Source organism: Podarcis filfolensis (genome assembly GCF_964270895.1).
Source record: "Podarcis filfolensis genome assembly, chromosome: 8".
NCBI classification, from domain to species: Eukaryota; Metazoa; Chordata; class Lepidosauria; order Squamata; family Lacertidae; genus Podarcis; species Podarcis filfolensis.
Genome location: NC_139611.1, coordinates 54,805,077 through 55,088,854, shown reverse-complemented (window position 1 = coordinate 55,088,854; position 283,778 = coordinate 54,805,077). Strand labels below are relative to the sequence as shown.

At 46.0% G+C, this 283,778-nt stretch overlaps 9 protein-coding genes and 3 long non-coding RNA genes across 38 annotated transcripts; 7 read left to right on the top strand and 5 right to left on the bottom strand.

Annotated features, from left to right (window-relative positions):
- The first annotated feature begins 525 nt into the window (after nt 1-525).
- Nucleotides 526-11,936, top strand: ARL2BP (ARF like GTPase 2 binding protein). 4 transcript variants are annotated; one of them, XM_083625395.1, is made up of 7 exons: nt 526-732; nt 1,687-1,859; nt 3,676-3,737; nt 5,104-5,210; nt 6,237-6,322; nt 7,797-7,893; nt 9,296-11,936. In XM_083625395.1, exons 2-7 carry the CDS (start codon nt 1,822-1,824, stop codon nt 9,392-9,394), a joined length of 489 nt encoding a protein of 162 aa, XP_083481521.1. In that variant the 5' UTR covers nt 526-732; nt 1,687-1,821; the 3' UTR covers nt 9,395-11,936. The 4 variants fall into 4 exon arrangements, with proteins under 4 accessions (XP_083481521.1, XP_083481523.1, XP_083481520.1 ...); XM_083625397.1 differs by having other exon boundaries at nt 555-732; nt 1,713-1,859; XM_083625394.1 differs by having other exon boundaries at nt 566-732; nt 1,808-1,859.
- Nucleotides 11,937-12,995: 1,059 nt separating this feature from the next.
- Nucleotides 12,996-29,658, bottom strand: PLLP (plasmolipin). Its single transcript, XM_083625390.1, has 4 exons — nt 29,320-29,658; nt 18,557-18,730; nt 15,702-15,824; nt 12,996-14,113 (listed from the first exon to the last, which is right to left on the bottom strand). The coding sequence occupies exons 1-4, from the start codon at nt 29,455-29,457 to the stop codon at nt 13,994-13,996; spliced, it is 555 nt and encodes a 184-aa protein (XP_083481516.1). The 5' UTR covers nt 29,458-29,658; the 3' UTR covers nt 12,996-13,993.
- A 26,425-nt stretch (nt 29,659-56,083) lies between these two features.
- On the top strand, nt 56,084-71,141 carry LOC310767821 (uncharacterized protein). Its single transcript, XM_083625324.1, has 3 exons — nt 56,084-56,287; nt 68,179-68,299; nt 69,052-71,141. The coding sequence occupies exons 1-3, from the start codon at nt 56,206-56,208 to the stop codon at nt 69,911-69,913; spliced, it is 1,065 nt and encodes a 354-aa protein (XP_083481450.1). The 5' UTR covers nt 56,084-56,205; the 3' UTR covers nt 69,914-71,141.
- Nucleotides 71,142-74,079: 2,938 nt separating this feature from the next.
- On the bottom strand, nt 74,080-75,142 carry LOC310768065. Its single transcript, XR_014551180.1, has 2 exons — nt 74,974-75,142; nt 74,080-74,194 (listed from the first exon to the last, which is right to left on the bottom strand). It is a non-coding gene; the product is annotated as an uncharacterized lncRNA (long non-coding RNA).
- Nucleotides 75,143-82,253: 7,111 nt separating this feature from the next.
- Nucleotides 82,254-85,978, top strand: LOC310768184. Its single transcript, XR_014551199.1, has 3 exons — nt 82,254-82,394; nt 83,205-83,325; nt 84,662-85,978. It is a non-coding gene; the product is annotated as an uncharacterized lncRNA (long non-coding RNA).
- Nucleotides 85,979-105,598: 19,620 nt separating this feature from the next.
- ADGRG1 (adhesion G protein-coupled receptor G1) lies at nt 105,599-147,373 on the top strand. Of its 9 annotated transcripts, none has more exons than XM_083625207.1 (15): nt 105,599-106,449; nt 118,766-118,874; nt 127,413-127,610; nt 128,800-129,252; nt 130,889-131,027; nt 132,968-133,115; nt 133,651-133,794; nt 135,890-136,015; nt 137,034-137,079; nt 137,791-137,894; nt 137,995-138,113; nt 138,778-139,046; nt 140,472-140,580; nt 141,520-141,779; nt 143,460-147,373. In XM_083625207.1, exons 3-15 carry the CDS (start codon nt 127,571-127,573, stop codon nt 143,576-143,578), a joined length of 2,076 nt encoding a protein of 691 aa, XP_083481333.1. In that variant the 5' UTR covers nt 105,599-106,449; nt 118,766-118,874; nt 127,413-127,570; the 3' UTR covers nt 143,579-147,373. The 9 variants fall into 9 exon arrangements, with proteins under 9 accessions (XP_083481333.1, XP_083481336.1, XP_083481335.1 ...); XM_083625209.1 differs by having other exon boundaries at nt 105,875-106,302; XM_083625205.1 differs by having other exon boundaries at nt 106,338-106,449; nt 118,651-118,874.
- LOC310767892 lies at nt 133,802-135,223 on the top strand. The gene is made up of 2 exons (XR_014551101.1): nt 133,802-135,032; nt 135,093-135,223. It is a non-coding gene; the product is annotated as an uncharacterized lncRNA (long non-coding RNA).
- Nucleotides 147,374-148,588: 1,215 nt separating the features above from the next.
- On the bottom strand, nt 148,589-158,635 carry LOC310767807 (uromodulin-like). Its single transcript, XM_083625290.1, has 9 exons — nt 158,225-158,635; nt 155,297-155,369; nt 154,518-154,688; nt 153,203-153,408; nt 152,730-152,890; nt 151,470-151,718; nt 150,439-150,598; nt 149,067-149,202; nt 148,589-148,742 (listed from the first exon to the last, which is right to left on the bottom strand). Exons 1-9 carry the CDS (start codon nt 158,273-158,275, stop codon nt 148,651-148,653), a joined length of 1,299 nt encoding a protein of 432 aa, XP_083481416.1. The 5' UTR covers nt 158,276-158,635; the 3' UTR covers nt 148,589-148,650.
- A 3,004-nt stretch (nt 158,636-161,639) lies between these two features.
- On the top strand, nt 161,640-185,500 carry DRC7 (dynein regulatory complex subunit 7). 6 transcript variants are annotated; one of them, XR_014551051.1, is made up of 19 exons: nt 161,640-161,677; nt 164,291-164,469; nt 165,344-165,518; nt 170,100-170,225; nt 171,155-171,349; nt 173,628-173,786; nt 174,409-174,627; nt 175,844-175,972; nt 176,719-176,791; nt 177,994-178,122; nt 178,560-178,688; nt 179,911-180,137; nt 180,541-180,756; nt 182,373-182,483; nt 182,968-183,078; nt 183,918-184,112; nt 184,435-184,574; nt 184,874-185,270; nt 185,311-185,500. XR_014551051.1 is itself a non-coding variant. In XM_083625190.1 (18 exons), the coding sequence occupies exons 2-18, from the start codon at nt 164,330-164,332 to the stop codon at nt 184,965-184,967; spliced, it is 2,568 nt and encodes an 855-aa protein (XP_083481316.1). In that variant the 5' UTR covers nt 161,640-161,677; nt 164,291-164,329; the 3' UTR covers nt 184,968-185,500. The 6 variants fall into 6 exon arrangements, 3 of the variants coding, with proteins under 3 accessions (XP_083481316.1, XP_083481315.1, XP_083481317.1); XR_014551052.1 differs by having other exon boundaries at nt 161,672-161,791; XR_014551053.1 differs by lacking the exon at nt 161,640-161,677 and adding an exon at nt 161,680-161,752.
- Nucleotides 185,501-187,440: 1,940 nt separating this feature from the next.
- On the bottom strand, nt 187,441-200,315 carry LOC310767793 (cell adhesion molecule 2-like). 5 transcript variants are annotated; one of them, XR_014551057.1, is made up of 8 exons: nt 200,013-200,314; nt 196,735-197,061; nt 194,836-195,156; nt 193,114-193,416; nt 192,277-192,465; nt 191,356-191,402; nt 188,089-188,862; nt 187,441-188,054 (listed from the first exon to the last, which is right to left on the bottom strand). XR_014551057.1 is itself a non-coding variant. In XM_083625257.1 (7 exons), the coding sequence occupies exons 1-7, from the start codon at nt 200,140-200,142 to the stop codon at nt 188,719-188,721; spliced, it is 1,419 nt and encodes a 472-aa protein (XP_083481383.1). In that variant the 5' UTR covers nt 200,143-200,315; the 3' UTR covers nt 187,441-188,718. The 5 variants fall into 5 exon arrangements, 4 of the variants coding, with proteins under 4 accessions (XP_083481383.1, XP_083481382.1, XP_083481384.1 ...); XM_083625257.1 differs by having other exon boundaries at nt 187,441-188,862; nt 192,277-192,423; nt 200,013-200,315; XM_083625256.1 differs by having other exon boundaries at nt 187,441-188,862.
- A 5,813-nt stretch (nt 200,316-206,128) lies between these two features.
- On the bottom strand, nt 206,129-229,947 carry ADGRG5 (adhesion G protein-coupled receptor G5). 7 transcript variants are annotated; one of them, XM_083625234.1, is made up of 15 exons: nt 229,413-229,946; nt 229,142-229,228; nt 227,643-227,767; nt 222,095-222,233; nt 221,155-221,287; nt 220,171-220,318; nt 217,993-218,127; nt 216,550-216,666; nt 215,128-215,170; nt 214,376-214,485; nt 214,003-214,124; nt 212,526-212,794; nt 210,225-210,324; nt 208,352-208,626; nt 206,129-208,247 (listed from the first exon to the last, which is right to left on the bottom strand). In XM_083625234.1, exons 4-15 carry the CDS (start codon nt 222,153-222,155, stop codon nt 208,156-208,158), a joined length of 1,605 nt encoding a protein of 534 aa, XP_083481360.1. In that variant the 5' UTR covers nt 222,156-222,233; nt 227,643-227,767; nt 229,142-229,228; nt 229,413-229,946; the 3' UTR covers nt 206,129-208,155. The 7 variants fall into 7 exon arrangements, with proteins under 7 accessions (XP_083481360.1, XP_083481359.1, XP_083481364.1 ...); XM_083625233.1 differs by having other exon boundaries at nt 222,095-222,210; XM_083625238.1 differs by lacking the exon at nt 227,643-227,767 and having other exon boundaries at nt 229,413-229,947.
- Nucleotides 229,948-242,831: 12,884 nt separating this feature from the next.
- On the top strand, nt 242,832-281,894 carry CCDC102A (coiled-coil domain containing 102A). The gene is made up of 10 exons (XM_083625224.1): nt 242,832-243,572; nt 259,732-260,659; nt 264,513-264,739; nt 264,835-264,943; nt 266,525-266,641; nt 268,126-268,335; nt 270,058-270,228; nt 271,557-271,660; nt 279,161-280,325; nt 280,574-281,894. Exons 2-9 carry the CDS (start codon nt 260,057-260,059, stop codon nt 279,285-279,287), a joined length of 1,668 nt encoding a protein of 555 aa, XP_083481350.1. The 5' UTR covers nt 242,832-243,572; nt 259,732-260,056; the 3' UTR covers nt 279,288-280,325; nt 280,574-281,894.
- The last annotated feature ends 1,884 nt before the right edge of the window (nt 281,895-283,778 follow it).

The window sequence follows — 283,778 nt, the reverse complement described above, 5'->3', positions numbered from 1 at the left end:
CTTTACAGGCTCGGCGACTTTTAAACTCGACGCGTAGTTACCGTAAACACTGAAACTTTCGCAGGAGGCAAGATGGCCACCAACTTTAATACCGTTAAAAGAAGATTGAATAAATTAACGGAGGAGGGGGCTACTATGCACAATGGCTATGGCATGCTCTGCCTCCACTGTCAGAGGCAGCAATGCCTTCTGAATACCAGCTGCAGGAAACCACAAGAGGGTGAGAGGGTTAATATGCTCAAATCCTGCTTGGAGACGCCGCAGGCGTGGATCGGCCACTGCAAAAATGATGCTGGACTAGGTGGGTCGCCTTTAGCAAGTTCCAGGAAGGATCTTAGCTGCTGCTGCTGCCGCCGCCGCCTACTTTGCTCGGCTCAGCCAAACTGGGCACCGCCACGTGGTCGGTGAGGCTGGAAGGGAGAGAACCGCCCCCCCCGCGCGCTTCCTCTGATTGGTTCTCTCCTTTTACGTTTCTTATTGGTCGGGAGAGAAGTCCCGCCTAGGCTCCTGTGATTGGCTCAGTTCGTTCAGCCTCACAATGATTGGTCAGGTAGGTGTGCGTTACCGGAAGAGGCCGTTTCCTAGGCAGCAGCAGGAGGAGGAGGAGGAGGAATAAGAAGAAAGAAAGAAGCGACGGCGGCGTTTGCAACGAACTCTATGGGGGAGGCCGAGGCCTTCGTCCCGCTCGTCGGTCTGCGGAGTGACGAGCTGGCGCTGCCTGCAGGAGGACAGGTAGGAGCCAAGGCGGAAGGGGGTGGCTTTGACTAGGACTCCTGGGTCCCCTGTGGCCCTGAGAGGAGCCCTGCTAGGTAGGCCGGGGGTCCTGGCTCGCTCCTGGCCTTCAGAGGTAGACTGAGTCAGTATGTGGAGGCTCTATCTGCTGGCTAGGGACTTGGAACTGCTCTGCCAGGTCAGGCCAACCTTGGGTCCAGTAGGGCCCCTGCCCTCCCCGCCCCACACAATGGCAAACCAGAACCCCAGAAGCAGGTTATTTGATTGATTGTATTTATGTCCGACTTTTTTCTCCAGTAAGCTCAATGTGTCATGTGTGTAGTTCTCTTTTATGCTCCACAACAACCTTGTGAAGTAGTTTGGGGAGAAGTGAGAGAGTGGCCTCCAAGGTCACAGTGAACCCGGATTTGTCACGATTTGAACCCGACTCTCTCCCAGGTGCTGGTGCTTACAGCTTGGTCTGGGCGTGCAGCAGAATTAGGTGGTAGTAAAATGAACTGTCCCAACTACTTCTGGAGGATTACATTTTTAAAAATAATTCTCATCAACAAAAACTCCCTGCAACAGGAAAGCTAGTACAGTAGAGAGTGGACTGATCTAGATCTTTCCCCCCCTCACAGCCAAGAGAACCCAAAAGCTCCTGGACCGTATAACAGAGGCCCTTGATAATTGCAAACATGCAAGACTTCTTGTACGTCTGGCAAACCCTAGTTGTGATAAGTGGCACCCACAATGTATTTGTGAGTCTATAAATTCTGTGGATTTCTGCTGCCCGTTTCCAAATCCAAAGTCTTGGGATTCCATACCTTCAGATCCACCAATTCCAGTGCAATGGGATAAGTTGCTTTTGTTTCAGGCAAACCTATTCTGCTGCTTACTTGTATGTATAGTTCATTTGTTGCCCACTGTTTTCCAGGAAATAGAAAACAAGTCATAATCAATGGTTATTTCTAGATGTGGAGGTGGTGTAATATTTTCAGATAGGCTTGAGACCTGACATTGAAGACAGGATGACTGACAGCCAAGTATGACACCCTGAGGATTAAAGTATTTAAAGGTTTACCTTATAAAACAGGTGACAAAGCCACGATGGAAACTTTAGAAGAAGAAAACTTTGGTGTGTCCATGTAAGTATATTTCTGTTTCTGCACTTTGAAATGTTAAAGCCAATAGGAAGTTTTAACAGTTAGGAGAAGATGGTTTTTTATGGCATGTGCTTCTGTGGACTTGAGCCTAGATGATAGAATAGGCTCTCTAGTCCACAAAAGCTTATGATGCAATATTTCTGGTACTTTTTAAGGTGGGAACATTGCTTGGTGATATGTTATTTTCTAACTTTATTAATAGTTGGTTTCAGTGTTAATTTTTAAACTACAATCAAGACTGACTCATAAAGATTTTTCTTTCTCATGGATATAGATCAGTAATGGATCAATGATAGATCAATGCCTTCCAAATATTGTTACACTATAGCTTCCATCATTCCTGGCCAAATCTGTAGGGCCATAGGTTGCTCACCCCAGAAATTGATTTCCATCCTCCTTTTTAAAAGCCATCTAAGCTAGTGGTCATCATCACATCTTGAGGTGGTAAATCCCACAAGTTAATGAAGCATTGTGTGATGATTTAGTTAAGTGCTGTATATAGAAGTACTTTATTTGTCTGTTACAAATTTCCTGTCAGTTAAGTTCAGTGGATAACCCCAGCTCTTTTATGGACCCTGACTTTTAATATAATGCCTGAATCAAGCCAAAGCGATTCTGCTTTTGAATTGCAAAAATAACTGTATTCTGATCTGGAGGGATTGCTGTTATCCCTTCTGTATGTGGCTAGATGGCAGCAAGTAGCAACAGTGTCTCCTCCACCACGCTTGGGTTAGGAACAGCCTCTTCCTTGCTTCCATTAGGACAGGGATGTCCAACAGGTTGATCGCGATCTACTGGTAGATCCCCAGGAGGTTTTGGTAGATCGCAGTCGATCGCTGGGTCCCTTTGCTTAGCGTTGGTAAAATAGAATCCAGCCCCGCCCTCCATTGTTGCACGATCTGCAGAATGGAAGACAGAGTTTACTCAGTGAGGCTGTTTGTCTCCCCAGTGATCTGTTGGTGAGTGGCTGTTTCCCTTTCTCCCTAAAAATGGCCAACAGCTTAGCTTTGAACTCCCCCAAAACAGGGCTTTCCTCCTCCATAAAAAAAGTTCAACAATTGACATCACTGCCATTTTTTAATTCCGTGAGTAGATCACAGTCTCTTGTGAGTTGGCCACCCCTGCAGTAGAACATCAGCTGTTAGGCACATCACTCTTATTCCTACTTAGTGATGAGGGAGAAGAAACTGAAGGATGATGCCTTATCTAAAACCTTGCCTAGTTTCTTCATGGATAAAGTACAGGTTGAACCCAGTCCAAGTCTGAGATCAGACTTGACTGAGGCAAGGCAAGGAACTGCTTCTCATCAGGGTGACTATCCTTGGTTAAATCTTGTCTGCAATGCAGAAGAAAGTCACCATAAAATAATTCTTTGAGTAACTTGTGTTTGAATAAACAACAGCTTCTCTGAATGTAGCGGAATCTGGGGAGGAGGACTCAGTTCAGGTAGAACAAAGCATTACTGCAGTGGCTTAGAGACTTAGAGCTGTAAGCCAGGAAGTCTCTGGTATGAAATCTCACTTTGACAGCAAATGCGCTTAAGATAGCCATAGGCAAATGGTTCTTTCTCTTAGTTTGAAGTTATTCTCTGTAACGGGGGTGATAGTGTACCTCCACTTTACAGGACTGATGAAAACATTACTGAGTAATATATGTGCTGGAAGTATTTTGTATGCCATACAGGCATTGTGTGCCATAAAGGCAGTAAGCATTATTCTGTGTGCCCTGGATTGTTATGTTTATGTGTATTTCACCTTCCATAGTAACCTGAATCCAACTTGGCTGTCTCTCATTTTAGCTCTTCACCATCGGATGCTGAGTTCGATGCTGTTGTTGGCTATTTAGAAGATATAATAATGGGTATGTTTTTCTTAAGGTAGCACTGCTCAAAAGGGACTGCCAAGGTGCATCTCTTCTTATTGTTATTTGTGAACACACTGGGATATTTTAGAGGAATTGTTTTGATCTTATCTTCAGTTCTGATTCTGGGGTGGATTTTGTCAGCACTGGTTTTTATACAAATACATCATAGTCTAGACCAGACCTTCCCCAACCTGAGATACGAACTATCTAAAAAGCACTACAGTGGTACCTCGGGTTACATACGCTTCACGTTACATACGCTTCAGGTTACAGACTCCACTAACCCAGAAATAGTGCTTCAGGTTAAGAACTTTGCTTCAGGATGAGAACAGAAATTGTTCTCCAGCGGTGCGGCAGCAGCAGGAGGCCCCATTAGCTAAAGTGGTGCTTCAGGTTAAGAACAGTTTCAGGTTAAGTATGGACCTCCAGAACGAATTAAGTACTTAACCCGAGGTACCACTGTAGGTTGAGGGGAAGTCGGTCTAGATGATATTATTGTTTATGTATTTTGCAAGCCGCTTTGAGGGCTCCTGAGGTGCCAAAAGAAGAGATAGCGAACTAATAAATAAAATAGATACCCACCACTCTCTTCTTTGTGCAGTATCGGCACGTGGGAAAGTGTTCAGTGGTTGGCATTTGTGCCTGGCTGAAGGTGGAACTTGTATTCTTTTCCTTGGACATGGAAGCAGAGTTCTCATGTAAATTTTCTTCTTATTCTGCCTGCTTTTCCTTTCTTGCCTCCACCTACTGCATCAAGTTCTGAACAAGGTTCCTGCTCCTAAACAGCTGGACCCCATGATGAGAGCTCCTATTGAGGGCTGGGGATGCACCACAATGTTTTATTGTGGGTCCACACTTGTTGATAGATACTTGCCTTTCAATGAAACATTCAATAAATCGGTGGTGCCTGAGGTACTGCCCAGTAGGTGGCTTGAAACAACCAGTCAATCCCTTTCATGGAGAAGTGCTTGACAGCCGTGTTGCAATTACAGTGGCAAAATTTATGCCTGATTAATTGATTCTGGATGAAGGATTGGAACTGTGTGTATGCTGACTTCTCCAGGGAACTGATGTTGCCTCATATGTTCATTATCCAGCTCTGTTCCCTGGGTGAAACTTGCCAAAAGTCTTTTAATCAGGCTCTGCCTTGTTTGTGTCAGTGAGAGAAACTCTTCATCCTGCCAGAGGCTTAGCGAGCTAGCAAGATAGAGAAGCTACTGCATGGATTGGGCCACCGTCAGCTGCAGCTGTGCTGTCGTTGCAGCTATGAGGGTCATCATGTACTGGATCCTAAGCTGAGGACAGCACACCAATGAATGTAGTCATTGTCTTTCGACTGAATGCAACTGTGTTGTGATTTCAGATGATGACTTCCAGCTTATACAAAGGAACTTCATGGACAAATACTACCAAGAGTTTGATGATACGGAGGAAAATAAGCTCATCTACACTCCTATTTTTAATGAATATGTGAGTGCATATGTCCTGTTTTGATCGTTATCACTTGCATATGATGGTGGGCTTTGTCTTTTGAACATTTGCCACCCTGTGAAAGAAATTGGATTCTGTGTGTTTCAGCAGCAAGTGTGACCTGTGAACCATAAGAGAGAGAGCAGCCCTGCTTCAGGATGTTGAGGCTCCTTTCACACCCTCAGAGGGACCTGAGACCTCAGTGCAGGTGCTGAAGGCCAGCCTTCATCAACCTGGTGCCCCCTCACTGTTTGTTTGTTTTTAACTATAACTCCTGGCCAGCATGCATGTGAGTTGTAGTCCAAAACATCTGGAGGGCACTAAGTTGCTTAAGGGTGCTGCTGGCCATCCAGTGTGCTTCTCTGGGCTGTACCATCACTTTGTTCACTGTGCCAGGAAGGTTTTCCCGCTACAAAGTTTGCTCAGTGACTGGAGGGAAGGGGCCCAGGCTGGTTGCTGTCCCAACATGGCATCTTTTGTAACAGCTTAGCTTCTTGTGAAAGTTTTCATAATTGTTGCAGATTAAAGGGTTGTTAAGGGCACAGCTGCAAGAGCTGGTTTAAAAGCTGGCAACACTGATTGCTGCTGAGGCACATGTGGTTTCTGAAAGATCCTTATGGTAGTTTGAAAGTCTCTAGTTGGGTTCTGAAATTTGGGGGTTATATCCAGTGATGGTCAGGGTACTCCCATCATTAGTCGTGCTCATTGATTTCAGACATATAGTAATTTTGGTGGGTCTATCCAGAGTAAGGACCCATAGTGTTCTTATAACTTAAGGGTAATGAACAGAACAAATTACTTCCTCAAGGCAGAGACTCAGCTCTACATATTTTAACTGGTTGTATCCTGTTGTTACCTGTAACATCTCTCATATTTGGATCCAAAATGTGGTCCAGCCATTGACAGTCTAGTAAGCTGCACCTGATCTGTCTAGATCAAAACACCTCTTTGTGAGATGGTAAGCTACAATATTTGCTCCCTGTCATCCTCAGCTGGAAAATAATAATACAGTGCTTCTCACTTCAGATATGCTTAGTTGAAAAATACATTGAAGAAAAGCTCTTGGACAGGATCCCTGGTTTCAGCATGTCTGCCTTCACCTTGTCACTACAGTAAGTTGGATCCTTTGCTTTCCATTTCTTTTTCATCTTCATTGCATTAACTTGTTCTTAAGGCTCCTTATTGAGTAGGGTTGGGCTTTGAATTTTGGGAGCATCTTCTCTCAGATGTGAATCCACCTATTTTAAGCTCTGCTGCAGACTCCTTGCCCCAGGGTCTGCCCTTCTCTGAAATGCAGTCATGTGGTCCTCTGAGCAGGGAGCTCTCTATAATGTCAGTACATCTGTGAAATAGCATCCCCTAAGAGTGTCCACAGAATGGCGCTGTGGGTTAAACCACAGACCCTAGGACTTGCTGATTGGAAGGTCGGCGGTTCGAATCCCCGCGACGGGGTGAGCTCCCGTTGCTCGGTCCCAGTTCCTGCCAACCTAGCAGTTCGAAAGCACCTCAAAGTGCAAGTAGATAGATAGGTTCCGGAAGGAAGGTAAACGGCGTTTCCGTGTGCTGCGCTGGTTCGCCAGAAGCGGCTTAGTCATGCTGGCCACATGACCCGGAAGCTGTCTGCAGACAAGCGCCGGCTCCCGGCCTCTTGAGCGAGATGAGCGCGCAACCCCAGAGTCGGTCACGACTGGACCTGATGGTCGGGTCCCTTTACCTTTAAGAGTGTCCAACAGACCTTACCCCCTTTTTCCCATTTAGATATAATGTAAAACAGGAAGAAGACCGCTGTACATCATTCATATATGTCATGCGCTGAGGCCCAAATGTTCATGATATGCGCAAATGTAAACAATGGGCTATTAAGTCACTTCCACAAAAAGAGAAGACTGTTCTATGCTTAGCCAGTGGTGCCCATCCCAGCCTCCTTTGCAGATCAAGGCCCATGCAATCCCATGCCATTTATAGAAACCTTCTTGAAGATTTCATATTGTTGATCATTTCTGAGGGTTGCATAATGAAAACTGATGTTAAATGGATATTCTGCTGCTTAGCGAGCAGATCCATCCCTTTGTTTAGTAACAGCTTAGAGCCTGTTTGCCCAGTATTCCCTCCATCACCACCCTTGGGCACACACAGCTGAGGAAAAGCTGTAAATCAGACATCCATGAATGCAGTTGGCAGAAGTGGCTGTGATTGCAGCAACAGCATTCCCACTCCCCTTCAGATTCTGAAGCTGCAGAAATTTCTGTGGGCTGCTGTCTGTGCATTTTCAAAGGGGGGGGGACGATGACGGAAGCACCCCCTGATGCAAGACAGAATAATGATTAAGCTTAAAATCTAAGATGTGTACAACTTTGAACTACATTTTCTTTGGATAATTGCTTGGTGACAGTGTGTGAAGCACCCCTTAGTCCTATTATTTTCAGTACAAATTACTCTGTGCAAGTGGCTAATTTAAAGAGAAAATGCAACTTTTTTTGATAGGCATTTTCCTCTTTAGCTTTTGTAATTCATCTTTTCTCAATGCCTTTTAAAATCTAGAATGTCTTGCTGTTTTAATGATGAATCTAAATCCTTCAATTACAGGCAGCACAAGGATGAAATTGCAGGGGATATTTTTGACATGCTTCTCACATTTACTGACTTCCTTGCATTTAAAGAAATGTTCCTGGATTACAGAGCTGTAAGTACTTAAAAGCTCAGAAAGCGCACACTGAATGGCCAGGCAAGTTGGTTTAATTGGGAGTGACTCTTGGGCATATTGAGCAGAGAGAGATCACTTTCCCAGTTCTGCTTCCTAAGAGCCTTTTAAGTGAGGAAACGAAAAACTGATTTTGGGGCTTTCTGCATGCAAAGTAATTGGGGCTCCTTCCCAGCTTCTGCGTTCTGAGAGTGAGAAAGAGGACCTCAGTTCAGGAAGAGAGGGTTGGCCCTGGTTTTCGGTTTGACCAAACTATAGCACTCTGGATGGGGCGGAGTGGTTTTCAAATGTAACTTGGGGTGGTGGTTCTTTTTTTATCAATGGTGAAACTGAGACTAAAAGTATTATGACCAAAAAGTTGCTCATTGACAGTTTGATAAGACACCATTTTTGTTAATTTGCATAGCTATCAAGATTCATGTATTAAGTTGGTATAGGAGTTTTGGGGGTTGGGGGGGTCTCAAAATGCTTTTAGTGAACCTTAGTGGTGAAATGTGTGTCCACTGCACAAGTTTCGCTCCAGAATTTTTTTTTGGAAAATACTGGAAACCTGTGGTCCAAAACAAGTCAGTTTGAAGTAATGCATGTGAAACCCCAAAACCACTTGCATTTAACAATTCAGAACTGTTGTTATTGTGAAATCTTAAACACTGATCTTTTAATATTTAGTCTTGATAAGGAGGGTTTGAAATAGCAAAGGGGCCAGTTTCAAAAGGTTGGTTAGGGCAGAAATTGTAAGGGAAAGACCACATTCTAGGCCAGCTGCAAAAATAATTCTTACTTATTTTGGTAGTGGGGATGTTCAATGCAGATGCACAGAATCTGAAACTCAACAAGGTTGAAACTCAACATTGTGTATATTGCTCTAAGAAAAATGTGTGCATATACACATAATGTGTATATGTTTGTATGGAGATGATGTGTAAATTTTTATATATGGCTATCTGTGCCCCTGGTTGTCATGAGGGTATGCAAAGGCCAGAGGGGCAAGATGGCAAGGGGAGGGCATGGATTACTAAGGTTACTTGGCATGGCAATATAGGCTAGGTAGCATGGAGTAATAGTCAAAGGAGGTCTGGCAGCTGTACCAAGGATCAGAACTTGCCCTGGTCAGTAGAAACCCTGCCCAGTCTCCTCTGGCTTCACCCATGGCTACTGTCAGCAACCCAAAAGCTCGGGGGGGGGGATCATTGCTTATTGATGATGAAAGTTATGATTCTCAGTTTCCACAGCAGGTGCCAGATTCCATGTGGAATTTCTTGCCCACAGCCTTGCAGAAAATAAAAGCCCTGTGTTTCATTACAAAAATGCTTCCTTTTCTGGCTGAAAGCCTGCCATTTAGAAATGCCACCAAACTGAAGTATTTTTGGCATCTCCGTTCTAGGAAAAAGAAGGCCGAGGCCTGGACTTAAGCAGCGGATTCGTGGTGACACCCTTGAGCAAGTCCTCCATGTCGCCTTCTGCAAACAGTCTACGACACTAGCTCTTGCCTCCAAAAGAGAGCTGTCTCCACTTGGGGTGCCCTGAATGCAAAAGCCAGCAGAAGAGATTAGTGTGATGCTGAGGCGTGCAGCCCTTATTCCCTCTTGGCAGGCCAATTTTTCATCTTAGCTGCTCGTTTGAATTGGGCATTTCCACTTGATCAGTGACTAGTATAACTCCAGCCCTGTCTTAGCACTTGGATTTGTTGCTGTGCCAGCCAAAAGGGACTTTATGCCATGGAGGTCAGTTAGTGCCATGGTCTGTTTGAGGGCTGCCGATTTCTTGGAAGGAAAACAAGCACTTCTTCATTGGACAGCAGTGATGGAAAATGAGTGTCAAACGTGGGATGGTTCTAACTGCACAACCTTTTTTGAAGTTCACAATCACAACAAATCGGGGAAAACATGTTTAGCGTAGTTCTGAATGCCACATTTTGACTTTCGACAGTAGCACGTGTGTGTTTGATGCGAATATATATATTTAGCATGAAACTGTTATTTGTCAGTTCTCTAGTAATTGTGAATTTGTATCCTTTCCCATTCAGCAGGCTTAGTGGTGTTGCTCTTGTAAGGCCCCCACTTCAGCTGCAGAAGGAAACAGAAAACATGGGATTTCCAAAGTAACCTCTCTCCTAAGAAAAATCACACCCTGTTTCATTACTATCAGCAGTATGTGCTCTAGCACGAACAAAGCTTTCTGCAATGTCTTCATGGGGGATGGGGACTGTAAACCCAAATCCAAACTTGTATGGCTTTCAAGGAACTTTGGGAATTACAGTTCTGTGAGGTGCTGCAGTTCTTTAAAAACAAAAACAAAAGAGCTAAAGTTCCCCAGGTTCTGCAATATTAATTAGTTAAGCTGGTTTTAACTATAATGACCTCCCTCACAGCGAAGCTCAGGAAATGGTCTGAGAAGTCTAGGTCTGACTCTACCAGGTTTTTTTTTTTATCACAGCCCCCCACCCCCAAAATAAAATTACCAAGCTTCTTTCAGGAAAGCAGTGACAGTTAAATCCTCTTTTAAAGTGGAGTGAATGTGTCCCGAGTGGCTTGATTATACCTGCAAGCTTTGGGATTTCATCAGTGTTGTGTTTTACTAAGGTTAAAAAAAGAATAGCATGGATAACATTGCCTGTGCCATTATCGGTCTGCATCTTTGCCAGACACCTGGGAAGCCTCATGTGTGGTTCATGCTGATGGCTTGCTCCCTCCATCCTGGCTTAGTGATATCAGCTAGTAATATGTGCCAGTAGTGTTGGATCTGCTCTGCTTGCCCCAGCCACATCTCTGTTTCTGGCTTACCTCCACATGAATCTGTGGAACTCTTGCTGAGAAAGGTGTAGCTGCTGTTGCCATCTTGACTTGTGGAGGACTAGGCAACAGGAGCAGGGAATTCAAAACCCAAAAATTCCCATTGTTCCCACTTTCTACGTGTTGCCCGCCTTTACTCTTGGTTGGTAATTGAGTGCTCAAAGACTCGGCATGTACCTTCCATGTGCTGCTGTCACTCTGAGGCTTCTTCCAAAGTCACATAATGGAAGAAAGGCCAGGATGACTGGCTGAGCCCTGGAAATTTACTATTGGAGCCTTTCAGGCTTCAAATCCTTTTTGTCGAAGCAGGGGTAAGTGATTCTTGTAATGAGGCTGATCACAAACATCTTACATGTTTCAGTTTTGGGTGACATATGGCACAGCACAGTACTTGCTTAGCTAAATCTTGGGAGATTGAGAAGGGGGTAACGTGGTATCTTTACATCAGCAAACTTTTGCTTTCACAGTGTTTTCTTTTACATACGTTTCCCTTTCAGGGTTATGTTCTGTAATGTGTTTAGGCAATACACTGATCTGAAACTTGATTGGCAAGATCCAGAAGCAAACTCTGCATTGTAAAGGATGTTTTTTGTAACTTGTTTTGGCAGGGTCCCATGTGTGTAAACGAGGAATAATCTTGTCCCTATACTTTGAATATTGTTGGTATTTGAAATGTGCAAGAAGTGCATTTTCATACAGTCACAGCAAGGTATGTTGACAATATTAATGACAGTATTTATCTTGGTGCAGTTTGCTTTTAAAAATCCAGTCTTGGTCAGCAAATGGGTAACACGGACTGGAATGCAGGATCAGATTCAAAGTTGGAAGTTTCTTGTTTCTCTCTTGCCATTTCAAAGACATTGTCTTTCAGTGCCTAGTTTGTCAGAACTGCTTGGAGCAGAGACACAAGGAAATGAATTTTCATTTTCTAATCTCACCCAAAACCGTTGAGGTGCATGGGATTGATTTTTTGGTACAGGCTGAATGGAATTTTAGAATATGTCGTTACAGTATTGGATAGTCTAAGAAATCCTTGGAGGACTCCTCTGAAGGAAACATGTGCAATCGCTGGAGAAACACCTTTCGTCAAGAGCTTCTTTTGGCATTTCTTTCAACAGTGTGTTCACAGTTTGCCTGCCTCCTGTTGAAGTTCACTTCATACCAAGAATCAATTTGTGTGCTGTTGGCAAACTAAGACTATCGTTTTGTGTTTGATTAAACAACCAAGTAAATAATTACTCTCTCTGGGTGTGTAAATCTGGGACACTGGGAGAAGCAAGTATGCAATGCTATTTACTGGAGCAGAAATAAGGCCAATAATGTAACATTTAATTACCCTTAGCAAAATTGCACACCTGATTTTTTTTGTGTGTGTATCTGTGTGTATGTGTGTGTGTGTGTGTGTGTGTGTGTGTGTGTGTGTGTGTGTAGTTTAGATTTGAAAGTAACTGCACCTTTTGACTGTTCCCCTGGTCACTTTTCAGATAACTGCTCAGTCTTGTCTGTATGCTGTTGCTTCCGGGTGGAAGGGAGGACAGAGATTTAAGTAGCAGCTACTCTCCCATTTTTTAAATAAAACCTCCTATCTACCCAACCATAAAAACAAAGGCAGAAGGAATGGTGGTACATGTAGCTGCAGGGGAGAGCAAAGCTGTCCATGGTAGAATGCCCCTTTTTCTGCAGCTATCAAAGGTGCAGTCATCCTGTCCCTTCTTTGCTTCCAGTAGACATTGGAAATGGCTCTTGTCATTGTCTTAAAGGGTAAGGTAGAGGGAGGAGAAGCAAGAGGGCATGATCATAACTCCAGACTCATGGAACAGTTAGGGTGATGCCCTGGTGCCTACTGCAGAGCACTGAGAGCTTGCTGTGGAAGTTAAGGAAGCCCAGGTTTAGTTTTCTGGATGGGAGATTGCCTGAAAAATCCATCAAGGAAGAAAGAAAGTCTCTAATAGAAGGTGAAAAGCTAGCTGGACCTGGTGTGCTTGGAACTCTTGGTCACAAAGCCCAACTCTGCCTTTTGGAATTTCTTCTGGCCCCCACTTCATAAGGACTGGAAACTTGTTTCCTTTTTGCTTAGCCATACAATGAAAAAGTTTATGAGGCTGCTGTGCTTGCATAATGCAGTCCAGCACAGGACACCCACATGCCTTCCTGAATTGTCTAGACTATATCTGGCAACTAAATAAGTGTTTAACAAGTAAAGACAGGCAGAGCCATTCCCCGTGGACTTGTACTACTGAAGGAAGCGAATTAGGTGCCTCCCCAAGCAAATTCGGTGCTGGAAAGCCCTCATTTGACAAAGGTGAAAGATTTATTTACTTTATTTAAAACAAAACATTTTTTTAGAAATAAAATACCTGTGGTCTTGTACCAGAAGCATCCTTGCTACTATGGAACACGCTGGGTTAATAATTATACATTATTTACATAATGGCTGCAAGTGGCTGGCATAAAGGGAGGCTGCTGGGTTTGCTTTTTTAGTGGGTTTAGTTTTTGGTGAGACGTGCTGGCTTGGCCGTCCCTGGAGATGGGCATCCTCTGGGCTGCTTCACAGGAGCGTGTCCATCCCTTGATGACAGTGTGGCTCAGTGGACCATCTTCCCACTTCAGAGCACTTTGATGTCACTTTGAACCTGATGCTTGCTCAGTGTAGTCAGTTGACACATTCAGCTGCCGGTCATCAAGTGACGGCAAATACCTGTGCGCACCAGGCTTGTGGAGTGTCAAATCGCCGGCACAAATCTGACCCTGCAACTTTGAATGGTCACCACATGCAGTGGCCTTTAGCAATAAGATCACATGCAGCCAAGGTACGGAAAGGCAGGTTCCCCCTTAATTTCGACCACTTGATTTCTGTTTGTACAGGGCAGTCCCTGCAGAAGCATTGGGTCAAAAGTGGCATGAGATGCTGAGATTACTAAATGGGGCGTTACCTGTGCTGACTCACTGCAAGCCACGAGTCGTGTGTGTGTGTGAGAGAGAGAGAGAGAGAACCAGCCCTTGGGTTGTCTCTTGCTGGCTTTGCTCCATTGATTCAGCTGGCCCTTGACCAGTCTGAGGGTACTAATTAGTGCATAGTGTGGGGTGGGGTGCTTTAACCAGCTATAGATGGCGTTAAAAACACATACAGCATACTTGGCATAGGCCATGCTAAAGCTGGGACTGGGAATAGCATTCAGAGTACTAGGTCTGGAAAGGAAAAGGGCAGAGGGAAGACACCAAACACCCAAAGGCCCCAGTAGCCACTGTCACCCAGTCAAGTTGTGTTGATTAAAAATGGCCCACAGTTTTCAGGCGTGATTAGAAATGGTTGCTTGGCTGGTTGCTGTGTTACTCCCATATCCCCTCCAGGCTCGAATGCTGAGGCAGGCACTGACCCCGTAGCCAATCATCACCAGGCAAGCAAAAAACTGCAAAAGACAGGAGACGGGGGCATTAGTGTCCCAGGAGCTTAGGTGAATAAGTTGTAGGTCCATCCTGGGTCCCAAGTCATCATATGATGATTATATTGTGAATGTGCAAGCAAAGATTGCAGTGGTGGTTGTTTCTACTGAGTTTATGTAAGCCTCTGGGAGCCTTTTTGGCTGAAGAGGAATAAAACAGCTTCAGTAGGAAAATGCTGATGAACACAACATTTTCTGTGAAGATCTCCACTGCCTGCAGTAGAGACAATCTTCTGCTTAAAATCTCAATTAAAAGTAGCTTGCCTCTTCTGGCAGCTAGAGTAGCAGTTTTAAAGGGAGAGATGGGAACTGGTCTTGTGCACAAATCTGCTGGGCATTTATTGGATCATATGGACAAAGGCCAAATGCAGAAGCTGAGTTTCAGCACTGAAGCCTTTCAAAACATCCACTCTGGTGGCTGTTAATAACATAAGAAAAAGTAGCTTCCAGCCAAGGACTATGTCAATACTCAGCACAACATTCAAGAACTCCACGGCCTTGAGTTCTTAAAATAGGGAGTAAGTGAGATGCAAAGAAGGATCTACCTCTGAACTGTTGAAACCTCAGTCCTAAATGGATTTAACATGTCCATTTCAGTCTGCAGTAAAGGTAAAGGGACCCCTGACCATTAGGTCCAGTCGTGGCCGACTCTGGGGTTGCGGCGCTCATCTCGCTTTATTGGCCGAGGGAGCCGGTGTACAGCTTCCAGGTCATGTGGCCAGCATGACTAAGCCGCTTCTGGTGAACCAGAGCAGCAGTGGATTTCAGTAAAAGCATAGTACAAAATGATAACCTGGAAATTGAGGGTGGTGTGTCAGCGTGCCCTTGCCTAGCCGAAACTGGTTAACACAGCATTACACATCACCCGTCATGCTGGTGGCTGGCACTGGACTAAGGAGCTGAGTTACTCCAGGGAGGAGGACAGAACACATTATGTAGTTTCAGCTGGATTCCCAGCTACTGAATGTTACCTCATTGCTGGCACTGCAAGCTCTGGATGAGTACACAAAATGATGTACTAGCAAGCTAGCACCACATATTTACAGATGGCATTGCAGGGGGTGGGGGGCTGAGTACTGTGGGGGCAATCGGGGTCATATAACTATGTAGGTATGGTAAAAGAAAAGGGGCGCCTCAGAGTCATCAGGAGGCTCCCTTCAGATTCTGATAGGCAGGGATAGGTGAAACGGTCAGTTTTGGGTTCTCTCAGATTCTCACTTTCCCCCTCATTCAGTTCCCCACATTTTCACACCATTGTGTTCTTTTAAACAAAAAGTCCTCATGAAAACAAAACATTTTAGTGCAACTTTTCTGTAAGTTACACATTTTTCTATGCAGTTCCATGTTTTTGGCAAAGCAGTTTTTTTGTATGTTGTTTTCACCAATGTGTGCACTCTTAGGCACCCTTTACCTTAGCATATGCATATCTGGGCACTCAACTTCGCTGGATTGTGAAATTCAGCAAACCGCGTATTTCAGATGACGGCGTTTCTTCCCCCTCCCCGCCCCCCAGCAACAAGTGCAACGGGGATGCAAGTGCAAAGGGTTAACTCACCGACGCAGAGGCTCTTCTGTTGTAGTCTGGTGAGTGCGGCCAGGAGTACGGCTCAACAGAAGCAGCGCTTGTGATGAAAGCTGTTGCATACAAGACGGACGCAGCAACATTGAATACCACTAGCTGGAAGAAAAAGACAGTGTTGGAGGATATTTCATGAGGTCTAAAGGCGAAGACCTACAGAACATTGGGGAAGGGCTGCAACTCAATGAAAAGCATCTCCCTATGTTCCTAACATTCTTGACAATTCTCACAGCAGATTGTTCAATTGCAGGTGACCTGGATGCCATGACCTGCCTTATGAATACAAGCTGAATCTTGCTCTTGCCTCTCGCCCTCATGCTTCAGGTGGGGACTGACTGCATCTTTATAATGTGTGCTTTTTCCTTTTATCTTACAAAAAGAAACTCCGCACGAACATTTTAAATAAGTTGCAAAGCTGCTACAGGAACTGAAGTGTGTATGATCTCACAGGTGTTAGCCAATAAGATGCCCATTTTCTCCCCCGCACGAGGTTGTTCCGGGAGATGAAAATGGGCATGTGTTTCCAATCGCCTCTCCCACACCCAGTCTTCCTCCTAAGCAGCCAGGTGCATGAGTTTGCTGCCATGGCACTGCCCTCAGCGTTCCTCCAGGAATGAAGAGATTTTACTTGTAGCATCCTTTGCTCAAGGAGAATGCAAACAAACTAGCACACTGGTGAAAATTCTGGGATACAAATCCACAGAGATTGGATACAATAGTTTTGCTTATCCTAGTGAAAAGGATTCTGAGGATTGTTCTGATTCAGATATATAACACTAGGCGAATAATAGGGTTTATAGGGTGAAGAAGACAGATGTAATATCTATTGGGTAAAGATAGATGTAATAATTTTAGTTATGGGTTGGAAGCTGCTTTACTGTGTTCGGTTACAAACCTGGAGCTAGACCATTGGCCCATCTAGATTCTAGACCATTCATCTTTACTGTGAATGGCAGCAGCTTTCCTCAGGATCGGGTAGAGACTTTTCTCCATCACCTGCTACTTGATTCTTTTATGTGAAAATGGAAATTGAGCCTGGGTCTCCTGCATGCAATGTGTGTGTTTCACCAATGAGCTATAGCATATTCCCTGTACAGCCATCATACATTTTTTTTCAAGCTCTAGAAAAAAAATCTTCTGGTTATGCAATTTTGCAGCAGAAGTCAGATGTCATCAGTACTGAATGGCTAGCACCTGCGACCTCACGAATGCGCATTCCCCTGAACAGTTCTGTCTTTTTTAAAAAAGCAAACAAACCAACTTTCCCTTTTTTAAAAAACAAGGTAAATAATGGTTCTTTAACCATGGTAATTAAATTTAATTTTAGAAAAGACAAGCAGTCCACTTGTAGCACTGTCAGACAAGCAAGAGTAGCCTCCAATTTGCTGGTATGCACCATTCAAACTGTGAAGCTAGAAGCAGTCAACATGTTGCACCAGCCTTAATATTTATGTCTGGCTTCATCGTAGATGAAAAAAGCACATGCAATTCTCTGTAAGTGAGCTGTGTGGAGGGGACCGTTTCGTGGATCTGTTCCTGATTGATAAAGGTCACTTAGACTAGGATGTTCTGTGGCCAAAACAAGTGCACACTTCGCTGATTTGCACAGGACCAACTGCAAGAGTCGCCCATTCAGTTTTGGAATTTTGGCAACAGTTTCTGCTTAGATGGCTGTAGGAATTCTAGTCATACTGGTTATGAAAGTGTAACAATGAGAGCACTGTTCCTTTCCTGTCTCTGCCTTCTGGACTGGCAGAATGGGGAGGTGGCACTTTGCTGTTCCACAGAAGAAGAGAAGGGACTTGCTGAACTGCTGCAGAAATGGAGACTGTTAACTGTTTCCTGCAGGACTCAACTAAGCTGATGTCCCTGGTGCCAGGGGCAATCACCTGCTGCTGTTAGAATGCTGCAAATTCTGCATCACTTCCCTAAGGCCCATTTTGCATTTTTTTTTTTAAAAAAACCCCCACAATACTTCTATTTAGACACAAGGTGAAATAAACCTATCGTTTAATTCTACTAGAACAGCTGGTCCTGTGAACATCAGAACCTATCCTGAGCAAAAAGGCTTATATGCCTTACAAATGCCTTTTCTCTTTCCTGCGAAAGCTGCACGAATTACAATCAGGCATTAACAGCAGAAAAGAGGCACAAAGGCTCCTCTCTAAGTATGTGCTCCCTAAAGTTCATATGTTGGTAACCTTGAGGCTGGTTTACTGCGATGCACTCTGTGGGGAGCTGCCCTGGGCCTCGCCCGAAAGCTCCAACTGGGGCAGCATGTGGCAGCCAGACTGCTGATGGGCGCACATAGCTGCCAACATGTGACACCCTGGTTAAGACAGTTGCACTGTCTACTACTGAGCCAGGTTTTAAGCCCTTGTGTCAATTTACAAAGCCATTTTTGCCCTTTACACGGCTTTCTGCCATTTTGATCGATTGATTTCCTGGCACCTCGTGTACACATGCTTGCGCATGAGCCAAATTGCATAAACGGAGAATCGCCTATATACTGTTGCAAACTGCTTTGATTTTTTTAATGATGCGGCAGTGCATACATTAAAAAATAAATAAATTGATAAATAGGGAGGTAGCTAGGCTTCCAGAACTTAACAGGAAAGGCCAGACTTCCTGCCACCCCCCACTGCCTTCCTGGTGGTTTGATCTACAGTTCCCATCAGCCCTCAGGCAGGCACAGCTGAAAGCTGTAGTCCAAACCATCTGGAGGACAGTGCGGGGGAGAGGGCTTGGGGTGGGGTGTGCCAGAGCACCTGGGAGCTGTAGTTCAAAACAACTGAAGGGTCCCAGGCCGAAAAAGGGTATTGGGTACTCACCACAATAGGCCAAGGAATCATGTAGAGCTTCGCCTGAAGTTGGAAGAGGTACATCCCAAAAAGGATGACCGTTACCAGCCAGAAGAAGATAGCGACAAACATCACCCACCCGTAGGAAGGGTACGGTTGGTAATATGTGTCGGCAATGAGGGCCCACACCAGGCATCCCAGCACCTGCAGAACAGAAAAAAGGACATTGACAACTTCTGCTAGTGAAGGATATTTTGCGGAATTGGAGTTGGAAGGAACCCCAGGGGTCATCTAGTCCAACTATGCAATGCAGGAATCCCAGCTAAAGCTTCCATGATGGATGACCATCCAAGCTCTGCTTAAAAACCTCCAGTGAAAGTCCACCAGCTTCTGAGGGAGTCCATTCCACTGCTGGACATCTTTTCCTGTCAGAAAGTGCCTCTTTAGTCAGATCTTTAGTCAGAATCTCCTTTCTTGTCATTTGAATTCCTCAGTTCAGTTCCTACCTTCAGGAGCAGCAGAAAACAACTTGCTCCATCTTCCATGTGACAGCCCTTTAGATATTTGCAGAGAGCTATCATTTCACCTCTCCATCTCCTCCAGGCCCAACTCCCTAAACCATTCTACATAAATAAGGCTTGGTTTCCAGACTCTTGCTCATCCTAGTCATCGTCCTCTGCCCCCCTTTCAGCTTGTCAATACCCTTCTTAAACTGTGGTGCATGTCGTCTGAAAGAGGCGGTAGGTAAGCTCCAACCCCACCACACTACTTCACTCCCAAGGCAAACAGGCATTGCTGCAATATGGTACATTTCACTGTGGCACACAGTTCCACTGAATTTATTCCTAGTGACACAGATGTGCAGAATAAAGGCACCTGGCAACTTTGGCGCAAGTTCTTCATTCTCTCTCAATTGCCAATGCAATGTACTTCAGGCGCCTGCAAACCACCTCATGGTGTCTGTGTCCATGGTTACATAGGCACACTCTTGGCTTCTGCTCAGTCACTGGAAGCAATGTTATACCTCCCTAGAGGCTTGTTGCCCATTGTCTCTTTCCTGGCGCTTGGGCCTAGTGGGGCACAGCTCCTGTCTGCTCCTGCTGCCGCCTTGGCTAAGTCATCCAGCCCCTTGGCTGCTGGAGAGTAAACAAGCAAGCAATTTTCTGCCCACAACGCACTTGCAACCATAGAAAAAATTAAAAAACAAGAAGCAAAGATGTACAGTGAAAACGTTGCCATAAATAAGATTAACAAGTCGAAAATGACTGTGCAGACTCCCAGCTTGCAGGGACTGGTTGGTTTCTGCACCCCCAAAGAGAACATCGAGTTCACCAGCTGGAGGCAAGTAGCTTAGAAAGTGGAGGCATCAGGTTAAGGAAGAGAACATCTCACATCATCTCCAAAGTATTAATATCCCTCTGACAGGAGGAGGTAGAGGAGGAGGAGAATGATGCAGTTAAAGCAGCTGGCCAGGGGCTTGATTTACCGCCGGTGACTCCACAAAAGTCTTTCATTGCTGGTGGCCATGAAAGAGGCGCTATGTGGCCAAAGAGACATTGTCTCCGGCATAAACACTCTGGCTCTCTCCTGTTACTTCGGTCTGGACAATGCCTTCTCTTTCAGGCCTCTGCTTCCCTGCCTCCACAATAGCTATTAAGAAAAGAAATATATTGATGATGATGTTGCGGTTGGTACAGGAGGCAGAACGCACAGTTGAAATTCTGCTCTGGGCTTTACTAGAGGTGGCCCGTCACAAATTTGGCATGTAATTCACAGCATGTGAGGGGAAGGGGGTTCTGTTTTCGAGGAGGGAGGAGAAAGGAGATATTCCCATGGCAGCCAATTGCCTGCAGCAGCCTGACTGCGGCTGACTTCCGTCGTTAGTCCTGCTATATTAACTTTAGCAAAAAGATAAAGCTATTTTCAAATCCAGCTTGATAGTTATCAGATTGCCCATCAAGCACAGCCATGCACGATCCAGCACAAAAGGCTATTAAAAGGCTGGCACGGGCAAGGCACTCTGTAGGACCCACATCAGACTGACTGCAAACCAAAGTGTGGAGGAGAGGATGACAGGGGTGGGCTAGGGGTGGGCCAATACATCAACTTTGGTTTCTCTCAGCTTCTCCTTTTTTCAATCTGAAGTTTAGTTCTCCGTATGTCCATATCAGTTTGTAAAAAAAGAGGAAGAAGACAGGATGAAAGTCCTCATGAAAATTCATCAACAGCTTAGTGTAAATTTATCCTAATTTATTTGCAAAGCAATTTCCCATAATAAAATGTGTTTTTTATAATATTGTCATTAATACATGCATGTTTGTGCACATTAAATGGCTGGAGAAATTCAGCCATTTCAAAATTCAGAGAAGTGTACATTTCAAAGGGTGACTATTTTAGTTCACACTTTGTTTTGAAAAGTAAAAAGTAGGCAAGTCTGCCTTTAAACAACAACACAATCAACTTTCTCCCCCATCTATGGTTGGACGAAGCCCTGTTCAGCCCTGCAGGTTTGCAAACAAGTAGGAAAGTAATTGGTCTCTCACAGCCTTGCAGGCGGGGCGGTTACCAGAGGCAGTGGCAGCTGGGCTTTGAGACCCCTCAGGCATCCTCCTCTGTTGTGTGCATCATATCTACAAGCATGGTGCAGCAGCAGTAGAGGCTAATGCAATAAGAAGCTGCATCAATAGAAGTCTAGCATCCAGATCAAGGGAAGTATGTAATAGTACCACTCTATTCTGCCTTAGTCTGACCCTTGGTCAGTCCTGTGTCCATTTGTGGACTCCATGGTTTAAGAAGACTATTGACAAGCTTGGAAATGTTCAGCCTGGAGAAGAGGAGAAATGATAGCCATCTTCAAATATCTGAAGGGCTGTCCCTGGGTAGATGGTGCAAGCTTGTTTTCCACTCCTCCTGAGGGGAGGACCTGAACGGATGGATTTGAGTAACAATAAAGAAGATTCTAACTAAACATTAGGAAGAACCTTCTGACAATAAAAGCCATATGACAGTGGAACGGACTCCCTTGGAAGGTGGTGGACTCTCCATTCCCTGCAGGTTTTTAAACAGAAATTGGATGGTCAGGAATTCTTGAGCAGTGATTCCTGCATCTCAGAGGGTTTGGCTAGATTACTCAGGGGGTCCCTCATAACTATGATTCTATGAAGATTCATACCCATAATACTATCAGGGTGGTCATAGGCTTTCAATAGTTTTTTACATACGGAAAAGTTTGGGGGCAGATGTACTGCATGTCCAGTTAGTGTATGCCCCTGAAACCCTCTAACTTTTTATACTATATGTTCTGGGTTGCCTGTTTTTTGTCTCACTTTCATTGCCCTCCAGTCCAGACGGCAATAATGCAATGACATTGAGGAAGTGTCACAGAACATTTCCATTCACTGCCTCCTTCCCCACCCCCACCCCTCCTCTCTACCTACTGATCCAGCTCCCTTTGTTTCCTTCATGGATACATTCCAAAGAAGCAAAAAACAAAACAAAAAGCAAACAAATTGTGGGTAGGGCAGCTAATACCAGCCGTTTTCATTGTGCAGAGGAGAGGAGGATAGCTTGGGTGCCTGGTCAGCTGGGGAGGGCTTTGGGATATGAATATTGTTACAACTGTCACTTTGGGCAGAGATGGGTGAATCCCAGCTGTTTTCTCCCACCTTTGCCATGTCACTGTCTGCTGTTCTGTGCCATGCAGAGCTGGTCCTATCATTGAGCAGAGTGGAGCAACTGTCTCAGGTGTTCGGTTTGGTGCCACATAAAAAGGCACCCTTATTAACTATAAAAAGCACTTAACTATTAAAGCGCCCAGAAACTGCTCAGGAGAAGGGAAAATGAAATATAGCATGATAGAATTGATGTCATCGTTGGATTCCACCCCAAACACAGAAGGAACGAGTCAGACCAGTCTGTTAAGCGGCCCTAGCCAAGTCCATTAAGCATCTTTTTACATGACTAAAGAGTTGGCCCAGGACAGGTGTGTTGTCATAGAAATTACTGGCTAGTGATGCTTCCAGAAGAAGGGACCAGACTTTCCTCCCTCACCTGCTTGGAGGCAATGTCATTCTGGGGTAGAAGAAGAGTAGGCCAGTCTTTTCTAGTCTTGTCTGAAGCTGGGAAGACATGGGTGTGCGCTAGCACCTCTGAAGTCTCCCATTACTTGGGGAGTGGGGTGCATGTAAGTAACAATACGAATTAAGGACAGGGCAGGATAATGGAGCCTGCCTCTGCGGTGTGCAACCACAGCAAACCTAAGCTGAAAAACGTGTTCTTCAGCTCCTGGAGTTGTGTTTTTACCATACACATTGAACACACATGCTTAAAACAAAACAATGTGATATTGTGGAATATGATCAGAGAAATCTGAGAGACCAAATCCTCACTCAACTATGAAGGCTCACCTTCTTGAGATAGTTTGTCAGTCTTTGGTTTCTCTCTCTCTCACTCCTTAACCCCACAGAATTATTGTGAAAATAAAATGGGGATGAGAGAAACAGCCACATGCGCTCTCCTGAGTTCCTTGGAGGAAGAGGCAGCGGCAAAGGTAAACTTGAAAGAACAATAGCTGAAGCTCCCATTAGGAGATAATGCAAGGGGCATCTGAAGGGACACAAACTTACCCCAGAGCCCCACTCCTCCCCCCACATGCCTCTAAGGGCCAACCTGGGTGGTATTTTTTTGAGGAAGCATGAAGTCAGAAGAAGTATCCTCCTCTATAGGTGCAGGCTGACCTTCACCTTGCCAGATCTACCTTATTCTTCACTAGGACCCTGAGGCCCAACAGCTGGGACCAGATGCAAAATCGTTGGGCTGCCGGCTGGGGTGTGGCAGTTGGGTGCTTATTTGGAGTATTGAAGAGAAGATTGCAGGACAGTGGAAAAATACAGGCTAAGCTTCTTTTCCAAGCCACAGCTTCACCTGGGATAGAGGCTTTAACATGACAACAGGTGTTGACACCCCATCAAAGAGGAATTTTGGGTCTAGGCAGCATTAGTGCCAACTCCCTGGAACCCTGGGTGCCCGAGCACCCACCAAATTCTCCTGGGTGCCAGGCACTCAAATTTTGGTGCCAGGGCCATGCACACTGCATGGCACCCACGGCCCCAGACACCCACGATCACAGGGCCAAGTTGGCACTCCTGCTGGGCAGACAGAAGGTTGCCAGGGTAACTGGGTGGAAACTGACAGGAAAAAGAGTGTCTTAAGCAAGGTGTGTTGGGAAAAAGAAGGGAGAGGCTGGCTGAAGGCTGGCTGGGAGATGCCCAGGTTTGACTCCAGGGTTGCACTGCTGTGAGGAACAAGCCCATCTTGAAATGACCATGCTTTAAGTTCTGGATTCTCTCCATGTAAGCTGAAGATGTAAATAAACTATATTTCTTAAAGCTATGACAGTCTCTGCTGCATCATTTCTACTAATCATGGGTGAATGCCTGGAACCCTGGGAAACTTGCTATTGCTCAGCAGAGAGTGGGGGTGGCACCCAACTTTTGTAACAATAGCTTTATTCACTCTTTTTAATATGTAAAGCCAAAAGCAGATGCTTTTGGTTCACACCTGATGTAACTTATATTTTTTCCACATAAAAAGTTCAGTAAAATAATGGGATGGGGAATGGAACAGGCAGAAGATCCTTAACGAGCTACTCATGGAGCCTTATGAAACAGCACCCACAGTTTCAGCTCTTGTTAGAAACTGTTCTTCTCTGTCTGCTCAAACTCCTCGTTAGCCCAGCCTGTGCTGCTTTCTGCAGAGCACTGACCTCAGACTCTGCTGCTGCTGCTGCAGGTGGGTTGCCAAGTCAGAAAACCATCCACAAAAGTTCTTTTGTCCGTCCCCAAGCTTCTGTGGTGGTGCCACCAGGGCAGGACTTGGGGGCAGAGGTCTGGGGCCCAAGTCAGCAGATCAAGCTGGGGGCAGGGGGGCAAAATGCAGAAGGGCAGATGCTCCACTTATTTCAAGAATGTGGCACAACACACATCACCATCTAAAATACCTCCCACCCCAGTAGGATCAGGAAGTCTAGAGCATGGAATTACATAACTGTACAAATATTGCACATTTCCAGTGACTGAACTGGGCAAAGTCCAGAGGCCCAGTTTGCAAATAATATGAAGCTAAACAATGACTTTTTGAATTATGGTGCTGGAGGAGACTCTTGAGAGTCCCATGGACTGCAAGAAGATCAAACCTATCCATGCTGAAGGAAATCAGCCCTGAGTGCTCACTGGAAGGACAGATCGTGAAGCTGAGGCTCCAATACTTTGGCCACCTCATAAGAAGAGAAGACTCCCTGGAAAAGACCCTGATGTTGGGAAAGATGGAGGGCACAAGGAGAAGGGGACGACAGAGGACAAGATGGCTGGACAGTGTTCTCGAAGCTACAAACATGAATCTGACCAAACTGCGGGAGGCAGTGGAAGACAGGAGTGCCTGGTGTGCTCTGGTCCATGGGGTCATAAAGAGTCGGACATGACTAAACAACTAAACAACAATAACAAACGATGACTAAGTGTGAAGACACAGGAGTGTGGGGACTTAGCAAAAATAATGCTGCTTCATTACCCCACTCCACCCCCGCTGTTGTACCATGGTTTAGCGTTACATCCCAACCCTGGTTCACGGTTCATCTCCCCCAGCCAAACCACAAGCAACAAGCCAAGAAGAAAACTTCCCCACAGATCATGGCTTGCATGCAGAGAGACACCAAAGCACCAGCCTGGGTTTGGACACAACGCCAAGCCAAACCATGGCTCAGATCTAGTTAGCGCAGCAGGAGGAGGAAGAGCAAGGTGGATTACGAACAGCCCAGCAGGCGGTACAGGGCGTCAGCTTCCTCCTCCTCTGACTCAGTGCTGCCATTAACAAATTCAACAGGGAGGAGGCAGAGACCAAACCAGAATTAGTTGGCACCACCACTTACTAGCTCTGGCGCCACCTACTGTTGTCCTCCCACCCTTCGCCTCACCTTAGCTGCCACTGGGTTTGGCTTGGTGTTATTTCTGTAGGCTGTGATAATTACAAGAAAGGAGATTCTGAATCAACATTAGGAAGACCTTTCTGACTGTAAGAGCCATTTGACAAGGAAACTGACTCCCCCAGAAGGGGGCAGATACTCCTTCGTTGGAGGTTTTTAAGCAGAGGTTGGGTGGCCATCTGTCAGGGATTATTGCGCTGTGATTCCTGCACTGCAGGGTGTAGGATTCGGTGACCCGTGGGGTCCCTTCCAATACTACAATTCTACAATTTCATGATTTCTCTCTGCTTCTGGAGAGACCTTTACACCAGGCAACTGCCCTTTTCCACTCAAGAGGTAGATGCCGCTATGCTGAAATCAAGTGAACCTTAGGTGCACACATATAATCGCACCTTTTAGCAGCCTGGAAGAAATGAACACACTCCTATTCTGTAGTCAAATTCATAGAATTGTAGAGTTGGAAGGGAGCCAAAGGGCCATCTAGTCGAACCCCCTGCAATCCAACTCAACAGGCATGTTTTACAACTCTCCAACCCAGCTGTGGACAATAGTTAATTTATTGAGGGGAAAGGAAAGAACAACCCCTTTATCCCCCTGACGTTTGCTATGACTGCGTGGCTAAACTGTGAAAAGAGCCCATTAAGGCTGAATCTCTCTACATCCACCTTTGCCTACCTGTGCTCTCCATCCCTTTGGGGCCACAGGCCCCATCAGCCCCGGTCAGGAGAGTTGGGCTCCAAAACATCTGGATGGGTGCCAGACTGGCAAAGACTGGTCTACACACACACACACACACACACACACACACACACACACCCCAGAACTAATTTGTGAATCTCCTCTTGCAAATTTCAAGGCAATTTAAAATAATGCAAGGAAAACAACTAAAATAGGTTTTAAAGGAACACAACAACCCCCCCCCCAACCATTAAAGGTAGGTTTAAAAACAATACAAAGACTAACATCACACACACTGCAGCTGGGACAAAAATGTCTCCAGTTTGTTCCCAGAGAGCACAAATAGCAGGAACTTCTTGTATCTTAGCCAGCAGCCATGCTGCTCCTCAAAAGACAATGAGGCTAGGGGGTCCAGAGGTGGTACAGGACCACCTTAACCACAGGAGGCAGAAGAAACAATTCTTCAAGGCTTCCCTTTTGCAAAAACAGACCACACCAAAACATCCTATCCAAGTCCTTTGTTCTCAGGCCATTTTGGAGGGTGATGAATAGAGGCTTTGCCCCACCCCCATCACCTTCCAAGACATGGATGGATAGATTGTCTGTAGAAAACCCTACATGATCTGCACTGGAGGTGTGTTGTGCTGTGTGGGTGGGTGGGTGGGTGATGATTTTATTATTTATACCCCGCCCATCTGGCTGGGTTTCCTGCCTGCCTACCTGCCCCCACCACCCCAATGAACCCCTCCTTTTCTGACACATATCTGTGCCCTGTGAAGCTGGGGAAAGGGAGACAAATTCTACCCAGCAGCCTTCCCCAACCTGGTGCCCTCCAGATGCTTAGGATGGCAATTCTGACATTCTATTCATTTAGGAAATTTCTTAAATTGCTTCATACTAAAAAAAACCACCCTCAAAGGAATATACAAACAAAAGTTATATGCAATACATTCCTAACATGGGTGTAGCCAAAAGGAGGCAGGGAGGGGGAGCAGCCCTCCCTAAATCAATAAAAATAGCATAGCTAACTAACGTTCTGCCCACCCCCCACAAAAATCCTGGCTACACCCGTGAATCCTAATCAGACACGCTCTCATTGTGCTGTCCCCAGAAAAATGGTGGCCAGGATTTGGTTATTCCTCTGAGAAGACAGTTTGCAATTAAAATATGTCTTCCAAAGTGTCGTTGCCTGTTGAATATCCACCAGAAAGGAGTTCCATAACAAGGAAAAGGTACTTTGCACATTCTTAGAAACACTTCTTGCTTTACACGTCTGCTATGGCTGCAAATATTGGTCCAAAACATCAGGACAACACCAGTTAGAAAAACCTACTGTACATTTTTAGAGTGTGGGGTGGGTTGCCTCTTATGACACAAGTTTGGGGAAAAGTTTGTCCCTCTTCTGGAGTCATTCCCATTTGGGTACTCTGTGGGACAGCCAGCCAGCCAGCCACAAACTTGGGGGGGAATTGAATAAACCCTCAGCCACCTTCTATCAGAACCAGAAGTCTCCTGAAAATGTGTAGAAGTTGCCTCTCCTGCCCCGCCTCCCCCAAACCCAGCTCTGGTATTCCAAAGCAGTGTTTGACCCACCCACAGCCCCCCAAACAATAGAGTCTGTGCTAGTTTTAATGAATCTTCTGTGTGTGGTTTTAGGAGAGGCTGGAGATGGTTTATTAGTGTGCACACACACACACAGAGTGCCAATGTGCATAGCACTTTACAAAGAAGGAGATACCCTGTTCCAAGGGGCTTACAGTAAATAGTTAGAAAACAGAAGCAATGGAATCATAGAACTGCAGAGTTAGAAGGGACCGCAAGGGTCATCTAGTCCAACCCCCTGCAATGCAGGAATCACGGGTGTCCTACTCTGTTCCTCTGTAAAGGTAAGAGCTGGCTTAGAGCCACAATCTGGAAATGTTTGCACACAAACAAGAGACCTGCGTGCACAACAGCTCTGAGCGCAGGTGTCTGCAAAGTCCCTTGTGAAATCAATGACTAGCATTGGAAGAAGGGAGCCCAGAAAATGAAATCATTTGGAAAGCCAACTTCCCTAGAATTCAAAAAAGTCTGAGATAACGCAGGGATGTTATTGTTGCACAGGAGATAACTCCAGAATTCAGTTCTCCCACCTGTAGCCCAAAATTACGCAGGCGAAAAGGTATGCTGTACATACTTAGGAGCACTCGTTGCTTTCCTGGCCCAAAGTATTTTCACAGCAAGCGCCCAGACATTGATGTGGAAGCCCGTTACCCCCACTCACCCTCCAATTTTTGGCAGGTATAATTATCTGCATTGGAGCAAGAACCAGTCTTACCTCCCTGGACCACCCTGCACAGCCACCTCAAGGTGCTAGTCCCCGTTTTCAAGCCCTTTGCTGCTTGGTGCAACGCAGAAGAGGGCAAAGCAAAGCAGCAAGCAGGTGCAATTGACGCTGCTTGCCCGACTTCATTCTGCATCTCGCTATCATCCCTCCGCGGTGCCCACGATTCTTCTGCCCTGGGGTCAACCCACAAACCCCCAGTTTCTCTTCTGCCTGGAGAGAGGGCTTCATCCAGCAGTCTTTTCCAGCCCTCCTTGGAACCCCAGAATCATAGGACATGGAAGGGACCCCCCCAAGGGTCATTACTCCAACCACCAGCAATGCATCACAGCCAAGGATTCCAGCCTCTGCTTAAAAACCACCTGCTGAGGACCTTCTGCATCCCAAGCAGCTGCTCTGCCGCTGAGCTAGCGCCAATTCCCCAACCCCTTATGCTGCAGGGGGGACAAACAGACAAGCGATCTGCCTTAAGGGAAGGTCCCACCCCGTGCTCATAATAGTGCGGTGGGGTAGCTCAACTGGACTTCTGGAGAAACTCTCTTTCGACGGTAAGGGTTGTTATCCGATGATTTCCCTCCTTTCAGAAGCGGGGAGCCAGTTCTGCCGGATTTGGACGCCCCCCCCCCGCTCCCGCCAACGAGCATGGGAAAGGGAGCCTAGCCTGACGCGCCTGGCCGCTAAGGAGCCGCTAGGCTAGGACGGCACTCTGCACGCGCTCCGAGACACCCTCTTCTCGGAAGACGCCTCTCTCAGCCGCAGGACCGGGGAGGAGGGATGGGAAAAGGAAGGAGCTTGGGGCGGGGGTCGACTCACGATTTCCACGATCATCAGGACCCCGAAGAGGGAGCGGAGGAATTCGAGGTCCACCGAGGAGGAGCGCAGCAGCCCGCCGCCCTGAGCCCCGGCGGGGGTGCTGGTCCGGGTGCTGACTTTGGCCGGGAACTCGGGCATCCTGAGGCTGCGGTCGGCGCCCCCCGGAGGGGGATCGGGCCACGAGAGGGGCCGGCGGAGCGGGGAGCCGGGCTGCTGCTGCTGGGGCTGCCTCGGAGCGCTGGTCCCGGTGCCTCGAAGGCGCGTCCGCCGAGCACAAGCAGCAGGAGGCGGCGGCAGGCAGGGCAGGGCAGGGCCGCCGCCGCCGCCGAGAGCCCAAGCCCCCAGAAGGCGAGCCCAGCCGCCGCCAGGCAGCCGGCTTAACCCTTTCCCGCCCTCGGGTTGCCACCTTCCTGGAACAAGCCCTGCGCCGCAGCTTTGGAGACCGCAGCTTTCTCAGCAGGGGATGCTTTCCTTGGCATCAGGACTCGTAGAATCATTGAATTGCACAGCTGGAAGGGACCCCCAAAAGTCATCTAGTCCAACCCCCTGCAGCGCAGGAAGCACAGCTAAAGTATCCCAGGCAGACAGGAGTGTAACTTGGCCCCGCGACCGTGGGTGCCGGGGGGGCGTGGGTCCCATGCAGTGTGCATGGCCCTGGCACCAAAGTTTGTGGGTGCCCGGCCCCTTCATGCAGAATTTTGTGGGCCCCAAGAAGTTGGCCCCCATGCTGGCAGATGGCCTTCCAACCACCTCCGTTTAAACATTTCCAATGAATCGCAGAATTATTGTCTAATTGTAGAGTTGGAAGGCCCAACTCAACACAGGAGTCGCCTTTTTTTCTCTCACACCTGCAGGACCTTTGCTATGTGCCACTCCTCAAAAGTCTCCCTTCTCCTCCTGACATAGCAAAGTGGGGCCGGGAGGAAGCTGAGTCCCTAGAGATCCTTACTCAGGAGGAAACAGCTTTAACTGCGTGGGCCTTGCTCCTGGACGACAAATTATGTTAATTATTGACATAGCAAGCTGCACTGTACTGTATCCAACTGATGGTCCATCTAGGTCAGTATTGTCAACACTGACTGGCAGCAGCTGTCCAGGGCTTCAGGCAAGGGACATTTCCAGCCTTACCTGGAGATGTTGCCCAGGATCAAACCTGAGACCTTCTGCATGCAAGGCAGATGTTCTAACCACTGAACTACCTAGCCTCCTAAGGATGACTGCTCCTTCATTCTTTTTGATAATGAATTTCATCTTAGTGGAATATTCATGTATTTGTGTTGGTTTTCAATCCAGCCTACTCTGCCTGCAGAAAGGGCATGAAAGGCGCATAGAAATGCACATGCCTCACCTTTGACCCTTTCCCTGCTTCTGAAGAACTACCTGCCACATGAGCAAGGAAGGATGGAACCCTAAGCACACTTTCTGCAGAACATGTCCTGCTGAACTCAGATTTACTGAAGAAACATCTAGAGTTGGGTGTTGCTACGGTAAACTTTTCCAGCCTGGGGGCTGCATCCCACTGCTCAAGCCCTCCAGTCAAGTTCCTTTGTAAGGCAATGATCTTAGCTGGCCACTTCAGTGTCCTCATCAACATCCCAAAAGAATAAGCCAGGCTGCAAGAGCTACAACCAAGTACTGGTGCTTTCCAGGTTAATGTATGGGCCTTCCCACCCCCACCCCTAGCTGCTGGGTAAGAGAACAATAGCCAGAGGTTGTGTATGAGCTGAGCTGGAAGCAGGCTGGCAGCTGGAGACAGAGACATGCTTGCTCTGTGCTGCATCCAAAGATGAGACTAATGGAGATACAAGATCTGTTGGGGTGTTCATGCTGTGAGCCCTGCTATCTTGTGCTCAGGTTGTGTAAAGTAAAGGTAAAGGGACCCCTGACCATTAGGTCCAGTCATGACCGACTCTGGGGTTGTGGCGCTCATCTCACTTTATTGGCCGAGGGAGCCGGTTTACAGCTTCCGAGTCATGTGGCCAGCATGACTAAGCCGCTTCTAGCGAACCAGAGCAGCGCACGGAAACGCCGTTTACCTTCCCGCCTATTTATCTACTTGCACTTTGACGTGCTTTCGAACTGCTAGGTTGGCAGGAGCAGGGACTAAGCAACGGGAGCTCACCCAGTCACGGGGATTCGAGCTGCCGACCTTCTGATCGGCAAGTCCTAGGCTCTGTGGTTTAACCCACAGCATCACCCGCATCCCTATTCAGGTTGTGTATATGTGTAAATAAAACCATATAGCCTAAAGCAGGGATCAGCAAACTTTTTCAGCAGGGGGCTGGTCCACTGTCCCTCAGACCTTGTGGGGGGGGGTGGACGGACTATATTTTGGAAAAAAAATTGAACAGATTCCTATGCCCCACAAATAACCCAGAGATGCATTTTAAATAAAAGGACGCATTAATCTAAAACAATAACAAAATGATTTGGACTCCTTGACAGGTTTTGAATAAATATCCACAAATTTATTAGAGGAATATATGACAGATAAGGCAATGATATGTACAATTTTACAACATGCAGAGAATAATATGTGCAAACAAATCATAGAGGGGAGCTGAGGGAAGTCCTTTGTGGGCAGGAGAGGGAGGGATGGAGGGAGATAAAAAAGGGGGGAATGTAAGTGGTTATATTGATTGATAATTTGTTCTGTTAAAATTGTTTAATAAAAATATACTTTAAAAAAATAAAAGGACACATTCTACTCATGTAAAAACACGCTGATTCCCGGACTGTCCATGGGCCAGATTTAGAAGGCGATTGGGCCAGATCCAGCCCCTGGGCCTTTGTTTGCCTACCCATGTCCTAAAGATACCATAGCCTCTACCAACCTTTATTCTAAGGAAACCAAAGTCTGGTCAAGCAGTGGAACCTCTGGATTTTCTCAGCACTTGGAGATTGGGGTGGTGAGTGTCACAGTCTCATTGCTGAGCAACAACATGCAGAGCTCAGTGGAGTGGAAGACCAGCCAACCAGAAGAGTCTCTGAGGTGTACTTACCTGGAGGCAGAGTCAGCATCCAAAGTCAGGGTCAGGCAAACAGCAATCCATGTGGTCAGATAGTTCAGGGGTCAGAGAATCCAATGATCAAGGCTCACGAGGAGCAGGAAGGAGCACAGCAGAGCCAGGAACTATAAGCTTGGCTTCCCACATCTGCTTAAGAAGCCTGAAGCCAGCTCATTCTCATCAGTGCCTTCTCCTCTGTGTCCTTGAAGGCTGATCAGCTGCAGGTGGAGTCATTCCACCTTCTCCCCCTTCAGGCTGCTATTCAGCTGGTGAAGCTGACTCCTGGCCCATGGCAGCAAGTAACAATATCTGCCGGAGGGTAGCCACAGGGATTATTTTATTCCATCATGTGAACTGGTGTGCTTTTTGTGGTTGGACAAGGAAAATTATGTGACCTTATGTGTTTCTCTGTTTGCATTGGCTGCCCAGGAAATTAAGAGCCAAAGTTGTGGATGTCTTTTTTTCTGTGGTTATAGCTTACAAATAAAATTGTTACTACTTCTACTTTGAGACAGGTTCCCATAAATGGTGGGTGGGGTGTCGTCCTTATAGCAGAGTCTATCCCTCCCACTCATAAGGAAGCTGGCTTGTGCCAGCCCTCAAATCTCAAAGCAGACCTGGAAAGTACGCACGGACACTCTGCCCAGGGAACACAGAAACCATGGGAGTTTCATGCTGGAGACAAATAATTTTCAACAGAGCAGAAAATGGCCTGAGAAACACACCACTCTGTCCGGCATGCACAAACATTTCCTTTGTCCCAGGTTGCCTCTGATCAAACGGGTTTGGCAGGTCTCAGAAAATTATGCAACCCCCACTCCTTAAAAAGTACTACAGAGCCTTTTCTGATGATAGACTGCACTAGTCTGATGCCCTCTAGAGCAGGCATCCCCAAACTCGGCCCTCCAGATGTTTTGGGACTACAAGTCCCATCATCCCTGACCACTGGTCCTGTTAGCTAGGGATGGTGGGAGTTGTAGTCCCAAAACATCTGGAGGGCTGAGTTTGGGGTGTCTGTTCTAGAGGTTTTGGGGTACCCAGTCCCAGTCAGCTTAGCACCATGTTGGGGAAGGCTCCTGTTGACCCTTGCCTTTCCCTTTGTCGAAATATATTTAAAAAATTAAAAAATTGTCCAGTAGCACCTCAGAGACCAATTAAGTTTGTTCTTGGTATAAGCTTTTGTGTGCATGCACACTTCTTCAGATGCCTTCAGATACTTTCCCTTTGTGACAGAGTTAGGGTGTGGTCCAAGCCCCCAGCAAATGCTGTAGTGTGTGGTGTAATGGTTAGTGTGTCTGACTATGGTCTGGTAGAGACCAGGGTTCAAATCTCCCCACTTGGCCATGAAGCTCACTGGGTGACCTTGCAGGCAGTCGCTCCCTCTCTGCCTAACCTACCTCACAGGGTTGTTGTGGAGATTAAATGATGAGGGGGAGAAGAACCATTTATGTCACCTTGAGCTCCCTGGGCTATAAATACAGTACAGTAAATAAAACTAGGGGTGCAGATAATACCCAACTTGGCCATTCCTGGAATGCTGGATTTGCACCAGGCTCACAATGGTTTCAAATCCTCCCTGGGGGGCAGAGGAGATCTGTGACTAGATGATTTTATTGTTGTTATTATTATAATTTGAAAGTATTTATTATTTTATTAATTTATTAAAATACCACTCCAGCCATACATTAATTAATTAATTAAAATACTTACAACCTTAGCCCTATATTAAACTGATATTGGGGCAGGATATGAGATTACATTTGAAATTAATAAAACAAACAAATGAAAAGCAGATAAAATAGTTACTATGTGCCAGTACAGTGCAGTGGTTAGCCTAGGACCGGAGAGACCAGGGTTCAAATCCTGACTCAGCTATGGAGCTCACTGGGTGACCTTAGTCAGTCACTGCCTTTCAGTCTTATAGGGTTGTTATGAGGATATTAAACATTATTTTATTTCAACAACTAGAATAACATTAATAATAATTTATGCGGCACCATTTTCATAAGTCCCAAGGCAATTGACAAATTGACAATAAAAGCAACTAAAAATTGTGGGATGAGGATATACATGTAAATGCAATAGAAGAAGAAGAAGAAGAAGAAGAAGAAGAAGAAGAAGAAGAAGAAGAAGAAGAAGAAGAAGAAGAAGAATCTAAACGAAATTGCTGACTTTGTATAGACAGGGCAGGGACATCTTCCACCTACCAGCTGATTGGTGATGGATATTTGTCTGACTTGATCTGCCAATTCTGCTGGGTTTTAGTTTAGCCGGTAGAATATGAGACTCTTAGTCTCAGTGTTCTAGGTTCGAGTCCTACGTTGGGCAGAAGTCTCCTGCAATGCAGAGGGTTGAACTAAATGACCCTCGTTGTTCCTTCCAACTCTACAATTCCGTGCATCTATGATCAGATCCCACCAGTAGCCTTGCTGCGTTTCTTTTACTCAGTGCCTTCCACTAGGGGGCAGACTTCTGCTTCCACCCACTGTTTGCTGCAGTGTTCACAACAACCCTGTGAAATAAGTCGCAATTATTATTGGTGTTTAAAGTATTGAACAAGTTCGGATCTGCATTCCTGATGGAGGGTCTCTCTCTATACCAGACAACTTGGGATTGATGCGGGCGGTCACTACTTTCAATTCCACACCCTTTTAAAACATGGAAAGTGATGGAGGCTTTAAAAGATGCGCGCTAAGAGGAATCAGAGATTCAGGAATTCTGCATCAAGAGTTCTTTGCAAAATAATGTTGCACCCCTACATATTTCTTCGCAAAATAACATTGCACTCCTACAACTATCTGCACAAAAGTCGGAAGTGGTCAAAGACAAATAGCTCCCTTCCTGTGTTCCTGTTCCAGGAATTTTAAAGTCTCTGTGTTAGAATTCAGATCGAGGGGACGTTTACACAGGGCAGTGGTAATTCAGAGTCAAAGAGCACCTCCTATTTGGAGAACAGTTAAGCATGGCTCCACGCTGCTGAATCTCCGTTGTGATTTACTTAAGACAGACTTTGTTTGCATGGACAACGAGGTTAAATAATGTAAGTATTACAGTAGTATTAAAATGATTTTTTAAAAGGAAAAAATAAAATATTGGAGCTCTTTGTCAGAAGTGGGATTCGAACCCACGCCTCCAGGGGAGACTGCGACCTGAACGCAGCGCCTTAGACCGCTCGGCCATCCTGACAAGCTGCCTGAAACGCGTTCCCTCCCATGGAAGAGATTTCGAAAGAGGATTGGTGCGCGTACTGCTCCGCTACCCACAGGCTTGCGCAGGCGCAGTTGGACTGGCTTTCATATTGCCTCCCTGTTGCCTTTCGCTCCTGATTCTCGCTTTCCTTTGTCAAGATCAAAGGCAGGATTTATTCCTGCAGGAAGGGCGCTCTGAGTCTTAGAGTCCTCTGTTTCCCAGAGGCGGAGGGGGCTAGAGAGGGGGTAATGGGTTTCAGAATGCCGTCCCCCTTTTGTAAGCGCGGGGGGAGCGAGTCACCACCAACCCGGGCAGGCGCTGGAAAGGGGGGCAGCAGAGAGGATCGGGCCCCTGAAATGCTGCAAGTCGGTTTCTGTGCAGCCTCTGATTCCAAGCGGGCTTCCTCCTCAAGTATGCACGGTCTCTATCCCAGCTCTTAGGCATGTTGACTCCTGTTGGGAAGCTGCTTGAAAAACATCCGGTGAAGGAAAGGCCGTCACCTTCCGAGGGAGCCCGTTCCACTGTTGAACAACTGTCGGAAAGTCCTTCCTAATTTCCATAAGACGAACCCCACTGGATCAGGACAGGCCCTATCTCCTCCAGCATCCCACTCAATGCTGCATTTACGTACGTATAAGCTAAACAAGCTATAGCTTAAGGCCCCACTCTTTTGGGGGGGCCACAAAAAATGTAAAGGGGAAAAAAACTGGATGTACATTTCCAAAATATAAGATAAAAAACAAAATAAAGTCTACATACAGAAACAGTGTTTTATGTTGTGTAGGCTCCTATGATGTAAGTAAATACGTATTTTGTTATGTGCGAATGGCCTTAGGTACCTATTAGGTCTATAAATTACCATATAGCATATACTCAACACAAAAAACAGCGACAATTTGTTGTTGACAAAGGACAGCTGGACATATAAAGGGCCCCATTACCTTCAGTAGCTTAGGGCCCCATCAAACCTAAATCCGGCCCTGATCCTGCTTCTTAAGAGTCAGTGGGTTGGCTCTGGGAAGCTACCAAGGAGGGTGTGAAGGCAGCAGCCAACTTTCACCCCTCATGCTGCCCAGTGTCCAGAAGGGGCTCCATTTCATGGCTAATAGCTGTCAGTAGGTCTGCTTACCGTCAACCAATATAAAAGAGAACCTTAGTATTGAGTGCCGATGGCTGGACAGGAGCGTTTCTTCATAGGCCAGCCCTCCAGAGGTTTTGGGCTACAGTTCCCATCAGCCCCAGCCAGCTGACACAGTGGCCTGAAGACTGATTTGGTGGGTGAGGGGCGGGGTCCTGGCCTTGGCAGCCCACCAGCTGCATCCCAGGCTCATTGCCAAGCTGTGACCACTGACAGAAGAACAAAGGCCCCACTGAGCATCCCTCTCTCCCCTTGGTTCTTTCCATGACTGGACGTACACATAGGCTTAAGAGGAGGGCATCTCGTCTGGTCAAAACAGATTGGGTGAGAGTGCCCACTGGATAATGGCTCTCAGGGTGCCAAGCAGAGTTTCTCTCATCCAGCTGGCATTCAGCTGCCCAAATGCAGAAGGACTGCAGGCAAGCGTTGCCAGATGATGAGGGAGGAAGAGCAAGAGCCATCATGGCTAGTAGCCATCGATAGCCTGCTCCTCCATGAATTTGTCGAATCCTCTTTGAAAGCCATCTTTAAAGCCTGTAGTTTAACTCGGTGCTGTGTGAAGAAGGACTTTCTGATGTCTCTCCTAAGCCCGCCAACATTCAGCTCGTGGCACTCCAGATGTTGCAGGACTCATAATGCCCATCAGCCCCTGCTGGCAGGGGCAGGAGAAGCTGCAGTCCTGCAACATCCAGAGGGCCACAGGTTGCCCACCCTTTGTCAGGAGTGTGTGCAGGAGCCAGGCCCTGTGACCAGTAGGACTTTGCAGGACTGGGGCCTTCCTAAGTTTTTCCTGAAGAGGCAAGGCACGGCCTCACAGGTGAGGCCGATTGGTAATTCACAGCACCTGGTGGTAAGATACGGGAAGGGATATAATGTCTGTATTTCTCTTCGGCTGTTTGCCACAGCAACACGTTTCCTGCCTTGCTGTGTTTGGCTCCTTGATCCTTGGACCCTTGACTTTGTGACTCCTTGCTTTCTGACCCTCAGACCCTTGATTTCCTGACTCCTGGACCCCCGTTCCTGCTCCCAGCCTGCCATCTTGCCCTGATGTCCCCAGCCAGGACTTGGATCACCCGTGACACCCTTGCTGCAGGGGTAGGTTCTGCTTCACTCTAACACCAGATCTTTGAGGGTAAAAGAGCGCTCCTGGGAGCAAGCTCTAACAGACCATAGTTTTGCTGTTCCAAGATGACTGTAGCAACCCTTTCCTGCAGCCTTCACCAGATCATTTAGATTTCAATTTCTTTCAGCCCCAGCTGGAACAGCCATTGTGGTCCACATGTCTGGAGGGCACCAAGTTGACCAAAGTCTGCTGCTCTTGAAGCAGCTGAAAAAACTAACTCTTTGACCTTTGTATTTCCTCCTCCTCAAAAAAAAGGGGAAACATCTTTACTTAGAAAGAACATTTAGTGAAATATTCCATCCTTTCACTTCCTTTTCTTACTTGATCTTTTGACCTTCCTTTATTTACACCTCCCGATTCACTGAAGTGTCCATAGGAACACAAGAAGAACCTGGATCAGGCCAAAGGGGGCACATCTAGTCTCACAGTGGCCAAATGGAGGTGCCATTATGGGGAGCCCATCAATGGGACCCAAGTGCAGCAGCAAGTTTCCCCACTTGTTAGTCCCAGCATGCTGCCTCTGACAGTAGAAGCAGAACATGGCCATCTCAGCCAGACCATTTTTAAAGCCATTCAAGGTGGTGGCTGTCAATCTTGTGGAAGTGAGTTCCACAGTTCAGCTATGCCCTGAGTTAAGTGCAGTGTTTTCTTTTGGCTGCCCTTCTGAATCTTCCAGCATTCAACTTCATTGAGGCACCCAACCTCTAGTATTATATGAAAGAAAAACATATCCCTATGCAATTTTCCCACACCATGATTTTATATCTTTCTATCATGTCACCTCCTTGCCTTTTCTCTAAACTAAGAAGTCCCAGATGTTGTAATCTTTTTTTCACAGGGGACTTTATCTAATCCCTTGATTATTCTGGTTGCCCTTTTCTGACCCTTTCCCAGCTTCATAGTATCTCACCCAGGCAACCACTTCCTGCATCAGAAGCTGTGATCAGGTGCAGCCAACCCGATAAACTGCTGTTTGGCCTTATTCTGAAAGCACTTGCTTCTCTGCTCTGGTGTGGATGTGCAGATTGTGCTGACTTTGGGGACACGAGAAACAAGCACTATCAGTTTGATGTATCAGTCGGCTGTCCTAACTGTTTGTCACACCCCACAGTGCTCAAGGAATGGGATGATATAACTTGACCCCCCCCCCCACACACACTTTTTTTTTTTAGTTTAAAAGTTATAAGTGCAAAACATTTCAAGTGCTGCTCTTTGTGTCCTGGGAGAATGTGCAGGAAGGGCCCAAAGTGGAATGTGAGTGGGCAAGACACACAGAGATATATTGGTTATGGTCCTGATTGGCAGAGACTGGCCCTGTTGAAACTGGTAGCCAGACTCTGAGGCTGAGACCCTGACAGCTTACAGGCAAATCCTTTGAACACAGCAGCTGACCTTTTCATTTGCCCCCGCAAATGAGAGGAAGCCCTACCTGAAAAAGCATCAAGGTGAGTAAAGCTGATGTGCAAGGAGAGGGTAATTATTAATTATCAAATTAAAACATCTCCAATGAATAATTCATATTATTATTGTTATTATTATTAGCCTTTAATGCCACCTTTTTCTCCAAAGAGTTCAAGGAAGTGTACATGCCCCCCCCAATTTAATCCCCACAATAAATTCAATTCATTGGCCTTGTGCAACAAACCTGCTTGTCCATTCAAACTGGACTTTTAGCAATAAGGAAAGTGGGGGGGGGGAATGCAGTGAACAGTGTGGAGTAACAATTGTTTGATGTGGGGTTGTCCAGTCTCCCTATAAACAAATCAGAATGGACGCTTAATACGTAGCCAGTGTCATCTAGGCTCCCTGCAAAGAAATCTGGATGGATGTTCATTGAACAGGTCTTTTGTCTCTCAATGAACCTGCACCTAACACTGAGAATCTTCTCTTCTTCTTTGGTGATCACTCGTAGCCGAGTAAGATTGTCTTCCATAAACACACTATTAACAATGATTCCGTAAGTGACTGTGGAGGCCAGTTCTGGATCCACATGTCCTTCCACAGTGGGGGCATTGGTTTTTGGGCGGGAGTTGGTCATGGTGAGGGTTTGCCAAGCATGCATTCCTCTTAGCACGTTTCTCCCTTTCGTCCTGAGTTCGAGCGTCTTCAAAGACCATGGCACCTTTGGTAAAGGCTGTTCTCCAATTGGAGTGCTCACAGGCAAGTGTTTCTTAATTGTTGGAGTTTAAACTACATTTTTTAAGGTTTGCCTTGAGACAGTCTTTAAACCTCTTTTGTTGGCCACCAGCATTACGCTTTCCATTTTTAAGTTGCTTTGGAAGACAATAATCAGGCATCCAAACAACATGACCAGTCCAACGAAGTTGATGTTGAAGAATCATTGCTTCGACACTGGTGATCTTTGTTTCTTCCAGTACATTGGTGTTAATTAGTTCGCCTGTCTTCCCAAGTGATGTGTCAAATTTTTCGGAGACATCGACTGAGAATATAGGAATGACCACAGGGGGGCAGTAGTTAAGCTCAACAGGAACTAGATACTGATTTTCTGCTCCTCCTTCACATAAAGGGCCCTGCTCATTACCACCTATGATATTTTATTTTGCCCTTTGAGGAACTGTAGCAGCAGCAAACCAAGCGTTCGTGCTGCCATTTTTTCCCTAGGCTTGGCAGCTTTTGAAGCAGTCCTGCAGCTGTGAGTTTATGTCTTTTGTTTTTTTTTTTAAAAAAATAATATTTATTTATTATATTAAAATTAATTAAAATACAAAAAAGAGAGAAAAGAAAAGCACAAAAACAATACAATACAATATTTGGGCCACACCCATTGCTGCCATGCCCCACCCTGGGAGGTTGGCTAACCCTCATTGTGCCCCTTGGGTAAAAGAGGGTTAAACACTCCTGGCGGCCAGGGGACCCCAGAAATGGACTGAGCACCGTGCAGCTCAGTGGGCAACTGGGTAAGATCTGGCCTACATACTTCTCCTTCTACATACTTCACCACTCCTTCTACATACTTCACCATTATTGAAAAGTATGAAGAGTTAATTTTTAAAATAAAAACTGAACATTCAAGGAGGGAGTGGGAGTATATTTGGCAGGCACCATCACATGGAAGCAGCCCATCTTGACTTGCTGATCTTGACCAAAGTCACAGGAGCAGGGGAGGTTATGTGCATGTTTGTGTGTACATTTGGCCAGTTGAAAAACCAGCTTCTGCCAGCTTCTTCCATGTATGCATTTAGGGATTGGGGAGCAATTTGATCCAGTTTGCAATTAAAGGCCAACATACCAAATTTGAACTTTCTAAAGCAATATGCGAACTGAAACATACTAATCCCTCACATTTCAAACTTCTCTCCATTTTGCAATGCAGTTCTCCAGCCAACTGATGTACAAAAATGCATATACAGTACTAGGAGAAAGCACAAAAATGCACATAATAGTGAAAATAACAAAAAGAAAATGCATTATATTAGAAGGAAGTGCTTTGCAGAAACGTGTGTATTAGGCAAAAGAGCATATAAACAAGTATAGTCGGAGGAATTCACACAAAAATGCTGATGAATTTTCATAAGGACTTTTTTTAAAAAATGTAAACTGGTGTAGAAATGTGAAGAGCAGAGAGAGAAAAACAAACCAGGCAGATTCACCAATCTAGCAGGGAGCAAGATGGGAAGCTGGCAGGAACTGGACTGTGTGCCAAGAATTTCCAGTTTCCCCTGCAAATGTTTTGTCATAGTTGTGAGGTGCAGCCAAGCCATTATTTTTCCCCTGGGATTTTCCCACTGAAGGCTATTCTTTGACATTTTAGTGAAAAAGGAAATTTGTGAGCTAGACAAAACTCCAAGCTGGATGTTGCTGGTTTTTCATCCCAAAAAAAGCCATCCCATCTGTGCCTGGAGAAAGGCCGTAGAAAACCACACTCCCCACAGAAAGCAGCATCTACGAAATGTTTCTGTGTGTCAGGTTCCTGTTAAAAGCGCAAAAACAAGGACAATTAAAAGGGAGAGAGAGTCTTTGATTTCAGACCCACAAGGCACAATCCTCAATGATAGGTTTCTACGGGGAAAGGAAGGCTATTGATTGATCAATTGAATTTATAGCCTGCTCTTCCTTCCCATGAAACCCAGGATGGCAAACAGAATCATGGTTCAAAAACAAAGAAAACATATTCTAAAAGATGTCAAAACATTCCAAAAACAATTACAATGAGACCTTTCTAAAAGCTGTTTACAGCTAAAAACATTCTTTCATCGAATGGCCTCAGGGTTGCTAGGAACAATATTCTTCAGCCACCAAATACACCTAGGTGGCTTTCTAATTTCTCATGAAAGTGCTTTCTATGTTCTCGTGAAAGCTAAGAATGATGAAGATGGGCACATCTTGCTAGGGAGAGCATTCCACAACTGGGGAACCAACACTTAAAAGGCCCTGTCCCTTGTCAGTGTCAACCAGGAGGTTGTGGACTCTCCTTCATTGGAGGTTTTTAAGCAGAGGTTGAATCTGTCATGGATGCTTTAGTTGATATTCTTGCATGGCAGGGGGTTGGACTGGATGACCCTTGAAATCCTTTCCAACTCCACAGTTCTATGATTCTGTGATTCAGCACCTGCATGACCCCAGACCATGACACCTCTGCTTGTGGGAGGTGGCCCAAAGTGCCAAATAAAAAAGATGCTGCAGTCATTGCAGTTCTTCAGCTGCAGCCTGGCGTGGTGCACTCTAGGGAAAGCATTACTACTTGATTTGGCAGATGGCATCTCAACTGCCCTAAGGAGCCACTAAACTCTTGTGCTTCAGCCTTGAGTCCCTACAACTCCCATCACCCCTGACCATTGGTGGTTGGAGTCCAAGAGGATGTGGGGACACAAGGTTGAGGAACTGTGCACGAAAGTTAGGAAAGTTTATTTCTGGTTATGCAGTGGACATAGTATCAGGTTTTCAGCAGTATTTCTATGTTTGACTTTTCAAACCCCCTAGCTTTGTGGAATTAGCATTCTGCTAAGACTACCACAAATGTGCCATTCTACTTCCAAACACGAAATACACAGATTATCTGTGCAGGTCCAAACACCTCTGAGATGCAGGAGCCAAAAGTGGCTGTCCCTGCAAGCCACCGCCCCACAACGTCACCTCTCTTGTTTGTGGTTTCTTCTGTTTCAGGTGAAATGTTTATCAGGGCGTTATGCAACCCATTCCCTTCTCATTCTTCTCTCTAGGCACTTTTCTTCTACCATTTGAGGAGGCAATTACGTAACTTCTCTCGACAAGACACTTCATGCCCAGTATAATCTGAGCACTGGGTTTATGGGGGATCAGCCAGGAGGAGGAAACTCAGCAAATGGCATTTTCCAAGAACAGGCAGACAACTGGCAGGTAGTGCTGTTCAGAGCCCTGTTGCATCAGACCATAGGCCCATCTACGTCGCTGCAATGTTTGTGGCCCGTTCATCCTGATTAGTCCATGGGGAGATTAGCTGGCTTGGGTACTTCTTGAGCATTCATTCCAGTTGGTTTGCAGGGAAGTGTCAGACAACCTTGTGCCAAGTAAATATTATTCCACACTTTCCCATCCATTTGCCTATTATTTTTCTTAATCACAAAGAGTTCGATTTTGAGGGTTGGGCAAGCGGGTTGTTGAGCAAGAACTCCCAATCTGCTTTAATTGCGCAAACTGGATTTGCCAGTATGTGACTGAATCTCATCCCAAAATAGCAAGAGCATGGAAGCACCCCTAAGTCCAGCATCATCTTGTCTACAGGGACCAACCGATGGGGAACTCACAGACAAGAGGAGGATGTAATAGCATTCTCTTGCACTTTCACTGCACAATCCCATGCAAGCTGACTTAGAATCATGGAATCATATAGAGTTGGAAGGGGCCACAAGGGTCATCTTGTCTAATCCCCGCAGTGCAAGAATCTTCTTGGTGCAATTCTCACAGTGTTCAAGTGGACTTCCCCCCTGTGGTTAGCGGGTTTAGGATTGCTGCAAAGGCTGAGGTTAGGGTGTTTTTTTCTGTCTTCTTTAGAGTGTTTGTGTAAATTAATTCTTAATTGGAATTCTGCTGTGTTTAACCACACATAGACTTTATGCACCTCTTAGGTTTTTGATCTCTGCGTGAGTCACTTTGGGACGGCACAGGGGCGGAGGAAGGGGGTTCAGTGGGGGTGGCAAAATGCCAGGGTGTCATTGAGTGGGGTGACAAAATGCCGAGTGGCGCTCATCGCAGGGCCTGCAGCATGTCCAAGCCAAGTGTCTGCCCCCAATGGTCCGCCCGCCACCTCCCCCTCAGCTGTAGGACGGCTGAGTGGGAGGACGTAGGCAGACTCATCAGAGGCCCCACAGAGCGTCCTGCCCTGGCTGGCGCCGTCCCTGGGCGCAGGGCACGTGCACTGCCCCAGGCGCCCGATTGGCTTGCTCCACCGCTGGATGGCCAGGGCCGTCCCAAGACATTTTGCTGCCTGAGGCTGAGCACTAAAAGACACACTAACCCACCCCCCTGCCTCAAGGCACACAGCGCCGAAGGCTGCTCAAGCAGAAAACCCCACAAGTGCCTCTCCTTGTTCCCCGACAGTAAAGCTACAACAATAAGAAATTAAATAATGTAACCATTTTTTGGTGTTTCATGAGGACATCCAAAATCAGTCACTCAATGTGGCCACCTCAATCTGCTTGAGAGTACAGCTGGCCTGGGGTTATAAGTGTGTGTGTTTGTGTGTAGTCACACACACACAGACACACACACACACACACACACACACACACACACACAGAGTGGTACCTCGGGTTAAGAACTTAATTCATTCTGGAGGTCCATTCTTAACCTGAAGCACCACTTCAGCTAATGGGGGCTCCTGCTACCGCCGTGCCGCCAGAGCACGATTTCTGTTCTCATACGGAAGCAAAGTTCTTAACTCAAGGTACTATTTCTGGGTTAGCGGAGTCTGTAACCTGAAGTGTCTGTAACCTGAAGCGTCTGTAACCCGAGGTACCACTGTATATGGAACAAGCAGAGGACATGCTTGGATTCAGTCCCTTTTCTGCTCCCCTTCTTATCATGCCAACCTCTTACACAGGGCCTGAGGTAGGCATTTGAATGGTCTAAGTATCTCAGGTGAGCCCTGCTGGGTCAGATGAGAGATCCACTCAATTCAGTTTCCCATTCCCATCCATGGCCCACCAGATGCTTCTGGTTTAAGCAAACCGTGCTTTTTTTAATTGTCTGGGCTGGCAGCCAACAGAGGATTGGCCATGGTTTAAATCGTTTTTGTTATTGAAAGAGCTAATGATCAACCCATGAGCAAGTCAGGGAGAGATGAAGGAAGTGCAGAAGGGTGTTTTCTCTCTCCTGATTCTGTAGAATTCCAGAGACTTTGCATGTGCAAGACGTCTTGGGCAATGTGTTCTGAACTTAGAACAAGCATCGTAGAAGAAATCAGCAAAATAACTAAACAGGTACTAGAAGTCATCCCAGAACTTGACCTACTGAACATCTTCCAAGATAACAATGGCCACTCACACTATAAAGAACTTATAACCCACCCACTCTCAGCAGCCAGAAACATCATAGCCAGACACTGGAGGGACCTGTCAGGAGTAAATATGGACCACTGGTATCAAGTAGTATGGGAAACAACCTTACTAGAAAAGCTAACCAATAGACTGAAACTGACACCGGGACAAACAGAAGAGGATGCCTTGACTATGGTGTGGCTCCCCTTCATCACATACACAGCCCAACAAGACAACAACACAAACCCACTAGTAGCATACAATTCAATATGGCTAACTTAACCCAACAACCCCCCACCGCATCCACAAACAAACCCCACTGGAGCCAACCAAAGACAATCAACCACATCCTAGGCCACCCCAACCTGTCTCCCCACTAAGGAAACATTACAAGCAAATAGAGAACCTAACCAAGTGATGCTGACACAAAAACCCCACACATACACTAAGTAGAACACAAGCTTTACCACCACACCCACTCTCTCCTGTCTCCCCCCCTTTTGTTTCCAACTCTATACTCAATTATCAGTGCTTTTTTTCTTTAAAAAAATGTTTAGGGGTACTCTCATTTTCCTACTCATATTGAAATACTGCCCCTCAATGAGGCCAAACAAAATGTTTAGGGGTATGCGCACCCCTGCGTACCCCCCAGAAAAAAGCACTGCTGCATATAACACCAATGTCTCACAACAAATGTAACTGATCCGTAGAAAACACAACCTGAAGAAAGAGACAATGCATGTGTTTTTGTAAACGAGGAAAATCTTTAATGCAAATTATTTAAAAAAACAAAACAAAACAAAATGCCTGGGGCAGTGGGGCAGTTGTTAACTTGGAAGCAGCTAAAAATGTATTTCTTTTTACTTTTCTCTTCCCTGCCCTCCCGCAGGAGTTTTTAAGCTTAGAGGTTATAATAAGCATCCTATGCCTTGCTTGACCCTTTGAACTCCCTTTGTAATAAAATATAGGTGATATTGATCTGTGGCTATCCATCTGCACTATGCATTTAAAGCAGTGTAGTGCTACTTTAAACAGTCAGGGCTTCCACCAAGGAATCCTGGAGTCTGTAGTTTGTTAAGAGCTGTTGGAAAACCCCTATTTCTCCACTCAAAGCTGTAATTCTCAGTGTGGTGCAACAGTCAACCCCTGTTCTTACTAGGGAGCTCTGAGAACTGTAGCTCTGTGAGAGGAATAAGGGCAGGCATAGGCAAACTCGGCCTTCCAGATGTTTTGGGACTACAACTCCCATCATCCCTAGCTAACAGGACCAGTGGTCAGGGATGATGGGAACTGTAGTCTCAAAATATCTGGAGGGCCGAGTTTGCCTATGCCTGAATAAGGGTCTCCTAACAACTCTCAGCCCCCTTAACTAACTTCAGTTCCCAGAATCCTTTGGGGAAACCATGACTATTTAAAGTGAAATGATACTGCATTAGATGTAGAGTGTTTAGAGTGCCTAAGCCAGTAAGTCATACTCAGAGTAGACAAGTCTGGTTCAGCCATCTCACAGAAGTGCAAGGTTGCTTGCCCCATCTGAGGACCAGAACTGTTTGTCACACTAAGTTGTGCCCATCCCTTTTCCTTATAATCGGGCTGCAGGGGGTATGTCACTATTGGATCAATGTCCTTGCTTGTGTCGCAATGATCAGAGCACAAAACCAGGCATAGGCAAACTTTGGCCCTCCAGATGTTTTGGCCTACAACTCCCATGATCCCTAACTAACAGGACCAGTGGTCAGGGATGATGGGAATTGTAGTCCAAAACATCTGGAGGGCTGAAGTTTGCTTATGCCTGCACTAAACCTTTGGGTAGAAGCCACCAACCGAGTTTGAGCCAGGACAGGCACAGCGGTTGTTGCTTGTGACCGTTGCCTTGTTTGTCTCGATGGCTGAGCCGCCCCCGCTTACAGGAAGCTCAGGTGTCAAGGGTTTCTGGCTGAACAGGTGACACACCTAGCAGACTCCAGGAAAGAGAAAGCTGACCTTTTTGATGTTTTTGCCAGTGTGGTTATGACTCAGCCAGCCACACTGTGCAACAGGATGTTAAAATGTATAGTAAAAGTGGTGGGTGGCATAGAGAACTCATAATACTGTACTTTGACAAGCTCAAGTCACTGTCGTCCCCATCAATGTTTCTGTTTATTTGAAAAGCTTGCACCTATCTTTGGACATAAAACAGCTCACGTTGTGAAGTTTAAACATGAAATTAAAGTAAAAACCACATACACCTAGAATGAGAACCATACAAGGCAGAAATGGAGAACCTGTGGCCCTCCAGAGAGGCTGTTGGACTACAACTCCCATCATCCCTGGGCTGTTCTGGTTGGGACTGATGTGAGATGGAGTCCAACAACATCTGGAGGGCACCATATAGACAAAGTCTATTTATATACCCCCTTTCAACTGCTTAGATTTCATGGGAGTTTAAGATAGATTACAAACATAATATTGTACAACAAAACTACTTTTACTCGTTGGCACCATTACACATGTATTGGTCAAAAGAATAATTTTTAAGGGACTTTTTGAAGGGTGTGGCTAGAGGGGAGTCGTGAATTTACCATGTTCCCCAGCCACAGACTTCCTCTGAATCTGGAGACCCCATATCCCCTACATATCCCCATCAGCCCCAGCCACCATGGAGGGCACCAGAAAGGCTGCCTCAAACTCCACTAGTAATCCAGGCCCATCCCCTTGCTTGGTTTTAATCTCTGATCAGCTGCCACGGTGAGAGGAGCCAGGGAGCTAGGATGGGCTTACCCACGTTTTGAGGAATTTCTCCTCCAAGAAGTCTGTCGTCTGGCTCTTATTTGGGATTCTCAGTGCTGAGCTAAGCTTCACTTCCCCCTTGCCGCTTCTTTGAACTGTGAAGCGGCGTGTTCCAATGAAAATGTGTGGTCTGGTGTTTTCTGAATTGTGTGGCTGACCTTTATTTTTTTCATCTGTCCCCTGTAATTTATAATTTTTCCACTAAATGGCCATGATGAAGGCTTTCTCACTTTTAATGTCTACCATTTCTTTTAGCTCTGCCCTTGTATGGCTGATATGAAGACTTTTGATGACTCCGGAAAGGTCCCTGGCCCAATCCCCAGAGCTCTAGGAAGGGCTGGGAAACCCTGGTCAGTTGCTGCCAGCCAGTGCAGACAATATTGAGCTAGAAGAATCCATGGTTGGTATAAGTAAAGCTACCTTTGTATATGGGGTAGGTGGGTGTCAGTGTCTCCCTGCTTGCTCTGCTCGCCAGTCCTCCCACTACTACTTCTTCTTCTTCTTCTTCTTCTTCTTCTTCTTCTTCTTCTTCTTCTTCTTCTTCTTCTATTATTATTATTTATTAAATTTGTATACCACCCTTCACCTGAAGATCTCAGGGTGGTTTACAGCATAAAAATACAAGATAAAAACACAAAACACAAAATACTTAACCCCATTCCCCCACCTCCTCCCACAGACACATTTAAAGTAGCACATAGTGCTAGTTTGGATACAAAGCCATGTCTCCTCAGAAATAAATATTATTGCATTCAGTGTGACTTATTCCCAGGTGAGTGGGTTTAGGAGTGCAGGTTTAACTACCTGCCTTGCAAATATATTAAGATAGAAATTCAAACAAACATACATGCTACCAGTGCATGGAAATGGATGGGGACAGGGAGAAGAGGCAATACTTTGTCAGTAAGAGGAAAGTGAACAAGGGAAATGAACTCCTAAATATTAGGCAACAGCTGCATTTAACATTTTAAGGTAGAAAATTGTAACAGTGTTGGATGAAAGGTTTTCAATCTCTTCAGTAATCTTTTATCACTCTAGGATGAAACATGCTGTAAGAAGCAGTAGAATTGGCAGTAATGAAACTGTGAGGGTCTAAATCACTACTGCTAAACGTTGTTTTAAATCAATGTTTTAGACTCCCTGCCAATTAACTAAGAGTGGTATATGTTCTGCACCTTATTTAGTCTGAATACTGCAAGCTTCTGAAACAGTACAAATACTTAAGCGAGGTACTACTGAATTATGATTCTGACCATGACACAGAAATGGTATGGTTCACTGGAAGCTATGACAACTGCCACAAGAAGACTTTCTGAAAGTCTTTCCCACTTAGACCTTCCTTGTTACGCCTCCCCCTTTCCTCTTCCCCTTTTGTTCTTCCTTTAGTCCTGTCTCCCATCATTAAAAAGGTAAAGGGACCATTGACCATTAGGTCCAGTCATGACCGACTCTGGGGTTGCGGTGCTCATCTCGCTTTACTGGCCAAGGGAGCTTCCGGGTTATGTGGCCAGCATGACTAAGCCGCTTCTGGCGAACCAGAGCAGCGCACGGAAACGCCATTTACCTTTCCACCATAGTGGTACCTATTTATCTACTTGCACTTTGACGTGCTTTCGAACTGCTAGGTGGGCAGGAGCAGGGACCGAGCAATGGGAGCTCACCCCATCGCAGAGATTCAAACCACCAACCTTCTGATAGGCAAGTCCTAGGCTCTGTGGTTTAACCCACAGCGCCACCTGCGTCCCTTTGTTTCCCATCATTAAGGGATACGTTATCTGTGATTGCAGGGAGTTGGACTAAATGGCCACTTGGGTCCCTTCCAACTGTACAATTCTATGATTCGACGATTTACTGCAGATGCAACCTGCCTCCAGGACCCCCCTCCCTCCCAATCAGCTGCAGTTGTGCAACCTGAATTTTCTGCTATGAATTCCACTCAAAAGAAGTGAGAGTCTGGAAGTGTCAGGCATCTTGATCTCCTATAGCTTATAGTGTATTGGAGAAAGGCATGGTTAGTTTGCTGGACCCCGAAACCAGAGTACTCCTGCTTTATTCCTGCATTTAGGGCCCTCTCCCGCTCTTGGGGATTTTCTGGATAATCCGCAACACTCTATCATTACATATTACAGCACATTCAGTACATGGGGCATTAGTCATAGCCATTCAGAAATTTGGATTGAGGCCATTATCTATTGTGTTCAGCAGAGCCATGACTTAATGCCCCAAAATGCCTCTTGAATGGGTTGGATCTGTTTGCTTTTCAGAGAACAGAGGGATCAGTCAGGGGAGTGGTACTAGTCCTTCTGGGAAGAAAGCCGGCTGGGAGGAATATGAATGAACTTGAATGCCACTCAGTGGTAAAGCACAAGATTGGAATGCAGAATGTCCCAGGTTCAATCCCTGGCATTTCCAGCTAGAGCTGGGAAAGACCCTTGTCCAAAAGCCAGAGAGCTCCGGCCAGCCAGATGGACCAGTGGCCTGACTCACCAGAAGGCATCTTCCTGAGCTCCTAAGTTTGCTTATTAGATGCTAGAAAGCATTTCTCCATGTGTGTTTTCAGGACCCATCTAATTCCCGTGACTGTCATTTGTTTTAACTGTTTTTAATTTGAAATTGTTGTAACCTGTCCTGGGACTTAATATAATAATAGGGTGGAATCCAACATCATAATAATACAGTTGTTCCATCAGCACAGATATTTCTCCTTGCTAGACAGAACAATCTCTCCCCTGCCCTCTGTGCTGTCCTGGGGGTTCCACCCCCAGAGCCAATTGAGGGGTGCACAGCGCATGCAGGAAGAGGAGAAAGTGGGAAAGGCCCCTTGCTCTAGAAGGCTAGCACAATTATTTAGCTGAGTCTGGCCCAAGAGGATGATGATGATTTCCCAGTCACTTGCCGTCTATGTGAGATGCTGTTATCTTCAATTTAGCTTGACAAAACAGAACCCACAAACTTTTATACTCCGACTTCCACGTTGGTCTAGGCTTCATTTACTTTGTGTTACTGTAATGGCTGATGAAGGATCAGGTCCTAGATTTTGAGTCCAATTTAATTATGCTGAGATTACACCCATTGAAATCAATTTAAATTAGTGATCATTAGCTTATTTCGCCTTGACTTAAATGGGTTTACTCTACAAATGAGTAGGGTTGCAATGTTAACCCCACTTACATAAAAGTAAGCTCCATGAAAACCAATAGGATGTATTTCTAACTTGATGTGGTTAGGATTGAGCTGTGAGTCTGGATCCAACCTATCCGGTATTTCTGAAATAGAGGTTGCCAACACAGTGCCTTCCAGATAATTTGGACTACAACTCCCACTACCCCCAGCCAGCATGGCCACTGGTCAAGGATGATGGGAGTTGTAATGCAAAAACATCCAGTGGATTGACTATTCCTGCTCCAAAGAGTTACTTAAATCCTCAATAACTGCCATGGATTATTAAAAGGGATTTGTGAAGGGATGTGAGGATATGTTGATGAAGATATATGGGGATTTTATAGCACAGAAGATTTAGAAGATTAAGGCTGGATTCATCCTAAATTCCTTATTGGTTCAGATCTTATGTGTTGACCGTTGTTCTGAGATGGTTTAAACTATGGGAGATTCTAACTAAGTCTTAGTAAGACCTTTCTGATGGTAAGAGCTGTTTGACTGTGGAACCAGTGGCGTAGCGTGGGGGGTGCAGGGGGGGCCGGCCGCACCGGGTGCAACATCTGGGGGTTAGGGTTAGGGGGCGCAAATCCACGGGTTAGGGGGTGCAAATTACTTGCCTTGCCCCGGGTGCTGACAACCCATGCTACGCCACTGTGTGGAACAGACTCCCTCGGAAGGTGGTAGACTCTCCTTCACTGGAGGTTTTTAAGCAGAGGTTGTGAGGCCAACTGTCAAGGATTCTCCAGCTATGATTCCTGCATTGAGAGGGGTTGCACTGATGACTCTTGGGGTCCCTTCGAACTCTATGATTCTTTGATGGGGCATGGACACAGACATGAGCAGCACTGACTCCATAATAAACTGCCATTTGACAATGGTTAAGACCTGTCAAACCTGTCCCAATATAATTCTTCAAAGGCTAACCCATGTCTACTATAGCACCTCAATTCCTCTGCCTAATAGTTTTATCAGACCAGAGAATTGGAAGGAAATTCCACGCAGCATCTGGTTTGTGTGAGGCTTTTAATAGTCATTTGTAGGAAATGGCATTCAATGCCTTGTGGGTGTGTTTACCTCTTCCCTTCCCTATATAAACAAAGCTAGGGAATGAATATTCAAAAACATATCCCACCAAAGAAGGCCACCTCTGCCACAGAATTTCCAACAATTCTGCTATAAATCGGGTCCAAAGTATGAGGAAGTTGGGGCTGAATTCTTGCTGGGCCTTTAGTGCCTGGAGCCTTTGCATATAACTCCATGGCTCAGCTCTGGAATGTGTGTGAAGCAAGGACCAATGAGGGGATTCTGCAGGAAGTAGAGAGAGAATTCTCCACTTCCCCCACCAAATGCACTGAGTCATCATAAGCACCGAAAGTTGTCTGATCTCAGGGATTATGGTGAATGAAGGTGGGGAGGAGGTGGAACAGGAAATGGGTGCAGCTTGGAGTGCTACCAACTTGGAGAAGGAGGAGGAGGCAACCACCGTTGGAGGCAGCAATGCTTCTGAATAACAGTTGCTGGGAATCTCTTGTGCTTGAGCAGTGGCGTAGCGTGGGGGGTGCAGGGGGGGCCGGTTGCACCGGGCGCAACATCTGGGGGTTAGGGTTAGGGGGCGCAAATCCACGGGTTAGGGGGCGCAAATCCACGGGTTAGGGGGCGCAAATTACTTGCCTTGCCCCGGGTGCTGACAACCCACGCTACGCCACTGTGCTTGAGTCCTGCTTATAGGCTTCTCTTTGGAGCATCTGTTTGGCCATTGCTCAGTTGGTTAGATAACATCAAGGTTGCAGGTTCGATCCCCATATGGGGCAGCTGCATATTCCTGCATTGCAGGGGGTTGGACTAGATTATCCTAGGGGTCTCTTTCAACTATGATTCTAAGATGCTGGACTAGATGGGACATTGGCCTGATCCAACAGGCTCTTCTTGCGATCTTCTTTCTTCTGAGGCAGACAGTTAGGATAAGAACGTCTACTGGCAGCGAGTTCCACAGGACATGGCCTTGCTACATGAAAGGCTTGGCCAGCGAACCTCAGGGGCATGTGATTCTTGTGAAGATTTTAAAAAGCAGGGGGAGACCTTTCTATGCATGCCACCCTGAGCAGCTTGGAGGAAAATGTGGACCAGAAATGTATTAAATAAATAAATCTCTAAAGGGGGAGGAGCTCAAAACAGCACATTGAGGACTGAGCATGCTCGGTGAGTACAGAATGCTGACATGTGGGAGGAAGACACAGAGGCTGTGTACACACTGTGCATTTAAAGCACACTCAAAGCACATTCTTCTGCCCAAAGAATTCTGGGTATTGTAATTTGTGAACTCTAACTCTGGGTACTACAGTACCCAGAATTCTTTGAGGGAAAGAATGTGCTTCAAATGTGCTTTAAAGGCATAGTGTGGAGGCAGACTTTGGTCTTTCAAATTTCAGCAAGAATAGAAGAACAATTGGGGACAAAAGGAAAATTCAAGTGTTCACTTCAGAAATATCAGTATACCCCAAAAATCAAACCAAAAGAAAACAAGGATGTATTACAAAGACAACAGGTTCCGTCACACAGTATAATACTTCAGTATTTCTATGTTCATGTTGAATTAATTTCTTTTAGTATTCCAAGCTTTGAGAGATGCTGCCAGCAGCTGCTGTTGCAAATCAGTACATAACAACATGCCCCCAAAGTGCATGGAAGGCATTTGGTGTCTCTATACCTTGTAAGGTTCTCAAGGGAGGTTGGCAATATTTCAAAAGTTTTTGTACCAAAGAGAAAGTTCCAGGTCCTGTAGAGCTTTCTGTTTCTGTACAATTGACAGTCTCACAGCAGTTCATAAATATGTTGGAAGGTCCTAGGGCTTAAGATTCACGTTTGTATCCACATCAGAAATATGCAAAGGAGAAAGCGTCTCAAAGCGCTAAAATTCTGAAAAGCTTTTTCCATACAAAAAGTTGCAATCACATACTGTCAGCCCTTGAAGTGTTTAAAGCTAAACCCCAGCACAGTTATTATATGGGGCTCAGATTTGGACGGGCCCTCACCTTAGATCTACAGAAGCTGTTCAATCTAAGTTCCTAAGGCAATTTTTTTCCTGTTCCATCCTGTGTTCCAAATGCTTCATTGCACTTGGAAGCTAATATCCCCTCTGTTGAATGACAGATTTGGTGTAGGACATTTTATTATTGGCTTTGGCTAAATTTAAACCCCATCAGTCTACTACTCTTAGTATCACAAGATTGTCATGAGAGCGCTTGGACTAAAATTGTCATCCAAAAGCTTTACTTTCCTGGTTTATCACCACAACAGTTATTAACACTGGGCTTCAGTAAAGCAAATAATTTAATTAGACAGCACCTATATGATATCAAGCGACAGAATAATCTGGCCACAATAAAGAAATCTTGTCCATGGTATTATTATTTTCCACCTCGTCATTTTGATACGTTGGCACCCTATTTGCAAAATTTAACAATTCCTAAATACAGATGTGCTTTCACGTACGCAAGATTAAATATACTGCCTTCAGCTGTACTTGAGGGTCGATTTCAAAAAATTCTGCTGGGAAAATGGTTATGTCCATGTGGAGATGGCAGTATTGAGTCAGTGGCTCATGTGCTTCTAGCTTGCACTCTTTATAAAGGTATGAGGTTATTTCCCCTCTACTAATGTCCATATCGGGTTGCTCAACCATTGCTACTGTGTCCTTTCTTCTACAAGATCAAGATGACCAGGTGACAGCAAAAACTGCAATTTTTTTAGCAGGGACCAGTAGAATAAGATCTATTATTTGATTATGGATGTAAACCTCCAGAATGTATTTTGTATAGTTAAGTTTTTACCTCTACCTTCCATACACTGTATTTTATTTTATTGCTATGGCTAGTGGCTGATGCAAATAAAGGTTTTTTTCTGATTCTGATCTATGTTCACATCTTCAAACACCTCGCTTCAAACACCCAACACTTCAAACACACATGTTGAGAATTTCTTGAAACACAGTAGACCAAAACTCCTTTCAGGTGGAGATCCCCACCCTGGGTGCTGGTATGTAAAAGGTAAAAGGCAAAGGAGCTATGAAGGGTTAAGTCCGGTCAAAGGTGACTATGGGGTTACAGCACTCATCTCGCTTTCAGGCTAAGGGAGCCGGCGTTTGTCCACAGACAACTTTCCAAGTCATGTGGCCAAGCATGACTAAACTGCTTCTGGCGCAATGGGACACCATGACGGAAACCAGAGCACATGGAAATGCTGTTTGCCTTCCTGCCGCAGTGGTACCTATTTATCTACTTGCACTGGCATGCTTTCAAACTGCTAGGTTGGCAGGAGCTGCGACAGAGTAACGGGAGCTCACAGATTCGAACTGCCAACCTTTTGATCAACAAGCCGAAGAGGCTCAGTGGTTTAGACCACAGCGCTACGACTTGAAGCCATGCATGGTAATTAAATCCAGGTCTGTGCCACCTGTGGTAGATCTTATATAAACGAAAATTGACTCTGTTGGTTTACTGCAATGGAGCCCCCAGCCACGAGAGAGGGCATGATTGGCTGAAACACTAAACAGGAGCACTTAACAAAGCAACATCATATTAGGGGACGGGTCCCGTTTGTCTCAAAGCATTGCTGTTTCTGGATCCTTATGAACACACGTACCTACATTTAGATTTTGATGGATCTATCTGGTTCTATTCCAAACCCTTTCTAGCTAGCAAGGTTTCTGTCGCGCGCGCCCCTAACTTGGACACGTCTTTGCAAAAAGTACCGGGGCAAACCCCGAAGAGGTGGCGGGGGGCCAAGCAGGGAGCGTGACTGCCGTTGCTGCCACCAACCCAATCAACCATCCCCGAGAGAATCGCCTGGATTTTCCCAGAGGTCGGACTTGGGCTGCCAAGGGAGGCGTGCCGCCCTCGGGAAGGGAGGGGAGGGGGAGGGAAAGGAGGAAGAAGGCGCAGAATCAGGGAATGGCGCTGCTGCTGCTGGTTCTGCGAGGTGCCCATCGGGCTTAGGAGCGCCCGCCTCAGCCGCCGGGGCAGGAGCATGCGGGACCCTCTGCTGGTGGCGCTGGGCTGGGTGGTGGCGGCAGCGGCCATCGTCTCGACGTGGCACGTCCAGGCGGCAGGTGAGACCCCAACGGGGAGAGAGCGAGAGAAACAGAGTCCCCAGCAACCTGGGCAGGGCGTCCCATGGAACACATGGGGGTTTCCTCTCGAGGAAGTGGGCAAGAGGGTGGCTTTTTCACTGCTCACACGGGATCCGTTTTATCTGTTGGTTATTCAGTTCATGAAATGTGTATTCCGCTTGATCGTAAGGAAAAGCCTCCAGCGGTTTACCAAAACACGTTTTAGATCGGCTGCTTTTAATCGATTGGCTGGTTGTTTGGTGCTGAGTTTACTTTTCTTCTTATTCAATGGACCCGTTGCTTTGTTTTGTAAAATAAAACTGTAAAAGCCGCCCTAATAGTTGGGTAGAACAGGGCAGTGATTGGAGGGGGGCATTTGGTGATTTGCTCTTTTACCTGGCTTTGAGTGACTGCGCACTCTGTTGCTTGTGTGGGTGTGTTATGTATTAATCTTCTGTCCAGCACATTGAGGGGCCAAAAAGTGATATACAAATAAACCGTTGTTGTTGTTGTTATGCCCCCAAAGTGATATCTATTTTATTGCATAAAATTTATACGCTGCTTGATTGTAAAAGAAACAAAGAAAGCTCAAAATAGTTTTCAAAAAAAGATAGAATAATTAAATTATCAATAAGAAAAATTAACAACAGTGATTTAAGACTTTTGAAAAGTCAATATAACAGTAGACTAAAGACAGATTAAACTCGCAGAAACTCAACTTTCTAAACATCTGGGTAGGCTCACCTAAAGTCGAATGTTTTTAGAATGTTTTCAAAACAAGAATGATATAAGAATACATGATAACAATGAATAATAATAATAATAATAATAATAATAATAATAATAATAATATAACAGTGATGAGGGGCTCCAGCCTGTGTTGAGAACCACTGGCAGCTCTTGCCAACCTGCTGCCTTCCAGGTGTTTGGGCGCTGCTGATGGGAGTTGTAGGGCAACATGGGGAAGGGTCACTACCACCCAACCCAGCCCCCAGCATTGCTCCTCTCTCTTTAACAGTGGTCCACTGCTGAAGTTTTCACACCACCTCTTCTTATTTCCCTATCAGGAAAATCACCACCTGCTGAATTTCTGTTGAATTTGCTTTTTAAGGCACAGGAGCAATGGCAATTAAAAAGGTGGCAGTCCTGAGTTACCTTTAAGGTGCTTGGGACCATGGTAACTGAATCACCAGCAGATCAATTTATTAATTTTTAGAAAGGGCCATACACGTGTGAGTCACCCCACTGCTTTTGTACTTGCCAGCCATCAAGGCGAAGGGTGCCTGAGTGTGTTTTGTTTCTGTTTCCCTTTCTCTAACTGCGCAGGCAACATGGCACCTTTTCTCTCTTGTATTTCCAAACGGGCCGGGGAAAAGAAGATGCAGCGGGCTCAGCTATGTTCACCCCACTCCATTCAAGCGCAAGGGTTTGAGACTTTTTAGTTTAGAGAAAAGGCAAGCAATGGGCAACATGATAGAAGTTTATAACATGGCACTTTGAAGGTGCACAGAGAAAAGTTTCCCCCCCTCTCTCGTAACGCTCAAATTGGTGGATGTACAATGAAGGTGAATGTTGGGAGATTCAGGATAAACAAAAGAAATTCCTTCTTCAACCAGAGCATATTTAAGCTATGGAGACAATGATGGCTACCAATTTGGATGGCTTTAAAAGAGGATTGGACAAATTCATGGAGGGCAAGGCTATTAATGGCTACTAGACATGATGGTTAAGCTCTACCCCAGAGGCTTCATGCTTCTGAACATTAGCTCCTGGGAATCTCAGGTGAGCAGAGTGCTGTTGCGCTCATGTCCAGTTTGCAGGCTTCCAACAAGGATCTGATTGGTCACTGTGCGGAGAGGTGGGTCATTGGCCTCATCCAGCAAACTTGTCTGATGCTCTTATGTTCTTATGTCAAGGTGATGGGTGGGATGCTAGATTTTGTAAATTAAAAAGGGGGGGGGACATTGTTAGCTCACATTAAAAATAAGAAAAATCCATTAATCCCAATGATATCCAGATGAGACTAATGGTTATAAAGGTATATGCTCAGATGTAGAAAGGGCAATGCAGTCTCCAAACCATTGAGTAATGGATGGTGGGTGTTTTTCCTTTTGGTCTGTTTGGGACTTGCCAGATCCCCTTTCGTTGTTCATCCATTAGCCCCCACCTCAGAGGGACATAATTTAAAAGTGTGTGAACGTCTCCAAACACCAAGCATTTTGATTTTAGCATAGGAAGAGGTGCTTGGGTGAGGGGTGCTGAACTCTCTCTCACACCTTTGCACCCTTTGTTCCATCGCCTCAGGTGCTTTTCTCGCAGCCACCTCTGATTCTGGAAATGGGCTGGACTGAGGAGAAAAGTGCCTGAGCTGATGTAGCAAGAGGAGCCCTGGTGGGGGAAGGGGAGAGGGCTCAGCTTCCCTTATCCTGTATTGTAGGGGTAAGAGCAGCTTTTGCCAGCCTGTTGCTTTACAGGTGTTTTGTATTACACTTCCCAGGAGCTGCAGCCAGTGCAGCTATGGTACCGTTAACTCCAGCATCCAAGAGCCCAGCTGACTGAGGCTGATGGGAATTGTAGTTAGGAATGGGAGAGGATTTTGGTTTGCTCCAGAATTGGAAGCAAACCTCTCTGGTCTTCATCCGATGGCTCACATTGGATCACATGTCTAGATTGGATTGCATGTATGTGAACCTCTCAGGTTGTGGTTTGTTTGTGCTAACATTCTGGTTTTAGTTTCATTTCTATACAAGGTGGTTTGGGGGCTTTCTAGCTCTTTTTGCCTTTCTGTTCAAAAATCATTTCTAGCTGCTTGAAAGATACAGTATCTGTATTGGAGTTTTAAAAAAGATGTTATTAAGGTGTTTTTATTGCTTTATTGTTGTTTGTCACTCTGGGCTCCTTTGGGAGGAAGGGCAGTATAGAAATTGAATAAATAAAAAACAAATTAAAATTAAGTGTGTGTATGTGAAAATTGCTTTAAATATCCACATGGTTATAAGATGGAACAGACTTGCTGGTCCACTTGTGTTCAAGGGACACAAACCAGATTAAGGCTGCATTCACAACATACATTTCAACTGCAATGATACCACTTTAACCAGTCATGGCTTCCGCCAAAAAAATTATGGGAGTTGTAGTTTGTTAAGGATGCTAAGAGTTTATAGGAGACCACTATTCCCCTCACAGAGCTACCATTCCCAGAGTTTCCTGTGAAGAGGGACTGATTATTAAACCACTCTGATGAAATTATAACAGGGCAGATAATCTATCAGAGACCCTGATTCCCCGGACCATTTGGTAGGATGGGTCCTTTTTGAAGTGGGGTTGGTCTAGAAGACCCTTGGGGTCCCTTCCAACTCTATGATTCTAAGTGTAGCTACATGGTGAGGCTTCCCCCTGAGGGCAGCTGTTCACATCTAGCACTCTTGAGACTTGATTCAATGGCTTTTAAGATGCCACCAGAACTCACCCACTGTGCTTTGTGGTAGGCTAGCCAAAACCACAGGATGAAGAATGGTGCCTCCAGAATGTCACCATTCTGCACAACAAACCCACTTTCTTAAAATGAAATAAAAAGCCCCCCCCCCAACTTTTAGTGCTTAGGAAAGTGACAGGAGAGTAACAGGGAACTGTACTGAAAAGTGTGGGGTGAACTAAAGATAAATGGGAAGACATGTCAGCACCACCACCCCACGCCAATTGGAATGAATGCTCATTGTCCTATAACTGCCCCATAATAATATTTGTTAACAAACGCTCAATACATAGTCTAGCCTCCGTGTAAGCTTTGTGCAAGCAGATCAGGATGCTGAATAGCAAAGAGTCCTCAGTGTGATTTAATTTAAAGTGTCTGCTATGCTACCATTTGTCTGCATGAACTGGGATGAAGGGCCTTCCACTTTCTAGTGCATATCTTAAAAGTATTTGTGTGCATGTTTGACCATATGTGTATTTGCAGAAACATGGATTGTTCAGGGACATTGTGAATAGGGATTGGACCTCGGACTGGTTAATCAGCCTATTTGTTTGCTGCTGTGTGTGACTGTGTGAAGCAGACGCAAATGAGTGAAAGATGCTTTCATCAAAAACACTTGAGTCCGCCAGCAAACGACGCCAGCTGTCAGGTCTTGGTTACTCTGTGCATATTGAGCGAGGCATCTCTTGCAAAAAACAAACAAACAAACAAAACAAAAAAAACACTTAGCAAAATTAAAAGTTTTGAAATATGGGTTTGGTCTCTGTTCCCCACCCTGCATCAAAATATAACTTTTAGTAGTGAGAAACAATTGGCAGCCTTTATCGATGAGTTCTTCCGGCCATCGCGGCCACTGCAGGATGCTACTTCTCACAGAGAACAGCAGGGATTTGTCTTGGGCTGGGGAGGATTAAGAACAGGCAATTAATCTGAACCAGCTTTGCTCAACCATCCACATTCCTGCCTGTCATGCCTCATCTGGAGGAGTCCACAATCAGAGGCCAGTGTGGAGCTCCCACTACTTAGTGAAGCCCAGGACCCAACGAGATCTGTGGACAAGGACAAGTTAGAACTCCGGGACAAGGGTGCTAGGTGGGCATCCCGTGGAGACCTCCCCTTTGACAACAACTAATGGGATTCGGCTGGGTGTGGTTCCAGCAAGCTCCAGCTGAAAAGCCCCAGTATCAGGTGGGAAGAGCTGCTTTTTGCCTTGTACCTGGCCCTCTACTTGCATGGAATGAGACCTTGGACTGCCCCTTGATTTGCATCTTTCCTGAGCCCTTGCTTGAACCACTGTTTACTTGGGACTGGACCTCGGACTGGCCTTGGGTGTTGCTGGTGTCTGCATCCATGGCAGCTCTGTTTATATGGATGTTCCTCTGCAGCTCAGGACCCAGCTAGGGCAGGACACTCCCCTCCCTCTTTATTCAGCTGTAGCCAAGGGTCAGGCAAGGCAGAGAAAGGGGGTGTCCCTCTTACGCCCATTACAGTGAATCCAATTTCTCCTCTGTTGTTCTTTGGAATGCAGAGGCACCCCTTGAGGTCAGATCCCCAGGCCCTTTCAAATTCTGTTGCAATTCAAGGAGGGGAGGTAAGCTGAGCCCTTTCCCCCTCCCCCCTACTTTCCTCCTCACTTCCATCAGGCTCGCTGCTCAACTCCTGTTCTCCTCCTAACTGGCTAAAGATGCTGGCTGAGTTTATTTTAGGTGTTCTCAGGAAACCCAGCTGGCGCCTTAGTTGGGAAGGGACTTGTCCAGGGATAAACACATCTTTCCAGGGCCCAGATAAGATAATATTTGTCCCTGCTGGCACTTCAGCCAATTATGTTGGTTCTTTTTTTTCCCTTTGCTGCTTGTAAAACATGATAATTTTCTGGATAAAAATATAGTTTAAAAAACTCAACTTTTTTCAAATGTGTGTGTTGGGGGGAGGGTTTCCTAGGATATTGTTATTCAAACAGATTTTTTTATTTAAATACTTACAAAACACAATTTTCAAGTGTATCAAGGTGGCTTACGAAACATACAAAATGTAATAAAATTGCCTGTAAAACGTAATTTAAAACATCAGTAGATGCCAGGGCTGTCAGACAGGCAGGACCACCCACAAAATGTCAAAATGAAGACTCCCTGTGTTCACTCAAGCCAGCTGCTTCTACCACCTATCAGCTTGCCATCTCCTCAGACCTGTCCTCAGTGTCCCACCACCAATGTCATTGGTCTAAGTCTTCTTCCTCCGTGTCATCCCTGGGGATTTTTGGGCTGGCGTCTCCCACTGCTCTTCATCAACCAGCCAGTCTCTGACAGTAGATTGGTTAGAAAGGGAAGCTCATATTGCAAAGGCTTGCCTAAAGAGTAGAAAAGAAGACCGAAAGAAGGCAGGGATTATTGCTGCCAAAGACAGTTCCACAGAGCAGGGCCTTCCACACTAAATACTCAGTGCCTTCTAATGGCCAACCAAACTTCAAGGCATGGAGATCCATCCAAAGTGCCCCATCAGATGATCTCAGTGATTGAGGGGACACACAAGGGAACAGACAGTTTTTCAGGTGTTTCAGGCCCAGGGCTTTGTGGATTAACACAAGAACCTTCGAACTGTTGCCTGCAGTCTGCTCCTGCGAGCAGCCTGGCCACTGTAGGAATCAAGTCTTGAGGCTGCCAGTGCATGGACCACTGTATGGTCAGGCTGTGTGGTCCAGGAATGGTTTCAGTTGGCATACCATGCATACCATCTAGAGCTGGTAAAAAAAAGCACTCTTGGGCATTTTTGGGGCATCCCTCTGTTTTGATATGGTTTGGGCAGTTTGAGTATGGAAATTGAGTTCATCATATTTATGTACATATTGTCGCTGACATTGCCTGTCATTTAAGTCCTTAAATGCACCTAGTGGGTCCAATTGTCCAAGAGGATTGGTGGATAAATCCATGGCGGATAAAGCGCTATCACTGGCTACTAGGCATGATGGCTCTGCTCTGCCTCCGTGGTCAGAGGCATCAATGCTTTTGAATACCAGTTGCTGGAAGCCACAGGAGTGGCACATGCTCTTGTGTTTGGGGTTGTGGGTTTCCCACAGGCATCTGGTTGGCCACTGTGAGAACAGGATGTGGGCCACCGGCCGGATCCAGCAGAGCTCTGTCTATATTCTCTTGAGTTGGCGTGCTAATTTTTAAAAGGGGGGGGGGGAACCTTAGTTTCGCTTTTTCACTGTGCTTTCACCCATTTAGATTGTGATCTCCTCCGAGAGCTGTTGTTTAACCGCTTCTGTGAGCATTATATAAATAACAATAAATTATCCATTCCATATGGGCTGGATATCACACAGTCGTCCTTGAATGGGGCCCTAAACAACTGTTGTGCAAAAGCCAAATCTAGCTGGGATCACTGATTGCTGAGTAAATCCCTTGAAGGCAGAGGCCAGATTCCACAAGGGTGAATCTGCAGAATATTCATGCCTCCAGCTATTCAAAATCCCACTCCAGGCACTTTGTGTTGTGGGGAAATTAGCATCCTACACCCAGTTTGCATTTAGGTTAAAGCAGTATCTCCCAAGATCAAGGTGGGGCAATCTTGGCTGTTCTTGCCTATCTCCCCTTGTGCAATTCTCCAGAGCCATAGGTAGGTATTTCCCAAGTAGCTGAAGCTCTTTTTGAGAGGTGTATGTTCCAGATTAATAGATAACCCAGAAGCTCAGTCCTACCTGGCCAGTCCAGGAGCTACAGCCAAAGACCTTGATAAAGCACCCCACTCTCCAGACGGCAAACAGTCCTGCCCTTCCTTTCAACCTCTGCCTTACGACAATACCTGCACTGTTCCAGATGAACATGTTCAGCTTATTGCAGTTATTATTTCATAATCTGTGAATCACTTTGTGTAGCTCTGTCCCAAGGTGATTTGCAGGCACATTCTTAAAAACAGCTAAGAGAATATTGTAAGCAGTAGGAAAACAGCCGAGTATATATTTAAAAACAGCACAGAACGAACACCTAAGGCAGATTCCTCTTCATCCAGCTGGAGAAGCCTGTCGAAACAAAAAATATTTTCAGTTTTTTCTGGGGAATACAGATATCAGTTGCCTGTTGTATCTCAACAGGAATGCTGCCCCCTCCAGAGGACATCATAACCTAGGGTGCATGAATCCACTCTCCTAGTCACAGAGGGATGCGATTCCTCCAACCAACCCCATTTTATGTGGAAAAGACCCTGATGTTGGGAAAGATTGAGGGCACAAGGAGAAGGGGACGACAGAGGACGAGATGGTTGGACAGTGTTCTCAAAGTTAGCAGCATGAGTTTGACCAAACTGCGGAAGGCAGTGGAAGACAGGAGTGCCTGGCGTGCTCTGGTCCATGGGGTCACAAAGAGTTGAACACGACTAAACGACTGAACAACAACAACAACAACAACAACAATACTAATTCTTGAAATGGATTAGGGGTGGCTGTTCTTGCCTCAGAATTCCATTGAAATCTTACCTTTTATCTCCCTGTGTGTGCCAACCTGTTGACACTTCCTCTGCAGCCATAAGCTGCCTTGCTCTCTGTAAAATGGGTGAAAGCAGTTTCACCAAAGGTATGTCCTAGGCAACAATAGGGCCTTGGAGATGTGATTGCAAAGTTACCATAGTTTATTCCTTTGTCAAGCTTGTTTGACCTCAGTGCTCTTTGAGGACCGGTCCCTGAACATTTTACCATGAAACATTTGTTGGGGGTAATGAAAACACCCTAATGACAAAATCTGATGCATTTCAGGGACATTTTATGCCTCAGGTGGTGTTTTGTTTGTTTCCAGAAGGAAAACTGAAAGTGATAGATAGCTAAAATGTGGGGACTTGTATGGGTGACAATTTGTGACAATGTCCTAGAATAACTTCCTGGTAGGTTTGTTTCTATGTGAATTGCACAATGATAAGGGTGCTGAGGGGACACTTCAGCACCCACAAAATTGGATGAAGGTTAAGAAGAGGCTGGAGGGGGGCTACATTCTGCATTATAGACACTGCCTTGAGACACTGTGGTACTCCAGCACCACCCTGAGTGTCTCCCATCCCCACTGCCAGAGACAGTGGAGAAGCAGTGGCAGCAGCAGTAGCGGCAGCAGCAGCAGCGGCAGCACCTCAGAGTCCTCTGCCACTGCTGCTTCTTGTTTCTGCAGCAGCGGGCAGCATAGTGTGGCAGTAGGCACAGGGGCAGGATTTGCTATCTCAAGATTCCACCTCCACCTGAGACAGCTGCCTCAGTTTGCCTAATCATAAGGCTGGCTCTGTCTCTAAGCTCCCTTCCAGCTCTTTATGTGATGCAATAAATCATCTACAAATCTGCAGAATCATTTCCTCCCAGTCTGCCCTGAGAGAGGAAAAGGTTGAATTGAACACTATGATGAGGTTACCAGATTTTTTCAATGAATCTGGGGACACTTTAAATAAATAAATAAATAAATAAATAAATAAATAAATAAATGAAGTAAGTAAGTAAGTTTGGGACATTGATGCTGCAGCAATGGCGGTGGCAGAGGGGCCATCAACCGCCTTGACGTCAACCGCCACATTTCCCCTTTCTTCCCCAGCTTCTATCTCCTTTCTCCTGGAGCCTGGGCAGCCCCTGAGTTTTTGGTTCTTTGGTGGTGGGGAAGCGGTGCGCGATGGGTCAGGCATGGAAGACGGAGAAGGAGGGCCGAGAGCGGCGGCAGCACGAAGCCTTCCTTCCCATCGGAGCAGCCCCAATCCCACTCCTACTTGTGTGCAAGCAGGAGGGGGCAGGGATCTCTCAGGCAGCATGATGCCTTCCTTCCCATCTGAGCAGCCCCAATCCCATTCCTACTTGCGTGCAAGCAGGAGGGGGCGGGGATCCCTCAGCTGGGAAGGGAGGTTTCCCCTTGCCTAACTGAGAGATCCCTGCCCCCTCCTGCTTGCATGCAAGCTCTGATAGGCAGCATGAAGCCTCCCTTCACAGCTGAGAGATCCCCGCCCCGCTCCTGCTTGCATGCAAGAAGGAGTTGGGAGGCTGCTCCCATAGGCAGCATGAAGCCTCCCTTCACAGCTTAGTTGCTGGGGTCAGGGAAGGTGGAGGCAGCCCGGAAGCTGCATCTTCAAGCCCCTGCACCACCATCATATGGGGACTTCTTAGCAGCTCCTGTTGCCAGCCAGAGCCAACTGCTCCAGGCTGCTGAGACTGCCGCCCCTGCGTATCCCAGGGACATTAGATGAAATCTGGGGACATTCCAGGGATGCAATTTGTCTGGGGACTTATTCACAAATCCAGGGACTGTCTCTGGGAAACGGGGATGTCTGGTAACCCTACACTATGAGGGCACTTTGAAACTCCTTCCCCCATTATGAGAACACGATGCCTGCTCTACTCTCACAGAGAGTCTGTGAACAGGGCAGACCTCAGCCAGGTGCCTCTAAATATCACAGAAATAGCAAGCACAGTTTCCTGCTTCTGCTCCATAGGGGCACAAGAGTCCCCTGCTAGGTTAGCTGCTGATGTGTATCTCGGAAGTCACGACCATTTCTTTTGTTAGCCTGACATTTGGGTTGGCTCAGTGGTGTTAACAGGCACAGCTACTCGGTTTCAAAAATAAAATAATGAGATTGCTCATCAAAGAGTAAAGAGTTGGGCAATCACAGTCTATGCCGGCAAATCTTTCTCACATGATCCTTTTTCCTAATGCAACCAGAATTCAAGGCACATTTTCTGCAACAAGAATTCAAGAGAGTTGCGCAACCTGCAGCTGTTTTGAATATGGAAACGATTTTATATAATCGTTCTCTGGTTTGAAATTGGAAATGTGTCATAGCAAAGTATAGTCTGGCCATCTGAAGCCTTGGGCTTGTGTGCTTCCTAAACTTTATTTATCGTTCTGACAATTTGTATAACACTTAACAACAGTTGCCTCTAAGCAGTGTACAAGAGACTCAATGCAATGAAACTAAAAATGAGCTAAAAGGTTAAAATTAACTGTAAAAATGTTCTCTTGCCATCCACACTGATTTCCTCCTTCACTTTCTAGTTTGATCAGGCCATAGTTTACTACTACAGCTGAATTAAGCATGCTAGAACTTTAAGCAATAGACCACATAGATGTGTGAGCATCCTGCCCTGAAAGCAGTGGAGCCTTTGAAAACATTCATTCATTCATTTCATTTATAAATCCCATGACAGCCAGTGTTGCATAGTGGTTAGAGTGTCTGACCAGGACCTGGGAGGCCAGGGTTTAGCCATGAAATCCACTGGGTGACCAGTTGCTGCATCTGAGCCTAACCTACCTCACAGGGTTGTTGTAAGAATAAAATGAGGAGGGGGGAGCCAGGTACACCACCTTGAGTTATTTGCAGGAAAGGGGGGGTATAAATATAATATATAAAGCATTCAAAAGCAATTTAACAATGAAAGCATCAACAATAAAAATGTACATAAAAACACTTCCATTACTGATTCAGAGTGGGATAAAATCTCTATTGAAAAGGCTTGTTGTAAAGGGAAGATCTTCAATAGGGGTTAGAACGACAATAGAGACGGCAAGTGGCTGATATGTAATGGGAGTCTGTTCCAAAGCGTAAAGGCCTGATTCTGACACCATGCAGAATGGACCTCTTGATGAGCTGCTGTTGGTTATGGTCTCTGATATGAGTGCAGTGATTTGTTAGGTAAATGCACAGCAAGATGATATTTTAGGTATCCTGGTCCCAAGCTGTATAGATTACCAGTGCCAGCATCTCAGATATAGCCCAGTGGCTGCTTGGTAGCAATTCAAATCAGTGAAGATGTTTGCAAAAGCTCAGAAGGTGCTCACTGCTGCCTCCCCCTGTTCCCCAAAGACCAAGTGATTTATCTGGGACAAGGCAAGGCCATGGAGAGAGGGGTGCATGCCAGGTCCCAGCTCTGTCATTTCCTGCCTTGCCACAGCTGGGCTTAATGGCAATAACTACACATACTTGGGACTCTGAATCAGACTCAAAGTTTGGCATGGTACTAGTCGGGAGAGTGTTGTTGCAATCAGATCCTGATTTTGGGCTTCCCATACGTTTTATCTGGCCGCTGTGACAACAGGATGCTGGACTAGGTTGACCTGCTTTGACTTGATCCAGCAGGGCTTTTCCTATGTTCTATTTTGTATTTGTTTATTTTCTCTTCTATTTAATATCAGGCATTTTATTAGGCTAGCTTATTTGCATACAGTGTTCTTTAGTTTATGCTGTTAAATTAGGTTTGCTCATTTGTATTGTTTTGCACAACGTTGTGTGGACTGATGCCTTTTTTCTATTTATTGACATGGTGACTTACAATCCATTCTAATGTCTTTGAACAGTAATGCTTATTGTTCGTTTGATATGTTGTGAGCCTTTTGGGGCACAGTTTTCTGGGAAAGTGGCATACAAATAAACACGCAGTGATCGATGTGCTGTTTTCTTGCTGCAGGACAACCGGAAGTAGGAAAAGGCTGTGCAAACGAATGCGGGCAACACTTATCCAGACCGATTCACCAGACCAAACTGCAAAATTATACGAAAATGACATGTGGGATGAAGACTTCGGTAATGTAAGTGCCTTGTGCCGTTAATGCTATGCCAGTTATTATACAATCCAGTTTTCTTCTCATCAGAAGAGATGGAAGTTAAATGCAGTTGTCACAGGAGACGTGTGTCTTCCAGTTTTCTTTCTACCTATCCAAAGCTCTTTAAGGAGGTCATAAATGATTAAACCGATTTCAGGAACAAAAAAGGGTGGGAACAGGCTTAAAATACATTGATGTTGTTATTATGGCTAAAAGCAATGGCTGTAGTGATGCTGTCTTTTGTGTGACCCTTCCCTCCCTGACTTCTATAGGGTGAGTGTGTAAATTCATTTATCACTATGACTATATTATATATAGTACTATCAATTTGCATGGTGCCCCAGACATTAGCAATGAGAAGACAGGGCTCCACTTCATACAGTATATAATATAAAACACGACACAAGCTGAGACCACAGAGGGAAGAGAGGGAAGGAGAGGGAACAGTAAAGCAGGGAGGACGGTGGCTTCTTAGGGTGCAGAGGTGACAGGGTGCCAAGCTTCACTGCAACTCTTTGGTTTATTTCTGCTACTCTGCAGCACAATGTTGATGAATATTTGCAAGGCCTTTTTTTTGTTAAATGGAAATGGATGTGGAAAGATATTTAAGAATATCTTAACTAAGCAGTGCTAAAGGATGTGCTTAAATCTGTCCCGTTGAAGATCACTGAGTTTTAAAGCTGCTTAACTGAGCTGGATTGTGTCCCTTTTAACTGCTGTTTCCCTTCTCTGTCCAGACTGATCACTAAGAAGAATCTGAAATTCTGTGCAAGACCAGAGGAAGTCTGGGTACAGGAGGCTATGAGGCAGCTGGATGCAATGAACGCTCCTACAGAAGTGACAGCTGGGTTTGACAAACAAGTGGGCGATACTGTCTCCATATCAGTTCACCCTGCGGGTCCACCTGACACCGCTGTCACATTTAGCACAGCTACTTACACTCCCAAACCAGCAGTGATGGTGACTGGAACGACCCTTCATCCCCAAACCCTTGCAAGTGGCACTATGGTTTTCCAAACCTCTGTTGGATCAAAGAGATATGAGGGAAGTCTCACAACTGTTGGGAAAGGCCTGGAAGAGTTTCCTGGATCAACTCATGATTTGGTGGCATCTCCATCCAGCTCCCCCATAAGCAATTTTATTATTGCAGATTCCACGGCAAAAGGCACGAAGCCGACCACAGCATCTGCCACTCCCCCAGCTTCCTCCGAACAACTGACTCCAGTTCTGAGCAGCTCCAGCACAGGTTCCGGAAGGCAGTCAACTGTGGGGCTCCCAACTGCTGAAGCAAACATACACACTTCTACCAAATCAGCAGGTACTTTGTCAACGTCAGGCTTTCACCAGGAGAACAAAACCGGGAAAAGCAGAGCACAGCCAACCACAAGCACTCCCGAGGGTGCCTTCTCTCCCAGTGCTTTGGCTGGACCCCGAAGTCACATCATCTTTTGGGCTTCCATGGGGACTTTTGTGTGTCTCACCATTGTAGTTGTGTGGGCATGCACTAGGCCCAGAACACCACCTAAGGAACTGGTCCAAGGCTTGCTCTTCACTTCCTCTGACTCTCAGTCTGACACCTTGGCCATGGAAGTTCTTTAACTTGCCTGTGACTTTGTCTAAGAATGCTTCTTTCACGCCAGGGTTTTAAGCAAGGCCATTGAATAAAAGAGGGGGAGCAAGTCAGCCCCATCCTGCATGTTCAGTCACAAGATGCAGTGCACACACATCAGATGAATGGCAATGCCCATAAACTGGGGGGGGGGGAGAGGCTGGCCCCCTCAAATATGTTATTAGTTGACTTCTACGTTCTAAGGCAAGGCAGATGGTGTGAGCTTCCCCCACAAGAGTGGGACCTGTGACATTAGCTGCTCTAGGGAAGCAGGATGTACCAAACACATTGTCCAAGGGTATTGAGAGGGGCCTTATCCTGCAGGAATATGAACTCAGGCCACTTCAAAGTGGGAGGCAGACCTTCTCACCAAATCCCTCTGCTAGGGGAACAGAGAGCGGCTCCTTCCTGAGCCATTCAAGCCAAGCTGGTTGGAAGCAGAGCTGGAGCAGTGCCAAGGCAACTGTATATTGACCTGAGACCAAGGTCAAAGGCTCACCGGGGACATATAATCAACCATCCTTGGATAGGACTCCTCCTAAAGTTGTTTGCTTGATCTTCCTTTATTTGTCAAAGTAGGCAAGTGTTGAATCTGTTGGTGTCTCCGTACTCCACCAAGATTCAAATCTCACGAGGTCGCTAAGATCCTGTAGACCAGGGCCATATTCTGCCAAGGGCCACATTCCCTTCAGGGTAATCTGATGGGGGCCACATGTCAGTGGGGGGGGGGGAGAGCCTCTCACCTCCCTCCCTCTCTCCCTGCCCACTGGGCTGCAGGCAGAAGGGTAGATCGCTCTTGTCAGAGGTCTGAACTGCTTGCTTGTGGTGGTCTTCCCCTCCCTCCTTCCATTTTGCCTTCCTCCTCCCCCTGCTCTGTCTTTCCTTCCAGGCTTTTGCCGCCCTCAAGCAGGAAATTAGGCAGGGGGCTCCAAGTAACCTGCTGGCTACAGGCTCTCCACTTCTGCAACCTGCAGCTGCTCGAATCTGTGGCCAAGTACTTAGCACATAGGAATTACCATTTCAAGTATGGGAGAGAAGTGGGAAAGCATTATGTATGTTGAAATTTGCACTAAACGCTCAAGACCAAAAACCAGGTCATTTAGCCAAGCTCAAGGTGTACAGTAGTTTTTTATCCTTATCCATAGAATGGGTATTTTCTGGGTTTGCTATATGGTGTTTTGTATTTTCTTTAAGTAAATAAATAAAACTCTAATCCCATGTAATGTGTCGTCTTTCACAAATGCGAGGCGGAATAAAAAAAGAGGGTCGTCCAAGTGAACCAAAGTACCTTGTTATGGAACCACTAACAGATTACAGATGTAGGGCCATCACTTTGCTTTATTTCCACCCTGCCTTTCAATTTTATAAATGCTTAAAGTGGTTTAAAATTGAACAAGGAATGGTACTGACAAAACCAAAACAATAGTTTAAGCAGGAAGGAAAAAAGTCAAAGTATCAAAATCAGGCAGTAGCAAGTCTCAGAGTTTTTTGTTTGTTTTTGTTTTAACAATTTTTATTGGTTTCTAAACAAATTCAGATACAAGAACCATTAACCACTTATCCAGCAGTGCATCTAATGGTGTTTGTTTTAGCTAGACTGGTGACTGGGAGTGGCCGCCAAGACCATATAACACTGGTCCTGAAAGACCTACATTGGCTCCTGGTACATTTCTGAGCACAATTCAAAGTGTTGATGCTGACCTTTAAAGCCCAAATGGCCTCGGCCCAGTATACCTGAAAGAACATCTCCACTCCTATCGTTCAACCCGGACACTGAGGTAAACCTCTGAGGGCCTTCTGGATGTTCCCTCACAGCAAGAAGTGAGGTTACAGGGAACCAGACAGAGGGCCTTCTTGGTAGTGGCACCCACCCTGTGGAACGCCCTCCTATCAGATGTCAAGGAAATAAACAAATAAACAACAATCTGACTTTTAGAAGACATTTGAAGGCAGCCCTATATCGGGAATTTTTTTGTGTCATTTTTTTTACAATTTTTTATGTGCTATAAGCCACCCAAAGTGGCTGGGGAAACCCAGCCATATGTGCTGGGTATAAATAATAAAATTGTTGTTGCTGTTGTTTTTGTTCTTGTTCATTGACTTTAGACATAAACTTACAAAAAGAATGTTCAAACATATTATTTAACGTAACCTCTGCTCTGAGAATATTGGCATGACAAGGTCTTGGTTTTGGTAATTAACATGCTTAAAGAAATGGGCCCACGTTTCTTGAAAGCGATCTCTATTCTGAAATATAAATGGATGGCAAAGGCAGGCTCAGAGTTAAGAGGTTAAAAGGTCTGGATAAATTAAGAAGACCGGAATGAAAAAGTACACACTTGTTAAAGGAATTGCTGGTCTGGTTTGCACATAACACTAAACCATGGTTTTCTAAACAGTGTCAATGGGGTGCTTTTATGAAAAAGTGTACTCACTCCCATAGGAGGCAGTGGTGGCCATCAACTTAGATGGCTTTAAAAGAGGATTTGACAATTTTATGAAGGATAAGGCTATCAAACGGCTCCTAGCTATGATGGCTATGCCCTTCCTCCATGTTCAGAGGCAGCAATACCAGTGGCTGCAAACCTCAGAAGGGGAGAGTGCTCTTGAGCTAAGGCCCTGCTTGTGGACTCCTCATAGGTTTGTCACTGTGAGAAAAGGATGCTGGACTAGATGGGCCATTGGCCTGATCCAGCAAGCTCTTCTTATGCTTAATAGACCAGCCTCCTAGTTACCAAAGGTAGCTCCAAGGACAGCAAATGACTTGGACATAGCTGTCAAGCGTCCCTTATTTGGAGGGACAGTCCCTTATCCCAGTGCCGTGTCCCGCTGCTGTGCCTTATTGATGGATGTCCCTTAAATATCCCGGGTTTCAAAGGAAGCAGCTCCTCTCCTTCCCTCCCTGCCGGCCTGGGAAGAGGGAGGCTCCAACTGTGTTGCTTGGCTGCCCGGCCCGCCCTCCTCTGGCCTCCTCTCACCAGCCTCGGCCCCCGGGAACCCCTCGCCGCCAGGACTGGTGGGAGCTTCGGGCCCTTCCGCCACCATCCTCCTCGCAGCCGCCAAACTGGGCATCTGTGCCTGGGGCCTCCCTCTGCCCGTCACCGCCGCTCCCGCTCCCGCTAGGCCGTACTGCGGCTGTGCCGTCGAAGGACCCGAATGAGATGGGCAGCCTGGCATGGTCTATGAATTGATGAGGAGCCTTGAGAGGAGAGCGAGGGCAACCATAGAGAAAGCAGTTCAGAGAGAGGAGGAAGAGGAGGAGGCGGAGGCCCGGGCAGGTGTTCCAAGGGCTATAAAGGAAGGACCACAAGCGCTTCTCCCATAGATTTGTAGTGGTAGACTAGCATAGATGGTCTGATCTGCGGGTTTACTTCGGGCGCTATTTTCCCCCCTCCCGCCCCACCTGATGGAATTGAGAGCTGCAGATGGAGCACGAGAGAAAAGATACAGAACTGTAGCAGCATCTTCGTAGCTTGGACTTCGTTTTGCACGAAAAGTGGTTGCTGCTTGTAGTTATTTAATTGCAGTGTTTCATCAGCTGGTGTCTTGCGCAGCAACCTCTGGAAACGAAGGGCTAAAAACCGGCGCTGCTCTCCAAAACTATCTGGTCCCTTTTAACTGGTTGACTAAAATCCCTTATTTTGGCTGCTGGTACCTTATTTTCAAATCTGTAAGTTGACAGCAAATGACTTGGGCATGTGGAACTTCAGGCATCTATATCTGGCCCTTGAGACTGCCAAGACCACACCCCCTCTGTAGGCCACACCCCTTTTTGACACTGCCACGCCCCTCTTTTTGCCTGGCTGGACTGTTTGCTTGATGATGGTTTGTGCTTCCCTGGGTGAAGAGGGGTGTGTGAATATATGTAGAAACTAACCTGCGGTATAAAGGTAAGGAGCCATCAAGCTAAGGTACCACTGCCATGTGGTTCCTGGAAGGAAGTCCAGAGAGGAATGTGGAGTTCGGGCTGGAAGAGGTTTTCCAGCCCTAAATTAAGGACTGGGTGAGATGAAAGCTTGGAGGCAAGATTAGGACAGGAGGGAGTTTCCTCCACATCAGCTGCTGAGTAGATTAGATGGGAGCACTGAGTCCCACAGGAAGGAATTTGGTGGGGGGAATTTGCAGGGATTATAAAATGCATTATGAATATCATTCATTTCGTGTTTTACTTTCTTTATCGAGCCCTTGTCCTTAGAGTCTGCACCCTGTTTACAATTGCACAAATGCTGGAGTTCTTCCACTTGATAGCGACTTCCTCTGTAACGTTGATTCTTATCAGCAAAACCAAAAGAAAGTATGACATGTTTCATACAATCGAAAACAATTGCAAACCCTTCCGCTTCAGTGATTTATTCTGCTTCTAACTACTCCTTTTATGGCAAAGTGGGAGCTGCACTTGTGGACCTCCTAGTCAGGCGTTCTCCCAGCCCAAAGCACAGGCCTGATGGAGAAACTCTTCCAGTCTCATGAGATACAGAGGCGCACAAGATGGAACAATGCTGTCACTTCACATAAGGCAGCAACGTATGGACAGACTACCCAGGAACCTTTGCAACATTGCAGAATGTCCCTTGCTTGTGCAAAGCTGTGGAGTCTGACTTCAGGGTTGAGAGCACCCCTAATTAGGGTGGAGGCAAATGCACACCCTCCAACACACTGAATCTCAAAACCAGGATGCGTGTCATCGTGGCTGTGCTCCCATGCAGGTCACGTGACCCATATGAGATCACAGAGCCCAAAATATGCACTGGAGGTGGGGCTCTCACATGAGAGCACAGCATGCAAAAATGTGCATTTTGGGGTACCACACAAGATTGTGGCTCTGGAAAAAGTGCTTTTTTGGGGGGGGGGGAGATTGCAGCACGAGATCGCAGCCCAAAATTGCCACCATGCTCTCACATGAACAAATGGGATGTCCCGGTTTTACCAGGGCACTCACAGGGTATGCAAACATGGCCCTCCAAGCTTCTCTGCTTGGCTCTTGAGATTCCCTCAAAGGACACTCCCACTCCCCAGGCCACACCTCCTCTCCCCAAACCATATCCCTCACCAACCCTGCTCTGTACTCTCTTCCATTGCTTTTGCCTGTGTCCTTGGAACCAGGCCCATGCAGAGCTTGTCTGAGGCCTGGGGGTCAAGTCTTGTTCTTGGCATGACAGTGTAACTTCAGCCAGCCACTGGCAGGGGCCCCCGGTCAGCTTAGCCCTCTGAGGCCTGGAGCAAGTGTACCCAGCTCCCCCCTCCTGGCTTGGAACTGTGATCATGTCACAGAGGATGAAGAGGGTGGGTGGAGGAGGAGAATCCTCTGACTTCTGCTTGGCTGGAATGTACCCTATTGTGCAACAAATAAGAGCCACCCACACCTATTGTTCTGCCCACTTTCCCCCCTGCACTTTAGAACGGAATGCAGCCGGAACCCTCAGCCTGAAAAAGGTTCCCCCATACCCCTACTGTAGGACCACAAGCTGTTTGGGACTCATCCAGCTCACCCAAACTCTCTGTTCCTCACCCCACACAATTTTCTCTGTATTTTCACTTCCTTTTCCATCCTCCTTTCCTTCCGATTGTGTCATCCAGTTTCATTCAGGACTTCCTCCACCTACAGCCCATACTGTCCTTAAATAGACCATATTTTTCCGTGTATAACACGCCTCCGTGTATAAAACACCCCCTATTTGGGGGGATGCAAAATTAAGAAAATGGGGGGAGATTGCCCTCAGTTGTTCAGCTTTTGGGGGGAGGATTGCCAAGACTTGTTGAGCTTTTTTGGGGGGGCAGGGATTGATGAAAATCGCTCAACCACACACGTCGCGAAGCCACCAATCGTGTCCCCCCGCGCCAATCATCCACCCTAGTGCCGCAGCGACAGCCAATCAACAACAGCCCTTGCCGCAGCCACTAATAACATGCCAAATAGCCGATGACAATCTTCACATCGCGGCAGCAACCAATCCCATGTCCCCCTATGCAGTATCCATGTATAAGATGACCTCCAATTTTTAGCATAATTTCTTAATAAATAAACCTCGCCGTATACACAAAAAAGTACGGTATATCATGCATACCAAGAAAAGAAAAAAACATCCATGATAAAATGATTTTGTACCATCTGTACCTAGAAAACATTAATCCAAAGCCAGAATATTTTCAACACAGCATCTGAATCTATAGACATTTGCCCATAATGGATACATCTCTATCTCAGTGCCTATCCCAATTATTTGCAGAGGATGAGGATTGTAAGTTTGGGAAGGGGTGGAGGAGAATATTTCTTCCCTGATCAGAGTTTTGGGATAGCAGAGAACCCTCAGCTGATCTCTGCCATGGAAATAAGGCTCTTAGTGGCTACCAGCCATGATGGCTAATTCCTCCCTCCAACCACTGGAGGAGGGTGCATTTGAATACAGGCGTCCCCGTCACTTGTGTGCAATTGACTTGCATGCGACCACATGTATGCACGGCGCCAGAAAATAATTAAATAATCCAATTCAAACCTGGAAATGATGGGAGAGAGCTGGAGAGTCCTTGTGGCTTGCGAGGAGACCCTTCCTAGAGCCCAAAGACGATATCACTGAGGGCTGAAGAAGCTCTGAAGAGACTGGAGATGCAGTGGGGCTTTGTTTATGCTGCTCAGCCTCCCCGCCTAACAGCTGGTGTGTGGGGCAGCACAGCAGTAGCAGCCACCATTTTCCCACATGTCCTCCAGAATCCTGCCGGCCCCAGAGCTTCAATTCTAGTTGCGGGTCCTTTTCAGATCCGGTGTTTTTTTGTCTGGATTGAAGACAGAGGAAAGTCTCAGGTTCAGTCTCTGGCATCTCCAGAGAGGGCTGGGAATGTACCGTTTGAAATTTTGGAGTGTCTCCATGGGTCAATGTACAATATTGAGCTAGATGGACCAGCAGTTGGACTCAGTATAACAAAGAGGAAATATGCCCCAGTCCAACAGACAAAAAAACTCCTGCAAACATGTTAGGATCTGAACATCAGAATTTGACAAAATAGAATACTGTACCATGCAATAAAAAATAACAATAATAATTTTATTTTTTATACCCTGCCCCTCTGGATGGATTTCCCCAGCCACTCTGGGCGGCTTACAGCATACTGTATTTTTCGCTCTACAAGACACAGCAGACCATAAGATGCACCAGACCATAAGACGCACCTAGTTTTTGGAGGAGGAAAACAAGAAAAAAAATATTCTGAATCTCAGAAGCGAGAACAACAAGAGGGATCGCTGCTCAGCGAAAGCAGTGATCCCTCTTGCTGTTCTGGCTTCTGGGATAGCTGCGCAGCCTGCATTCGCTCCATAAGACGCACACACATTTCCCCTTACTTTTTAGGAGGGAAAAAGTGAGTCTTATAGAGCAAAAAATACGGTATATAAAACATAGCAAAATATCAAACATTAAAAACTTCCCGATACAGGGCTGCCTTCAGATGTCTTCTGAAAGTGATGTAGTTCTTTATCTCCTTGACATGTGAAAGGAGGGTTTTCCACAGGGAGGGTGCAACAGTTATGTAAAACAACTTTGTATCATGAATATGAACCAAGTATGGAGAATATTGAACTGGTGCATTCTTTGTATATGTTACACATTGTACAGATTGCTTATAATAGATCACTGAAGGAGACCCATGGACAAAAAACATTGGGTTTAGTTATAGTTAGGTTGATTGTGTCAATTAAAATTTGTTTGCAGGGTTGGTGTTTTTACATAGGCAGCTTCCTATGTTGAGAATCATAGTCCATAACCTCTGGAGGGCCCTGCCTTGACCTCTGCTGCATAAGTGCATCCTCCTGTCTGTGGCAACAGACAGGCAGGAGTTGCTCCTCCTTCTCCAAAATAGGCTAGACATTCGCACCTGAAAAAGTGAGATTTGACTCTCTCCACTTCTCCTCAAAGGCCTCCATCTCCCCCTGCTGTTTCCTGCTGGGAACTACATCTCCAGGTTCGCTGGAGCGCACAAGGTCTACCCTCTACATGCTCAGTAGTAGAGATGTGGGTAGGGGATTCAGTTCACATTTAAAGCCAGATCTATCACATTCAGACTTTCCAAAACAATGAGAACCGAAACACAGACATCCTTTGAAATCCATCCTTACCTGAATTTTACAATGCAATTCTCCAGCCAAGCAGTGTTTACAAAATGCATAGCCATGGGGAAAGCATGCATAAAAGTGAATATATAAGTGAAAATAACATTCAGGAATGCAATATATTAGGAGACATTGCTTGCACAAATTTGCACATCAGTCAAAACTGCATGCGAAAATCTGTTAGGTAAATTTGTACTAAAATGCTAAAGAATTTTCGGGAGTTTTTAAACACACCTACAAATTGCTGCGAAAGTGTGGAGAGCTGAACTTAAAGTTGGAAAAATGAGAAACCGAGAGAACCAAAATGGATGGATCCTTCTATCCCTGTTCAGGAGAACTAGTCCTGATGGCATCAGCTCACCAAGGTCTGAGGGAAGAGATCTGGTTTTTGGCTGTTTGGTTTTTAAACTGGGTATGGGGATGCCTGGGACTGCCTGCATGTGAAAGCATGGCTTTGACCCCTGTGATGACAGGAGCAAATGAACATTTCTGAACTCATGTTTTCCACGGTAACATTGAATTGGGGGGGGAGAGAGAGTATTCTCTTTAAAAAAAAAATTATTAAATTTCCATTTAACAAACCAATCATATCACATTAATTCCAAATTATACCAATACACAATAAATTCCAAATATTTAGCCAAATTTTAAATTTTTGTTGGGGGTACCCATGCTTCGAGTTCAGACAGGGTCCAATCATCTCATATTTCTGCTGCTTTGATGTTCACAAGTCCCATCTTCCCATCTCTTTGTTGTTATCCTTTTTATTCTTAATAACCTCCGAGTATTTCCTTTTTTTTTTTAATAATATTTTTATTCAAGAATTTTTTCCATATAAACACAACATACATAAACATACAAAGACAAAAACAGAACAAAAAACATGTATCATTTCATATCCTAATTTCTTATACCTTTCTTCCCCGACTTCCTCATGCCTCCCTTTTCTGTATTCCAAATTCTTATCGATTGTTCAGCAAATCTTCCCTTATTTTAATTTAAATTTAGACTAGTCTTCCTTATTCTCCTTGTCTTAACCATAGCTAATAGTAACCATTTACTTTCCAGTCCAGCATCATTCTAACTTTCATTAATTTTGTAATATTTCTTTAAATAATCTTTAAATTTTTTCCATTCTTCTTGTGCTGCTTCTCTTCCCTGGTTTCGGATTCTGCTCGTCATTTCTGCCAAACCCATGTAGTCTATCACCTTCATCTGCCATTCTTCCAGTGTGGGTAGCTCTTGCGTCTTCCAGTACTTCGCAATGAGTATTCTAGCTGCTGTTGTAGCATACATAAAGAAAGTTATATCCGTCTTTAACACCCCTTGGCCGACAATACCCAAGAGAAAGGCCTCTGGTTTCTTGGGGAAAGTATATTTAAATACCTTTTTAAGTTCATTATAGATCATTTCCCAGAATGCCTTAATCTTCGGGCAAGTCCACCAAAGATGAAAAAATGTACCTTCAGTTTCTTTACATTTCCAACATTTATTATCAGGCAAATGGTAAATCTTTGCAAGCTTGACTGGGGTTATGTACCACCTATATATCATTTTCATAATATTTTCTCTTAAGGCATTACATGCCGTAAATTTCATCCCGGTGGTCCACAACTTTTCCCAATCAGCAAACAAAATGTTATGACCAATGTCCTGAGCCCATTTAATCATGGCTGATTTAACCGTTTCATCTTGTGTATTCCATTTCAGCAGCAAATTGTACATTTTTGACAAATTCTTAGTACTGGGTTCTAACAGTTCTGTCTCCAATTTTGATTTTTCCACCTGGAAGCAACCTCCGAGTATTTCCACAGGCAAGTTGAATCAAACATTATTTATGTTTCTGTGTGAACTTTGTAATGCTCTCCCATAATTCATCCACGCTGATCCAAAAGTCCTGTTCCAGCGGCCGGCACCATTTTCGACAATTCCGATGAAATACAGTCTACGTGTCTGCTCCTTACTTTTCCCAGACCAGTTGCACCATAAATCAGCCTTTCCAGGGGAATTTTTAACCATTCAAATCTATAATCCACACATGAAAGCAAAACGATGGCTTGCCTGGGGGGAGAGAGAGTATTCTCATTGTGCAAGAAGATAGGCAGGTGGGAAGGAGTGTTTAGCTCTTTATTCTCATTCTTCCCTGCAAATGGACTCTAGCCTAGTGGATACAGTATCTGCTTTACATGCAAAAGGTCCCTGGTTCAATCCCTGACATCTCCAGGTAGGGTGGGAATGGCCCTGTTATAAAATCCTGGAAAGCGGTTGCTGTTCAGTGTAGGCAATACTGAGCTACAGGGACCAGTGGTCTGACTCTGTACAAGACAGCTTCCTATCCAGCCTTGTCATTTCTGCCCCAACCTCCGGTCAGGTTTCTATCTGGTCCCTGGATCTGGTCAGGAAACTAGTAAAGAAGGGCCGGGGCAGGGCATGAAGATGTGTGGAGGAAGGTGGAGGGTGTAGGAAAGAGGGCATATACTTAAAGAGTATACTGAAAAAGCAAAAGGAGACCCAGTGGCTCAAAAACCTGACAGCTTATAACTTATTCACTAACATGGTGTTCCTAAAGGTAAAGGTAAAGGGACCCCTGACCATTAGGTCCAGTCGTGACCGACTCTGGGGTTGCAGCGCTCATCTCGCTTTATTGGCTGAGGGAGCCGGTGTACAGCTTCTGGGTCATATGGCCAACATGACTAAGCCGCTTCTGGTGAACCAGAGCAGCGCACGGAAACACCGTTTACCTTCCCGCCAGAGCAGTACCTATTTATCTACTTGCACTTTGACGTGCTTTCGAACTGCTAGGTTGGCAGGACCGAGCAATGGGAGCTCACCCCGTTGCAGGGATTCGAACCACCGACCTTCTGATCGACAAGTCCTAGGCTCTGTGGTTTAACCCACAGTGCCACTGACTCGTAAATAAGCCGTGAGGATGGTCTGCTTCCTGACGAACAGTAAGTCACAGTTTGGATCCCCAATGGCTGCATATGACAGCTCGGTTTTTAAAGACTTTCTCACATGTGTTCATGTTTCAGTGAACAAACAGACTTCTCTTGAAATAAGCATCTAAGTAGGGGCCGTTTGCTGCTTCCATCATTACTGCTGCAAAATTCAGTCAGTTAAATATTTGTGCCCCATTCGCAAATATTTCATTGCATCATTTGTGTGTTCATGTCTTGCTTGTGGGCTTCCAATAGGCATCTGGTTGGCCACTCTGAAAACTGGATTCTGGGCTAGATGGGCCTTTGGTTTGATCCAGCCTTGTCTACTGTCTTTCGCCAGTTAAGTCATGGTGCTTTTTGCACCTAAATTCAAAAAGAAAAGCATACAGTAGCTCTTAGATTCCTTAAAATGCACTCCAAAAACCTCTATTATAACTGAAATATGTAAACATGAGCAAATCCGTCAATCAGGTGAAAGCCAATCATTGGACAACCAGAATTACTACATGGTAGCAATACTGGTGGATTGTTGTTTTGTTCTTTAACCAGAAAGGGGGGGAACTCCCCCATTGCTTTTAAATGTATGCAGTGCTACTGCAGTGTAGGATAGTGTAGATTATGCAGCATTATCTAGCAATTCATAATAATCCAGGAGTTCCGGCAGCGATGGTTGTTATGGATACAGGGGCATTATGAAGCATGTCCCTATTTTCATCTATGAAATGTTATTAAAAGGTATGGTATATCTGCTTAGCCTGCTACATATGACACCAGCCTCTTGTTTAGGGAATCATAGGAAGCTGCCCTGTACAGAGTTAGACCATTAGTCTATCCAGTTCAGTACTGCCTGCATGGACTCGCAGTGGCTCTCCAGGATTTCAGATAGCAGTCCTATCTGGGGATTGAACATGGGACTCTCTGTGTGAAAAGCAGATGCTCTGTGGCTGAGCTATGGCCTTTCCCCTGCAGTTCCCCCAACCTGCCTTCTCTGACCTGGTCCACCACACTGAGTAGCAAACAAAATTCCAGATCCCCCTCTTCTGAAGTAAAGATGTGCCGGTCTGGTTTCACTTCTGCAAACTGAAGCTTTAGTCGCGCGTCGCAAATGCTTGGATTTGAGCTGTGGGCGCCTTTTCTCTCGAAAGGAGAAGTAAGACCCACCTCTCTTGGAATTATGCTTGACATTTTACGAGTTTCTCTGGAAAGATATGTGGGTGGAAATACACGGGTAGAATCCTAGGGAAATCCACACTGGGGATGGAAGTGTATATATTCACACAGCTTCGTCCCCAAGGACACACTCTCCAGCTTCTAGAAAGACAGTAGGACAGAAGAAAGCTCCAGACCTTGAGAAGAAGCCAACCATGGGCAGTCTGAAGACCACATTCCTGATCGCCCTCATCCTGACTCTCTCTTATCAATACACAGAAGGTGAGCACGTGGCACTTTCCTCTTATTATGTATATGTGTGTGCTTGCTATAATATTTAAGAACTATAAAGCCCCAGAGTCTTTTGCACTGGGGAAACCCAGCAGATCGCAGGCTGAGGTCCTGGCATCTCCAGTTAAAGAATCTCAGCTATCAGATTCTTGGCAAGCTGGTGTTGAATGGTGGCTTAGTGCTCATACATTGGTGTGCATGAGTGCTAGAGAAGGAGAAGGGACCTCTGTCTCATAGAGCTGCAGTGAGCAAGAGAGTAGACCATGCCCCAGCTAGGGTCAAACACGCAGGTGGTGTTTGCCAGCTGATTAGAGGCAGGAGGGATCAGTGCATTGCTAGCAGCACTCAATGGAAAGATGGAGCTTTTCACAGCATGGAGGTGAACATGGTCACCTGCCGTCAAGTGTCCATGAAGCATCTGTTAAATTTTAGCACAGTGACAGGGACTGCAAAGCCAGCAACCCCAAGTGTAACTGAATCAGCGTTCCTCCTAACTGCTTCCTCTCCAACGTGCTGTGTGTATAGAAAATGCCTTTAGGAGGTTTGCTTTGGTACCTCACAGCACACCTGTTTCATCTTGCACTTCCTGGCTAACATTCCAGTATCAAAGTGACTCTGCTACCAGACAGCTATCCTCTGTCCTTAGGAGGAAAGCACCTCTGAATATGCAAAGGAGAATTGCTGAGTAGACATGCATGAGATCAGGCTACGTGCCTCAATGACAGTAAATATGAGTGTTGTGTTATAATAATGGTCAAAATAATGTCCCTCTCTTCTCTCCTTTTCCCCCACCACCTTCAGCACTGCGTCCTCGGATTCCGTCAGACTGTTGTGAGGGATATAGGATGGGAGGACAAATTCCCCGCAACAGAGTGCAGTATTACTACAGGACTCCCAGTGATTGCCGCTTGGATGCTGTTGTGTGAGTACAGAATGCCACTCCTCAATTATGTGTTCTCCTAACATTCAAATAAGGACACCTAGGTGGCCTTGACTGGGGTGAGGGTGTCAGAAAAATCATTTCTCATTCCATTAAATGGCATTTCATGAAGTTTCTCAAATTTGTCTTGAGCTGCAGTCGGAGCATTTGTTGAACCATTTGTGATGAGACAGGCAAGTGGAGGTTTTGGGGGAAATAACAAGTAAAAAGAAGCCTCTGAGAGTTCCAGAGGTTCCTCTGAGCTGCTTTTCTAGGACTTGATGGGAAGAGTTGGACCCAGGGAAGGGATGGACAAATCTGTCAATTTCAGAGAGAGAGAGAGAGATCAACAAGGGTTTGGGGGCAGGGGAGAAGGTAAGAGTTGGAGAGGAAGAACAGCCAAAACACAGAGAAAAGGAGGATAAGCATTGCTGCCCCTGCAACAGATAAAAGTGGGGCCACCTGCCTCCATATGTGCCCCTCTGTCAACTATTGCAAGGATGAGGAACCTCAACCCAAGCTTCAAGTGCAACCCTCCAGGCCTCTTTCTCCAGCCCTCAGGACATTTCCTAGACCAAGGCCCTCTCCAGCCCCATTTTGCATCTTCTTTGCATCTGGAATGAACCTGCCGTTGAACAGGGACCATGCTTCTTGATTGCCTGCATAGAGGATGTGACCATGTGTGGAAATCTCTGGCTGTGGAGAAAGAGCCTTCTCAGTGGTGGGGTTGGTGGCTTCCCCCAGGAAAGTGCCTGTTTTTGTGTCATTTCAATGCTGGCAAATACCTTTAGGGGTGTTTCTTTTAAAAAGATTTCCCAGGCTTTAAAATCATTTGCTTCAGTTTCTTTTTCAGTACTGCTCTTTTAGGTTCTGCTGCTGTTAGTATCATGCTGGCCTGCTTTAATTGTGTCCTCCAGCTATGCCACTGTGTTTCCACCTGCCCTGTCCTGTCACTGTGCCCCCTGATCTGGCCCGCTGCTTCAGGTGTTGTGGAAGATACTATCCCATTTGTGTTCAAATAGGATTCAACTGTAATGAAAAAACACAGTTTGTTCTGTTATGTAAATTGATGTTGCTTTGTTCTGTTGTTTATATATGTCATTTTGTTATTATATAAAAATGACAAAAAATACATGGATTAAACAGCGGCCAGTCAGTGGGGAACAGGTGACATTTTGCGCACTTCAGGAAGTGAAATCACATCTAGGGCTGGCCCTGTGGATTCCTGCACTTCCAACAGCTAGTAGATCTTCCACAGAAGAGGAAGGGAAATATGATTACAGGAGGCATACGCCAAGAGATCGTTTCTAAACCAAGTTATTTTGCCTTTTCTCTACAGGTTTGTTACCAAGATCGGTAGGCGTGTCTGTGCTAATCCCAGGATGTCATGGGTGAAAAAATTAATGTCACAGCTGAGAGAAATTAAACCATAATTTTGGAGAACTAAAGGAAGAACCTTCACTGAACAGGAAGGAAGACAAAGAGCCGCTATCCTCCTTTCCAGTTTCTCTGCTTCCTTCTGCTTTTTTGCCACTCACAAGCAAACATCTATAAGCATTTAAACAGCACCGGAAACAGTGTAGCTGTGGCCACTTATGCACTGTCAGAAATGCAACGTCAAAGAAGAGGATACCAATTTGCATAATGAATATGTAAGATATAACTGTTATAGTTTAACTAGAAATACAACGCATCTCACCATTGTGGGGCAGGCTGTGATCTAGGTGGTAATTGGGGATGGGCAACTACAAGGCCTCTGCTCCTTTCTTTTTTAAAGGTTCTTTTAGAGTCTTCTGAGGAAGGGTAGTATATAAATGTAATAAATAATAATAATAATCTTTAACTGGAATAGGTTTAAGGAGATGTATCTCCTCCGACAACCCTTCAAATATAGAAGGGTCCATCAGATTACGTATATAGGCTAGTTAATGCTGTATGTTTTCTGATTTCCTCCCAAAAATCCGGGAATTGTAGTTTGTGGCCTACTAAGAAATGCCTCACTCTTTATTCAGTGACATTTCCCAGAATTGCTTGGGCTGGAAACCACAATCATTAGACCATGGTCAACACTGCTTTAAAACTGAATTGTGGACACAGACATGGTCATGGAAGGAGCAGAATAACGGCAGAGTCTTTGAGGGTCCCTTCTCCACCGTTTGCACTGTGGCCTTTCTGAATTCATTCATAAAATTAGCTAACACCAGATTATGTATGAAACCATCAATAGCAACTGGCAAGCAAGCTGTATTTATGACTGTCATATATACTCAATGCCGCTGCCATCGCTGGGCTATTGATGCCTCCTTGCTTCCTTGGCCCTTCCTGGCTTCCTCCCTCCCCCCCATTTCTTCCCTGCAAGAACCTGAACTGTCCAAAGCAGCTCTCAAAGGGGGTCTTTCCCCTCCTCCTCCTCCTCCTTCTGCTGCTGCTACAGAAATTAAGCTGAAGACTTCTTGGAGCAGGACCTTTTCCATGCTTGGCAAAGTCCCTCCTGAAGGAAGCCTGGCAACAGCCTCAGTCAAGAAGACCTTTTGTTCTGTTAGGCTGCAATTCTTCCTGCTGACTGACATTAGCTTAAACTTTCCTATGTTTATGGAAGTTTTAAAGAAGAAAGATGGAATATAAGCTTAAAATAATAAAGATTTTTTTCAATTTATTCGATTCATTCATTCATTCATTCATTCATTTACTCACTAACAGCATTTGTAGGCTGCCACTTAACAAAAAGTTCTCTGGGTGGCCTTCAGTAAATGGCATTCACAATCCTTGGTGTCATCCCTTCGAGCTTGCCCAATTCTGGTCTTCTTTTTTTTAAGCACATAAGGCACCTACAAAATTTTAAGTGCCCAGAGTCTTCTGAACACTTACTTTGGTGTCACGTCCATAGATAAAGGTAAAGGTGAAGGGACCCCTGACCATTAGGTCCAGTCTTGAACGACTCTGGGGTTGCGGCGCTCATCTCGCTTTATTGGCTGAGGGAGCCGGCGTACAGCTTCCGGGTCATGTGGCCAGCATGACTAAGCTGCTTCTGGCAAACCAGAGCAGCGCACGGAAACGCCATTTACCTTCCCGCCGGAGCGGTACCTATTTATCTACTTGCACTCTGACGTGTTTTCAAACTGCTAGGTGGGCAGGAGCAGGGACCGAGCAACAGGAGCTCACCCCATCGCAGGCATTCGAACCGCCAACCTTCTGATTGGCAAGTCCTAGGCTCTGTGGTTTAACCCACAGCGCCACCCACGTCCCATAGATAATGCATGGCTTACTTACTTCACAGGCATAGGAAAAAAGCCCTGTTGGTTCAGATCAGAGGCTCGGCTAGTCCAGCATCCTGTTCTCACAGTAACCAACCTCACACATCTTGGGAAATCCACATGCAAGACAAAAGCGCTTTCCCCAATAGAATTCTTTAGAAACTGGTATTCAGAGGCATGTTGTCCCCAATAAGGGAGACAGAACATAGGTATTGTGGCTAGCGGCTGTTGATAGCCCTCCCCTCCATGAATTTATTTAATCCCTTTTAAAATCCATCCAAGTTGGTAGCCATCACTGCCTCCTGTGGAAGTGAGTTCCATAGTTTAACCATGGGGCGTATGAAGAAATCCTTCCCTTTTTTCTCTTCTAAATCTCTCAGCATTCAGCTTCACTGGATGGCCCTGAGTTCTAGTGCTATAGGAGAGGGAGAGAAACTTCTCTCGGTCCGTTTTCTCCACACCATACATAATTGTATAGATCTCTAAGATGTCCTCCTCACTCACCTTATTTTTTAAACCAAAAAGCCCCAAATGTGGTAACCCTTCTTCATGGGGAAGGGGTGTGCCCTAGCCCTTTGATAATTTGGGGGTTTTGAACCTTTTCTAGTAATGCAATGTTCTCTCTGCTGTCTGAGCATCATTTTCCTCTCTCTTCTCCCTCACTCCAACTTGCAGTGAACCTGAGAGTTTGCTAAGCTTCCCTTCATGCCACCCAAATCCAAACTGTAAATGCCACTAAACTTCTTTGAGTTGCATCCCTTCTATAAATTGTATGGCTGGATCTGTAATTTGACAAAGTAAGGGGAGGGGGGCATCTCTTCCAAGGGAATGAAAGGAAGTGGTGATCAGTTGGATGACCGTGGTCATGACTACCAAGCCTAGGAGGGAACTTGGCGGAGACATGTACAAATGCTATCCATTAGATGGCACCAAACGTCAGGCTACAAAGCACAACTTGAGGGAAATATGCTAGCAATAATCTTGCATGTTTGTTTCCCTGTTGAGATATTGGGTGCAATCGGATGGTGATTCAACCCATATTCTCCTGGTTTTTCATGGTGATTTCAGATGATGCTGTCGTTTCCTGGTTTGGGGCCTCATGGAGCAAATTGCTTTTGTCTTTAGCACTAATTTAGTTCTTAGGTTCCACCTGCCACTAACCCTTGGGTCTGGTTTGGAAGCTCCAACTGGGGCCAGACTGCTGAGGGGGCATCTGGCTGACAACACAACACCATTGTTAAAAGAGCTGCTTCACTGGCTGTCCATCTACTACCGAGACAGGTTTATGGTCCTTGCATTGCTTTCCAAAGCCCTGAACAACTTAGGCCCAGGGTACCTCCTTCAAGGACCACCTGAACCCTTATATCCCAGCTTGATCACTGAGGTCATTTGCAGGAATGTCATTGGTCGTTTCCTGAGTTGGCGAGGCTCATGTGACAACAAGAAGAAACCAAGCCTTTAGTCAATGGTGGAGGAAGCTGCTTGGGTGCCTGGGGCTAAGATCCATAGGGATGGGGCAAGGGCGGGGTGCACCATGGGGCCTCCAGAGTCTGCCTGCCTCCTCCCACTCAGCCGCCCTACAGCTGGGGAGGGAGGCAGCGGGTAGACCGTTTGGGCAGCGTGGAGCCTGCGTGCGCCCATGTCACCGCGTCTCTCCCAGGACACGCTGCAGGCCCCGCAGTGAGTACCACCCGGCATTTTGTCACACCCCCCCCTTGGTGGTGATACCCGGGATGGACCGCACCCACCGCACATCCTTCCTCCATCCCTGCCTTTAGTGTCATTGGCTCAGTCCTACGGAACTCTCTGCCAACAGAGATTCAGCCGGCGCCTTCTGTGTCAACTTGTAAATGCCTGCTGAAAACATTTCTATTTCATCAATCTTATGCAGGCAATTAAGACCACGTGCATCCTTCCTCAGTGGTTAACTTTCTGTTTTTAACTTTATTATGGTTTGTATGGTTTTAATCAGTGCTTTTTTTCTAAAAAAAAATGTTTAGGGGTACTCTCATTTTGACTCAAGAAACCACCATTTTATAGTTCAAATCAGGAAAAATAAATACAGTAAATGGACAAAAGTAAAAAGATTCACAAAATGTTTAGGGGTATGCGTACCCCTGCCTAACCCCCAGAAAAAAGCACTGGTTTTAATGTACTGTTTTATGTTTTTATTGCTGCAAACCTCTTTGATATCTATTCATAGATTTTTATTGATATAGCAGTATACAAATACCTGATCTGTGACATTTGTGATGGGTGCTGCCTCCTGACATTCCAGATTTCCAGATTATGCGGATTCCTCCTCCTCAACCTCCATTCTGATTCTAGGATCATTTCTCCTCCCTTCATTAAAAATGTACATTTCCTTCAGCTTTTAATTTCATGCCTGGAAAGGAAATGTCAGGTTACTCCAAGGCTGACAGGACACATGCAGCCCTATCTGCCACACAAGGCATGCACACAACCTCTCCTTGGGACTCCTCTGCTCTTGAGATGAGGGAAAGGACTAAGATCATCTTACCCATTTATGAAAGCTTGTGTTTTTTTTTGTGCACAGAAGTTTCTGAGGAGGTGGGAAAGACTCCGGCCCAGGGCTGCAATTCTAACTGCATTCATGCACAGGCCAGGCTGCCAGCATGAAGGGAGGAGTGGTGTAGTCAAGAGGGGGATGAGAAAACAGGAATTGTCAAGCCACGCCCATCTCTGCAATTGCCTTGAAGCACAATTCTTATGGGACATTGCAATGGAAAATCATGCATGTTGTGAATACATCGTTGGAACCTGCTAACAAGAGAGCCCAAAAACCTTCTGCAAAAAGGTTTGTGTCTGAAAACACACTTTCTGGAATCATCACTGTTCGTTGCAGGATATTCAGTAAAAGCAACGAGCATTGCTATGACGGGCTTTTCCAAGGAAGTTTCTGAAAAGGCTGTAAATGCGCTACCAAAGGTACACTAAGATTTTGAAGTCAAATTAAACTGCACTTTGTTGTATTCAGGGCTTAATTATGCACTGTGGCAGGTACACTGTAAACTTAGGTGCCAGCCGATTGGAGCTCCTGTTATGGTTCATTTATCTGGAGGTCCTCAGGGTAAAAGTGTGTCTCTGGGAATGATTCTTCCTGTATGAAGCTCCCTCAAACTTAAGGTATGTCATGACATCCCTGCTGAAGGTTCCATCTTACATGAATGTTAGATTAGCTTCCACAAGAAACAGGGCCTTTGCTGTTGCTGCCCGATCAGTCTACAAATGCCCTCTTTCAGCATACCTTCCATAGTTGGTTTGTTAAAAAGCTCATTCTCTGCTGCTTGGTTAGTTTCAGCACCATCTGATTTTTAGAAGAAGAAGAAGAAGAAGAAGAAGAAGAAGAAGAAGAAGAAGAAGTAGAAGTAGAAGTAGAAGTAGAAGTAGAAGTAGTAGAAGTAGAAGAAGAGGAGGAGGAGGAGGAGCAGAGGATGTGTACATCTCTTTGAAATGTGCTGAAAATCTTGTATATAAATCTTTAAAATGAATGAAATGCATTAAATACTGCTCCCCTCACCTTTTGGAAGTCCCTGCAGCTCAAAGCACTGTAGCTGTTCCCTCACCACAAAATAGAGGCAGAGTTGATATTCCGAGCTGGACAGAAATGCAGTGTAATGTGTGTGGCCTGCCAGAGTGAAGGACAAATTATTTTGAAAGGAAAGTATTTTCAGGAAGTTGTGCACAGGGTTCTGGGAAGTAAGAGTTGCTAAGGCTCTGGAACTTTCCTGCACTCTGATGTAGCTTTCCTTTTCCTGATGAACTTGCTCCAGCTCTGTCAAACCTTTGAATAACAGAACCACATGTCACTTCTGGAAAGATGGGATCCCAATGCACTCTTTGCTGAATACTATGAAAGTGGAGGCAAGGGGGCAGCCTGGCTGATTCCTGCCTCCCCGGTTAGAGTCATTTCTTGTGCATTCACATGATTTGTGCCCATGATGAGATTGGGGCGCTGGTCACATGTGATCCTGTTTGCCTCTGCAAAACGTTGCTCCATTTCTGGTCAGGGCATACCTCTTTCTACTGAAATCCTATAACTTTTCACACCACAGACATTCAGTTTTTTTGCTGTTTTCCTGCTTTTGTTGCACTGTAGCCACTCCAGACAGCAATAATGTGGCAGCATTGGAGAACAAATAATAAAGTAGAACAGAACAAAGCTACCACTGATACACTAGGATTGTGTTAAGAACATGTTGCAGAATATACCTGCAATAAGTACTTCAGTATGGAGGTGCTCAAAGCAGCATGAGGAGCTGCTTCTCCCTTGAGAAAGCTTGCTCTTGCATCTATGCTTTTTAGGAAATTCAGCTTTGGAACCGCATGTCTCCAGAAATAATATGCATCTCCATCCTAGGAGTGAGAAATGATGGCCTTTCTGAACTGGAGAAAATAGGGAGAAAACAGTGAAGTCTCTGTTTAGACAATCTGCAGCGGGATCTTCTTCTGATCTATAGCGAAGGTCACAACATGCTAAATATGAATGGAATAATCTATATTCTGCAAGAGATGAATTCAAATTGGCATATTTGCAGCAGACATAATTGCAGCAGAGCTATTAGGAGAGAGGCTGGGTATAAATTTGGCTTACTGCTTATAGTAAAAAAAAAAAAAGAGGATTTTTATTCCCTTGATTAATGATGAACGTAATATGGCATACAGTAAGATAAAGGGAACCCTGACCATTAGGTCCAGTCGTGGCCGACTCTGAGGTTGCGGTGCTCATCTCGCTTTATTGGCCGAGGGAGCCGGTGTACAGCTTCCTGGTCATGTGGCCAGCATGACTAAGCTGCTTCTGGTGAACCAGAGCAGTGCACGGAAACGCCATTTACCTTCCCGCCAAAGCGGTACCTATTTATCTACTTGCACTTTGACGTGCTTTCGAACTGCTAGGTTGGCAGGAGCAGGGACAGAGCAACGGGAGCTCACCCCGTTGCAGGGATTCGAACTGCCGACCTTCTGATCGGCAAGTCCTAGGCTCTGTGGTTTAACCCACAGTGCCACCCACATCCCCATATGGTATACAGTATACAACACCAAAAGAAATAAAATTAGAATGTTAAATGATACAGGAAGCCTAAGGATCCTATCAGGTGTGAATTTGAAAAAAAAAATCTTGAAGCTGGTTCTCCTGCTCCTCGGAAACCCTTCTAAAACCACTGTAGTTAAGCCCACTATAGAAGAATTGCTGGTAAAATTATTGGATCTGGCTGAGATGGAAAAAGTTAACATGTTTAATTAGAGAAATGTCATTACTGGCATTTGTTAAGGATGTGACATTTCATATGAACTGGTAATGAAAATGAACTGGTAATGTCAGGATTTGAGTATTGAAAGAATACTGGTTTATAGAAGATGGAATGGTTGGATTTTAAGTTGTTATAACAGAAGCCACCAAAGCCACTGCCTGCTGCTTCTGGCTTTTCAGGCAAATGAAGTGTTTTGAGTCTGCTGGTAGCACTCTAGCAAAGGAAGTGGATTGAACAGGTGGCATTGCTCTATGCAAAGAGACGGTTCCTCTGAACTCTCCACTAGAGCAGTTATTTTTTTCTCTGGAAATTGCTCCGCTTGTTTCCTCGAAGCCCTGGAGTGAATCAAAAGACACTCAACAACCCCAGGCAGAGTTAGGAGTTCAGTTCTTAAGGGGAGGAATTGGATGGGCACCAGGGTTGGGCAAATCTGTCAAGTTCGCTTAAAAAAAAATTCCTCATAGGAATTCTTCAGCATTTTAGTGCAAATTTCTTCCAATAAATGTATTGTTATTATTTATTTATTGAATTTCTATACTGCCCTTCACCCAAGAAGCATGGGGAAATTTACAATATACAAACACAAAAATACATAGCATAGCATAAAGGGCTGCCATAAACCTGGATTTTCCCAGACATTATTGGGATCTCAAAGGCGAAACTGACATCCAGGAAGAATTTCTGAAAGGCGGCGCTTTGTCCTGAATCTTAGGCAAGTCAATAGAAAACCAAAGGTTTTTTTGCATTTTTGTAAGAGAAAGCTCAACAACTTTCAGGGTGTCCTGGTTTTTACTTTTTGAAATATTGCAACACTAGTATAGTAACAAACAAAATCAATACCCACCCCAATAGTTTAAAAGGCCATACTGTAGATTAATTGGCCAAAGGCCTGGGGGAAGAGAAATGCTTTTGCATGGTGCATAAAAATTTGAAATGAAGGCACTGGGTGAGCCTCCCTGGGGAGAGCATTCCACAAGCAGGGAGCCACCACAAAAAAGGCCTGTCCTCATGTTGCTGCCCTCCGCACCTCCCATGGAAAAGGCAAATGAAGAAGGGCCTCAGATGATGATTGCAGGATCAGCTCATAAAGAATTGTGGTCCTGAGCCATTTGATATACACATTTTTGCAGGCAGTTTTGACTAATCTACACATTTTTGCAAGCGACTTCTCTCAATATAATTAAATGTCATGTGCTACTTTTATTTTTATGCACATGTACCCACTAATATGCATTTTCATAAACACCGTTCAGTTTGAGAACTTCACTGCAAGATTCAGATAAGTGTGAATTTTGACGGATGACGACATTTGGATCTTGCACTGTTTTGGAAAGTGTGAATTTGATTGATTTGACCTTCAGTGTGAACTGAATCAAATTTCTCCCCCCATCCCTAGCCTCACATACCTGAAAGACTGTGTACTCTCATATAGACCAAACTGGGAGGTAGAGAGCCTCTGCTGCCCCCAGAGGCTGGAGGGGTGGTTATCCATAGCAGAGACTTCTAACTGGTGGCCCCCAAGCTCTACAACTCTCTCCCTTTGGATGTGAGTCTGAAGCTTACATTGTACACATTTCAGTGGCACACCAGCATGTGCCTTTCCACCCATGCATTTGGGGACTGGTGAATGTGAGTTTGTTCTTTTGTGTATCTAAGGCTGCATTGTTTTGTTTGAATAGAGATTTTTTTTTAATATTAAATTTTTATTGATTTTCAACCAGAATACAATTATGTACATTTGTTATACGAATAGATCTCATATACAACCTTTAGCTCTGCTGAGCTTCAGACTTCCTTGTTTGAATAGAGATTTATGCTTTTAAATTTTGGATACAATTGTATTCTTATTCTTACTGCACACTCTTGTGTAGGGCAGGTAACAAGCCACATTCTGCAGTGGAGAGTGTGGTAGCGATGGTGAATTACTGTTTACATATCTGAGCTCTCTAGGACACCTGATTCTGGATGCAATGCTGAAATCCGTCACCTGAGAGGCAGCAACCCTTCCCATTTCAAAAGGCTAAGAACATAAAACACTTGTATTTACCTTCCTCAGACAGCTATAGCCTTAGTTCCCTTTTCTTCTAGACTGACTTCTCCACAAACCTGTTTCTGACCACCATTATGCTCTTCCTCAGCCTCATTGCCTGTCGTTTCAAAATATTTAACTTCCCAGTTTCTTTCAGACAAGCTGAGTCTCTTTACATTTCCCAGCACCCCTTCCCTGGGGGGGGGTCCCCTGACCCTTCTCAGGGCTCATCCCTAATGTTGCTTAATGTGGGTGGTGAGCTTCCTGCACCTCCACTGACTCTCTGTTGTCCATATGAAGTCCTCCTCCAAATCACCACACTCCCATGCTTCTAGTTCCTTTTCCAAGCATCCCTGGTATTAGGCAATCCAGATCGAGGGAGGGACAAGTGTGGGAAGGCAGTCATTTGGAGGAGAACACCATATTGTTTTGTGCCACCCCGATTTCCAAGCAATGAGAGACTCCTGGGGTTCCAGGCACTGGCCCCGATTCAGGTTTCTTGGAATGAAGGTCAGCCGAGACTGTGCTGCCTTTAGGATAGACGGTTTTATTCACACATATATACAACCTGAGCATAAGATGGAGGGGCTCACAGCATTAATAACCCAGCAGATCTTGCTACCCCATCAGTCATAGCTTTAGATCCAGCACAGATGAGGCATGGCTCTATGTCTCCAGCTTCTAGCCTGCTTCCAGCTCACACACCACACTGGCTATTGTTCTCCTACCTAGCAGTTAGGTGATGGGGTTGAGGAAAGGCCCATCCAATAGCCTAGTGGACACCATCACTTAGCTGTAGCTCTTGCACCCTAATTTGTTCTTTTGCAGTTGCTTCTTTTAAGGAAATGCAACCTTTCCCCACCCCTGCAGAGCAAGCCCATCAGATTGATTTAGGGCAAAATAATGTAGGCTACCTCACTGCCCCAGACTCTACAGCTTTTGGAGCATTTTCTTTTGCCTTCTGGTGCAAACTCAACCTTCACCCTCACTTCCTTGCTTTCCTTCCCTCATAATTTCTACAGACTCTCTCTCTCTCTCTCTCTCTCTCTCTCTCTCTCTCTCTCTCTCTCTCTGTGTGTGTGTGTGTAATGGGGGTGTCCCTGGCAGCCCCCTCCCTCCCACAGGCCAGCCTGTGCCCCTCCCTTCCAAGTCAAAGTGCATTGTCCCCAAGGCCAGTCAAGTTATTTCGGCCAGAATAACCTTTCCCTCCCATGGCTTCTTTGGGCAGGATATAAATTCAATTATTAGCCTTGCACTCAAAGGTCCATTCCCAGTTTTCATTTTAACAGCCTGATATAGCTGGGGAAAGGCATTTCACTGCAGCTATGAAACAACTGGGAGTCAGAAACTCTTGCTGATCTTGCTGATCTACTGCAAATTGGTCCACTTACTGCTCACCCCTCAAGCATGGTGAAGCTTAAGGCTGTCTGCAAACCCTCCATCCATTTACTTGGGGTGTAAAAGCTGCATTGGACAAAGTGAGACTTACTTCCCAGTCCACATATGTAAAACTGGGCTGTAGGATTGGCAGCCCCCCACCCTTGGCTGTGTAGGTTAGCAAACAGCAGATCTGCAAGGCGGAATGAGGAAGACAAGTTCAGATGTGGTGCTGGTGTAAACAGAACCATCAAAGTCAGATGGGTCTGCAGGCTACACCATGCTTTGTTTTGGCCCACAGAGATTTCAAGCCTGAATAGGGGAGCTTTTCTCAGCTGGAAGGCTGGACAGCAACCTCATGCCAGCTCATGGTTGCTAGGAACCAGAGACAAAGGAAGGGGACACAAGGCATCTTTGTTGGTTCCCCTATTCTTGAGGCATCCGGGTAGACCCACAGAGCTTGCTCAGAACTGAATGCAGAGCAGCAACACGTCAGACAGAGATTTCCAGAAAAACCTCAGAGCCTAATGCAAAAACACACAAATACCGCTGACAGGCAAAAAAAAGGGAAAATGTCTATTTTTGATGCAGAACAGGCTCACGCTTTTAAGAACAGGTTTTGCTTATTGAGTTTTCAGACATAACAACATACAAGCAGAAGAAACGGTAAGGAAACAAAGAATAGCAACTATTTGGGGAATAGCAACAATATTGCAGTCGGGATAAAACAGAGCAAAATGTTTGGTACACTTTTGCAGACATTGTAATGAAAGAGTCCGTGAAGGGACGTTTCACTTCCAAAATGTCCCTTGATGGACTTTGTTTCATTACTATGTCTGCAAATGTGTACCAATATCATATCAAGTGCACCAATATCAACATATCAGTAAGGCAGCCTCACAGTACACAGAGACCTGTGTCGTTGGGGGCTTCTGCCACACTCTGTTTTTATTAATAAAGGATATAATCAGAAACCTTACAATGTTTGGATCTAGGTTTGATTCTGCTATCCCTGCATGGATTTTTCCTAATTTCCCCAGGTGGCGTAATTTATTTTGAGATGTCCAGATGAGTCAACTTCCCCCCTGCTTTGTGCCTGTGGTCTGCCAGGGAGCAGCTGTTGATGCCAGGAGACAGGCAAAGAACATTCCACCTGCTAGCATTTGCTGCCTGAGTAACAGTGAATCTAAGGAGCCCAATGCACTTGTGGCTGTGGTGTTGCTGCTGACACAAGGTGCTGGATGGGTGTATCATAACATGCGTGGCTAACATATACAAGAATACTTAAGGTAGATTTCTCTTGAGATACCACTTCCTACCCTGCCTTTGCCAAGACTCCAGTTATGTTCAGGTGGGGGGAGACATCAGCTGGGATGGAGTCACAGGGAGGAATCCCTTCACCTGCCTGTGGATTCTATCCTGCACAATAGTGGCTGGTGCCTGCTGGGACTGGCAGAACAGAAGACAGGGTGCCAGGGAGAGCTACTTGCTGACCACAGGGTTGGCCCAGGATGCTTTGCTACATGAGGGAAACCCCTGCTGCTACCTTGCGTTCTCTGCCTCCTCCTGGAGGCAGCCTGGCAAAGCCCTAGCTTGCTGAAGACAGTGAAAGGGAGAAAAGGAGGCAGGCAGCTGTCTTTGTTTGCAGTATCTGATGCTGAATAATTGCTGAAGCTAAGCCAGAGATGAGAGTCTCACTAGGCTATGGTTCAAATTCTTTCATTTATAGCTGTTTGAGTTGCCATCTCTATGGTTCTCAGGGTCTTTTCAGTGATGACCCCAAAATTATGAAATGCTTGGGGAAATGGCAGGTGTCTTGTTTTAAAATATTTTTGGTGTTTTCTGCTGAATCCTAACCATGTCTGCTCAGAAGTACGCCCTATTAAACTCAATGGTTATTTCTGCTGAATATACTCATCAGACCTGGGTTCTATTTCTGCCTTGTTTCTGCCTTCCAATGTGTGTCTCACGTGACCGGACGGTGCTAGCCATGATCCTTGTGACATCAATGTGGTTCTGAGGTTGTTAGAGCTATGGTTTCGGTTCTGCTGCTATGGTTTTGGCAATGTCTATTCAGGGAGATGCTTTGTAGCTCTGCTTGAATGTTGGTCTCTATGCTCTGTCTACTATGACAAGAACATGGAAGTATAAGAATAGCTGGCAGGATCAGGCCAATGGCCCATCTAGTCCAGCATTCTGGTCTCACAGTACCTGTGGGAAACCAGCAAGCAGGACCTGAGCAGAAGAGCAATCTCGTCTTCTGCAGCTTCCAGCAACTGTGAAGGCAGAGCACAGCTATCATGCTTAGTAACAGGTTAATGAGTTGACAATGAATGCACATATCCAAGTTGGTTTCCACAAACAACAGGTGTTTCTGAACTAGACTGGATTAGAATCCAGATGGGGACAAATAAGGCTGTTATTCCATGAAATGAAATGAAAATCTGGCCTAGCCTTCCCCCACCAACCTAGCTTTGTGCGCACGTGAAGCATTAAATTATGCAAGGCCCCACCTGCACTCTGAAGTACCCAGATCTAGTACTGGATCCAACTAGCCCCACTGAAATTAATGAACCTAACCAAGGCCACATGCACACCACACATATAAAACACTACAATACTACTTTAAACAGTTGTGCTTCCCAAAGAATTATGGGAGCTACAGTTTGTGAAGGGTGCTGAGACTTGTGAGGAGACCTCTATTGCCCTCACTGAGCTACCATTCTCAGAGTGGTTCAACAATTAAGCCCTCTTCTTCCCAGGGAACTCTTGGAATTGTGTCTCTGTGAGGGGAATAGGGACAACTCATAGCACCCTTAACAAACTATACTTCCCAATATTTTCTGGGGGAAGTCATGTCTGTTTAAAGTGGTCTCATGGCGCTTTAAAGGTATGGTGTGAATGGGGCCTTGGTAATGCTCATTAATTTCAATGGGGCTACTCTAAGTAGGACTAGCATTGGATACAACCCATTGCTTTTGACCTTGAAGGGGAATTAAGCCTGCAAGTCAAGCCAGACATGGCAGTTTCCAGGGTAAGGTCTGAAGGACCATGTCTGGTCAACATCTGTAAGTGCATCTGCTTATGCCATTGATAGCCTTCTGCTCCAGGAGTAAGCTGAAATAAATCCCTTTTAAAGCCGTAAGTGAGAGCTGGACCATAAAGAAGGCTGATGCCGAAGAATGGATGCTTTTAAATTATGGTGCTGGAGGAGACTCTTGAGAGTCCCATGGACTGCAAGAAGATCCAACCTATCCATTCTGAAGGAAATCAGCCCTGAGTGCTCACTGGAAGGACAGATCGTGAAGCTGAGGCTCCAGTACTTTGGCCACCTCATGAGAAGAGAAGACTCCCTGGAAAAGACCCTGATGTTGGGAAAGATGGAGGGCACAAGGAGAAGGGGATGACAGAGGATGAGATGGTTGAACAGTGTTCTCGAAGCTACCAGCATGAGTTTGACCAAACTGCGGGAGGCAGTGGAAGACAGGAGTGCCTGGCGTGCTCTGGTCCATGGGGTCACGAAGAGTCAGACACGACTAAACGATTAAACATCAACAAGTTGGTGGCCATCACTATAGCTTATGGTAGCGTATTACAGGGTTTAATAAGCATAGGTAGCAAAGCCACTGTGGGGTCAACATACTGCTCAGTACATTTCCAATACAGTAACTGCAGAGTTTTGACAAATGTGCAAATTCATGCAAGCAGTTTTCATGTGCAACTTACATCAGTGTATGCACTTGAACCTAACATATACTTTCTCTTTTTGTACACATCATTTGGTTGGAGAACAGCATTGCAAAATTCAGGGAAGTGCAGATTTCTAAGGAGAGCTGCATTTAGTTCAACAAGTGCAAATCAGGTAGTTTCACATCCACCGTCCCTGCATAGCACCCACAGACATAAGTTACTCAACTGACAACTCTTTTGTCTTCAAACCAGATCTTCCCGTTATTTCCTCATTAAGAGTGACAGATGCTCATGGGAGAAAGTCCGTACTTCAATGGTGCAATGATTTGGTATCTTGTTCTCTTTCTCTTTCTCTCCTCCTTCCTCCCCTCTCATCCTTTCCCATGGAAAAAGAAGAACCAAAGACAGAAGTTTGCACTCATTCAAGCTCAGGTCTTTGTGGGGGAAATGTGATGCATTTGGCAGCACGCTTTAAAACAGTTTTTGGAAAGAATGCCTCCTGCACTGGGAAGGGGGGAAAAATAAGCTGCCCCATATTAAACAAGCTGTACCTGCACTGTATGCAGATAGTGAGGGGAGAGCAAAACCTGAGATGAGAATGGTGGACAGCAACCCTGTAATGTAGGCCAGGCTTATGTCCGCCACACTGTAGGGGGGCTGGAGATGTAAGATAATGGCTTATGACAGGGCTCAGCAAACTTTTTCAGCAGGGGGCTGGTCCACTGTCCCTCAGACCCTGTGGGGGGCCAGACTATTTTTTGGGGGGGGGGAATGAACAAATTCCTATGCCCCACAAATAACCCAGAGATGCATTTTATATAAAAGGACACATTCTATTAATGTAAAAACATGCTGATTCCCGGACTGTCCACAGGCCAGATTTAGAAGGCGATTGGGCCAGATCCAGCCCCCGGGCCTTAGTTTGCCTACCCATGGCTTATGACAACCTTGCAGTGCAGTTCCCTGATATTATCCCATATATTGTGGGGGTGACAGGCGGAGGAGGGAGAGCTAGAGCTGAGGGAGAGTGACTCATAATGACAACCACATAATGTGCTGTAGTACAGACCACCATTAACAACCCCCATATTGCAGGTGGCAGGTGTGAAGCATCTTACACATGAGTCCATCTAGCTCAGGATTGTCTACACTGACTGGCAGCAGCTCTCCAGGGTTTCAAGCCAGGGTCTCCCCAAGGCTTACCTGGAGATGCCACAGGGGCCATCAGCATGTATAGCAGCTGCTTGGTGGGATGGGGCAGACAATGAGAGACAGCGGCTTGTGGTGGTGGCTAGGGTTGGTGGCAAAATTCAAATCGGTTTGCTTTTAAAGGCAAACATACTGAAACACAACCACAGCAACAGCCCTCCTCCAAACAACACCTCAGCCCAAGAGTGTGTTCAGCAGCCTCAACTTTTGTAGTTGGAGTCAGTCACCTCCCAAACCAGGTGGGGAAAGACCTGCAAGGCAGGGAACACGTCTTCCAGGACTCGCAGCCAAGATTCTCTTGCAGGTCAAGGTTGCCCACTGAGGGTGCCTCATTCGAGCAATGTCAGAGACAGCAGTGGCAATGACGCAGCTATTTGGCTCCTCCTTCCTCTGGTCCCTGGCACAGTTGCTCCCCTTGATCTCTCTCCATGTGGACTTGACCCTCAAGCATCGTAATCAGAAGCACAAAGGTCCAATTGTACCCAGAGTGGACATGAAAAGCCATCATGTTGCATTCGTCAGTCTGTTTCCACATTAGGCCATCTGTTCAAAGGAAGATGCATTATCCACAGTCAAGCTCCATTTCTGGGTGGGGATGTGTGTGTTCTTTCGGTCATGTTCCTTCAGCTACTGTGTTCTCCAAATCTGGCCTCAATAAATCTCAGCAGGGACTGGTTCTTTTTTCCCGTGGGAACAGAAGCATTAAGTTGGCACTAAGCAAGCAGCACTGCCAGACCTCAGCTCGAGGCGGGCAGGTGTGGGGGACTCCCTGGTCCTGAATGGGGTAACTGTGCCCCTGAAGGACCAGGTGCACAGTCTGGCAGTCATTTTGGACTCACAGGTGTCCATGGAGACACAGATCAATTCTGTGTCCAGGGCAGCTGTTTATCAACTCCATCTGGTACACAGGTCTCAACCCTACCTGCCCGCAGACTGTCTCGCCGGAGTTGTGCATGCTCTAGTTATCTCTTGCTTGGACTACTGCAATGCACTCTATGTGGGGCTACCGTTGAAGGTGACCCGGAAACTACAACTAATCCAGAATGCGGCAGCTAGACTGGTGACTGGGAGCGGCTGCCGAGACCACATAACACCGGTCTTGAAAGACCTACATTGGCTCCCAGTATGTTTCCGAGCACAATTCAAAGTGTTGGTGCTGACCTTTAAAGCCCTAAATGGCCTCGGTCCAGTATACCTGAAGGAGTGTCTCCACCCCCATTTGTTCTGCCCGGACACTGAGGTCCAGTGCCAAGGGCCTTCTGGCAGTTCCCTTGCAGTGAGAAGCCAAGTTACAGGGAACCAGGCAGAGGGCCTTCTCGATAGTGGCACCCGCCCTGTGGAACGCCCTCCCACCAGATGTCAAAGAGAAAAACAACTTCCAGACTTTTAAAGACATCTGAAGGCAGCCCTGTTTAGGGAAGCTTTTAATGTTTAATAGACTATTGTATTTTAATATACTGTTGGAAGCCGCCCAGAGTGGCTGGGGAAACCCAGCCAGATGGGCGGGGTATAAATAATACATAATTATGATGATGATGATTGGGGGGACTTATTCTGTATTTTGTGTTTTTATACTGTAAACAGACCCATGATCTTCAGATGAAGGGACGTAAATAAATTTTAACAACAACAGATGGGATGAAGTCTCCTTAGTGCTAGAACCCCACACTTTTACTTGTGTTCTTCTGTAAAACGGCATGTGTACTGATGTGGCTATTTCAAAATGCTATGCAGCGTCCTGGATTGTTTTTGCCCCATTGAAATGCATCTTTTTAGTGCTGATAACGCCTCTGGTTTGCTTTAATGGAGGGCTAGAGAAGTGTTTGTGTGTGTGTGTGTGTGTGTGTGTGTGTGTGTGTGTGTTGTAGAAGCTAGCCTGCTGCAAAAAAGTAAAAAGGCACATTTATTGCTCCACCCATTTTTGCCTCTGGCACTGCCACCCACTGGCATGTGGCCCTGGGAGGTTGCACTGGACTGGGAATCTGGCCTTCAGGCTGAAAAAGGTCCCCAGGCCCTGCTTTAGAAATGAAAAGGTGAGGTTTTTGGTGTAGAGTTCACATTTGGTGCTTGGCTCCTTGGAGAACCACCTGCTCTGCTGCTGGTGGGAAAACTCACAGCAACCTCCAAAGACTGTTGAGGCAAACTGTGTGGCTTCAGGCAACAGGCACTTGCAGGTGTGATATCAAAGGCTGTTCAGTAGACCAGTGTGAGCAACTCAAACAGGCATCCTGCAAAACAGCTGCACTGAGCAGTGAAGGCCCCAGGCCCCCAACTGTAAAACAATGGATCTCTACACATGCGTTTTGGGAAGCAAGTCCCATTGAGTTTAACGGGTCTTATTCACAGTGATCCGTGAAGCTGAGGCTCCAATACTTTGTCTACCTCATGAGAAGAGAAGACTCCCTGGAAAAGACCCTGATGTTGGGAAAGATTGAGGGCACAAGAAGAAGGGGATGACAAAGGACGATATGGTTGGACAGTGTTCTCAAAGCTACCAGCATGAGTCTGACCAAACTGCGGGAGGCAGTGGAAGACAGGAGTGCCTGGCGTGCTCTGGTCCATGGGGTCACGAAGAGTTGGACACGACTAAACAACTAAACAACAACAACATTCACAGATGACTTGGTATAGGATTGTAACCTCAGCATATTTTACTGCATTTGCCTGCATTCATCTTTGGCAGCAAGAGCTGAAATTTGTAGTGCTAACCTGGTGCCCTCCAGAAGGTTTGGACTGTCCCAGAGTCCCAGACTGTCCCAGAGATGGTTTGGGCTGTAGCAGAGTCACTTGTTAGAAGGATTAAGAATATGAGAAGTCCCTCTGTATTAGCTACTGTAAAAATCTGGTGTGAAATTGAAAGCAGGATATATGTGGGTCTATTGCTTTTAACTTCCCCATTTTATAATGAATTTCTAAATCTGGAATCAACAATAATGGCAAATTTCCAGCAACAGCAAAATACTGGTTTAGAAAGCATAAAAATGATTCCACAGGGTCAAGTCATGGGGAGAAGGAAGCTTTCACTTTTCCAATATTTTCAAAATAGAGGTACAACCTCCTCTCTTACACAAAAATATGGGGAGGTCAGGAAAGTGAACAAATAGTTAAACTGTGATATCTGAGAAAATGGGTGTGAGATTTGGAACAAAGAATAACCAGGAAACAATGGACTTAGATTTGGGACAAGTTCTATTCTAATATAATCTCAGCAGACCTAAATGGTAACTACTTTATAACCATTTATCAATAGTAGTTAATGCCCTATAAACTGAATTGGATAAATGTTGGAAATGTGGTTTAAATAAAGCAGAGAACATACATATCTTTTGGAGTTGTTCTCCAATAGAGATATTCTAGAAACCCATTCAGGCTTGGATATGTTAGGATATCATATACCCCTGGAAACTAAAATATTTCTGCTTGGTTATCTAAAAGTCGTTACTCTGGAAAATGATCAATAAATAGTGTTCAACCTTATAACTACTGCTAATATTATAATAGCTAAAATGGGTAGAGCATATCTCCTACTACATCTGAATGGACTGAGAAAATTTAGTTCACAATAACTATGATTAAACTAATTTATTATAAAATATACATATAAGCTAGCCTAACAGGTTTATGGCCTGCAAGACAGAGCCTGCAACAGGCCTGCAAGACAGAGCTGTTCCACCAGGCCTTTGGTCAGGGCGCAGCCTGACTCCCTCCTTTGGCAATCTTTACAAAACTTTAGTTTATGCTTGCCATCAATTTTGATTTTAATTAATTTTTATAACGTTGCACTGTTTTAGTGTTGTTAGCCACCCTGAGCCCGGCTTCGGCTGGGGAGGGCGGGATATAAATAAAATTTATTATTATTATTATTATTATTATTATTATTGAAAAACAGGTATTTTTGTAGTATTTTGGAACAAGAAGATCAATGACAATGTCCAAAGTTATACTGCTTTCAACAGCTGTAACAGTATTTCTTTATGCTCTTTATCTTTCATTTATTTTGTTTATTATAGGGACACGGGTGGCATTGTGGTCTAAACTACTGAGCCTAGGGCTTGCTGATCGGAAGGTCGGCGGTTTGAATCCCTGCGATGGGGTGAGCTCCCATTGCTCGGTCCCAGCTCCTGCCCACCTAGCAGTTCAAAAGAACGTCAAAGTGCAAGTAGATAAATAGGTACCACTCCGCCGGGAAGGTAAACGGCATTTCTGTGTGCTGCTCTGGTTCACCAGAAGCGGCTTAGTCATGCTGCCCACATGACCCGGAAGCTGTACGCCGGCTCCCTCGGCCAATAAAGCGAGATGAGCGCCGCAACCCCAGAGTCATCTGTGACTGGACCTAACAGTCAGGGGTCCCTTCACCTTTACTATTTTGTTTATTAATACGATAAAACATATTAAAAAGAAAAATGGGGGTGGGGAGAAGATGGGAAGCATCCTGCTGAAACAGGCCAATGGCCCATCTAGTCCAGCATCCTATTCTCATAGTGGCCAGCCAGATTTCTATGGGAAGCCTGCAAGCAGGACACATGGACCACACAGAGAGAAATCTCCTACTCACAATCCCTCAACAGCTGGTATTCAAAGGCACACCGCCTCCAATATTTGCCTTCCATAAATTTGTCTAATTCCCTTTTAAAGTTGTCCAGTTTGTTGGTTACCGCTACATCTGGGTAACTGTTTGAAGATGTACTTAGTTGTGTCTGTCTTGATTCTCTCACCATTCAGCTTCTTTGGGGTTTATCCCTTGACTGATCTAAAAACCCCCTCAAACATTGCCACCTTATATTGGTAATTATTGAGTCCTCACAACCACAGGACAAAACCAAAACATTCTCACCTTAATCTATTCAGAACAATTTCATCAATTAAGGAGGTGTCTCCAGTCATATAAGCAGCAGGTTGGTGTGTGTGTGTGTGTGTGTGTGTGTGTGTATATATATATATATATATATATATATATATACATATATATATATGCATATACTCAATGTATTGATGTTTTTAATACGAGTACTTGTGAAATCATTTTAGAAAAGGAATCTTCTCTCAGATAATTTTTATGTTGCTAGTTGGGCATCACATGTACTTGAGAAACCATGTTCCCTCCCCTATCAGAAATGTAGGGGTTTTCCCCCCACATACAGTTTTATTCATATTAAAACAAGTCATTAGTTGTTGTTTTTTTAAAAAATTCCCTCACACAATTCATTAAATATGTGTGTACTCTGAAAGTGGGTCATTCCCCTGCTTTGCTTAACCCCTTCTCCCTCTGTCTTGTCTTTCTTCACTGTAGAAATTAAAATTGTAAACTCTTTGGGGCAGGGACCTGCCAGTTTGGGGTGAGGTTGTTTATGAAACTTTGCAAAGTGCTTTGTTCACTGATGGAGCAAGGAATGCATTCAACGTACCAGCCAGCCAAGGATGTTCTCTTGGGCAGATCTTGCAGAAAGAAACCCCTTGACTGAACCTCATCCCTGTTGTGCGACGGGGAGGGAAATGCACTCTGCACATGCTTTGGGAGCATGGATCTATTCTCATTTAATGCACAGGGCCGTTGTCAGTCTGCACTGAACATGCCTTGCGTTGGCTGAGCATCGACCATGAATTTATTCCCATTAGATGCGTCGGAGGGCGGAGAACGCAGCGCACCCTGCACTGGTTCCAAAGCAATTCACATTTATTCTTACATTTAAGGAGTCGGAGGGCTGACAGAGCCAGCATCCTGGGGTCATTTTAGATCCTGTAATCTTACGGGGAAAGGGATTGGGGCCTCTTCCCTTCCTCCGGCACTTGAGGGCCTCCTCTCTCTATCTCCTTTCGCGAAGCTCCCAAACCCTGCTGGCCCCACTGCACTCTGCACATGCTCGGCATTCGGCGCTCTCCTTTCGCAAGTCTGAAAAAGCCCGATCAGTGACGAGCGAACACGTGCGGGGATCGAGTGCCCCCGGAGGGGGAAACAGCCACCCAGACGCCGCCGCTGCCACCTCCGCGGCCGCCGACGAGTCATCCTTTCCCCAGCAGCGAGGGACCTTGTTCCACTCCCTGCAGACGAGAAGAAGCGCGTAGAGGAAAGTCCAGCCCCGGGACGCGCGGAGCAGGAGCAGCAGCAGCAGCAGCAGCAGCCCTAGCGCAAGGAGACGCGCCAGAGCAGGTGGGCCGCGGCTGCTGGAGACGCCTCTTTCTCTCTCCGAAGGGGCGGGCAGGCGGGCGGCTTCCCCACGCCGAAGAGCGCCGCGCCCAGAGTCTCCTCCGCCTCCTCCGTGCACCCTTTGCGAGGCGCGTCGCAGGCGGGCAGCAGGTGAGCCGGGTGAAGGAGGCGCGCGCTTGACGTCGGGGACGGGCTGTGTGCGCGCTTGCTCGCTGGGGTTCTGCGCTCGCCTTCTGTCAGGCTTAGGATCGGGCTGCCCGGTGCGTCTGTTTCAGTGGGGTAAGTGCGCGCGAGCCCCTGTTTACAGGACGCTAATTGCGTGCATTGCAGTTAATTATTCTCAAACTCCCCCCCCTCTTTAAATGGAAATGGCAATGGCGGAGCAAACCGAGCAGGGGAGGGGGGGTTGGCGTGCTTGGTTCGCCCCCACCCCACGCCACCGCTGTGCTTTGCAGCCCAAGGGAAGCCTTCAAATCCCGGTGGAAACGGAGAAAGGGGGGTGGGTGGCATGTTGAATTTCTCTCCAGGTCACACCCACCTTGCACTTGCCCGTGCTTGCATAAGAAAAGCCGTTCAGTTTAATTGCACGCGGCCGTGTAATGATTAAGCCGTGCCCAGTCTGTTTTGATCCCAGAGCACCTTTCGCCAGGCGAAACCTGGGGAATTGTTCTCTAGGAGGCTGCGCTATGCTTTGAGCAGCCTGATCCTGTGCTTATTGTCTTGGGTTCCGTCGGGTTTGATCCCCAAGTCAGCGTGGATTAGGATGGCAGCCTCGCCACTGCGACCGTAAAGTCGCTGGGATTTGGGTTCATTTCTGGCTTACCTCCGATTAAGGGTGGCAGGCATCTTGGAATGCCGTGGGCAGGATCCAACCAAAGTAGGGCTTTGAAAGCCTCTTTTGGGAGTTGAAGAGGTGTGAGTGTTTTAAACGTTGAAGTCCTAGGCATGCTTTAGTTCATAGAATTATATAGAGTTGGAAAGGGACCCCCAAAGGACATCTAGTCCAACCCGCTGCAATGCAGGAATCACAGCTCAAGAAGCCCTGACAGATGGCCAGCCAACCTTGGAAAATGTCCAGTGGAGGAGAGTTCACCTTTTGAGGGAGTCTGTTTTGCTGTCAAACAGCTCTTACCACCAGACAGTTCTTCCCATTGTTGGGAGTCTGCCACACAGAATACTCTGGGGATTATTGCAGAGTGAAAATGCATAGGATTATGGTGCATTTCTCGCCCTTCAAAAAGAAATGTCGTTTCAAAATGTTTAAATACTTGGGGTGGACCCTGTCCTTATCAGTATTCACCAGCCAGACAACGAATGCAAACTGGTTTCCATAGCTACACTAGGGAAGGACCAATCACCTTGTGATGTGGTGGTCAGAATAGGAACTCATTCATGCCTCAGCCTAAAGACTGTAAGTAGCCTCATGGCCAATTTCATTGTGAAATCTGTAGTCTATTTTTATATTTTAGTGGGTATGTTAGGGACTTTCTTTTCTTCGTTTTATACAGTTGCGGCATCTCCTGTTTTGTACCGTTCTAATCCTTTGTAAACTGCTTTGGGTCTTTTTAACAACAGCAGCAGCAGCAAATTAATCGGGATTCAAACAAATAGTAATAACTTAAGACAGCCCTCAAGGTGGAGCAGGGTGAAATTCTAAATAGATAAGTAAAATAAATGGGGGTGGGAACCTAAATAGGATTATTCAGTCCTATGGAGGTAGTTGCTTCAATTTCAGCTCAGAACTGCTCTTTGTTTGGGTGTGTGAGAAGCCAGTAATGGCATTATGAAGCAGGGAGACGAAAGGACCCCCCCCACACACAGACACCCCTCAATGTACACACTTGCTCTCCTCAGTTGATTAATGCAAAATTCATGTGTGTGAGTCCCCCCCCCCACTCCAATTTTCAATTCTTAATCACTAGCACGGCATACAATCCCCACTGGGCTCATAACCTGCATTGTGCAGCTGAGGTCCGGGCGTTCTCCGCCAAAGCGCCGGCAATTGTTCATACGGTGCCGGGAAGTGAGCTAAAGAGAGATATTTGACTGTTTTACTTTAGCACTGGGGAAAGTGACTGATGATATGCGTAATAAAGGGAGACTAAATGGGGGGGGTGCGGCAGGGGGGGTGGAGAGGTAGGAAGACCCTGAATCCAGATCAGAGACCCTGGGTAACCAATTGCTACAATTACAGGTAGGTAGCCATGTTGGTCTGCCGTAGTCAAAAATAAAAAAAATCCTTCCAGTAGCACCTTGGAGACCAATTAAGTTTGTTATTGGTATGAGCTTTCGTGTGCATGCACACGAAAGCTCATACCGATAGCAAACATAGTTGGTCTCTAAGACGCTACTGGAAGGAATTGCTACAGTATATGCCTCCCAAAGGACACCCCCCCCCCATCTGGTGGTCTATCCAACATGTAACATTTGCCGTGCTGGGCTGTGTTTGCTCCTTACATTCAAAATATGTACCGTATTTTTCGCTCTATAAGACACACTTTTTCCCTCCTAAAAAGTAAGAGGAAATGTGTGTGCGTCTTATGGAGCGAATGCAGGCTTTGCAGCTATCCCAGAAGCCAGAACAGCAAGAGAGATTGCTGTGCAACGATCCCACTTGTTGTTCTAGCTTCGCCGCGCAAAGCCTCTTCAGGGCAGCAGGGAGCCTTCATCCCACTGCCCTGAAGAGGCTTCGCGCGGCTATCCCAGAAGCCAGAACAGTGAGAGGGATCAATCCCTCTTGCTGTTCTGGCTTCTGGGATTCAGAATATTTTTCTTCTTGTTTTCCTCCTCCAAAAAGTAGGTGCGTCTTATGGTCTGCTGCTTCTTATAGAGCGAAAAATACGGTATCTTGGGAACTGTAGTTTACCCTTCACACAGTTGCAGTTCCCAGTGCCCTTAGCAAACTGCAGCTTCCAAGATTCTTTGGGAGAAATCATGTGCTTTAAATGTATGTTGTGCGTGCAGCCTTAGATATATAGTACAGTAATTTGCAAAATCAGAATTGCAGAGTTGGGAGGGATCCCAAACTTCATCTAGTCCAACCCTCTGCAGTGCTAGAATCATAGTCAAGGAATCTCTGACAGATGGCCACCCAGCGTCTGCTTAAAAACCTCCAATTCCAACCAGCTGTCTTGGCAAGAGGGCCACATCTCAAGTCCAGAGTCTGAGACCATGCTATTCTGGTTAGCTGGTGCAGTGTAGTGTATTGGTTAGGGTCTTTGACTGCTGCATCCACACACTTAGGGCTGCGTACACACCATACATTTAAAACCCATTACTTCCCACAAACAATCCCAGGAACTGTAGTTCACCTCTCACAGAGCTACACTTCATAGCACCCATAGCAAACTACATTTCCCAAGATTCTTTGGGGGGGATTAAATGTGCTTTAAGTGTTTGCACACAGCCTTAGATACAGGTTATGCTCCATGATCAGAGTGTGGTGAATGTTGACATTTGTGTCTTGTGAATGCTGGCAGTCCTAGATGAACTCTATAAGTTCTGCAGACAGAGAGGTGGTTCCTTGCTGCTCGATCATAACAGTGACTTTAAGCTGACAATATTTAGGTCACCTGAGTATCTATGAGTTTTCAAACATTTACAAAGACTGTTTTGTGGCTGTCAGCTTTCACCACCATGTGTGAGAGAGACAAGTACACACGCACGAAGTGTGGTGCATTCTAAGGGCTGGATTAGATGTGATGAGAGCAGACCCCTGAATCAGAATTTGCTTAATTCTTTTTGAAGGGGATGGGGGCTTGCAAAGCACAGCTTGGTTGAACACAGGGGCAGATGAACTCCTTGCCTGCATCACCCCCTCCCTCCAAAAAATCTGGTTTCCACCTGGTTGAGCTCCATAATTGAAAATAATGTTTAGGTGGAGAAAAGTTATTCCAGCTCAACTTTCTCCTCCCCCTTTCATCCACTGGTGCTGTGCTTAAAGTCCCTCTTTCCCTTCTAATTTTATAGGTATTTGTCATAACCGACCTGGGTCATGCTCCCAGCACCTTTAGTTATGCCCTCTTTCATACATTACATTTGGCAAACTATGTTTCCCCAAATGGGTACCTGCCGCTTGATACTTGAGCTCATTTGGCATCCTCCGTGATGTCTATTGCACATGTGATGTGGACCTCAGTTATGGCACTGTTAAAATGCGCAATTCTGTGCACCAACTAGGGGCTGTGCCCCTGCTCCCTTCCCTCATCAACTCCTCTACCCCCACTTGCCAGCCCCCCCTAACCTTTGCTCCCCCTTCCCTCTCCCTTCCACTGTAACCCATTGACCTTCCTCATCTCACCTCATGCTGCTGCTGCCGCCACTACCACCATGGATTTCAAGGCAGCTGCCTGATGCAGGAGTGAGAAAGCCACCAAATCAGGTGCCTCTGAGCATTAACAGAGTGCAGGAAGGAACGGCTTGAAAGGCACGAAGGATAGATAGACGCCTTCTTCCTCTTAGACCTTCTGCGATGTGGTGGCAGGAAGTCCAGGTGAGCTGCAGAGAAGCCCCCTCCCCACTCCTTTTAGATCTTTTCCTGTGAGAAAGTGGGACAGCCCAGGTGAGCTGTGCAGAGCCCCACCCCTTTAAACCTTCTCCCGTGAGGAAGATGCAAGCGGCCCAGGTGAGCTGCGGAGGAAGAGGTAGGGTCAGCTCCTCAGTAGCCATCCTGATCATATAAAGGTAAAGGACCCCTGACAGTTAAGTCCAGTTGCGAACGACTCTGGAGTTGCGGTGCTCATCTCGCTCTATAGGCTGAGGGAGCCGGCGTTTGTCCGCAGACAGTTTTTCTGGGTCATGTGGCCAGCATGACTAAGCCGCTTCTGGTGAAACGCCATTTACCTTCCCACCGGAGTGGTACCTATTTATCTACTTGCACTTTGTCGTGCTTTCGAACTGCTAGGTAGGCAGGAGCTGGGACCAAGCAATGGGAGCTCACCCCATTGCAGGGATTCGAACCGCCGACCTTCTGATCGGCAAGCCCTAGGCTCAGTGGTTTAGACCACAGTGCTACCCACATCCTTATCCTGATCATAGGAGAGGGCTAAAATGATGGTGTCAGTGATCTGGCCACTGCCTTCCAACAATGGCCCAGCAACTCTTTGAAGGTTGTCATCATGCTGCAATTCACAGTGCCACCTATCTGTGGCCAAGCAAACTGCAGCATGATGACACTCTTACATTTTTTATTATATAGTAAGAGAAGATAGTCAACTGCCAAGCTTTATAGGAAGGAGAGAAGCTTTTAGCCTTTCTGAGTTGGTCAAGCTGGGCCTGGATTGTACCACTTCAGGCTGCAGGTGGGGCAGGTACATGATGACGTGCACCTCGGTACAAAAAGCATTCACTTCATGTAGAAAATTGGCACCTTCTCTCTGCCATCTTATTCCCTTTTGTGCAGGGAGGCGGGAGGGAGGGAGGGAGGGAGGAGGAGCATTCCTAGAGTTGGCCACCTCACTGAAAACTGGAACATAGCTTGACTGCATCACTGAGAGCTATAATTTATGAAACGTGGGCCAGTGTGTCCCTCTTGTTGCAGAAGGATGAGATCCTCCAGCGGGAGACCTGACTGTTTGATGTTGGGCCTTTCCTGTTCCTGTCATGAGGAGTTTCAGTACCTTCCCTAACTTTGTGCCCTCTAGATGGCACTGGGTCATGCTGGCTGGGGCTTCTAGGAGTTGTAGTCCAAAACAACTGGGAAATACAGCTGGCAACTGGCAGCACATGAACTCAGTTTGGCCCCTTGAGAGATGTTTCATTGATGTGCATCTTCAAACACAGCGGGTGGAGGAAGAGGTGGTCAGGAGTGGACAAGAAGAGGGACTTTTTGCCCCATCTTCCTTAACCCAAGTCAGTTTCCGTGCTGACTTGTACTTCAGGGTTTCCCTTCGTCACTGTGACCAGTGGGTTGAGTGGCTGACCTTTGCCTTTTCCAAGCAGCAGACGTTGACCATACCGGGTGCCAACCACATTGTCTGTGTGACACAAGGCATGATGTCAGCCTCATCCTCCCACACAGTGTTATGTTCCGCTCCTCAGGAATGTCTCTCGAAGTTCTTGTTTGACAAGTCCAGCACTTGGCTCAGGAGAAGCTCCTACACAAGTGTGCCCTGAAGTGGCTGACGTGGAGTGGGAAATGGAGCAGGGTCCATCAGCCTCCCCTTTCATTGCCTTTAGATAGGACGAGAAATGTGGTCTGTGTTCCTTTGGAAGAAGAATAGTCCCATTCGCTCCCAGAAATTGGACATTGAAGTTGGTCTCCTGTTGGTTGGTTCTTGTTGGTTCTTGTGTCTCTCCCCTGCAGTTTTAACCCTCTGTTTGTAGTTATTGCCTCTGCTTTTGGCAAGAGCCTGCTTTACTTTTTTTGTTCATTTTGCTATTCTCAGACAGCGTGCTAGCAAGAGCATTCTTTACGCAGCTGAGATGTGGCTTCCTACTAATGCAAGATGGTTCAATGCACTTTGTTTCCGACTCCTAGATGCTTTCACGAGAGTGACGTGTTGGGCTTGGTGACACGGCATTTCTGTGATGTTTTTCTGTGACGCTAACAGAAAGTGTCACTTTGTTTCCTAGCAGAGCAATTTGTCACCCCAAACAAGGAGTCCATTCACCTCAGCCCTGGGATAATGATTCATTGGCAAGGCAAAAGGTTGCCAAAATATTAAAGGATTAGCATAATAATTTCCCAGCAGCGTGTTGGACAAGATTTGCTAGTCCATTGTGAGAACCAAATTTAATTAATAGATCATATCCACCCAAATTCCCCACACCCAGAAGAGGCTGCCAACTGCACCCCCTGTATGGTTTGTTGTTCTGGCTTTGCCTCCTCCCATTCAGCACTCACCAGGTGCCAAGTATGACTTGGAGCATTCAGTAACGGCCACAAAGAGGCAACAGAATTCGTCCTAGGAGGCTGCCTCCTGTATCTCTGAGAACTGCTGTTCCGATCTTACTCCAGTTGAAGGAGATACTTCTTTTGAGTTGCAAATAAACACCGGTCCTTGGCTCCTCTGAAAGCAGACAGCCATTATATTTTAAAAGTTAGAACTTTTTGGGTGTCTGAGTGAAGCCTGCCTGCAACTGCAATTAAATAGCAGAAGTGCACTCTCTGCTATTTAAAAGTTTGGCAAAGACTAGGTCACGGCTTGATCAGCCTGGGATGGGAGCCAGTACCATATCTGAGATGTGCGGTATCCACTGTGTGGTATTACTGATCTAAGTGGCTTCTTTCAGCATGGACCGGCCCTCCCCCAGCTGTTACCTTCCAGATGTTTTGGACTACAACTCCCATGATGGGGGCTGATGGGAGTTGTAGTCCAAAACATTTGGAAGGTATCTGCTTGGAGAAGTCTGCTGTTACTGGTAGAAATAATTTCAGCAAAAATTAGCACTTATTAGTATCTAATGAATTGTGTTGCCCCTCCTGTGAGCCTTCATTGTGGGCTGAATATTATAATTATGTCAGTTGTCTGTGGCAAATAAATAAATAACCATAATCAGATATAATCAGATGCAGCAGAAAGGCCCTGCTGGATAAGGGCAAAGGGACCCCATGATGTCCAGCATCCTGTTCTCACAGCGTGGACAACCAGACACTCCAAAGGGGAAGCCTGTGAGCAGGACCTGAGGGCAACAGCTTGTGAAGCCCAGCCACTGGCATTCATAAGCAGTGGAGGGAGAACATTGCCATGGCAGCCAGTAGCTGCTGGTTGCCTTATCTCCCATGAAGTGAACTGGCACCCTAGAATTCCTGCATTGCAGGGGGTTGGACTGGATGACCCTTTGGGTCCCTTCCAACTCTACAATTCTATGATTACATGATGTGCAAGTAACCCCGCTTCTGTCTTGGTGCCTGGGAGGAAGAAAAGGGCAGTGCTCAGTTGGAGGTTGCGCCAATAAGTTCCTTTCTCCCAGCTCCAGTGGAGCCCTTCTGTCTGTCATGTCTGCAGTTTCATTCTTCCTCTCTCTTCTTTGTGAGAAAAGGGGGGGGGGTGCTTGCAGAGAGAGGAGCTAAGGAGCGGACCACAGTGACAGGCCTCCTGTTCATTTGCAGTTACTCTGAAGAGGGGATTTTCCTCTGGGCGTTCAGTCGAGGTGAGGGAAGCAGTTCCTGCTGGGATTCCCTTTTCTGCTCTCTCCCCCCCCCCCCACTGCCGCCACCGCCACTTTTCCTTTGTATCTGGTCTCCCAAGAGGGCATCCTGCCTGAGGCACTTGAGCACTTCCTTGCTGCTGCTTCCCTTCCAAAGGCTGTCAGAGAGGGCAAGTTGAAAGGAGTCCAAGAGCTGCACATGCAGCCTTCCTCACCTCCCAGGAGCAGTGACTGCTGGTCAAGCCAGCTGGGGAATAGGGGAGGCTGTGTGGTTGTTTTCTAAAATAGCTCTTCATCTAGAACCCAAACATCGAAAAACCACTTGATCTAAAAACAAACACAGCTGCAACTTCGACACGAGAGGAAGGCACAGTCTCATATCCGTTTAGCACAGGGCTGAATGTGGCCCTCCAGGAATCTCTGTCTGGCCCTTGGGATTCTCTGTAGGCCAGACTTTGCTTTGCACCCTCCTTGAGTGCTTTTGCAGCCATAAAGGTGTCCCTTTAGGTTTTGTCTGCATTCAGGTAGTCTCCTCACATCTCTCTCCCTGCCTCCCCCCAGCTCCCCGATTTATTATGCACACACTAGCACAGGCAGGCCCCACAGCTCTTGCACAGAACAGGCTGTGGCTGCAAAATGTTACATATTTGGTTGTGATCCAGGTTTTCAGAGAGCGCTTTGAAGGGAGAGGAGGGGGCGGGGAGGTCGGGATGCAGCAAGGCTGCGAACAGCCATCGGGTGGGAGGGTCGCAAGAAGCCTCTTCTCCACCCAGTCCTGCTAAACTGTGTGGGGATTTAAACCCAGGTCTCCCAGGTCCTAGTCTGACACTCTAACCACTACACCACCACTAGCCTTCTGTTCCATTTCAATTTTCTGTGAATCTCATGGGTGGGGGGATCCCATTCTCTTCCACATGCCCGGGAGGTAAACCTGGATGCACGTCTTTTGGGGCTGCGTTTTTGGGCAAGTCATGTAACGCGCGAGAGCATGGCGCCCTGAAACAGGTATCTTTCAGGGCCCTGCTCTTGTGGGAGCCAAAACAGGACATCCCAGGAGCCAACTGGAAGCCAGGGTGGCTTCTGTAATTTCTAGGATGTTTTGTTTAAAATGGGCCAGTTGAGGGATATGAGATCCTCAGGTCCAAATGCCACCTTCCAGGCCTCTCTGTCAGAATTCCACCCAGAATTCTACACACCTCACCAGCCCTACTTCACTGCCTCCCACCTAGTCTTTGCCTGGCTGGAATATGTCCCTGAATTCTGACGATGCTTATTGCTTGGCCTGGAAGGAGGAGAGGAAGAGTTCTCTCTGTGTGTGTCTGGGTGTGTGTAGAAACTAACTACTACACAAGGGTAGAATTAACAATAATTGCTCCAACCGCTTCTGTGTCTGCCTCCACCTGCCTCTGGCATGTGGCCCTCAGAATGTTGCCCAGAAGGGAGTGTGGCTCTCTGGCTGAGAAAGGATTCCCAGTCCTTGGCTTTATCTCTTGCCCTCTCTCCTAAAAGGATGCCTGGAGCATTCCCCAGGTGGGTTTTTCCACAGGGAATAGCCACTCAGGATGCAATTGCCAGCTTCCCAGCTGCCCCTCAGAACAGCTGTCATGTGGCAAGAGCCTATGACTGTGGTCACGCAGCAAGATGAGCAACATTTGGCAGGGAGGGTGGCCCAAGTCCTGCTTGCCTTGTGGGCAAACCAGTTGTGGCCACTCCTTGGTGCAAATTGCACACAGGTGTCTTCAAAAGTTCACAGACTTCTATTATAACGCTGTGCTTGCGAATTGGTTTATCCTGAAGGAGGAGTGAAGGCTGAAACAGGCGGAAAATCAAGTGAATGGCAAAAGGTAGGGACTCCCCCCCCCCCCCGCCTTTTCTTCAGAAGCAGAATTTCACACTGAATATGGTATGGATTGCAAGGCGTGCTGTGGGGTCCTGAGACCCGTGGCTTTCATTTACAGCAGAAGAACTGCTGGAGAAGTTAGGAAGAACAGGCAGAGCATTCATGCCAAATTCCATTAATTCTTTGTGCTTTTGTGACTGCCCTGCAGCTGAAGAAGAACGATGGAGAGCCAAAAGTATGGTGGGCAGCCTCACTTTTTATCTTGCAACACAGAATCTCCCATTTAAATTGAACCTCTGAATTTTTCGTTAGGAGAGAACCTGCCCTGCCCTCGTTCTTCTTACAGCAGGATTTTGTCAGAATGGAATGTTATTTGGCTAGGGAGGGGAGTTACCGTATTTTTCACCCTATAGGATGCACTTTTCCCCCTCCAAAAATGAAGGGGAAATCTGGGTGCGTCCTATGGTGCGAATGCAGGCTTTCGCTGAAGCTTGGAGAGCAGGAGGGGTCGGTGTGCACCGACCCCTCTCGCTCTCCAGGCTTCAGGAAGACATCCACAGCCTAGGCAGCTCTGCAGGAGTTCCCGCAGGGCTGTCTAGGCTGTGGATAGCAGCCTGCTTCCTGGAGCGCCAGGCGCGCTGAAAGCAGAGCGCACGGCACTTCGGGAACACATCCGCAGCCTAGGCAGCCCTGCGGGAGTTCCCACAGGGCTCCCCACACTGCGGATAGCAGCCTGCCGCCCGCGCAAGGGGCGCCCTGAAGCAGAGCGCCCCGTCCACTGGGCAGACATCTGCAGCGTGTTGGAGCCCTGCGGGAGTTCCCCACAGGGCTCCCCACGCTGCGGATAGCAGCCTGCCTCCCGGAGCACCCCGCGCGCCGGACAGACATTGGCCAGCCCCACAAGCTCGGGGGACAGCAAGGAGGCGCAATGCCGCCATCCCGCTGTTCCTCGACCTGGTTCGGTTTCCCCGACCTGGTTTTTGGGGGGAAATAAAGGGAAAAAATTTCCCCTTTATTCCCCCCCCCCAAAAACTAGGTGCATCCTATGGGACGGAGCGTCCTATGGGACGAAAAATACGGTAAGTTGTCTTCAAGCTGGGTACGGGTGTGCGGGAGGTTCCTTGACATACGTTTTCTTTTATAAAGGGAGTTTCAAGGTGGGTAAGGGAGGAAATGCAGTTGGAAACGGGATGGTGGGAATTGCAGTCCAGAATATCTGGCGGGCAGCAGGGTGGGGAAGGCTGCATTCATGGGCTCCTCCTTCAGCAATGGGCACTTCACTTTATTTCATTTGTTGGATTTGTCTTCTGCTGTTCAACCTCAAGGCAGTATATAATATAAAGGCACAAAATAGTACCAAAAAAAATCCACAAAGCCAGCAATCTCAAACAAATACCAGAAAGCAAAATACTGAATTATCAAATTGCTCTCTGTTAGGTGAAGGAGAGCAAGGGGAATCTGATAGGGACAGGGTTGTCATGCTTCAGCACTAAGATATGAGGAGAAGCTGCATTTGCCCCAAATTCCTGAGGGTTCTGGGTACTGGCATGTCTGCGGAAGCTGATCCCCTCTGGTTTTGTAACAGAGGATTGCTGGGTTGATCCTCTTGTAATGGATGTCATTGATCCTACAGATTTGCCCGTTCCTGGTGCCTGTCCAGCTCCTCCATGTAACTCTGCCTGGGATCACACAACAGAGAGCAATTTGATAGTTTGATGCCCCATGCAAGCAGACAGTTCCTCTGACCACCTCTCCACTGGGACAGTTCAATTTTCTCTGGAAATTGCAGCACTTATAGCCCCAAACCCTAGAAGCGAATCAAAAGAGAATTATGGGGAGGAATGAGTGGGGGACCAGGGATGGGCAAACTTGTCCATTTTGGTTCTCTCCATTTCCTAATATTAAGCCCAGTTCTCCACATTTCTGCAGCAGTTTGCTTGTTTTTTTAAATCATGAAAATTCACACCCTTTTTGTGCTAATTTATCCTAATAAACACATATTTGTAAGCAGTCTTTCCCTTATATAATGCATTTTTGTATGCTATTTTCACTGATATGTGTGTTTTCATGCACACCTCCCCTAACGCTTGCATTGCAATATTAGTAGACATTTGAATTTCCAAGGATAGTTGCATTTCCGTTCAAATTAGGTGGTTCCTAGTTTAAATGCAAGCACGGTCAGATTCCTCCTCCCACCCTCATGGGCATCCTGGCCGGCCCCTGGGGCTTCCTGGGGCTTTACCTGCTGTTTCCAGAGTATTACATCACGGGAGGACAGCTCATAGGGACAGGAAGGTGGGGGAGGCAGGGTGCCATTTACAGCGGCATTCCCCTTGCTTATCTAATTCCCTGGGGAGCACTCAGTTCTCTCTCTGACTAAGCAGAGACTTCTTTTTATAATGTCCTATTGTTCTCTTTAGCACAGCCCGTTGAAGTAAGGGGCTGGCTGGTGTGCCTTCTAAATATACCCCAAGGCCTGCTTGGAACAGCCTGCTTAGGGGGGAGATAAGGCTGTTTGTTCTGCGTCCGTTCCAGGATGTGTGGCTGCAGAAAATAAAGAAATGGCCAAGGAGGAAGCCAAGCCTGACCTTCTGAGATAAGACTGCTCCCGCCACAAGTGTGTGCCCGCGCTTCTGCTGCCAGGGTGCATTTTGACACACACTGGTCTGGATGCTGTTTGGTTTCTAAGAACAGGAAAGCTTCTAGAAACCACAGCTAACCGGCTGGCACAAGATACAATGTCCTCCTATGCCAGACCAGAAGGAGCCTGTTCCAAGAGCTTGGGTATACACAATTTTCATATACAGTGGTACCTCTGGTTACGTACTTGATTTGTTCTGGAGGTCTGCTCTTAACCTGAAACTGTTCTTAACCTGAAGCACCACTTTAGCTAATGGGGCTCCTGCTGCCACTGCGCCGCTGGAGCACGATTTCTGTTCTCATCCTGAAGCAAAGTTCTTAACCCGAGGTACTATTTCTGGGTTAGCGGAGTCTGTAACCTGAAGTGTGTGTAACCCGAGGTACCACTGTACATGCAGAACACTTGGAACCGAACCCCTGTGTAAGATGTGGCCATATTATGCTTCCTCCTGCTGTCCTACCAGGAGCAGTGAGCATGTTTTGACTCTCTTTCTGTGGCTTTGTCCCATGGATGCAGGAGGTTAACCCCTTCCCTGCCTTGGTGACTCACAAGGATGGAGCCTTCCTCTCCCTGCCTATCTCAGGCCAGAGTTCTCTTCCACACACACACCCTGCCCCTTTGGGCTGTTTCTTGTGGTTCTCCCCCATTGCGCCTTGCCCACAGACTCCCTCCTGAGCATGGTTGGCCCAGGACACTTGGCTACCTGAAGGGGAGCCGTGAGGAAGACCACCCACTCAGCTCAGGCTGGTGCTTTGAATGGCCTTGCTTGGTTCCTCCCCTTGTTTCCTGCTGCATCTCAGGACCAGCTGTCTTGGAACCCTGGCTTGGTTTTTGCACCCATCATGGATACACATTGCCTCCCACAGCCCTCCCCAACTTGATGCCATTCAGATACTGTTGGACTATGGATCCAATCAGTGCTGGCTGTGGCTGGTGGGAGTTGTAGTCCACAACTTCTGGAGGGCATCAGGTTTGGGAAGGCAGGCATACTTCAGCAGGGCAACTATAAAAGAAAGAAAAAAGTTGTTACAGGAATGATAGACCCTGCATGAAATTATTACACTTGAAAAGAGTCTAATTGAGTTTGGCTGGCAGGCAGTGCCCTGATTGCAGAGATCGACTCAAGTCCTCTTTTATCACGACTAAACTGCAAGGACTAGTTTGTGCAGAAAAGTCCTCTTATCTGCCGAACTCTTGCCTCTTCTCCCCACCCACCTCTTTTCTCTCTTCATTTGACATTCGAATTTATGCTTTTCTTCTGGGTGAGGAGGAGCTGTTTGTTCCAGTTTCAACAGGAGTTGCTGGCTTGGGCCTTATTTGGAAGGCCAGGGATGCAGAAGGGATTAACACTGAGTCTTTGCACCATGAGCTCAGCTAGGTAGGTGCAAGCAGAGCAAATGCAAGGCTGGTTGGAGACAGGCAGAGGCAGAGGGTGGGGGAGAAGAGAAGCTTGTCCAAGGCCTTAGCCAGAACTTCGGTTAACCGCACTAATGAGCATCATCCACCCCAACCTGCTTCTCTTTTTCACCATGTTGAAGGAGAAGTAAAACTGGGTACTCCGCGCACCACCTGAACTCCTGTAGGATGCACAGCCCAAGAGATTATTTTCCAGCTCTTCTGGGGCTTGAGCTTTTGGGTGTCTCCCCAGATTCTTAACCATTTTCTCTCATTGCTCATACATTCCACCTTCCATTGAAGTAGACCCTCAGTTGTTCTTCTGGAGAGGACTATCCCGACTTCTTAAACATATCGTGGGATGGGCAACCGGTGGCCTTCCTGGTGTTGCTGGACTCCCAGCAGCCTGCATGACCAGTGATCAGGGATGACAGGAGTTGGTAGACTTTCTGGAGGGCCTCAGGATCCTCATCTCTGCTGAACTTGGTGCAGGGCCAGCATCACTACTGCCGGTGTTGTGGTCATGTGGCTTGCTCTCAGCCACCGATTTTACATTGCTGGTGTGTAAATAGGAGCAGAAGAAGCTGCTTCCTCCAGAGTTGTACAGAGCATTGGCCTGTCTGCAAGAGAGGGGTGCTTTGTTCCACAGAGCTGTGGCTTTCTTCTTCTGAATGCTGAGTAATGCAGTCCTGCATGCTGACTCCTGTAGAGAGTCACTGCTACATTGGCAGAAGCACTCAAGCTGCTGATGCCGTTTCTTGCATGAAGCTCTTCCTTCCCATGGAGATTCACTAGAGTTCAGGGGTGCCAACTTGAATGAAATATTGCGGGGGCCCGGGTAAGCCCCGCCCTGCATAATCGATCACATGATCCCATTTGAATGGGAATGCCCATCAACTTTGTGGGGGCCCAGCACCCTCAGATATTTTATTGCGGGGGCCAAAGTCCCCATGGCCCCTGGTGGTTGACTCCTGTGCTAGAGTTCAAACCTTACTCTCTTCAGGAAGCTCTGAGAGAAGACCTTCTCTTTAGTCCTAGCTAGGAATAGTTGCCCCACTTGAATGTAAGAAATCTGATTTATGCTTAGTCAGTCTTTTGGTCCATCTGACTCAATGTTGTCTACACCAGGGGTGGGAAACCTGTGGTTCTCCAAGCATTCTGGGGCTCCCAACTCCCACCTGCCCCAGCCAGCATAGCCAATGGTTAGCGACGATGGGGGTTGTGGTCCAGGAGCATCAGGAGAACCATAGGTTTCCCATCCCCGGTCCAGAAGAACATTGTGCTTTGGCCTGTTTCTTCAGCCGTGCTCCCTTGGTTTCTGTCTCAGGTCACTTACAGAAAAGAGGCCTGAGATAGCTGTCAAGGGGTACATGCCAAAATTCTTTGTCCAGAGTTTGCAATTCCAGGCTTAACTTAGAACATGAAGTTGCTAAACATTCTCCTCTGGAGTCGCCCAATCGCCTGCTGATAACAAGATCTCTTCTCCTGAGATAGGAGAAGAGAATCACTTGCAAGGAGAGCGGCAGTGGGGCAGGCATCCGGCCCTCCTCATGTGCTTGCAGTGTTGGCAAACATCCTGCAACTGTGAGGGATCACTTAAGTGGCCTTCTTGTATGTGCATTTTGAGCAATTATGGGGGGGGACACACACACATGTAGTAATGTATGTAGCAATTATGCATGGTTGTTTTAAATCATCACTCAGTGCTTAATGCCACAGATGTGCCTACAGCGTCTCCTGGATTAAATTGTCGCAGTTTTGGTTAATTCTTTTTTATTTTTATTTTTATTATTTTGTTACGCTCAGTTAATTAGTTAACTAATTAAACAGAATTTGTGTACAACTGAATGGTGAAAAACCTCTAAGCAGTTTACATAAAATGAAATATACATTAAAATTATCAATAAAAGTTAATGGCAAGTTAATCTCCCCCCAAGAAATATCAGTGGTGATGATGATGATATAATATAATTTTATTATTTATACCCGCCACTCTGGGCAACTTACAGCATATCTAAAAACATAATAAAAACATCAAGCCTTAAAAATTTCCCTGAAGGGCTGCCTTCAGATGTCTTCTAAAAGTCAGATAGTTTTTTCTTTCTTTGACATCTGATGAGAGGGCATTCCACAAGGAGGGTGCCACTACCAAGAAGGCTCTCCACCTGGTTCTCTGTAACTTCACTTCTCACAGTGAGGGAACTAGCAGAAGACCCTTGGAGGAGAACCTCAGTGTCTGGGCTGAATGATGGGGGTGGAGATGCTCCTTCAGGCATACTAGGCCGAGGCCGTTTAGGGCTTTAAAGGTCAACACCAAATAAAATCAGAAGTTTAAAAATATTCATTATAAAATAAAATAATACATGAAAATAGATGCCAACTTTACATATCTCTAGGTGGGCTTGCCTAAACCAAAATAGTTTTTAGTAGGGGTGAAAGCTGCACAGCCTTTTCCACCCCATTTGTCGCCTGCAAAAGTCTCATTTGTTTGCCCCCACTTTAGTACTGATGGGGAAACCCCAGCTTCTTTTTGATGTGGTTTTCACTTGTTGAAATCTGTGTCTTGAGATCATTACATTGCTGGAAAGCCCTGAGAAGGGACTCCTGTTCTTCCTCAGCACCCTTCTTCCTTCCAGCCTTTGGGTTTTGTGATCCATCATGGGGCATTTAGCATGTGCCCCAAATTCAAATGGCAAGCGAGCCCATGTGATTTAGACAGCCGTGGGAAAGAAGTGGGGGAAATGGGGAAACCAGCCTTGTGACTGAAGCGTTATCGCCTGCAACCCGGTTGTGGGCACCTTTTTGACAGGGCAGCGCTTGCAAGTGAGAAGAAGGATTTCCAAACAACAGCATGAAGAGAGGGCATGTGAGTTCTGACAGTTAAGAGAGGGGTTTCCAAACAGCAGCAAGAAGTGAGGGCGCCTGACTTCCTGCTTGTGGAATCCTATGAACTTGAATGGATCCCCACTTGTTAAAATAAGTCGTTCCTGTTGGCTAATCTTTCCATATATAATTTTGTCAACGTATGCTCAGTATCTTTATTTCTTATTTATGGCACAGTGTTTCTAGAGTGAAACATAATCGAAATAGCAGGGTCTCTGCCACACAGGTGCTACTGTCTGAATTTTTGAGTGAGGAACAGGCTATGGAAGGGAGGTCAACAGACTCTGAGGTCATCAGTGGAAGAACACAGTTGCATAAGTGGATAGAAATCAAAGATGAACCCAAAAACCTCTAAAGAGGGGCGAAGGGAAGCAGACAGTTGGGTCCAAGCTGGTGATCCACACAAGTTTGCTATTTATGGCTCCGTGAGGAATTGAGGGGCCTGTGCTTACAAACTGATGCTTAAGCAGACATCAGGATAGACAGGATGCAGTACTGAGCGGGGCAGGGAAGAGACTGTGAAATCCCACTACAGTCAAACCTTGGTTGTTGAACATAATCTGTTCCAGAAGCCTATTCAGCTTCCAAAATGTTCAACAACCAAGGTGCGGCTTCCAATTGGTTGCAGGAGCTTCCTGCACTCAAGCAGAAGCTGCATCGTACATTTGGTTTCCGAAAAATGTTCAAAAACCAGAGCATTTACTGTACTTCCGGGTTATCAGTGTTCGGGAGCTGAAATGTTCCAAAACAGAGGTGTTCAGGAGCTGAAGTCTGGCTGTATTTGGGGTTGTTAGGTTCTTAATGTCTTAAGTAGAGAGGAAAGTGCTGTTGACTCTTTAGAAAGCAACGTGCACACCTTATAACTGGCAAGTTGAGGAAACTTCTATTTTGGTCTTGATCAGAGAAAGTGAAGAGCCCAACCAAGAAGCTGGCAAGTGATATGGGTTTGCATTAACCATGGTTTCCATTGGTGCACGTGTGACATGAGATTAATCTTGCAAAGGGAGCAGGGTTCACTTCAGGGACAGGATGTGGGAGGGAGGGAGCGCACATCTCCAAGACTGACTCCCAGTTTGCTGATGCGCTTGGCAAGGTGCCAGCATTGCACCTCCACTGGTCCAGCAAATGAACTACATCTGGGTGGGAACAGTGCTCCAGGATGATTAGAAGATATACAATGAGCTTCTGATATGTTGCATGAGTGAACAGTTAAAAGACCAACTTTTGTTTAGCAAAAAAAGTGATGGTGCATTCTGAGTCACTAATGTCTAAAGTTTCTCTGACATGCTTTCATATCAAATGATTTGCATTCACTGATGGCAGCAGAGGCTTGGGAAATTCCTTCTGCCAACATTGCAGCAGCAAGAAAATTTCCCACACCCACAAACACTCTATTTTTATGTGCCAATCAAAGTGAGAATGTCTTCTGAAATTTATGAAAAATGTGAAGTTTCATTCTGATACTGGGGTAGGGAAAGCAAGCAATAGGCTGCATTCATTACTAACATCTAGCCAATTTCTATACAGGCTCTATCACCTTGTGAAACAATGTTATGTATGATCTGCTTTTAGTTTTGCCCACAAACACCATTTTGAAGGTAGCTGTATTGAACAATGCCCCTGTTTCTCATCAAGTCAGTATTGCAAGGAGTTTATTATTCTGACGAAGTTATCTTGCCCTTAATGAATGAGAAAGCAATCCAGCCAGATTGCTTTATGATGTGCAGGGGGTTGGACATAATGGCCCTTGGGGGACGTTTTCAACTCCATAATTCTATGATTCCCTACCAGGGATCTCAAGAAACCAAAGCTGTTGCAGTCCAGCAGACACAGATATTGCAGAGAGGGATTCTTGCGGCTCCATCCTCCATCTCTAAAGCATCCTTCTTCTGAATATCTGTCAAGAAATTCTGAAAGCTCTTCTCCCAGTTGTTGACAATTACATGCAGAATAATCCTTATGGAATGGTTTCATCAACTCCTTAGTGAGCATATTTGCACATGATGTACTTCTTGATGCATGAATGCAGTGTGAGATGATCACACATCGGAGATGAGTGGTGAATAAATAGAAAGAATTGATTGGATCCAAACTCCTGCACCAATTTAAATTCCCATGCTAGCACCAAGGGGGCCAAAGACTGGGTGAAAAGGAAGGTTAGAGAACAGAGGACATCACACACCTCATGCAAACATTCGTCCACACTGTTCCAAACCTGTGCTGAAAGTCTAGTATTGACCAAGTCTAGTACTACTGAATGCAGTTGTTTGTTTATTTCAGGGAATGTGTGTTTTCCCCGAGTGTCAAATTGAAACATCACGTTTCCCATCAAACTGGGCACACATTTTTGCTTTAGTTATCTGCTGTGACATAATCTGTAAACCTTGGGATGGCTCAACCGTTGGTTACATAACATTTCCCAGACCTGCACATCCCCTTTGGTTGATTCCCACAGGAAACTGGAAGCTTGCCAGCAAGGAGCTGAATCTTAATCTCAGATGGGGGTGGATTTGGTTTGGATTTGCATTTTAATGTGAATCTACCTCATTTGCACTTCCTGAAACAATTCAGAAACCAAAACACTGCAATGTTTCATATTTGCACTTCTTTGAATTTTGTGGCGCAGGCCTCCAGCCAAAAGTGTGTACGAGAATGCATGTATTGATGCATTATATTAGGCAAAACTGTATATAAAAATCAATTTTAGGAGAAATGTGCTGTAAGATGCTGACAAACTTTTGTGAAGACTTACTTTTTATAACAACAACAACAACATATTTATTCCCCACCCATCTGGTTGGGTTTCCCCAGCCACTCTGGGCGGCTCCCAGTAGAATATTAAAAACATGATAAATACATCAAACATTAAAAACTTCCCTAAACAGAGCTGCCTTCAGATGTTTTCTAAAAGTCAGGTAGTTGTTTATTTCATTGACATCTGTTGGGAGGGCGTTCCACAGGGTGGGTGCCATTACCGAAAAGGCCCTCTGCCTGGTTTCCTGTAACGTCACTTTTCACAGAAGGCCCTCGGTGCTGGACCTCAGTGTCCGGGCTGAACGATGGGGGTGGCGACATTTCTTCAGGTATATCGGGCCAAGGCTGTTTAGGGCTTTAAAAAGCACAAACTGCTGCAGAAATGTAGAGAGCTGAATTTGAGGTTGGAAACATAAGCAACTGCACGAAAGCTGGTTTGACAGATCTGTCCACCTTAACTCTCAGCATGTTAACCACTGCTGTATATTTGCACCCCAGGAAGCCGTACAGTCTTTGATCACACCTGTCTGCAATTCAAACGGGGGCGGGGCGGAGATTGTGGGGCCAGAATGGGAGGGGGAGGCAGCCCCAAAGTACAGTGTACAAATCTCGTTCCCATTGCACTGATGTTGTCATTCCATGCACATTCTGTATGGCTGACTCAGACTGGAACCAGACAGATTTCTATTTATTTGTAAAAGCTGCCTACAGCTTCTGTAAACTTACTGCTGGTGTCTGGTGGGGCTAATGGAAGGATGCCCTTTGACAGTGGGTGGGGAGCTGAAACATGGGCTCCTGGTTCCAAGTTATTCCAAGACTGGGCATGGTTGACATGTTATGAAAGAAGCTGAAGTGTGTTTTTGGAAGGGAAAAACTCACCTCTTGGATGCATCCCTCAGTCTGAGGTTCTCAGCATGAGAAGGACTGCCCTGATGGAGCAGAGTTGAGGAGCCTCCAGCCATATGAACTGAAGGGAGCCCCTGGGACTGTATGGGACTGTGCCAGAATTTCCAACCTGGTGATTTCCAGATGTTTTGAACTACAGCTCCCAGTAACCCCCACCCAGCACAGCTGTGCTAGCTGAGGCTGATGGGAGTTGTAGTCCAAAACATCTGGAGGGAACTGGGTTGGGGAAGGCTAAACTATACTGACAGCATAATTCTTTATATGCCTCCTCAGAAGCAAAGTTGTGTTGAAGTTCAGTGAGAGGAAAGTTGGTGTACCTGAGGAAAAGCCCTGTGGAACTCAGTGGATCCCATTTCTGTGGTGACATGTTTAGGATTTCAGGGTCAATTCATAAAATTAACCCTCTGCATGCATTAAACACGCATCTATATTATAGTGCCACACACCCCTGCTTCCATGGAAAGGTTAAGCACCCAGTGTCGGTGGGGATTGAAAGCACTTAACTGCAGATTGTGCCAATGAAGCTACCAAGAGCATCATTTTAAAAGGGTGTAGGTAATTCCAGAACCCATAACTCTTTACAATGTTCCCTTCCCTTTGCAGACTCGGGGCAATGAGTTTTTAACTTCCACGATTGCTGGCACTTCCAGCTGGGCTGAGGAAGACAAGAGTGTTCATGGGGCCGCATGGAGAAGCTTGAGGGGAGCCCTCTGTCGTTGTAAGACCTTGACTGTGAAATAATCTCTTCAGAATCGCTCAGAATGCTGTTCTTCTTGTTGCCTCTCCTCTTCCAGTCCCAAGGTAATATGCACGTCTTGTTACCACTATTCATGGAACAATCAGGCCTCACCCCCCTGTCTTCACAGTAAAATGGTTCCCTGCATTTACCACCTTGTGCCAGGGTTCCTCCTGGGATTCTGAGGCTTCTTCCAATGCTGCTATTTTGGAGGTGGGGGGTTCAATCGCATCCCAGCAAATTCAGGTTGTGTCAGTTAAAAATAGATATGGGACTCTGGTGCAACAAACTTGCTCCCTCCACCAAATCAGGTGTGGATTTTTGTGATCAGGAAATGCACTGGAAAGTGCTTAATGCAACATCATACAACCTCTGCTTTAATAAAAAATCAGAAGGAATGCTGAAAAAAATATCTGACATTTTCTAACCTCCCCACAAACTTGGTGCAAAGAAATAAGGATGAAGGCTCGATAAACAGGTCATCCAGAAGTATCCTAAATTGCTAATGCAGAAAGTCCTCTCCAGAGTGCTGCTGGTTGATGTAACTGTGTAGCTGAGGGCTCATCCAGACTTCTTTTTCCTGCTGTGTTTCTAGGCACAGTTCTGTGCTTTAAAGTGCCATGTCCAAGTGTCCCCCACCCCACCCCTGGCGCTTTCCCCATAAAAACCCACTCTTTACTGATGAATCTGAGCAAACAGAATTCCACAGAAAACCCGAATTGCCGTTTGTTCCAATTCAGCGTCAAAGAGTGGCTTTTGTGGAGCAACAACAAAACACTTGGACTTGGGGCTTTAAATCATGGACCTATACCTAGAAAGTGCTGGGGAGAAGCTAACTGTGGATGAGCCCTAAGAATCCCTTGTAGGGCTGGTCGATATCTGGCTTTCAGCATCGTCATATGTCACTGGCTAAACATCACAATATACCGATATATCATGATGTCTGGAATAAAGATGTAGACACATTGACTGGCCTCACAGTCTTTCCCACATTGTAATTTTTGCATAGCATACACACACATCATGATTCATGATAAGCTACCAGGTCAAAAATTATGAAACTGATATCATGATACGGACTTCAAACTGGTTTTGGATGATATATCGATATATTGTCCAGCCCTAATCCCTTCCACATTCCTATATAACCTAAGACTTCTGTTTTAATAATACAGTCAGTGCAAATACTTCTGGGTGTTTCTCTCATGTCCTGATACAATGCCTTGTGTTGTTTTGGGGGTGTCTGTGATGCAGGTATTTGTGGGATCACCAGCGATGAAGGAGACTTCCAGTTTTGTGCAACCAGGAATCAAACAAAGAAAAGCAATATCAGCTATGAAATCCAGAGCGACGGCATCAGCATTATAAACAGTGCAGAGAAACTGATCCTAAGGGCACCTTTCACTCCAGAAATTCAGTGTGGACATTTTACAGGATCCAAGAAGTGTCCTCTGCCACAACAATTGGGGCCTTATCGCATCTGTTTGCACTGGTTTCGGCATGACAGTCTTTTGAAGATCACCTATGGGAAGTCCCAAACGAATTTCAGCCTGACTAGCCAGGCATATACCTTGTACTGTCCCATTACAACTGAAAATTCTTCTCAATATGGCCCAAATGTGCTTTATAGGGTCTCCTATGCCTTTAATAGGGGTGTCCACAACACATCGCTTCCGGACATGTCTGCATATCATTTCTACTTCACAGGTAAGCTTGCTTCTTTTTAGAAGATGTAATTGTGGAACCCAAAGGTCCAGCAGGCCCAGGCCCATTCTTGCATGGCAGTACCCCCTCCCCAGAAAACCAACTTTGCAGCCCAGAGCACAGTGGGCCACAAGCTGGTGTGCAGCTGAAAATTTCTTGGTGTCTCCAGACTGTCAATATTTTCTGGGAGGGATTCCAAGTATTGGAACTTCGGGTTTGCACAGTTAAAGTGGATTATCCCTAGTGTAACAAGCCACTTAAAAAAACAACAACAATTTTTTTGTTGTTTGGAAAGTAATTCATTGAAAAGTGAGGAATGAAGGGGTGATTAACTGGGAAACTTCTAAACAGCCTTACAAGCAAATTGGGATGAATTCAGGATGAATGCTCATTGTCGTATAACTGCATCATGAACAAATAATAATAATAATAATAATAATAATAATAATAATAATAAATTTATTATTTGTACCCCGCCCATCTGGCTGGGTTTCCCCAGCCACTCTGGGCAGCTTCCACAAAGACCAAAAATACACTAATATGTCATACATTAAAAACTTCCCTGAACAGGGCTGCCTTAAGATGTCTTCTGAAGGTCAGGTAGTTGTTTATCTCTTTGACATCTGATGGGAGGGAGAATGCTCAGTGAAGACCAGATATAGTCTCACTGTCACATAAGCTTTGTATAATCAAATTGGGGTGAATGCTGAATAAACCAGCCATCTAGAGGAACCCACCAATAAGGAATCTGGGTTATATAGCCATATTTCATAGAGCCACCTGTTCACCAATTCCTCGCTTTGCCAAAGCCTTGGCTATAAGCTAGCCCATCCATGTCTGGAGAGCAGGAGGGCATGGAGACCTGAAAGATCTTGTATGGGGAATCATAGGTGGAAGTACTCATTTCCCCTAATTCAAATTCCTCCCCCCCTCCCTCTATCATCTCATGGTCCAGCGGCTTCTCCTCTGGGTATACCAGGCCTGTGCGTGGAACAAACGCTGAGGGCAGGTGGTGGGCTGTTGTATGCACCTAGAGGGGGGAGAGAGGAGGAAAGAGGTGGGGGTGCATGTGCAGGGACGTGCATCGAGCAGTCCTATGGCAGGAAGTGGAAGGGGAAGAAGGCAAACCAAATACGACAAAATGATGAGTTTGTTAACCAAGGAGAAGTGGCGGCGGAGGTTTGTCTTAAGACACACAATGATCAAAGCTGTCTAATGAGCTACTATAACCAGGGCTATATGCACTGCAAAAAGAAAATCAGCATGCCCTTTCCTCAAAGAAAATAACCATTCCCAATTATCCAGAGAAATCCAGCTAAAGTATGGATAATTTATTTTGTGGACAGAGAGCTGTGCAGGACATTGAGGCCCTACCTCCCTTGACCACTGGAAACCTTCCTGGACCCCTTTGCCAGCTCCTGAGAGTTTGTGAGGCTCAGGTTATGTTTCTAGACATACGTTTACATATGAAAGCTGGGACCTTATTTTTTAAAAACTAAACCTGAGTTTATCTGGATGCAGAATCTGTGCCTTTTCTGCTGCTTTCACAGTGTGAGTAAGGAGTCCTGTAGCCTGGAATGTAGTCCCTAATGAGGCTGTTCCTTTTTTGCTTCCTTTTTTGTGTTTGATTATGGGAAAGGTGATCAAGGAAAGACGCCTGTTCGAGTATGCGATATGGAAGGAAAAGTTAGGAGCGTAGAAGAAAAGCTGAAGACTCTGGAAAAAGGTGGGAAGCTTGGCAAGAGTGGCAGGAACGGCCTTCGGCCAAACCCATTTAAGTAAGTATTCATGAGCCAGTCAACATTCTCTGCTGGTGAACTATTTATTTAATAAATCTGTATGCCATCCTTTGTCAAAAAGCTCCAGGGCAGTTTACAGTGTCACAGCATAATAAACAACGTAACATACATACACCACACAATAGCCATAAATTACAAAATAATATAAAACAACAGTGTCAGATTATTCGCAATGTCAGCCCAGCAATAAACTTCACAGCTCAGTCCCTGGGAAATGCAACAATCTAGAAACCTGTTATCATCTACTCCTGTCAGGTGCAGCTATAAAAAAATTCTGTGTGACTCTGTGAATCCCCGCTACGGCTTCTCTGTGGCAAAGTGGGGGTGGTGGGGGAACAATGTGTACAAGCCACAGGAAGTGTACGTGTGTGTCTGTGTCACTCTTCCCACACTTGAGGAGGGTTTGTATTGTCTGCATTTTTAAGCAAGCAGACCCTGATTCACACAGAGCAAAATGCCATTCTCCTTAGCTTTTGCACGTCTCCAAATGTTGTGATACCAATGCTCATTTCTGAAAATTCACAAAATGTGTATTTTTAGGTTAAAATGCCTACACAAATACACATGTAGAAAAATGCAGTTCCAATACTTTCAAAAAATAATGTATTTTTTCAAAAAATAATAAATATTGGATTGATGCACAAATGGGGACTAACACACCAAACTCTGAACTAAGGCAACCAAAACAGACCTGGACAGGAAATAACCATCTGTCACTCCTGTTGCTCACTGTGGCTTCCTCCCCATGTCCAACATAGAAGATGTACACCTGGGAATTCCAGGTGCAGGGAAAGGCTAAGCAATCTCCACCTGCTGCTCCTCTTCAGGAATGGTCCCTCTTCTCCTTATGCCCAGCTGCTTTGCAGGGAGAATTGGTGAAGACTGGATTCCAATTTGTGTGTTTGCCACCGAATGCAGAGATCCACTTTGAGTGAATCCCATTCCCCAGCTCAGCACACTTTCCCAGCAGGTCACTGTAGCTGTGTCCCACCCTCCCCATGATCTTCATCAGATGCCCCTCACCCGCTGTTTACACTGGAAGCACAGCTTTACCTTGGAGCTTTTCATCTGATACGCATAGCAAGTGCAAGGCCCCAGACTGTGATTTGTGCAGTATGGAAAAGGGTTACTGCCCCCTACTCCCTGATAGGGTCTGATCTGGCATGGGCTCCCTGCACCTGCAGGCTCAGTGAGCAACAGGTGTGATGTAGCAATAATACAACGAGACCTCAAAGTAGCACCTGCAAATATTGGAAATGTGCCAGCATTGCTTAGGCAGTCTGCTCTCTACTGCTGCATCATCTTGTTCAATATTGCTTATGTTTATGTTCACCTTCACTAATCTGGCGCTGTCCAAATGTTTGGGACTACAGCCCTCATCATCCCCGACCAGCTTGGTGATGGCTGGGTTTCATGTATGGGTTTTTCACCTATCTAAAGGAGCCAAAGACTGAACCTGGGGACCTTCTGCATACGCAGATCCTGACTATGTCCAGATACTCTGAATATTGTGGCTTGCCAACTATGAAACATATCAGTGACTCAATACAGTTCCATGCCGCCAATCGGGTACAGTCAATTCTGAAACAGTGTCGCATGCCATTATGCAAATGTCGAAACCACAACTTACCAGCTTTCATTCAGTGACACCAGTCACTGAATATTAGCTGAATATTAATCAAAATGCAAACATTCAGAAAAATAGCCTGTGATTATTTGACATCAGCCTTTGACAAGGCTTTTCGGGAGCAAATTTGTTTTCAACTCTGAAAATAAAAGTCCACAATACCAAACAGACTTGAAGGCTAATAAATGACCAAGTTGTATCAGCTATTTTCCTTGGCACATATAGTTACCCAGGAAGTAGCTGTGTGGACCCTGGTATCTCCAGCCATACTCAGTTAACCTTTTCCCGACAGGTTGCTCCAGCGTTTGGAGTCAGAGTTGGGAGAAGCAGAATTCCAAGGGAAGAACAAGACTTTTGGGAAGGGAGCACTGCTACATGCAAGTGTCTGGAATTTCCAGTCCTTGAGTCATCAGAATATAACTTTTGGACCCAAGCTGGAGGTGAGTAAAGGGAGAAAGGGCCATTTTAAATTACCTGCTGTACAAATTATTGCTCCATCCTTACCTCCCCATTGCAAGAAGTTTCCTTCTCTGTAGGGGAGAAATTCAGTTCAGTTTGCAGTTAACACCAAACTTACCTCATTCACATTTTCTGACGCAGCATGAAAACCGAAATGCAGCCATCCTTCACAGCCCACACTTTTCTGATTGTTGCCAAGTAATGTGTACAAAAGTGCATATACCAGGGCAAAGTGTTCATAAAAATGTCTATCTTAGTGAAAATAGCACATGCCAACATATTGCAGAAATTGCTTTGCAATAAGTTCACATTAAGCAAAAATGCATACAAATGTGTACATCAGGATAAATTAGCACTAAAATTCTGATTAGTTTTCATTATTATTTTTTAAAATTGCAAATTGGAAGGTGGAGAACAGAACTTAAAGCTGGGAAAATGAGAAGCTGAGAGAAACCCAAATGGAACTGGACCACCCCCTTTTCCTCTTCTACAAAGCATTTTATTTTCTTTTTGCAGGAGGACAAAGAGGCTCATGGCTTTGAAGTGATGCTGCCTAAAGCGGCCCTGGACAAAGTCATCCTTGCAAAACCCAAACTCGGGCGCAGGCCTGCTACACCGAGGGCAGTGCTGCTGGTGGTTTCAAGCTCCACCCTTTTTCAGGTAAGGATGTGCAGAGAGGCTGCGGGTACGTTCTCCAAGGAAACTCACCTATCAGGCACAGAGATGCGAAGCTCCTTCAGGGATGAGTTTCTGCAGCAAGAGCACCAGATGCTTCAGCACCATTTGGCAAAACAATCCCTGCCCAACTTATTGAGGTCTTTCGTGAACTAGATGGTGGCATCTTTAAACTATAGGGTTTCTTTTTGGGGTGGAGGGAATCCGTCTGTGTGATGCCCTGAATGCCTTCCAATTCTTTGGTTTCTGTGAGGGTAGACAGTATGGGAACAAGTCTGCCAAACCAGCCCCTTTCTCTAGGGAACTGTAAGACAATGGCCGTAGCTGACTGCTTAAGCACCATAATTAGCATAACCAATGAAGTTGCCTTGTGCCAAAGGGCAAATGGGTGGGCCTTTCCCCTCAGCTTCCTGGTACTTAGAAACCAGGATAGTTGTGTGAGAGCTGAGCAGCAAGAAAGCAGGCTGAGGAGATGGACACAGACCCGTGCTTGATTTGTGCTTGAATCCAAGGCAGTAATGAAGGGAGAAGCAAATTCTGTTAGGGTGTAAATACCCTTCCATCTTAGGCTCAGGTTGTATATATGTGTAAATAAACCATATATCCAGTGCTTTTTTTCAGAGGGTACTCAAGGGTACACAGTACCTGCACCTCTCTTTTTGTTGTTAAAAAGTGTGGCACTTACTGTAACAACTTCATGGCGAGTACCGGCACCTATTTTTCTAGGGAAAAAGCACTTCATATATCCTAAAGGCACCACAAATCTCAACCAACCCTCATTCAAAGGAAACCAAACTCCAGGAGTTTCTCACTGCTCAGAGATGGGGGTGGTGTGGAACACGATGAAATTTCATCCCCTTCTTGTTCTGTTATATCTCATCCTGGTCCTCCAGATTACTTTTGCAAATTATCTGCTGGTGCGACAAGGAAAGCAGTTGCTGCTTTGAGATTCTGCATGATGCCCATGCTTATCTATGTGGGCTTTCATTCTGCTTGGTTGGTTGTAAGTCACTTTGGGTTGTCTTGGGCTTGATAAAATTACTAACAAATTTAATAAAAAATAACAAATAATAATAATAATATGTTGAGAGGGAGCATATGCTGGAGTACTTTTAAGTGGCTGTTTATGTACTTGTGGCCAGGGAGAGGCAGAGAGTGATTTTTTTTCACCAGGTATTATAGTATTCACTGTATAATTCCCCTAGGGATAAGGTGGTGTGTGTGTGTGTGTGTATGTGTACACACACAGTATACACATATATACACGCACACACATTCTCCAGACAATTTCTCTTTTTTGAACAGTAGGCTGAAAATCTGTTGCCTAATGGCTGATAGGGCTAAATATGTTGCATATAAGGTTTCTGTGACCTGATTTGCGTAACATAGTAAGCCAGTCTATGGCTTAGCAAGACCACACAAACCTGTGAACAAACAAGTTCACAGCTACTTTGTTGCTTTCTAGTCTTTTTTTACTGTTGCACTGCGCTGAACTAATAGCATGTTGTCCAATTTGGGATTCTCCTCACTAGCCAGGAACTGTAGCCAGAAACATGTCCTGCTTGCCTTGAAGTCTCTAGGCCCCATCCCCGGCTGATTTCACTTGGGTCCAATTTGTATGCTCCTGGATGAAATATGGAGCACAGGAAGCTCCAGACTACAAGGGAACAGACTGGTCCTGCCAATAAAGCATCACTTAACTGAAAACTGAGCAAATTAGCTTCCTCCTTTAGGGCATCAACTGAAACGTCTTCCAAGCCAGGGATAAATTCCACACTTGCTGAAACATCAGCTGCATTCCGACAAGCTCAGGTCATGGCATGAAGTTCTTGGGTTCTGCTGCTGTTGGGAGAAAGAGACTCAAATTCTGTATGTGATGGTGGTGACTGTGTACAGGCAGGATCTGGTCCACATGGAGGGAAGGTTGGGCAGAACCAGGTTTCATGAAGCAATACTGCCCCAAGAGGACAGACATGCAGGTGGACTTTGGAATATCTTGGTATGCACAGACTACACAAATGGGCTGTAAAAATGAGGTGACTTGGGTGGTCTCAAATGCTTTGATTTTTATTTCCTACAGGACCAAAGTTCTTCTGACCAGATCCTGGGTGGGAAAGTGATTGGCCTCTCCATCTGGAACACATCAGTCCATGGCCTGCTCAGAGAGGAGCGGGTGGCACTCACTTTCTGGCACAACAGTCTTCCGGTAGGCCCTGAAAACCTTCATTCCCCTCAGAAGATCACGGCATCTGCTGGTGTCCCTTCTGATGTGGCTAAATTCTCCCTAAAGCTGAGCTGTTTTCCAGTATGAATTTACAACTCAAGTTTTAGCATTGCATGTGGAACCTTCTGAAAATCTTGGCCTGGTCACTTTTTCAAAGAGAGAAACACCACCAAGTGACAACTCCCTGTGCTGAAATTATTCTATGAATGCTTGTTCTTGGAACCGAACCCCTATTTCCAATCTCCTCTCTACAGTCAGGATTCTGTGCCCACTAAGCATCCCGAGTCCTCACAGAGCTATTTTTACTCCTCACCCTAAATATTTCTTGCACTCTTGCAAAAACTGTGCTTCTTGCAATGTAGGGAGTTGGACTAGATTGGTCCCTTCCAACTCTTTGATTCTGTAAAAACCTTCTGCACTTCTGTAACCTGCCAATTCCTCCCTCCTGTGCAGATTTTGCCATGTGCTTCCATAAGGTTGCGCACGGAACTGAGGTTGCTATCACTAGGAACATAGGGGGCTGCCTTATACTGAGTTAGATCATTGATCTATTTAGCTCAGTGTTTCCTACACTGACTGGCAGCAGCTGTCTATGTTTTCAGGCAGGAGTCTCTCCCAACCCTACCTGGAGATGATGATAATGATGATGATGATGATATTATATTATTTCTACCCTGCCCATCTGGCTGGGTTTCCCCAGCCGCTCTGGGCAGCTCCCAACAATAAAAACACGATAAAATATCAAACATTAAAAACTTCCCATGGGGGACTGAAACTAAGACTTTCTGCACGCAAAGCAGATGCTCTTACTGCCTGTTTCCCCCATGTATATTGCTCCTGTCTTTCTATCTCTGTTTCACTGGGTGGAAGTATATTTAAGAGAATGTGTAGTTGTGAGGAAGCTGTAGGGGCATCTCACTGAACAGCCATGCTTTCCTGTTTTTGGCTTTTAAATTAAATCACCTGTGTTAAATTCACCCTCTGGTATTTGTTCTTTCAGTCGAACGTGACTCCCCAGTGTGTGTTCTGGGACACTGGCTCTGAAGGTAAGTTCCTACAGTAGCTGGGGTGGGTGAGATGTTTGGAAGGAATTCCCCTGAGCCCTCCTTCCACATTCCCTGTATTTGGTTGCTCCTTGAGAGCATGCGAAACCAGGTGTGCAAAACACACCCTCCCCCTGCAGTAGCCCACGTTAAGAATGGACTATTTGCACCAGAGTTTCCCAAATTTCTGAGAGCTGAAGCAGACTTTTCTCTTGTTAAAATTGGAGGGGCCCTTTTTCCACCTGAAATGATGTACGTTGGCAGCATGTATGAATTATCACTGTCTGGAGTTTCTGCATGAGTCACAGTTCTGGACATACCTCTTGGTTGGAAACAGGTTGGGACAAAAGCAGTTCAAGTTTCAGAGGCCTGCCTGAATAAAAAAAACTTCTTGGGAGACATCTAGGAGCAGGCAGGGACGATTCCTAAGAAGCCTCGGCTGTCACGAGTTCCACAGGATAGGGGTCCTGCCCACAAAACCCTCGGTCCCTAGTAAAGGCCGACTGAATCTTACAGGTGCAGAGAACTTTCTGTCTGGATTAGTAGAACCCAACAGACCTCTCCCACACTGTACATGTTGTAGAACCATAGAACTGTAGAGTTGTCAACGACCCAAAGGGTCCTCTAGCTCAACCCCTTGCAATGTATGGCCTTGCTCACTTCCTTTACATGGGGACACCCACCTGCAGTGAGGCTTCTCCTTTCCACCCCTAGCTGGCCACCCAGGCAAGTGGAATTCATCTGGCTGTGAAGCAGAACGAGGAGCGGACCGAATCATCTGCCGCTGTGACCATCTCACCTTTTTTGCTGTGCTAATGGTGAGTACTGGTGGCTCCCATGCCAGGTAGACCTGTGCAAAGATTTTCCTACCCCACCCCCATTCTCTGCCCCTTTTAAGCCATCTCCTTCCACCTTCAGGTGTCCTCCCCAGAAATCGACCGCAGCCACCAGGTCTACCTGACCTTGATCACTTACATTGGGTGTATTGTTTCGGCCGTGGCATCGTTCTTCACCATCTTCTTCTTCCTCTGCACAAAGTAAGGCAGATAAATTTTTTTGCTCCAAATAGGGCAGAAGTCCTGGGGGATTGGGGAGACAGCCCAGGAGGAAGATCTGCTGGATCCTAGAAGGAGATCCAAAAGGGAATCATGGACTGGGGGGGGCAAGAATAATCAACAGAGGATGAAGGAGAGATGCAGTGAAGGTGAAAAGTCAGAACAGGCTTCCACAACATGGTGCCCTCCAGATGTTTTGCACTGCAACTCCCAACAGCCCCATAGTTCAAGGAACCATGGCTTTGTGTTATGTGCGAGCCAGGCCATTGTCTCACTAGTGAGCTCGGTTGTGTTTTTTACTACATTGATCTCAAGCCACCAAAATAGAAGAATGGAAGAGGTGTATCCCTGGAAAAGGCGAGTAGGTCTTTCCTTGGGAATACCTAGCTTATGGCAGTCTTATTCTGGCCACCAGCTGCTGCATCTGTGGAGGGGAACACCATGGAGAAAAGCCTATGGACTGCTGGAGCCAGGTGTGCATATGACAGACATGTGTGGCTTGTATTGAGAAAGAGTAAGGCATTGATTATCAAAACATTGATTGAAGCCATATCCTGGGAGATTTAGTGTATGGTTTGACTGAAGCTTGGGGTGGGGATCCCACACACAATTGGGAAAGAAATATCACACTCTCTTTTGTCCCCAGGAGAAAGCAAGGGGACAACATTGTCTACGTTCACATGAACCTCCTCTGGGCCATCTTCCTCCTCGACATGAGCTTCCTCATCGCAGTGCCTCTGGCCCCTACCGGTGGTGACGTAGCTTGCAAATCTGGCGCCATGTTTCTGCATTTCGGGCTGCTGGCCTGCCTGACCTGGATGGGTATCGAGGGCTACAGCCTGTACCTCCTTGTGATCAGAGTCTTCAATTCCAACATCAAGCACATGCTCCTTAAGCTCTGCCTGGTGGGCTGGGGTGAGTGGCCGGGGGTCGCTGGGAGTGGTGCAGGTCTCTTGTGGACATAGCCAAAGAAGTTTGTGACTAGATCCATTAGGAAGCTGGGCTGCAAGAGAAGAAGACCGATAAGCAGAAAGAAAGCATCTGATGCAGTAGAGTGGCTCAGAGTGTGGCCAGATTGCTGGGAAGCCCCCAGTTCAAATCTGGCCTCTATCACAAAAGGAAGCTACTTTATGCCAAGTCAAACAGCTGGTCCATTTGGCTCAGCATTGTCTCTGCTGACTGGGTGTGGGTCTCCAGGGGCTGGTATTCAGCTGAGTCCTACTCAGAGTAAACCCACTGAAATTAATGAGCTGAAGGTAATGCTGGCCATTAACTTCAGTGGGTCTATTCTGAGCAGGACTAATGTTAAATGCCACTCAGGGTCTTCCCTATCTCTACCTGGGGATGCCTTTCGGTATTGAACCTGGGACCTGATCCAGCCATTGGCCTAATCCAGCAGGACTCTTCTTAGGTCAATTGACAGGAAGTAGCTCTTTTTTTTTTTTTTTTTACATAGGGGAATATTCAGAAGTGGTATCCTCTCCCTCTGCTTTGAACTGGAAACTTTTATCTATGGTAAAAAATAAATAAATTCAGGTATAGTGCCTGAAGTTGGGGTGGGAGTGACCTCATAGAGCAGGGATGGGGAGCCATTTTCAACCCCAGGGAGCCCTTCCAGGGAACCTCCCAGGGAACCCATGTCAGTGGCAGTGGGGGCAAAAGTGGGCAGAGCCAGAAATGTGCATTTTGCCTTTCTGCAATCTGCTGGCTTCCACGCACAGCCCTCCCTTTCCTCCATTCAGTCTAGCAGAGTTGAAGGACACATCCCTGCCAGGCCAAGCCACTGTGGAAGGGTGTGGCTTGGGGAGAGTCCTGAGGGCCAGTTAAGAGAGGCTTCAAGGGCAACATTTGGCCCCCGAGAAGACTGAGGCTTCCCATACCTCTCCTCAAGCTTGGGGAGCAGCTGCTGCCGCTTTTCCTTGCTCCACCCCAAGATACATTTCTGAGTTGTGGGACATGGGAGGGCATTCTGTCTTTCCAACTCTGTTCCTGTTGACCACTCACAAAAAGAACATTTGGCCCCCTTCAGAACCCCTTGGGTCCAACAGAAGGGCAGAATCCACCCTCATTTTGGATCCACTCACTTTCCTGTCTGCTGTTCAGAGTGATTTCATTCTGCTGCTTGTGGTTGTGTTCCTTTTTTTGCTTTTTTACTGGTTTGAAATTTTTATCTAGCATAGTTCACTTTTGCCTGCTTTGGAGATTTTTGTACGTGACTTGCAAATACTTAGAAGTAAAATGCATGTGTGCATGGGGAGGCAGGGGGGTGGATGCAGGTGCCAAGGACCACCCAGGGAAGTGGGGTATAAACATTAATGCATATTGTCCTCTGCCTTGCAGGTCTTCCCCTATTCATTGTTCTGCTGATCTACGTGATCAACCAGTCGCATTATGGACATTTCCTCATTAAAGTATATGAATCCTCTGGGGAATATACCAATACAACAATGTAAGTGGCTTTTTTGTGGGGGGTGCAAGTCCTTTCACAACCAAGTTGATTCAGGTAGCTGCATTCACAGTTTAGCCATAACATAGAAGTATAGAAGCCTTTTCCTGGTAGTGGGCAGGGCAGAGACAGGAGTGGGTTCTCTCTCTCTCTCTCTCTCTCTCTCTCTCTCTCTCTCTCTGCCACCCTATTTCTCCACATTTCCAACCCCTGCGTGCTCTGCTCCTGATGGTTCCTCTGCAGACACGATGTACATTCAGTCCATTTAAATTTAGTGCCGCTTGGGCCCAGGGTGGGATCCACCTATCAGATGTGGCCTGTGGAGGGTTGGCCACCATTTGATCTGGCCCCAGGTGGTTTTCCTACTCCTGCCGTCCATGTTCCTGCTCCACACAGGTTTCACACCAGCAAGGTTCCAGCAAGCACTAGGCAGCTTTGTCCCTAAGGGGTGTCAGGTAGTTGGGCTGCCTGCAGCTTTCTTCCTGGTGGCAGCACTAGGTGGGTGGGCGGGCGGAGAGGGTGTAAAATGGGCTTTCTTCTGCCTTGAGATGTTCAATTAACTTTGAAAGTCCCACAATGGATTGACAAAAGGATATCCTTTTGTTGTGTCCCTCACCCAAACGGATGTGCTACAGTCTGTCCCCAAAATTTTCTGACAAACACACCTCACTCAAATTTTTGATTAGCCACCTTCCAAAATGCAAGCATGGGTGCCCCTATTTCAGTCATTTCTGATCTCAGAAGAAGGGGAAAAGAACATTCTAAAGTTCCTAAGCTTGTTTCTCTGGACTTGATTCTTCTGGTCGGCCACTGTGAGGTCAGGATGTTGGAGTACATGGGCCATTGGCCTGATCCAACAGGGATCTTTATATGTCCTTATGAACATGCTTTGGGACACTGTGCCACATCCCTCATGCCTGCTCCCTCCCTCTTCTTTTCCAGCTGCTGGATCACCAAAAAAGAGATCAACAACTTCCTGAATCTGGGCTTTCTCAGCCTGGTGCTCTTCTTCAACACCATCATGCTGGGCGCGATGGTGCAAGCGATCCTCAAGCTGCGATGTCAGTGGGGATATGCCGTGATGCTCCTGGGGCTCAGCTGTGTGCTGGGAATCCCTTGGGGGCTGGCCTTCTTCTCCTTCGCCTCTGGGACCTTCACGCTGGTGTCTGTGTACCTTTTCACCATCATCAACTCACTCCAAGGTCAGTGGGTGGCAGCTGTTTCCTCCCTTCACTTATTTGGGTTGTCATTTTGTCACTGTTTCTTCTCTCCACTGGAATTTGGTCTATTAGGGTGAACAGGCCACTGCCCCACCAACCTTAGTCTCTACCTGGCTGCCGCCTTCATTTCAACCAGTCCAAGGGGTGGCTCTCCTTGTCGTTCGCTCTAGCGCCACCTACTGTTGACCCCCTCGCCTATTGCCCTATACCAGTCCCAAAGGGGAACCAGCCGCCCTCAGTGCCGGATTTACATAAAAGCTAAACAAGCTATAGCTTAGGGCCCCACTCTCTTGGCCCCCCCCAAAAAAATTTCACAATATACTACTTCTTAATTGTATTTCAGTTCAACAATTACTTTGAAAAAATACATATTTTGTTATGTGCAAATGGCTTTAGATACCTATGAGGTCCATAAATTACCATATGGCATACATTCACCACAAAAAACAGCGACAATTTGTTGTTGACAAAGGACAGCTGGACATATAAAGGGCCCCATTACCTTCAGTAGCTTAGGGCCTCATCAAACCTAAATCCAGCCCTGGCTGCCATTGAAATCACCTTCTTCGGCTTGCAGTTTATTTATTACCAGGGCAGCATCTTCAGAATCAGCCCAAGGGCCAAACTACATGTGACATTAGTCAATAGGGCTGTGGGTTTTGTTTTGGTTTTTTGACATGGGGCAGGGAGACAGATCCTAATATGGAGGCTTAGGGTTTTTAGCCCTTTTCCTCCCTTGCTACAGTACTGATGCAGATTGGGGCCTTCACGCTTGCAGTTTGCACTGCAAAAAAGAAAAAAAGCCCCCCTCATTTCAGTGGGATCTTGTTTGACCACAAAATTGCAGGGGGTGTGTGGGTGGGTGGGTGTGTACAATCCAAAGCAACTCCACCAAAAGAAGCAGAGGGCTTCTTAAAGTCCCCTCTACCCTCCATGTTAGGGTTCACATTAGTAGGAGCAGAGGAAGCTGCCTCATTCTGAGCCCTAGAGCATTGCTCCAACTAGCACAGCATCCTCAGCACTGACTGGCAGAGGCTGTCCAGGTTTTCAGGCAGGGACTTATTCTCAGCCCTACCTGACGATGCCATCAGCGATTGAACCTGGGACATTTTGCATGCAAAGCGGCCCTTTAGCCCACCTCTGCTCCACACTGACTGGCAGTGGCTCTTGGGGGCTCTCCAACACAGAGTCTTTCTCAGCCCTACCTGGACCTTGCACCTGGGACCTTTTGCCCTCTGGTGGCTGGTCCATTGTGGTGCATGGGGGTCCCTTGGAAGGTGGTGGACGATCCTTCCTTTGAGGTTTTTAAGCAGAGGTTGGGTGTTGTGAAGTTGTGATTCCTGCATTGCAGGGGGTTGGGCTAGATGACCCTTGGGATCCCTCCGAACTTTATCATTCTATGTTTCTAACCTTAGTGTTCCCCTAACTTGTCTGCACTCTTGTAACCAGTTGTCTCCACTCCTTGCTGGCCTCCCTGCCTCTCACGCAGCAGTCTCTAGGAACATCACCCACTGCTGCTTTTGCATGCAGAGTGTGGGCTCTGTTGCTGAGCTGTGTTCTTCCCTGACACTGCCACAGGGGAGGTGCACACAGGAGGACAAGTCTTGCCACACTCTCCAACTCCTCCTTTCATGTTTCCCTCTCCTCCTTCTCTCCCCACAGGGTTCCTCATCTTCCTTTGGTACTTGGCAAAAACCCTCCAGTCCCGCAGGTCTTCCTCCTACTTCTACAGCACAAATTCCAGCAGCATCAAGCTACAGCCAAGCAGCACCAGCATATGACCCAGTGAGGGGTCACATTCTGCTTGGATGTCCTGCCTTGCCTCCTGTGGAACCGAAGGCCTCTTCCCTACCTGCTTCGGAAATCCAGCCTTTCGGGAATCACTTTGTCCTTGCACTGCTCATAGCTGAGTGGTTGGCGGACAGGCTATTTTAAAACCTGGAACCCTCCATGCCTGTCTCTCCCCTATTTATCAGGGGTATCCTCACCTCTAACCTCCGTCTCCGTGGAAAGCGTTCATACCTGTTGAGCACATGCAAGGGAACTGTTGCAAAGAGGAAACCACATCCACAAATGGTTTAAATGCAGTATTTCTTTCTGTATATATTTATGTAATTTTTTTAAAGGGGAACTCTTTTTGTGACTCCTTTTCCTAACAAAAAAGGACCGCTCTCCTGCTCTGCCATCGGTTATGAGGCATGTCGGGGTATGTGATGGCAAAAAAAAATTGGATAGGTATTGAGAGCATGGATAAAAAAACACCCTGCAGAAATACAACGGAAACAAGTTAGAAATTATTCTGTTGCACGCCACCCCACTCTCCGAGCAGTGCTAGGTTCCAGGCACTTAACCCAGGATCCGTGTTTCCTTTACAATGGGCCACAGCGGAGACTGTGGTGTCTTTGTGATATATGGTTTATTTACACACATCTATACAATTTGAGCCCATGATGGAAGTGCTCACAGCATTAACATCCCAAAAGGATCTTGGATTCAAAAAGACAACAAACATTGCTCTCTGCCCCTCTTCTAGTTTACATCACAGCCCCCAAACTCTACTCCAGACTCTGGCATCTGTCCGTCTCACTATCTGCAAGTTGAAGAAGGAGCCCTGCCTGTTTGTTGTCTCGCACAGAGCTTCAGTCTCTTAATCTGGAAGCCTAATCTAGAAAATAGCCTGGCATATATTTTAACACATGCTGGATCCAGGCGTTAGAGGGGTCTGGTACCTCCGAACTCATAACAATACTATAATTTGCAGGGAAAGCGTTGTTTCAAAGGATTTTATTTTTAACTCTCACTAACAAAGCAGAAGTGGCCAAGCTCACTGCCAGACTTGCAAATAGGATCAAAGGCGTGGAAAACTGGAAGGAGTGAAAACCACCACTTTGGAAAAACAAATGCAAGAAGGCCACAGGACTCCTGAGTGGGCTGACTCTCTTTGGATTTTCCTGAGCATAGAGAAAGTCTAGAGTTATGGAGGAGAAAGTGTGGGACAAAAGGAGCTGAAGGAGAATGTTGCATGGACAAGGCGGAATTAAATGGATCAGAAGGGGTGCAAAATCCACATTCTGCCAAGGTGTGGACAGACCCCGAACAGTCCTTTCTCTGTGTTTATAAGAACAACTGCCCTGTGGTGTATCCAACCATACAGGCATTTTCATCCTGAAACAATAGCTGCAATAGCTCTTTCTCTCTCTCTTTTTTAAACTATAGTGTGGAAAGCTGATAAAACTCTTTTTGTAATTCAAAATGCATTTGTTAGAAATCCTTTGCGGCAGATGCTTTGCTTGACTTCACCTGGATCAAGTAACTCTTTCAAGGGTGGGGTCCCTCCGATGCATTCCTCCCTGGGGGCTGCTCTTTGAAAACACCAGCTGCTGCAGAACTAGCCCAACAACACGCCCCCCCCCTCCGCCGTTCCCTTACTGGCTGTGCCCCACCCAGAGCAAGTCCCAGCAGCACTCTCTCACCAGCTTGCAGGCTTCCTGTTCCCTTCTGGGCACAATTCAGAGAACAATAAAGCCATTTTCTTCGGGATCAGAGAGTACTGACCAAAAATAATCACCGTTCCGTGCCATTTGGCAGGATAAAGGAGGAGAGGTGGGGAAAGCAGGCATCAACTTACGTCACAGGACTCCAGAATGATCACACTTGTTTTTAGTACCAACATCACACAATATATTGGGGGGGCACCCTTCATTTGTGCTTTCTCCCAGCCTTCCCCAACCAGGTGCCCTCCAGTTGTTTTGAACTACAACTCCCATCAGCCCCAACGAGGGGCTGATGGGAGTTGTAGTCCAGAACAGCTGGAAGGCACCAGATTGGAGAAGGCTGCGTTTACCAGAATATAATGTAGTAGCCCAATAGGCTTTTCTATAAAAGTAGGCCATACATTTTGACAGCTTCATTGGGAGAGAACAGCTTCTCAACTAAGTCCCAGTACGTTTCTGAGCACAATTCAAAGTGTTGGTGCTGACCTTTAAAGCCCTAAATGGTCTCGGCCCAGTATACCTGAAGAAATGTCTCCATCCCCATCATTCTGAGGTCTTCCTCCGAGGGTCTTCTGCTGGCTCCCTCTCTGCAAGATGTGAGGTTACAGGGAACCAGGCAGAGGGCCTTCTCGGCAGATGTCAAGGAAAGAAACTACTATCTGACTTTTAGAAAACATCTGAAAGCAGCCCTGTTTAGGGAGGTTTTTAGTGTTTGATCTTTTATCGTGTTTTTGATATTCTGTTGGGAGCCGCCCAGAGTGGCTGGGGAAACCCAGTCAGATGGTGGGGGGTATAAATAATAAATTATTATTATTATTACTAAGAAAATAGAATTGAATGTATTGGTAAGGGAGACTCCAGCATGAAACAGTTGACCATTATTTATATGCTGTTGGAAAATTAGACTTGTAGTGGCAAAGCAGTCTCTACAACCAAATTTATGCCACAAAAATGTAAGCACACAGCAAACCCAATAGGCGTCTTAGGGCAAGACTCATACAGCTGCCCTGCTGGACAGTTTTGTTTTCTTTTTTAACATACAAAAATTATATTTATTGACCCATTTATAACTAGGGGCTGTGCCCCAGCTGGCACCACCTGCCAGCCCCCAGCCATTTCCCTCACAGATTGACCCACTAGATCTTCCCACCCCATTTCTGGAGCTACTTTTCTATTCTGCGCCCCCATGCACTAGCCTCACCCCCCCTTTTGTGAAACTGCACCTTGCACACAAACTACCCCATGGTAAGTTGTATCTCCCTCCCCCCTTAGAATAATAGAATTGTAAGTTGGAAGGAAACCAGAGGGTCATCTAGTCCAACTCCCTGCAATGCACAAATCCTGCCCATAGCTGTCCCTGGGTGGGCTCCAACCATCAACCTTCTGGTTAACAGTGACCCATTGCACCAGCAACCAAGCATCCTTTTCACCTTCTGCCCAGTTTTGAAGGCACCACCTCTCCTGTTCTTTTGTCCATGCTTTCATCTTCAACCCCATTTCCATGCCTCCTACTCCTTTTTAGCCCTCTTCGAGCCCTCAATTCCCATTACTTTTCTCAACTCTTCCTTGCACACAGACCCTCCCCCCTCATTCCCATGCTTCTTTTTCTCCAATTCCACAGCCCCTTTTTTCACGCTCACCAATTCTCCCATGCTGATACATGCTACTGTATCTTTAAGACAAATAGACTCTTAAGAGCAAGCTTATTAGTGTGTTCAATTACAGAAGGTTAAGTTCAGTTAGATGACTGGTGTACACCTATGGATGCTTGGTTGTTAAAAAAAGAAAAGTATTAACAACTGTTTTGATTGTTTATGGATTTTTTTTTCACACAAAAAACTAACAAGTTGGTAAGACACTGGGTATCTGAAAGGGACCATTAGGGCCAGCAAACCATACAGGTCCATACAGTTTCATAAGGGTTATTCAAAGTGTGTACAATGAACGACTCCTAAATAAGCAGGACCAGCCTGTTGTACGACAGTGCAGAAGGCAAGAGGAGCTATTGCCCCTGTTAGCACCTTGTATGAGAGGCTGCCGAGACTCAATAAAGCTATCCACCTGGACGATTCCTTGACAAAAGTCTACTTTGTTGTGTCAGTTTCTCTGAAAGAACCAAAGACCATAATCACTAACCACTTAGTGTGAAAAGCGAGTTGTGTTTCCCGTGGTGTAAAAGAAAGAGTAGAAGTGATATGTGGGTTAATTGTGGCAGGTCTTATGGTAAAATAGATAATGTAGCTAATTGAGGAGAACGTGGAAAATCCTGGTCCAAAATGATGGTACAACTGGACATAGCCATCAGCACATACTGTATGGTAGACAGCCCCAAGCAAACAGCACGCCCAGCAGCAGTCTTTGGATTGGGAAGGCTCCCTGTGTCCTAGTTTAAGAAGCATCAAGTGCCACCCTTGGCCCTCTTTCAGCACAGATTCCAGCAGGGGATGAGCTCAAGCTCAATTCTCAGGCTGCCATGTTGCTCCAGGAGTCACATCTGTGCTCTAACCTTGCGTTGCTGCAGCACTGCACATGCATAGCAAATGATGGGGAGAAACTAGGCAACCTGATGGCTCCCCACACCACCTGTATTTGCCCCGCTCCCCTTTCAGACATTAATGGAGCAACGTGCCAGGATCAAAGGACAGGCTCCCATGCTGCTGTTACAGCGCATAAGCCAGGCTGCAACGTCCAAAGGTTGGGTGTGTTTGTGAGATCTGCTTTCACTTGCATTACAATACTGCAGGGCCTATGCAGCCCTTACTTGTTGGATTACGACACCCAGCAGCCCCAGCCAGCATCACCGATGGTCAGGAAGGCTGATAGTCATGGTCCCAACAACATATGGGGACGCAGGTTGATGCTAATTGGATGGAGGGTAGCATATACATGGATCAAATAAATACGATGGTAAAATCACAAAATACCTGGTAGTGGCTTATCTACATAATGAACTGGTCAAAAGATGATGCTGATTGATTTAAACCATGCTGTCTCATTTAACCTTAAGCTAGGAATGTCTCATTACCTTTCACCGCAAGCCTGTTGGAGCAACCTCTCTTGCTATGTTAAGCTAGAAGGCATCTGGGTCCCTGGAGCTCCCTTCTTGGCCCTGCAGCCTCCTGCCACCCAGGAGATAGTCACACAGTAGCATCTCAACCCAAAGAAGTTCCTTCACTGCTTGCTTTGTGTGTGAAATGGGGCAGCAGAGCTGAGAACAAAACAGTTCCATCATACATCGTATCTCTCACTTCTAAACTGACTCCCAGAGTAAAGCAAGCTAGTGAGTGAGACACCACATCTATCTGCAATTGTATTTATTTGGAATTCTGCTGCTGCCGCCATTTGTTTTTACAACTTGCTCATTTCTTCATGGCTTTTGCAACAGCAATCAAAATGATGACGACAGCAATACTTGCTGAAACCACTGCACCAGGGATCCACAGCTGCATTCCTGAGGAGAGGAAAGAGAAAGTCAGGCAGGTTAGTGTAACTGAGAATGGGGGCTGTGGCAAGAGAGAATGACCAAGACTGGCTGGGGATAATGGGAGATGGAGTCCAGCAGGGGCCTAAGGCTGAACACCAGTGGCCCAGATCAACCTTCCCCAAACTGGTGGTGCCTTCCAGATGTTTCAGACTACAACTCCCATCACCCCTGACCATTGACTGTGCCAGCTAGGACTGAGTGGAACTGTGGTCCAAAGTATCTGGAGGGCACCAGGTTGGGAAAGGCTGGTCTGGGCCGTTCATGACCTGATCCAGGAAAATAGGTACATACTCCAGATGAGCTGTTGGTCCTCAGCATCCCGCACTTCCAAGTGTGATGAGGCCAGGAAACGGATGGGACCATAGGAGATGATCTTCTGGTAGTCATCAGCCAGCTCCCTCTTGCTTCTTTGCTTGCTGGGACATTGCTGCAGTCAAGATCAAGAGGGAAAAGGCATGAGTCTTACTCCACTGCTGAATGTGTACAAAGATGCATCATCTTATATAACACAGAATTATAGCTACATAATGAGCCATTTCTGCAAGCCCATCAACCTGTTGTTTTCAATTTAAATAAATTAAAATGGATCTCCTCTTCCCTCCCAAGAGCCACAAGGAAGGATACAATACATAAGCATCTTATTTGACCTTTTGCAACAAGTTTCAACAAGTTTCACAATATTTTGCTAAATTATATTAAAAAATTTTTATCTACTTTAGCATACACCTCTGCTGCATCAGTGGCACATCCTTGTAGCTGTTTGGTCACTACTGTACTGGGCACCAACAGCAGCTTCATAGCTTACAGATTTATTTTAAATTTCCAGTCACTGGTAAGCAAATCTCTCACCTCTAGCAGCCTCACCCTTGCCAGTGGGTTTGCTTCTACCCACTAAGCAAGCAGCAGCCTCATGGCTAAGTGCATTTCAGAATTTCCAACCACTCTGTCTCACCTTTGCACCAGCAACCCCACCCTGACAATGGTTTGCTATACTTCTATATACAGCTGCAGCAGCAACCACCAGCTAGTATATATTTTTTACAATACCTCATCTTTAAGAGTTGCACCCTTATATGCATATATTTTTTGCTATACTTCTGGGCATTAGCTGCAGCCTAGTGGACAAATGTTTGTTTTTAATTCCCCAACGACTAGATCTCTCAAATTTAGTATGCCACCAGCAATTATTCCTTTAATATCAAAATTGTGTAGTCAGACCACAACCCCTGCAATACAGGATTATTACTCGCTTGCTGTACTTTTATATACCGAGCATAGCAGCAGCCTAGCAGATTACACAGTTCTATTTTTAAATTACAGTGTCTCAAGTTTAGTACACCAGTAGCAATACCCTTATTCCAGTTTACAATCCTTTGTTTTGCTCTTCTACATTTCTTTGGTGTGATTGTACACACAAAAACACACATACCCATCATTATAAAAGAGAGGCACTCATTATAAAACGATTTCACTGGTGGCGGGGGGGGGGGAGCCTTCCATTGACTAAGGAATATATTTTTCAGCACAAGGATGGGGAAGGTCAATGGGATCCTGCTAGCATCTGAGGATACATGCAAGCCCAGGAGCACCACAGTGGTGACCTACACCCTACAGAGATGCAGAAGAGTGCCCAATATCCTAAAGACACAGAGAGAGAGGTTACCTTGGCGCAGGGCTCTTTGTTCTCCGGTACACAAAGGCGCACTTGGCAGTGCAGGAACACCTCCTGGAAGTTTTTGAACTGGAACATCTGAAAGCTAAACTTTGCCACAGTGCTGTTACCAACGGCATTGAGGAAAGTCAGCGTCTTGTCGTGCGGGCACCTGGAAGAGACCAAGCACAAGCTTAAATGCCCAGGCTCCCAACTTAACCCAGGCTGTAAGCATTCAGTCCTGGAACACAATTTTTTTAAAAAAGTGCATTTGATAATGTGCAAGTGCCTTTCACCCCACTGGTAACCACAGGCAGTTTTAGGAGCATCGTTGGTCATACCCTGCATTGGCAAGGCTCATTTGACAACGGTGAGAAACTGAGCCTCCAGTGTCATCGGCTCTGTCCAGTGGAACTCTCTGCCAATGGAGATTCAATAGGCGCTTTCTGTGCCAGCTTTTATTTTTATTTTTTATAAATGATTTTTATTGGTTTTACATATAATCACATTACATAACATCGTATCCTCTTGTTTTATCTCTTTGGATCGACTGAGCCTAACAACTTCCCTCCCTCCATCTGATGGTTTACAAAATTAAACTTTACATCTTTACATTTTGCTTTAATTCCTATCCTTGTTGTATCATTACCTAAAATATTATATTACTCATCCTGAATAGGTAGCAATTTCACCTTACAAATCCTCAGATAATTCTGTGCCAGCTTTTGAATGGCTGCCGGAAACATTTTCCCCCCACCAGGCCTATGCAGGCAGTTAAGAATACATCTTTACCCAATAGTTAACTGATGCCTGCTTTTAATTTTTTTTATTGTATGGTTTTATGTTTTCATTGCTGTAAACCATTTTGATATTCTTGTTTATGATATAGTGGTATGAAAATATATTTTTTATAAATAAATAATGGGGGGGGGAGTTTACTTGTAAAGCCCGCAACTCACTTGCAGAGGCTTTGCAACCCACAGGTTGGGGAAAGCGGATATACAGGATCAAACCCCTCAACAAATGCCATGCCAGACTCTCACCCCTTCATGATCAGGAAGTGCTTTGTGCTGTCCAGTGGGTCACCTGTCGGAGTGCCCCAGCAGTCCTCCATGCCGAGGAAGAAGTACTTCGCCTGATCCTGCCCTTCTATTTTCACGAGGATGTAGAGCATGTCTGTTACGAGGAACGTCAGTTGTGACTTCTTGGGATAGGCACGCACATAGCTGGCATTTTCATACAGCTGCATGTTGACTCTGAAGTCCCCTTCCTTGACCGTAAACTGGACAATCCTAGGAAAAGAGGCAGCCACACACAAACCCCGCCAGAGTCAGTCAGGGATTCACATGGACAAACCTAACCCACCTGCCCATGTTTATCCGCTCTCCCACAATCACCACCTTTCCCCACCCAATTCTGGAGTCCCAGGACAAGATACAAGGAAGTTAAATAAGTATATCTAATAGCAAACTCAGGTGATGAATGCCGGAAGAAGCGAAGACAAAATGAGAAGAGGGAGATTCCAGCATGCCTAGGGAGAACCCATTTTCAGAAGTACCAAATCAGACTATTGGTCCATCTAACTGGCCCACTTCCAGACCGGATTATCACAATAATCTCCATGTGGGACTGCCCTTGAAGACTGCTTGGAAACTTCAACTAGTCCAAAATTCAGAGGCCAGATTACAACTGGGGTTCCATTTAGATCTCATATAATCTGGTACACTGGCTTGCAGGCCAAATTCAACATCAGTTTAAAGCCCTAAACAACTCATGTCCCAAATACCTGAAAGACCCCCTCCTTCCCTATAGACCCCCTCAGGCATTAAGATCCAATTCAGTTCCAGCAGGATTTAAAATACCATCATGAAAATTCAAAGCATTTTAGTATGATTTTCTAATATACACATATGGAATTGTGTCTCATATACACATTGTTTTCGAAAACATTTTCTCATTATGTATTTTTGTTTCATATTTTCACCTTCCATTTCTACGCGCACTTTACCCTAGTGCATGCATTTTTGTACACATTACTCGGCTGGAGAACTGCATTGCAAAATTCGGAGAAGTGTGAATTTTGGGGGACAGCTGTGCTTTGGTTTGCGTCTTGCTTCAGGAAGTGAAAATTAGATGGGTTTGCCTTTAAACTGAACCAAAGTTCTCCCCCACCCCCCTTGGCCAGCCCTGCAGCACATGCCACAATGGAGCAAGGATGGGGGAACAGGCCAAATGCTGTGGCCATCAGAGGAAAGCCCCTGGCCAGAGTCATCACAACAACAACTACAACAACAACCACCTACTTGTCCACAGGCCTGAGTCCGTAGCCCAGACCAACCACCTGCTTGGAGGCATAGATGCAGGAGAAGTGCAAGCGGATCTGGACGCTCCTGGTGATGATACTCTGGTCGTTGTCACTGCCAGACTCAATCACATTGGCATAGGACACATGAGTCTCATTGATCTGAAAATGGACCAGAAACTGGATTAGGGGGTTCAAAACCACATGTGGATAAAGAGGGCAACAATATAAAATCTGGCCACAGTACTTCATGCACTGGTTACTTCAAGATTGAATTTCTGTAATGTAATGGATGGGAGGAGGAAGAGGGAAAAGAACATGAAGAAGAAAAGAAGGAGGAGGAAGGCTATCAATGGCAGTGAGCATGTCTATATATTTTTTGTGAAATTGCTCCAGATTTGTATATGAAATAAAAATAAGTAGTTGCACACTTGTGTGGATCTTCTTCTTTACGAACTGCTCCAGAGCACTTACATTAGTGGTGGAGCCACAGGTGGTGTGGTTCTCCCCAGTCAGCTTTGCACCAAAGTAACTGACTCCGTCTTGCCATTGCTCGGACACCAGGCAGGTACGGCTACTCAGGTGGAGAGAGGCCAGGGGGATCCTCAGCATTTCAAATGCTTCCTTCCTCACCAGCATCCTCATGAACTCTTCCATGCATTCCAGTTTCACCACCATTTCTGGGGGAGAAAATCCATCAATTAGAGCAAGTGGGGAACCTCCCTACCTCTGAGCAGTGCATGCAGTGGTGGATGGGTGCTTGTGGGTGCATGCCAGTGGGCGTGACCCGTGCTGGCAATAGGAGGGGCCATTAAGACCCCATCCACACTATACATTTAAACCAGTATAATACCACTTTAATCCTAATGGCTTCCCCCAGAGAATCATGGGAACTGTAGTTGTTCGGAGCTAAAATTCTCAGAGTGGTTTAACGGTAAATCCCTTTTTGCAGGGAACTATGGGAATTGTACCTCTCTGAGGGGAATATGGTGTCTCCTAACAACTCTCAGCACCCTAAACAAACAACAATTCCCAGAATTCTTTGGGTGAAAGTGGTTCAAAGTGATATGAAACCATGGTGTGCTTTAATTTTATAGTGCAGATGGGGCCTAAAACACACACACACACACACACACACACACACACACACACACACACAATTTTCTGTTTTATCAGGTTGCTAGGGTGGGAGGTTAAGCACTCCACTCCTTCACAGACAATTCCAATGCAGCCCAAATTGCTGTCCTGTTGCTGCAGGGAACTATCTAGAGTAGCAGGGCTCTATATGTGCACATCTGTGGGCTGAAAATGTTTGGGTGCGTGAAAGAGTGTGGACAGAGCCCTGTCCTATTGCAGCTCTGGCCCCGCCCACTACTGGCATGTGGCCCCACAGAAGTCTGGTCTTAAGCGACCGTGGCCCTCAGGCTGAAAAAGGTTCACCACCTCTGCTTCAGAAATACCCCAGAATCCTTCGTAATGTAAAATATGATTTGGCAGATCCTTCAGGGGTTTTTTTTGGCAAAGTGCTGTGAAAGGAAGGAACTTTGAAAGCCTGCCTCAGAAGGCAGTGGACTCTCCTTCACTGGAAGCTTTTAAACAGAGGTTGGGTGGCCATCTGTCAGGGATTCTCTAGTTGCAATTCCTGCGCTGCAGGGGGTTGGACTAGATTGCCCTTGGAACCCCTTCCAACTCTACCATTCTATAATTGGGACCAACCACACCCAGGGATGCAAGGGGGACGGGGAGAGAAAGACATACACTTCCCCACAGCACAGCAGACCTGTGTTACCTTTACAGCGCAAGCCAGTGAACCCTGGCTTACAAGAGCAGCTGGCATTGTTCCCAGCTGCAGTGCAGTCTCCCTGGTTCCAGCATGGGTTTGGGAAGCAAGGCTCTCCCAGATTCCTCCGAGGACGTGAGGCAGCTTCTCCTCTTGCACTGGGAAGCTCCGTCAGATGACCTACAGCAGAGGAAAGCCGTCATTCTGTTGGCCAGTGGAGGGGTGGGAGGTCAGGTACCCTACTTTACGGAGGACAGTCCTCAATTGGATGGGCTGCCCAGTCCCAAGTCTGGTCCTGAATGGGGTAACTGTGCCCCTGAAGGAGCAGGTGCACAGCCTGGGAGTAATTTTGGACTCATAGCTGTCCGTGGAGGTGCAGGTCAATTCTGTGTTCTGGTACACAGGCTGACAGGGCCATCTTAAGCATATTCGGTGCCGTGGTTCAAAGATCCCTCTGGTGCCCCCCCCCTTTCCCAGAGTTGTCGACCTTTCCCCAAGCCTCTGTGGGGATCACTCTCCTCCCACGGAGGCTTGGGAAGGAAGCTGCATGCCTGCCAGCCATATAGTTGGTGGGGCGCAGCTTCCATCCTAAACCTCTACGGGGATCGCTCACCTCCAGCGGAGGCTTGGGAGGCAAGCTGCATGCCCACCAGCCATATGGTTGATGGGGTACATTTGGCAAACTGTAAACTCAGTTTTCAATGACACTTCTATGGCCATCTTATCTATTGCCCTGATGACGTTCCATCAGCCTCTTTGTTTTCCAGGAAGGCCATCAGGAAACTTACTGTGATAAGTTGTCTCAGTAGCAGGCAGGAGGAGTACCAGAACTAGGAGCAACAAGCACTTCATGGCCACTTTCTGTGGGGCAAAGAGAGAGAGAGAAACCTTGGAGTCATAGGCGATATTGCGAATATGTCAACCCAGTGTGCAGTGACCTTGGGGTGGGGGAGCAAATCCCATGCTAGAAATCATTAGAAAAAATGAATTGAAAATAAAACTGCCAGTATCATACTGCCCTTATGCAAATATATGGTGCAACTGCATTTGGAATATTTTGTGCGGTTCTGGACGTCTCGCCTCAAAATGGATATTGTGTAGTTGTGAAAGGTTTAGAAGGCAGCCCTGTTTAGGGAAGTTTTTAATGTTTGAAGTTTTATTCTGTTTTTAGTGTTCTGTTGGGAGCCGCCCAGAGTCAGGGGCATAGCAAGGGGGGTGCAGTAGAGTGTCCCACTGAGGGGGGTGACAAAATGGTGGGCAGCACTCACCGCGGGGCCTGCAGCACACCCAAGCCACATGTCTCTCCGAGGAGAGGTGGCTTGGGCGCCCACAGGCTCCGCACTGCCCCAAACGGTCCACCCGCCACCTCACCCTCAGCGGTAGGGCGGCTGAGTGGGAAGAGGCAGGCAGACTCCTTGGAAGCCCAGCGGTGCCCTCGTGGGCAGCTGGCCCAGTCCCTGGGTGCAGGTCAAGCGCGCCACCCCAGGCGCCTGATCGGCTTGCTCCGCCACTGCCCAGAGTGGCTAGGGAAACCCAGCCAGATGGGTGGGCTTTAAATAATAAAATTATTATTATTATTATTAAGAAAAGGGCAAACCAAATGGAGCAACTCCCCTATGAAGACAGGCTGCAACATATGGGACTTAGTTTAGAGTAAAGGTGAGGAAGAGGCAACATGATAGAAGGGTATAAAATTATGCATAGCATTGAGAAAGTGGACAGAGAAATATTTATCTCCCTCTCTTATAGCACTGGAACTCAGGCACACCGATGAACCTGAATGTTGAAAGATTCAGGACAGATAAAAGAAAGGACTTGTTCATGCAGTGCAGAGTTAAACCCTGGAATGCTACACCTTGATGGGGCTTGTTGCATTTTTAAGGTTGGCTGTTATCATGCTGAACAGGTGTGAGCAGAAGGATTAAAAAAAACATTGGCTAATTTTAAAGTCAGCCAATGACCAGGGAAGATGATTGCAGTCCAACGAGGTCTGGGGTACTGAAGTTGAAGATGGAAGGGCTGTTCAGTGTGGTAGAAAGTCTGGTTCAAAAATAAGGAATCCTAAGGAGGAAAGTATGGATGGAGGGGGGGGTCTTGAAATAGCCAACCAGCTGTGAGCATCAGGACCCGAGCAGGTACTCAGGTCAAGAGTCTTCCCCTCTATGGTTAGATATATGCATTTCTATTTAAAATATAGTAAATATTTCTAAATTTGAAAACATTATGGAATTCTATGTCCCCTTTTGTCCCCATTCTGATGACACCTCTCTTGGTTTGGCAATGTGTGCATGCCCCCCCCCAAAAAATCTACCCACCAGCAAACTGCAGCAGCTTGTTGTAGCAATTGTGATGTGCAGTGCTAGGTGCTGTATGATTTCAATGGCACTTTATCTATGCTTCTATTTCTCGTACATTGCATTTTATTGCATTCAGTATAATTTATAACACAATATATAAGGAATAAAGGAGACACATTAAAATACTATTAAAAAATGAATATGCTATGGATGTGCCATCTTCCATCTTCAACCACAAATCCAAAGACACCATGCAGATAACCTGAATGAAGCTAGGGGAAGACAGTTTGGGAACCACCGGGAAATATTAAGAGGTCGGGAGTGGGAAGCAATGGAGGAGCTCTCCAGTACTGAGGGGCTGTAGAGTTGGAGAAAGTTCCACACAGGTACCAGAATATTTCTTTTTTAGATCAGGAAACCAAAATAGCATTGAGGGATAGATGGGAGGATGTCTTAATGGTAGCAAGAAAGAATTGTAGTAAATAATACAATAGGGTTATCCACAGAACTGGTTCTGCAATTATTATTTTTAAAAATAAATGATTAACCAAGCAGTTAAACTTCCACAGTCTCCTTCATATTATAAAGGGGGAAACAGACTGTTTTGCCTAGCAGTGAATGGAACCTTTACCCAATTGTTTGCAAAATTAGCAACTTCAGAGAACTTGAGGTTCTAGCTTAGATATGATTGCCAGCTTTTTTTTGCAGGTCAGATACCTATGCCTTTAAGAGCTGCATCTCACAGGCAGATGTTGGGTGGATCTAACTTTCTCAACTAAAATGTGTTTCAGGCACCTGTTAAGGCATAGGATCCCTGACTGGGGGGGTGGAAAATTGCAAGCAGACATGGGAACAATTATATTCAACATTTAGAATGTCAGTTTCCAAAATTGTATCACCCTGGCATACTTTGGGGGGAAACAAATAGCTATCAGTATCACCATTTAAACACCAGCATCTCAAAGACAATTACCAAGCCTTTTAACTGCTCATTGCTTGGGAATACATATTAGGGTTGTCATATGTCCAGAATTTCCCAGACATAGCTGGAATAAGGCAGTCAGAAGCAGTGTCCAGGTGGAAACCACTGAAACGTCTGGGAAAATCTGGACGTATGGCAACCCATGTCAGAAGTCAACAACTTTGTCCCCCCCCCAAAAAAAAAACACTCAACAAACTCACATTTTGAAATACAGCAACTCTCATATATATTTATATAACATTGCCTTCTAACACTGCAACTTGAGAGAGAAGAAAAGAGAATTGGGACTTTTTTCCAAAGGGAGCACTTGAACACAGAGATAGGATACTGCCAAAACTAGTTAGAGCTCTGTGCATTCAGCCTAAAATGACAAAACAATGATAATACAACACATCCCTTTCCAAAGCTTTTAAGGGTACAAGCCATTGCACACTTACTTGGAAGTAGGCCCCTTTGGCTAGAGACGGATAAAGGAGACCAAGCTGCATCCACAACTTCGCTGCTCAGTCTCTTACTCGCTTCAGCCAGCTTCTTGCAACCTCGCAGCTCCTCCTCAGCTGCCACACAGACCTCCCTTACACCCACCCAGCTCCTTATATTATCTCTCAGCAGCTGACCCTCTTCCTATCCCACCAAGGCTTCCCTAGGGATTGTTTTTGTGCCATTTCGAGGTCTTCTCATTGCAGCTGTCAACAGAAAGTTTCATCTTCCTGCTTTTAATTTCAGGTCTCCATCAACCGTCACCCAAGGTCCAAAACAACTGTCCGGTTTTGCTCTTTATGTTATTTAATTATTTTCTGCTACTCATTTTGAGAATTATTGGTATCCTTCATCTCCTCAACTATGCTTTGAAAAAAGTGCTTTCTTTGTGGGGGAGGGTGTTCCAGATGTTCCTCATAACGATCATTGAATGGAAACGTTGCAGGTGTTTAACTACATCTCTGCTTTTATATCTAAAGGGCAGAAGCAGACACAGATAAGATTTCTGCATGAGTTTTCCTCCCCAAAGCAGTCAGAGAAATCTCACGCTTGTACTGAACTGGGGGAAGAGGCAAGAGAAAGGTCCCTCATGAAACTGACTCCAAGAGCAGCAGTTGCCCATTATCTTTATTAAGACCAACTGGAAATCTCAAAACAGTTAGTTACCTTTCATTCTGCACACCTGTGGTCCCCAGTAAATGGTATTCAGTAGCAGATGAGGCTGATGGAAGTTCCACAGGGCTGTGGTTCAGTAGTAGAGCACATGGCCACTGGGAGGAGTGCAGAAAGAAGATTTGTGTAGGAAAGGGGCGTAGGAAGGGGGCGGACAGCCCCAGGTGTCATCCCAGAGGGGGGTGACAAAATGCCCCCTAGGTGGATCCCTGCTGTGCCAATCGCCCCCCTGGTGGATCACCACCACGCCGATAGGCCCCCTGGGTGGATCGCTGCAGTGCCCCCATGCCCAGATCGCCCCGCCCCTGCTGCTCCGGGTGCCGGAACAGCAAGCTACACCCCTGTGTGTATCTGTAGCCTTCATCTGCCCCAGCTGCAGCAAAACATCTCTCTCCTGCAACTGTCCAACTGCTTGACCTCACCCGCAAAGGCACACTCCTCCATTGTCTCCCAGGACAGATAGATGCCAACCATTCCATGTTTTGCATGTAGCAAGACCCAGGTTCAACCCCTGATTCCCTGGCACCTCCAGACAGACATGGGAACATCTCCTGCCTGGTATCCTGGTATTCAGTGCTAGTCCTACTACTCAGAGTAGTTCCATTGAGATCAATGGACATGACTAATTTGGGTTCATTACTTTCAGTGGGTCTACTTTGCATAGGACTTAGTTGAATACCAGCCACACTCTTCAGCTTCATTGTGGCTTCTGTTTTCTAATTGGATGGAAGCTGGTTTGAGGGGAAGCAAATAAAACAGGAGTGTTTCTCAAGAAGCTGGAGGATACCAGTGGACTGTGGCTAACGTCACTAGTACTCGGCTTCAAACACCAGAGGTGGGAGCTAGGGATGGGGAAGAAGTTCGGCTCACATTTAAAGCCTAATTTATCAAATTCACACTTTCCAAAATAATGAGAAACCGAAACACAGCAAAATTCACACTTATCTAAATTTTGTTATGTTCTCCAACCAAATAGTATTTACAAAAATGCATAAGATATACATAAAAGGAATATATTAATGAAAACACAAAAATGCACATTATTAGGAGGAATTGCTTGCCAACCAAATATGTTTAATAGGAGAAATTTGCACTAAAATGCTGAAGAGGTTTCACAAGAAAGCTAGAATAAGTGGTAATGTGTGCACAGTCCAGCTTGCAACAGTACTGCAACTGGCTTCTGCATGTGCCTTGAGAGAAGGTGCCATCTTGTCTTGCACCTCAGGCAGCAAAATATATTGAGCTGGCCCTGCTCCATCTTGACTCTTAATGATAATTACGGTAACACCACTTGAAATAATGGCTGCAGCCTTCCATTGAAAAGCACCCAGGTACAGATTATGTGACCGGCAGAAATTCAATTTATAAGGTATCAGGATCAAGAGTGTTACAGTTTTGTAGGAGCAAGGAGTGTTTAGAGCTGCTGGTTTGAATTGATCATGTTTGTATCTGTGAAATGAACTTGTAACTTTTCTTCAGGAAACAATAAAAGTTATTAACCAGGAAAAAAAATGAAAATCAAACCAATATCACTTCTCCCCATGAGTGCGTCTCTCTGTTTTGGGCATGCTGTATTTAGTCATTTATTTAACAAAATTTGCTTGATGGAAAGAAAACCTCAAAGCTGTTTACAGAAATATGAAAGAAAACATTATCTTTTTAAATATATATATAGAGAGAGAGAGAGAGAGAGTTTTACAAAACATATTTAAATTCAAACAAAACAGCCACCTCATCATTTAGGATTCCCTGAATCCTTTGACTCCCCTCCATCCTGCCATGGTTACCATTATCAATCTCTCTCCCCCCCCCCTCAACTGCTTCCCTTATTTTCTCTTTTTTAAAAAAAGAAAAATAATCCATTTTTACCATAGTTTTTCATACATTACAAGCATCACTCAAATCCTGCCAAAGTTTTTAGTTGTTTACAGTGTTCTCTTAAATACATTATAATTTTTCCCCATATCTTCTTAAAATTCTTCTCTTCCTGATTTCTGATTTTCCCAGTCAATTTCGTCATTTCGGCATAGTCCATCATCTTCATCAGCCATTTGTCTCTGGTCGGAACTTTGTCTTCTTTCCATTTCTGGGCCAGTAGTATCCGTGCTGCTGTCGTCACGTACATTATCAATAAAAACAGGTATTTAAAATATGGGAAAATTGATGAAAAACAACAGTAGCTAAAAAGAGATTAAACACATGTTATATTCTGTATGTCTGGATAGGCTGGCCTAAAGAAAAATGTTTTAAGTAGGTGCTGAAAGGGATAAGCTGAAGATGCCTGCCTGCAGGGAGTTCCTATAGCTGGAATTGTGGGATGACCTGGCCGGGGAAGGGGGCTTCAATGTAACCAAAAAGCCCCACTACCTGACTTTCCCCAGTTGTAGCTTAATCTTAAAAATAAAAACTTAACAAAGGGAACCATCAGAAAAGCCATCAGGCCCCCCAATAAATTAATTACGCACTGGGGAAGCTGCACCAGCTGGGTTTCTGCCTGTTAGATTTTGCATTCTTCCAGAACTGAAAAACATGGTTCCCACCGGAAGCTAAATTGTTGGGGTGACATTGCCCGTCGCAAATGTGCTGTTTCTTTGCAAACTTGGGAAGAGAAGACAACTCAGAGCACGTTTCTGGACGAGGAAATGGACACAGACGACTACAACTCCCAGAAACCTCAGCTTCCAAGGAGGTGGTTGCCATGGAGACAGAAATCAACAGACCCAGGAGAACCTGGCGAGGTGAGTAAGTGGGAAGGGCGCCCGGTCTGTGCGGCTGCTGCGTGTGCAGCTTCAGAAAGGGAAGAGAAAGAAAGTGTGCGCACAAAAGCTCATCTACACAAACAGGACGTCTTGGTAGATATTCTATCCCTGGCTTAGCTCCCCAAAGAGGCCGGGGTGTGTGTGCGTGGAGGGGGGGAATGTTAGCTTGAATTCTGTGCGTAATGCGCACTTTAAACCTCCTCTCCTGGGCTCCCCTTCAACTGCTTTGCCAGTGTCATTTACATTTGGCAGCCAGGGCAAAGCACCAAAGCAGTGGAGCAGATCGTTTAATGGCTGTTCAGTGGATAGAACAGATAACTGACTTGAAATGAAACCACTTCCGATCTTAACCACCTGGCCAGCAGTATTTCGTTGGGCCAAGATTGTGCCATTGTTTCTAACTCAGCTGCCCAGAGCCCCTGGGCTTACCCTGGAAAGATAAATCATCTGAAATAAAAATGAGGTGAAATAAAGTTAAATGGGGCAGGTTTCAAAATGCTGAGTGTTCAGTTGGGATCTAGGTTTGTATGATGGAGAGGAGGTTCAAGCAGGACGCAGTCATGAAATCAGAAAGCATTATGTGACATTGCGGATGAACTGCCTCTGTGTGCATGTGAGAGAGAGAGAAAGAGCGCACTACACTACCACTTCTTGGTCAGATGATGGTTGTGTGTGCACAAAGCATTTTCCTTTGCCTGTTACATACTTTTTATATTTCCTGCAGTATTTAAACTCTTTTTGTTTGTTTAAATTCACTCTAATTTCTATTAAATTGTCAAACTTTTATATAATCAATGTTCATCAAGCAAATATCTTGCTGTTGGTTAACTTCTATTTTGTCAAGACCATGTTAATCAAGTAAATAAATTCTGCAGCCATTAAAAAAAACACCACATTGCCAGTTCTTTGGCTCAGCTCTGAGCAAGACTAGATGTCCTCCACCTACCCACACAAAGCATTTCTGGGGGCAATCCAGACGGCCTTCTGTCTTGGTAGGGCTTGGTTGAAGTAACGAACACTGACATGTCCTTGCATTTATCTGTATGCATAATTCTCATTCTTTCCCCCAAAACAAGTGGAAGTAAAGGGGATGTACAAGGTCCTATTGTCATCTGGTTATCTCTGCCGAGCACAAAAACAAAATCAGAGAGCAGTTTGCCTTGTCAGCCCTTCTTTCTCTTCTGCTCATTACCCATTTTGTTTACATTCTTGGAATTGCCTCTCTAATAAGAATAATTTTGGGGGGGAGAATGGTGACAGGGGCAGGGGGATCAGCATTCACATAGTTCCAGGGCTGAAAAAGTGTCTTTTCAACTCAGTTTCTAATTTAGGGCTGAGGAATTTCCATTTCACAATCTGTCCAGGGATGTTTGGGGAAGGATATGGGGAACATCCCCCTTCTCCCCGATTGTAGGCCATGCATGATGGAGCCTCTCTGATCCTGGCCAGCTCATCACTGCAATTCATGATGGTTTGAAACAATTGAATGGACCAAGGTAAAGCAGAAACTCCATTGACCTCTGCTGACAATCTTCTCATGTTGCACTGTAAGGATGTATGAAAGCAACCACAGCAGATGTCCATAACAAATGCACTCTCTCTGTGTCTGTGCATGCTCACACAGTTCACAGTGCAATCATATGAAGTCTATTCAGAAGCAAGTCCCATTAATTTCAATTGGGTTCATTCCTAGGTAAGCAGGTATAGGATTCCAGCAGATGTCACCAACCTTTTGGAGCACATTTGTGGACCAAAGAAACTGCTGTGGACCTCACACACACAAACACACCCTGTAATCTCTTCTATTGGCTACATCAGAATGCTTCTTTCCAGCCCAGTTTGAGCAGGAGTGTGTGCCAGAGGACCCAAAGAAGGCCTCTGTGGGAGTATGTGTGCCACAGCTCACTGGCGGAGGAACAGGGTTGCGGGGGGAGCGCACTGCCCCCGGCGGCACGATCTTGGTGGGGCGCCACACCCCCAAGATGCGCACCATGCCCCTGTGGGCGGCGCACCATTTACCCAGGACGCATGCCACGCCCCTGCGGGCAGCATGCCACACCCCAGGACTCGCACCAGCCATGCCCCTGCCTGCTCTCCACCCCACCCCCACCGGAGCTCGAAGCTCCACCACTGCCACAGCTGCCACGTTGATGACCCCTGGTGCAGAACATGCTGAGCTAGATGAACCCATGACATAGCCCTGGGTAAAGAGAGCATTCATCAGGCCATGCCAGCATGAAGCTCTGATGTCCTTCAGTGGGTCTTACACAGGACAAGTCTAATGGGCTGCACTCATTGGATGGAATCCAAATGAAGTTGGACTTGTCCAGACAAGTCAGCAAGACTTATCTAAGGCTAAGTTAAGCCCTGTGGATTTCACTGCAGTGTTAACCCCATTGATCCTCAATTCAATAGGATTGACTTCTGACTAGACATGGTTAGGCTTGGACTCTAAAGCAGCACTAAGAACCTCTCGATCCAGCGTGTTGGCCTGCAGACATTTTGTATTAAGTGGCAGATAAATAGAAATAATATCGGTAATAATGCAAGAGGTAAATTATTTTTAAATACTTCCCTTCATTACTGCCCTAGGTCTTCTAAACGCCGACGTATGCAGCCTCTAGGAGCAGGATGGAGAGCAGTGAGGGGAGCTACGTCTCATCAGGAGAAGAGGAGGAGGAAGAGCTCTCCTCCTTCCAGCTCAGCGATGAACTGCAGGATCTAGAGAAGCAGCTGTCCCACATCCAAGTCCACATTCCTGAAGTTGTATTGTAAGGCGGGTCTTAAAGTCCATCTCTTGTGTGAACATGGAAACACCAGCTTCATCCACACCTTCCTGGCTTAGTCTTTGCTACAGAAACCCCAGCCCAAAGCAAAAGATTTTGCATTCTTCTAAAACAGATGGGGAGCCTGTGGTCCTCCAAATGTTGATGGACTCCAACTTCCATCATACCCAGGCATTTGGCTGGGGCTGATGGGAGTTGTAGTCCAGCAACATCTGGAGGGCACCAGGTTGGGTAGGACTGGAATATGTAGACAGTAACTGAGCTAGATGGTTCAGTGGCCATCTGTCAGGGATTCTTTAGCTATGGTTCCTGCATTTCGGGGTTGGACTAGATGACCCTTGGGGTTCCTTCCAACTCTGCAGTTCTATGATTCTATGAACTCCAATGATGCCTCTTGCTTGCCTGATGAAAGGATGGAGAGGGGTGTTCCAGTGTGTGTGAAACTACACTACAGTGGTACCTCGGGTTACATACGCTTCAGGTTACATACGCTTCAGGTTACAAACTCTGCTAACCCAGAAATAGTGCTTCAGGTTAAGAACTTTGCTTCAGGATGAGAACAGAAAGCAGGAGGCCCCATTAGCTAAAGTGGTGCTTAACCATTCTTAACATCAAGTACCACTTTAGCTAACGGGGCCTCCTGCTGCCACCACACCGCCAGCGCACAATTTCTGTTCTCATCGTGAGGTAAAGTTCTTAACCCGAGATACAATTCTGGGTTAGCGGAGTCTGTAACCCTAAGTGTTTGTATCCCGAGGTGTTTGTAACCCAAGGTACCACTGTATTGAACACTGCAAGGGTGCTGCTAACCCATTGCTCTACAAATGGCCCATTTATCCACTTGTTCTTTTGCATACAGTGAATTTGACTGGAGTTCCGTTGACACCAGCAACCTACCTGAGTCCTACAAGACAAACTCTCCCAAGGAGCAAATGCTGTTGCAGGTGGCTGACAATTTTCACCGACAGTATGCGCATCTCTGCCCAGACCGCGAGCCTCTCTTCCTCCACCCTATAAACGAATGCCGTGTGGAAGTAAGTGGAAGGGCTGGGATTGGTCCAAGAGTTTTACTCAGCTTACAATTACAATTGCATGGACAGAGATTTGCATGAGGTAAGGCTCACCATGCCTTAGCTAGCAAGCTCTTTTCAGAACCAGGCTCAGACTCTACAATATATGGAGAGAAAATAAAGGAGGCCCTATGGGCATGTGCAGTGCCCTTCACTTACCACATACTTCACTGGGTGGCCTTCCAGATCTGGGACAAGGTTACTTTGCATTGTTTCTGCGTACATCCTCCCTGTGTAGAAAATAAAACTCTGTTTACTTGACTTCCGGGGTGGCGCCACCGGCAATGGCGGACTCCCTCTGAACTGGAGGGAATAGCTCCGCGGGAAACGGGTCTTCTCCGCTACGGCGAAGCGGGGACCCTTTCAAAAATCACAGGCGGATGAAGCCTGTGACCATGGGACTCGGCGGGCACCTTTAGCGCCCCCCCAACTCGCTAAGGAACCCACTAACGGGCTCCGAAGTGAAGAGGGGGAAGTGGCGCGGTGCTGAGAGTCAACGGCTATTTCCGTGGAGCGAAGCCGCACAGCCGTTGCCGGAGAGCGCTGCCTCTTTCCTGGGACAATTTGGACTTTAAAACAAGCACCCGTGAGTACTTAGATTTTGAACAATTGGACATCAAATAAGGACTAGCGAGCAGAAAAGAATTGGATCTTAAATACCTATTTTAATTTGGTACGGAACGGGAAGGTCTAAACAGGAAGTCAGCCTTCCGTTCTTTTGTAAACAGAATAAAGCAAAGACGACATAAACTAGAGCTAAGAAAATCGTCTTTAAAGGACTGGATTTCATCATCTCTAATTGTGGAACCCCCCTTTGACAGCAGGAGAAGGGGGAGGATCATTTTTAGACTGTTTAAAGTGAGTTTAAAGTAAAGTAACTTTCCTCCGTCCTGATACTGGAGCGGGGGTGTCAGGACCGACGTTTGAAGTTCATTGACCAGAAATAAGTGTTTTTGACAGATAGCGAAAAGAAGAGAAACATAGTGATTCCATTGTTCCTCTTCGCATTTGAAAGGAATAAATATTGACAAAGTATCTTAAAAAGGGAAACTCTGTTGCAAGAACAAATAGAAGTTTTCCCCCTAGAGGGAGACTGTGAAACTGTAACCAACTCCAGGGAGCCGGCAGCTGTTATAGATTACAATCGTGGGAACAGGCATTTGACCTTGCAGGACAATGTATTCAGAAACCTTGTTGTGTGTCTTTTATAAAACAAATGCCCTACTGGAACAATTACATGAAAAGGTGAATTGGATGGCGACCTCGACTAGAAATTTGGAACAGGCAGTGGGAAACTTTGAACAGGCAGTGGGGAAATATGTGGAGCCCACTCAGGAATTAAATCAGGAGTGTGTTTTGACAGAACAGACCCAACAGGAATATGAGTTTTCGGACTTGACAAATGAACTTGGAAAAAGCCAGATTTGGAAAGAAAAAGTTTGGTTTGGCTTGGAAATGGGGGGCTGGATTGATCCCCCTATGCTGAGATGTCTGGACTTTTCAAATATGGCAATGGGCCATGAGATGTTTGGGATTGTGGGGGCTCTTAATCTTGGAGGGTTTTTGAAACATGCTGTTAAATACTATATGGAATCTAGTGTTGAATATGGAAAAGGGGCTGATCTGTCGAGAAGGGCTAAAAATATTGTCAAGCTGGAGCTATCACGAGCAGGAGACAAGGGAAAATACAGCTACAAATATGAAGAAGAGCTGCGGAAGGGACATGGAAGAGACTTGAGGGCCTCGGATACAAGGTTGCCAGGTTAATGAGCTAGATCGACGTAATAATAAGGACTGACAAAACCCGGAACCAGGAGGAAGGGACGTTGGATGAAGATTGGACTTGTTTGTATTTCTTTTCTCTACCATTTGAACTGTTTTATAAAATTGATGAACATTAGAAAAACGTTGGAATGAAATTACTTGGCTTTAGCAAAAATGTTTAAAGAATTATGAAAGAATGTTATGGTTATGAGAAGCTGGTAAGGACAAGATTTAAGTTTTAAGCTTTAAGATTTATCTTATTATAGAAAGATAAGACTAAAACAGTTTAGGGTAATGTAATGACAGAATATTATGAAATATGGAAAGGATTTGCTGGGATAATTAACAACTAGGATACAAAGAAAGGGAGGAGGAGGAGGTCTAAGAAAGAAGGTAATGACAGTTGAGGATTTGGAAATAATGAATTTGTTTTTAAATGTTTTTAAGTGTTTGTGATGTATTTTTGTATTTTTTTGTATTTTTTTTTGTTTGAATCTGTATTTATATGGTGGGAGGGGTTTGTCTTTTTTCCTTTTTAATTTGTTAATTATTTTTATTTTGCATTTTTCTTTGTCTCTATTTTATTTTGTAACATTTTGAAAATTCCAATAAATATCATTTAAAAAAAAGAAAAGAAAAGAAAACTCTGTTTAGACAGTTTGAGTTCTCAGAAGGAGTCCTAGGAAATGTAGTGTAGTGAGTTTCCCAAGCACCCGCCTTCACCAATTACAGTACTCCAGGAAGAATGACTCATAAGCCAGTTTAATACTGTAATGGAAATATGCACATATTCGTGCTATACCAGGCAAATTTGCACCCTAGGCAAGGCTAACTACTTGCACACAGGCTCAAAGATTGCTCACTTCAATTTTCAGAAACGTATGTCTTGTATAAAAAATGAAAAGGACATAACTTGAAACTGCTAAATTTATTTTAAATTGCAAGAATAAGTAATACAACAATCTTTGATTGTCTTTCTCAAATACAAAAGAAAATGTAGCACGCAAATCATTTTGAATAATCCTGTATACTGTGGTGTTAAAATTTAAAGCTCTTAAAAGTCTCAGTTTCAGGCACATCAAAATCTCACTTTATGTGCCTTTTCCTATGCAAATTTTGTCACCAATTCCTTCAGGTCGAGGGCTGATACTTGGGCATGTTCATTTGATATATAGGTGACTCCTCACTTCTGTGGGGGCTACATTCTGAGCCCCCCCCACACACATAAGCGAAATCGTATAAAGTGGGGAGCACCCTCTATACACCCTTTAAACGCCCTCTTCCACTCTCTCTTCAATCCATACCAAAAATACTGTGTCCAAAAATATCCACAACTAGAATTGAAGCCCTGGAGCTGGCTAAATGCTGGAGGACATACAGGTAAGCTGCTACTACTGCTGTGCTACCCCCCACACCAGCTGTTAGGCAGGGAGGCTGGGCAGCATAAACAAAGCCCTGCTGCATCTCTTTGGGGCTTCCTCTGCCCCCAGTGGCATCCTCTTCAGGCTCCGCGGAGGGTCTCCTTGCAAGCCACAAGGACTCTCCAGCTCTCTCCTACCATTTCCAGGTTTGAATTGAAGTATTTCATTGTTTTCCGGCGCTGCGCATATATGCAGTCGCGTGCGAGTCAATTGCACGTAAGTGGGGGAACATCAGTAGCTGCTAAGTCAACTAGTCCCTTTTGCAGCCTTGTTGAGCGTATGTAAGTTTTTCATAAATTTCAGCTTTGAGAAATTGTGTTCACCACTCGCCACTGACAGTGGAAATGTGAGAAGGATCCTTACAGAAACAGAAAATAAAGGCACATTATCCAGGAGTTTTTGTACTTGTAGCGGCATAGACTTTGGAAGTCTTTGAGCTACTGCTATAAGTTCACACCATCAATATGTTTTGTTTCCACTGTGCATCAGTGATTTTTCCAATTTCTTGCAGGCCTTTAGTACATCTTCAGTAGATGTTTTGTTGATAGTGTATATATCATACAGGAAGCCAAACAGGGAATTGTGTTGTAGCAGTTGGAATCTCTCTTCAACAGATTGTATAGCCATGATCTAAGATAGCATAGTAGAAACCTACTTCGGATTTCTACTTTGAATTTCAGCCATAGCTCAGAATAATGAATACATTTTCTAAATTAAATTAAGATGTGATAGTAAGATTTAAAATTAAATGAATTTTCACTTTTTATGTGGGGGTGTGTGTGTGTGTGTGTGTGAGAGAGAGAGAGAGAGAGAGAGAGAGAATAAAGTTCTGTGCAATACATAGTGCAACAGTTGCACTAGCAGAAACTTGTTGTGCATAATCTGCATATCATTTGCACAAACGGCGCAAATCCCAAACAGCAGTTGTTGAGTATATGTTTGCTTTGCCAGAGGGTCATTCGGAAATTATTGATCCAAATGGGGAATTCCTCAAATTAGTCTCCCCCCCCCTTTTTTTTTTTTTTTTTGCTTTTAAATGATTGATTTATGTATTTATTATTTAAAGGGCTTAATTGTTTTGCAGAGTGTGTTGTTTGTCATACCAACCACAAATGAAGAGAATATATTTTACTGAAATCAACATGCTTAGGTCTAGAATATAGAAACATTTTTTAAGTGAAAGCTATGATTTTCACATGTGCAAAAGCAGCCACGCAGCTGTGCTTCCAGGGCCATAAGTAGCCCTCCGCGGGGAGCGGGGTTTGAATGTATTGCTCTCTGCTGAAGCCCAGACTCCTTCCTTGTGATCAACTTTTCTCCTTCCCTGATACATCCACAAACCGGTGCTATTTTCTTGCAGAAATTTGTGAGCACCACTGTGCGCCCAACTCTGCTTCCTTACTCAGAGTTGTACAACTGGGATGGCTGTGCCCGCTTTGTGGCAGACTATCTCACCATGGAGCCCCTTCCGTCTCCTATCGCACCGGTAAGAAACTGGGCCTTTTTGCATTGTTTTCTTCGCTCAGATTCTTTAAGGCAATGTTAGCCAACAACACTAGGGGGTGTGGGTTCCGCCGGGGCATTGCTCAAGGTCAGAGCAATGCAAAGGACAATTCTGGGTGCTGGTTTTGACTTGGGATCAAGTGAGACAGGATGCTAAGCATATCATTAACAACCACACCTGCTTCTTCTGGAAAATTAATAGCAGGTATGGGGTGGGTGGGTGATTTTCACCAAGGCTGCAAAAAGAAGGAATGTTTAATCCTTTCCTCCAATGCTACAACCCTTTGCCAGCTTATATGAGCCCCAGGTAGCAGGAGGAATGGAAGAATCTGTCAGTTTCTCTCTGTTTCTCATTTCATTTTCTCATGAAAATTCACCAGCATTTTAGCATGAATTTATCCCCATGAACACATTTCATATGCAGTTTTGCCTCACATGCTCACTTTTGCAAAGCAACATCTCCTGATAGAATGGGTTTCTGTATGTTATTTTCATGAATCAATGCATTGTTATACGTACTTTCCCCCTCGTATATTGCATTTTTTGGTAGTCACTGTAGGATTGGCAAGCTGCATTCAAAAATTTGAAGAAGAGAGTTTCAAATGATATCTATGTTTCGGTTCTCACTTTGTTTCAGAAAGTGTGAATTTGACAAATTCAGCTTTAAATGTGAACCAAAAGACACCCCCCATTCCTGTTCAGTATAAGGCAGCTTCAACAACAACAACAACAACAACAACAATTTGTTGCTTGCAACCTGCCCATCTGACTGGGATGCCCCTGCTACTCTGGGCAGCTTCCAACAGAATATAGAAGAGCACATAATGTCCCTAAACCTTTCCATGACTATTTGGGCTGCAAGAATAATGCAGGGGGCTATTCCATTGAAAACATGGTCTTTTGTCTACACAGCCCAGTTACCTGTACTCCCCAACTACAATCCTGCGCTACCAGCGGGGGAACTGCTTTGACTTCAGCATCCTGCTGTGCTCTCTGCTGATTGGCGCAGGTTATGATGCCTACTGTGTCAATGGCTACGCCACCCGGGAAATATGCATGATGGATGAGTCCAGGGAGGTGTGCCCACTCTTGAAAAAACCAGAAGAGGTGAGAGCTGTGGGTGTTTTCAGAGCCAAGCAGTGTGTGAGGGGCTTTAATTAGGACCAGGGGGTGGGATTTGAAGGGCAAAACATCAGTTGACTCCTTGGCCCTGGCTCAAGAAAGCTTTGGTAACTCTGTTCTGCTGATACTCTCCCAGCAGATGGCAACAGGAGCCGCTAGGAGGCAGCAGAGGCATAATTTTAATGGGCATCAGAAAGATTTTCTCTCTCTCTCTCTCTCTTGTATATGTTGATTACTTCTCTATATTTCTTTTTCAAATTTATAAATTTTATTTAATCATCCATATACATCCCTGTATTTCAACTGCATATTCTTAGGCATATCTAAGATATCATACCACATTTATATGCTTATATAGAAACATGTAATTTGCACGTGGTCTTTAATATATACCGTGCATAAATACTACATGCTACTTACACATTTCATCGGTACGTTTGCTATACTATGAAATGCCTAAGATCCTATTTGAAAAGGTATAAAGGCTGAATATTGTGCATTATATAATAATATGTAAAGACTACATGCATGCATGTTATGTATTAACTGTGGCATAATTAAGAAAGATCAATAAATAAACAAATGAATAGTGTATCAATGTTCATGTAAGAGCACACAAAATCATACTCATCTTATAATAACGTTAAGTCAACCCCAATCCCACAAAGGTTAGACTCATTTTTTTATATTAGTGTCTTGCCAAATGCAAGGGGGTTCTTTTAATGAGATTCAGAAATAATACAAACAAAAGTGAGTGAGAAGATTAAAGATTTTATTCTAAACAGTAAGCAAGATATACATTACCGAGCAAGCAGTTTGATCTGCCACTGGGAAGCCCTCAAGAAGTGGTGAGGTAACCCCCAGGTAACCTCAGGTTGCACGAACCTGCAATCGATCAATCCATGCATGAGCTTCTCAGAACTATGCCCCAAAACCATCCAATTTATTGATAGCTAACTTGTTAGCCTACATGCATTGCCCGACTAGCTAGCGCAGATTATTAATTGGCTATCCTCCTCTTCCAATACCACACATTCCTCCAAACAATGTCTAACAGAATGTACCCTGCATTATCACTGGCCTAAGAAGGTCAGAATGTACCCTGCGTTATCACTTCCTTCCAACAAATTAAAGGCTGCTCTCAGCCATCAAAGAACAGAACCAAGAGATAAAGAGGGGAAGTAAACAGAGGCAGGAAGAAATGACCATGTCAGATCACTAAGTTCCTCGAAATACAAATATCTCCCGGAAAAGATTGCCCCTACAATCGGTCCAATGACTGGAGCAATTCTGGGAGCTTCTGCGGGCGAGGACCCTTCTACTTGTGGAGTGGAAGGGGTTTCATTTCTCCAGAGGTGGGTTGGCCACCCCTTCCCCCAACGTTTTAGTCCCATAGGTTCCTACATCAGCTGATGAGAAGCAATTTTCATCTTGGGATTCTAAGCATCTGCTTGCTTGCTTGCTTGCTTCTTCTGCTTCCCTTTTAAACATACCTCTGCCTTTCCTCCAAAGAACTCATGGCAGCTTACATGGTCCTTCCTTCCCATTGGCCTCCCAGCAGCCCTGCAAGGTAGGTGAGGCTGAACAATTCTGGCAGGGTTGCCCAGGTGAGCAAAGATTTAAACCCAGATCTCTCCAGACTAAGTCGAACAATCCCTTTCCAGTACACCACATTGGCTTATACAGCAAGATCTTTGCTCATAGTATGGCAAGTCCCATTTCTATCCACCCCTACCTCTGGCTTATACGTGAACTGTAATAAGCCCACACTCTTCACACTGCCAGAGGCTGCCAAATAAACACACACAACCTTGCCCAACTGCATACAGGCACCCTCTGCTTAATGGCAGTTCATTTAATCTGAAGGTAGACAGAATGTGATTGTAATATTCTGGCAGATGAAAGGCAGTGTGTGTGTGTGTGTGAATGAATGAATGAATGAATGATGTAGCAGCTCAGTGGAGGCTGCTGTGATTGGGATGGGTAGGAGGGAAGGCAGAGAGTCTAACAGTAGGTCGTGCCAGAGCCAATGATAGACAGAGACAACTAATTCTGGTCTTGTCCCCATCCTCCTCCCTGCTGAGTTCTATAAGGGCAACACAGACTGAGGAGGAGGAAGTGCTTTCATCAGAACTCAATGTAAAAAGAAGGCAAGGAGTGTGGGGCTGGCCAGGAGGAGGGTCAGCACGGAGGGTTGGCACCCTACTTAACTGAAAGGACTTGCCTCCACTGGAACAGCTTCCTTTTTGATTTATGACTACAGGTCGCAGTAGAGGCTACAAAACAGAAGCCCAAGAAGTACGCCATCAAGCCCCCCCGGGATTTAAGCAGCAAATTTGAGCTGCGCCAGGAAGCCAAGCAGGAGGCAATTGTGCAGGCTGCTCTGGAGAAGAAGCGGAAGGAGGAAGAGGAAAAGAGACTGGTGAGCAAGGCTTGCAGAATTCTGTCTTGCTACAGGCACACAGCCTGGATGCGGAGAAGGACACCCACCCCCTGGGAAGAATCCTGGGAGCTGAAATATTGTTCCCCCCAAACGTTTTTTTAATTTTTGCAAAAATCACTCTTCACACACACGCACACACACACACACATTTGTGCATTCATTAGGATTGCCCTTCACTTGATCTTACTCAAAATTGCCTTCAGTGACATAATCCTCATTTAGCGACAGCATGGTTTGTCTGAGCATCTGATCTCAGCCCAGCTAACTAACCATGGTTAGTTTTCTGACAACCAACCATGATGTGAAGCCATGGTTTTTTTTGCCAACTTACAAACCATGGCTAAGTTTACCCAACAGCCCAACAGCCTTGTTCAGCTGTGATGATTTGTTTGGCCACCTCAAACATTCATCAGACTGTGGTGGCACAAAGCAAGAGCAGCTACAAAACAAACCAGGTTTGGGGGAAACAATGGTTTGTTTTTTCATCTCTTGAACAAACCATGATTAAAGTAAACCATGGCTCAGTGATGGGCACAAAGGGGAAGAACAATTGCTTTTAGTTGTATTATAGTCATTGCTCTTCTTTGTTTCTGTGTGACAGGAAGCTGAGAAGCCCCCGCCAGACAATCTGTATGGTCTCCGGGTCCATGCCTGGGTTCTGGTTCTTTCAGGCAAGCGTGAAGTGCCAGAGAGTTTCTTTATCGACCCTTTTACAGGGAAAAGCTACAGTACCACAGACGATTACTTCCTTGGTATTGAGAGTGTCTGGAACCACCGGAATTACTGGGTCAATATGCAGGACTGTTGGAATGCCTGTAGGGTAAGCCAACGGAATGACTGGCTGGGTCTGAGTGTGAAACAATTAATTGCCTTCTGGCTAGAGGGGAAATGTTTCTCTTCACCAGATCTAGCCTGAATGATACCCTCTAGTTGTTGTTAGACTACAACTCCCATCAGGCTCAGCTCACATGAGTGATGGCCAAGGATGATGGGAGCTGTAGTTCAATAGCATCTAGATTTGTAGTGGTTGGCTATATAAGCTTGGCGCCATTGACAAATGGGAGCTATCAAGCAGTCTAGGAGTGTTGAGAAGTGGGATGGGGAACCCTGCAGGCCCTCCAGATGTTGTTGCACTCCAACTCCCAATAGCCACAGCCAGCAGACCAATGGTTGGAGATGATGGGATGCGTAATTCATGGAGCCCTCCTTGGATCCATCACAAGGCACATGCCTCTCCAAATTAGTCCTGCCTTCGGCACATTCTTCCCACTCTAAATCAGGGATGGCCAAAGCGTGGGCTGTGAACATCGCCAAATGCAATTCGACCATGACACACGGGTGGCTGCCCTTTCTTTCCACCCTGGCAAAACAGAAGGGGTGTTCACACATTACATTCAACGATTGTACAATCCATTGAGCTGCACCCCCCTGCAGTGATTCGTTCAACAATTGTTCAGTCTGTGTAACTGTGAGCATGATAGTGGAGCTGCCCAAATCAGAATCTGTCCATGCATAAAAGGTAAAGGGTAAAGGGACCCCTGACCATTAGGTCCAGTCATGGCCAACTCTGGGGTTGTGGCGCTCATCTCGCTTTATTGGCCAAGGGAGCCGGTGTACAGCTTCTGGGTCATGTGGCCAGCATGACTAAGCTGCTTCTGGCGAACCAGAGCAGTGCACGGAAACACCGTTTACCTTCCCACCAGAGCGGTACCTATTTATCTACTTGCACTTTGACGTGCTTTTGAACTGCTAGGTTGGCAGGAGCAGGGACCGAGCAATGGGAGCTCACCCCGTCACAGGGATTCGAACTGCCAACCTTCTGATTGGCAAGTCCTAGGCTAGAGACAGCTTATTATACCTGTCTTTGGTGCAATGTGTGAAGGAGCCTCCAGGGAAGCAAAAGGAAAAAGGTGGAAAAGAGCATATGGAGGATAGGGTGGGGGCACAGAGGCAGGGTCTCCAAATGATCTGGACTCGGAGCATCCCTTGCAAAGTTCCTGAGATCCGATTTCTTTGGCAACTGATTGTTTTTCCAGGATCTCCAGTTTGACCTCGGGGACCCCGTGCGGTGGGAATTCATGTTGCTCGGCACCGACAAGCCCCTCCTGTCACTGCCAGAAATGGAGGAGGAAGAGGACCTTGCGGAGGACGAGGTGGATGACATGGTGAGTCATCCCGCCTTCTTCCTTGCTTGCCCCCTCAGTGCCAGATGATTCTGTGCTGTGCACTAGCTCTTCCTGAGGATGGGCTCATGCCGTCCAGCAGCCTTCCCCAACCTGGTGCCTACCATATGTTTTGGACTACAAAGACCATCAGCTTCAGTTAGCAGGATTGTGCTGACTAGGGCTAATGGGAGCTGTAGTCTATTAACATGATGTCACCTATTTACATAGGATCAGAAGTCACTTGAGCAGCAAAAGATCCTAAGAATGCCCTCAACCCCCCAATCCTTTCTCCTACCTCAGAGCAGGCTTGGTGAGTTTGTTGTCCCCATGACATGCACTCAACTTATCATTGAACTTTCATCGTCCCAGTTTCCAAGAGCTGACACTCCTGGCCTGACCAGAAGTAAATGGGGTGGCAGGTTGGACCTGAAGTGATGTTACATAGCTGTGGTTGATCCCAGGAAATGTTCTTGCCTTCCTTGCTGGACCAGACAGCAGGTGGGTGGCAAAGGGGAAAGAAGAGAACCTGAAAGAGCGTTTGGTGTTCAGCAGCAGAGGATCAAATAGAGCAATGCAGGAGATCAGGAAGAGGCTGGTTGACTCAGTGGCAAGTCAAGACAGTGATTCCTTGCCATATCAGATATAGAAAGTAGATGGGGTTTGCCCAGATGAATATGGGGGCAGGTGTTTTGGGCAGAGCAGGATTCAGCCTCCTAATAGCTTCTTCTCCTGGGTCTTCTTGATAGATGAAGGAAGAGGAAGCAAAGGGCTTTGACATGCCTGCATCTTGGGTGGAGCAGATCCAGATATCTCCAAGAGGTATTCTTCTCCCCACCATCACCGCCTTGACTGTGTTGTGAGTGGCCAAAGTGTAGATCACTGATGCAGCTCCTTGGTGCTTCAGGGATTGCTTCTGGAGAATTTAAGAGTGAGGCCATTCAAAACTGTATTGTCCTCTTCCTCCTCCCTATTCTTCCTGGGGCTGAGAGAGCTTGGGAGAAGACAAAGGTCAATGTCAATAAAGACTTTCCTTGGATGCTTTTAAACAGAGGTTGGATGGCCACCTGTCAGGGATTTTTTAGTTGTGATTCCTTCATTGCAAGGGGTTAGACAGATCTTGGGGTTCCTTCCAGCTCTATGATTCTGTAGGTCGTGCTGGCCTCAGTGACCAATTGGGAGATCATGGGTTGGGGAAGGTTGATCAGTTGGGGATCAGGAAGCAACAAAGGATGAAAGGACTATAGAAGGCTCAGACCAGGCAGAGTACAGCAGGTACTTCAGGCAGCAGATGAAGGGGCCGAGGAGGAGGAGCAAAACACTGGAGGATGGAGCTGGGTATATCCATGGCCTGACACCCCTCCCCCCTCAAAGACAGCTGCTTACACTGTAATCAGGTGCAGCTGCCTGTCCATTTGGCTTCTGTACATGGAATGGGAGGGCCGCCATCTTTGCTTCAGGCAGCAGAATGTCGTGGGCTGAGAGGAGCCACAGCAATGTCTAGGCTGGTCTCTGGTGAGCATGTGAAGATGTGAAATCCAAGCAAGTTGATCAGCTGACCGTTGAGGCCTGAGTTAGCACCTTGCATGGAACATTAGAATTATAGAATTGTAGAGTTTGAAGGGACCCCAAGGGGCCCTGTAATGCAGGCAGAACTAAAAGACTTCAGAACTTTAACACCAGCTCTTGGACCACCTAATGTAACACTACAGATAACGTATTCCAGCGAGAAGTTTAAATGGGGATTTGTTTATTTATTTAGAGCATTTGTGCCTTGCTTTTCAGTCCAAAAAGGCTCCCAGAGTGGTTTACAGGCCATCAGTTAAAACTAAACAGTCCCTGCCCCTTCAGGCTTACAGTCTAAATGACATCCAAAGAGAAAGTGAGGGGGGGGGGAGAGACAAGCTCAGGTGCCAGTTCTTAAATGACTGGTTCTTATAATGACTGGTTTGCAGAGCATTTTGTCCCATTGAAATGCATGCTCCATGGCCAATGGTCATCTTTGTTCATCTTCTTGCTCCTAGAATTCGAGACACGTTGTCCCCAAGGCAAGAAGGTGATTCAGTACAAGAACGCCAAGCTGGAGAAATGGGCGCCGTATCTGAATAGCAACGGACTGGTCACCCGCCTCACCCTCTTTGAAGATCCAGACCGTGAGCCAGCTCTCTGGGGTTCTGGACAGGGGTCTCTCCCAAGCCCACCTAGAAACGCGGCCAGCGATTGCACCTGCTGGGGGACATCTGCATGCAAAGCAGATGCTCTACCCACTGAGCCACCATCTTGGCATTGCCGAAAGTTGCCTGAGTTTATGGGGCTGATAGGAATTGCAGCCCAACACCACCTGGAGGGCATCATGCTGGGGAAAGCTGGTTTTCACAACGCAATCATTTACACCAATCTTTCATTAGGTTCTCATTTACTGTAGTCAAGGTCTGATTGCTCCCAACACCCTTCTAGCATAGTCCACAAATGAGTGGAGGGGTTCATTTATTATTGCACTTATATCCTGCCTTTCTCAAGCAGCAAAACATCCAGGGCCACCCCATGTGTAAGCCACCATTGCCATGGATTTTTCTCTTCTCCTCCTAAGGCACCAAAGTGCTGGAAGTGAAGGAATGGTACAAGAACCGGGAAGACGTGTTGGATACAAGAGAGCTGAATAAGAAAACGGAAGTGACGAAGGAGTTCTTCATGCCTGGGCATGTGCAAGGCCTCAAAGGTGTGTGTTTTTGTATTGTAATTTTATGTTGTGAACTGCCCTGAGATCTACGGGTATAGGGCGCCATACAAATTTGAATGATAACAATAACAATGGTAGCCAAGCCTTTTCTCAATGTCCTGGTTCAGGGACTGAAGTTTGGGGCTGTTTCTCCAGCAGCATCTCATTCCTGAGTCTCGGCTTCCTTGGTTCTCTACCAGGCCCTGATCCAGGCAGGCACTTTCACAACCTTCTCCATCCTCTGAGTAGACTCACACATGGCTGGCAAGGCTCTTCACCAGCAGATCCAAAGAGTCTGCCTAGGGTCGCAGCTTCTCTGCTTGTGTGGCTTTACAATTCATGGATTGCATTACAATTCATGGAGGAGAAGGCTACCAATTGCTACTGGCAACAATTGCTATGCTCTGCTCCACAGCTGGAGACAGCAATGCTGCTGAATACCAGTTGCTGAGAATCACAGGAGTGATTTATTTATACCCCGCCCATCTGGCAGCTTCCAACAAAAGATTAAAATACAATAGCGCTTCAGATATTAAAAGCTTCCCTAAACAGGGCTGCCTTCATATGTCTTCTAAAAGTCTGGTAGTTGTTTTTTTCCTTTGACATCTGGTGGGAGGGTGTTCCACAGGGCAGGGACCACTACTGAGAAGGCCCTCCATCCCCAGATGTGTTTTGCTGGTGCCTTCTCTCTGCTATCCTTTAGGCTGTAGGAGAAAATCACCCCATCCTTTAATCAGATCATCTGTTGCTTCTCCATTGGGCTCTTAATTGCAGGTTTTATTATGCATAGAATTGTAGAGTTGGTAGGGAACCCAAGGACCATCTTGTCCAATCACCAACAATGCAGGAATCACAGCTCAAGAATCCCTGACAGATGGCCATCCAACCTCTATTTAGAATTCTCCAATGAAGGAAGAGTCCACCATCTTCCAAGGTTCCACTGTGGAATGGCTTATATTGTCCGAAAATTCTTACTAATGTTTAATCGGGATCTCCTTTCTTTTAACTTAAGTTCATTGGTTTGGGACCTCTCCTCTAGAGCTGGAGCAGGAGAAGACAAGCTTGCTCCATCTTCCATCCGACAGTCCTATGAATGTGGCCCTCATATCACCTCTCACCTTGTATTTTGCAGGATATAAATGTAACACATCAAATAAATAAAAATAACACACCTTCTTTACCTGGCAATTCACCCTACTGGGCTTCTGTTTGGGGTTCCTAGCGCACGACTACTTGACGATGGACCCCGAGACAGATCGCACCATGGAGTTTTATAGCGAGACGCGGGTGGACGGCCTTCAGAAACGGGTTGAAACTCCCAATGAAATGGAGGAGTATTTTGAAGGACGGTCGGATTTCCTGTATTACCGGCACGCTGAGTTTGGCAAAAGAATAAAGAAACCAGGCAACGCTGCGGCCATCACTGAAAGCAATGCCCGACCTATACTGGTAAGTGGAGCACGGGGGCTCCGAGTACAGCTGGGGTAGCACAGTGCCCCCGAGAAACAGAGCTGCAGATTAGGAAGCCCTTGATTGGCTCTGGTGCCACCTACTGTTGGCCTCCTTGCCTTCTTCCCTAACAGTCCCAGTGGGCACCAGCCACCACTACACAAAGGTTAGCCCTCCCATCTCTTTGCCATTGCTCCCAGCATCCACTGACTCACTCTGTCTAATGCTAGAGCCAGCTCAGTGTGTGGCATAACATTGGCAACTGCTGCTGTGCCAAAAACTTGAATCTCCTCCTCTCCCTTGCTCTCTCTCCCTCCACCCACCCACTCCCTCCTGTTAACTTGGTGGCTAGGAGTTTTATTCCGGCTGACACCCCCTTTTTCTCTCCACACGCTCTTCCCAGAAAATCACCGAGAGGTTCCACAGGAACCCACAAAAACCAGCTGACGAAGATGTGGCAGAGCGCATCTTTTCGATAGTGGAGGAGAAGATCTTTTTGACCTACCACTGCAAGGAGAACTACATCACCCCCTCGAAGAGGGACTTCAACAAGCGGGCAGATGTGGACAGCATGGGGAATAAGATCATCATGACCCCTGAGATGTGCATCAGCTACCAGGTAAAAAATAGATGGAGAGATCTGCATGTTTCAGAGAGCAACTGGAGGAGCAGCTGAGATGGGGCAGAGAACTTAATGGGTCGTGGCTGGCAAGGAAGCCACTGGCAACAAACCTCAAGGCCTGGTCTTGTTTCTGTCATAGATTTAACTTCAGTGTGTGCATTTGGGGACATGCATTTTAACAGATTTCTTTTTTTAAAAAAAATGGCAGCTAATTAGCTGGGTAAGAGCCACGTGGACTACTACTCACCATACCTAACAGCAGGGCTGGCTTTGGTCCTCACATAGATTCTTCCTCCCCGTCCCTTAATGCACTGTGATTCCCTCCCTCTTTCCTCCTACGAGGCAATCCATGGTTTGTCGTTGCATCCAAACAAGGGAAACAATGGTTTGTGATCATTATTATGATTACTTTGATTTCTTACCCCTTGTTCACCAGAAGACCCCAGGGCAGGTTTCAGCCATTTAAAATGCAATATTAACAACAGTTCAAAACAAGTGACAGTCACAGAAACAGAGTGAGTCCTGAAAATAGGTTGCCCTGAACATCAGGATTGGAAATCATGGTTGGGTCGTGGTTTGCAGCTGATAGTTTGTCAGCTTGGGACGTGTGTGTGGCAATCTCAGGTTTCTCTCAAAACAGGAAGCAGAGGAAGAGAGAAGAAATCAGCGTGGGAGGGGAGGTGTGAGCTTGAAGCTCCTGGCAAGTTTATGCTCTTAGTGCCCAGCTGTGGTTTGGTGGTGTATCTCAGTGGTGTATCTCAGCTGAACTCGTGTGCTGTAGCAGATTGCCTGTTGAATGGCTGCCGGCTGGGCTATGAAATCCCAGGTGGGTTATGAAGCCCTACAAGTGAGCTTGGGCCAGCCAACCATTTCTCAGCCCATCCTGCCTTACAGGGTTGTTGTGGGGAGAAAATGAAGGTGACCCTCCATCCCCCACAGCTACTGCAGCTTCTTGAAGGAAGGGCACTGTGGAAAACTAAGTAGTAATAGGAGTATATTTTAATGCTGCCGCTGGCTGACCTTTTTTGTATGGTTATCGATGACTAACATTTAGGTTAACTTTAAGCTCGTTAGCATCCTGTTCTTACAGTGGCGAACCAGACGCCCCAAAGGGAAGCCTGCAAAGAGCTCCTGAGTGCAACAGCACCCTCTTGTGAGTCTCACAACTGGTATTCTGAGGCATACTGCCTCCAACAGTGGAGGGACAAGTCACCAGGAAATTGTCTGATCCTCTTTCAAAACCAGTGAAGCTGCCTTTTTGAGGATCCTGGACATATGTGCGAGTTGATGTGCAATGCCAGAATCATATGCCTTCAATGCCTCTAAGAGTGACCCTACACTGTTTTGAGGTGGGGGGGAGGTTTACAGTCAAGTGGTCTATACATTTTATGAAAGAAATAACTCTGAAATTAGCTGCGATTCCTGCATTGTGGGGGCAGGGGGCCAGATGTTGCATTGGGTCTCTTCCAGCACTGTGGTTCTGTGATTCTGTGTGCCATCTACACCTCTGAGAGTGACCCTCCCTTAAACCCAAGATGTCTTATGTGTTTTGGAAGGGCTGGCCATTCCTTCCCCTCCTCCTCCCCCTTCCTCACAGGCTCCTTTGCGTTTAGGCAGGGTCCACGGAGAAGGAAAAGAAGCTGTTCCACCTGTATGAAATGATGATGCATCTGATAGAGGACGAGAAGAAATCCCGGCACCTGGTGTGGGAGTCAGAGATGGAGGTAATGGGAAAGGAGTGGAAGGCGGGTCATAGCTTAATAGTGGCCAAAGGCTTTGTCTACAAGCAAAATAGCTTGCAGAGCAGATTTGGGAAAGAGCCCTGCCTGGGGCCCTGCAAAGCTGCTGCTAGTTTGAGGAGGCAGAGTTGGGTTTTTAATACATTGCATTCATTGCTCTGCTCACCACTGGCATATGGCCCTCAAAAGATTGCCTAGAAGGAAATGTGGCCCTCAGGATGAAAAAGACTCTCCCCACCTCTATTCCAAAATATAACGTGTGCCATTAACTATCACATTCGCTAAACACAAAACCACCTACTCTCCTTTTTCAGATGTGGTGGATCTTTTGTCTTGTTTTGTTTTGTTTTTAAGTTTTCCAAGTCTTTCTAAGCTCCAGCGATCTCTCATGCGCAGAGTGTGCTATATGCACTGGCCGAAGGGGTGTGTTGGAAACAAGGTTATTGCTAACATTTCTATCCCATCAAAGGTCCTGGATATTCTGAGGATTCGAGAGGAAGAAGAAGCAGCCAGCAAGTTGACCGTGTCTATTTATGATACCGAGAGGAATGAGAAGAGCAAGGAACAGCGAGAGGCAATGGTAGGTGATGAGGGTCATCTTTAAACTCAGGAACATTTATTTATTCATGCATTCTTTACATTTATATCCCACCTTCCCTACAAGGAGCTCAAGGTGGTGTACAAAGTTCTCCCCATTTTATTCTCACAACAATCCCGTGAGGTAGGTTAGGCTGAGAGGCAGTGACTGGCTCAAGGTCGCCCAATGAGCTTCATGGCCAAGAGAGGGTTTGAACTCTGGTCTCCCAGGTCCTGGTCCGGCATTCTAAACCACTGCATTCCCTCTTCCCAGGGAACCCTCCCTCTGCTAGTGGTGGGTGGGGCCAGAGGCCAAAGTGGGTGGAGCAATGGATGCCGCTGTGCTAGGCTCATTCCGGCCATACAAAAGTAAAAGGTTTCTGCACACACAAACCCCTCCATCCAGACAAGCAATTCTGACAGTTCCAGCTGGCCAAAGCACTCAAGGTAGTTGTGAAGCAGGGCTGGGGCGGTGGGCTTGGGGAGCATCCAAGGGCCAGAAAGAGAGCTCTGAATGCTTGAATTATGCCCCCAGGCCCCTGGCATGGAACATACAAAAGGCCCCACTGAACCAGGTCCTGTTCTCAGGGTAGCTGTGAGAATCAAACTCATAAGAAAATAAAAGAGCTTCCTGGGTCAGGCCAGTGGGCCATCTACTCCAGCATCCTGTTCTCACAGTGGGAAACCAGCAAGCAGGATTCAAGCACAGGAGCCCTCTCCCCGTCCTGCGGTTTCCAGCAACTGGTGTTCAGAAGCATTGCTGCCTCCAACTGTGGAGACAGAGCCCAGCCGTGGCAGCAAGTGTAGTAGCCACGGGCTCTCCCTTTTTATCCCCTCCTCCAGGAGCGCCAGCTGCAAGAGGAGCGCCAGCGGCAAGTGGAGCAGGATCTGGACTACCTGGCGCCTTTCCTGATCCAGATTGGTGGCATCGAGAAGATGACCAAGTGGCTGGCTTTGCGCCTGAAGGAGGACTGCCTCAGTGATTTCAAGCACCGTCTCGTTGACAAGGCCAACCTCATCCAAGCGCGTTTTGAGAAGGTGCCTCCTCTTTCCTCTACCCTCTGGCTTTCTAGGGAGGAGGGCCAAAGCATGATGGGCGTTTTCTGCCTCTTTGGGGCAGAGAAATTCAACTCGGTTCACTTTTAAAGGCGAAGGTACGTAATCCACAATTTCCAAAACAACTGAACCAGCACAGCTTGTTATGGACCACACCTCAGTTTTTGGTCCAAATGGATTGACAGCCAGCTCCTTCTCCTCCAGACCTAAGCTGCCCAGTGCCTGGCCCTTGCTAAGCCCTGGCACAATGCCCCTCCTTTCCCTCTCTCCACAATTTATTCCCTGCCTCTCTCTCCCTGCGCAGGAAACCCAGGAGCTCCAGAAGAAGCAGCAATGGTACCAGCAGAACCAGCTCAACATGACCCTAGAGGATGAGGATGCCTACCTGACCTACTGCTCAGATGCCATGTTCCGCATACGCATCCTGGAACTCCGCCTCAGCAGGTATAGCAAGCAGATCTTTATAGACGAGTTGTATGAACCTGCCCAATGGTTAAGGTCTGCCTCAGAGTCCCTGCAGGTGTGCCTGCCTGCTAGCTCTATGCTGCTGGCAGGCACAAGGATCGGGGGCTTTTCTGTGGTGGCTCCCAGGCCTGTAGAACTCCCTCCCTGAAGATGGGTTCAGGGCTCTGATGCTGCAGGCTTTAAATCAGGCACAGCATCCCAAAGAGCATAAATGTCTGCAATGTAGAGGATATGCCTCTATTTTCCTTACCTTCTTCTTCTTCTTCCTCCCATCTCAGGCACAAAGAGAGAGCTCCGCTAAAATACATAGCGTTGGAAGAGAAACTATGCAAAGACCCTCGCCTGTCTGAGCATCTCAGATTTTATATGTGACTTTGCTCCAAATTTGCACAACCGTAGCTGGGAATGACCGCTTGATACCTCTTGACAGCTTCCTTGATCTGCCAGTGCAAAGTATAATGACCAAAGATGACTTTTGTTCTATATTGTTTACCATTGGCCTTCCTCTTCTTCCTCCTCTCATTCTCTCACTCTCACTCTCTCCCTTTCTCCCTCCCTCCCTCCCTCCCTCCCTCCCTCCCCAGAAAACACTGGGAGCATCCAGACATGCAAATACCCAGTGAACTGTTTTCTTTTTCTTTGGGTGGAACTACAGCTAGCAATCCTCCGTTTGGAGTGGGCAGCAGCACTCACCTGACAAATCAGCCAGTGACAGGTCAGGTGAGCACAGCTGCCCCTCCACACCAATCACCGCTGACCACAGCTTACAGGCCCATGTCTGTCGCAAAAGCCCACTAGCGGCAGTCTGGCTCTTCTTACATCTGTATTCATGTGAAGTGTCTTTAGGCCCCTTCATGCCTGTTTCATTTGCCAAATGTGCTCCCAGTAAATGTTTTCCTCTGGCACCTTTTGTTCTGCATCATAGAATTGTAGAGTTGGAAGGGGACGCTGAGGGCCATCTAGTCCAGCCTCCTGCAATGCAGGAATCTAAAAGACCATATGGTACTATTGTTTGAAGGTTTCACAACTCTTTGCTGAACCCCTAGTTGAGGGCTCAGGGTGCTGGTTTCAGCTCCGCTTTGCAACCCTCAGGACCCATCTACGTATTGCAGTCCAGAAGACCTCATAGTGGTGAGCAGAAACTTCAGAGCAACAGGAATCTCCTCTCTGCCCTCCACATGCCTCCAACGCACACAGAAGAGATAAGTGAGAAAGTGGTCAGGGCCAATGACAAGAAGGCAATGCATGGGCATATTTGTGTTGTGTCTAGGGCAGTTGTAGGAAGCTTGAGCAGCCTTGGGACCAGGTCAAGGAGGAGCAGAGTGGAGAGGGGTGGGGAAATTTCTTTGTCCACCTGCCAGTAAAAATAACCTCTCAGAAGCTCCTATTTGCATTTCAAGAGAAGCCTCAGTTACCAGCACTGGAGAGGCTTCCCTCCAAATGCAAATAGCAGCTTGTGAGAGGCAATTTTTACTGGCAGGGGGGCAGGGAGTTAAATTTTCCCATCTCACTCTCCACAGCTGCTCTATAACTAACAACAGTCATGCATAGTAATTGCATACAAGCAATTAACATCACAGCAACTTCGACCCTGAGTCTGCCTCTCGGCTGCAAATTATCATGCCCTTCTACTTGTCTGTATCATCGAACCAAATTGAAAGGTCCTTGGGTTGATGGCATTATGGGGACATTGCGGTAGATGAAGAGTACAGGCTTAAACCAGACAGAATAAAATCAGTCAGACCTGATCAGCCAGACAGTGCAAAGGATGTGTGGCTCTGTGGCTTGATCAGGCTAGGAGATAGGCACACACAGAAGCTTCTAGGGCTGCATGTGTCATTCCTCTCCTCTTGTTGGAACAGCCAGGGCTGCACCAGGTTCACAGACCTTGAAAGAGAGCACTCAGCTGTGCAAGAGGGCTTCCTCCACTTTCCCTTTCTCACCCCCTCCCTTGTTTCCTGCCAAGAAGTCGATGGGTGAAGCATCTGTGCACACAACCTCAGCTACTCCAAATGAACCTGGATAGGTGGGGATCATGGGGTGCAGATTATCTATATGGGGGGCGGGGATTCCAAAAGAAGGCAAAAGGGATCTCCTGGACTGGATGGTGCAATTGGGTGTAATTTCAGACTATGGACTTGGTGGGGTTTTTTTCTTTTGGGGGGGGATCTTAATAGGGTGCTACTTCACATGTGTTGAGTGAGCCTTGCTACATTTGAAGACCCTGCTTCTCATTCTGCTCTGCAGGCCTTGGATGTCTGCCTCAAAACTCTGCCCTGAAGGCACCATGGTCTGGGGGAGGGGGGGCAGGCAGGGTGTTGTCAAATATTTGAATACTCCCCTCTGGAAAATACTATACAGTGGTACCTCAGGTTACATATGCTTCAGGTTACATACTCTTCAGGTTACAGACTCCGCTAACCCAGAAATAGTACCTCGGGTTAAGAACTTTACTTCAGGATGAGAACAGAAATTGTGCGGCGGCGCAGCAGCAGCGGGAGGCCCCATTAGCTAAAGCGGTGCTTCAGATTAAGAACAGTTTCAGGTTAAGAACGGACCTCTGGAATGAACTAAGTAATTAGCCCGAGGTACCACTGTATGTACATTAAAAGACTGGATGACACTGATGCATACCCTGGCCTTGACACACCATGTGTGAGGAAGGGTCGCTGTTGGTTTTCTAACATGAGGAAGCAATGAAACATGGTTTTCCCCAACTGCAGTCTTCAGTGTTTACAGTCCTATGAATTCTGGGTAATGTACAGTTACTGTGGCATGAATCTGCACAATATATTATGACAGCAGAAGGGCTTCTTCTGAACCAAGGTAAAACACGTACATGCTCGGCATTAATAAAACTTCAGCATTTAAACACTTTCTTTGCAAATGAAGAGGACAGGGAGAGAACCGGATCAAGTGGAGGCCACACAACTTGTATCCCAGCAGAGAAGCCATTGTGCCCCTTCTGAACCAAAGGAAAACATTTTTCAGTTTAGTTAGGTGCTAACTATCTGTAAAACAGCAATGCTTAAGTGTCCACAATATCTTTGCAAGGGAGGGAGATGGGGAGCACACCAGAACTTGGCCATGCCCATGACGTCTAGGTGGCAACACCCCATGTCTTTGTAGCCCTACTAGATCCAATAAGCGCCAGCTGCAACTGGCTGTACCACACAGTTGTCCATTGTCTGAATGTGTACTTCAATGCATGGCTCTGGCAAATGACAGAGAGCTGGTAGAATCATCCAAGTGTTGAATTAGAAGGCACCCCAAGGGCCATCGAGTCCAACCCTGGGCAATGCAAGAAATCATTGCTCCTCATTTGACATGACCCACAAATCCAAGCCTCTTCTAGCTGATTGCTCTCTGTCCTTGGGGATGGAAGCTCTTGAGAGCAAGAGGGGAAATATTATATATGGAGAATTTCAGCTGAGATCTCCAGTTGCTTGACAAAGGCTCCTGTCACACACATTCATAACAGCATTGCAGCCACTTCTCTGCAACCAGATCAGATGCACGGTCTCTTACACACACCCAGTTGTTACATTTGCTTGTGGCAGTTGCGGGAGTATGACCCACACAATTGCCCCCCTCCCACATGGTAAATGTATTCACAAATCCACACTGCAGCCATGTGGGGAAGTGGCTTCTCAGCAGCCGCAGGTGGGAATGAAGGAAAGCCAGCAGCTCTTGGAAGCAAGTGCATTCATTCCAAATGTTGGCTGTGGAGGACACCCAGCCAAGGGACCTCGCCCTAGTCAGTCACCCTCTTTGCAGCAGCAGCCACCACATGCTTCCTACACCTGCTCCTTTGGAAGGAGGGAGATGGCTGAGATGGCAAGGGTCAGTGATGGCGAGGGCCAATGATGGCTTCAGCAGCATCCCAAGAGGCGGACATCAGGACCATAGATTCAGGCTGCCCAGCAAAAGATGAGGAAGAAAGGGGGATGAGGGCGTCAGCAAATCTTCCAGAATGTGGGTCTTCAAGGCAACAGCTCCGTTTTTTCTGAAGGGATCAGGAACAGTGTCATAGAGAATGGGGGTCCAAGGGCTTTTGAAAGGTGGCTCATGCTTTGCTCCCATCCTGTTTCATTTCCTCTAGTGCAAGTGGCTGGTTTGGAGGCTAGATCTGGCTGTTTCCAGCTCGCTGTTTCGGTTTTGTTCGCACTTCCGCATAGATCACCCCAGCATCTGGTTCCACTTCCTTTTTGTTGAAACGAAGGCTGGCATAGGTCAACTCCTTCTGCCGGCTGGTTAAAGGAAGATGCTGTTAAGAGAAAGAGAGAGAACCGGGAACAGAAAGTTTGTTTCATTCTGTCTGTGGTGGTCTTGAAAGCATATTGTTTGCAGGTGGCAAAAGAAGCTGCAGAAATAAATATATACATCGGGAACTTTGGAGCAGGCAAGAGGGGAAATGGATACAGTAAGCAAACTTTTGACAACCTGGTGCCCTCTGGATGTTGTTGGACTGCAACATCTGGAAGGTACCAGGTTGGCAAAGGCTGCAAGAGATGCGATCCAACCCTTCCTCAAAGAAAGAGAAAGAGACAATTGCACCATCCTGGGGAGGCAGCACCACAACAGGTGTATCACCGTTTTACTCCCCCTCTAATAGTGAACTCGTGTGATAAGAAGAAGAAGAAGAGTTTGGATTTGATATCCCGCTTTATCACTATACGAAGGAGTCTCAAAACGGCTAACATTCTCCTTTCCCTTCCTCCCCCACAACACTCTGTGAGGTGAGTGCGGCTGAGAGACTTCAGAGAAGTGTGACTAGCCCAAGGTCACCCAGCAGCTGCATGTGGAGGAGCGGAGACGTGAACCCGGTTCCCCAAGTGCAAACAGAACTAGAATCAAAACCAGGCCACTAAGAAACAAGAGGGGAGGGGAAAGGTATCAATCAGCATGTTTGGGGAAAACCCAAGGTTTGCAGAAATACATTTCGGGGTAATGTATCAACATCCTAAGGGAGATATAGCTATAGCTATAGCTATAGCTATAGCTATAGCTATAGCTATAGATATAGATATAGATATAGATATAGATATAGATATAGATATAGATATAGATTTAAAAGACTTAACACAAATCACAGTCCAGTGATGACTAACCACAGTGGGTTTTGGGGTTTTTTTAAAAAAATAAGTTGCCAGTACTCATATCTTGATTAAAGTGTCATGGGTGACAACTTAAAATGGCTGCCCTGGGCAGGAAAAAAGTGACGGTACTCCATAGCAGTGAATAATGTCACCCCCAAAAAAACCACTGACTAAAAATATTCAATAGCTACAGAACACTGAATCTTAAATGAGAGAGAAAAATGAAAGTTGGGGGAATAGAATGGTGAGGTTGAGGACAGCATGAATGGGCTGATGAGCTCTCTGGTGGAAGAAGGAGACCCAATGGGCAGCCAGATGCCTTTGGGAAAACTGAAAGCAGGATTTGAGCAGTTTCCCCTCCAGCCGTTTCCAGCAACTGGTACTCAGACGTTATTACCTCCAGCTCTATAGGCAGCATAGGTGCCAACTCCCTGGGGCCCTGGGTGCCTGAGCACCCACAAAATTCCCCATGAAGGGCCCGGGCACCCACAAATTTCAGTACCAGGGCCTGTCATGCTGCATGTCACCCATGGCCCCAGGCACCCACGGTTGCAGGGCCAAGTTGGCACTCCTGGTAGGCAGAGCAGTTATCATGGCTAGTAGTCATTGATAGCCATCTTTGTGGGAAATTAGTAGCCAAATCTAACAATGCATATTCTTGCTAGTTAGCATGTGAAGGGGTTAAGACCACAGAGCTGTACTGCTGATAGGCAGACCCAGGCCATAAAAACGTAATTGGTAGAGAGGGCTCAGTGTGATGTCATTTCCCTGCCTCTCTTGAGTAGGAAGAAGCATAGAGTATTTCCTGTTCCTTTCTCTCCCTCCTTTTCTCTTTGACCAGCAATGGAAGCAGATGGATATCCAATTGCTCCGGTTGAGGCACATGCATGAGGCTGCTTTTACTGTAAATTCAGTATTTTGCCTGAATTTGTTTTACTGCTGTTGCTGCTGAGTACAAATGTGTGACTATGAGTGAGTAAATCATATTTTAAACTTACTTCTCAGTCTGTTTTCTGATTCTTTGTTAAGTGGGGTAAGAAAGGGGTGCCAGCTTATTTTGTGGTTGAATTTAAATAAAAGAAGGCTTCACAGCCTAATTCCTATGCCTCATTTTTTCTTCTTCTGCGGATGGGGCTACATTTTAAACAAAGCAGTAAGCTGATCTCTTTGTATGTCCAACCCACCCATGTGAGCACCTAAATTGCAATTATTATGTTTTCTCCTACCTATTTAAACTATCCAGAGTTCCAGAGTTTAGCTGTCTCCCAGTTGGGAAGTGATAGGATGGTAGGGAAACGCAGGAGTAAATAAAGATGAGCAGGGGTGAAACAGACTTGTCTGGGGGTGGGATAAACCAATTCTATTCCAACCAAACTCTAGAGTGGATAGCAACATGTGGAAGAGAGCCTATGATACCTCTTAGGGATGTTAGGCTGCCCTGCACAAGAAAGTGACGCCTAGTGCTCCCCACTGTGAACAGAAGGCCATTTGAGCAGACAAGATGACACTCAGGGTGGACCAGAGTGAACATCCCAATGCACCAGATACCTCGAAGCAGATGCGGGGAGAAGCCTAGAGTGGCCCAGGCAAAGCCTATCACAGCCTGGGAATTTATAGGAGCAGGATGTGTGTGTTCATTAGGTAACAATAATCCCTCTTACCGTTCTTGCTTCTTTGGTTGCAGCAGCTTCTGTCTGTGTTGTGCTTTCTGGAATGGAATGATGAAGAGAAATTCGAAAGTGGTTATGCTTGAATAATCATTAAAGAATCCCAAGAGTGAATGAGTCAAGAACACATGTGATTGATGACACATTCCACAGAAATTCCTTTTTAACCATCCTGGGTGGAGATGGGCACTAATTTGCATTTCTGAGACTTTCTGGGGGGACGCAGGGGGACGCATACCCCTAAACATTTTGTGAATCTAAGTTTGGGTACTGTCCTTCATCATAAGATCTCAGGGCAGTTCACTCAATGAAGGACTCTATCTGTGGAACATTGTAACTCATGGTCGTTTATTTTTTCCTCCTCCCAAGCTATCCCTTTTTTGTGTTGTGTCTTTTAGAATGTAGGTCTAAAGGCTGGGGCAGTCTTATTTCTGATCTTTGTAAGCTGGTCTGGGAGGCTAGTTTTGGCTGAAGAGCAGGTTGGAAATGTTCTAGGTATATAAATGAATAACAAAATGCACATACTTCAAATCTTTAAAAGTGGGAGACTCATATAAATAATTTTTACCTCATATAAATAATTTTAAATATTGTTTTCTCTAATATATGCATTTCTATGTACTCTAGCACATGCATTTTGGGGCACGTTACTTGGTTGGGTGACAACATTGCACATTTCAGAGAAGCATGAATTTGGAAGGATGGTTGTATTTCAAATCAGAGATTGTTTCCAAAAATGTGAATTCGGAAAGTTTGCATCAAATCAAATGAACTGAATTGCAGTTCTTTCCTATCACAGTTTGCAACACCTCCCTGGCATGCCCAGGGAAGCATTTGCAAATGCACATTGTGTGAGCTAATCCGTTTACCTCCCATATGACCTCTCCAAGGTGCTGTCAGGGGAGAGAGCCTTACCTTTAGCCCTCTTCTTGTATCTCCATGTTAAGACACTGAGCAGCAACAAGAGGAGGATTCCTGCTGCAGCTCCGGCTCCAGCTCCAATTCCGGCTCCAATTCCAGCTCCAGGAATTCCACTGTCAGTTTCTAGCTGCTTGTCACGTTCTGGTTGAGAAGGAATAAGAAAAGAAAGACCCCCTTGGTGGTCTGTGGAATGAAGCAGGCAGGCAAGATTCTGCTGCTCCACAGGGCTCCATTTGAGGGTATGGCTGACACCCCAAACTTTTGTTCATGCCCAGGTTCCAATTTCAAGAAAATTAGCATGGATATAGGACCAATGGGTAGTGGATCACCAAATTGTTTTGAAAACTGGTCATTAAGTTGTTTTGTATTTTATGGCTTTGCTAGCCACTTTGAGACTTGTGGGAAATGATGGAGGTTTTATACCTAGAAAGTGGAAGTGGGAGCAGTGGAGACACATTCATTGTCCTTCAGTCTTTCAAAACATCCATCAGCTCATCAGCGATAACAGAGCTGTGTCCCCGGGAACAGCTATTTATTTGTTATGTATCTAACTGAAAACAGAACTTGCAACCTGCTGAGAAATGTTCTCCGCTCCCTCACAACAGTGGGGACTTTGAACAAGAAAGGGGAGGGCAGAGGATGGAACAATTGGAAGCTCTTAACGTCTGGTTTGGGTCAAAAGTGACCCAGAATTTCTATCTTTCTACAACTGGAAAATTTTCTTTTCATTTTCTTTTATAACCCTGTACATTTCCCACCTATCAGTTCCAAACACCTTTGCATCTCATTCCCTGTAGAAAGGAAATCAGAAAAAAAAATGATTCTGTTTACCAGAGATTGTCACCATGGTCCCATTTCCACGGCCATTACTACCGACAGCACATCGGTACATTCCAGAGTCATTCCTTTGGACATTGGACAGAATGAGAGAAGCCGGGCCTGTGGTCGCGCTCAGAGTCTTGCCTGCACCTGTCACCTCCTCCTCATGTCCATCAGTGCCATTTTTATACCAGGTGACACTGTACGGGAGGACTCGCACATTCTTGGCAACTGCAATGCTACAATTTATAATGAGTGTTTGCCCTTCCATTCCTTGGATGAAAGCAGGTGACTGGATAACTGACAGATTAGCAGCTGTGGAAAGAGCAGAAAAAGCATTTGACAACTTCAGTGTGCAACCTTCAAATTGCCAGACGAGATAAAGTCTGCATCTGTGAGACTGGGCAAATAATGCCAGATTTTGTGACTTTGAGTTAAATACGCAGCCATGGAACTTGTGCATGGAACGATTGACTTCTTTGAAGTTTGCATTCTTGGCTTTTCTCTGGATCTTCGTTAGGCTGAGCACTGAGGGTGCCAAATGGCTTTAGGAGTGGCTGTGAATGCAGCCTTCAGGGTGGGCCAGGGAACAGCCCTCCAGTTTAGGACTACAATTTCCATCGTCCCCAGCTAGCATGGCTGCATAGCATTGGAGCTGATGGGAGTACAGTTGCGCAGGATGGGGTTCCCAAGAGTTGTAGTCCAAAAAATAATGGAGGTCAGCAGGTAGACAAATGGAGAATGGACCTGTTGGGGTGCTATTGCTGAAATCTGAAGCTACATGAGGCAGACAGAGAGAGATTCAGATCTGTTTCATCACAACTGAATGCAAACCACATTTGCACTTCCCCCAAATATATACAAACCAAAATGCAGCTACATGTTGAAATTCACACGTCCCCAAATTTGGCAAAGCAATGCTCTATCCATATAGTGTCTACAAAAATGTGAACATTAAGCGGGAAGTGTATACAAAGATGCATATATGTGTGAAAATAGCATACAAAAACTCATTAAATTGGCACTAACATGCTGACAATTTTCGTGAGGACTTTAAAAAAAAAAGTAAACTGGTGTGGAGATGTGGTGAACTGAATTTAGACTGAAAAAATGAGACACCGAAAGAAACTGAAACTGACGGATCCTCCTGCCTTTAGCACAGAGCAGAAGATTTGATGGCCTGTGGTGGGCCAAGGAAGATCCAGCCTGTGCCTGATGACTGAGAAGTGTCAGCCTGCCAAACATAGGGTGGAGCTAAAAGCAAACACTCTATGGTCCACATGCTGCATTTAAAGCACACGGGTGTCCACCGCCGCCCCCAGAACCTTGGGAAGTGTAGTTTGTTAAGGGTGCTGGGAATTGTAGTTGTGCAAGGGGTGAACTACAATTTCCATTATTATTTGGGGGAAGTCATGTGCTTTAAATGCATAGTGTGCCGCGACCTATATGCTTCCCCCTTAAATCTGGACATTTACCCTGTGATTTTAATTTTTTCCCAGGAGACCATGTGAAAGGGATTGAATGACTGAAAAATTTTGTCAGCTTCTGACACCTCAGGCTGTAAAAGGTTTCCTACCTCTGCATTATGGAGCAGAAATACAGACTTGGGTCTTGGAGTATTATCCAAGGACCTCTGAGAAGCTTCAAATGGAGTGTTACTATCCTCTGGGGTGCATTCCTATAACCTTCTCTGCTCATTGCTTAATAACCAGATAGAAAGTTCCCAGCACTTACTCGTGATGACAACACGAGATCCAATTCCTGATGATTTTGATTGATTTCTTGGTTCTCTCCCAACGTTACAGGTGTACAACCCTGAATCGCTCACAGTAGCATTTGTGAGGGTGAGAGAAGCAAATCCTGCTCTCAGGTTCTGAGTGATCCTGTACGAGCCGGTCTTGTTAGCCTGCTCAACCGCAAGCCCATCTTTGTCCCAACTGACATACATGCTGCTGTTCCTGCCGACTGTCCTGAAGCGACACTCGATGGTGACATCCACCCCTTCCACTTCATGGATGGTTCCAGAAGTCTGGTTCACATCAAAGTCAGTAATTTCTGCGGGAAAGAGATGTCATAATCTGCACCCCTACTGAAAGCATTGGACACTGAAAAGGTAGCTAGAGTGGAAGAAGAGGGATTGACGCATTCAGAAAAAGCACCTCGGACAGCCTAGGACTGGACTGCTTTGAGGAAGAGATGGATATCTATGTGTGCGTGTGTTTTTTAATAAAAAAAAGATAAAACAACTATGGACAGTCAGAGAATCATCTCTGAATACTCCAAAGAACTTTGCCAAAGTATATATGCTAAAATCATCACAATCTTAACAAGCACAACATAATAACCTCCATTGCTTGGATTATTGCCCACAATTAAAAAGATATATAGTATCAGCAGCAGTCCTAGTCTGCAGAGTTTATATACAAAGGCAGGAGGGGAAAATAAAAATAAAATACGTGCTTCATGAATGCCAAACTGTGCTGTAGACCATAGGCACTGTTCTGCTATATGTATCATTGTTTGTATGATCCATAAAGTTGCCTCAGATTGCATAAAAGTTATCATAGTTCCTCTAAGCTCTTGCTGTCTTCAATTTCCATGTCAGTTTTTCCAATAATGCTACCTGCCAGATTGCACTATACCGCTGGTCCATGGTCAATAATTGCAATGATTTCCATGCCCTGGCAATGGCCGTTCTTGCTGTGGTTAACAGAGGAGTTATGAGTTCTTTGTTCCAAATTCAAATTTATGGCGTAACCTGACAGGTTAAGCAGAGCCTGTCCTGGGGTCATGGGTACCATCTGACGTGATCAAAGATATCTCTATAAAAACATTTCCCCAGAACTTTTCAATTTTTGGACTTGCCCACCACATGTGTCAGTATGTCCTTATAGCGGGACACCCTCTCCAGCATATGGGAGGACTGTTCAGGTTTATAAAGGCTAGTCAGCTAGGTGTTAAGTACCAACCATGTATGGTTTTAATGGATCTTTCTCTGGTTGTTGCTAATATAGATTTAGGTGTCTATGTTTTTGTGTGCTCTGCAACATAAGAGAGGCAATGGGAGAAAAGAGGCCTCTGCATCAGCTCTGCTGAAAACTGGCAACTTTTGACTGCTTTTCTCATTTTAAATAATCACAGTAAACAAGTTTATGGACCACAGTGCAGCACAAAATGATCAAAGCAGTGAGCACAGCAAAAACAAGATAAAACACAGGCATACGAGCTCGAAGAAAAATAAAATGAATTGATGAGAATGGGTATCAGATGAGTGGAAGTGTGGCAAGGCTGTGGCTCTGACCTTACCCCACACTTTGTGTCAGAAGACTTTTTACTCACATGGCGCCCCCTCAAATGTAATGTGTGAAGGACGCTTTCATTTTGCACATTTCAGAAGAAAAATGGACCCCATAGATCAGTTACTGGAATATCCATGGTGCTCCCATTAGACTAGAGAGACACTGATTTTTATCTAAACTATTGTCTTACTTTGGAAAGCTAATGTGGGTTTTCTGAAAAGTGTTGAGCAGCCTCAAATCCCCACAAACATTCTCCAATCCACAAACTATACAAGTGTTAAAGGACTGAAGCTACCCTGTTAAAACAGATTTTGGAAAGAATTCAAGTATTTACCTATGATGGTCACCTTTGTCCCATTATTGAGAGGTTGAAAAGTCTCATCGATGACAACGTTACACAGATAAGTTCCAGTATCCTTCAAATCCACAGATTTCAAAGTGAAATTGCTTAATTTGTCTTCTTGATGTGTAACTATGTGAATTAGGTTTGAGTTAAGCAATTCCACCTGTTCATTGCCTTTAACTTTATACCATTTAATAGACCATTTGTTGCTGGTTCCATTGAACTTGCACTGCATATTGAGTGTTGATCCTTCCTTCACAGTCACAGTGGCAGGTGTTTGAGTCACTGAAGAATGTGGAGTAGCATTCATAATAGACCCTAAAATGGCAAGGAGAAAAACGGTGTAACAATATGAAAGATTAACCTAAAAGCACAATATCTGTCATTGAGCCACAAACTTCCCAATGCAATTGCATCCTGAAAATTGCATGCATGCAACTGCAAAGTGCATGTATGCATTCTGCATATTTGCAAGGAACACAAGTCTGTCTCTCTCCTGAGACATGTTCTCCTCTGCTTTGATCTTCTTGCAATAGCACATGGTTGGGCTAAATTTAAAATTTAAAATTGCAAACAGTTAAAACAAAATACCATCACAGGAATAGGGCAGTTCCTGAAATACACCTTCCAACTCTATGAGCCTATGAAGACTGGAAATGGGTTGCTGAGGGGAAAGTCCTTAAAATAATGGAAAGCGGCAAGATAAGGTTGGAGAGAAATGAGAGGTCCCTACTTTCCACATTAGGTGTCACTAATGAAATTTGTGATTATTCCTTTCCTCCTCATTTGAGCAAGATTTGTATTTTTAAGGGGAGTTTTCTTGCCTTTTATAGCCCCCTTGGTTAGGCTCATTAGCCACACTGGCATGTTCTTGGACACTAGATACATTTCAGCTATTACTAGTTATTTCATTTCAGTTATTACTAGATACATTTCAGCTCAGCTTCTATAATTCTAGTTTTAAATAACCTCCCTCTCAACTCCAACTCCCTCTCAACTCCCTTCTAATGACTTCCTTGAAATTTGTTGAGATTTTTCAGCATTTACTCTTGTGAAACAAACATGACCTTGCTGAACTTCCTGAGGAACCGGCCACATGCAGAATTGGTTAACATGAAGAGAACTGTGGCCACTGGTCCTGAAAGGTCAAAACGACTTACAACTTTCACAGGATCCTGGACACCACTTCAAGATTAGGTACATTTTTTGTGTGGGTTTCCCCCTCCCCCCCACTGGGGAGATACCACAGAGGGGAGAGTTTGGTTTATTGTATCTGGCTTGTGACAAAGAGCTTGTTACAGGCACACATGACAGGAGTGAAGAAGAATGGACAAAGGGCAGGCTGATCAACTTTCAACATAAAACAGGACAGGGGATTAGGTACAAAGTTGAACCTGATTAAGAAGAATGGGCAGAATTAAGAAGAATGGGGTGGGCAGAATGTCCTTGGCCAATCACTGTCTGGTTTGCAGTACAATGGAAATGATTCCCATCCAGTCATTTGCTGAGCATTCAGCTCTATGGATGAACACAGTGTGTGGAGCCAGATATACTGGCCTCAGTCCAGTATATCTGAAGGAGAGTCTCCACCCCCATCGTTCTACCCGGATGCTGAGGTCCAGCACCGAGGGCCTTCTGGTGGTTCCCTCACTGCGAGAAGCCAAGTTACAGGGAACCAGGCAGAGGGCCTTCTCAGTAGTGGCGCCCTCCCTGTGGAACGCCCTCCCACCAGATGTCAAAGAGAACAACTACCAGACTTTTAGAAGACATCTGAAGGCGCCCTTTTTAGGGAAGCTTTTAATGTTTGATGTATTACGTTATTTTAATATTTTTTTGGAAACTGCCCAGAGTGGCTGGGGAAGCCCAGCCAGATGGGCGGAGTATAAATAATAAATTAGTATTATTATTATTATCAAAAAATCTGTTATTACTATGCATATGACTGTTTCCCCCCCTATTTTCTTATTCTATTATCTATTTATGTAAAATATTTATTAACCCCGCCCCCTCCCCCAGCTCCCTTCACTAAAAACTCCAGGTCAGTGAACAAAAGTGTCAGAGGCACCAACTTGCGCCGAAGATTCTCCTTCTCCTTCATTTTGTGGGCTTGCTTAACAGCCTAGGCCACATTGTCCCGGGCAGCTGGAGCTCTGGAAAGCCCTCCCCCAGAGGCTGCACAGGACAATTCTCCCTTCATGGGCTGGTTTCTGCTATGCCAAGAAGGCACTCTTTCCAATTGCTTATGGACTCCTCTAGAATCATTCCAAAATGTTGCCCACACATTCCATGTGGGAAAGAAGTCTCGGAAAAAGAAACTTGCCCATACGCAATAAAAGCTATCTTGCGTACTTTTGTACTGCTGTTTCTACTACTAATATCACAAATGGCAGTAAGTTTTTGACCTGCTAGAGCAGCCTTTCCCAACCTTGGGTCTCCAAGAGTTGTTGGACTACAACTCCCATCATCCATAGCTAGCAGGGGAAGCAGTCAGGGATGATGAGAGCAGTAGTCCAACAACTTCTGGGAACCCAAGGATGGGAAAGGCTGAGCTAGAGACTCTCGTGGCCTACACCTTATCTGTCTACCTACCTGTCTATTTTATTCCATTTCCTCCAAGGACCTCAAGGTGGCATAGCCAGTTCTCCCTCATTTTATCCTCACAAACATGTTAGGCTGACAGGCAGCGACAGACCTAAGGTGAGTCCTGGTGGGCTTCATGACCAAGTGGTGATTAAAACTCTGGTCTCCCAGGTTCTAGCCCGACATTTTAATCACTACACCACCCTGACTCCAATCTATCAAGCTAGCTATCTAAGAAGTCTTGTACCTGGCATTGCCAGCAACACAGGAGTCACTGTAGCACCATTTTTTCATGAGTCACCAAGGCAATGTGAATATCCACTCTGCAAGCCAGGTGGCAGAGAATGGGGAGGTGGTCTGAACCCAGCCTGTCCCCTTTCAGGTTGTAGGGACAGGAATCATATTTCTGCCTCTGGAAAAGTTAGCAGGTCTGAGAGGGAATATTCAGCATCGTTCTCTGCTTCTAGCTTGCTACAGACAGGGATTTACATGAATATATATTTACATGGAGGTAGCATCCACCACTATGGTCCCCACCCCCACCCCCCATTACGATATGAAGAAAGCACAGCCCAGAATTCTACAACCTCAGTCTACTGCATCTTATTCTGCATAATCTGCCAATAGGCTGTTAGAGGACCCGGGTTTTCTGAAAGCAGGACAAAACATCTCTTGGAAAGGAAACTCACCCACATGCAGGAAAAGCAAAAACAGCAAGCATGGCAGCCACATTTTGCCCTGTTGGAGACTCCTCTTCTTGCAATCTATCTTTTCAAGCGGAGACCAACTGCTAACTCCACAATGCCAGGAATCCACCATGTGTAGTTGGCCGGTGGTGATTTCCTCTCAGTCAGACCCACCCTGTAGGGAAAGAGAGGCTGCTGGATTGCTGAATAACCAGGTCTTTTTTTCCTCTTTCTGCTCTACCACTCCCACCCTCTGAACATAGTTCCTCTTTATTCTCTCTCTCTTTCGCTTTCTCTGTCTCCATTCCATCCATTTCGCAAACTGGTATCTGTTCCCTTTTACATTTGCCATTTGTTCAGCTTCAGGGACAAGATAACTACACAGAGGAGGCATGTTTAATAATAATAATACCTTTATTGTCAATGTACAACCTGTGTACAACTTCCTTAGGGATGTTTTTAATGTTTGATGTTTTATCGTGTTTTTACTATTCTGTTGGGAGCCTTCCAGAGTGGCTGGGGAAACCAAGCCAGATGGGCAGGGTATAAATACTTTGTTGTTGTTGTTACTGGGTTGATATATTTCAGGGACACTCCCTGAAATAACCTCATGGTGGAGGAGATGGGGGCATTATCTTCCATACTTCGTAGTTTCATGCAGATTTTTGCTGATGCTTTTGAAAATCAAACCAGATGTGCACCATTGCCTCAGGTTTGATTGACACAAAACAATCTATTTGCAGGCCTCCAACAGATCTTGGATTGGCCACAGTGAGAACAGGATACTAGAGTCGATTTGCTCCCTTTGGCCTGATCCAGCAGAGATGCTCTTATGTTCTTACAAGTCTGAGGAAAGTCAATGAGAAGATTAGGGGAAAGAGAGAGGGAGATGACTCTCCAAAAGCAAGAGGCAATAAAAGTTGACTGTTCCTGACAGCATAAATAAAGCAGACAAGAAATCAAGGGTTCATCCAGATTTCCTTTTGTGTCACGTTCCTAGGCACAGATCTGCATTTTAAAGCTCTGTGTCTGAGCTAAAAAGTTGTAACATCACTTGGGAACTCAAAAAATATTTTTATTAAATTAATATAATTCATTATTGCTTGTTAAATAAAATTTGTGTAAAATTGCATAGAAATAATTAAAAATGATTGCCAAGTACTTGCAGTTATATTATATATTAACATTCTACACACACACACACACACACAGTGCTTTTTTCTATTAAAAATGTTTAGGGATACTCTCATTTTCCTACTCATATTGAAATACTGCCCCTCGGTGAGGCCAAACTTAGATTCAGAAAATGTTTAGGGGTATGCGTACCCCTGCATCCCCCCAGGAAAAAGCTATCTATCTATCATCTATCTATCTAATACTTTAAATTACCTGACACTTTTAGAAGGCAAAATTAAAATTCTTCGGTTTTCTGAGAGTAATTTATTTGCTTCTTAATTAAAAAAAAAAAGACTTACCAAGGTAAATGTTTTCCAGTCACAAAAAATAATAGCAGTTTTGAATTCCTCACACCCAAAAACATATTCTTAAGACTCCTCATTGAAGAAATTTGCAAAAATTAAGTTTCATCCTCTAAAATGACACACCCTAGTGGATGAGCGCTAAAGGAAGTCAAGTCGGATACACAAGTAAGCAGAGATAAGAAAAAAATTCAGCTCAAATTAGACACAGGAGTTGAAGTCCTCTCTACATATTCTTATATCCTCTTTTTTGATGTCGCATTTGTGACAAAGCATAAGTGGCTACAGTTATATTGTTTCAAGCACTGTTTAAATGTTTCTGTGAGTAGTGGGGGGGGGACATAAAAAGCAGGGGAAATGGAAAGGAGGATCTGGAAAGAGCAGGGAGTGGTTCTTTGTCTCCCTTCATGTCCAGGGGAGGCTTTTCTCTCAGTCTCCAAAATCATTTCAACTATGATATTAAGTTTTACAGCACAGAGAGCAGCACAGATACATCCGCCACTCTGCAAAGCAAATCTGTAGAGAAAAGCTCATTTCTAAACCAAGTTCCCTTATATCTTAGTAGAAAGGTAAAGGGACCCCTGACCATTAGGTCCAGTCGTGACCGACTCTGGGGTTGCGGCGCTCATCTCACTTTACTGGCCGAGGGAGCTGGCGTACAGCTTCCAGGTCATGTGGCCAGCATGACTAAGCCGCTTCTGGTGAACCAGAGCAACACACGGAAATGCCATTTCCCTTCCTGCCAGAGCGGTGCCTATTTATCTACTTGCACTTTGACGTGCTTTCGAACTGCTAGGTTGACAGGAGCAGGGACCGAGCAACAGGAGCTCACCCTGTCGCAGGGATTCGAACCGCTGACCTTCTGATCGGCAAGTCCTAGGCTCTGTGGTTTAACCCACAGCGCCACCCGCATCCCTCTGTATCTTAGTATAGGACTCCTTTAAATAAATTTCCCTTGCATACTGAGGAAATGGGTGGAGTGTGGGTTGTGCTGGAGACCCCACAGGATTCTCAGATTCAAGTCTGCCATAAATGGTGGTAGTTCATGAGTTCCTGGGGAAACCCAGCCAGGTGGTGATGATGATGATGATGATGATGATGATGATGATGATATCTCTTCTGGGGTTCTCTCACCAAAGAGTACTTGCCCCAAACTAGAAGCTTGGCATCCAGGTATTTTCCTTTTTTATATCTATTTTTATTCCTGCACCAACAGGAAGTTCTCCTTAGAAGGGAACTGAATTGCAATTCTCCCCCATCCCTGTTCACAATGCCCTCTCACTTGGCATACCTAGAGAAGTGTTTGCCAATCCATATTGAGTGAACTAATCCATTTACCTGCCACATGAACTCTCCAAAGTACTTGGCTTAGTTTTGTCAAGGGAGAGAGAGTTTTACCTTGGGCTATCTTCTTAATCTCCACACTAAGACACTGAGCAGCAACAAGAGGACAAGGATTCCTGATCTGGCTCCATTTCCAGCTCTAGGACATCCACTGTCAGTTTGTGGCTGCTTGTCATGTTCTGGCTGAGAAGTGAGAGGACATGCGACTTCCGGGGTGGCGCCTTCAGCAATGGCTGCCTCCCTCTGAACTGGAGGGACCAGCACCGTGCAAAACGGGTCGGATCCGCTGCGGCGAAGCGGGGACCCACTCAAAAATCACAGGCGGATGAAGCCTGTGACCATGGGACTCGGCGGGAACCATTAGCGCCCCCCCCAACTCACTAAGGAACCCACCAACGGGCTCCGAAGTGAAGAGGGGGAAGCGGCGCGGTGCTGAGAGTCATCAGCTATTTCCATGGAGCGAAGCCACATTGCTGTTGCCGGAGAGCGCTGCCTTTTCGTGGAACAATTGGGACTTTAAAACAACAACCCGTGAGTAGTACGGAAATTGGATCCTTTAAATATTTTTAAATTCGGCACTGATCGGGGAAGGTAAAACCAGGAAGTCTGCCTCCCCTTTCTGTAAATATTTTGAAGCAAAGAACCTCCAACTAAGGTCGTGGAGAACTCTACTTTTTATAAACGATTTTAATTCTACTGATTGAAATTACAAGGAAACTTACTTGGAAGCAGGGGGACCTGCGGGAGAAGAACTAAATTTAAAAACCGATGTGCCACCCCCCCTGGACCCGGGAGTGGTCCGTGAGAGCCGGTTGAGGAGTAATTGAATAATTTGACAGCTGTCAAGTTAGCTGTCAAGATACAAAAAGAGGTTTTTGTCTCTGCTGCTTATATTGGCTACAATGTAAGTATTGGTTACATTTTTATGTTTTAAAAGAAGGAAGGACTGCTACAATTTAACGTATGGAACTTTTGGTTTTGTGCTGAAAGGAGTAAAAAGAAATTTAAATCCCCCTAGAGGGAGTTTTGGGACATTGCAAGAATGGCCGTGGGTAAAGAAATACAGTCTGAATTGAACAAGATTTTCTTTCTCTTGGGAAAGTTGCAAGATCAAATAGATGTTTTGACTACGAATGTTATAACCTTGGGCATAAGAGCCAGTTCTAACAATGAACCTGATAAGAACTTGGTACAGGATTTTCACTTAACTGAACAAACAGAGGAAACCGAGAAGGAGAATAATGCTGCCATTGAAGAGAAAAAAGGGGGTGACCCAACCCTGCAGATGCAAAAGGTGAGCGGTAACCTGAGGCCTGACACGATGGTAATAAGAAGAAACAAACCTCTGAAGATGGAAGCCTGGCCTGAATTGGAGAATGAAAAATGGAGAGATCTCCTTACCTGGAGATCATATGACACTTGGATTATAAATTTGATTCTGTTGGAAGTTGGAGCTATAGGGACATTTGGAATTTTAAGGAGAATGAAACAAGATGTGGAATACCTTACAGGACTTACTTTCAAGTATGTAGGCCTGGCTGGAAGAAACTTGGACGCTGCAGGGCGGGAGTCCCATCGAGATTTGGCTTTGAATATAAAAGACTATCAAAGAGACTGGCAGAGGGGTCAGGAGAGAGACTTAAGAGCCTCGGATATAAGGTCACCGGGTTGATGGTTTTATTTTGAGATTTGTTGGGACTGAAACCGGGAAGGGGGGTGGGTGGAATGAAAAATGGGAAGGGTACATGATATAAGTTGCTTTTCTGTTCAATTTTTTTTTTTTTTTTGGTCTTATTTCTAGGAGAACTGGAAATTTGTGGAAGGGAACCTTCTTTCGACCTTAGGGAAATGTTTTAAGAATAAGCACTGTTATATAGGTTTGGATGAGAATTAAGCTTGGATAAAGTTAAAAAGCGGGTTATATAAAGAAAAATATGGTAAAACTAAGGTCTTGGTGATAAGGACTTGATGAATCAACAATTTGAACTGGAACATAAGGATTTGTTGAATTAAAAAGAAGCAGGTTAAAATTTATTGATAAGGATTTGTTGAATTAACAATTTGAATTGGAATACAAAAAAGGGAGGTAGGAGGAGGTCTGGGAAATAAGTTAATGGAAAATAAGTTATGGAAAGTTTATGTGTTTTTAATTATTGTTATTTTTGTATTATTGTTATTTTTCTTTTTTTCTTTTTGATTTTTTCTTATTGTATTAATATTGAAAACTTTAATAAATATCTTATAAAAAAAAGAGAGAGAAGTGAGAGGACATGCAAGACAAAACCAAAGAGGAATTATATTTACCCACTTAGTGGTCTGTGGAATGAGGCAGGCAAGTAAGATTCTGCTACTGGACAGGGCTTCATCTGAAGGTACAGCTGAGATCCCAGACTTTTGCTCAGGCCAGACTTCCACTTTCAGGAAAATTAGCATGGATTTAAGACCAGTGGGCAGTGGATTGTCAAATTGCTTTGGTAACTGATCTTTAAGTTGCTTTGTATTTTATGGCTGTGCTAGCTGCTTTGAGACATCTTCTTGTGAAAAATGATGAATAAATGTAAATTATAACAATGATAACAACACAGAGAGAGCAACCTTCTGGGACTTCCTTTTCAGAGGAAGAGTCATTATACTTCCACGGTGGTTGGGGAGCTGACAGGAACACAGCTGTGCTGGCTGGGGGCTGGGGGGGTGGAGTTGAAGTCCAAAACATTTGGCGGGCACCAAGCTGGAGAAAGCTGCTGTAGTGAATGCCTGGCACAATGAAATCACACTCAGCTTCTCTCTGCCCACTGCAAATAACAGCCTGGAAGGTGGAGTGATAAAGTGTTCAGTGGGTCTGAGTTCCAGGGAGTGGAATGGATGTGTAGTCCAAGCATGGCAGCCACATTTTGCCCTGCTGGAGACTTGACTTCTTCTTTCTGATGGGAGCCCCAGCTGCTAACTCCACAATTCCAGGAATCCACCATGTGTAGTTGGCAGGTGGTGGTTTCCTCTCAGTCAGAAGTGAGTTGCCCAACCCACCCTCCCTGTGGGGGACAGAGAGAGTGGTGGATCACTGAATAACCAGGTCTTTCCCCCTCTTTCTACCTGACCACTCCCATCCTCTGAACATACTGTAGATCCTCTTTTTATTCTTCCTTCCTTCCTTCCTTCCTTCCTTCCTTCCTTCCTTTCTTTCTTTCTTTCTTTCTTTCTTTCTCCATTCCATCCATTTTGCAAACTGGAATTTGTTCCCTTTTACATTTTGCTATGTGTTAAGCATTGGTAATATTGTGGAAATCAGAACACAAAATAATCATTTGAAACATATGCCAGCGGCATCACTTTATTTTTCTGAAATGCATATCAGGAGAGTCACCTTGAACATCTGTGCCATTGGTGCTATGAACATTGTACAAAGTGCAAAACATTTATACAATAGTTGGCACACAATGAGCATGAGAGTTACTTCCTCAAATATACTGGAAGATTACAAAAATTGTAAGAAGATTTCAAGAAGTTGCTAAAATAGGTTTGTTCTTTTAAATTAGCTTACATAGCAATTGTTTTGCTTTACTGGAAGTTTGAAGTGAGAACATTTTTGCTGATATCACTAATAGAGCAGACAAGGAACGAAAGGAAGTCAAGTCGGATATAAAAGTAAGCAGAGATAAGAAAACTGCCCAGCTCACAGTAGGCACAGAAGTTGAAGTCTACACATTATCTGCAGTGCAGCCTTCAGCTAGATGGTTTACTTTTTGGCAATCGTGGCAAATCTTTCCTATAGGAACATAGGAATCTGCCTTATACAGAGTCAGACCAGGCTCTCCAGGCTGCAAATGAGGATGTCCTTCATTCAGATCTCACCTTTGCTGTGAACTCCCAAGGTGGCCTCAGGCTTGCCACCCTCTCCAGTCCTATATAAGGATGCTGCCTGTCTGCAAATCCTACATACAGGTAGGACAAAGAGAGAGAAGCATGCTACAAGTTGGAGGGTGGAAGTCTGATGTGGTGAGTGCAATATGGGATTCAGCAAACAAACACTGTTTTTTCTGTGTTGACCATTTTTCAGTAGCACCCCATACCAGGTTGCGGAGTATCAGCCTTCAAAATCTCGTCTTTCTGCCATTTGACATTTCCTGCCAGCACACTGGAGCATGTATTCAACAATGTCAACACTAACGTCATTGGGTAAGAAATTTACAGGAATGAGCTCTGAGGATAGGAAAAGCTTCAGTGACTCTGATGCATCTTGCCTGTGCAATGGCCCAGACTCATGAGACAACCCCAACACTCTGCAAATAAGTTTGTGTTGCTGGAAAAGATGACATTTGTGCATAGGTTCATTGCAGTTCAGAGAGGGGTGAAGAGGAAAAAGGTCATGAAGCAGAGATGGTGTGCCTGCAGATTGGTGTCTTATAACAGCTGTATGCAATGACCATCCTTTTACTTTCACAGTGTGGATGGGGATGGATTTGTACCTGACCCTCTGCTGCTTCATCCACTAAACCAGAGATGTGTCATTTCTGCCCCATGGGCTCAAGCCACCCAGAGGAATGCCTGTTTGCTTGCCTGGTCTTGAGACTCCACCTGTTTGCCATGCTAAAGACTGTGCCCACCCCGTCCTTCAAAAACTTGGGGCAGGGGCCATGTCACTTGTTGGATCAACACCTTAAGCATGTGCATAGCCATATTTCTAATCCTTTTGCATACCTACTGTACCTTTCAACTGTTGCCTTGATTTTGTACCACCCTGATTTAAGTTTCTTTGGTGGAAACCAAGCTTTGAGTCTGAATTCTTCAGCTGACAGTGAGGGCCAAGACAAGATTCCCCTGCAGCTATGTAGGATTTAGATCAGGGATTGAGAAACTGTGACCCTCCAGGTATTTATCGATTGATTATGTATTTATCTCACCTTTCCTGCAAGAAGTTCAAGGTCGTGCACTTACTTCTCCTCCCCATTTTCTTCTCACAACAACCCTGTGAGGTAGGCTAAGCCCACGGTCACCCAGTGAGCTTCATGACTGAGTGAAGATTTGAACCCCGGTTCTCCCAGGTCCTTGTCCAGCACACTGACCACTACACCACTCTGGCTCTCTGTTTCTGGGCTACAAGTTCCATCATCCTTGACATTGGCCATGCTGGCTGAGGCTTATGGGAGTTGGAGTCCAACAACATCTAGAGGGCAACAGATTCCCAATCCCTGATTTAGACCACATGCATATACTTGCCTTCCTTCCTCCTCCTATGAAGATTCCCTTTTGGAAGACAACACCCACTAAATTTCCAGAATTTGGGCATCCTTTTGTTCCAAGGCTTCGCCAGTCATGCGATGCTGCAGTCACTGAGATGAACGAGATAAACGAGAGCCCGTTGAGATGTTGTCCTGCGAATGGGACCTCAAGGTGCAGTACCAGAGGCAGATGAAAAGCCCTGTGAGCAAAGAGAGCAGCTTCAGTAGGCTTGGAGGGGCTGCAAATTGGAAAGTGTTAAGGGAGAGAAGCATTGGCTCCCAGCAACATGCTGAGCTCACAAACCTTGAAGTGAGTTGAGGACAGTGAACAGGAAGATCTGTGGGACCGAGAGCACCCCGAAGGAGAAGAAAACCGACGCCCAGGTGGCACCCAGGAGGCATGTCAGCCCAAGAACTGTCACCATGTCCTTACAGGAATGCTCTTTCCGCTGCCGAGGACTGGCTCGGAGCTGCCTGAGCCTCCAAACCACCAAGGTCAAGACAACCATATTGAAGACTATGGTGCCACTGCAGTAAATCAGGTTGAAGTAATGCACTGTGGGAGAAGTGATCCAGCACCTGCAGGAGGAGAGAACTCAGTGAGACACTTCCAGATTCTCTTTCTTCTTTTCATATGGGTGGGGGGGGAGAGAATACAAGAGGAGATTAGCTCCAACGCTTCCCACAGCCCTCACAGGAGGAGGCCACAGTGCAGAAGCTCCTGTGTTCAAACCCCAGTATCTCCAGGTAGGGCTGAGAAGAAGCAGATTTAGGGGAGTGCAGCCGTTTCAGTCACAACTGGGCACAGAGCCTCAGGGGCACCATAAGGGATGCCGCAACAATGTTGTAGAATGGAAGATGGGGGGAGGCTCCATATTTTCAGTAGTTAGCTGGCTATCATGGCTCTCCTAGTTCGAATTAGGATCTTTATTCAGCGCACACAAGGAACAAACACACACATGCTCAAGGACAGGTATCCTCTTCTCTCTCTTGCTCACTCTCTCTCTCTACACACACACACACACACACACACAAACAAAACAAAACAAAACACTATTGCTTAACTTACTATTAGTATGGGTTCTCTGGCAAAATTGCCAGGCCCACATTGAAAATGGTTAGGGATTTTTCCACTCTTTAGATCAAGGTATGTGCATGTTGCTGTGCAATCTGCTGCCTGCTTAAATTGCAATTTTGCCATCACAAGCAGCACTTATGTATTCTGTCACTTTCATTCATTCTTTCTTTATTCCTTTGTTTGTAAGACCTTCTTGTGGGCATAGAGTCAACAGCAGACACATATTCATAAAAGGATGGACGTCATAACTCCAGCAAAAGACCCCAAAGCTCTTGGGGGGTGATTACCCCCCAAGTGCTTGGGCACCCAAGTGGGTTCAGACACATATTGCAACAACAGCACAACTGTGGTAGGTGCTGAGAGAGGCTCTAAAGTGCAGATGAGCTCCAGCCCTCCTCCTGAACCTGGAGTTTTGGAGGGGGGCAGAGCAGCAGGGGAGGGACACCACAGAGGCACTGGAAGTGAAACTAAGCCTAAGTGCCCATAACTGCATTTCCCCACTAGATATGTGGCTGGGACTGATAGCAGCCTAAACATCTGGAAACCCCCAAGTAGGATAAGACTGCTAAAAGTGAATTCCATCACTTTTGCTTCTCCCTTCCCTCTCCTCATCACTTCCTCTCAGATTGTAAGCTTTGTGAGGCAGAAACCTGATGTTACTAAATAAAGCATGGGTAGGCAAACTAGGGCCCAGGGGCTGGATCCGGCCCAATCGCCTTCTAAATCCAGCCCGGGGACGGTCAGGGAATCAGCGTGTTTTCACATGAGTGGAATGTGCCCTTTTATTTAAAATGCACCTCTGCGTTATTTGTGGGGCCTGCCTGGTGTTTTTACATGAGAAGAATATGTGCTTTTATTTAAAATGCATCTCTGGGTTATTTGTGGGGCATAGGAATTCGTTCATATATTTTTTTTCAAAATACAGTCTGCCCCCCCCACAAGGTCTGAGGGACAGTGGACCAGCCCCCTGCAGAAAAAGTTTGCTGACCCCTTTAATAAAGAGTCCCACTCACTGATGGCACTACATAAATCAACAATACCCACATGATGAAATAATTTGCTACCAAGACCATTGGTCTGCCCCCCCCCCGAAACTCACATGGTACTGTTGCGGTGAGCAGAGCTGGTTTTGATACCATAATGGCCATAAATTTGGCTGTTGCTCAGGAAGATGATCACCACTGCTAAGCCAGGGAACCCTGTTGGATCCAAGAATGCACAGTGGTAAAGGCACAAAGAAGATTCACGAGCATTGCGGTCCTAAGCACAACCACACATACAAGATAAAAGGTACACTCATTGCATGTTCTACAGAGCTCAAACCTATCCAGATCACCTGCCACACAGCCTACGTCCAGAATAAATAATGTCATTTCAATGTCTGAAGCCACAAAAGATGCTCAAGGCCAATGTAAGTTAAATCAGCCTAAAGTTACACCAGATCCAAACTCTGCTCAGCAGCAGGGCTAATGCTGGGTGGAGGAAACAAGCCTTGAAAATAGTGTTTGGGTTACACCACCCTTTCTGCTGGTTTAACTTACATGGGGTTGCCAGGTCATGTGGCCAAGATGAATGGGCTTAGGATCCAGCCTAAGTCTCCCACCCCCCTGGTCAGGCCCCTGCTACACCCACAGAACGCTTATGCCGGCTCAGTCAATCAAATATTTATTATGGTCATAGACCTGCATAAGTAGGGTGGGATACAGTCATTTAGAATCTGTCAAATGTCAAATCTGTAAAACTGAGATCCAGCTCCGAGGGCCTTCTGGCAGTTCCCTCACTGTGAGAACTGAGGTTACAGGGAACCAGACAGAGGGCCTTCTCGGTAGTGGTGCCCACGCTGTGGAACGCCCTCCCTTCAGATGTGAATAAAAGAAGCAGCTATCTTCTCTTTAAAAGACATTTGAAGGCAGCCCTGTTTAGGGACGTTTTTAATATTTAATGCTGTATTGTTTTTAACACTCAATTGGAAGCCGCCCAGAGTGTCTGGGGAGGCTCAGTCGGATGGGCGGGGTATAAATAATAAATTATTATTATTATTATTATTATTATTGTTGTTGTTGTTGTTGTTGTTGTTGTTGTTGTTGTTGTTGTTGTTGAAAGCTAAAAAGTATTAAAACAGAAGGTATATGTAAAAGGCGATAAGAATCTAAAAGAAACTAAAATAATCTAAAAGAAGGGTTAGGAGCATTAAACAGATGTGGAAGAACATGAAAGGTTAGTATATAAAAGACTACAGCTATCAATTTAGAGAGCACTTTGATGTGAGTGTTCACTAAATCTAGTCTGTGGCTCAGGTCATCATCTGATGAATTTTGAAGACTGCTGTGGAGAATCTGGCAACATTGTACGTTGTAGCAGGGTTGGAAATTGTTCCGGCTTAAGATCTGCTAGGCTCAGCTCAGCCAGCTGGGTGCCAGCTAAGTCAGGATGGAGCAGTGGCGTAGCGTGGGTTGTCAGCACCCGGGGCAAGGCAAGTAATTTGCGCCCCCTAACCCGTGGATTTGCGCCCCCTAACCCTAACCCCCAGATGTTGCGCCCGGTGCAGCCGGCCCCCCCTGCACCCCCCACGCTACGCCACTGGGATGGAGGAGTTATATGCCAGAGTATCTCTGGATAAACCAAGAATGACGGAGTTAACTCAGCCAACCTGATCCAGACTTTCCAGACTAATACACAGTTATCCCTCAGTTTTCGCACTTCTCTGAATTTTATTAGGCAGTTCTTGGCTCAAACAATACACCAAAATCCATACTTGAGGTTAAAATGTGGTTGTTGTTTTCTCTCTTTTTAAGTGTGTTTTAGGATAAAAGGCATTCAAAAAGTGTATTCTAAGGTAAAATGCTGAATCTTCCTTGTAGGTGTGGCATAGATTTCCATCCTCAAGCTGCCACCTTAAACAAGAAAGGGGCTGCCTAGTGCAGGCCTAGACACTTCAGTCAAATGCAAAGCAGAAGGTCATGCCCACATTTTACCTTCAGGGAAGCACAGGGAAGAAATTCATAGGTTCTCATTTTTCTGTAAACCTACCTAATTCACACTTCCTGAAGCAATGCACAAGCTGAAACACAGCAAGACTTTGAAATTTGCACTTCTTTGAATTTTGTGATCCAGTTCTCCAACCAAAGTAGGCAAATACAAGTGTGTATATCAGGCTTCCTCAACCTCAGCCCTCCAGATGTTTTTGTCCTACAACTCCCATGATCCCTAGCTAGCAGGACCAGTGGTTAGGGATGATGTGAATTGTAGTCTCAAAACATCTGGAGGGTTGAGGAAGCCTGGTGTATATTATGGGGGAAGTCTGCACACATTGCTGTTTTAATGTTTCGTTTGCTATTGTAAGCATACCAGAGATGGTTATTAAAAAGATATAATGGGGGGAAATCATATTGATCCTCACCCCAGCCAACTGAACACAGTTTAAGGAGGTAGCGCATGATGTATGAGTTGTAGACTCGGATCACGAGCAGGTAGAGGTGGAAGCCTTCGATGGCCATCCAGGTCAGGCAGCAGAGCAGAGAGTAATGGAGGAAAGCGGCTGCGGCTGTGCACAACCATGAAGAGCTGGCTGATGCTGGGAAACTGCTGCCCAGAAAAGAAACATTGAGAAGGAAGAGGGCTCCCAGAAGGTTCATGTGGATCTTTGTTGTGGAATCATGCTGGATTTTCCTGCAAAAGGTATTAAAATGGAGAGTTTTGCTGACTCAGTAAAAGACAGGGCAGACACTGTGCTGGTATACTCTTTCTAGTACTTAATGGGATCTCAAGGCTGTGGAAGTGGCTTTAGGCATGAGATCTTTGCATCCTTTACAGCAGAATGCGATGTGTATCTCCTGAGGAGCAAATCCCATTGAGTTCAATGAGACCTACTCTCGGGTACGTGTGCATATGATTGCAGTCTTACAATTGTAAGGATTTCAGTTTTTTAAAAAAGGTCAAGTTACTAGATCTCATGGGGTGAGTTAAATACAGAAAGGGGAATCTGCAGACCAGGTATTGATCAAGGAAGGAAGGGTGGGATATAAATGTAATAAACAAAAATTTTAAAAAGAGAGTGTTTGCATGTATATGAGGGGAACCATCTACACAAATCTAGAGTGGAGTCCCTAAGATGGTTGGATGGCGCCTTGTATGTCTCCTTCCAGCAACTCCTGCAACCAAGCTGGTGCCAAATGTATTGCTCTGCTTTCCTTTGGACTGCATCAGTGAAGCCAACAGGGGGGTCTTGTCATCTGGGCATCCCAGGACCTCCATACACATTGCCTAGGCTTGTGCCCCAGGGAGAACACTTCAGTGCTGCTAACTCAGCAGTTTGACTTCACCCCCAGAGGCGCACTCCACTGACTCTGGAGACAGACCGATGCCAACAACAAATTATGTGTACAATGTTATGCAGATACTTTCAATGGAGCAACAGCTACTCCTAGTGGCAAGCAGAGGCTGGGAGAATATTTTCAAAGAGAAATCACGTTTCCATAAATTTGCTTACAGAATCATTTAATGAAGAGATGCTGAAGTTTTCAAAACAGCTAGGAAATCCCACACTACCAAAACCGGCATGGAAGAACCCCAAACAACTATCATTTTATTCTTCATAGTCTGGGGCTGGAAGCAGGCAATAGTTTTTCAGAGGCTTGAAGGAGCGACCATTACTCATGGTCTGCACAGTCATCCCCTCTTGCGTCAGGTCAGACAGGTGCTGCAGGTATTTGCAATGTTTCAAAAACCTGCACTACATATTTGACAGAAGCGTTTATACCACAGGAACCAAAATGCACTCCTAAACCACTATCAGATCTTATTTTAAAAAAATATTGCCTGCCTTTAATGCAGGAAGCAAGTTTCTTAGGTATTGACTGAAGGAGCACTGTACTTACCGGGATAAAATGTAGAAAAAGATAGTGAGCAGGCATGCAAAAGCAGAGATACTGCAGCCTATTTTGGTGATATAGGTCAGAGGAGCCAGCAGAGATTCATTCAGAGTGGTTGGGGAGATTTGCTAAATGAGCAGAGAAGGAAGAGGATGCAAAGACGAAAACAGAAGGAATTCAGATGAAATGAATATGTATTCTCCCCAACAGGCTAGTTTTCTAAGTGCAAGAGACATTTTTTCATGGAGGAAAGTTCAGTCCTAGGAGCCTGTCTCTGCTCCCCCACCAACCCCACATCAGCTGCCTGAAGTGTTGCAGCCCAGAGAGAGGATGTGGACCCTGAGAGAGGACCTGGGCCACAAGGGAGCCCCGCACTTACCACAAGGACAGCAAAGTAGGTGAGGTGGTTGCACTGGCACAGAACCATGCCCTCCCAGCTGATGTTAGTTGTGCAGCCTTCCTGGCTCCAGTTCCCCATGCTGCCCTCTTCTGCCAAAGGGGAGATACCCAACCACACTCAGAAAGCAGCAGGAACAAGGGCCAAACTAGTCAAGGGGCCACTGACACAACAAGCAATTGCATGCATACTTTTTTTTTAAAGCAGGCAGCAAAGGAGGGGCACATGTGTGTAGGATCCATAGAAGGACCCTAGCAGAAAGGAGAGGAGGGCTTTGTCCCCTACTGTGGTCCTAATTCAGAGGTCAGGCACCCCATGCCTGCTATTTGCATTGGGGAAAGAGGGCGTTTCCACTGGCTCAAATGAGAGGTTTCCTTCCAAAACAATTGGGGGGGGGGTTAAATCCAAATCAGGGTCAGTGCAAGGGGCAAAGGATTAAAGTGCCCCACCTTCATCTCCCCACGTTGTTGTTTTTTAAAAAAAAAACCATTCACACATTGGCTAATTGTGTGAACGGAGTCTCCTCTAATTTGGTCCTCAATAAGGCAGATGCCTCTAGTCCTGTGAACTGTTACATTCAGGATTCTCACAGCAACAGTATCACAGCTTATTTTTTAAAAAATACTTGCATTTGTTCCTTTCCCTTGCTTGTATGCTGCTTTTGTTAGTTTGTAAACCACTGGCGTGGAAATAGGAAGGGAAGAGGATGAATAAGAGGCAAATTCTGGCCTTACCTGTTCCTTCCAGCCAAAAAACACAGGCCACACTGGCATTGGCCTAGAATGAAACAGAGACAAGTTGATGAAAACGCTTTCCTACCTCTAGGGCAGAATTCCTTCAGTGCAACAGAAGAGTGCTTGTCAGGCAGGTGGTGATGCCCGGCAACACAATCCCTGCCCTTCTCAGTCAGACAGTGCTAATGATGATGATGATCATTGCCCCCACTTCACAGCTAAAATATAGGGATGCACAACCATGGCCTGTGCTTTGCACAGCAACCGACTTAAGTTTCCTCCTGTGTCCCTCGTGTCCTGCATTGGAATGTAAAAAGGGAGAAACCAGAAGCATGTGCCTCCCTCTGCAGTAGGGCTTCCTCTGCAAAACTGCCCCTCCTCAAAAAATATAAGGACTAGAGAATTTACAGAAATACAACACTAATGGTGAAGCGCAACTGGAGATCATGGCTTGATCATCCAGGTAAATGAACACTGGAACATAAGGAGCCTGCTGGATCAGGCCAGTAGCCCATCTAGTCCAGCACCCTGTTCTTATAGTGATGAACCAGGTGCCTAGAAGAAGTCCACAAGCAGGACCTGAGAACAAGAGCAGTTTCCAGCCTCTGGAATCCAGAGTCAGCTGCCTCTGACTGTGGGCGCAGAATATAGCTACATCTCCCTGAATTAGCCTGTCTTGTATGGTGGAACAATATAGCTTTGGGGATCAGGCATGTTATGCTGTGCACAGGGCTTTGCAGCCCCCCCCCCCCAGTTGTTGGTGCCTTCAAATCCCCCTTTTAGGCCAGCCACATCTTTAGCTGCCCCACATTTGATGTCAGGTACAGGGTAAGTGGGCATGGCAGGGTCAAAACAGCCTCACAGGCCAAGTGGGGAAGCCTGGCTGAAGGTTCCCCTCTGCTTTGCTGCAGTGTTGGAGCTGCAGCCTCACTGCCCTCCCAACTGCTTTTTGCAGAATAGCTTTGCTTTATTCTCTCAGTAACTTGTAAGAGGAAGGCAGGGGCAGCTAATAGAGTGTCTCCCATGCACTGTTGGCCTAAAATTCTCATCATACCTGCCGATTGGCTATTGGGACTGATGGGAGGCGGAGTCTGACAAATGTGATTCCTGCATTGCAGGGAGTTGTCGTTGCTGTTGTTGTTAATTTATTTATAACCCACCTTTTCCCCTGACAGGGATTCAAGGCAGCTCACAGATAAATAAGAATAGCAAAAAAAAATACCCCACCCTTTTTATCATTAAAAAAAAAACATTGATAGAATTAAAAACACCATATGTGTTTTATTAAAAACATACACATACAATAAACACAGCATAGCGCCAGCTGGACTGTGATTCCAAAACCTGGAGGGCACCACACTGACTAGTCCAGCACAGGATAAACGCTTACTGGGTGACAGCTGTGGCCACAGCACAACTCACCAGTGTGCGGTTGTGCCAAAACCTGATCTCCACTGGTTGACTGAGTTGAGTAACACTGATATTCCCAAAGGTGGCCCCTAAGATGTCATCATTCAGCAAGGAGTGGTTCTTTCTGTCCTACAAGATAAAAAGCAAAAAAGACTTGGCATGGGATCACTGGGGAGGGAGTCTTTAAGCAACCCTCCTCACAATTCCCCCCCTGTTCAGCCAGTAGAGCTGATCAGCAGCAGAGCAGTCCATTCCATTGGGAACAACTGCTTTAAGTTACTCCAGGCACCTCAAGGTGGTTGCTGCCAACAGACCTGGCTTTCCCCACCCCTGTCCTTTACAGATGGAAAAGATGAAAAGGGAGGAAAGCCGCTGGGAATCTGTGTCAGGGAGACAACAAAGGAAGTGTGAGGAAATCAATGCAGTGGTGAACAGGGGGGCTCATTTGTGATGGCTGCCATGGTATTCAAGTAAACCTAGGCTTTGTACATACGCTCATGAGGCCACCCATTCTGCCCTCTTCCAGGTCCAAAAGGACCCACATATTGGTGGTTGGGTGTCAATTGGAGGTGCATAAAACAGTCACTGTCTGTAAACCTTTAAAGCACATTCTTTTCCCTCAGAGAATTCTGGGCACTGCAGTTTGTTAGAAGGGTTAACTACAGTGCCCAGAATTCTCTGAGGGAAGAGAATGTGCTTTGAATATGCTGTGAAGGTACAATGAATACGCCACCTTAGTCACAGCAAGGCATGGCGACAGTAGTTGCACCCAAGTTTCTGAGGGAAGGGGGCTTTTGAGAAGAGATGTAAAGGATTAAAAAAGAGAGAGAGTTGACATTGTGTAAGAGCCAGCAAGGGAGAAAGGATGGAGTCAACAGGGAAGCCCTCCCCAAGACACTCGGGACCACAGCTGTGTTGACGGGTGCTGATAGGATTTGTAGGGCGCCAGAGAATACAGTGACAGAGCAGGTGATCTTCAGATGCCGAGGGTAGACAAGGAGAGGTCAGAGGCAAGGCTATGTAAGATAAGAGAGTCATTAAAATGAGCCAGAAAGAGTCACATGAATTGGCTTACCTTTCCTCCACTCTTTGTAGGCACCGTCTGAGCTGAAAAGTTCCATGTTTCAGCAGAGTTTTATTGCCCCAGAGTTTCCCCCATGAAAATCCACTCTTTAAAGCTCAATCAGGTCTCACAAGCTTTAAAGAGTGGGTTTTTGAGGGGAAAGCTGGGGGTGAAACAAAAAACAAGAAAACCCTGCTCAGACACAGAGTTTTTAAGCATGAACCTGTGCCTGGAAAGAGCAAGGCAAACAGTAAGTGTGGATGTCCGCAGTGTAGCACAAATTAGGCTGGCTTTCCTATGACCCTTTTCGGAGTGTACATGGCCACTGTCTGGGCCCAGTCTCCACCTCCGTCACCCCATTAACCAAACCTCAAGTTCCAATGAGTGCCTACCTGGAAGAAGCAAGAGGTTTTCAGGTAAATACAGGTGAGCCGCATCTCCTTTGAAGCTGTGCCCTGAGCTCTCTTCGCTAGCTCAGCGGGGAAATGCATGGCATGTCGGGTTTGGTTCTTCGCCGAGGTATTGCGCTGCTCAGGGCGAAATAGACATGTACACATTGGAAGGCGTTGTTTTTCATTCAAAAGCATTTATATGCCACCCTCCATTTAAAAGATAATAATAATGTCAAAACAGTTTGCAATAAATAGTAAGAACAATAAAAACAGAAATTTGTAACTACAGGAACTGGGGCTTGTTAGAACTAGCATGGAAGACCAAGGAATGCCTGGGCAAATAAGTGTTCAATAACTGGTAGAAACCCATCACAACTGATAGAATCATAAAATTGCAGAGTTGGAAGGCGCCCTGAGGGTCATCTAGGGTCATCTAACCCCCCACAATGCAGGAATCACAGCTAAAGAATTCCTGACATATGGCCATCCAACCTCTGTTTAAAAACTTCCAATGCAGGAGAGTCGACTGCCTCCCAAGGAATATCTATGGATAAAATAAAATTTAAAAAGCAGCCATCTATTTTTCTTGTTGCATGTTGCTGTGAGGATCATGTAATGAGGCCCCTTTCCATTAATTAATTAATTGCAAACTGAGGCTACTTGTCCACATTCTTGAACCTGATCTGCAGGACACAACTACCCAGGACTGCATTCTGGGGGCCAGGTTAATGAAAAAGTGACAGAGCAGTCATACTGGAGGGTCATCATCCAATGAGCAAGGAACGTACATGAAGGGAAGCTGTGAAATAATAGGAACACATCACCGGGTTCTCATTTCACTTCCAAAAGGAGCATTTGAAGAAAAGCCCAGAGCAAATCACTTGCTCAAATATTCTTAAAAGCAATCTGTTTGGAGGCTGTCAAAGCCAGACAATGTTCTCCGCGGTTGGGAATGGCATCCAACTGAAAGCAAACGGGGCCACCTTTGACCTTTCGCTGAAGTTCTTCTCTGCATGGTTTTGTGAACATATTCGCATTCCCAGCATACCAAGAGCCATGCAGAAAGGAAGCCAGCCAGGACAATGGAAAATAATGTAGGAGAATATTAATAGAGCAGAATCATAGAAATGTAGAGTTCGAAGGAAGGAAGGAGCAGTGGTGTAGCAAGGGGGGCACAGGGGTGGTTGCTCCAGGCACAAAATTGTTAAGGGGTGCAAAATTTCAACCCCCGGGAGCGGCCTCAATACAGCTGTGCGCTTCCATCACTAGGCTCTGTTAAAACAGCTTCTCCATGCAAACCAGGAAGTGACCTTTCCAGACAACGGAATGTCTCTTCTTTTCTTATCTATATGGCTGTGATCTCTTGGGTCATGCGGACGCCGTTTGGCAGTTGAATGCACATGAGTACTCTGTCCATTTCCCTCCAAGGAAGGAGAGTCCACCACCTTCCGATGCATTTTTTAAAAAATTGCATTTACATCCCACATTTTTCTCCCACCCACTGTCCCCACCCCTGCACAGCCTTGGCGGCTGGCAACCCATGCTACACCACTGGGAGTGAGTAGAGGAGGAGGCCACTGCTGTCCATGAGTGTGCTGCCAGATTCGAGGAGCAGGAAGTGGTACGCACTGAGCAGCAGTGTTGAGCACCCAGCAGCGGTAGCAAGGAGCAGGAGGTGGGGGACTGTGCAGGGGCTTTTGCCTCTAGCAGCAAAATGTCCTGGGCTAGTCCTGACACCACCTCTTTCCTTAAAATCAGTCATTTGAACACAAATATAGGTGGTTCCAGCAATGGGAGCCCATCCACACCTGCCCAGAGACATTGGAGACATATACCAAGATCGCAATCGCCACTTCCTTCTTCCTTCTCCGCCTGGGGGATGTGCAGGGAGGGAAAGACAGGGACAACCTAACCAAGGGGAGGATTTTCAAGCATGTATCACATAACCACACCTAACACTGTGGGAAGCAGGATTACACACTGAGGGTGAGCATGCTTGAGTCTGGATTGAGGAAAAACTGTGTCTTTGCGCTACAGGTGGGTTAGTGGGTTCACAGTCCCGGTCAAAACTTGGTGCATTTTCAAAGCATGTCTACCACTCTGTGTGTCTCTGCTGGGTATTCATTCTAGGTAGCAAGAATCAGCAGCAGGGTGTGAAGATAGCGGGAAAATACTAACCATTAAGCTGTCGCTGCTGATATTCAGTCCTCTGAAATCGCTAAGATTTATCCTGAATATTAATGTTTGAATATTGTCATGCACAACAGTGAGATTCTCTGTCAGCAGACTGGTTTGCAGCAGGGTCTTCTCCAAATTTTCTTTGGCTCTGAAAGTGGAGAATTGTTGAGAGAAAGCGTGTAAATGCTTAAGGGTTGCACTTGGAAACACAGAGCTGCCAAGGGCCTCAATGGATGCTGGCACAGATTGGGAGGATTATTTACATACTTATCTCATAACATTCCTCTCACACCTTTCCTCAAAAGAGTTTAAGGTGCTGGTCATGTTTTACCTCCTCCTCAGAGTTGTTTAACCCCCAACCCCATTTCTTCTCAGGGCACTTTGGAAATTGTAGCTGTCTGAGAGGAATAGAGATGGCCTAATATGGGACGCAGGTTTCGCTGTGGGTTAAACCACAGAGCCTAGGACTTGCCGATCAGAAGGTCGGCGGCTTGAATCCCTGTGACGGGGTGAGCTCCCATTCGTCGGTCCCTGCTCCTACCAACCTAGAAGTTCGAAAGCACGTCAAAGTGCAAGTAGATAAATAGGTACCGCTCCAGCAGGAAGGTAAACGGCATTTCCGTGCACTGCTCTGGTTTTTCAGAAGCAGCTTAGTCATGCTGGCCACATGACCCGGAAGCTGTACGCCGACTCCCTCGGCCAATAAAGCAAGATGAGTGCCGCAACCCCCGAGTCGGCCACGACTGGACCTAATGGTCAGGGGTCCCTTTACCTTTAACATTCTCAGCATTCTTAACAAACTACAATACCCAGGATTCTCTGGGGGGAGTCATGACTGTGGTACAATACTGCTTTTAATGTATCATGCAGATGGGGCCTGAGCTGTGTCTGGGTGGAGTTAGGACTTTCCCACTGCGGAATCTAATGTTCAGGTACAGCATTTGCTGAGGGAAAGAAACATCTGTATCTGAGATTGGAACTTACCTCCTCAGCTCCTTCCTTTCAGAGACACATCCTTCTTTCTGGTGCCTCTCAAATATTCTCATGGCTTTCTCCACATCACTCTTCGCGCCAAGATCCAAGGGTAGCCTGGTTGCTTTCCCGCTGGGTGCTGCCCCTTAGCAACAGTGAGGGAAAGACAGGCCGTCAGTGTAGAGGAAACAGCACGTACTCCCACCATGAACATCACCTCCACATCACCTCCAGCAACAACACAAATGAGTCCTACACCATGCACAGGGAGAAGGGACACATAAGTGTGGACCTTGGAAAATTTAGGATTCCATAAGGACATAAGAAGAACCTGCTGGATCAGGCCAATGCCCCACTTAGTCCAGCATCCTGTTCTCACAGTGGCCAACCAGATGCCTGTGGAAAACCTGTAAGCAGGATCTGAGCACAAGCGCCCTCTCTCCTCCTGTGGTTTCCAGAAACTGCTATTCAGAGGCAGAGCATAGCCATCATGGCTAGTAGCCATTGATAGGCTTCTCCATTAATTTGTCTCATCCTCTTTTAAAGCCAGCCAAATTTGTGGCCATCCCTGCATCCTCTGGGAGTGAGTTTAACTGTGCACTATGTGAAGGACTTCCTTTTCTGTGTCCTTTTTCAACAATCAGTTTCATTGGATGTCCACAGGTTGAAGTGTGATGAGAGAGGGAGGAAAAACTTCCCACTCTCCCCTTTCTCTATGCATCATCTTATACACTCCTATCATGTTGCCTCTTACTCCCCTTTTCTCTGAACTTAAAAGTCCCCAAAGCTATAACCTTTCCTCATGGGAGAACCACGAGGAAAATACAGAAGGATGTTAATTTGATGGCTATGCCATATGGAAAAAATGAAGTGTGGCACCCCTGGCGCACAACTCCCTCTTAGGAAATCAGGACTGCCCACCTCCTCGCCCCTAATAAGACATCTTTCCTACCTGGTATCTGGTCCATAAAAGCTGCACATGCAAAGAGAAAAAGGCAAAATCCTGTGCCCATCTCTGTATTGCCGGAAATGTAGCGCAGGTCCCCAAACACCACAAATGGCTGGGAGCTGTTTACAATGTGAAGAAGAAACTGAAATGAGGTAGAGTAAGGTTACAGGCACATTTGTGTATTTGGGAGCTGCAAGACAAGAAGAAGAAGAAACCCCCTTTCCAGACGCATCTGGGCTGCATTAAAACAAATAACATTTTGTTGATGCACCCAGCAAAAAGCCACTTTGACTCCTGCTGCTGGAGCTACCTGCTATGTCTGAACTTGCTCTCAGCCATGAACCAGTAGCGTTCTTTGCTCCCACAACTGATCCAAGGAACCTCATGGGGGAGCAGAAATACCACCCTTCAAATATATGGCGAAAAAATTAAAAACTGGGTCTGCAAATGCATGTTTGGGCTACCAGTGGACCCCGCATCTGAAAAGTTTAAAGGCTGCTGCTGGAGTTAAAAAGCGACCTTCAACAAATTCGCTTGCCATGGCGAGGATGGTGCCGTCACCTAGTAAGAGGGGAAAGTGGCCAACCTGCCTCCTGACTCTGAAGCCACAGAGGAGAGAAGGATCATTCAAGCAGCTCTGAAGCTGGAAGGAAGGATGGGGGCTGTTTGGCAGCTGCATGGCAAATATGGAAAGCCCTAGCCACACATGGCTAAACTGGAAACCTTCCTCTCTACTGGTCTTGCCTCTTCAGAGTGCTGGACACTTCCTGCCTGAGAGCATCCTGTGCACCTTAGGGGGATGGTGCCCAACATAGCCCACTCCTAGTCTCCCAGGTCTTTGCCTCAGGAAAAGCTGGGTGACTGTTACGAAAAAGGAGCAATGCTGCTGAGTGCTCCAGGTGGCTGGAAAGCCAAACAGGATGTTGATGTTATGAGACTGTACCGTGGGAACCAGGGACAGTCTATTATGTGCACTGAGCACCGGATGTTAGCTCAGAGTGTCACATGACCCTGTACTGGAAGTACATGGGTGGAGTAATTCTCTCTCTGGCTGCTGATGTGAGAGGGTGCAGACATGATTTCTCTGCACTACTGGAAAGACAGAAATAAAGACATGTAGATATATTTCTGTCTGTCTCTTTCCCCTCCCTGGGAGAGGAGGGGGAGGAATGGTGTGTTCTTCTTTCACGTTGGGAAGAATCGCCGATTGGAGACCTCCCTTGATCCTGCCGGGAGTCGCAGACAGGAGGTCACAAGGATTCAAGCCGGGCACCTGGAGGGTGGCCAAATTCCTCTGACAAGGCTTGATATCAACATATGGTAGCAGAAGCTGCTGGTTATCTGATCCATGGGAATCAGCATGAGAGGTGAGAGGTTGATGGATCGTGTGCCATCCTCTGCACCAAGGAAAGAAGATAACGTCTGCATTGCAGCCAGAAGCTGAACAGACGGAAGGACACCAAGAGGGGGTGTTTTCAAAGCAACGGAGCCCCAAAAAGGTATGCTGAATATCGGGCTAAAAGTGTGAATGCAGATTGATTTATTCTCTGGTTCACGAGAGCTGCGTTTGGCAAAACAGCTCTGAGAGTAAAGGCTTGCATACCACAGATTTTTGTGGTGAGATAACGAAGAGGTATGCACAGTTGCTAAGCAACGACAGTCAGGGCAGTGGAAAACTACTGACACCTGGGGCTGGCTCAGTCAGAGCCGGGAAAGCGAAAGTTGTTTTGACTTTGAGACAGCTTGGAGATTGCCTGCCTGAGAGAGAGGCAGAAAAACAGCTCAGAAAGGAGCTTTTGGGATTTTACTAGCTCGAGGGTGAAGAGCTGAGACTTGGATTCAAAATGGATCCCAAGAAGGGGGGAGCCTTGCCTTACCCGCCTCCCCTGACTAATGACAATTATTCATCTTGGTCTGTAAAGATGAAGGCCCTGCTGCAGAATCAGAGGATTTTTGGGGTGATTGAGAACCCCATCCCTCAAGCACCAACCCGAGGTTGGGAATCACAGAATGTGAAGGCCAGGACGGCTATAATTCTGTGTGTCTCGGATGATCAACTTGTGCATATTCAGGATTTGGAATATGCGCGTGAGATTTGGGAAACGCTGCGTAGAACACACCAGAGAGATGCTGGCTCTTCAGCGTTGTTGTATTTTGAGAAGCTGACCAATCTGAGGCTTGCGCCTGATGGAGATGTTCAAGCGCACCTGACGGAAATGAAATATCTGCGCCAACAGATGGTGGAACGCAATTTCCGTCTGCAGGAGGAAGTGTTTTGCTTCATGATGATCAACAGCCTAAATCGGACTTACAAAACCGTTGCCAGTCAGCTTGGTTCCCTCCCCGCGAACGATTTGACCGCGGAGAGGGTGACTGCCGTTGTTTTGAATGAACACGACAGGCTTGCTGCACTGGAGGTGAAGGACAGGGGGAGGGAAGAACGGAGTTCTAATTCCCCCACTGATGTTGCTACTGGAGAGGATGCTGTAGCTTTGAACGTTGTCCGATGCTACAATTGTGGACAGGCTGGGCATCTTCAGCGGAACTGTAAGAAGCCACGCCAGCCGAAAGGAGCGAAGGGCCGCTCAGCAAAGCCTGAGGCAGCAGGCAAAGGTCATACCACGTCTTCGGTGAAACCTGGAAAGGCTTTGATAGCGAAAGGAACCACGCCAGGTGTTGGGAACTCATTTGTTATTGACACTGGAGCCACCGTCCATATGTCCCCACACAGAGGACTCTTTTCGACGTTTAAGAAGCAAAGCTTCGCTGTGGAACAAGCCAACGGTCAGAAGCTGGAAGCGACCGGGATTGGAACTGTGTATCTTAAGAGTCTGAACCTGACTATACACAATGTTTACTTGGTTCCTGAATTGAAGTTCAATCTGCTGAGTGTTTCGCAGATTGCAAAGAAAGGACTGAAACTGTCCTATGATGATAAGAGCTGCAAGATCTTCAAAGATGGAGAGTTATATCTTTCTGCCAGACAGAAAGGTGGACTGTATTTGTTGGACTTTGACCAAAGTGATTACATGGAATGTAATTCTGAGTCTAACATGATTTCTCCTGCAGGTGTGACCAAAACAAGCGCCAAGAAGGTGGCCAGGGTCGACAGAGCGTTTCAGCGGGTGTATGCTGATGTGATTGGTCCTCTAGAACCATCTAGAGGCAATGCAAGATTTTATCTTGTGTGTGTGGATCATTTCTCTAACTTTGTCTGGGTTTATGTGTTGAGAAAACCACAGGAAGCCTTGGAAAGGTTTCAGGAGTTTTGTGACAAAGTTAAAGATATGCATGATGCTAACATTGATTGTCTTTTGACAGACAAGGAGCAGATTTTTCTTTTACAGGATTTCCAGAGGTTCCTGCAGAAGAAGGGGATCAGACACAAGATTGCTGTTTCAGCGGAAGCGTGGAACAGGGGTGTCTGTGTACGGATGAACAAAGAATTGCAAAAGGGAATGAATGCGCAATTGCTTAGTTCACATCTGCCACATGAGTTCTGGGCGGAGTCACTCATGTCGTATTGTCATGCGTGGGTGAGAAAGGTTTCGAAAGAGTTGGGAAGTTCTCCTTTTGAGAAACTGTTCCAGAGAAAACCTTCTGTTGCCCATTTCAAGGTTTTTGGGTCTCATGTGAGGACAGAAGCTCCAGGTGGAGTAAAGAATGCCAGAGGCATTTTTGTGGGATATGAAAAGGGTCTCTACAGAGTAATTTTGTCTGAATCTGGTCAGGTGATTCTCACAAAATTTCTAGAGAGTGCTCCTGAAAAGGAGAGAGTAATAGTACACACATTTCCCACAGAGGACGATTCAGATGATGATGATGATTTCACAGAGTACAGTGGTACTGAGAGCGACAGTGATAGCTCAGAGAGCTCTGTTGTCACAGTCATTGAGAGGAAATCTCACACAATGGATAGACCTTCACAGGTGAAGGTTGAACCACTGTTTACTGTTGGAACTGGTTCTCCTAAGAGTCCTGAGACAGAATCAGTGAGCAGAGAGGATCAGCACCTCATACGCAGGTCTGAGAGAGTCACAAAGGGTGAACCACCCAAAAGGTACTCAGAAGAGTATGCTAATTTAGCTGTTGCATGTGTTGCTGTTGTACACAACCGAGGACAGGTTGGAGCTGTGTCTAAGTCAGAGACAAAGACACAACAGAGAGTTGCTAGCCAAGGTAATGCAGATGCACTCATTCCTTGGAAGCCAGACAACCAGAGAGGTACACTGGGGAAACCAGTGGCGGGTAGTTCCAAGGGTGGAACTGAAACAACAGGGGAGTGTTATGTGTATAACAACTGTTTGTTTTCTTCTCTGGATCACGCTTTCCTTGCCGCAACACGCATTGATTCTTTTGGGGGAGGTTGTTACGAAAAAGGAGCAATGCTGCTGAGTGCTCCAGGTGGCTGGAAAGCCAAACAGGATGTTGATGTTATGAGACTGTACCGTGGGAACCAGGGACAGTCTATTATGTGCACTGAGCACCGGATGTTAGCTCAGAGTGTCACATGACCCTGTACTGGAAGTACATGGGTGGAGTAATTCTCTCTCTGGCTGCTGATGTGAGAGGGTGCAGACATGATTTCTCTGCACTACTGGAAAGACAGAAATAAAGATATATTTCTGTCTGTCTCTTTCCCCTCCCTGGGAGAGGAGGGGGAGGAATGGTGTGTTCTTCTTTCACGTTGGGAAGAATCGCCGATTGGAGACCTCCCTTGATCCTGCCGGGAGTCGCAGACAGGAGGTCACAAGGATTCAAGCCGGGCACCTGGAGGGTGGCCAAATTCCTCTGACAAGGCTTGATATCAACAGTGACTTGGCAACCTGGATGTTGGTGACTTTATTTTTTGGCTTGGCCAACAAGGCCAGCCAGAAACTGTAGGCCTTGGGTGAAAAGGATCTTGGAAGAGTCACTGTCCGTCAAATTAAACCATTCAGAGGAAACCCAAATTGCAAGGGACCTGAAAAAAGGCATTTGAAGCCGGTTTGGGCAGGATAAAGAAAACAAAAGAAGAAAGCTTATAAATGTGTGAAAACCAAATTGGGGCCTTCGGATATAGCAGCCTATAAGCCTAATACTTAAACAATCAAGCACATATTGTGCCTGGGCATGCAGTTATGCTAAGGGGGTGGGAGGTAAGCAATCTACACAATGGAATTTTTGTGTCCCTGTGTGGGCAGTGGTGTGCCTATGTTCTAGCATCAAGGTGCCCACAAACATGACATGAGGAAGTCAACAGTAGCGTGGTGCAGGGACTCGGGCTAGGAAGGGACATTGTGGCATTTGATAAGTTCCAGAACTTGCTTTTATCCACAGTAGATCAAATTGTGACACACATTCTCAGCTCAGAACTGCAAATCTAAGCAAATAAGAGATGCAATCTAGTAAAAAAAACCACATTTTTTTTGTTAACTGATACAGATTTTGTCATATGCTTAACCTCAACTGTGACGCTGTACGAAAGCGAGCTTTCCTCATTAATAACTGCATTTCACAGAAAAAAGACTTGAAATTCAATTGTTAAAAAAAGAAAAGAATTATGACTCACTTTTTCCTTTATTTCTTTTGTGTGTGTGTGCCTTATTTTGCCTTAATGTACCTTCAGTTTTCTGTGGCTGCATTTATTATGGCTAGGGGCCTCAAAAGCCAGAAGTGGTCCAGACCTCCAAAAACCTGGGATGCAAAGAAAGTAGAATTGTGGAGGCCTATGTGGAAAGGTTGGAGGAGTTGGTTATGCTTAGCCTGGTGAAGCGGCAATTAAGAGGCAAAATGAGAGCCATCTTCACACATCTGAAGGGTTCTTGCCAACATGATGAAGCAAATTTGTTGCTCCAAAGAATAATAAGACCAGAACCAAGTAGAAAAGAGGAGATTGAGAGGTGATATGATTGCCATCTTCAACTATCTGAAGGGATGTCACATGGAAGATGGAGCAAACTTCTTTTCTCCTGCTCCAGAGGGGAGGGCCTGAACCAATGGATTCAAATGACAAGAAAGGAGATTCTGACTAAACACCAGGAAGAGTTTTCTGATAGTAAGAGCCATTCAACAGTGGAGTGGATTACCTCAGAAGGTGGTCGGCTCTCCTTCATTGGAGGTTTCTAAGTAGAGGTTGGATGGCCATCTGTCAGGGATGCTTAAGATGGATTACTGCATCCCAGGGGTTAGACTAGATGACCCTGAGGATCCATCCCAACTCTACAATTCTATGATTCTATGGAACAAATTACAAGAAAGAGTATTTGGGCTAAACATTAGGAAGAATTTCCTGATGGTATAAGATGTTCAAGAGTGGGAAATAATGCCTCCAGATGTTAGGGATTTTTAAAGGAGAAGCTGGATAGCCACCTATAACATTTGGAATCCCTTTCAACTCTGTGAATCAAAGATGCATGCGCACACACTCAACCTCAGGGGGTTAACTCCAGACCGGGAACAAGGCTGAAACCTGAAATATTCCCGTACATGCCAGGACACTCAAACACAACTTCTAAAAGAGAACCTGAACATATTTCCCGAAAGCAAAAATAGGAAAATGGATTTACTAGGGACCAGTATTAGTACAGCAGGGGTTTCCAACTATTTTGGACCAGGGGGCACTTCTTAAATTTTGAGAGAGTTCGGGGGGGGGGGGCACACCAGTCACAAAATGACTGCCATGGGAGGATGACATAATGCAAAATCAGAGAGAATACAGTCATGGTGAAGTTTTTCCCATGATTGTATTTTCACACGATAATTCTGCCTAGAAAATAAGACAGAAGCAGGAAAAGTGCATTAAAGGGGATGGCGAAACAGCAGAACCAAACATTTAATTTATCAATCACAGCTCTGACTTCACTTGTTTGCTACAAACAGAGGGGGGAGTAGGCTGGCCTGTTCATTTCACAGAAATGACTTAAAATGGTACCTGCACATTTTGTTTCATAACTTTCTTTCTAAGGGGGCCGGGGACTTGCTTAAAAAAGAAAGAAAGTGCAGTGCCTAGGGTGTAGAAAGACACTCGGAGAATATGATGGCCTGATTTGGCCATGATAAAGCACTTACGTCCAACAGAGTCCTCAAGGAGAGTTAGGTCCCACCACGATGATTTTAATTTGTTTCTTTTGCGTGGCGTTCTTCTCCCATGTCAGCCTCACCGTAAGGTGCATTAGCATGTCATTAAAAAAAAAAACCATTTCCTGGCCTATACAGATGGCTTCCTGAAGCAGGAAAAGGAAATTCTACATCAAACACTTGATCAAAATACACATCACTGTGCAAAAAGACTCAAATCTATCAGAGCTGAAAATGGGTGTGGAGGGCAAATGTTGACAACTCACCCACACTCTGCGGAGTGTGCTGCTGCTTTCAATTGTTCAGACCACTGGAAAATGCATGTGGCTTGTTTCCTCTGCTAGCTTGTAAGCAAGTGAAGGCGGAGGCCTCGGATGTGATTTAGCAGCAGCAAATTTTGGACAAGCCACTCCCCTTGGGCTATAACTTCATCAGCTCCAGGACCTTGCAGAGAGATGTGATCTGAGGTCCATTCCCAGAATGCAAACCACAGACAAGCAAAGGCTGCTAAAGGGGGAAGGAAGGGGATGGAGATGACCGAGATATCCGTGAAAGGACTGCAGAGCTAAGGAGAAGTTCAGTTGAGGAAGTTGAGGAAATGCAGCAAACAGGCAGAGCAAAGAACGCATCTGAAAGCAGCACCTGCATAGGGAGATCTTTGTCAAACAGAAAATAAAGGCTTTTTCTCTCTCCCTGATCTGTAATGGCTATATCACCTCTCAAGAGGAATGCAATGGGATGTTTCTGATATTAGGGAACAGATTAACTGGTTTTAATATTGCATGTGTACATTGTTGCTTAACTAGAGATGAGGGTGGGGAGAATCTGCCAAACTCAGATTTGCCTGATTCAGTCTGGGCACAACATGACTCTGAATTGGATCCGGAGCCCACCTCTTTGAGGTGCCCACAGTCTAAAGCAGCTAGGAATTACACTTGGAATTACAATGGAGCAAGTCCCCTTGGGAATGACAGAAGCTGATTATGTTCTGTCACTCTCAGCAAGAATTGTTTGAGGAGGAAACATGGAAAAAGGTAAAAATGTTAGCTCCAGGGGGCTGGCTAAGCTATTTTTGCAGCTTTTGAAAAAGCAACTGTGCTTTAGAGTGCAATGAGTGCATAGAGCGCAGTGACACTCTATGGTTTACAGTTTCTGATTCTTTGTTTTCTTTTTGTTATGTTTGCATTTTTCTTTTTAAACAATTAATAAAATATGTAATACATATATATTAAAAGGCAATTCTAAATAAACCATATATCACGAAGACACTGCAGGTTTCACTGTCCCTAATTCTGAGGAAACTAAACCCTGGGTAAGCGCCTGGGACCCCTGGAATTTCACACAGCTCAGAGATTGGGGTGATGTGCAACAACACTAGTCATATATCGGATCCCCTCTTAAAATCTCATTTCTGAGGTCTGGCAAGAATGATCTCCCCATTTTACTTTGCTAGCCAGCAGCCAACATTCCATGGCTACTGAGCATGCTTGGGCTTCTCTGGGCAGCTTTCTGGAGGTGTGGGGAAAGTGTTGCTTCCTAGGTTTTTAATTTTTTGTACTTCTGCCAAACCTAGAATCCCCCAAAGCATGTTGACAGCTCCCTCTTGTTTCTCAGTGGCCCAATTTTGGCTACAATCCCTGTCAGTACTCACTACCCAAGTTTGCTATTGGAAGAGATGATGCTAGACTTCCGGAGGCGGCGCGACCGGTAATGGCTGCCTTCTCCGAGTAAGGAGAAGGGAGCTCCGCTGTAAACGGGTCGTCCGCTACGGCGAAGCGGAGACCCATTCAGGAAAACCACAGGTGGCAGAAGCCTGTGGTCTCGGGACCCGGCGGGCGCCAGAAGCAGCCCCCAAAACGCTGAAGGGACCCCGTAAGGGGCTCCGGATCGCGGAGGGGGTAGCGGCGCTGTGGGTCGTTGCGCAAACAGCGAAGTGAAGCCGCGTTGCTGTTGCCGGTCAGCGCTGTCCTTTCTTCCTGCAACTTTTCTGAACTTTGGAAACTACAACCCGTGAGTAAATTTGGACATTGAAAACTTTCTGAAACTTTTGTCAACTTTCTGAAACTTTTTGAGAACTTTATGAAACTTTTAAAACTTTTTTAAAAAAAGTTGAAATCTGGCTGAAAACGGAGTGAGGATAAGCAGGAAGCCCATCTCCCGCTATACTGAACTTTAAGCAAAGAGCAGGAGGAGTGGAGACAAAAAGTTATGCGTTAACTAAATGCTGGCACCCTGTTAAAGCAGTTTTCTGAGTGAAAGACTTTGAGCTATTGACTTTTGCTGGTTATATTCGGGGTGCATTGATATCCTTCTTCTGTGGCACCAGTGGATTATAAAATAAATAAGAATCTCTGGTGCTGGAGCTGCCTGGATGAGCACCAGTTTGCAACTTTGGATACATTGAATTCAGGTTTTGAAACATTCTGAGTTGGAACTGGATACTTTGAAACTGTTGCAGTCAAGGCACTGTAAGAAACACTGTTTCGCTTTAAGTTTTACTCTGCTAAAAATAATACATTGTGGAGGCGATGGACATGGATTTAAATTTATAAGTTTAACTTGGATTTGATCTTTTCCCTGAAGACGTATTAAGCTCCCTCTAGAGGATTTTGGACTTACAGCAGTGACTTTGTTTTACTTTCCCTTTCCCGGCCTCTGTTTGACTATTGTATCTGGGACTCTGCTTTCTCATGGGAACAACTTGGATTGACCTTGGATTACAGATAACTTTGGAATGAGTGGCGCAAGGAGAAGAGGAAGGACTAAACAAACAACTCTAACTTTATCTGCAGCCTCACAGCGTAGATCTTCTGTGCCGGCCTTGCCTTCCACTTTGCCTCCAGACATAGAGGCGGCCTCCCTAATACAGGCAGGGGAGGGTGAGACAGAGGAGCTGCACCTGGGAGATATGGCTTCAGGGACAAGTAGCTCTGTCTTGGAGAAAATTTTGGAGAAACTGGAGGCTCTGGACAAGAAGGCTGATTTGCATACAGCTAAAATTGAACAGAACACAGAAAGCTTGAATAAGCTGACTGGACAAGTTGCACAGAATGCCCAGTCTATTGGAGAATTAAAGGAGGCTGTAGGTGAAAATCGTAAACTGGCTGAAGATACTAGTCAAAGATTGGAAGAACTTGAGAAAGAAGTAAGACCACTCAGCAAACAAGTTGGAGAACATCAGATTTACTTTTTGATGACAGAACTGCGAAACAGGGAGACCAACTTGAGGATACGGTCAATACCAGAGGTGGAAGAAGATAATTTTATTGAATTTCTAACTAAGGAATTTGCCAAGTTTTGGAAGTTAGAGGAAAAAGACTTTAAAATTGTATCTGCTTTCAGGCTTGGCAGAGTCAGAAGGACAGAGAAGCCCAGAGATTGTTTGATAACACTGAGATCAAAGGAGGAAAGGGACAAGATTTTGGGCCTGCACTACGAAAAGTCACTAGACATTTTGGGCAAGAGAATTGAAATCTACAAGGACATTCCTAAGCAGTTGCTGGACCTTAGATCTAACTACACGGAATTGGCAAGACTGTTGAGAAGCAACGCAATTATCTTCAGGTGGGAGTTTCCACAAGGATTATCCTTTACCTACAGAGGGAGAAAGATCAAAATCAAAACAGTGGAAGATAGAGACAAGTTTTTGGGAGCACACGGAGAAGACCTCCACAAAGGACTTGGATTGCCAGCGCCAGAACTTCCAGAGGAGCCCGCCCCCTCGGATCCTCAAGGACCGGAGAACAAGGTACCACCCCAGAAAGAATAACCAGACCTATCCAGGATGTCTCTGCAGCTTTTGAGCTGGAACATAAATGGCTGTAACAGTCCCGAAAAAAGGTCTAAAATTTTTCATATTTTAAAAAAGGAACAATTGGACATTATATGCTTACAAGAAACACATGTGATTAGGCTCCATAGAAAGGTGTTAATAAATAAAAGGCTTGGTCAAGAATTTATATCATCGGATACAGTTAAAAAGAGAGGTGTAGTGATCTATGCAAAAGAGAGCCTTTCACCAAAATTTCTCTTTAAAGATGAAAGTGGAAGAATCCTCGCAATAGAAGTACAGTATCAAGGAGAAAAAATTTTGATATTAGGAATTTATGCTCCAAATGAAGGAAAATCGGATTTTTATAAGAAGTTGCACGAGACCATGCTGGATTATCTGGATTACAACAACGTCATCATGATGGGGGACATGAACGGGGTCGTATCAACAAATATGGATAAGTCACAGAACCAGAACATTACTAAAGAGGGAAGACTACCTAAGACCTTTTTTGAAATGACTGACAATATGGACTGGGTTGACATCTGGAGAGTTAGAAACCCCCTGGGAAGAGAAGGAACATTCTTTTCTGAAGCTCAACTGACTTGGACACGAATCGACCAAATATGGATAACTAGAAGTCTGGCACCTAAGGTGAGGAAGGTGGAAATCTGCCCCAAAACATGCTCCGACCATAACGCCTTGAGAATGGATATGACATTGATCCCAATCGGCTCCTTTAGATGGAAGATGAATGATGGCCTGTTTAGAGACCAAAGAATTGTAAAGAAGGCCCAAAAAACCTTAAAGGATTATTTTGAGATTAATTTGAACACTACGGTGGAAAAAAGAACTATCTGGGATGCAAGTAAAGCTGTGATGAGAGGGTTCTTGATTCAACAGAATTCCTTAAAGAAAAGACTGCAAAATGAAAAGAAAGATAAAATTCTGGAAAGTATCAAAGAGTTGGAGAAGAAGTTAAGATCTAACCCGAAGTCCCAACCGATTCTGAGAGAAATTAAACTTTATCAGGCGCAATATTCCAAGCTGATAAATCAGGAAATAGAATGGAAGATTAAAACAATGAAACAAAAAACTTTTGAATCGGCAAATAAATGTGGGAAACTGCTAGCTTGGCAGTTGAAAAGGAGACAAAGATTAAATACAGTAACAAACTTAGAGGTTGAAGGAAGGAACATTCAGAACCCGGGAGAGATTAGAAAGTGCTTCCAGAGGTATTTTAAAAAGTTATATACTCAAGGGCCACAAGATGAAATAGAGATTACACAATTTTTGGAGAGAAATGGATTAGCAAAGCTGTCAGAAGAAAATAGAACAATTTTAAATGGCAAAATAACACGACAAGAGATTGAACAGGCCATCCTGAGTCTGAAACAGGGCAAATCACCAGGGCCAGATGGACTGACCTCTAACTACTATAAGACATTGAAGGATTATTTGATACAACCTTTGTTGGAGGTCAGTAATGAAATAATGGAGGGGAAGAAGGCGCCTGAATCGTGGAAAGAAGCATTTATCACATTGATTCCAAAGTCAGAAACTGAAAAGACACAACTCAAGAATTACCGTCCCATCTCCCTTTTAAATGTGGATTACAAAATATTTGCAGATGTTTTGGCACGAAGATTTAAGAAAGTTTTAAGTGAGATAATCCATAAAGACCAGGCAGGCTTTCTCCCGGGCAGACATATGTTTACTAACACAAGGAACATCATAGACATATTGGAACTTTTACAAACAAACATAAACACTAAAGCAGTTTTAATTTTTATAGACGCGGAGAAAGCCTTTGACAACATATCTTGGAAATTTATGAAGGGGAATTTAAAAGAAATGGGAGTGGGACGGGGGTTTGAGAACGGGATTGAGGCAATATATTCAGAACAAAAGGCTAAACTGATAGTTAACAATGTGGTTACAGAAGAGTTTAAAATTGAAAAAGGTACACGACAAGGCTGCCCGATTTCCCCATTACTGTTTATTTCGGTTCTGGAAGTGCTCCTGAATATGATTAGGGGGGACCGGTTGGTGGAAGGGATTCAGGTCGGAGCGAAACAATATAAACTTAAAGCTTTTGCAGATGACCTAGTTTTGACATTACAGGAGCCGGAGTCTAGTTTGAAAAGAGTTCTACAACTGATTCAAAACTTCGGTCGAGTGGCAGGATTTAAGTTAAATAAGCAAAAAACTAAAGTTTTGGGGAAAAACATGACAGATATTGAGTTGGAACAGCTTCAGAAAGAGACAGAACTAAATGTGGTTAAAAAAGTTAAATACCTAGGGGTAAACATAACAGCAAAAAATCTGAGTTTATTTAAAGATAATTATGAAAAATGTTGGTCAGAGATTAAGAGAGACTTGGATAGTTGGTCAAGACTAAAACTTTCTTTGTTAGGCCGAATAGCTGCCATCAAGATGAATGTATTGCCAAAAATGTTATTTTTGTTTCAGACACTGCAGATTGTAGACAAGACAGAGTGTTTCCGGAAGTGGCAGAAAGATATTTCTAAATTTGTCTGGCAGGGCAAAAAGCCCAGAATCAAATTTAAAATATTAACAGATGCGAAAGAAAGAGGGGGCTTTGCCCTGCCAGATTTAAAGTTGTATTATGAAGCTGCAGCTTTCTGCTGGTTGAAAGATTGGTTACTTCTTGAAGATACGGATGTCTTGGATTTGGAAGGTTTTAATAATGCGTTTGGATGGCATGCATATTTATGGTATGATAAAGCTAAGATAAATAAGGCCTTCAAGAACCATATTGTCAGAAAATCAGTTTTTAATGTCTGGACAAAATATAAAGACTTACTGGAGAATAAAACTCCGAGGTGGCTGTCACCCCTGGAGGCTAAGGCTCGGAAAAGAGCCAATATGGAGGCCAACTGGCCAAAATATTGGGAGATAATAGAAAAGGATGGTGACAACTGGAAATTGCAGAGTTTAGAAAAGATGAGAGACAAAGTGCGAGACTGGTTACACTATGCTCAGATTAAAGAAGTGTTTAAAAATGACAAAAAGTTAGGATTCCAAGTGGAAAAGTCAAAGTTAGAAACTGAACTGTTAGAACCTAAGACTAAGGTACTTTCAAGAATGTATAACTTGCTGCTGAAATGGAACACACATGACGAAATGGTAAAATCAACAATGATAAAATGGGCGCAGGATATTGGGTATAATATTATGTTTGAAGATTGGGAAAGGTTGTGGACCTCTGGGCTGAACTTCACTGCATGTAATGCGTTGAAGGAAAATGTGATGAAAATGATGTATAGATGGTACATGACCCCTGTTAAACTGGCTAAAATATACCATTCGTCTGATAGCAAATGTTGGAAATGTAAGGAAAATGAAGGAACATTTTTTCACCTCTGGTGGACCTGCCCTAGAGTGAAGGCCTTTTGGGAGAAGATATATAATGAATTAAAAAAGGTGTTTAAATACACCTTTACTAAGAAACCAGAGGCCTTTCTCCTGGGTATTGTCGGCCAGAGCGTGTTAAAAAAGGACAGAACATTCTTTTTGTACGCAACAACAGCAGCAAGAATATTAATTGCCAAGAATTGGAAAACTCAGGAGCTACCCACTGTGGAAGAATGGCAGATGCAACTGATGGACTATATGCAATTAGCCGAGATGACCGGCAGAATTCGAGACCAGGGAGAAGAAAGGATGGAAGAAGACTGGAGGAAATTTAAGATTTATTTACAAAAATATTGTAATTTGGCTGAGTGTTGAATTGGATGCCAGTGCAGACAATTGTCTACCATTAAATTAGATTTAAGGCTGAATTATATGTCAAACCAAATTAAGATTATTAATTAAGATGAGTTAAATGATAATTTGTTTGAAATTAATTTAATAATGATGTAAGTGTATGCGGGAGGTGTGGGGGAGTCCCATGTAACAATTGAGAGATGTTAAATGGACAATGATAAGTTGTGCTTATCTAATATATGCTTTATTTGAAAACTTCAATAAATATATTATAAAAAAAAAAATGGAAGAGATGATGCTACTAGGTCCCAGAGGATGAGGCCACTGCCTTGCTGAACTTAAGTGTGTCTAGCTCTGCTCAGTGCCTGGATAGGATGCTAGGTTCCATGAAGTAACAAAACTTGGATATAAGTGTAAGAAAAAGCTTTGCATAGAGGTATGAAGTTAACAGAAGCCCAATCAATGTTACTGAATGCGTGGAGACCACACTTCTTCCTACATGTGCAGGACCCAGGCAAGATTATGAGCCAGCAAAGCACTCCATAGAGATCCGGCATTCAGTATTACAGATCCAGGTGTGACACATGAGAAATCCAAATTGAATGACTGAGGAGATGGAGGATTATAAGTCAGGGGTGGGGAGCCTCTGGACCCAGGACTCCCTATTTGGTTCATAGGGCCGTTCTGGCCATGCCACACACAACCCACCCACCCCAAAAATCAGCTGATTGTAGGATCTTCAAAAACTTTGTTCAAAGTGCAGGTCAAAATAGTGCTTTGAACAGGGCTTCTGAAGACCCCTAAAGCAAAAAAAAATCTCCATGGTTATTATGATGCCAGGTGATTGTTGCCAGGTCATTAATTCTGCCCATACGTCACACTTGGCCTGTGAAGGGGGGGTGAGATGACCATAAGTTGTTTTTTAGAATTGTTGTGAATGTTTTAAAGTGTTTTAAAGGTATTTTACGTAGTTCAGAACCACATTGTGGTATTGTAACCCGCTGTAGGATTAAAACAACGAAGGGCTGGCTTATTTATATATTTCCTTAGTTTTCATAAATGATAAATCGGAGAACCTGCCTGGGAACGGAGATGACACAGAAGGGGGGGGCTGAGGAAAGAGAAAATGGCCTATTGTGGCTCTTTTTTGGTTCTTTTGAAAACCACTATCATCTGAGAAACCCAAGTCACACGTTGTGAAATATTGCCTGCATCCAGGGAAGCAAAGGATGCCTCTTCCATTGTGCAAAGAGTTACTGCACGTCCAATAAACACGGCTTGGAGGCAGAGGCATAAAGGAACATCTGCCAGCAGCTGGAGAGCTCCTCCCAACTCGGCCCACAGACATATCTTCACTTCTCTGAGCCTTTCCTTGAAAAGAATAGCAGGAATATCACACAAGGCAACCAGGAGGTATTGTTCACTTCTGAATTTTGAGTTGTTACACTGACCTCAGCTCCTGCTGCCCTGCCAGGCCATGGGGGAGAGAGCAGGGCTTGGAGGCAGAACAAGATGGTCCCAGATTTAGTCACTGGAAGCATCTCCCATAAGGAGGAGGAGTTGGCAGGCAGGTGATGGGAAAGACCTGACCCTGGAGGGTTGCTGCTGCTGATCACAAAAGACAATATTGGACTACATGAAGAATACTAGTCATCCTCTTCTGCATCCCCTGATCAGCCAAGCCTGCCATACCTTGCCACCACAAAACACCATTCCTGTGGAAGAAAAAGTGAGGAAAGGAGGCATTCCTGCACACACATGCCTGGCACTTGGTGCAGAGGCCAAACCTGCTCTGGGGTTGTTCCAGATCATTGGGCTCTCTGGGATGCTGCTCTAGGACCTGAGCTCTGTGGGTTTTCCACTGGACAACCAAGCTGAGGAAGGCTGCCTCTGTGCTGGCTTCATACTGTTCAGCAGCACTACCTCATAAGTTGCTGGAGCGTTATCCTGGTTTACAACTAGTGGAGGCCCATTGGGTGGAAGGCAGGGAGACTAACACTAGGGTGGAATTTACACACATATAAAAGCCATGCTGAAAATGCTTTTTTTAAAAATGCATTGAATTTTCCATAAGGCTCCCCATCACCATCTAAGTGTCACATTGTATATTGCACTTAAAACACACTGAAAACATTTTATTTGCAGCTGTATAGCTGAGTCCCTGGGTGGAACTAGAACCAATGCCTGACAGAGCTAACTAAAGTGGCATTCAAACACCCGTTCCCTATGCACACACTGCATTTCCAGTGCTATTTTGTAATCTGTGTTCACATAATGGTATTCAAGATGCATTTGTAGCTGTACTTTGCTATAAAATACTACAGATCAATACACACACTGGAGTCTTTAAGCAGTTCCTAACTGATCTCTAGCTAAGGTTTGAAAGCTTTATATAAGGTAAATACATTCCCACCAATGCCAAACCTCCCCGCAAACCAATCAGAATCAGTGCTCCAGAAGTAGCTGTTGTTGTCTAACTGGCCACAAGCCTTATGCAACCAGGACAAATGTTCAATAAGTGACTGAAAACCACTGCCAAAAGTAGGAGAAACTTAAGAAATGAATATCACCCCCCAAAAAAGAGCAAGACATGGAGTGGTTTTGCCAGCAGTTTTTGCACAGAGTTCTATGACATAGCTGTCAACTTTTCCCTTTTCTTGCGAGGAATCCTATTTGGAATAAGGGAATTTCCCTTAAAAAAAGGAAAACGTTGACAGCTATGTTCTGTGAGTTCTGTGTGTCACAGGAAGAGGAGCCAGCCTTTATAAGAAAAAGAAAACTTGCCTACTGGCCTGCAGTGAATTATTGATAGGGCAAAGTCACACTCGTCTATGAAGGAGGAATGAAATGCAACCTCCGCAAGGCCACATGTGTAATGTGGTCCAAAGTTTAGCAAGCACATGAAGCTGATGGTCTCTTATGCTCAGTTGAGCTCATGTTTGCCAACTCTGAAACCAAAGAAGGAGGTCCTTCAATAAAACATGCAAAATAAGCCACAAACCAACAAATAACAGATTAGTAATGAAAGGGGTACCTTTACCTTTTTAATGAAATACATATATATAAGGCACAATCAGAGAATACACAACTATGTCTCACTGGAATAAATTTTATAGTAAGGGAGGAAAGCATCTGCCACTGGAATAAAAAACTGTACAGCTGAACAAGTTTGTTTATTTCTATTCTGCGCAAGTCTGATTTTGCTAGTCAGGGGGTGGGACAAAAGGCCCATAAGTGTAGAGCAGCCTTCCCCAACTTGGTGTCCTCCAGGTGGTTTGGACTACATCCCCTGTGCTGGCCAAGGCTGACTGGTGTTGCAGTCCAAAAGAAATGGAATTGGGAAAGGCTAGAGTGGACAATGTGAACTACGTAAACTGGTAGTTCTGACTTGGCTTCCTAGGTCCCTATAATAGAAATGCAGAAATGACACAACTAATTTGAGTATTGTCTTGCAGATTGTGAAGCAGTGAGAGCAGCCAGAGGAACAGTCAGCAGGGACTGGGCGAGACACCCAAAATAGTTATCTGTTGATACAATTGCCTCTCCGTTCTGCATACTGGACCAGCATTACTGAAACATGCTGAGAGAATCAGCTATGCTTCCTATGAACTGAATCTCAGAGGTTGGGACTTCATGTTCAATGTACATGTGCTCAACCCCAAAGTTGAGGCTTTCCTCCTTTTGCTCACGGGTGGTGCTGTGGGTTAAACCACAGAGCGTAGGACTTGCCAATCAGAAGGTCGGCAGTTCGAATCCCCGTGACGGGGTGAGCTCCTGTTGCTCAGTCCCTGCTCCTGCCAACCTAGCAGTTCGAAAGAACATCGAAGTGCAAGTAGATAAATAGGTACCGCTCCAGCGGGAAGGTAAACGGCGTTTCCGTGCGCTGCTCTGGTTCGCCAGAAGCGGCTTAGTCATGCTGGCCACATGACCCGGAAGCTGTACGCCGGCTCCCTTGGCCAATAAAGTGAGATGAGCACTGCAACCCCAGAGTTGGCCATGACTGGACCTAATGGTCAGGGGTCCAGCAAAACAGCAAAACAGAGACACTATTAAAATGGGGGGGGGGGAGCAGCCAGCCCCCACCTGCCTGCCTTGGTACTTACAACCAGTCCAGGGGTTTTCAGCCCTTGGCTTTCAGCTTCCTCCTCAGTCTCAGTGTTGCCTTTGTAAAACTCAGCAGGGAAAAGGGGATAAAGCAAAATTAGTGGGCTCTGCCTGTCACTGACCCAGGCTCCCTCATCTGTTGGTCTCCCTGCTTTCCACCCCACCAGCCCGAATGGGCACCAGCCATCACTGCTTGGAAGTAGACAGCTGGGCAGGTAGTTTTTCCTCGGAAAAGTCATATGGGTTTTCTCTTAGTCCAACCCACTGCTCAGCACAGGAACCTTACAATTACAGCACTGGGACAAGTGGCCGTCCAATTTCTGCTCAAATGTTTCCAGTGAAGGGCAGCCCATCACTTCCCAAAACACACAGGCATAGGACTGTTCCACTTTCAACCAACCCTCACGGTTGGGACGTTTCTCCTCAAGTTTAACTGCAACCTGCTTTCCCTGGCCATTTCCACCCATTGGTGCTCTCCAGAGAAGCAGCCCGCTCCATTGTTTGCGTGAGAAAAGCCCTCCAGATATTTAAAGGCTGCTACCATGTCTCCCTCTTAATCCCCTCTCCTCCCGGCTAAACATACTCGGCTCTTTCAACTGTTCCATATAGGAGTTTTGTTTCCATAATGGCATTCCAGAAAAATGCTATAACTGCAGCGTACACACACAATCCCTAGAACGCTGCCAAATACAGTTCATAAATCTTCTCTTGTTAATGACAAAAGCATTGCTCTCTTGGAATGATGTTGCCTGGCCAAGCAGCTGCTAGACATATATATATATATATATATATATATATATATATATATATATAGTGTGTGTGTGTGTGTGTGTGTGTGTTTCACACACACACACATATATGAATGAGAAATAGAGAGTGCTACATTGTGTATTATTGGCACGATCCAGCAAAACTGGGGCAGCCTAGCTGTGAGGGTGCAAACCACACCTAGGGTCCCATGGACAAGAGCCCCCTGGACCCGCCCCTTCTTGTAACCATGATGGCTATGCTCTGCCTTCACATTTGGAGGCAGCAATGCTTCTGAATCCCAATTGCTGCAAAGCCCAGGAGGCAAGAATCCTCTTGTGCTTGGGTCCTGCTTGAGGTTTCCCACAGGCACCTGGTCGCTCACTGCGATGCTGGTTGGATGTTGAACAAACTAGAGGAGCCACTGGCCTGACCCACCAGGCTCCTCTGATGTTCTCTTCCCCCATTGCGACCTGTCTTGCCCAAAGACCCTCCAAAACCTAGAGCAGAAACTGAAAACATAGCTATGCAGATGGTTAAACCACGTCCCACTGGTATCAGTAGTGGCTGGACATTACCCAAATAAATATTTGTTTTTACATTTATATCCTGGGACCTGTAGCTTACCCTTACAGAGATAGTGCTATCACAAGAGATAGCACCCTTAGCAAAGTTCCCAGGATTACGGTATTTGGGGGAAGCCATGTGTTTTAACTGTATGATGTGCACACAGCTGTTGCTGCAATGCAATGCAATACATTTACCCAAAGCCATCCCCTTTTGAAGTCAATGGTGCTTACTCCTGAGTAGGCATGCCTGAGATTGCTTTCAGCTTGGTTTAAGCATCTGGTGTGCCACAAGTCCCTGCAGCTTGGTCCCACACACAGGTTACCCAGAAGTGACTCCTCTTCCACACCATCAGGGCTTCCTCTTAAGTGATGGTGGCAGAAGTAGGAGCCATGCAGCCCAATTCCATCCATGCTTGGGAATAGCATTCCAAGGTGCACAAGCTTTAGATCACTCTTTTTACCTCCTCTGATTTTGTTATCTAAGTATCTTTTGCCCTCCTCACATAGTGAGATGGTCACTATGGACATAGCAAATATTTTTGTTGGGGGGGGGCAGAACCGATGTGATTGGTCAGTTAGTTAAGTACTTCTATTGTTTTACTTGATTGGGGAGGCAACTGCCCCCCCCCCACGCCCATGGTCATACATGTAAGAAGTCTTTAATTCGAACAGCATTTGGACAGGAAGATGTGCAAAGGAAGAAACAGAATGAAACACACGCTATGCAAATATATTTTGAAGTGTATTTAATTTCCCACCAAACTTTCTTTTAAAAAAACCAGTTTAACATATAACAGGTCCACAATTGTTTGGTTAATTTCCATAGTCAACGTCCTTCTACTTTTTTTCTATTATTTTGCACGTTTCAGTTGACAGTCCTCTCATATTCCGGTAATACCAAGGAAATTTCTTGTTAGAAGTTGTTTTTTTAAAACATTTTCTTTTACACGAACTCCCCCGAGCATGGCCTTCATCACGTCCCAGATAGTTTGGTGTTATAAACTGGTTGCTAAGATATCCGAAATGAGAAGACTACCCCCAAGAGGCTGGCAATCTTGTCGGCACTTTGAAAAATCTCCAGACCTGAGGAGCACCCATTCTACAATACTGTAAATACCCGCCAGCGAAGCACCAGTGAAGTAAAAAGAAAAGAAAAGAAACGGTTGCCAACGACCTATCTGCAGTCAGTCCCTCCCCTTACCCCCCAAAATTAATCTGGAAGCCCCCTCGTTTATTTAAACATAAGAACTCGACCCTGCCGCAGCGTCATGTGCGAAGGCGCCCCTTCCCTCGCCTTCTACCTGCTCCTGGCTCAGCCTTCCCAGACAACGCCAAGCCCCCCCTCCGTCTCCCCCCGTGTTTCCTTCAACTCCGAAGGGGAGGAGACTAAAAAGTTCTCCCTCTCCTCCAGCCGCGACGGCAACGGCAATCCGAGCCACGGCAGCAAGGCGGTCGGAAAGCGCGAGCCCCAGCCGAGGCGCCATCGGGGGCCGCCGAGGTGAGGGACAAGTCGGGGATCGGAATGGGGCGCCTGAAAGCGGGGCGGGGAGGACAGGCACCCCCACTTTCCTCGTCCTGGCGGGAAGGGAGGCGGGGAGGGAAGGCGCGGTCATCCTCCATATGCATCCTCGGCAAGTCTCGACGCTGCGCTCGCGGGTGGGCTCTTGAGGAGGGGTCGCTTCTCTCCCTCCCCCCAGAAAAAGTAGCCCCCCGGTCTTTCTCTGCCCTGTGCCTGCAGCGGGGCGGGGGGGGAGGGAGTCCGGGAAGAGCCGCCCGCGCGCTTGGAGAGGTTTCCAAGGCGCAGCGCTTGGGGAGGGCGAGGAAGCGCCGTCGCCTGTCCGGGCCGGCCCAGCTATGCGGGGAGGGGGGCGTTTGGAATGCCGGGAGGGCTGGCGGCGCTTCTCAATGGGGAGAAGCGCCCTAGGTGGTCACTCTCCTCGGCCAATGGTCGGGCGGGAGGACGGCGCCGGCCAATGAGAGGTTGGCGCCTGGGAACGAATGTAGCCAAAGAAGGCGCTCTCGGCCAATGGGAGAGCCGACGGGCAAGGCCGGGGGAGTGTGAATGGGTGAGTGGCAGCGGCGCTTGCAGCCTTGTCCCTGCAGCTGAGCCGAAGATAGGGGCTCGTGGGGTTTGTTGTGTAATCGGCCCACAGCCCTGGAGAAGGACTTTTCTTTTTGGAAAGTTCAAGTCGGAGGGAAAGAGGTGACTCATGTGTGGCTTTGGTGGGGAGGCTGAAGCAGATGCTGAAGTCCCGGTATTTTTGCAGCTCTGGTTCCAAATGCTTGAGAGTGTTAGACAGACGTGGGAGCTGATGTTTTGTATGCCTGAAGGTCCCAGGTTCACTGCGAGAGACTTCAGTGTTTGGAGCTGCTGCCAGTTTGTTTATATTTATATATACCACTATATCACCAAAATGTATCAAAGTGGTTTACAACAGTAAAAGTAAGATAAAACCATATAATAAAAGCACGAAAAGTTGAAAACAACAAAGCTAGAAGCTAAGATCAGTAGACGATTGTGGGGGATGTACTCTTAATTGCCTACATAGACCTGGCAGGATAAAAAAGTTTTCAGCAAGTGTTTAAAAGTTGGCACAGAAGATGTCTGCTGAATCTCCCTTGGCAGAGAGTTCCACAGGACAGGGTTTGGTTTCTTCTTGTTGTCAAACGAGCCTCACCAACTCTGAGAAGGACCAGAAATGCTCCTGCAGGTGATCTCAGTGGTCAAGCTGGGATATAAGGGTTTAGGCAGTCCATGAGTGTCAACAGTATTGAGCTGAATGAACTAATGGTCTGACTTGGTGGAAATGTGTTGGTGGACCAGATGCATCTGTGGTCACAGATTTTAGCTGAGTGGTAGAGCATCTGGTTTGCGTTCAGAAGGCCCCAGATTCAATTCCCAGCATCTCCATGAAACCCATGTTCGATATCCTGGAAAGCAGCTGCCATTCAGGGTAGACAAGGCTGAGCTGGTTGGGCCAATGATCTGATGTGGTATAAGGCAGCTTCCTATGTTCCTAAATTCAGGTTGTACAGTCAGCATCGGTTGGGAGGCCTTATGCAACAGAGTCACCTCCCCAAAAGTTTGGACTTTATGTGATAAGAAATGTGACATGAAGATGCACTGGACGGTGAACATAAGAATAGCCAATGACCCTTCTAGTCCAGCATCCTGTTCTCACAGTGGCCAAACAGATACCTGTAGGAAAGTGTGGGATGACCCCGATGCAACATCATTTAGCCTCCCCACAAAAATATGTGGATGCAAACTCAATAAGCAGCTTGTCATTTATTCAACTCTTGACATTCTATTTTTATTGCCATTTTTCTGCCCATTTCAAGACTCCGGTGCAGCATTTTCATGCATACTTTGTCCCCATCACATAAGACAATAAATTTGTGTGCAGGTGGTTTGTGACAGGCACTTCCTAAGCCCAGCACCTCAGACAATCACATTCAAATTTATTAATAAGGCAACTCAAATGCAAAACAAAAACACATGAGCATAAATTATACAGGACAAAAAACCCTGACCTATACAATAGATAAGGCATACATAAAAAAAAAGAATCCCTTGGGGCACCTGCCACTAGATCAGCCTCAGGATGAGGACTCCTGTGAATGTTATTTATAGCTGTGCCAGAGAAGAAATTGCAGGAGGTGCTGGTCTTTGTTCCTCTGTGCTACAAGCTGTGCCTCTCTGAATTCCTTCTGGAACATTGTGCTGTATTTATTTGGGAATACTTGTATGCAGTTCTGTGGTCCAAGGGCTCCCAAAATGCTCTACATAAAATGTTGCAATAACAGTTGGTCCATAAAAAACGCAATGAAAGATAAAAACAGCAAGAACATAAAAAGAGCCTATTGCACCAGCCTGTTGCCAATGGCCCATCTAGTCCAGCATCCTGTTCTCACACTGACCAACCAGGTGCCCCAGGGGCACACCCACAACCAGGACCTGAGAAGAACAGCAGCATCTAGCATCCCTCCCTGGTATCACAGACCTCCGATATAGCAGGACTCAAGAGCATCATCACAGCAGCCATGTCCAGCAGCAGGTTCCTGCCTCCTTGATTCCTGTTTGTTGCGGTACATACATTGGGTTTAGGCAATTAGGCTGCCTTGACAGCAGTGGGCTGACCATCCTCCATGCCTTGTACTTATCCAATTAAGACTCTCCAGCACCCTCCCATTAAGGTTTCCTGCAGGACTTTTCCAGCTTGGCAGAGCTGTTGGCTGCTCCACTCTGGTTGCAAATCCTTCAGGAGCTTGAGTTAATTTCAGCTCTTGGAAGCAAGAGGCACACTGCAGAGGGGAGCCTATGAAATGCACAGAAGCCCCCGCAGAAGTATTTGAAGAACCCATGCATTCAGAGGTCAGTCACACTCTGCCACAGATGCCCTATGGCTATGGCTATGGCTGCTGAGCATGGCTTGGGTTCTTCCACTGGCAGTGGGAACAGGGAGACCCACAAATCCTGCCTCAGTTTCTCGACTAGTAACTAGAAGCTGCATTTTGTGACCTTTATAAACTATGCAGATTTGTTTTCTGATTTCTCCCACCTGCATTGTTGCTAGTCAGGGGGTGAGAAAGAGCCCTGCAAAGCATATACAGGGATTCCTCTGGCTGCTTGGCTTTTCCTTGGCATTGACCACAAACTTTCAGGCAGCTGTAAGGCCTAGAAGCTTTCCTTGAAAACAAAACAGAATCTGCTTAGGAAAAGGAATTCTATAGTTAATGCCTTTTTAAAATAGCTATTCTGTTCTTCACCGACCTTCCCTACAGAGACCCCCTTGGGTGTTAAGATCAACAGAGAGACCTTCATGATATTTCTGCTGCCTCAGACTATTGGCAGATGAAGACCAGGAAAGGGCATTATCTGGCTGCCCCTAAGCTGTGAAATTCCATCCTCACAGAGGTATGGCTGGTACCTTATAGTTTCCATCACATGCTGAAGGAGAAATTGGGACTCTTTACTCTGGCCTTTGGCATCTGAAATATACAGTATAGAAATATTAGGACCCTTTGGCATCTGAAATATATATAAATATTAGGAACCATCCTATTATTCTTATTGTACATTGTTTAAATTAACTGATTTTAATATTGTTGTAACCTACCCTGGGACTGGGACGCGGGTGGCACTGTGGGTTAAACCACAGAGCCTAGGACTTGCCAATCAGAAGGTCGGCGGTTCGAATCCCCGCGACGGGGTGAGCTCCCGTTGCTCAGTCCCTGCTCCTGCCAACCTAACAGTTCGAAAGCACGTCAAAGTGCAAGTAGATAAATATGTCCGGTGGGAAGGTAAATGGCGTTTCTGTGTGCTGCTCTGGTTCGCCAGAAGAAGCTTAGTCATGCTGGCCACATGACCCGGAAGCTGTACACTGGCTCCCTCGGCCAATAAAGTGAGATGAGCACCGCAACCCCAAAGTCAGTCACGACTGGACCTAATGGTCAGGGGTCCCTTTACCTTTCACCCTGGGACTATATGGAGAAAGAGAAGTAAGATATCAAATAAATGAATAACCTGATGCCCTCCAGATGCCTTGGACTACAGCTCTCATCAGCCCCAGATGTGTTGGCTGGGCTTGATGGGAGTTGTAGTCCAAAGCATCTGGAGGGCACCAGGCTGGCGTAAGGCATATATGATGCCCTGATAATAGGGTGGCCAGGAACTATATTATGAGAGGACTGGCCAACTCTTATCTTTGATAACTATATTAAAAAAATGATATTTCAGTAGCTGCATATTTTCTGAGTCCTGAGCAGAGCAGAGTGGGGGCAGGGGGAGACCTTGCTACTGTTGTTCCTTAGCTTTTAAGAACATAAGAAGATCCTGCTGGATCAGGCCAATGGCCCATCTAGTCCAGCATCCTGTTCTCACAGCAGCCAACCAGATACCCCAGTGGGAAACCTGCAAAGCAGACCTAAATGCTAAAGCACTCTCCCCTCTGCAGTTTCCAGCAACTGACATTCAGAAGTGTTAACTGCCTCTGATCGTGAAGCCAGAGCATAGCCATCATGGTTAGTAGCCAATTCTAACACCGCCACCACCCCAGTCCTTGTGTGTTAAACACAACCAGTTTCAACCTTTGTGTGTTAGTCTCTTGTCTGCCTGTTGCGATATTGCAAAGGCTAGAGAATCTTCAGGAGTTTCCACCATCTCTGCTACCCCACTATCTTGCTTGCATCTTGGACAAAGGAATAAGCAAAAGGGGCTGCCAAGCCTGGGCTGGTTGAGGGGGAGGGGGGTAGCTGTGGAAAAGGACTCCTTCCTCGTAGGAAAAGATGCTTTGTTCGCACAGCTGGTTTAGCCATTATGCGCTTGGGCACCAGCCAAACCAGGGTCCCTCTTGCGCTGCAGTTGTCTGCCACATGGTGCCTCCCTTCTTTCCTTCCTGCATTTGTCTCTTGATCCCATGGCAGAGAAGCATCCCACCCTGTATCTCTTGGGGAAAGGTAGTGGCATTGAGGTCATCTGCTAGATTTGATTTCCAGTATGGATCTTGTTCTTCTGCTATTGTCGGCAGTGATACTGAGCCTTCCTTATGGCCCATTTACTTTTTGCTGGGCAGGAAAATAATCAGCAGCTAGGTGTGCAAAGTCTCATCTATTCAAAATCCACGTGCGCATCGGAATGCAGAACCAAGTGCTGTTATCTATCAGTATTGCTCGTTCAATAGCAGACCTGCATCTTTGGCTATGCACAGCAATCAGAAATCAGAGAGTGACATAGAAAGCTGCCTTATACTGGGTCAGATCATTTGACAATGTAGTTCAGTATTGTCTACACTGACCAGCAGCAGCTCTTCAGGGAGTCTTTCTCAACTGTCCTTCAATATTGCAGGAATTGAAATTGGGACTTAATGCATGCAAGGCAGATACTCCACCACTAAGCTACAGCCCTTGCCTTAAAAATAAAGTAAGATTCCAATCATAGAATCATAGAGTTGTGGATTTGGAACTTGGATCCCTGAGGATAATCTCGTACAACCTCCTGCAATGCTGTCCCATAGGGGGATTGAACCTGCAACCGTGGTGTCATCAGCACCGTCTTTATGGTTCTAAACAGTGGGCTGATTTAAATAGGAGCCAAGGAAGTTGCCTTATACCAAGCCAGACCAATGATCTATCCCACTCTGTATTGCATACACTGACTGGCAGCACCAATGGGTTTTTCCCAGCCCTACCTGAAGATGCCTGGAATTGAACCTACGACTTCTGCAGGCCAAGCAGATGCTCTGCTACTGAGCGATGGCCCAACACATCAACTGGGAATACATCAATGGGCCTTGCATGTCTGGAATCTTGCAGCACTGCAGAAATGCATAGAAACCCCAAAACACTTCCCTCTCGCGTTCCCTTTGGACGGGAGCAGCTGGCATTGTGGAGTTTGGTGGAGGCAGTCTAGGGCTCGGTGGAAAGCGAGCAGACATCCCGCCCCTGAAACTGAGTAGACCCCTGCCGTCCTCCTCCTCCCTCCTGCAATGTCTGCTTGGTGTCTGGCTGCTAGCACTGGGGTCCTTTTATGTGGGCAAAGCTCTCTGCAGATGGGCATGTCTGCAAACAATTAGGACGAGCTGTGGGCGGCGCAATTTCTGTGGCTCTGGTGGATCCTTTCCAAAAGGCAAAAACACACACACACACACACACACACACACCCAAATGGAGCAGAAACACTAATATGTAGAGGTGAGGAGATTTGGGGCATATTTTTTGCTGCCTCAGGCAAAATACCCCCCCCCCCCGATGATGATGATGATTATACCCCGCCAATCTGGCTGAGTTTCCCCAGCCACTCTGGGCGGCTTACAGAACATACAAAAACATAGTAAACCTTGTCTTGTAGCATATTGAGTGATCAAGAGTGGTTAAGGATCTGATTTTCCTGCCTCTTTCTTCCTCCTCTTTGAACTGGTGATGATCAAGAGGCTCTGGCTTGTGTCCCCTAAAATGCAGAGGATATTGCTATGTTAATAGTAGTCCTTATCCTTTTCAGACCCATGTCCCACCTGTTTCCCAGACATGCCTTTCAGGATCCACATCTTAATATATATCTTTTTGACATTTATTTTTCTGATAGTGATTCCTGCCTTGCAAGGGGTTGGAGCAGATATTCCTTCGGGTCCCTTCCAACTCTGCAGGTCTATGATTCTACAGTAAAGATGCTGTTACAACCCACTTACGTTAGGCAGCAACTGAGTGGTGCAGGACAGGGGAACATTTTGCCCATGAGGGCCACGTGCGGTGATAGGTGGGCAGTCTGGGGCCACATGCCAGTGGGCATCATCCAAGCCAGTGATGGGCAGCGTGGGCTGGGCTGCTGGTGAGAGAAGGGGTGGAGGGCCACCCCATCAATGCATCTGGGGCACGGAACAGCTTTGCCTTCTCTTTGGAACTTCACCTTTTTTCCTAAATTGAAAAGCCCCAAATATTGTGGAGTTAAAAATAACTGTAATGCAAGGCACACCTGCTGGAATTCCAGCTTCCAGACAGCAAATAACAGCACAGAAGTCTTGCCTTCTTCTCCAACTGACCATCCTAGTCAAGGGGGTGCAGCCCCTGGTTATATTGGACTTACATTTCCATACTAAACATTACCCCCTGATCCTGGCTCCGTTTCTTCAACGTCTTGTTCCTTTTAGAGCAACTGCCATCCCTGCCACTCAGAACCAAATACTTCCTCCCTTCTGCTGTTTCCTTTTCCTCCTAGAAAGTCCTAAAAGGATTGAGCAGCTCAGCCCCTCCCAGGTGATGCATTTCCAGAGCAGACTTACCAATATGTCAGCATCTCCTGTCCTGTTTGATTTATTTAACCAGCTTAAACCATCATGCCTTTAGGCAGGCGGTGAGTTGGTGCTTAACAAGGAAGGCAACCGGCACAAGCTGGGTGTGCCTGGATTTGCAAAGCCCCTCTTGAGACATCCTCAGCTCACCTCTCCCTGCCCTGAGCTTCCCCTCTCTTTAAAAGGGCAGGAGGGGGAAGCAATGTCTGCTCTCCAAACCCGTGGGATAAGGGGGTGCTATCCTGGCTAAAATGTGACCGTGAACTCCCATAATCCTTCTTGCTTGTCTGGATGGAGGGTAGAGGTGTGTGTGTATGTAAAAATTAGACAACTGTTGGGGGGGGGTTACATTTATAGCTCTGCCCACTTCTACCTCTGGCCCTGCCCACCATTGGCACATAGCTCTAGGAACCGCCACCCCCAGGTCCAGAAATATTATTGAAAAGCATTGAACTCAAGGTTCTGCCCCCTCCCCTGTAGAAGCCTTCAAGTTCTCTCTATTGTGTTCTGCCCCCTCCCACAAAATTCCTGGTTGCGCCCATGCTAACATTTACATTGTCTTTTTTGTAAAGGACTATACAGTATCTGTGTTTGCAGGGGGGAAATAACAGCAGTTTTAAGTGCTACAAAAATGCTACCTTGGGAGAAAAGGCCTTGGTCCTATTCCAAAAATGAGTGACAGTTGTGCATTTATTAAACGAAAAGGTCCTGTATTTCTGTGGAAAGGAGAGCACGGTCTGTAAAGAAAATGCCATGCTTTGTAGGGTGATTTTGCCATCCAGCTGGCATTAACTTTACTCAGGAAATTCCTACAGGATCTTGAGAGGTTTGGGGAGATGCCCACTTGTGGCTCCCTTTCAGCACTTAAAAACTGCATCCATTTGCTTTGATTAACGGATGCAAACAAGCAATGGCGGGCTCTCATCTCCCCCACTCTCACTTCTGGCACACATCTGCACATGTGGCAGCTCCACCACAGCTCAGCCTCATGGAGTATATTTGCTTTGTGCATGGGAAACCTTGACAGCCTTGGGAATGTCATACTCTTCTCAGCTTTACCTACCTGATGTAAATAAGATGAGAGTTCCAGAGCACTTTGCATACTGAAAAACGCTTCAGGAATTGCTAGCAATGGCATGCTTAATGTGAAATGTTGAAAGCTACTAAACAGCAGAGCATGTGTTTTGGCAGGAAGGGAGGTGTTTGCAAGATTGTTGGGCTGTTTGTGGCCCCTCTTAGCTGCAGGAGCCCTGGGTGGGAGGGCAAAGGTCAGGCATGTTTATCTAGGCTTGCTCAGGGGACAAAGGCAGGGAGCCCCCGGCAGCTGTTCTCCAACATGGAGAAGGAAGATTTCGGGTGTTTGAAGATTAGAAGGAACAGATTAGTCATTTATCAGAACTGCTGGGACTGGGAAAAGATTGCTTTGTTGGCAGTCATAGTATACGCCCCAGGAGCCCACTTTCTATAATTTTGCACAGAGGAGCCCCAGATTCCATTGTTCATAACCTACCAAATATGATAAATCTGGCAAGGGTCCTGTGTAGGCCCCATCAAAACACATGGGGACTGTGCAGAAGCACTGTTGTGTTCTATGCACGAGAGCCCTCTCTGCTCCTGTGGTTTCCAGCAACTGGTATTCAGGAGCGTTACTGTGGAGGCAAAACATAAGCACCATGACTAGCAGCCACTGATAGCCCTCTCCTCCGTGAATTATTTGACTAATTCTATTTTAAAACCATCTAAGTTGAGTTCCACACACTAACTGTACTGCGTGAAGAAGTACTTTCTTTTCCTCTGTCCTGAAACATCCAACATTCAGCTTTATTGGATTTCTACAAGTTCTAGGGACGTGGGTGGTGCTGTGGTCTAAACCACAGAGCCTAGGACTTGCCGATCAGAAGGTCGGTGGTTCAAATCCCCGCGACGGGGTGAGCTCCTATTGTTCAGTCCCAGCTCCTACCCACCTAGCAGTTCGAAAGCACGTCAAAGTGCAAGTAGATAAATAGGTACCACTCCAGCAGGAAGGTAAACGACACTTCCGTGCGCTGCTCTGGTTCGCCAGAAGCGGCTTACTCATGCTGGCCACATGACCCGGAAGCTGTATGCGGACAAACGCCGGCTCCCTCGGCCTATAGAGCAAGATGAGCGCCGCAACCCCAGAGTCATCCGCGACTGGACCTAATGGTCAGGGGTCCCTTTACCTTTACCTTTACAAGTTCTAGCATTATGAGAGAGTGGTGAAAACTTTTATCTATCCACATTCTCCATGCCATTCATAATTTTATAAGCTTCTATCATGTCGGCTCTTCCTTGCCTTTTCTGTAAACTAAAAATGCTGCAACCTTTCCTCATAGGAGAGTCACTCTATCCCGTTTCTGAACATGGTCACAGGGAGGAGGGGGTCGCTTATTAATGATGATGTACATCCCAGAATCCTTTGCACCCTTGCAAGTGTTTCGCTTAGGCAAAACTCTCCCATTGCACCGATGGTCTTGGGTCAAACCAGCCTTGAAGCAGACCTTCTTGGCAATATCTTCAAGCCTTCTTGGTCTGCCAGCATGTCTCTCTGTGGCCATCTGCCATGTCCTGAATGGCTTCCATTCCCCCGACTGCTCCCTCTTCTTGCCCGTGTCTCCTCCAGTGATTTACACACCTCTCTGTCCTTTTAACAGGCACCCTCTTTCTTAGGAGCCCTTTCCTATTTTTTTTTAAGGGTATAAAGATGTGAGAGAGTGGGGAGGAGCATACTAGGTAGCAACAGGTAGGGGATGTTGAACATCCTGGATGAATTTTGTGAACACCCCAACATTTTTTCCTATATTTCCTCCCTTCTCCTTATGCAACTGTTATAAGGAAAAAATACTCCTTTTCCCTTATGGGGGTACCCAAGAGCCCTTTTGTAGGTTCCCTATCGGTAGGAGAAAACAGCAGAGGTCAACCAGAGAATATTGAGAAGCAAAGCAGCTAGTAAGCCTGATCTTTATTAACTGTTGCAACAGGGTGCTCACAACCACCTGCAAGAGGCAGGAGGGACCCTGAACAATGGTGAGCAAGCCCTTATATAGACTTTTGAAATTGTCCACCCTGGAGCCCAAGACCACCACCCCCCATACATCATACATACATACATCAGAGAAGGGGCTGTCTACAACAGAATTCTGTCTGGCAGGAAATCTGTTGATGGGTTTACCTGGCTATTAATGGGTTTACCAGGACAGCCTGGTTATTCTTTTGTGATGATAAATACTGAATTCCTGAGTCCAGGTCACAGGCTCGCCCTATTCATATCTTAAATGTGTCCTTAAGGCAGGATTTGTGAGCAAACAGACAATGGGGAAGTTTTTCTCATTTCTTCCCTCCTTGCAGAGAAACATTTGAGATCCATTTGGGAGGGACAAAATGGTTTCAGGACTTTTTCCTGTACTGTTTCAGACATGCGGTTTATATATTTATTTATGTATGTGTTTGCTTGGTACATTTATTTTATATCTTAGACCTCATAATTCTCATAGCACAACTAATAATGCTAGCAATCACATGTAGCTGATGCTCACGGGTGAATCTCCGACTTTTTAGATGTTCACAACATTAGATTACCAGCCGTTTCATACCAACGCCGACAGCTGCTCTATTTCGGACATTCACTTTTAATGTATATCAAGTATAAATTCGGGTAGAGAAATCTGTGGCCTTCCAAATGCTGTGGGAATCCCATCAGCCCTGCCTAACGTTGCCAGGAACAATTGGAGGTGTAGTCAAGAAACATCTGGAGGGCCACATCTGCTTGTTGCTGTGGAGGACCACGGCTTTTCAGCACAGTCTTGGAACATATATGCAGGAAATCAGCTGGGTTTGCAGTTTGATGCACCTTTGCTGGCAAATGCAAGGCTTGCTGTCTCCCTGTGGCTGTGTCAGGCTGCCTTACATCCATTCCACCATAAGCACCTCTTGAGCCAGGATTGAAAGCTCACAGATCTCAGTCCAAGTACACGTGGAACCTCCAAATTGGACCTTTCTCACATGGTTTTAGAGCTGGGCCCAGAAAATACTGTGAATTGCTGGAAACCATCTGGGGCAGTAGGGGGCAAGGCAGGAGGAACAGGGCATAAGTTTGGAAGATCTCACAGATCTCTGCCTATTTGCAAGCCTCTTGAGACTGGGAAAGGTCCCCTGTCACCATTTAGGGGGCTTCTGCCTCCAGCTGCTTGTCTGTTAAGTAACTACAGAGCAGCAGACTTCTGGACTGGGGCTGGGGGAAGGAGAAAGGCAGCCAAGGAATTTGGGTTGGAAAGATGTGTCTGGAAGAGGCTCCATCTTTCCTTGTTATGTTTTTTGGTTTCTTGTGGGTGGATGTAAACGCAAGCCAGACTTCCTGTGAGAGGGAGGAAAGGGGCCCAGGATTTCTCTGGATCATCTTTAGGCAGCCAAGAGAGTGGAGCAGTCGAAGCAGTAGAGGGTGAGAAAGTGGTAGAGTTGGGATAGGTTTGGGCAAATGCAGCGAATGCTGAGGGTGGGAGCAGGGCAAGGTGCCGCCATCTCTGAGACAAGCTTCACTACTGCATGCATATATGAATGATTTAAACACACAGTCCCTCCTAACTGGGAGATTTGTGTACGTAATAATAGATTCCCAACAAAAAACCACTTTTAAAAGTGACAACAATATCACACAACGCTCCCTGCCTAAACTGCCCCATCCCAAGGCATCACCCCTGATTAATGCTGGCAGGAAGACATCACTTGTTTCTGTCATACCAGGGACCAATTTCTTTTGTATTGAATCCATACCCCGCCCTTCCCCCCCAAGGACCCCAGAGCAGCAAGCAAACACACAACTCAAAAACAAAAAGCAAACACCTTCAGAACAGTTGATAGCAGTGGTGTCCAAACTTCTTTCAAAAATTGAAGTTGTTGAGCTTTTTTTAGGATTGCTAGATTGCTACCCACAGAAATTCTTGGGTTTAACTTACATTTACACATAGATGTTGAGGGGAGACAGAAGAGAACAGTGACTGTGGTCAAACTTCAATGAAACAAGCTCTCCATTATTATTGGCATCTCCTTTCCAGGGCTTTAACTCCTGAGACTCTACAGCAGCCTTTGTAAACTTGTTGCCCCAGATGATGGAGACTACAACATGCAGCAGCAGCAGCAACAGATAGCATGAGAACTGAGGCATGATTTGATGAAGTGAACATGCGCGAGGCCCAACCATTTTGCCTGACCTTCTTAGAATCATTAAAATCAAATGCAAATTTTATGCAACGATTTTATACAAAGTTTATTGCAAATGGCATACTTTTCATTTCGTCACATGGATGACAAATCTATACAGGTGTTAAATCACTCTGCCTTTCATATCTGAAAGCCAGATGAAAAATAAATCCAGAAAGCTGAAATATATGTCAGGAACATTATAAAGTACATTATACAGTAATAAAGGTTGTCTGTCAACTTTTAAGTTCACAACATATGAACAGGAACATAACACCAGGTATACTTGTTGTGTCCAAATATATTTATACCTGATTTAGACCAACTGACATTAACTGGGATATTACAATGTATTCATCTCAATTGGGGGGGGGGGTAACATGCCTGCACTAATGTGAAGGGTGAAACAGAGATCTTCTGGACCGCAGCTGAGGGATCCCCGCCCCCTCCTGCTTGCACATAAGTAGGAGTGGGATCAGGGCTGCTCTGATGGGATCCCTGTCCCCTCCTGCTTGCACGCAAGTTGGAGTTGGGATGGGGCTGCTCCGATAGGCAGTGCAAAGTCTCCCTTCCCAGCTGAGGGATCCCCACCCCCTCCTGCTTGCATGCAAGTAGGAATGGGATTGGGGCTGCTCCAATGGGAAGGGAGGCACCACGCTGCCTGAGCCTCACCACCACTGCTGCTCACGGCCCTCCTTCTCCACCTTCCATGCCTTACCCACTGCGCACCGCTTCCCCACTACCACTGCAGACCCAACAACTCAGGGGCTGCCCAGGCTCATGGAGAAAGGAGACAGAAGCCTCGGAGGAAGGGGAAACATGGCGGTTGAGGTCAAGGCGGCGGCCACCTCTCTGCCACCTCCATCGCTGCAGCATCAACGTCCCGAACGTGTACTGTAGTATTTATTTATTCAGCCTCACACCCCCGCCGACCAGATTGGTTGACCCAAGGAGTCACGCAGCTGGGGACTCCCTAATGGCACAAGGGCTCGCCATGCCCCCCATACAGAAGGGAGAGCTCATGCCGAGCCCGCAAAAAGGAAATGGCTTTGATGGGCAGGCGCTTGGGAGCCGCAAGAGAGTGCTTTTTCAAAATGGCCGGTGGGGGCCATTAGAAACCAGCCTGGGGGCCGCAAGTGGCCCCTGGGCTGGACTCTGGACATGCCTGGTTTATAGTGTTTTAAAAAACAATTGAAATCAAAAACAGTCCAAAACAGTTACAGTTAAAAACATTCTTCCATCCAGTAATCTCAGGGTTGCCAGGAACAGTATCCTTCACCCACCAAATGCGCCTAGGCAAGCTGAATATTCACTTCTTTCTCACAAGCTGCTCTGTTCATCAGCATTCTATTGTTGACACATTTCCCCTCAGCAGCTGGAACGTCCACCAACATCCCATAGTATCACAGGAACTCACGTCAATGGCTAGGTTGGTGCCTCATATGCAGAAAGATGTTTTAGCCTATGTAAAATGTGACTCTTTACAAGACTCCTGTTTTGCCGTACTGTATGTGACTGGGAGTGAACATTTTTGCCTCCCAGGTAGGAAAAATGGTTCTCTCAAGAGCTGGTTCACTTCTCTGCCTAATGCCTGCTGCCTCATTTTTAAGCACAGGCCAAAGGCAAGTGATCCATTTTATCTTTAGCCAGTGGAGAAACTGTGTGGGTATTACTTAATGACAGTCTCTTGGCAGGCCCGCTGTCCTCAGTCTGTGCCTTTGTGGTTTCCAATTTCCGTTGCATGTCTGTGTGTTTGTATCAGTCTGAATGCAATTATCCTCCTTGCTTTTGTTTGTTCCCTTTCTTCCAGGCTAAAAATTTATTCCTCCGCCTGCTCCCTCCAATTTTGTCCGTATCCTTCCTACAGTTTCCAGGCCAGGTTCCAGAAGGAGTTGAAAATGACATGACGTCACCTTGTGCCCTGCTGCTGCTGCTGCTGCTGCTGCTGCCCCCGGCATTATGTTCCTCTGAGAAAGGGGTAGATCCCTTTCCAGGCTCTGTTGCCAAAGCACAAACTGAACCCCTTTGCATTAATTTAAACAAGGAATGATCGTGTGCTTTTGCAGTTTGGGATATACATTTTCAAGCTGCTCTTGGAGACCACCCTTTCAAACCATTTTAGCATGTGTGGGGAGGCAGGGGGATGTTGATATGATCAAGTGAGATTTAGTAACTCGCGCTTCCAGACAGGAACTATTGCACACGGGTCTGTTGGATCTTATTTTTCTGTGTGTGCATTTGGGACATTATCATGCACACATGCCCGGTTTTTTTGGCCCTGGACTTCAATTGCTATTCTGCTGCTTGTCATCCACGTCAGTGGGAGGAACTTGATGGGAATGTATCTTGGATGTGCTTTCTGTCTCCCTCCTTAGTCGCTCCTCTCCCGTTCCACTACTTTTTTTTCCATTCTGCCCACTTCTATATGCATACAAACATTTTTATTTTAAAAAGCAAAATCGCAGAAATTTTACAATAATTTAAGAGTGCAAATACCACCAACCTAATCTTGCAAATTACATTTGACAAAAGACAAAATAGAGGCTTGTGCTTTTGGTGTGGAGGGGCAATATCAGTTTCCATTTTGGGGTGGGATGAGGGTAATACTGAGGGTTATAAAGCTCTTTTGCTTAAGACCTCCATATTATTGCTGTTTTTGAAAACCTGAGGTACATACTGTGATTAAAATCTCCACACATTTCTGTGTGCAAATCTTGAGATACTTTTTATTTATTTCATAAAATTTCTACACCACTTGATTGTAAAATAAATAAAAAAAATCTCAGAGCTTTTTACAAATGTCCTCTTAACTAGACATTAGGCAATCAGCACAAATAGGTTTATTTCCTTTGTCGTTGGGGGCTGCCAGAAACAAGAGGGCTAAATTGTGCTCATTGAAGAGCACATCATCATGTACAGTGGTACTTCGGGTTACAGACGCTTCAGGTTACAGACTCCGCTAACCCAGAAATAGTACCTTGGGTTAAAAACTTTGCTTCAGGATGAGAACAGAAATCGTGTGGCGGCAGCAGTGGGAGGCCCCATTAGCTAAAGTGGTACCTCAGGTTAAGAACAGTTTCAGGTTAAGGACGGACCTCTGGAACAAATTAAGTTCTTAACCCGAGGTACCACTGTAAAGGAATTTGCCTGTTACATCCCAAGCTAGCAACATGAAAGGCCGTTAATCCAATGAGCTCAAGGTAGCAGACGTGCTTCCCTCTTCCTTCCCATTTTAACCTCACAACAATCCTGTGAGGCTGGTTAGGCTGAGAGGCAGTGACTGGCACCCAAGGTGAGCATCGTGGCTGAGCAGGGATTTGAACCAGACCATGCACGCAAAGGGCTTTGAGCACCTGAAAAGCGTTATGCAAATCATAAGTTTCTATTCTTTCCTGTGCACGCACCTCATTCCCTCATCCATTGTGATGGAAGAGGGTAATGAAAACCAGAGCTAAGGATGTCACATGCCACCATGCGCAAGTTCCACAGACCCAATGGTCTGACTCAGTATAAGGCATGTTCCTATGTTCCTGCGGATTTGTAACATTTTTTCCTCCCTTAAAAAAAGCAGAAGCAATAACAAATGGTGAAAGCCTGCAACTGAGAATTGCTTGTGTTTTAGGCCACAATTTTAATTCCTTTTTCTTATTTATTTAGGTCTCTCTGTCTGCTGGTTTCCACAGCGATACTGGACTCACTGAGAGGGAACCAGAGTTGTCTTTCGGCCCAGAAGCATCAATAACATTCTCTTTGGACGTCTGGCTCCAACATGCTTGGCTTTCTATGAGGTAATTTTTGGAGAGGGAAGGTGGTGCGGCCTCGGTCATGCTGGCCTGAGTGTGTACAGTTGAAGAATTCCTTGGGGCAGAGAAGAAAACAACTCTTGCTGGGGAGCAAAATGGCGGCTTCTGCTCCCTCACCATACGCCTCTTGAACAGGCCGGGTGACTGCCATTAACCTGAGACCATATCCCGGACACGAAATGAGCCAGAACGCCAACTCCCACTTGGCCGATTCACCCCAGCTCTCCAAGAGCAGCCTGCTCAATATACTGGGCAGCCCTCAGCCCGAAAGGATGAGCCTCTCCGATTCCCTGCCCGCCACCCCAAAGAGTGGCACCCCTTCGCCCGGCCCCCCACCACAGCTCCCCTTGCTGAGCGCCGGCTGCCTGGATGGTGACTGGGAGAGCCGGGAAGAGCTGCGCTTGCGGGAGCTTGAGGAAGCGCGGGCCAGAGCTGCCCAGATGGAGAAGACGATGCGCTGGTGGTCAGACTGCACCGCCAACTGGCGGGAGAAGTGGAGCAAGGTGCGCGCCGAGCGCAACAAGGCCCGAGAGGAGGTGCGCCAGCTGCGCCAGAAACTGGAGACCCTGACCAAGGAGCTGACCGGCCTGAGGCGGGAGAGGCAGGAGGTGCTGAATGAGAACGAGCAGCTGGGCAAAGAGGTGGCCCGGCTGAAGGGAGAGGGCAAAGGGGAGAAGGAGAAGGAGCTGGACAACCGAGTCGCGTCTGAGAAGGAGAGCGAGGCCTCCCCAGAGCAGGAGCCCGTGCGGGATGTGGGCTCTGAGAGGCTGCCGAAAAACAAGGTAAGTAGGGGCATCGGGGCACGAGTGGCCTGCTTCATACGGAGGACTCGTAGGGATAGAGGAAGCTGCCTCATACCAATACATTTGGTCCATCTCGTACAATATTAGCCACACCCTGGGATTTCAAGTGAGAGTGTCTCCCAGCCCTGACTGGGGTTGAACCTGGGACCTCTTGCACATGGCGCAAGATGCTCTGTCCCTGAACTGCAGCCCTTCCACTGAAAACAAATCAAGGTTCCAGACCTCATGGTTCTGAAGAAAGAGATGACTTATTTACTTATAGGGGAGAACGGCCATTGTAGGGCTAGGGGATAGGCCTGTGTGTTTATCTCATGCCCCAGTAATTGCACCAAGCAAGTGCAAAGTTTCAACTGCACAACCTTGCCAAAGTTCCTTGTGAGCAATTCTCAGTAAATAAGAGCAGCCTGGAATTCAGAACTTGAACAGGTGGAGCTTTTCGCACCAGTTATTTCAGTGCCAGGAACAGCTCCAGTTAACTCCACTCTGCATATTTAAGGTGCAAGGGCTGTTTTAAAAGGTGGCAATCTTCTCCATGCATGACAGGGAGGCCTTGAGGAGGTCGCATGGGAAGTGGGGCCAGCCAGGATAATTGTCAGCAGTCATTTAACCTGTCAGTTTACTTCCTCTTGTTTAGCACAACAAGCCACACCAACTTCTGGTATCCATATACTTTTCCTGTTTTATATCTTGATTTACTGAAATACAAGCAAGTAGAGCAAGACATTTTTGTGTGTGTACAAATTTATTTGGGGGTTCTAAAAACCCAGCATTTTCACAGAAAGCCAGCGAAAGGTCTTTGCAGACCCTCATTTGTCTTTTGCTCATTTCTGCATGCCGTGCCTTGAATTGCTTGCCTTGAACGTCTCTCTGGCCTTTTTGTTCCCTCCCCCCAAAACTGAATATTTTTGGGGGGATGAGGAGGCTTTTACAAAGCAACTGAAATGCAAAATAATGAGGCGTTTTGCTGTGAGAAAGTGCAGGGATGGGAATTTTGGCTCCCATAAAGAGCCAGCTGGTGCACATCAAAAGGAAATTGCTTGGACTCAAAGGCAGAGGCCGATAGGAACTGATGGCTGAGAAGATAATTTCACATATGCAGAATATAGAGGGTAGAGCAATTCATCGTCTTCAGAGTAGTTACAATTTGCTAAACTCCTCCCTGTTGCCTGTGCTCTAGGATGATGGTGTCTTGGCTTTACTGGCCAAGCACAGCACTTTGGGCAGAGAGTTGCAATCAGGGCTAATGGGCAACTCATTCACCTTTGCATTTCGTTATATTTATACTAAACACTCTTAGATGACAATTTGGCAGGTTTCACTGAGTAAATTGCTTAGTTCAGGCAATCCTCCAGTCATTGTGTGAAATACCAGAAATAATCCTTAGGTTCTCTTTCTTTCTTGCACAGCTTCACTCGCCATTGTTTTGTTCCGATTGCCATGATGTCCAAATCTGTAATTATCAGTTGCACTTGCAAATCTGAATTGCAAACCATGGTTTGAGATGGGATTTCAATTCCAGTTTGGAGGACATTGGAAACCATGGTTGATTCAGATGCAGGGACACAGGAAGCTTATATAAGAAGCTTATTTTGCCTTATTCAGTCAAAATGATTGATCTGTCTAGCTCAGTGTTGACTACACAGACTGGCAGGAGCTCTCTACAGTTTAAGGCAGGGGTCTCTCCCAGCCTTCCCTGGAGATAACCAAGGATTGAACCTGGAACCTTCTGCATGCAAAGCAGATGCACTGCTACTGAGCTTCAGACATTCTCCATGGCAAATTATGTTTTATGATAAATTGAAAATGAAGGTGTGCTGGAGAGAGAGGAAAAGGGCGCAAGGGAAACCGTGGCTCATTTCCTGTCCTTGAAACCACGGTTTGGAGTTGCCATCCCATCCCAACATGTGACTGTGAGTCTTGAATAGAGCTTCTCCCTTCCCCCTCCTCCTCTCAGTCCCCTATGCAGCACATAGATTCTGTGTTAAGTTTTCCCTCCTAGCAAACTTTTATTCCTTTACAGAATTTAAACACTTTCAAGTTCAATGATTCCTTCTTTGCAGATAGAATGTTCATGAATATTCTGTGACATCACAGCAGTTCAGCCAATAGCACAGGAGCAGCTGCTTGCAAGCAAATGCTTTTTGTGTGTTTTACATGAGAAATTATAGATAACTAATGGCCCCTGATCTGATCGGCACTGTCAGTTTGTTTGTATGTATGTCACTTTCCAACAATAAACATATACCTAAAGAATACACTGCAGCATGTAGAACATGCTAGAATGGCCTTTGCCAACCTGGTGTCTTATAGTTCTTTTGGCAGAGCTGACTGGGGCTGATGGCAACTGTAGTCCAAAACATCTGGAGGGCACCAGGTTGGCAGAGGCCGCACTAGCATAACATTAGTTAGTGAATTTCCTGGCAACTGGCAACATTCACTAGAAAAATCATAATAGCCCCCTCCAGTTTCTCCCATGCACATTGTTTTGCTTTGTTTATAAACCGCCAACTAAGTAAAAGCCATTATAAGATCATGAAGTGATCATTAATATCTGCCCATATCCTGTTTTACTTGTGTGTTTCACCTTGCTGTGCATGTCTAGAGCAGAAATCCTTCTATGCAAGCCTCGCTTTTCCAGAGCTCATTGATTTGGAGGACTAAAACAAGTTCCGCTCACTTCTCTCAGAGAGGGAGAAGCAGCTTTTCCCTGAGGAGAGCGAGCTCTGATGTTCCAACCCTGGAGTTAGTGGTGCATTCCTGGCCAGGGTTGCTGCCAAGCCACCCACAGGCTTAGCTGTAATCCAGGGTTGTCCTCAGGGTAGGGTGAGAGTGGGAGTCGAAACCTGCACTCTGGTAATCAGCTGTCAAGCCCTGCGTGACTTTGTCATTTCAAAAAAGCATTTTATTGCTTTTTCACATATAATAAACATAATTTAAAACACAGTGAGCAGAAAACAATTGCAGCTAGTCTCTCATTTATTGGAACTTACATTTGCAGCTAGTCTCTCATTTATTGCATTTATTTGATTTAAATCAAATCGATTTAAATTACGATTTAAGTCACTAGATTTAAAACTTTTTTTTAAGGAAAGACTCATTCTTGCTGGTATAATCTTAATATTTACAACCAGATGAAGGTTTTAATTTTGGAATAATAAATTTTCAGAGTAGTTTTTACAGTTATGTCAAAAGTTACTGATTTGGTTATACTATTAGAAATACATAGACAGATAATTATGAAATTGTTGTGAGGTTTAATAGGTTAACTGTGTACATTTGGACAACTTTTCTGCTGCACCTTATTGGAAGGAAATATAATCATTTCCGTAATAACAATTTAAACAATTTATTTAAGTAAAACAATAACATTATAGCATATGTACCCATGTTTGTTAACTGACGTGGTTAAACATTTTTTAAAAAAAAAACTTAGAATGAGTTTTAGCACACATGAAAAACTTAAAACAAATCCTTATTTACTGATGAATAGCCTTTGGACTAAAAGGTATCTTAAATAGAAAACTACAGTATATTTAGAAAGATTTTTCCTCCAAAAGCATTTTATTTTTAAAATCCAATGTAAATTTTAAAAAAAAATCCAATGTAAATTTTAAAAATCCAGTTTTGTTGTTCTTGTTTTTTTTAAAAAAACATTGATTTTTATTCACCCTGGGGATGCATGTGCTATAGAAGGATAAAGGACTCGCCTTGCCTCTGGCTGCCCTGACCTGGCAAGTCAATTTCTTGGCCAGAACAACAGACCACACCTGAGCATACCATAAGTCTGTAGACAGGCCTGACTTTGGCATTTGTGACCTCTTCTTATCCGCAGTCGCTGCAGGAGTTTGAGCTGATGGAGAACCTCCTGAAGAGCAAGCAAGAAGGGCAGGAGTGCTGGGACCAGCGGAGCACGGTCAGCGTCCGCTCATCTTTCGCCCGGCAGGAGAGGAGCCGGCTGCTCTGGGAGGACGTCTCCGTCATCGAGGAGGACGCCACCAAGATCACGGCCCTGAAGCTGAGGCTGGACGAATCCCAGAAAGTGCTGCTCAAGGAGCGGGAGTGAGTGCTGCCTGTGCCACCCCCCTCGCTTGCTGAGGAAGCGCCCAGAGTGCGGCCCTCAGCCTTGCCCTTTGTGTTGTTGTTGTCTCTTTCAGGGACAAGCTGTCCCTCAGCAAGAACATCGAGAAGCTGGAAGGGGAGCTGAGCCAGTGGAAGGTCAAGTATGAGGAGCTGAACAAGAACAAGCAAGAGGTGTTGAAGCAGGTGGGCAAGATCTGTAGCAGAAGGCCCCAGGTTCAGACCTCAGGGGCATCTCTAGGTAGGGCTGGCACGGTCCCCTGCAGGAAACTCATAGCTAAACAGGAATTGCCTTGCTATACCAGCTGGCAGCAGCTACACTGGTGACTGGGAGTGACCGCTGAGACCACATAACACCGGTTCTGAAAGACCAACATTGGCTCCCACCACATTTCCAAGCACAATTCAAAGTGTTGGTGCTGACCTTTAGACCCTAAATGGCCTCGGCCCAGTATACCTGAAGAAGCATCTCCACCCCCCGTCGTTCAGCCCGGACACTGAGGTCCAGCGCCAAGGGCCTTCTGGCGGTTCCCTCACTGCGAGAAATGAGGTTACAGGGAACCAGACAGAGGGCCTTCTTGGTAGTGGCACCCATCCTGTGGAACGCCCTCCCATCAGATGTCAAGGAAATAAACAACTATCTGACTTTTAGAAGTGTTTATAATATTCTGTTGGGAGCCACCCAGAGTGGCTAGGGAAACCCAGCCAGATGAGCAGGGTATTTTTTTTTATTATTATTATTATTATTATTATTATTATTATTATTATTATTATTATTACAAGAGGCAGTGATGGTCACCAAGCACCCACTTGGATGGCTATAAAAGAGGATCAAACAAATTCACAGAGAAGAAGTCTATTGATATGACTGCGCTCTGCCTCCATGTGTCTGAATACTAGTTTCTGGAAAGCACAGGAGTGGAGAATGATGATGATAATAATAATAATAATATGCCACCCATCTGACTGCCACTCCAGGTGTAGTTCAAGACAGAGTAACTTTCTGTGTTCTGTACTTCTGAGTTAAAGACTGCCTGACTGTGTAATCCCATCTGGCTGCTTGGAGTGGGGTGCTTTCATTGATGACCATAAAGCAAGTTGCAGCCCAGGGATTCTTGGGGCACAGCTTTTCAACAGGGCAGTGAGGGTGGCAAGATGTCTCAAGCCCCTATCTGAGCCCTAGATTTTGGGTGTTAGACAGGTATGACCCCAAGCTTGCAGAGAATTCCCCAAAGCCCCTCTTGTTGGACTGTGTTGTTGGACTCCGGTTCTCGTCAGTCCCAACCCCAGGCAGTGGTGAGGGGTGATGGGGGATGGAGTTGAACATCCGGAGAGCCACAGATTCCCCATTCCTGCTGCAATGGCTAGAACAGCCACCAACCCCCCAACCCCAGCTTTTCACTTTCCAAGCACTTTGGACTACTTTGGGCTGGTGGGAATTGCAATCCCAAACATCTTTCAAGTCGGTCAGTGGTGATTTTTTACTATCCTCCTCTCCTGAGTCAACATTCTTGAGAAAGTGCCCTCATGCAGCCACTCCTGCAAATCTACATTTTAAAGCAAATTCTTTTTAAAATGTGGGGAAAAAATTATAAATATGAGCACAGGGGGGTTCTGAAATATCGGAGAACGGCAGGATATTTTCTTATCAACACAGCAGCTCTCTGCATCCCCCTGCTCTTAATGTGGCTCTTTAAAGTGCTGCTATTGATTTTGCCCACAGACACCAGAGGTTATTTCCAACTTCTCTTTTCAATCTGTCTACAGCTGAACATTCTCAAGGAGATCCACCAAGACGAGTTGGGGCGCATCTCTGAGGATCTGGAAGACGAACTGGGGGCTCGATCAAGTATGGACAAGAAATTAGCTGAGTTGCGATCAGAGGTGAGAATTAGGGGAAAGTTGACCTGGAAACCTGCAAGAACAGCAGTGTCCTTTGTGTTTCCCCATTGCTCACTTAGTTGCCCCCCTAAAGTGTGGTGTAGTGCTTAGAGTGTCGGACTAGAGCGTGAGAGACCAGGGTTCAGATCCCTACTCAGCCATGAAGTTCACTGGGTATGACCTTGGGCGGGCCAGTCAGTGCCTCTCAGCCTGCCTAGCCTACCTCACAGGGTTGTTGTGAAGAGAAAATAGGGAAGGGAGAGGACCATGTACACCACCTTGAACTCTTTTGAGGAAAAGGCATCATATAAATATAATAAATAAATAAATAAACTGAGCTCCAAACATTTCTTTTGTGGCTCTGCTAGTACAAAAGCTTTCAAACTTGTTCCTTTTGACATCTGGAGATGTGAGTTCAAATTCTGAGGCAGACGTCGTGATTTGTTTGTTTGCCGTGGTGTTTGACTTCAGACTCGGTTGCAGGCGGCCAGTGTTAAATTGCCTTTTTGGTCCACACACAGCTTGAAAGAGATGTCACTGAGACATTGGGCTGCCCCAAATGGCAAAGTCGCAGAAAGGGTAGTGGAGGAGCATCCTTTGTAGACAGAAGGTCCCAGGTTAACTTCCTGGCACCTCCGCTTCAGAAGATTTCTGATTGCTCAGCTGGAAAAGATCTTGGCAGCGGCTCTCTAAGCCAGCATTGGCCTAGGTAGAACCAAAGTCTCCACCCTTGGAAAGCTTCCTGTGTCCATCCCAGTAACCCTTGCAGCATCACAGATTTGCACATCACACATGGCTTTATTGGATTATATATAGAATTATAGCCTCTTTGGTACGTGTTCTGTTCAGGCAGTGAAAGTACAGACCTTTTCACTGGTGGCCCCTTGGCTGTGGAATATTCTTGCCAAGGAGGCCCACCTAATGCCAGCATTGTCCACTTTTAGGTGGCAGGCAAAGACATTCCTGTTCTCCCAGGTATCTGGAGACATCAGGCAGCATGTTCAGCTTGCTCTTTTGAACTGGCTACTAATGCACCATGGGTAGTCTAATGAACTGACCAGGACCTTGCAGTCATCATCTGAAGAAGCCCTTCTTCATGTGCCCCCTCCACAGAAGGCCGGAAGGTGGCAACATGAGGAACGGGCCTTTTGAGTGGTGACTTCCCGCTTGTGGAATGCTCTGTCCAGCAAGTCTCTCTTGGCGCCATTGTTACATGTCTTCAGGCACCGTGAGAAAACATTCCTTTTTTAACCAGGCCTTTGGCTTTTAATTATCTATGTCCTCTTAGAATGGGTGGGATTTTTCTAATGTATTTTTCTCCTTGGTTTTAATGTTACGTATGTTTGGTTCGTTTTGTGCGTCTCATTGAGTCACCGTGGCGAAAAAAGAAAAAGAGTGACTAGCAAATTTAATAATGGGGAAGCTGGTTCCCACAGACATCTTTCCAGCAGCAAGACTGATCCCCTTACACCCTCCTTTCCCCAAAGATGGAGCGGCTCCAGGCCGAGAACGCGGCGGAATGGGGCAAGCGCGAGCGCCTGGAGACAGAGAAGCTTAATCTGGAGCGAGAGAACAAGAAGCTGCGGGCGCAGATTGAGGATGTGGAGGAGGTTCTGGCCCGGAAGAGGAGGCAGACGGTGAGCGCCCTCGACACCGATTTCAAGACCATCCAAGCGGAGCTGTTTGAGAAGAACAAGGTGACATAAGCTTAAGGGAGGGAGATCACCCTGGGGGCGGAAGGTGGTATTTCAGACCTCAGGGAACCTCACTTGTCAAAGCTGACCTTTGGACACTGCAAGAAGCTGATCTCACTGCTGCTTTACTCAGCTGTGACGTTCCTAAATAAATAACTGGGACCCACTCCAAAGCACTGCAGCAGGGAGCTCTCCTGTCCTGTGTTCCAGCCCGTCAGCTATGTGTTCTTCCAGGATACTCCAATCCGTTCTATTTCACACGCAAGTCAGTATTCTGCTGCCCCCTGGGCATGCTGGACAGCTCACTGGGCTGTTTTTATTTCCTTCTCCATGCCAGGTATTTTTTCTAAAGAGTTTTGTACTTCTACACACACACACACATTTCTGTTCTCCATCCAGACAAGGAAGAATATTATCGGAGTTCAGAGACATATTTCAGCCAGGCAGAAACACTCCAAGAGGGGCCAAGCCAAGTAGAGCATGAGACTCTTCATCTCAGAGTTGTGGATTCAAGTCCCACACTTGACAAAAAGATTCCTGCATTGCAGGGGGGTTGGACTAGATGACCCTTGTGGTCCCTTCCAACTCTACAATTCTATGATTCTATGAAGGCTGATGGGGTTTATTTTAAGAGGCGCATCAAAGGTTGCTTTCTGACAGTCAACACCAGGGGGCAGCCAACCCTTTCCATTTGCAGAGATAGAGATAGAAGACCAATTCAAAGTAATTTCCACAGGGCTGCTGCCTTACTCTGTTGCAGCAAAAACAATATAGAGCAGCCTTCCTCAGGCCTCTGCCCTCCAGAGATGCTTTGCACTAAAATTCCCATCCGTAGCACTGAATGAGACCGATGGGAGTTGCAACCCTAAACATCTCTGGAGAAAAGCTGACACAAGAGTCTTGTGGCATAAACAGGTGCCTCATTAAATCTGTTCATCTTTTAAGTTGCCACAGACTTTGGTTGTTGTTTTCTGTGCAGAATAGGAACTTGGTAAGAGACACTCAGGACTCCTCCAGATGACCTGTTTATTGAGCATTTGTCCAGATTTAATTTCACAAAGCTTGCACAGAGGTTTATACAGTGGTACCTCGGGTTAAGAACTTAATTCGTTCTGCAGGTCCGTTCTTAACATGAAACTGTTCTTAACCTGAGGTACCACTTTAGCTAATGGGGCCTCCCGCTGCTGCTGTGCCGCCGCCGTGCAATTTCTGTTCTCATCCTGAAGCAAAGTTCTTAACCCAAGGTACTATTTCTGGGTTAGTGGAGTCTGTAACCTGAAGCGTCTGTAACCTGAAACGTTTGTAACCCGAGGTACCACTATACAATATTGGCACTTTCGGTTGAATTTGTTTGCAGAAAGGTTACACCTCTTCTAATCAATCGATGGTTATCCCATGCTTTTTAATGCATTTCCTCATCACTTCCCTAACTGCAAAAACAAACTCGTATTTCCAGTATGCAATTAAATTCCTCTTGCAAAATACTGATAGTTTGGGGGGTGATGCTCAGAGATCCTTAAGAATGAAACACACAAATTGCACGTCCTCTTTGAAGGTGGCACAAGAGTAGAAACCACCACTTTTCCCTTTAAAATACAGGGTGGGGGGTGGGGGACTAGGCAAAGTGGCGCTATTTTTTGTAGCACATGCAAAACACACCCTAAGCAGCAGGCTTCCTTTCTCGGAGAAGGTTGAGTACTCCCTCACCGCCGTTCCCTCCCACAGGAACTGGCAGATCTGAAGCATGTCCATGCCAAGCTGAAGAAACAGTGCCAGGAGAAGATGGCCGAGCTGGCCCACGCGAACCGCCGGGTGGAGCAGCACGAGGGCGAGGTGAAGAAGCTGCGCCTGCGAGTCGAGGAGCTCAAGAAGGAGCTGGCCCAAGCGGAGGACGAGGTAACCCTTTGGACCTTCCACACTTGTGTCCCCTTTCCATGACTTTGCAGCAGCTTCTACTCTGGGGAACAGGTGCTCACTGTTTCAGGATGGTTTGGGACCTGCTTCTGTCCTTTCACTCAACTCCCCACCCACCTCCTCCTCCTGCTGTTGTCCCTATATGATGACAGCACAGGCTGTTTCATCTGGACAGGCCTGCATATTTCAACAGTAACACAGCAGCATCAGTTCCTCCTTGCTCAAATATGGGTACCATTCAGGGCATGGCTTTCCTATGGAGCCTGGCATATTTAAGATAATGTCTATTACCTCACGAGCCCAGGGAAGTGATTTGCTTAGGGTTACCCTCAGTTTGGGTAGCTGGATTGGTAGAAATCATCCTTCCCCAGCCTGGGTGTCCCCTCCAGATGTTCTGGATTACAGCTCTCAAAGTGATGCAGTTATGTGCCTTTGTATGCCACATTTAGCATGATCTGTGTGGAGAAGGGCTTGGCTCAGTGGTAGAGCGTGTGCTTTTGCATGTGAAAGGTCCCAGGTTCAATCCCTGACGTCTCCAGCTATGGCTGGGGAAGGGTCCTCTGTCTGAGATCTCAGGGTTAGGGCTACCAGCCAGAGCAAAAATATACCAGTGATCGGGCTCAGTATATGCCCAATTGTGAAAAGTCATATGAGAGTCAAAAACAATTCTTGGCTTTTCCTACTGCCCATTTGTCTGCATGGCTGTTTTATCGCAAGCTGGGCTTGCACAGCTTGGTGACCCACAACTAATCCAAACACAGCCTCGCAGTTTGGTAATCCCTTCTGCTTTTTGCTGGCTGCCTGGAACTGCAAGGATGATGGGAGGGGAGGATATCAAGGAACCAGCAGGCTGGCAGATGTGGCAGCAGGGTTCTGCATTCTGCTTGGTACTGACCTTGTTGCAAGGTATGGAGATAAGTGAAGATGGATTGGACCTTTCCTGGAACCCCAGTCCCCCAAAAAACAATGTACTTGTGTTAGAGGACACTGTGTGTTGAGCCCAAAATGCATTTGAATTACCCATGCACGAGCTACCGCTTCTGAAGAGGCAAGCAGTATTTCAAAACCAAACAGCTGATTGCCTCTTTGGGAGCGAGAGCTGTGTCAGAGCAAGATCAAACTGCACACAAGGTGTGTGTAAATTACCACTATGGCTTGTGTGCTGCTGATTCTAGCATCCAACTTAAGACTTGGCTGCTGGTGTCTGGCTAACAATAAGGCAAAAAGCGTGTTGGTGGTGAGGGTTCAACTCCACCTTCCCCGACTGGGTTGCTGCCCTCACTTGTCTTGTGTTTCTGTCTGCTCTGCAGCTTGACGAGGCCCACAACCAGGCACGGAAATTGCAGAGGTCGCTTGATGAGCAAACAGAGCAAAGTGAGAACCTCCAAGTTCAGCTGGAGCACCTGCAGTCCAGGTAGGGGGAAGCAAAGATCAGGCTAGGGAAGGTGAGAGATGAGATGAGCTCAGGGATGGAGGAAAAGGGACTGGAACAATGTGACGGGCATGATAAAGCAAGCGGTGGATCTACAGTACTTGGGGATTGGTGTATTTAGAGGCAGAATATTTGGGGCGGGGGAATGAAATTCCATCCCTGCAAAGTTGTCTTCCGCTTTTGCAGGGTGGGCTGTTTATTTTACACATACACATTCGTTGTTTGATGACTGTGACATCAGGTGGTACAACCGGTTGCAAAACCCAAAGTATTCATCTGTGAACGAGTAAAGGTGCTGCGTACGCAGCCGGTTTTTCTTTTGAGTTTTTTTCTGCAGCAGCTCTTGAAGAGGCATGCCACTTTTCAGTGTTTTAGAAAGGCTTGCCTCTTTAGGAAGCTGCTGCAGAGACAATTCAAAATAATTTATTGCTGGACATGCATCACATCTTCTTCATTTGGGTATGCCCAAGGTAGAGAAATCGAGTGGCACCTTCTTCCTGTGTGCCTGGAGGCAGGGGTGGCTTTCTTCTGCAGCATCTAGCTTGGCTCACTTACTTGAGTGGTCTTTGGCTATTTGTTCTCCCTGCACTTTTCTCTCTGCTCTCTGATGCGCTTGCTCTCTGTTCGTTGCATGCTGTGGTTCAGATTGCATAATCCAGGGCTGGAAACAGGGTGATCCATAAAGGCAGAATTAATGGACAACAGAAACGCAGACTTCCTGGATTAGCAAACTGCTTTAGGTGGCTGCAAGTACAATCCTAACCTCCGTCAGGCACACCAAGCAGACCCCAATACAACCTCTTGCTCACTGAACCAGTTTAGGATCCAGTGGATCCGTGGCTGTCTCAGCTCTGCTCTCTCCTTGCCTCTGATGGCTTTACACAGCTTTCTCTAACCAGGTGCCCTCCAGATGTTTTGGATTACATCAGCTGGCTGGGGTTGATGGGAGCTGCAGTCCAAAGCATCTGAAGGACAGTCTGTTGCAGACGGCTGCATTATTATTACTTACATTTGTATCCCACCTTCTTTCCTCCAAAGAGCTCACAGTTCTCCTCCTACGCATTTCAACCTCACAACAACCCTGTGAGGTAGGTTAGGCTGAGAGCGCATGACTGGCCCAAGGCAACCCAGTGAATTTCATGGCCGAGTGGGGATTTGAACCCAGATCCTAGTCTGAAACTTTAACAACCAGACTAGCATCCTTTGCCTTTTAACTCCCTTCCCGGATTTGTTCCACACATCCTCCAGTTCCTAGTTTTCCTTCCCCACCAGACGCTGAAGTTGAAATCTTTGCCTTTTTAAAAAAAACATCCTCCTGAACCAACTCCTGGTAGTTTGCGAGCACAAGAGAACATGCAAATCAGCTGTGGGTTAATTTAGACTGCAAACGAGAGTGAGTGCTGGGGCGTTAGCTCTTAAGCGCTGTTCGAAGACTAATTGGACGAACTGTTGTCTCCCTGGAGGCTTTGCAGAAGCGGGAGTCCTTTCCAGGAAAGGAAGGTTGCATCAAAGGGTTGAAAGGGGGTGGGGAGGGGAGCCAGGTGGGAGAATGATCTCATTGATAAATTGGAGGAGAGCATCAAGGGGAACTCTTCAAATTGCAGCCATCCGTTTCTCAGCAGCTTACCTGTCAGCCGCGGGCTGCGGATGAGAGGGTGGGAGGGGGGAAGGAATGTCGTGCCTGATCAGCAGAGAACAGTGATGGATGCTACAGAGCCTGGAGGGTGGCTTTCGGTCACCCTCGCCCCATTTCTCTCTGTCATGTTCGCTGGAGGCAGGTTGGGAGGTTAAATGTGAGGGGAACTCAATCCTTTAACCCATGCGGTTAGGGCCTTGTCAAATGCACTGAGTCAGTTCCAACCCCGGGGTCCCTTGCAATCTCCCTGTGGATACTAGGGTGTGCCGATTCCCCAGTGCCCTTAAAAACATTCCCCCGGCACCACCGCCCTCAATGACAGCTGCAGCCGCTTCTGCAATCAGCTTAGCCCTGCCACTGGTTGTGAAACAAAAAATACGTGACTAAAGGCAGGGGAAAGCCGCTTGATTTTCAGATGCTCGTATTTCGCCCCACTTAAAAGAGGGAACAAACGTGAGCAGGGCTTGTTTGCAGGTGCCAGCCTGGAAGTCTGGGGCTGGCTTCAGAGGTTGGCAGACTTGGGCATTATCCTGTGCCCCCAAGACTGGTAAAGGGCTCACAGACCCAGCATTGCTCATCAGTTTTACTTTGCATAGAAGAAATCATAGACTGGTTGGACGCAGAGGAATGGTGGGAAGAACCAGCTGAGGAAACTCCAAGGGAAGAAGGCTCAGAGCCCGGGGGGGACAAGGACGAGTGGTCAGAGGGAGAGGAGGGAGCAGAGTGAATTGGACAAGATGATACTCAGGGACCCTTTGGCCTGATCCTGCAGGTTTTCTTTGTTGTTGTTGTTTAGTCCTTTAGTCGTGTCCGACTCTTCATGACCCCATGGGCCAGAGCACGCCAGGCACTCCTGTCTTCCACTGCCTTCCGTAGTCTGGTCAAACTCATGCTGGTAGCTTTGAGAACACTGTCCAACCATCTCGTCCTCTGTCGTCCCCTTCTCCTTGTGCCCTCCATCTTTCCCAACATCAGGGTCTTTTCCAGGGAGTCTTCTCTTCTCATGAGGTGGCCAAAGTATTGGAGCCTCAGCTTCACGATCTGTCCTTCCAGTGAGCACTCAGGGTTGATTTCTTTAAGAATGGATAGGTTTGATCTTCTTGCAGTCCATGGGACTCTCGAGTCTCCTTCAGCACCATAATTCAAAAGCATCAATTCTTCGGTGATCAGCCTTCTTTATGGTCCAGCTCTCACTTCCATACATCACTACTGGGAAAACTATGGCTTTAACTATACAGACCTTGGTCAGCAAGGTGACATCTCTGCTTTTTAAGATGCTGTCTAGGTTTGTCATTGCTTTTCTCCCAAGAAGCAGGCGTCTTTTAATTTCGTGGCTGCTGTCACCATCTGCAGTGATCATGGAGCCCAAGAAAGTAGAACCTCTCAGTGCCTCCATTTCTTCCCCTTCTATTTGCCAGGAGGTGATGGGACCAGTGGCCATGATCTTCGTTTTTTTGATGTTGAGCTTCAGTCCATATTTTGCACTCTCCCCTTCCACCCTCATTAAAAGGTTCTTTACTTCCTCCTCACTTTCTGCCATCAAGGTTGTGTCATCTCTTACAAAGGCCAAAATGAGCTCCTGTCTTCTGAATTGCAGGGATCTCATTCCTTCCAAGTGCCCTGGGGGGGAACAGGACAGCCCATTTTTTCATGCAAGATCTCGGCAGCCGTTTCAGGTGCCGTGATCTCGCACTGTGCTCTTGCCCCGAAAAAGTGCTTTTTCCAGGGCTGCGAGAGATCTTGCCCCCCCCCCCCCACAAAGTGCTTTGGGGGTGGGAAAGATGAGAGTGAGATCCGGGTCAAGTGACTCACCCAAGAGCACATCCCGGAAGACCCAGTTTTGCGTTAGAAAAAGTTGGATGGTATGGAATCTGTGGGGTTCTCAACAAGTTCTTTTTTAAAAAATGGGTTGGTAGAGCGAGGGGAGATACAGTAAATGATCAAAGAGTTGGAGCTCCTTCCCTCAAGAGGTTAGGCAATGAAGGAGACTTGATAGACGTTTACAAGAGTGGAATGTTGCCAAGGAACTGGAAACACTGGACCAGCAGGACTCGGAAGGTGAGTGGCAGAGGCCCCTTGCGCATGCTCTCCTCTTCCACTAGAGGGTGTGGAGGGCCTTGCGTGGGAATGATGAACAGCAAGAGGGAGAGAAAGGGGTCTCAAGGGCGCCACCCACTTCCTCAAGGAGATCTAGAAACATGGAAGGATGAGGGTCAGAGGGCCCATGGCATGCTAAGTGAAGCACCTTTAAGAGATACTTTCATTTTATTGCCTTTAAAAAGTTTTTTTAAAAAAAAATAAAATGCATGCATGTTTCTCTAGCAATAAAACACTGGGTTGCCTGCCAGACAAATCGATTCTGCTCAATCCAAAGAGCTTTTGAGGAGGCAGCTGAGCTCTAAAAGAAAGAAAGGAAAGAAAGCGATGATTTTTATCTCCTCCTTTTTATTGGGGAGGTTGGCATTAAATCATACGAGAATAATGGAGCCTTCCCTCCCCCTCCCTCGCCGAGCCCACCACCCTCTTTCCTTAAATAATTCATGCCTTTTTCCAGTAAAAAGCAACTGGAGTCAGAGGCTGCCGCACCTAGAGAATTATCGGAGCGGCGTCCTCCTTGCGAGCTCCTGCGTGGCTTCAGATGGGAAATCCAGCACATAAATTTCCATGGGTGGAATTTAATGCTGGGATGATCAGGGAGCTGACAGTGCTGAGAATGCCTCACTGGAGAGGCTGAAGGGTAACAAGGCCCCCTAGGAAGGGAGCAGAGGGGCTGAGACGCTGCTCTGCTGTCTAGGAACCGGCTACAGTCTCCGGGAGCTGTGCGCTCCTCCAAAACCAGTCCCAGCAATTGCTCATAGCAGCAAACATTTTCCGCGCTCCCACCAAAGCAGAGCCTTGGGACCCCTCTGCAGTGTCATGAGTCTGCCTGCCTCTTAGCTCCCAAGCCAGGCTCAACGCCTTCCTGTTGACATGAAAAGCCCTAAGCAGTTTGAAACTGGGATACCCAATACAGGGAGTGTCTCCCCAAGTGCAGACCAGACTGTGGTTTAAAATCCGCTGGTTGTTAGTGGGCCTTCTCAGTGGTAGCACCACCACTGGCCCCTTAGGAATGCCCTCCCCTGGGTGGTTCGAGGGGCAGAGGCAGGCGTGAGTTTTAGATGCATCTTAAAGACCTCTATGTTTCCTTCAAGACTCGTGATTCCTATTTTTAAAACTCTACTGTCATGCAATTTGACCTAGGTTATACAGCAGGCACAGAGGCCCTCTGGCCTGCGGGCAAATTAGGCCTCACCAAGCTTCTAATCTGGCCCACAAGGCTGTTTCCCAGCCCCACGGCCATGGCTACCTGTCACTCATCTGATACCATGTGTGGGGCAGGTGAATCCACAGCTGCAAAGGCACAAGCCTATACCCTCGTCTACAACAGCCAGGGATCTCCACAGGCTGCTGCCAGGCAGGATCCTGCACATTCAGTGTCTGGAACAGGAAATTCCACATTGGCAGAGGGTGGCAGGACTGGCTAGAGGGGCACATCTACCCAATCCAACACCAGACCAGCACAAAGAGGTTTTGGATTACAGCCGAAGACAGAGGGAAGGCAACCTGCCCAGAACTACCCAGTGAATTCATGGCAGAGGCAGAATTCGAACAAGGAGCTCCCTGATTCATAACTCACCACACTACCTTTCGTGAACCTCCCCAGATTCACTGTATATACACAGGTGCTGCACCTAATGTGTCCTTAATACCCACTTGTTAACACCAGTCTTTCCTCCACCACTGTCTCATCTGTCTAAAAAGGACATCTGGGTAATTGCTTCTCTCTTTGGTTTACAACCTACCACACCACCAGTATTAAACAGCCATGATTTGTAGCAGAAGGGGTTTTTTTGGAGGGGGAAGGCGGGTGCAGGATTAGCAACAGTTCTAACAGAGAGGTTTTCTTTCCCTATTGTGTTGTAAAATGGGAAGGGTCAGAGTTCTCTTCTACGCAGACACAAAGAATAAGAATTGTACAAATATAAACAATTCTCACATAAAGCCCTAATTATGTGAGACAACTAATTGCTGGTGGTGTTTATATTATTAGCGTATTATTGGACTACTGAATACGGGGGTGTTAGATGTTGTAGTTCAGCCCGCAGGCCCCCGTGTCTGCCTTCCCACTCCTTGATAAAAGCTTCCAGACAATAATGTGCTGTTGGTTAAGCACCCTGAATCTGAAAAGGGTTTCGAGTGAACTTTGCTTGCTTTAATCAAAAGTCTATTAAGTGCTGCTTGGAGCCACTGAGGGACGGTCTGTCCAGATCTGCCTTTATCAGCATGTAACACCCACTTAGCTGGATGAAGTTTAAACATGAAGTAGTAGCTGGGGGTGGGGGAATAGATTTATTTATATCTCATAGACCTTAATGGGAAAGGTTAGTTTCTTGCTGAATATCTAAGCTAAAACAAAAGGAGGGGTTGGAAATCGATAAATTATTCAGTCTCCTTCACAGCCTTCCCCAGTCTCTGAATGCCTCTGACCACAGTTTGCTGGGAATCGCAGGAGGAGAGAGTTGCTCTCACGCTTGGGTCCTACTTGCAGGTGTCCCATTGGGGCACCTGGTTGGCCACTGTGCAAACAGGATTCTGGACTAGGTGGGCCTGATCCAGCAGGCTCGACTTGTGTTCTTAACCTGCTGCCCTCCAGATATTTTGGACTGCAGCTTCCATCTGCCGGCATGGGAGCTGATCTGCACATGCAGGAAAAAGAAGTCAAACGTGCGCTACCACTTCAGACTGCAGGGGGTGAGGGGGCAGGGCTCACATATTTCTATACTCTGTACAGTGTTCTTTTATATTAAAAATGCCCTGCAAATCAAAAATGAGCACAACAGGAATGGTTCTATCCTGGCCTTTTGCCAGCTATACTGTTTTGCTACTTGCAGAGGATTTTTAACGGGGGAGCGTTAAAAATGTGATTCCCCTACTTGTAGTTCAAAGCGATGCAATCTGTTGTAAGGTAAAGGTAAAGGGACCCCTGACCATTAGGTCCAGTCGTGACCGACTCTGGGGTTGCGGCGCTCATCTCTCTTTACTGGCAGAGGGAGCCGGCGTACAGCTTCTGGGTCATGCAGCCAGCATGACTAAGCAGCTTCTGGTGAACCAGAGCAGCACACGCTGGAGCGGTACCTATTTATCTGCTTGCACTTTGACGTGCTTTCGAACTGCTAGGTTGGCAGGAGCAGGGACCGAGCAACGGGAGCTCACCCCGTCGCGGGGATTCCAACCGCCAACCTTCTGATCGGCAAGTCCTAGGCTCTGTGGTTTAACCCACAGCGCCACCCGTTCTGCCATTTCATTCATTGTATAGGGCAGACCAAGGTTTATTCCCTGGGAGCTTAAAAAACGGTACTTGTTGGACCAGTTACAGTTCAAACCTCCTTGAATCAAGCTGTTGAGTTACACAGAATTCCTCTTTGGGAATGTACCTTAAATTCAGAACAAAGATGATGTTACATTCCTAGGCAGGGGTCATCCTGCACTTGTATATATACTGTGGAACAGAGAAGCATGCACAGAGGGCTCCCCCTGGGAGCGCATACCATGAACATGGTTGCAGCATAGCACCAGTGCAAGGGATGCATGGCCCAATAGCCCATATAGGGCTATCTTCAAACATTCCTCTTTACCCCAGCATTTGATAGCTGAAATATGCTGTCGCTGTTCTGTTTTATTGACTGTATCACATTGAAGGCCACTAGGTGATGGGAATGAAGGACACAAATGCAACACGACCACCAATAATAATAATAATCATTGTTTAATAATAATAGCCAAAAATCTCGTTTCTCCTGGGACAGGCTTCGCCGTCAGCAGAACATCCCCCTTTTTGGGAAGATTCGCGGTTCACGCTTTGGCCCTGACAACCCTGGCGATGGCAACAGCGACCTGGATGAAGACGAAGACCTGCAGATCCAAGTTCCTTAGCAGCTGCCACTGGAGAGACACTCCAGGCTATGACAGAGACACCAGATGCTGGTGGAGCTGGGCATGGCCTGTGGGCTTAGGACAAGTGACTGGAGCGGCAGAACGGTCTTTGGCCTCTTCTTTTGCCAACCCCAGGGAGAACGAATGTGAAGCTGTGAGGAAGACTTTGGGAAAGGGGAAGCCAGGCCTCCATGTTCTGGTCTCCACAGCAAGAAGGTTTGGTGACTAGGATGGGGGCTAAATAGAGGCCCTGGGGAGATTTCATGGAGGGAGTTGCTAAACTTTATGGAAGGCTCGCTTTCTCTACAGCTCCAGTCCATAAATCATTGCTGATACTTTAAAAAAAAGCAAGAATCATCTAGACCTGAGGGATAGCTCAGTCAGTAGAGCGTGAGACTCTTAATCTCAGGGCTGTGGGTTCAAGCCCCACATTGGGCAAAAGAATCCTTCATTGCAGAGAATTGGACTAGATTTTTGTTCAAACCCTTCCATTGCTCTGGCCTTAATTCCTGTCCAGCTAATGCCTCTCCACAGCTGACCAACACGGTTTCCGCAAACACAGCACTCCTCTGGAAGTTAACCACAATACCTCTGACCTCAACCCAGATAGATGGATATAATGAGTGATACAGAGTGGGGAATCAACACATTGGACGGAGGAATCTCATTGTTGAAATCTCTTAGGTCCATCCGCCAAAGTGGTTCTTCCATGTCTCAGGAGTTGAACTGATGATTGAATAAAAGATCTAGTGGGAAGGTGATGGAAGAGACCGATGGTATAGGGAGAGACACCCCTGAAGATGCATCTCATCCTCTCAGACTGCCGTGTGTGCGTGTGTGCGTGTGTTTATGTATTTGTATATGATTTGTATTATAAAACTTGAGATAGCCATGGAAGGTCCCCAGTCCAAATTTACAACAACCTCTACCACAAACCTGCAGGCTTCCAATTCTCTTATTCTATGCAGCAACTACAATATGGAGATGGTAACACTCACATGCCTTTTGGGGTTGCAAGGATTGCGAGATAATACAGTGGTACCTCTGGTTAAGAACTTAATTCATTCCGGAGGTCCGTTCTTAACCTGAAACTGTTCTTAACCTGAGGTACCACTTTAGCTAATGGGGCCTCCTGCTGCTGCTGCGTCGCCGGAGCACGATTTCTGTTCTCATCCTGAAGCAAAGTTCTTAACCTGAGGTACTATTTCTGGGTTAGTGGAGTCTGTAACCTGAAGCATCTGTAACCTGAAGTGTGTGTAACCCAAGGTACCACTGTATATGTGAAGCGCTTTTTAGGACTTGAAAGCTCTATATGAAGGCTAATTAATATTAGTATTGCAGTAACAGCCCCTCACCCTATTTCTGAGTAGTTCCTGCCTAATGCCCTCTGCCAGTTCATGTGCATTCTGCTCCTGGGTATGTGGAGTTAAACTATGCAACTTGCTCCCACAGGAAATGCAGTGATGGCCACCAACTTGGTTGGCTTTAAAAGAGGATTAGACAAATTGGTGGAGGAGATGGCTGTCAATGGCTATGCTCTGCCTCCACGGTTGGATGCAGCAATACTTCTGAATGCCAGTTACTGGGAACCACAAGAGGGGAGAGGGCTCGTGTGCTCAGGTCCCCGCTTTCGAGTTTACCACTCAGGCATCTGGTTGGCCACTGTGAGAACCAGACTAGATGACCCAATAAAGCAGGCACTTCTTGTGTTTTTATGAGTTCAAATCGTGAGAAGGTTGCTTATAAAAGGTAGCACAACCCAACGGAAGACCATCCATCAGTCATGTGTGATGGTCAGGGAGATGCTTGACAACCCACCCGTTTGTGTATCAGAACCAGGAGTACATGGAGCCCCTGGTGGGTGTCCACACATGGGCTGATGGGATGCGCTCAGCCTGGTAACTCACAGGTTCTGCAGGCCCCTTGCCATAGCATTGTGGACTGCAATAATGGGGGAGCCTGCTCACCCCCCACCTGCTGAAATTTTGCCTTCTCTGCAATTCTGAAAGAGGTGGGGACCATCTCAGCTTCTAGGCCCGGAGACCTGCTGGATAGTAATGCCTTCGTGGAATTTGACATCTGGTGTCAAATTTCCCATGTAACTCCATCTGTTCCCCCACCCACCCTTTAAACAAACTCTTGGGGCTGCATTTGGCAAACTCAAGGCAGAAAAGGACTGAGGGGGACTTGTGGGACTGGACTTTACCTGAATGGGTCCCATTTCTTGGCTCCCTCCTTCCCAGCCTGTAAATCTCTGGACCCTTCCTGTGTTCCCTCATCCCATGCTCGAGAATTCCAAATACTTTGTGGTTGCAACGCTGACTCCTAGAATCCAACGATCAAGTGCATGGAACTGCCCGTGGTTTGCATTAGGAATTCAGGCTGGTGGGTTTGGGTTTCTAAATCGGACATCCTTAATGCAGAATTTGGATTTGTTTGGTGCAGAGTGTGAGTGGCCCTTCATTTAACTGAGCTGATCCCGATGTGATGAGAGGGGGCCGGGCGAGGCTCAGGGGGCCACAGCTGCCTCTGACAGGTATCATTTACAAACAGCACGGCAACCATTCAGTCAACCTTTTGTAATAATAAAACAGAGTTTATACTAAATGCCTGTACGAGGTGTAGTTCAGTGGGAGAGTTGGATATTGGAGAATAAAAGGGTGTGTGTGTGTGCATGTGTTGCCATCTCTCAAAGCAGGGTTCCCAGCAACTAGACCCCAGAACTTCCATGGAGCCCCAGGACTATGTTTTTTTCACAAGGAGGCTGGACTGTGTCCCTCAGTGGCGTCATTTGGCTGCTGCAGGCTGCCAAACAAGCCTCTCCGCCTGACTCAATGCTGTCAGCCGACCTTGAGGACCAATTATGAGGCACCACCAGACCTCATAAAACCCCAGCCTCGGAGTTTGCTTTGCAACTCTGAGCAATTTGCCCTAATGGAGGGGACCACTTCAGGTCATTGGCACATGCAACCTAATCCTTGCCCTTTCTCATCTTGACACATTAGGAAGAACTTTGTGGCAATAAGAGCTGTTTGACAGTGGAGCGGAGCTTGTATGGCCATTTGTCAGGGATGTTTCAGCTGTGATTCCTGCATTGCAGGGGGTTGGTCCAGATGACCTGGGGTCCCTTCCAGCTCTACAATTCTATGATCCCTCTCTAGGTGTGGTATTTAGTTAAGCATCTGGGGCAGTAGAAGCTGTAGAATGGAGAAGATGAGCAGTTCACCCCATTTTGCTTCATCTGGCAAGTATCTTCTTCCAAGTCGAACATCATCTCCTGCACCCCTTGGACAGAAAGGTCTCTGGTGAAGAAAAAGCATTTGGGTGCCCTCTGCATTTATCTAGCAGCACCCTTCTGAGATCTGCTTTTTTTGGGGGGGAAAGGGGGATCTCCATTTGACAGCCTTTCGATCAATGTTCTGACAAAATCAAATCCCCTCTTTCTCCCCCCACTTCTGTGTGTGCACAAAGGATCTTTTCCATGAGTTGCTCCATGAATAAAACATCATTGCTTGCAATTACCAGGCTCACCGAAGCTCGTTTGGCTTTACGGCTAATATGGTTCTTGGAGATGAGCCTAAAACAATGGTTAAAAATTAAGCAATAATGGCCCGTGATAACAGTTTTATAGCAAATGTGAGGTTTATATTTCCATCATTGCCGAGTGATGTAATTGGCGTGAGCTCACTTCCTCCACACACAGAGACACACAGTCGCTCAGAGGCTCCCACCAATCATGCAGGAAACCTAACAGGGTGGAAAAATAACAGAGTCTTGCGGCACCTTAAAAGACGAACAAATTTATTACGGCAGAAGCTTTCAAAGGCTAGTCCTCCATGGGAGTTTGCTCCGTCCCAACATAGTGCCTTGCCAAGAAGGGGCACTTTAAGGGAGTGGAACAGGGGATTCTGACATCTACACTGGCCCCTGCATCTCCTGTCCAAAATCCTGATTTAATGGTGATCAGGCCCTTGCAAAAGCACAGATGGGCCCTGAGGGGAAAATTTACTTTCCCCTTAAGAGGATCCAAGGTTTGATTCACGTAGTATAGTGACAGGGCGGGAGTTGATTCTGTCTGATCAGATCCTGCATTGCAGGGGGTTGGACTAGATGAACCTTGGGATCCCTTCCGAAAAATACTGCTGCTTTCCCCATCGCTTCCAATACTGGACAGCTTTAGTATGCTCAGGAATCATGTTTTGTGTCTCTTTAGTAGGAAATGTGTGTGTGTGTGTGTGTGTGTGTGTGTGTGTGTGTGTGTGTGTTATGCATTCTGTGATTTCCATTTTTGACACTGCTGGGAAAGAACCATTGCTTTAATTTTGTTAATTTTTTGCATTTATAGCTCACCTTTTTCCTCTAAGGAGCTCAAGGTGGTGTGCGTGATTCTTCCCCTCCTCATTCTATCACAACAATCCTGTGAGGTAGGTTAGGTTGAAAGGCAATAACTGGCCCAAGGTAACCAAGTGGGCTTCATGGCCGAGTAGGGGA

What these genes read in the sequence shown, in the direction of transcription:
- PLLP (XM_083625390.1), bottom strand. Translation starts at nt 29,457, where the DNA reads ATGCCCGAGTTCCCGGCCAAAGTCAGCACCCGGACCAGCACCCCCGCC. An exon ending in TCCTGATGATCGTGGAAATC is followed by an intron (nt 18,731 to 29,319) that starts GTGAGTCGACCC and finishes TCTGTTCTGCAG; the next exon opens with GTGCTGGGATGCCTGGTGTG. An exon ending in ACAGAAGAGCCTCTGCGTCG is followed by an intron (nt 14,114 to 15,701) that starts GTGAGTTAACCC and finishes TGTCTTTTGCAG; the next exon opens with TTTTTTGCTTGCCTGGTGAT.
- LOC310767807 (XM_083625290.1), bottom strand. Translation starts at nt 158,275, where the DNA reads ATGCAGCTTGGTCTCCTTTATCCGTCTCTAGCCAAAGGGGCCTACTTC. An exon ending in CCAAAGGGGCCTACTTCCAA is followed by an intron (nt 155,370 to 158,224) that starts GTAAGTGTGCAA and finishes TTTGCCCCACAG; the next exon opens with AAAGTGGCCATGAAGTGCTT. An exon ending in CACTTCCTGATCATGAAGGG is followed by an intron (nt 150,599 to 151,469) that starts GTGAGAGTCTGG and finishes GGTCTCTTCCAG; the next exon opens with GTGCCCGCACGACAAGACGC.
- ADGRG1 (XM_083625207.1), top strand. Translation starts at nt 127,571, where the DNA reads ATGCTGTTCTTCTTGTTGCCTCTCCTCTTCCAGTCCCAAG. An exon ending in CAAGCTCCACCCTTTTTCAG is followed by an intron (nt 133,795 to 135,889) that starts GTAAGGATGTGC and finishes TATTTCCTACAG; the next exon opens with GACCAAAGTTCTTCTGACCA. An exon ending in GAATATACCAATACAACAAT is followed by an intron (nt 140,581 to 141,519) that starts GTAAGTGGCTTT and finishes CTTCTTTTCCAG; the next exon opens with CTGCTGGATCACCAAAAAAG.
- ADGRG5 (XM_083625238.1), bottom strand. Translation starts at nt 222,155, where the DNA reads ATGGGCACAGGATTTTGCCTTTTTCTCTTTGCATGTGCAGCTTTTATG. An exon ending in TTTTTCTACATTTTATCCCG is followed by an intron (nt 212,795 to 214,002) that starts GTAAGTACAGTG and finishes TACCTTTTGCAG; the next exon opens with GAAAATCCAGCATGATTCCA. An exon ending in TGTCCTCAACTCACTTCAAG is followed by an intron (nt 208,248 to 208,351) that starts GTTTGTGAGCTC and finishes CTTTGCTCACAG; the next exon opens with GGCTTTTCATCTGCCTCTGG.
- LOC310767821 (XM_083625324.1), top strand. Translation starts at nt 56,206, where the DNA reads ATGCGGGACCCTCTGCTGGTGGCGCTGGGCTGGGTGGTGGCGGCAGCG. An exon ending in GTGGCACGTCCAGGCGGCAG is followed by an intron (nt 56,288 to 68,178) that starts GTGAGACCCCAA and finishes TTCTTGCTGCAG; the next exon opens with GACAACCGGAAGTAGGAAAA. An exon ending in GGGATGAAGACTTCGGTAAT is followed by an intron (nt 68,300 to 69,051) that starts GTAAGTGCCTTG and finishes TTCTCTGTCCAG; the next exon opens with ACTGATCACTAAGAAGAATC.
- ARL2BP (XM_083625395.1), top strand. Translation starts at nt 1,822, where the DNA reads ATGGAAACTTTAGAAGAAGAAAACTTTGGTGTGTCCAT. An exon ending in GAAAACTTTGGTGTGTCCAT is followed by an intron (nt 1,860 to 3,675) that starts GTAAGTATATTT and finishes CTCTCATTTTAG; the next exon opens with CTCTTCACCATCGGATGCTG. An exon ending in TGTTCCTGGATTACAGAGCT is followed by an intron (nt 7,894 to 9,295) that starts GTAAGTACTTAA and finishes TCTCCGTTCTAG; the next exon opens with GAAAAAGAAGGCCGAGGCCT.
- CCDC102A (XM_083625224.1), top strand. Translation starts at nt 260,057, where the DNA reads ATGAGCCAGAACGCCAACTCCCACTTGGCCGATTCACCCCAGCTCTCC. An exon ending in AGAGGCTGCCGAAAAACAAG is followed by an intron (nt 260,660 to 264,512) that starts GTAAGTAGGGGC and finishes TCTTATCCGCAG; the next exon opens with TCGCTGCAGGAGTTTGAGCT. An exon ending in TAGCTGAGTTGCGATCAGAG is followed by an intron (nt 266,642 to 268,125) that starts GTGAGAATTAGG and finishes CTTTCCCCAAAG; the next exon opens with ATGGAGCGGCTCCAGGCCGA.
- DRC7 (XM_083625190.1), top strand. Translation starts at nt 164,330, where the DNA reads ATGGAGAGCAGTGAGGGGAGCTACGTCTCATCAGGAGAAGAGGAGGAG. An exon ending in AGGAAGAGGAAAAGAGACTG is followed by an intron (nt 173,787 to 174,408) that starts GTGAGCAAGGCT and finishes TCTGTGTGACAG; the next exon opens with GAAGCTGAGAAGCCCCCGCC. An exon ending in AGGACGAGGTGGATGACATG is followed by an intron (nt 175,973 to 176,718) that starts GTGAGTCATCCC and finishes TCTTCTTGATAG; the next exon opens with ATGAAGGAAGAGGAAGCAAA.
- LOC310767793 (XM_083625256.1), bottom strand. Translation starts at nt 200,142, where the DNA reads ATGGTGGATTCCTGGCATTGTGGAGTTAGCAGTTGGTCTCCGCTTGAA. An exon ending in GACCATGGTGACAATCTCTG is followed by an intron (nt 192,466 to 193,113) that starts GTAAACAGAATC and finishes TTCATTCCACAG; the next exon opens with ACCACCAAGGGGGTCTTTCT. An exon ending in CAACCAAAGAAGCAAGAACG is followed by an intron (nt 188,863 to 191,355) that starts GTAAGAGGGATT and finishes TTCTCTTAACAG; the next exon opens with CATCTTCCTTTAACCAGCCG.